Source organism: Lutra lutra, chromosome 5, assembly GCF_902655055.1.
Source record: "Lutra lutra chromosome 5, mLutLut1.2, whole genome shotgun sequence".
Taxonomy (NCBI): domain Eukaryota; kingdom Metazoa; phylum Chordata; class Mammalia; order Carnivora; family Mustelidae; genus Lutra; species Lutra lutra.
In genome coordinates this window covers 63693732-63971607 of record NC_062282.1, presented here as the reverse complement: position 1 = coordinate 63971607, position 277876 = coordinate 63693732, and the positions used below count along the sequence as shown (strand labels likewise).

The 277876-nt window shown below is 42.9% G+C and overlaps 2 protein-coding genes and 2 long non-coding RNA genes across 12 annotated transcripts; 2 read left to right on the top strand and 2 right to left on the bottom strand.

Moving 5' to 3' along the window:
• Positions 1-74038: 74038 nt before the first annotated feature.
• On the top strand, positions 74039-75591 carry LOC125101108 (uncharacterized). The gene is made up of 3 exons (XR_007127770.1): positions 74039-74090; positions 74273-74480; positions 75277-75591. It is a non-coding gene; the product is annotated as an uncharacterized LOC125101108 (long non-coding RNA).
• Positions 75592-81811: 6220 nt separating this feature from the next.
• Positions 81812-173367, bottom strand: LOC125100527 (neuronal vesicle trafficking-associated protein 2). 6 transcript variants are annotated; one of them, XM_047730757.1, is made up of 8 exons: positions 173203-173338; positions 164673-164758; positions 163203-163302; positions 161735-161768; positions 132014-132164; positions 116644-116727; positions 85743-85853; positions 81812-83645 (listed from the first exon to the last, which is right to left on the bottom strand). In XM_047730757.1, the coding sequence occupies exons 5-8, from the start codon at positions 132140-132142 to the stop codon at positions 83454-83456; spliced, it is 516 nt and encodes a 171-aa protein (XP_047586713.1). In that variant the 5' UTR covers positions 132143-132164; positions 161735-161768; positions 163203-163302; positions 164673-164758; positions 173203-173338; the 3' UTR covers positions 81812-83453. The 6 variants fall into 6 exon arrangements, with proteins under 6 accessions (XP_047586713.1, XP_047586712.1, XP_047586711.1 ...); XM_047730756.1 differs by lacking the exons at positions 164673-164758; positions 173203-173338 and adding an exon at positions 173000-173132; XM_047730755.1 differs by lacking the exons at positions 161735-161768; positions 163203-163302; positions 164673-164758; positions 173203-173338 and adding an exon at positions 133074-133318.
• A 16979-nt stretch (positions 173368-190346) lies between these two features.
• On the bottom strand, positions 190347-254075 carry CPEB4 (cytoplasmic polyadenylation element binding protein 4). 3 transcript variants are annotated; one of them, XM_047729541.1, is made up of 10 exons: positions 251578-254075; positions 234284-234365; positions 215577-215627; positions 206191-206214; positions 204282-204455; positions 200886-200975; positions 200402-200520; positions 198674-198788; positions 197240-197421; positions 190347-194789 (listed from the first exon to the last, which is right to left on the bottom strand). In XM_047729541.1, the coding sequence occupies exons 1-10, from the start codon at positions 252700-252702 to the stop codon at positions 194562-194564; spliced, it is 2190 nt and encodes a 729-aa protein (XP_047585497.1). In that variant the 5' UTR covers positions 252703-254075; the 3' UTR covers positions 190347-194561. The 3 variants fall into 3 exon arrangements, with proteins under 3 accessions (XP_047585497.1, XP_047585498.1, XP_047585499.1); XM_047729542.1 differs by lacking the exon at positions 206191-206214 and having other exon boundaries at positions 251578-254074; XM_047729543.1 differs by lacking the exons at positions 206191-206214; positions 215577-215627 and having other exon boundaries at positions 251578-254074.
• Positions 227595-250936, top strand: LOC125099918 (uncharacterized). Of its 2 annotated transcripts, none has more exons than XR_007127398.1 (4): positions 227595-227690; positions 229578-229750; positions 244742-244826; positions 250710-250936. It is a non-coding gene; the product is annotated as an uncharacterized LOC125099918 (long non-coding RNA). The 2 variants fall into 2 exon arrangements; XR_007127397.1 differs by having other exon boundaries at positions 229499-229750.
• Positions 254076-277876: the final 23801 nt, after the last annotated feature.

Here is a 277876-nt window from a genome sequence, read left to right as displayed (position 1 = left end):
AGAGGGAGAAGCAGACTCCCCGCTGACCAAGGAGCCCGATGCGGGGCTCGATCCCAGGACCTTGGGAATCATGACCTGAGCTGAAGGGAGACACTTAATCGACTGAGCCACCCAGTCACCCTCTTTAATCCTTTTTCAATCAGCACATTCCTTGCATTATTTCATGTAACTCTCCCAGTTATCTTCCAAGATGGACACTATCCCCACTTTACAGGTGAAGCAACTGAGGTTTGGAGATGAATAATATGCAATTCGTGATCCCAAGGGATCCAAACAGTCACAGGGGAGGTGACCACACCAATAGCCCTGTACAGACGTAGGGGAAGGAATGACATTTCCCCACTGTGTCCATTCAGGGCTTAGTTGGCATCCCTATTTTATAGATCGGGAAACAGAGCTCCACAAGATTTTAAGAAATTTATCTTTGGTCACAGAGCAGGTTAGAGGTGTGGTTGGAGTAGAACCAGAGTCTGGGGAGGTTTCCTCACATTGAAAGAGGCCAGAATGGTATCTTCTCTGCTAGGAGCATTGACTGGACTTTGGACACTGTTGTCATGACTACTCCAAGCGTCCAAGAGGAGTAATGTGCCCTCTCACTCCTGGTGGCCGAGGACCACGAGAGCACAGAACAGCTGTCTGTGTACTGCTCTGCCTGACTGTACCTGCCCCCCTCTGCTGGGAATGACACCTCCATTTTCACTTGGTAAAATCCCTTCCCCTAGGCTCTGTCCTTCGGCTTTGGGAGAAGGTAAAGCCTCTCCTGGCTCAAGGGATGGGTAGTAGGACCAAGTGTGGCCAAACACAGCACCCTATCTCTTGACCCCCTTCTTGGCCCAGGAATGGGCATGCAGCCTGCCAGAACCAATTTTGTGACCTTTCCGAGGCCATTCTCTGGTGGCTTCTCACCCCCACAAATGGAAAGGAGCTGTGATGGGAGTTACTGGGGAGAGCGGACTGCAGACTGATGTCGCCCTATGAACCTAGGGCCAAGAAATTCCATTACTTCACTGCCTCTGCCTTTGAAACACAAACAGTCCTGACACGTGCACCCAGACTAGGTACACATGGCTGTGATGGGTCTCAGACCCTGAGGGGACAGAGCAGAGGGTGTGGTTGCTTAGAGAAGGAAGGAGTGGAGAGCTCTTCCAGATGGGAAGATCTGAAGTGGACCTTGAAGGCAGAAGGATTGTGTCATGTCTGGGGCCAGAGTTATCATAAAAAGCTAATCCCATTCCCACAGTGTGGCTGCTGTGGGGCTTTTCCGCCTCACCTCACCTGTCTCCCCCACCTCCAGACTCCCTCAATGAAGGCTCATTGTATAAGCCTAGCCTGATTCTCTTACCATCTCAACCCAGACCTTTACCAGGGCCAGACTATCCATTCAGCATAGGAGACACAGTGCCCTAAAAACATCGTGTACACACAGTGTTTTCCTTTTAAGGTAGTGTCTATACACAAGGGAATATTATTCAGCCAAGAGGAAGAAGGAAATTTGCCAGTTGTGACAATGGGAATGGACCCGAAGGGTATTAAGCTAAGTGAAATAAGCCAGACAAAGACAAACACTGTGTGATGCTACTTACATGAGAAATCTTAAAAAAAAAAAAAAAAAAGTGCCAACTTCATGGAAACAGAAAATAGAATGGTAGTTGCCAAGAGCTAGGAGGCAAGGGGGAGATGGAGATCAAAAGGAAGGTACAAGCTTTCAGTAGAAGAAGAGTAAGTTCTAAGGACCTAATGTACAGCATGGTGACTACTGTTGACAGGATGGTATTACAGGCTTGAACGTTGCTGAGAGTAGATCTCAAATGTTCTACACACACACACACACACACGCATAAAGTTGCTTATGTGAGGTGATGGGTGGGTCATCTTTCTTGATCCTGGTAAGTGTTTCACAATGTACATGTATTGCTAATCATGTTGTACACCTGAAATATACACAATTATATCTGTTAGTTATTCCTCAAGAAGTTCAGAGGGAAATGTTTCCTTTTATTTGGAAATATGAAAAAATGATATGATAATAATATATAATTATGAATCCATTGTAAATATATTGATTTTTTTGCTTACCAGTGTACCCACATAATTGTAAAGTTCTCTAATATATATATGAATGTTTTTTTTTAAATGTTTTATTTATTTGACAAAGAGAGAGATCACAAGCAGAGAGAGAGAGAGAGAGAGGAGGAAGCAGGCTCCCTGCCTAGCAGAGAGCCTGATGTGGGACTCGATCCCAGAACCCCGAGATCAGGACCCGAGCTGAAGGCAGAGGCTTAACCCACTGAGCCAACCAGGCAGCCCCTATATGAATGTTTTAATGGGGGAAGTGGCCCTGGGAGGTGAGAGTGCCTAGGACCCGTGAGAGTCACAATGTGATTCTGTCCATTTCCCTCAAGGAAGCGTTTTCTGGTGTCCCAGACTGCACTAGACATTTCCACCCTTCCTTGGGCATTTAGCATTGATTTTTATAAAGTCAAATTATTAAATGTTTCCATTTGTTCTTATAATCTCTTGTCCTTGCTCCCACCAGCGCCCATACTCTGAGAGTAGGGATCGTGAACCTCTCGGATACTGATGCGGTTGAATGAGTGAATGAATTTTGTCCTGAAAAATGCCTAAGCTGCTTCTGCAGCTTTTCATCCTGTGAGCACCGAGACGTCTCTGTGGCCTCGGCCTGGGGGACGGCAGCTTTCAGTCTTGGCACCCTCAGTAGGAAACTAACTGGTTAGGAAATTCAGCCGCTGGTGGTTCTCTGTGGAAAGAGACCCCCTGTTGGTTGCGATTCTATTTCTTTCATTCTATCTTCATATTATTGAGGCATATGGGATTAGGGCGTAACTTCAGGCAGACTTCTCTACATTTGGGAATAGCATTTGTGTGGGTTCCCCCTTCCCTTACTTATTGAAGCTGACACCTTCAAGGTTTATCGCCTAGAATTTTGCTTAACCCCAGAGTTATTTTTTCTTGATGTTCATTTGTGAAGTCCTTGTAACTTTGGTCGATTTGTTCATCCACTCACTTATGTATTTAATAAATATTTATTAGCACCTATCCTGTGGGTGCAGTAGACTTGACTCAAATGGAGGGTACTGACTGGAAAAGAGCAAGGTCTTTACGAATGTCCTTCTCTCCCAGCCCCCTTCCTCTGGCTGCCCGCAGAGAATTTCTGCTGACAGCCTCTTCCCTATAGCATCTGTGTCCTCATGTCATTCTCTCCCTTTCCTCTTGAGCTGCTCTGAAAACTCAAAAATCTTCTCCCTCCGTTAAGCAGAATAATTCACTTCTCTCCAGCTCCTGCTTCGTCTAACAGGATTCATTTCACTTCTCTCCAGCTTCATTTAACAGGATCCACTCCCTTCCCTTTTTGTCTTTTCATTCTCCTTTGGAAGAATGGATGAATATAAATAGAAAACAAAATTCTGTTACATAGGTATTTGTAGTTCCGGGACTCCATTTTAATATCTTCTTTAGGGATTTTTGTTTTCGAAAAGAAATGCTATAGGAAAGAGAAATTTCTGTGACTTTATTTGCATACATCCTGGGATTCTAAAGCCCAAGGATGAGTGACTATCAAAGGAAAAAGGGGTCCCCCTCTTTCAAGAGGTTTTGGACCTTGGATTTGGGAGGGTGTTGGTGCGGAAGAGAATAGCCATGACAATAAAGAAAATGGAGGGCCTTGCCTGACTGGATTGTTCAGTGTCTCCTTCAGGAGAGGCATGATCCAGCCACTCTAATGAAGGAAACTTGCATCTTATATTTCTGCCTCCTCAGAATGGTTTCAGTCTCACAGGCTCAGGGTTGCAAGTTGCCTGATCACAATTTCTCAGGTCCTGTTCTTCCATGAGCACATCTAGTAGTGAAGAAAACTGCCTCATTAATTAACATGAGCCAGTAACCTAAAGGTGCACCATGTTGGCTCTGACTGGCCTAAATTAAGTTATATGTCCCTCCTTGAAGCTATCACTATGGTCAGACTCAAGCCAGTGAAGTCTTAACCTTGGAGCCATGGGTGGAGTCAATCTCACCTAAACTTCAACAGCCAGGAAATTTAGGGATACCTGGGAAAGGGGATTGGAGACTGGAGAAGTATCCAATCTACAGGTATCCATGGAATGTATGTTTTGGGAATGTGTTCCACATGGAGGGAAGGGTATGGCCAAAGTCACAGAGGTGGGAAAACAGAAATCCTGGGGGTGAAGGAGGTTTTGGATACTTACCTTCCTTCCCTATCCCCCGAGTTTTCAGCTCCATCCCTTCGGTACCCCAAGCCCTCATCCCTCTATCCAGCAGTCCTACCAACTTGTCTTTGTCCCTTACTCCTTCACATCCCCTCTTCCCTCTGCCTAAATGCCATGGCCAATCACGATGACCCTTCCTTTACAACATCCTCAACCCCCTCGCCCTGAGATCTGTGGTTCGCCTCCAGGTTGATCCACCTTAGAGATGACCTAGAAGGGGAAAAAAAAAAAAGAATGGAAAAAAAAACCCCGAATCTGCCTAAATATCATCACGTGGCTGACTTCCTAATAAGGGCATTTGATGGCTCCATGAGTGTATCTGTTTCCCCTAGCTGCTGGAATCAATTACCATGAACTTAGTGGCTCAAAACCATCTCAGTTTGTTCTCTTACGGTTACAGAAGTATGAGCCCAGTCTCACTGGCCTAAAAGTCAAAAGGTCAGCAGGACCAGTTCCTTCTAGAGGGCCTGAGGGGAGAATCTGTTTCCTGGCTTTTCTGGTTCTGGGGCTCGTCCGTGTTCCTCAGCTGCCAGTCCCTCACTCCACCTTCAAAGAGCGCATCACTCAGGCTCGGTTTCTCACTGCGGCAGGTTTTCTCTGCTGACTGATTCCTCCTGCTCGGATCATCTCACGTCTCAAGACCCTTCTCTTCAGCAAATCTACAAAGCCCTTTTGTCATACAAGGTAATGCTAACAGGTTTTGGAGATTAGAATGTGAACGTCTCTAGGGGGCAGGGGGGACAGTCCTTGTCAAGCTATCGCAAGGACCCCAAAATTACTGATATTCCCATGGATCGGGAAGTTGCCTTCTAGTTCATGTATTGGCTGGGAAGGGAGAATCCAGCCCCCGGGTGGGGTCTGTATGGCAGGTGCTGGGCCCCAGGCAGGTTGGAGGTAAAGCTCATGCAGCCCAGCACTGAGGGGAACTTGGGGAAATCTTACATTGGCGTGCAGCGTTAGTCCAGATAAGCAAGGTTTCACTGATGGCATTCACAGTCACTCGAATCTCAGAGACTCAATACAACAAAGACCTGTTTTATGCTTTTTCTAAGTCCAGTGGGCTCTGGGCATCTTTCTTGGGAGAATGATCTCCAGCTCAGCAGTTGAACTTGTGGCTGTTCTAACAAGTTCCCCTCCCCATCTGCCATGTTCCAAGAAGATGGAGACGGGGGAAGGACTTTCCAGTCTCTTGGCCCAGAAGGGATACTGTCACCACCCTTCCCATCTCACTGGAAAGGACTGGTGGTAAGACCCTGGCCAACCGCAGGGGATTGAGAAGAGCAGGGAGCTGAGCTTGGTGAGGGAAGCAGAGTCTGATGTCTGTGAACACCCAGGCTGGCTTAGGCCAAGGGTGCAGAGCAGCTGACAGTGACCCATGGAGGGGGAACATGGGAAAGAAGCAGAGACATCACAAGAGCATTCGATGAGCAGGACTCTGCCACTGGTCCCCCTTCACTCCCCAGACGACCCATTGTTTTGACATCTGCCAGGAGCTCCAAACGTAGACCCAGGAGCAGGAAAGAGCATTTTCCTTTATCTTCAGATTTCACAGTTCTAATTACACTCCTGCCTTCCTCTGCCAGGGGCATGAGCACAAATCAGAATTATCTAAAGGACTCAAAAAGGAATTTAGCCTTCAGACTCTAAATGTGTAGTGTTCTTGGATTCCCACTTCAACAAGGCAGAGATGATTAAAAAAATGAATTTTGCTTTATGTCAGAGAGTTCAAAACAAGTGAATTCACAAAGAGAGCTCTTGGTAAAATCTCCAGGTTTGGAATGAGACAGATATAAGGTAGAGAATTCTAGCTCTTGCCCTGTCCCTGTGTAATCTCTGTATGAGAAGCTTTTCCCCATCTAGAATATGAGCTGATAACACGTGCCTTGGAGGGTGGTGGAGGTTGGATGCACCAGACATACATATTGGGCCCCTGTCTGCACTGTGTAGGGTACGTGCTGTCTTTCCTTCTTCTGTTAAGAGTTCTCAACCTACAAGGGTTGTATTGGTGGTAGACCAGATACATGGGAAGGACACAACAGAAATTGATGGAATCATATATTGAAGGATTAACTGAGATTTTTCTTGACCTTGCATTTCTTCAGTAGCCCTGGTCCCCACTCATCCACACAGCTCAGGTGGGCACGCTGAGATCATCGCTTCTGAGAAGGAAGGCCAAGCAGAAGCTTTGCCAACAAAAATTCTAGAAAATACCATCAGTGCAGAAGAATACAATGGAGATACAGAAGAATTAGGTCCCCACCAGCAAAGCCAGACCAAGATTCTCCTGGGTGTGGGAGAAAGAGCTGGGATAGAAGAGAGGAGAGGTGAGAAGTCAGTGGGTCCCATACAAGGCTTGCTGTGGATTCCTTCCAGAGGGAGAAAGAAGATGGAATCCCCAGATCTGGTAGCAGTGGGCGCCATGACCGATTTTCCAGGTAGAGCTCTGGGAGGTGACCACCCCCAGAGCAGGGAAGCTATATGGCATGACTGGAAAGAAGGTCTCTCAAGGGCGCCTGAGAATAGCTCAAAAGTGTGTAAAATGCTTTCCACCAGGAGCGGTGGGAGATGGTTCTTGCAGTCTGCTACCTCACAACCTCATTCAACTCCCTGATAGCTGTCCTAGTTCTACAGTATATCAGACCTGCAAGGAGACACTTCTTTTCCCCAGCGGCTGTGCAAGGCACAAAAGAAGGCCTTTTGGGAAGGAGGTATTCAGTGGTGAGGAGGGCTGAGAATGGGTCTGCTTCTTCCAGGACAGCTGGGAGGAGATTTACAGTTTCTGGTCCCCCCACTTCGGGGCCAAATGGCCAGTGGCATAAACAGGGGTGCGTTTCCCACTGAGTGAGTCCTAAGATGGTTCGTATTTCTCTTGGCTGCATTGTCCCGGGATATGAGACACCTACCTCTGTTCTCGGGCCTTTCTAGAGATTCTGTGCAACTTTACGCCTTCTGATGAATCCTACTCTAGGTGGATTCTATCCTCGGCAGCTGGGACATTGGCTCAGACTATGACTAAGCAGGAGCACACATGATCGAAAACGGAGGCAAGGACGTCCCAGGGAGTGCCGGTTCCGGCCAAGGTCAATGGTGAGGACCAGAGCACTTCATTGCTGCACTGTTCAATCTCTCCACTTGGACTTGGCTCCAGGGCAAGCAGTGGGCACCGCGTGAATTGCAAACCTCGTTCCATCGCTGAGAAGACTGGTAACTCCAAGAAGACAGTAAATAGTTCCATCGTATTACAGGCAGCCATGTCTACCTCATGCTTCCCTCAGTGGTCTAAGATTCATACCCAACAAGGATGGTCGGCTTCACAAAGAACAGCCCAAGTTTTCTAAATCTCCACCTCACATCCTTACAGTGGCTTCTATCAAAAAAGGAAAAGAAAAAAGAAAAGAAGAGAAGAAGAGATGAAGGGAGGGAAAGAGAGGGGGGAAGAGGAGAGGAGAAGAGAGGAGAGGGGAGGGAAGGAGAAAGGAAAGGAGAAAGGAAGGGAAGGGAAAAGAAAGGAAAACAACACTTGTGCATTGCTGGGAGGAATGTACAATGGTACAGCTGCTATGGGCCACAGTATGATCATTCCTCCAACAATTAAAGAGGTGGGACTACCATACTCTCCAGCAACTCCACGTTGGAATATGTGCCCCAAAGAATTAAAAGCAGGATCTTAAGAAGATATTCATACACACATATTCACAGCAGCATTATTCACAGCGGCCAAAAGGTCAAAGCAACCCAAGCATCCAGCGACAGATGAGTAGGTAAAGAAAATGTGGCATACACATAAAAAAACAGAATATTATTTGGCATCCATAAAAAAGTGACATTCTAACACCTGCTACAGCTTGGATGAACCTAGAGGCCATTATGCTGAGTGAAACAACAGGTCAGGAAAAGGCAAATGATGCATGATTGTACTTAGATGAGGTGGAGTGGTCACTCTCGCAGAGACCAAAAGCAGAATGGTGGATGCTGGGGAGGGAGGGGCAATGGGAACTTGGGGTTTAGTGGGCACATAGTTTCCATTTTACAAGATGGAAAGTTCTAGAACAGGTGCACAGCAGTAGGAAGACATTTAACACCACTGAACTCCACACTTAGAAATGGTTAAGATGGTAAATTTTACATTACGTGTGTTTCACCGCAGTTAAAATTTAAAAAAAGAAAAAAAGATGTCTAAACTGTTCATCAAGGGCAGCTGGCTAGAATACCAGAGAGTGAGCACTGACCGGGGCCTCAGAGGTCACTCTTATTCCCAGAGGGAAAATCTGAGGCCCAGAGAAGGGAGGGGACAGACACCATCCTTCAGGTCTGTGCTCCTTGTACTCCCCACCTCCTGCCCCAGCCGTGTGACAGACACACAGGTGACAGACATGTTGTCCCCACCCTGGGATGCTCTGTCCTGCCTTGCCAGGCTCTGCTCAGGCCCCCGGCTGCCGGGTAATTGACGATGACTCACAGACCAGGCTGGAATTGGAAGCAACAGGCCCAGACACTAATGAGATCTTCTCACTCCTGAAAGAATGTGCCAGAGCCTTGTTCTTAAGATGGCCACCAGAGAGCAAGCGACAAGGTGCAAATGAAACAGTCCCCTCTCCCAAGCTCTGCCTGGAGGCCAGATCCTTTATGGCCACTGTCACCTCTGATCCCACCCCCGGCCTGGGAAACAGATGTTACTATTACATCATCCCAGAAATATGGGGCAATTTATCCAAAGCCTTACGGCGGCCACAGGGATGGGGCCGGGACTCTGCTGGCCCAGAGTGGCTCCCTGAGACCCACAAGGTGCCTGATACACGTTGGTTGAACTAACTCAGCAGTTTCAGTCATGCAGGGCTTGAGACAAATATTGCCTTGTCTTCACCCTCCTACCAGATAGTTGAGTTCAAGGACAATTGTAGTAAGTACAGCACCTCTAGGGAAGTCATTGATTTTATTTTCGACAGAATAGTTTGTCCACAAAGATCAGTTCAGGGGCTTCCTCTTTCCAAGTCATTCCTCTGGGCATCATTTCCAGGGAAGCACCAGCTGTAGGAAAATTTGTGGAATTCTTTTGTATGGAATTGTTTGCTGAGAATGCATAGACTGGCTTGATGATCTTCCTCAAAGAGAAGTACAGAGTATTAGAGTCAGCATATTGTTAGAGATTGTTGTATCCGTTCCTCTCCCCAGCGGAGACAAAGAAAGGTTAAGAGGCCTCCAAATTATGGCAGAAGTGAGATAGAACCCAGGCCTCCAACCATCCACTCTGCTGAATGGCCTTGGCCTTGGGTGTAGAAGACACTGGAAAAAATCTCTTTGGTGGGTAAAGTCAACTCCTTCTTGGGCTCCAAACCGAGGTCTTCTGGGTCTGCCAGGGAGCAGACTCAAACCTCTTAGATGCAAAGCCACAGGCTTCTGACTGAGCCATGCAAGAAGGGATCATTACCCCCATTTTGCAGATGAGACAATAGCCTCTTAGAGGTCACTGCCCCCCAACCCTTGCCCAGGACACCAGCAGGTGGGTGACTGTATTATTTTTCCAGGGCTGCTATAGCAAAGTACCATAGACCTGGTGGCTTAAAACAACAGGAATGTATTTTATTTATGGGTTCTGCCATCTACAAATCCAAAATCAAGGTGTAATAAGGTTGTTTCCTACTGAGGCTTGCAACAGAAAATCTATTCCAGACCTCTCTCTCCTTGGCTTATAGATGACTGTCTTCCCTCTGTACATATCTTTGAGTCCAATTTTCCCCTTTTGTAAAGGTAGCAGACTTGTTGAAATGGGGTCCAGCCTAATGACCCCATTTTAACTGAAACAACTCCTAAAAAACACTGTGTCCAAATACAGTCCCATTCTAAAGTACTGGAAGTTAAAACTTCAATATATGAATTTGGGAGGGACACAATTCAACCCATACCAATCAAAGAGCTGAGATTGGAGACCAGGTATGTGAACCATGAAATTCCGGCTTCTCTCTCCACTGCCTATGGCCTCCGTGGCAAAGTCAAAGCCAGTTGCTGATCTCCCGTGACGGTTCCACCCATGAGTCATGAGCAGAGCCTGACCGCTCTTCCAGAAGCACAGAAAATGCAATCATCCCAAGAGATGACATTCCATCTCTTGCTACAGCTTCTCCAAATTCTCTCCATCAAGTCATAGAGAAATCCACAGGAAGAGAAGCTCAGGCAGTTCTGAAAAAAGGTAAAAACATCCTAAATCTTACTGGTGGTCCAAGACAGGAAAAGCTAGAAAATCTATTTGCATGAAACAAATCGACAGAGATCAAGAGGTTCGAGAATCCCAGGCCCTGATGATGCTGTGGGGAAACAGGGACCCTCACAGTGGGGGGCGTAAAATGGTCCACACTGCAGGGAGTGAACTTGGGCTCACCCTATCCAAGACACAAGTGCATGCTCCAAGTGTACCCAGAACTGCCCCTGTAAGTATTTACCATCACTTTCTGCAAAACAAAGTGGGTACCGAGTTCCGCATTTCAGTGCTGGGCTATCACTAAGTGCCCATTACTAGGAGGTGGTTTAAATAAGCTGTGGTAAGAGCCATCCAATGAAATACAATTTTAAAGAAGAAGAAGAAAATTATTGATGAACCAACGTGAACGACAAAGTAGAAAAGGAAAACACAGCATAGACTGGAATGCAAAATATGCCATCGTTTGTGTGAAAACCCAGCATCTCTTAACGCGCTGCATGCCCTCGGAGCACGCAGGGAGGGTTACACACGAATAACTAGTATTAGTGGTTACTTTCTGGGAAGAAAACAGGATTGCCAGGGAGGGGAACGGGGGCAGGGAATGGGGCTAGAAAGGCTTATTTTAAAATCTGCCCTACGTGCAAGAATGACTTATTTTAAAATACATGCAATCACAAAGAAATTTCTTCCCATCAAGCTATAAGCCCCATTTGGTGGCTTATTCCTCCAGGCGAGACTTGAGCCTTTTAATAGTTTCTTGAATAAATTCAATTAATTTTTATTCTCATTTAATGAATCCAAATTAAACCAGCACCAGCATGAGGGTGGGGACGCGGGGAAGCGGAGTACAAAGAAGCAACATGGATCAGATGTAGTTCCCCTGCTTTCCTTCTCCGTGTCCTCTCCCTGCACCAGGCCCAGTTAACCCCTCCCTCCGCAGCATTCCCACCCTGATCTGGACCCGCTCTAACTCAAGCCATGGAGAGTGACAGGCGTTTGTCAGCAAGTCTCAGAGGCAGCGGGGCCCGCAGGCAGGCCCGGGCACTGGATGGAGACGGCTTGGAATCCCAGCCTGGCCAAGCGCAAGCTGTGTGACTCTGGTGGTTTGACCCCCCTCTCTGCTGCTGTTTCCCACGTGGTGGGGAAGGGGACATTGCTTGCTGTCTACAGTTGTCGTCGTCGTCGTTAGCCTGCCACCCCCTGGGTGCTCCGCTCCATGTGGCCACGTTTTCTGAGCGCCCGTGGTGTGCGCTCCTGGGAGACAGCAGAGAGTCGAGCAACTCTCCGTGGCCTCCTAGTCTCAGGGTTGTTTCATCTTATCGCTGTCATTGCTTGGTGTGTCACCATAGACGCGCAGCACACAAGGGGCTGGAGCCAGGCTGGCTTCCCGCTCGGGCCTGGCTCCTGAGGCAGGGGCCACGTCAGCACCCACGCTGGTCCCGGCCCACAGTCCCTGCGCATGGGACACCCGCTTTCCCTCACTCAGGCCTCGTCTCCAGGTTGGAAAATGACACAGCAGAACGGGACCCCAGCGAGCTCCTTTCACACCCACAACGGGCAGCTAAAGCAGGAGGCCCCCAAAGGGTCTGTAGTCGTGATTTCTGGTGAGAGGATCACCAGATGACGAAACCTGGTTTCTCTGCCCATCAGCCTCTCCTAAGAGCAGCCCAAGGAGCTCCTGGCTTCAGAGCAGCCTGGTTGGGAGGTCCTTTGTCGTCTGCTCTCAGTGCTGGGACGGAGGTGGCTCCTGGCAGAAGGGGTCAGGAAGCCGGCTCAGGTGGGGGCTGGCAAAACACCACTTTCCTGGGGCCAACAGGAGAAGAGCTGGCTGGGTTCATGAGAACACATTCTCTGCATGGGTATTTTGGGGCTTGGGACATTTTTAAAAAAAAATCTCAAATGTCTGTAATTCCATAGATAAGTTCCCTCCCACACCGTCTAATGCCTTTAAGACAAAGCAGGCAGAAGTGAGATGTGGAGGCTGTTAAGGGGCTCAGTGGACATTGTAGGGAGTAGATTGAGGACCGAGCAAACCTGTGCCAGGTCCCCTGCATGTATCCCCGTGAGGGTGAGGGGGTCATCACAGAGGAACTGGCTGATGAATCTGCAGAGACTGGGGACAGAAGAATGTGAGCTTTCATATTAAGGCAGCTCTTAACTATGCCGAAAAAAAGAAAGTGACACGCCGCAGATCAAGAGAAACCTGCACTTTCAGTGCCTATAATTTGTCAGGTGCTTTATAAGCTTCCCTCTCATTAACGCAAAGTAATGTCATTCCCGTTTTAGATTTGAGGATACCAGCGCTCGAAAAAATAGAGTAAATGACCCCAATTCCATAGGGAGGAATGGAGGGTTCAGCCAAGGAGCTGTGGAAGCCCAGGCTTGTCTCTGGGGGACACAGGCATCTGGGCTCCCCCTGCCACCGCGCATTCATACCCCAAGGAGGGTTTTTGCCTCCTACTGAGGACACATGGAATTCTGACGTCCTGGTTATGCTCAGAAATAGCTCATCTTTGTCTCTTTGTCATCTTATTTTTTTTTTTTAAGATTTTATTATTAAGTAATCTCTGCACCGAGTGTGGGACTCAAACCTACAACGTTGAGATGAAGAACTGAATGCTCTACAGATGGAGACAGCCAGGCACCCCTATTCTCAGACAGTAGAGGGCATCTGGCTGACAGACTGTGTCTGCCAAGAGGGATAGCACACTGCTTGGTGTCACCAGGCATCGAGGAGGCAGAGAAGAGTGAGACACAGCCTTAACCCTCAGTGCGCTGGTGGGCCGAGTTCCAAGCCCGGCAGACCCAGGTCTGACCCCACCCTGGGCACCACCAGCCATGAAAGCTGGGCAAACCCCCTTATCCCTCCATGCCCATGTTCCCTACAGACATTGGGAACAATAACATCCCCGTAGGGTTGATTCAAGGATTAAATGAGATTGTGTACTTCAGAGTTCTGGCAAAAAGTCGGTGCTTAATCTCAATCCTAATCCTATGGCCGGAGGCCAGTCTTAGTGTTTTATTTATATTTTTTTTAAAGATTTTTATTTATTTATTTGACAGAAAGAGATCACAGGTAGGCAGGGAGGCAGGCGGGGGCGGGGGAAGCAGCCTCCCTGCCAAGCAGGGAGCCCCACGCAGGGCTCAATCCCAGGACCCCGAGATCATGACCAGAGCCGAAGGCAGAGGCCCCAACCCACTGAGCCACCCAGGTGCCCCAGTCTTAGTGTTTTAAAGACATGCTTGCCCAGCAGCCAAATCAGCCCAGCGATGTCACGTTTTAGAGAGTGGACAGAAATGCAGATTTTGGGTTGGGGATACCCAGAGCTAAGACATCCTTCCCAGAGGTGAGGGGAGAAGCAAGAGGAGAAGAAATCAAACTCTTCCTGGGGTGAGCACAGGGCTGTTACAGACTGAAGGTTTGTGCCCCCAGAATTCACATGCTGAAACTTTATCCCCAGGGTGGTGGTGGTAGGGGGTAGGGCTTTGCAAGGTGATGGAAGGAAGGGGCCCCACAGAGCTCCCTTGCCCTCTTTGTGCCTTGGGAGGTCACAGCAAGAAGTCAGCAGTCTGCAACCAGGAAGAGGGCTCTGAGAAGAACCCAGCCCATGCTGGCACCCTGATCTCTGGCTTCCCAGCTTCCAGAATTGTGAGCGATACACAACTGGTGTCCATAAGCCACCCAGTCTATTGAGTCTCTTACAGCAACTGGAACAAAGGCAAGGCTCAACATGCCTTTAATCCTTGATTTGGCCAATCTGTCTGGGAGTTTGGGCTCTGGTGTGTGATGTGCTTAATGCTCACAATAATCAGTGAGGCGGGCATCTCTGTCTTGTCCATTCGACAGATGGAGGGACTGAGGTAAAAGTCACCCAGCCATCAGCAGCACATTTTTTCAGTGATTCATTCAGCCATTCAATCAACAAATACAGAGGGGGCCCCTCCTATGTGTCAGGCTCAGCGCTAATGACCAGCGTGCCAAGTGCTCCTTACAAGACAGACACAGGGCCTGCCCTCAGGATGCTTATAGCCTAGTGATGGGAACAGAGGTGTACAGAACACCCACAGGCTATCACACAGTCCCAGGCTGTGGGACGGGCCCCCGAAAGCAAAGCAGACACTGCCACTCATCAGAACGGAATTGGAGTTACCAGGGAAAGGGGCCGGGCAGGGAGAACCCCAGGAGGAGAGAAACCTGACGAAGGGTCTTATCTGATCAAGAATGAATCTTCTGGCTCCCATGGGCAGCCCGAGCATGGAGACTTCCTAGGGCTTCTAGACAAAAAGTGGAGTCTCTCACTCGGCAGGCAGCCTGAGGTCCCTTGGGGAGACAGGCCTTCCATGACCCCTTGGAGGCGGGGAGGTCCGGCTAAGGGGTGTGTGTCTAATTGCCTCAGGCTGTGCGGGTGTGATACCAGCAGGCCCTATCATAGGAGGCCAGCCAGCGAACATTCTGAGATTTTCAGAGACAGTTAGGTGGTGATTAGAGCTCAAATAACCTTCCCCTCTCATAAAAACACACATTAAAGCGGGTCAAGCCCGGCCCCATTGCTATATTCGGACAGGTGGATCTGTCTCACTACCTGAGTTCAGCTACTGGAGAAGTCAGCTACTGGAGAAAGAAAGTACCATTTGCTCCAGGGCCGGGGGTGCTAGGCCCCAAAGCAAGGTGCTCCTGAATTCTTGTACCAAGAGGCCCAGCGTGGGAGATCCCCCAGCAATCTCAGAGAGAAAGCCAGGGGCCAGTGGAATCAGGAGAAGCCAGCGGAGGCTGGCTCTGCAGGGCCTGGAGCCTTGCAGAAGATCCTGATCTTTATCTTAAGTTATTGGCTTGAATGAAGGGGTTTCGGTGGAAGAGACATTGTCTGGTGCCTGTTTTAAAAAGATGTCTCTGCGGCTCTGGGAGGAAGGACCAGGCAGGGGCCTGCGGGAAGCAGAGTGTGGATGCTGGAGTACGGTGCTGGGGGTGACATGGAGGGAGCACGGGAGCAGGGAGGGGACCGCCTCCAGCAGGCTACAGGATTTGGCTCACTTCCTCTCCCAAGCAGGCAGCGGGGAGCCACGTGTTCTCATGGGATCTGAGTATCCAGGCAGATTCATCTTGATTGCTGAGAACAGGACTGAGAGTTTTGTTTGAACGGGGGCACAGACGAGATCAGCTGAGGACCACGAGTGGATTTTGAAATGCAAGCACCTCCAAGATGCGACGCACAGGAAGCAGACGCAGGGGTCCCCGGGAGGGGTCAAAGGTACGTGCACTCACTCTGGGCATCGTAACCCTCAAAACAGGAGAGTGGAAGTAGGAATAAAATTTCGGTTTCATAATCAGAGTGTCCCCTTCCTTCCTCTCTTATGGGCACGACAGTCCCCCATTCATGCTATTTGCTATGAACGTCCTTAACCGATCCCAGGACATCACAGCAGAACAGAGAACACGTGTATCCAATTCTTGGCTTTTGAACTTTGAAGTAATAAATAAAATAATAAAAATAATAAATAATACATAGAATAAAGAGAAATGGCCAGGGCCCATTTTCCCACTCCTGTAGTTTCTATGCCAGTAGGAGGGGAGGGCAGGTGACAAGCAAGGACAATAAGGGACTCAGGTTTAGAGAGAGCCCAGGGCAGGAAGCCAACCCAGGGGTTGTTGGCAGAAGCTGGGTCAGCCTGGGAGACCACCCACTTATACCCCCCTGGGGCTTGCCCTGCACGACAGACTGTCCAGTTTTCGTAGCAGTGGACGCCGTTGGTTGCCACCAGCAAGAAGCTGGATTAGCTGTCCATGCGACTGAAAAGGGCCCATCGCCTGCAGCCTTCACAGTGCCCATGAGCATCTGAGCCAACAACCCCCATCCAATACATCTGGGAGACCCACCACCCCCACAACCTCCTGGGATCTCCATGAACACCAGCACCCCCCACCCCCAGACACAGGGCAAGCTGTGGAAGATGAGGAAGGGTGTGCTGGAAATCAAAAAGGCCCTCCATCGATGCACGGGAACGATCAGAAGCCTCCTCTTCACACACCAGCACGGAACTGACTTCCGAACTGGTCCGGGTTGGGGGCTTTTGGGTTTTTTTCATCATGAAGTCAAGTTACATATATTGATCTGAGACCAGTTTTTCCCAGTTCATAATACACTTCAGAGCTATTTCCTCATCAGAATACAGAAGACGATTTTATTCTTTTTAACAGCTGCAAAGTAATTCGTAACAGGGAAACAATACCATTTGTAAGCACCCTGTATAGCGAACATTGCATTGTTTCTGTTCCTCACTGTGACACAGCAATGAGCGAGCTTACACCTTCGTGCACGTGCGTACGTGCATATGTGTGTGTGTGTGTGTGTCTTTGTGGTTTCGGAGTGTGGAATTTCTGCATCAGATTTTGATAGCTTTTGGCCTTTTGCCTTATAGAAAGGCATCATTATTAGATCTGCTCGTTGCCAGTGATTTGACCGAGACTTGGAGGGAGAGACACTTGGCCATGATCCCTGATGGCTAGAGTGGAAGAGATAGGATGGGAGTGCAGGTGTGCAGCTCCCAGCCCTGGCAAGCAGGTACACAGCAGCCTAGGCTGGGGGATCTCCACTGCATCACACGGAGAGGGCTGTGATGAATTTGGAGGTACCAGGCATCTATGGGCCCAGCTAGGTGTGTCCCTGTCCCTACAGGCCCACCCAGTGCTATCTCTGCCATGGCCCCAGTGCCCACCACCAGCTTCCTGAGGGCAGTCCCCACCCCAGAGGCAGGAACAGCCAGATCGAGCCATCCGCCTGGAGTCAAGGTTACCAAACAAAACTAACATGCCGCTGGGGCCTCCCTGACAAGCAGATGGCTAAGGCCATCTTTGTCCTCCAAGCCCCATTACAGATCTATCTGGGCTATGGATGTATTGAGGGCAAAGTGACTTCTGCAGCGCTCAGCAAATTCTATGACCCAGTCCCAAAGAAGCCCCACCAGTGAGGTTTGATGAATGCCCTGTTCAGGTTTACCTGGAAGCCTTGGTTAGTAAAGATAAAGCTAAGACAGATCTCGGGGCTCTATTCAATTTCTCCCTCTGAAGTTGGGAAAAGGACTCTTCCTTTCTCAGAATATATTATTTAAGGGCAGTATTTCAAGGGAGAGGGTCAGGGACTAAGAGGAGTTCAGTGCTAATTGGCAAGCAGTCTGAGTAATTTCATTAATCTCCCATCCCCTCGGCAGGCCAGGCCTGCAGCCCATTCCCTGAACCGTTGGTTAATTCACTGTAGTTCACACAGACTTCCTTCCCGCCTCCTTATTTATCAAAGCCGGGAGCAAGTGTCTACTCGCCTTTCTTTCCTAGAACGTGAGCTCCTGACTGTTCCTGGGTGGGAGGCACCCTGCCGCATTCCTCTCTGCCTTACACAAGGTCAAATACAAGTGGGCATTCCCTCCATGTCTGGTGCCTTGAGGCTGGCTTCATTCATCCGTTTGAGAACTATTCCGCAGTTGTGCTGTGCTCAGCTCTGCTCCGCGCTCAGATAAACCTGACTGGGGGGCAAACACATGCACAAACTACGACACTTGGTGGTACAAGCCAGAGTTCTGGACTAAGAGTCAGAGATATGCGGGGCGCCTGGGTGGCTCAGTGGGTTAAAGCCTCTGCCTTCAGCTCAGGTCATGATCTGAGGGTCCTGGGATCGAGCCCCACATTGGGCTCTCTGCTCAGTGGGGAGCCTGCTTCCCCCTCTCTCTCTGCCTGCTTCTCTGCCTACTTGTGATCTCTGTCTGTCAAATAAATAAATAAAAATTAAAAAAAAAAGATTCAGAGATATGGGTTCTGGCTTGACCAATGCCCTTTCTGGGTGTCAGCTTCCTCCGCTCCGATAGGAGGGGCCCTGGAGGGCCACCATGTCTCCACCACCAGCCAGCTTTGAGGAAGAACCAATAACCTTTATTGGAGAGCATAGCTCTTCAAAGAAACAGCTGTGTTGCTCCCTGAGTACCAGATGTTAGACAAAATCCATCAGACCTGGGGAAAGTAATTGTCGATGCTGTTCACAGATGGGAGAGCAGATGTGGACCAGTATTGCTGCGGAAGCCAGTCGCCATTGGTAGGCAAATGACAGAGGCTGAGGTCAAGGCAGGGAGGGCTGGGGAAGGGTTGTGGCCTTGGACCCAGGTGGACCTGAAGCCTTGTCCTGCTCCTTCCTAGCTACTCTCCTACTCAGCAAGAATCTTCTGGCACCATTAGGATAAGAGAAGACAGTTGGGATTCAGGTGGGGTTCAAGAACCCCAGGTTCACTAACTTTTGGTGAAGTGACAAAGACACTGCCCTCTTTAGGGCAGTGCCCCAAGGGTAGCCACTGTGACCCACAAGTTTTGGAATGTGGTTTATGATGCTTTGGGATTTGTTTTGGTTCTGTGCCTGCATGTGTGTGCGTGTGTGTTGTGTGTGTGTAAGGAAAACTAATGACTAGCGTGCCAACTTGGGACCCCGGGGTTCCTCACACCCATTTGCTTCACTGGTGGTGATTATTGTCCCAGGTGGGGGAAGGGAGTCTCTTGTTCTCATTAGATTAATCCCACCGGAGAATGTATTTGTTCTGGCTTCGGTTTTCCCTCAGGAATACATGGAGAACATTGCCCTCTGGGCAGGCAGGAAGCCTGTTGTCCAGGCTCACCCTGGAGCTGTTGCAAACCCAACAAGAAGCAAGGAGGGAGGCGGGAGGAGCTGGGAGCCCGCCAGGCGGCTTCTGTCTCCACCAGCGATGCTGGGATGCATCCTAGCCACAGCAGTGTCTCGGGCCAACCCCCAGGCCGGCTGCCTCCAGCCCTCCCCACAACAGTTTTAAAACTCCAGATTCATTCTGTCTGGACACATGCACACCCCAGCTTGGTCTTACCAAGTGGATCCCTCCAGGTACCCACTGGAGGGAGCAGCTCCCGCTCTCCCACTACCTTCCTCCCCTCCTGGGCTTGCGAATCTCTCAAAAATAATAGGGGCCCTCACAGATCTCTGTCGCTTCACCAAGAAAGATTACGTTACTTTAAATAACAGAGCAGCAGAGATAGATATGAAGGAAGAGACGGCCGTGCCCCAAGCAGACTTTGGCCAACTAGGAGGGTCTCACAGACCTCACCTTCACCTTGCCATCATCACAGTGTCCTCCGGGGCCCTGCCCTCTAGGCTTGGAGGCCAGCTGGGAAGGGTCCCCATCAGTGCTCTGACAATGGCCAAGGACATTCAGAGCTGCTGCTCAGGCCCCTGGGGCTGTCATAGTTCATCTGATTCCATGGTTTGATTTCGGGGAAGTAGAAGACAACCACCCTGCCCAGTCCAAGCAGGTGATGGAATTGTCCCTCCGATCACTAGCCCATCGCTTCAGTGGGGATGCTGGCTAGTCCGGGGTTGGCCACTGCTGCTGCTCTGACATTGGGCTGGGAAGGCAAAGCATCAGGGTTAACAGAAAGATAGATGTTTGAAAAGAACTATACTGCTGTGATCTTGAACTTTTGGTGAAGCGACAAAGACGCTATCCATTTTCCTTGTCATATTCTGGGGCACCTGCATGTCTCAGTCGTTGGGTGTCTGCCTTTGGCTCATGTCCTGATCCCAGGGTCCTGGGATCAAGCCCCGAATTGGGCTCCCTGCTCAGCGGGAGGCCTACTTCTCCCTCTGCCTCTCCCCCTGCTTGTGTTCCCTCTCTCACTGTCTTTTTCTCTGTCAAATAAATCAATAGAAATCTAAAAAAAAAAAAAAAAAAGCCAACTTCTAAGACAAAAGGCATGGTGGGTACACTCGTTTCCTATGGCTGCTGTAACAGATTACTATCAACTTGGCTGCTTACAACTCAAATTTATTCTCTTAGCGTTCTGGAGGTCAGAAGTCCACAGTCGATGTCACCGGGCTAAAATCAAAGCTGGGCTGGCTTATCTAAAGGCTCTAGGGGAGAATCAGTTCTCTTCTCTTCAAACTTCTGAAAACCACCCTCATTCCTCAGCTTGTGACCACACGGGCCCAGTCTGCTCCTGTCACCACATCTCCCTGTGTCCTCCTAGGAATTACACTGGGCCCACTGGGATGACCCCAGGTCACCTGGGGAGATGGAAGTGAGACCACCCCATTGTATATGGTGGGGTTCAGGACATGTTACCCCAAAATATGACACCTTGGAATACTGAATATCTTGAGCTGAAGGAGTTTGAGGAAACAGCAGAAACAGGAAGGTCACTCTGATGCCCCCAACGGGTCATAAAACTCCCACGGGAAAGGTAGCTTCCCAAAACCAGGAGGAAGGAAGACATGCTTACCCCCAGATAGGGAACTTGGGGCTGAGAAATCTTCGCTCTTATCTTACCAGTTCCTTCTTCACCATTCGTGCCTCTAGACCGAATCCCTTCGCCTCGTCAATTGTTCAGTTGTTTTTGTGTCAAAAAGGCATAAAAGCCTCCTGTTTCTCGTCATTTCCTCAAGTCTTCATCCTCTCATGAAGGCTCCTCCATCCATGCGCAAATTCAGCACAACTAGTCTGTGTTTCTCCTGCTGATCCCTCTTTGCCAGCGTACTTTTCAGGCCCAACTGGGGACTCTGTGAGGGTCAAGAAGAAGGTTTCCCTCCCCTACGCGTTCTGAGAAGGCAGCATCACATCAGGTCAAGCTGGTGGATGAAGGCCTGTCTGACAGCAAGAATTTGGGGCTCTGAGAGTGAATCATGGGCACACGGGACAGAGGCTTGGTGGAGCCCACGGCATGGTGTACCTGGGGGCTTCAGGAAGCCAATGGGCTTCCCCACCCAGTCTTCAGGGTGCGTGAAGCTAACACGGGTGACATAAGGAAAACATTTCACGAACTTCAAGGCCCTGTGCGAACGTCAGACCTGAGGCGGTGGGGGCCTCTGCCGCCACCCATGGGTCCGCAGCACCTCTTCTCTGTTCAGAGCCAACAGTCCTGATGTGACCTGAGAGAGTGTAGGAGGGACAGATGAAACAAAGCGACAGGCTGTGAACAAAAAATTCGTTAAATGTCAACACATAATGTCATGGTCACTCTCTCTGTTAAAAACCTCCAGAAGCTGCCCTCCCTCTACCACGGAAGCTAAAATCTCTTCTGCAGGGGCCCCAGAACCCAGTTCTGGCCCACATTACTCGACTGGGTGCATGTGATTCCTCCACTCTCCCCCTCACCCAGGCCCCAACTCCTTCCACCCCCTATCACACACTGACCTTCTCTCTATTCCTTGAACACCCCAAACACATGCTGCCTGAGGATTCTGATCTTTGCTGTGTCCTCGGTGTGCGGGGCCCAGCTGCCCAATCCCCCATGCCTGCTTTCTCCTTGTCGTCCCTCTTCAGAGGCCTCCTCTGTGGTCCCCGTTGCTCCCTACCACTTCGCACCCCCGCCACCCTCAGATTCTCTCTTCTTTTCCTCATGTAACATTTATCATTGTCTGGAATTACTTTCTTCCAGGCCTTACTCACTTGTCTCCTGGTGGGATTATAAGCTTCAGGAGGACAGGCACCATGCCATGTTTGCTCACCCCTGCCTCCCCTGTGCTTGTATGACACCTTCCAGAGCAAGGAAGATAGTCAATGTTTGAAAGAATAAAATCCCAAGGGAAGAGATGAATGAGTGTAACAATGCTTGCAGCCCTTATTGGATAAACCAAAAAGCCAATTTGTTAGCCTTCAAGCCTTTTTGTATCAGACAGTTAGTTTGGTTCTCCCTTCAGCTGGAACTAACGCCCAGGCATCCTGGAGGGAAAAAAATGAGAATATCACTTGGGAATTTATGAAGAATTTCAGCACATGTTATCTCATTCTTCTTTCCATGGGAACCCACGTGTGTTAGCTGGAGTTTCAACAGGTGAGGAAACTGAGGAAACTGAGGCACAGAAAGGCTGTGTAACTTGCCTAAAGTTACACAGCTCAATCATGGTGGACCTAGGGAAAACTGTGTTTAAAAATACCCCACACCAGGCCCCTCTCTAAGAACACTGGTATCTGTCTTTTGTTCTGCAAAATTTTCCTCATTAACGCGCTCCTTTGGTTATTGTGGTTGTTACTGGCATTGTATTCTGCCTAGCATCCACCCCTCCTTCCTTTGGTCACTGCCCTTGAATTTCTCTTGGGAAAACTCCCCAAGGTGGGCATGTGTCCTTTTCCTGGTCAGTTGAAGGCACAGGGACTGAGTCAGCTTAGGTCCCTGACCCAAACCAGACCAGCAAACACCAGTGCTGGGAATTTTCTGGAAGTTTTTCTTTTTCCAAAGGTATTGCTTATTTGGGGAAATATGAGTTTAAAGTTATGATGGCTATTTGAGAATGAACCCAATACAATGAAGCAATTTCTCATTTATTTCACATTAGTACCTGGATCAAGCCATGCGAAGATACAACTCTCTTGTTAAGGCCAGTCAGAGCTGGGCTTCTGATACTTGCAACTGAAAAGAGTCCTGGTGAATATGAGATGTTTGAGTCATCACTATCGCACGCCCTAGGAACACACAGTATGAAGGTTTGCCATTTGGAGACCAAGGAAATTCTCACAGAGGTGGGGACATTTGAGGTGGAATTCAAAGGGAGGGTAGGAATTCTTGGGCAGATCTCTGTATGTTGGGACTAGTATACACAGCCACACTGCCATGGGATTCGGCAGGCCCAGTGTTGCTGGACTGCAGAATGAGAGTAGAGCATGAAGAAGGGCCGAAAGGGGATCTGGAGCCCCTCACCAAGGCCTTTGAAGGCCATCCCGGGGTTTGAACTTTATTCTGTGGGCAGTAAGTTCTCATCTAAGAACATTCAAAAGGGAGGGCTGGGTCTCTGAATCTGCCAACCGTTCAGAAACCCCACTGGAGCAGGTGACCCCAGCCTTCTCCCTCCTGGAATCCTGTCATCCCCTCCATGGGCGGGTCAACTACCCCCAGGCCCACTGCGCTTCAGCAGCTGAATGGTGCTGGTGTAATTAAGCCATGCTGGGCCTATTGCTAGAAGAGACCCAGGCAAGGCCAACGAAAACTGTGATTCTATTAGAGTCTCAGATTTCTTTAGACTCAGAAATTCTACTTTTCCTCATTTTCACCTCAGAAACAAAACACAGTCCACCCAGATTTAGGCTCTGCCTGAGGTGGGGTGTGGGGATTTCAGGGACGATGACGAGATCATCTCTCTGGCAGCACCAGTGGGGCCTCCTCTCAGGATACCCGAATTCTCTAAATAGAGGGTGTGGGTGCCCCTACAGCTGCCCCCCTTTTGACAAAGGAAGCCTCTGGACAGGGAGTGGGCAGATGGGGGAAATGGCCAGGCCACACTGCCCTCCAGGGGAAAGGGTCATCATTAGCCTTTTACTGGTGGGCGCCCTGCTGAGAGGTTGAAGACACAGCACCCTGATCTGCCCTGGGGACAAAGGCCTGCTCTCACTGTGGCTTCTGTGGGTGGGGGAGGCTATCCGTAGTGAGAGCCTGAGGAGGCTGTCAGGATAACCGCAGACTCTCTGAGCCTGGGAATTACCTGGGAAGTGTCCTGATGGAAGCCGGTAGTAGGGTGATAAAGCATCATTACCCTAGTCCCCCAAGCCTCCCCCACAGCCGCTCTCCTCTACCCGTGCTCCCACCCACATGGGTCCACTGCCCTCTCCAGCAGCTCACTGTGCTGCACCTGCCCTGAGCTCGCCATGGCTCACACCACCGGCAGGATCTGGGGGCCCATGCAGCTGCTGAGCCTGAGAAAAAAACGACACACAATGCGGGGGCCAGGGGCAGCCCTGGGGGCATGGAGATGGTGCAGGTGGGCCAAAGATGGAGAAGGTTCCAGTCCAAACTGACAAAGCCGGTTGCCCTTCTGTTTGCTCAGCTTACCGTTTCCTCTACTCCAAACCATTCCTGCCCCAGAAATGCATACGTTCCCTCCTCCTCCTCCTTCTCATTCCTCCTGCATCGCTTCCTCTTCCCTCCTCCTCTCTCAGATCATGACTCAGATGTTCCCTTCTCGGTAAACCACTCCCTGACCACCCTATTCAAAAATGCACACCGCCCCCTCCCCACAAAGTGAACACCCCCTTCATTCCCCCCACCCCCACCCCGCCACACAGCATGCACACGCTCCCAAGAATTCCTTCCCTGCCCTGCCTGCTTTATTTGTCTTCCTAGCACTTATTGGCAATATAGAAACCCACATGTATCATGTACATATGCATGTTTCTCATGAAAACCACTGCCCTTCATGAGTCACTCGTGGTATTCTGGTCCCTTCCCAGAGCCCCGTGCACAGCATGTGCCCTCTGATGGCCTCAGGAGAGAGCAGGCATCGCTGCAAGAACTATCCATGGCAGCATCCCCATGTATCTATAAGTCCACAGGATCTCAGAGGTTGGGCCTAGCCTAGATGGAGCTTCTGCTCAAGGACTCCGGCGGCTGAGCTCAAGAATGTCACCTGGGTCTTATCAGAGGGCTGCGTCTATTCATAGAATCCATTTCCTTGTGACGGTAGGTAGGACCGAGGTCCCCATTTGTTTGCTGGCTGTTGCCTGGGAGCTGCTCTCTGCATCTAGGGGCTGTTCTCCGGTCCTGGTCACAGGACCCCTCGGCAGACGCACCCACCACAGGTACAGAGACACCCTCAATCTCACTTATTAATGCTCTCTTCCTACCCCTGCGCTCCCCTAGAACCGAAATTCTGTGTGGGTGAGGATTTGTGTTGGTTTTGTTCGCTGCCACGTCCCCCAGCGCCTAAAAGATCACCTAATACACAGTAGTTGCTCAACACGTGTTGCTGGGATCAGTGGCCACGTTGCTGAAGGATGGGGACTCTAGAGGCACATGGGGCTCAAATTCTAGCATTGGCATTGACCGGTTGCATGGCGGGGGCTTAGCCTCTCTGGGCTCAGCTCCCTCATCTACAAAACAGGGGTGGTTGGAATAATAATCCCTTCCTTCTAGAGTAGTTGAGAGGCTTCATAAGATCCTGCGTGGAAGGCATGTGACAGGTGTCCGGCCCCGGGTGCATGGGGTACTTTTACCTACTGGTGTCATGACTTCCATCTTTTCGTCATGTTGGGAAACTGGCCATTTTCTTATAAGCTTTCGGCCTGTAGATAAAGAAAGTAGCATTTGAGAAAGGTCCAGTAGTTTCCTCAAGGTCACAGGCTGAGTAAGTGGCCAACAGAACTAGAACCTGGAACCATGTTCCTCAGGGACAGACACCAGGAAGTGGGGACAGGACGTAGGGAGGAGTGTGGGAGAGATGGTGCAGCGGGGAGGCTGTCATAAGAGACCGGAGAAGAGAGGTGACCTTCTGTTCCACGGTCATGCTTCAGCCGATCCTACGGGGCACACACTTGGAAGGTGGGCTCTTCCCTCAGAGACCCAGTAGGAGAAAGGCCATACCACCATGTTCTTGTACAATGGTCTACATGTGTAACTAACTGCATATTGATTCTGCTTCCATCCACTGTGTGTATGTCTTCCTCTGTCTGCCCAGCATCCATGCCCTACTCCTCTGGTCCCAGGGTCCCAATTTTCTTTGTTAACCAGGGCTTGCCCATCCTCAGCCCATGTGGTTCTAGTGAGACTGACCACACTTCTCTGCTTCAACAGTGCACCTTGACAGGGATTGGGTCAAGGATAGGCATGTGACCCAGCCTGTGTACTGAAAGACAGTGTCGGGGTGATTGGCCAGAAGTTTGGAAAAGCAGGCTCTGTTAGGGTTGCTAAGCTAGTAGGATGTAAGCAGGAGCTATGCAGGATCCCCATATGGAAAGAGTATAAATAGGAAACCAAAAAAACTCAAATGGAAGGAAAACAATGGGGAAACATAAAGAGAAAGGACAAGTAAGAGAAAGAAAACAACTTGGTGACATCGTTTGAGTCCCTGGATCCAGCTGTACCTGAAGCTAACACTGTCTCTGTGCTTTCCATTTGCATGAGTCAATACATTTCTTCTTTGCCACGTCAGTTGATACTGAGCTGCTGTCACCTACCACCAAGAAACTTCTGGTTAATGCACCAACTCCCAACATGACTTAGCTATTAAGCAGCTTGTAATGTGGTCAGAGGTTTAACAACAATCGAGAGAGGGAAACTACCATCTACTGAGGGCTTATCTTGTCCCACGGCTTTACCAGAATCATCAAATCCTTCTCAAACCCTAGTAGCGAGAAGTTGTTACCCCAGCATTACTGATGGAAGAACTGTAGCTCAGGAAAATGATTTCCAGAGCCAGGATGCAAAGCAGAGGTTCAGATCCTATTCCTTCCTCTTTCTAATGCAGGCTTCCAGGGAGTAGGGAGGAAGGTCCTTTAAAAGATGGGTCTTTACAGGCTGGTCAAGAAGAAAGAATATTGTCCTTTTAGGCCAAGAGTGGGTAGGAAAGGAGTTCTGAGCAGAGGGAACCACACAAGCCAAGCTCAGAAGCAGGACCACTGAGAGTTGTTTAAGAAAACATGGAATCTGAATGGACTGGAAGCTAGAGCTCACAGAGGGACCAGAAGGTCATCAGGTAGCAGAGGGAGGCCTGGAGTGTTCCCCTAAAGAACTTGGGCTGTAACCTCTGGTTTAGCAATTTCGTAAGAGCCTTCTAAAGCCACCGGGTGGGGTGAGATAGGGTGTGGGTGCTTGTACATGGCCCTGGTGAGAAATCAGGAGGCCTGGACCAGGCAGGGTGAGGAGGATACAGGCGAGGAGGCATATGGAGAAAAGATTGTAAAGAAAAAATATCAATATAACTTAACAACAAATGGATTGGAAAGAGGAATCAGAGACACCTCAAGTTTGGGATTATTTATGGGAAACACAGTGAGGTTTTTCAGACGTCAGGAAGTCAGGCAAGGTACGATCAAGCAGCAAAGATGGTGATTTCCCCCAGCAGTGCTAAGAGACTGGGAGGCAGACTGTCTGGTAAGCCGTGGGATGGGCAGGTAGTAAACAGCTGGACTGGGGAAGGAAGATCAGGGCCGTGGAGTCAGTCCTGGAAGGCCAATGACTTGAAAGCACACTCAAGACCCCTGCACCCTTCCACATTGCTGGCAGACTGAAGAAGACTACATGGAGAAAGGAACCAGGGGGTACCCTGTTCTTAGAGTTGGGTAGCAGGGCAAGGGCTCCTGCCCTCCCACTAATGAGCATGTTTCCATTCCAGCCCTGCTGTGTGGGTCCCCAGTTTTATGATCTTGGACAAGTCACTTCCCCTCCATGAGTCTCAGTTTCCTCCCCTGCAAAATGGGGATCAGAACCCCCGCCTCCAAGGGTAGCTGTAAGAAGAGATAAGCACAGAGTATAATCACAGCCCTTCGAAGACCATTTCTCTTTCAACATTGCTCCTGGCGAAGAAGGGCTGTTTATTCAGGGACTGAAACTTACCTGCCGACTTGGTCTGGGCAGAACACCATTTTTATGGCCTCATTCCTCTTGCCGCCAGGACAGGAAAGGCATTTTATAGTGCAAGAACATTTTTGCTCAGTTCTTTTAAATCTTCCTTGCAAGGCTCTGCACAAAATCACTCAGACTGTAAACAGAATTGAACAAAGAGCTGAGGCAATTTCCCCCGACACTGCGAGCCTCCCACTCACCTTTGCACAGTGTTCACATTTCTCCGGCAGCCCATGGAAGACTGTTTCTGGAAGCCCTGGGCCTGGATGGTACAGCCCATGAGGACTGATGCATATCTGGTTAAAATAATAATAATAATAATAATAATAATAATAAAATTAAAAAATAAATCACCAGTCATCTGCACATGGTTTGGTCCTGATCAAATAGATATCAGTGAATGTGGCTTTGACCTCCCAAGGAGCTGCTGTACTTGGCCAGCTATGCCCCTTTAATATGCCAATTTCAAAATACATTTCTTTTTTTTTTTTTTTTTTTTGTCAGAGAGAGAGGGAGAGAGAGCAAGCACAGGCAGACAGAATGGCAGGCAGAGGCAGAGGGAGAAGCAGGCTCCCCGCCAAGCAAGGAGCCCGATGTGGGACTCGATCCCAGGACGCTGGGATCATGACCTGAGCTGAAGGCAGCTGCTTAACCAACTGAGCCACCCAGGCGTCCCTCAAAATACATTTCCTATTGTTGTTGCAATTTAAGCCCTAAGGCAAGGAGCACCAATTCCTATTTCCAGGGGGACCAAATGGAGAAATGAATAGTGCTTGCTGGGTGTGGGACAATAGGGCACAGCGGGGCCTCCGGTCAATTACCCAACTCAGGCTTCTCGAAGGATGCAGCTGTCCCTTGACCCCCACTCATTCCTCTCCAATCACCCTGTACAAATGTGATTCTAGCACTGCCAGAGCATTCCAGTCTTCTAGAGAAACTGGAAATCGATATTTTCCCTTGACTGTGTGCTGCTGGGTAGGTACTGTGTTAAGTTAAATTAATGTTTATAACAGCCCTTTGAAGTAATTGCTATTATTTTAGGCCCATTTGATAGATAAAGAAATTGAGGCTTATAAGAGCTCAAGTCACTCACTCACCAGGAAGCAGAGGGACCAGGATTCAAACCAAGGAGGTCTGATTCAATGGGGCGCTCTCAGCCACCACATTTGACAGGTTCCTGGGACCCAAGCCCAAGGCAAAGGAGACCCCAGTGGTACTGGGAAGCCTGCAGAACAGCGGCAATGTGGCTCTGCTTTCCCCGGGTCTGTGTTTGAATCCCTGCTGTGTGACCTTCAGCAAGTCACTGTACTTCTCTGATGTTCCAGTTTCTCACTTAGGAAAAGAGAAAATAGTGGCAATGTTCTTTTTTTTGGGTAGGATTTTGTTGAGTCCTTTTTTAAAAATTAACATATAATGTATTATTTGTTTCAGGGGTACAGGCCTGTGAATCATCAGTCTTACACAGCTCACAGCAATCACCACAGCACAAACCCTCCCCAATATCCATCACCCAGCCACCCCATCCCTCCCACACCACTCCACTCCAGCAATGCTCTTTCAGAGACTCAGCTAATCTGTGCACACATCGTCCAGTTTCTGGAACATACGCAGTGCTCAGAGAAACAGCAGCGCTTGTCACACATTGTGAGAAAGTGACCATTTGGCTGGACATTGGAGGGTCCCCAAGGTCATCAGCGTTGCCTGTGTGACTTAAATAAAGGCTTACCAGATAGGAAAGTCAGCCCCCAGATATTTCATTAATAGCTGTTCAGATCTTTTATAATGTTGGAAGACTATCACGCAGGTTCATCCTCTGCCAATGGATGGTTCCTCAACCGTGAAAGGACTTGCTTTCCTCCACACTTTGTGCTTGCACGGTGGATAGCTGGAGAGGAGCTGGGTCTGTTAGATGTAAGAAATTGAAGGGAAAGGCTCATCTACCCTCAACCCAAATCCCTTGTCTTATCTGGGGATGCCTTAGCAAGGGAGATACCGAAAGTAAATTCCCAAAACACATTTTCTTTGCATCCTCTAGCTATTTCCTTTTGGCTCCAGTCAGAGTTGGCAGAATTGCCTTGAGTTTCCAGCCAGAATCATAAAGCAGTTATCACACATGAGCATACACACATACGGTTTTAGTAGTTAGATCGTTTTTACCACTCAGCTTATAAATGCCCCCTCCTCTAACTTTGTACCACCTGCTCCCTTCCTATCCACAAGTAAACTCTGAATCCAGCTGAGTTCAGCAGACACTCATGGCACATCTGTCCAAACCCTGGCCTCTGGTTGGTACAGGGCATCTCAGGGACAGTTCTAAGTTCTTGCCTCAAGCCCCGCCCTTGAGGAGTGCATGGGCTCGGGCAGATCAGATCTGGTCACTCCTCTGCTTAAGACCTACCAAGGTGGGTGCCTGGGTGGCTCAGTGGGTTAAGCTGCTGCCTTCCGCTCGGGTCATGATCTCAGGGTCCTGGGATCGAGTCCCACGTCAGGCTATCTGCTCAGCAGGGAGCCTGTTTCCCTCTCTCTGCCTTCCTCTCTGCCTACTTGTGATCTCTCTCTCTCTGTCAAATAAATAAATAAAATCTTTAAAAAAAAAAAAAAAGACCTACCAAGGTGTCATGGAGGCAACTCACTGTTCACCAAGTCAGTTTCCTCATCTCGCTGGTGCATCATTGAACTACATTTCCCAGCCTCCTTTGCAATTAGCTATTACTATGTGCTAAATGTTGAACTGCATCCCATAAAAATTCACATGTTGAAGACTTGGGACTTAACCCCCAATACCTCAGAGTGTGACCTTATCTGGAAATAGGGTCATTGTGGATGTAAGTGGTTATGATGGAGTCAGACTGAAGAAGGGTGAATCCCTAATTGAATAGGACAGGTATCCTTACGGAAGGGGGAAATTTGGACACAGACACATAGGCAGGGAGAACACCACAAGAAGATGAAGGCAGGTAGTGCTTCCATGAGGGAAAGCAATGCCAAAGATTGCCAGCAAACCACTGGAAGCTGGGAGACAGGAGACATGACCCACAGATCCCAGAACGTGGCCAAGAGCATGGAGCACATTCTCCATCACAGCCCTGAGAAAGAGCCAACACACCAGCACCTTGGTCTTGGACTTCCAGGCTTCCTACAGTCCATTTCTGCTGTGTAAGCCACCCAGTCTGTGGCACTGGGTCCTGGTGGCCCAGCAAACTGACCACATCACTGAGCTGGAGCCCATGAAACATGAGGGCAAGCGCTGTGTGCCCAGACCAGCCCGTGGCAGAGACACGTCTGAAAGTGCTCCTCCCCGCTCTGTCCTTCTCCCAGAAGTGGTCACGCAGAAGACTTGGAAGCCGCATGTTGGAAGGTGTCAGGGCCGCTGTCCGCCTGGGTCTCTGTGTGACGGCCACCATCCCCAGTAGTGACTGGAACTGACGGAATAGAGAAACGGACTCTGATTTATTAAAGCCCCGAGATTTAGGGGTTTGTCTGACAGCCCTATTTAAAGCCGCCACCCTCACTTCCCTTTGGAGCACACAGCACAATTTCAGCGATGCTTCTAGTTTGCCAACTTGCCCATTTTCCACCTCTGCTACCAGATCCTCAGCTTCACGAAGACAGAGGGTCTCCTTGCTAACTACTCTCAGGCCAGGCATGGCCCCCCTTCCGTTTTTCCGGACGGGATTAAGTCTGGGGGAGAAAAGGGCAGGTCAGACACACAAGCGCTGCTCGCAATGACATAAAATGACCGGCGTGTGAGCAGCTGTGGGGAGCGGTGTCTTTAGGGGAAAGGAGAGAAGGACAGAAAAACTTCAGAGTGGGTTCTATAGGAGAGAGTGGTGGGTGGTGGGGGGAGGCATGTGTGGCTGGGGGTGGATGAGAGGCTCTGCAGGCTGAGGCATGGGGTCCCCGAATGTTCTGCAGCCAAGCAGATGGTACACCGGCCACCTGCTGGGAGCAGTTAATTCCGGCGTGGGAGGAGGGTACAGCTGGACAAGCCTACGGGAGCAGGACCAGGAAAGATTGGATGAATTTTCACTTAATCCACCGACCTTCAAACCTCTCAGACCATACCCCAGAGAAGGAAAACACATCTCACACAATGATCCAGGACCCACCCATTCATGTCTGAATACAACAGAAATAACAGTCTCAATAAGTAATACTGGCCTTTATAATTAAAAAAAAAAAAAAGTATTTTATTTCCTTTCCTGTCCCATACTATTTTAAAAGGCTAATCTCTGATGCTAAAAGAATTTCATAGTAACTATTGGGTTGTGACCCAGAATTTGAACATCTCTGCCGCCACTTCCTGGAATTCCTTTAAGTGGGTTCAGAGCCAGGGAGGGGGCAGATGAGAAGCTGGAGGGGTGGGGAAAAGGGGAGGGAAGGGCAGGGTGGCCAGTGCCCCAGCAGAGGGACAGCAGCCCAGGCCAGGGGGACTCTGCACAGGGCAGGGGTTGTAGCAGGCAAGATGAGGGATGGGACCCTGTGAGCAAGTGCATGCCTGGGGGTCGGCAGGAACCCCAAACAGGAAATAGCCCTAGCTCTTTCTGAGGGCTTGGCTGAGCACTGTGGCCTGACTCCCAGGCCAGGGTGGGGGCCTTCTGTTGGTTGATGCTTGGATGGCTTCCTTGGAGACAAGGGTCTGCAGAGGGGTTGGGAGCCGGAGCCAGAGGTACAGGGAGAAGGGAGGGTCTCCAGGGGTTTTGGGCACGTTTGTGCCTCAAGAGTGGCCAGGAGGCCTCAGTGCCTACTGTCAGCATGAGTGGCAAGCCATTCACACAATGCAGGGCTGGGTGTGGGGGCAGGTGTGTGTGTGAGTGTGTGAGAGAGTTGTGCATGAGCACGAGTAAGCATGTGCAAGAGCGCTGTGAGAGTTGGTGCGCATGCGTGAGAGTGTGTATGTCTGAACGTGTGAATGTGTGTGTGTGTGTGTGTGTGTGTGCGTGCATGTATGAGCATGTGCAAGTGCGAGTATATGAGAGCAGCCTGTGTATACTCAGGGGTCCTCCTCTGGCCATGGGGTGTGAGCCTCAGGTCTCCCCTTGTCACACCTCCGGTGGTGGTCTAACCTGGGGGTAGAGTCAGACAGAATCCTTAGTCAGATCCTGACTGTCCCATGCTCACATGGGACTTGAGCACGTTGCTTCTCTCTGGGCCCCAGTTCCCACACCTGTGAAGTGGGTATAGAAATCCCATCCCAGCAAGGTGGCTTGGCAAGGATTTTCGAGGTAAGGTGTGGCACAGGCTGGCATCCTTGAAGCAGATGGAGGAAGGTTCTGGCCTTTACCTCATTTCCACTGGGACCTCAATTTGCCTCTTTTCTAAACCCCTCTCACTGTGGAGGCTGCTGGTTTAACTGTTTGCTGTCTTAGGTGCCTTTCCCCACTCTCACCGGCGGCTCCCTCTCTGTCCTGGAGACCGATGAATCCTTGAGTGGCAGACATCAGGACTCAGGGTTCACCTCTGCTTTCCTGAGCAAAGCTTCTTGAAGCCTTCTCGTCTGCATCTGTGCGATGGGTGCAAGACTCAACCCTCCCTTTGCAGGGCTGTTTTGAAGAGCTGATGAATTACACATTTGGAAAGGTTTGCCAACTGTGAAAGCGGCTTGGGTGGTGACAAGATAATCAGAGATCATGGGGATGTTGGTATCTCAGAGAAGCCCCTGGCAAAGTCCCTGGGGAGAACTGGGAGCCCAGAACAACTTGGGTCTGCTCAGGGTGCTGGGTGTGGGTGCTGGCTGCCGGAGGCTGCAGAGAGATTTCCCTCCTTCCTGCTCCTCCCCCATCTCCTGGTTATATTTGGGGTTGGATGTGATTCAAAGGAAGGGGAACAGAGATGGCTCCAAAGAGGGCCCTGAGTCCTCCCCGACATCAGCTTGGACCCCATAGTACCCTCCTTTCCCTGGGAGGGGGGCTGTGGAAAGACCTAGAACAGCATCTCCATCGCCCCCACCCCCAATCTTTGCAGCCAGCTCTGCTTTCTGAGCAACAAGGGGAATAAATCTGCAGCCTTCGAAGGGCTAGAATTCTCCGGTTCTCGCTGGCACCCCGTTCCCATGGCAACCCAAAGCTCTCCTTTGCCACCTTCGGGAATGTCATTAGGGCTGTGAGGGGGAGCAGGAAACAAAGGGAGACGAGTCGATCTGTGCAGTCTCTGCTGGGAGCAGAAGCCCTGCGTGTAGCAGGGGCTTTTTCCTCGTAAAGAAAATACACAAACCATTTCATTACATCAGACCAACTAAGGCATTTCTTTCCTAAGGGGAAAAAAACAACAGAACTAATAAAATGCGCCTCAGAGCCCAGTCTAAGAACTGGAAAATACATGCTGATGTGTGAACCACGACAACGCTACAAAAACAATAAGGATTTTACATTAAACCCTCCCAACCGTGACCTCGAAGAAGCGGAAACTGAGCTCAGGAATGGCCAACACCCCCTTAGGGGGGGGGGCGGGGGAATGCAAGCCCAGCTCGGCACCAGATGCCTCGCCAACACGCCCTCTTGGGAACCCATGATTATGGCATCAGTGCCTGATTTAGGAGCCAGGTGCCTGTGGAGGAAGGAGAGGGATGCTGGATGTCATCTTGGCCCTCTACCCCCAGGTGGGCTTGATACAAACCAGGATGTAGCCCAGATTCCAGATGTCTCTGGAATCCACGCTGACGCCATCTTCCAACTGGACGCCTTGAGCTTTCTCTGCTTTGGTCTCCCTAACTTCCATTTCTTCATCCCAAGCCCCCTTCACTGAAGCCACAGAATCTGTGCAAACACATTCTGGCCATGTACCCCCCCAACTCTGTCTAGACGGCACAAGATGCAGTCCAACCTCCTTACCATCAGTCTCTGGGGCCCCCGCTACTGGGTTCACCGTAGACCTTCCAGTGTTATCCTCCAGAGACGAGCCCATTGCTCCAGCCAGACTGAGCTCCATGCAGCTAACCAAACAGTTCCTGTTCCTTTTGACCTCTTTTCCTTTTATTTAAGTTGATTCCTCCCCCGAACAGTAACCTTCTTCCCTAGAAGCCACGTAAACTCCTAGTTAAACACCCAGAACACCCAATTTCAGCCCATGCCACCTCCTTTGGGAGATCTTCCCTACTTTCTGATCTCCTCCACCTCCAGGCTGATTTAGTCCAACTCTCCTCTCCGCCCTTAGAATATTTAGACTCCGAGCACTTTCTTCATTTACTGAGATTACCTACTTAGATCTCTACCCCCATCTCCACCCCAACTGTGAACACTTGGAGCATGGGGACCACCGCTGGTGCATGACTGTGATTTCAGCCTGCTGTAGACGCTGAGGAATTTTTAAATGGGCGACTGGCACTTTTCCATATACAAACACACAGATGGACAGTGGAAAGAGGAGAGCATGCAAATGTGAGTAAAACTTGTTTTAAGCTAAACCAACAAGAAGTGATGCTGGAATGAGCTGCTTTCTGATTTGAAAATCTCTTTGGAGTTGTTGGAATGTGATTTGCATGAGATAAGCCAGTCTGATCTGACGCTGGACCCATGACCCGGCTCATGGCATATGGTTATCCAGGCAAGTTGGAGAATTAGCAGGATTAGTCCTATCTTGTTCAGCACCATTAAAATCTCTGGCCAGTCCACTCGCTTAGACAAAAATCTCTGGCCTTAAATGCATTTATTAAGAACCACAAAGGTTGACAAGGAAAGGACTTAGCTTGCATCTAAAAAAGACAGAAAAGAACAAAATAACACTCTCTAACCTGAAGGAAACAATTAAGAAAGATGACAGCTGAAATTAATAAAATAGAATGCAAACCAAACAAAATCCGTAGATTTGATCAGTACAACCTGACATGGTCTTTTGAAAGGACCAATATAATAGACAAATTTCTGACAACTCTTATCAAGAAAATCGGAGAGAAGATATTAAAAAATAACTTTGGAAATGAAAGAAGTCAAAGAACTTTAGATAAGAGTGATAATAAAAATGGATTTAAGAATGCTAGGAACTAGTTCTCATCAATGAATGTAAGCATCTCCATGAAATGAATGACTTTTTAGGAAAATATGAATTATTAAAATTGATTCAAGAAGAGGTAGAGAACTTAAGTAGAGGGGCACCTGGGTGTCTCAGTCAGTTAAATGTCTGCCTTTGGCTCAGGTCATGATCCCAGGATTCTGGGATCGAGCCCAGTGTTGTCAGGCTCCCTGCTCAGTGGAAAATCTTCTTCTCCCTCTGCCCCTCTCCTTGTTCATGCTCTCTCTCACTCCCTCGCTCACAAATAAATAAATAAATAAAATATTTAAAAGAAGAAAAAGAAAACCTGAATAGATCAACAAACAGAAGAAAAGTTTTAAGTAAGTAAAGGCCTGTCCCTTAAAAAGAAAATAAACTCAAGCGGTTTATGATAAGTTCCACCAAATCTTCAAACAAACAAAAAAGGTTATCTATGATATATAAACTGTTTTGGAGCATAGATTAAGTTGGAGATTATTTCTCCTCAGCCTCTGAGCGAATCCTGATATTAATATTAAAACAAGGAAATAGTAGGCCATACTCACTCAGAAACATACATATAGATGTGCTGAATAAAATATTAGCAAATAAAATCTAGTATATTAATATTAAAATTCCAAGGATATTTTACCATTCAATATCTATTCAATGCTACAAAAATCTGTTTATATATTTTACCAGCTTAACAGATAAGAGAAGAAAATCATACAATTGTTTTAATAGATGCTACAAAAGCACAATAAAATTAAACACCTGTTTCTGCTGAAATAAAGTAATGATGTAATAGCTGATGTTTCACAGCATCAAAATTCTAAACAAAGAAAATTGTCATTATTTGTAGGCAATATTATTATCTCCCTAGAAAATTAGCTAATAACAGAACTAACAAGAGACATCAAGGAAGGAGCAGTAGATAGATATTACACAGCATTTAAAAATTAACAATTTCCTTTACTACATAATAATCAACTCTAAAATGTAACTGAAGTTCCCATTCATAATAAGAAAAAACAAAAAAATACATACAACATCTAGGAATAGATTGATAAGAACCACGCAAAACCTACATAAAGAAAATTATTAAACCTAATGAAATGAATGTTAACAACAATGGAAAGTCCTATATAATGAAGATTCACGCCGTAATCCTCAATAAAAGACAAATTACAAAGCTGTCAATTCTCTCCATATAATCTTCACATTTAATGTAATCCCAATCATAATTTATTATGTGATGTTTAATGTGATGTTTAATGAAACTTGGTAAGTAGATTCTGAACTTGACATAGAAAATGCATAAAGATTATAAGGAAATTTTTCAAAAAGAAGAATGATAAAGAACTTGCTCTACCATATATTAAAACACACTATAAAGCTATAGTTATTAAAACAGTGTGTTTAGTGGCTCTGAAATAGACAATAAATAGAACAAAATAGAAAATATAAAAACCAAACTACACTTAAGAATTTTATTTCATGATAATACATGGACTACTCAGTAAACAGGGTGTCTTGCTCAGTAGGAAAAAGTGAAGATGATCTTTAAAAATTTATGGGATGTATGGGGCGCCTGGGTGGCTCAGTGGGTTAAAGCCTCTGTCTTCGGCTCAGGTCATGATCCCGGAGGGCTGGGATCGAGCCCCACATTGGGCTCTCTGCTCAGCAGGGAGCCTGCTTCCTCCTCTCTCTCTGCTGCTTCTCTGTGATCTCTGTCTGTCAAATAAATAAATAAAATCTTAAAAAAAAAATTTATGGGATGTAATCATTAAAAAATAATGAAAAAGATACTTTTGGACATGAACGATTTCCAGTGCCTATTGAAAAGTGAAACGAGGTAAGTCATGGAACAATAGGGCCTACTATAATTCCATTTCTGATTTAAGATGCAGGTCATGTTGGAACTTTGTAAAAGCTCAGAAGAGTCTAGAACATGGATTCTTTCATAGTGGATACTTTGTGGGAGAGAATTGGAATGGGGAGGGGGTGTGAAAAAATTTCCCATTTTGTTCTGTATTCTAGATTATTTTCATCTTTCATGCTGAAAATGTATTCATGCATTTCTTGATTTTATGCATTCAATAATAAGTGTTCAGGAAAAAAAAAATTCCATCATACACCACAGAAAAGACCCTGAATGTCAGCAAAATAGATCTGGAGCTACAGGGAGCTCAGGAAGCTCTCCCCCTGAGCCTGACTGCTGTCCCCAGGCACAGTCCAGACCTTCTGGAGACAGTTCAAGTCTCAGCCTGGCCTTCACGCAGAAGACCACCCTGTTTCTGGGACTGTCTTTACCGCTGGGCTCCATTCTTCTGGCATTCCTTAGCATTATTCCCCACTCCTAAGCTGGTCCCACCTCATCCAGCCCAACGGGGGAAATTCAGAACCTCCCACCCGAAGTGTGTATCAAGTGGATGTCAAGGCCACTGAGTCTCAGACACGTTCCTCTGAGGAGAAGCAAGAAGCCACATGGCAACCTCTGAGCTTCCATTTACCGCATGCTTCCCATTCCTCGACTTTTATGGCATCATGATTTTATAAACCAAACTCTGTTTCCCACTGGAATGAAGAACTGCAGGGACTTCATGTTGTTCATGGTCTGTCCTCTCTCCAGCACCTAGAAGGGTGCCCCACCCCAAAGGCACTCAATGAACACTCACTGGATGACTATTCCTGTTACGATGCCCGCTGGTGGGGGGGCGCCTGGGTGGCTCAGTGGGTTAAAGCCTCTGCCTTCAGCTCGGTCATGATCCCGGGGTCCTGGGATCGAGCCCCACATCAGGCTCTCTGCTCGCCAGGGAGCCTGTTTCCTCCTCTCTCTCTCTGCCTGCCTCTCTGCCTGCTTGTGATCTCTGTCTGTCAAATAAATAAATAAAAATCTTTAAAAAAAAAAAAAAAAGATGCCCGTTGGGGACATTTCCCTCTGACTTGTGACCTCCCAGGGTCAGGGCAGTCTCCCTTCTCCCTCCTGCACGTCAAGGCTCATTTCTTCTTCCAAAAGTTTTCAACAATTCTTGAGCCACCAAGACCGTAGGCCTGGGGCCATTTTTCTCCTCTGGGTCTTAGTTTCTGCTTCCCAAATAATGTAATTCCCAAATCTCCATGTCAAGGACAAGCCAGGACTTCCGCAGCTGGCACCATCCGTGGCTTCTGGGACTGCAGTCATAGAATTTGCATTTTTCAGCAAGTTTGATCTCATAAATTCTCCCCGCACACCCTGGCTGAAGATTCATCGGACTAAAGATTTTCTCTATCTCCTTGCCACCACCAAACTGAGGGAGAATTTCTAATTTTCTGTGGAGATCCTGCACTCAGTGGGTTTCTTCCCCAGGGTTTGGGCTCACCAAAAACATTGATTTTGATAAAGGTGCTAATGAGAAGTGCTTCAACCAACCTGAGCCGCTGTGGTTCTGGGTCATGGTTACCTGTCCCCCTTTGCACCAAGGTGACAGCTCGGGACAAGGCATGGAGCATAGAGGACAGAATAAGGAAACTGAGGCACACGCCCAGCCCCCAGGCAAGGAGGCACTGAGGACTGTAATTCTCAGAGGGATTTGCAAGAACCTGTGTGCGTTTAACTCCACAGTTTAAAGAATAGGACTGTAATTTCATAAACCATAATCATGATCACAGCTAACATTTCTGAGCATTTGCCACATGCCAGGCACAGATGGGTTTTATCATGTTTAACCCTCCCCATTCTGTTGATCCCTTTGCCCACTGTCCGGAATTGGAAACCGAGGTCAGCTCGCTTGTCCAGATCACCTGCTACGTCCCTGGTTCTACCCTTTACACCCAAAGGACTTCGAGTGGAAGAGGGGTGTACGACCACACAAAGCTCTGTCACCTGAAGAAGGAGGAGCACCTGCCAGGGAGACCTGGACTCTGACCCATAGCCCAGTGTCACCCGGAGACACACTGGAATCAAATGCTTGCCTTTAGCGCTGACCGTATTCAGTGAGATCCAATCCAAAATTTTGCCTTACCTAACCCTTTCTGTGTTTTAGTTATAGTCACTAAAAGTAAACAAACAAACAAACAAACACAGAAAACTAAAACCTAGATGCAAAGCCACTGGCCGCACGCTCCACGTACCCAGCCCCTGAAGGCATGTTTTCACATTTTGCATTTCCCCCAGTTTGGTTGAAATAGTTCTTTGTGAAAATTGGTAAAGAACTTTCCCTCAACCTAAGAAATCCACTTTTTTTTTTTCCCTTTGTATCTCCTTGAAAACAGGGTGGGTAATTATAAGAAGCTAATTATCAGCTCTTTCAAAAGAGTTGGGCTGTCCAGGCTGTGTTTGTGGTGTTGGACTTAACTGCTTGAAAATTCTACTTGCACAATATTATACTTACCATAATCAATCATGTTACCCTCGAAGCATTAAGTGGGGACCTTTTTCTGGAAGAAGACAGAGCAAACCCTTTCTCAGTGATAAATAAGTAGCAGAACGAGAGGCAGTTAGCTTAGTAGTCTGAGTCACACAGATGATGATTCCAGTCCCGGTCCTGTCCCGATCAGCTCTGTGACCGTGGGCAAGTCACGTGACTTCTGAGTCTCAGTTTCCTTATCTGTAAAATGGGGATGAAATGGCTTCCTTCACACCCTCCTGGGAGGTTAACAAAATAATGCATGTCAAACATCTCCTAGCATGCCTGGTACAAGATACAACATTCACTCAATGGTAACATTATTTCTGTCTTGCATCTTTGTATTTGTATTAGGTCATTGAATTAAGAAGATAAACTCTGCATGCTCTGGGTACATTGTCAACTCCCCTCCATATGTTCTCTGCCAGTGTCCATCTAAGAAGGTCACCTCTTAGACCTGGAAGTCACTCCCCTTGCCTGGGAGAAGCAAGGATCATAAAGCTGAAAGAGACATGGAAAGACCATCAGCCTGGGCTCCCGGGATGCAGATTTCCATCTATAAAATTGGCTGGTCATCTCTACCTCACCACTTTGTCATGACTATTGATGAAAATATATGATGTGCCCTCCTCAGTGCCCTGCACATGGTGACTGTACCAGAAACGAGTTTTCTTCCTTCTGGTACTCACTAAAGCCAGGCACTCTGTACTCTTAGGTGGGAAGCCGGGCAAGGATTTGTGTTTCCACTGGATCATATAGAGAAATGGCCTGCTTGTGGTCATTCAGCCGGATTAGGCTGGAATGTGAATTCGGTCTCTGGGTTCCACTCCTGTGCTCTTTCCAATGCTCTGTTCACTCACTCAGTAAAAGTCTCTGGAGTGCCTCCCCCATGCCAGGCTGTGGGCTGGGCTACTGCAATGGTCTAGGCTTGATATAAAGACAGCCTCACCAAGGCCAGTGCAAGAGAAAAGGGCAAGGGGACAGCTTCTGTGCCTCCTCCTCTCTCTTCCCTGTTTATTCCTCCTCTCATTTTCTTCTCTCCAGGGCTGCACCACCCACACAGCCAGCCATGTTCTGATGAAGTTAATAATCAGGGTGTCAGCTTTAAATACAAATTAACTCAGGGGAGAGAACCTACTTGCCAAAAAAAAAAAGCTTAACAAAAGGAAAATTCCAGCTGAGCTAACCCATTACCACAGCCCATGTACCCATGTACCATCTAGTACTGATTATATGCCATTCATTCACTCACTCATTCATTCTTGAAACAAGTATTTACAAGAATCTTCTAGGTGGTAACCTTGTTCTAGGACAGAAGTCAGCAAAATTTTTCTGTAACTGGCAAAATAGTGAATATTTAAGGCTTTGTGGATCAGATGGTTTCTGTAACAGCCACTCAGTGTGACTGTTGTAACACAGACAATATGGAAACACATGGGGTGACTGTGTTCCAGTCTGATTCTGTTCACAGAAACAGGAGGCAGGCTGGGGTGTGCTCACTCCCGTTCCGCACTCTGGGACACAACGCAGAAGACCCAGGTGCCCCCACAGAGATCAGAGTAGAGACATGAAGACAGACAGTGGTGCACTGTGGTAAGAGGGAGCATAAAGGAGGCAGTCATGAGGATAAGCTGTAGTTCGCTATATGGAGCACCTACTGTGGGCCGGAAACCTTACCTAAGTTATTTATCTTCCAACAGCCCTGAGAAGGATGTGTTACATAGGTTCACTTACAGAAAACAGGCTTCAATGGGTGAGATGCCTCACCCGGACCATATGGCAGTGACCAGGCAGGGGGCCAAGAATTGAAGGCAGGCACATTTGACTCCAGTGTTCACACTCCTGGGTGCAGCCTTTCTCTGGAGGCTCGAAGGAGGGAAGAGTCTGTTGATTTGGGCAGGTCATGGGAAGCTTAGCCAGAAGGATGATAACTCAACATCTTCAAGGACTTGTTCAATGTCCCCACACAAGAGGGCACAAGGGGTGGAGAGAGTAGACAGGATGTCCAATGGTGAGGTTACCTACCATGGACCAGACACTATTCAAAGAACAATATACCAGAAAGCAAAATAAAGTCCCTGCCCTTGTAGAGCTGATATTCTTGCAGGGAGAGACATGCAATAAGTGAATAAAAATAAAATAGGTCAGAGGGTGACAAGTGCTTGGAAGGCAAAGGAAAACTGGTAAGGAGGCAGAAAGTAATCAGAGCGGGCCTCTAATCAGAGCTGATACTGGAGAGACACAATGAGAATGAGACATCTAATCTAGTTAATGATAATAGCATGTGCAAATGTCTTGAGGTAGAAACATGCCTGAGTGCTTGAGTAGCCAAGAAGGATCAGAGATGAGCCTGCCCTTCCACAGCCCAGAGAAACCACACTGCCTCCACCTCACAGACCGAAGAGCATGCTGGCTGAGATGGGCATAGCCAGGAATGGTGAGTGACCCCAACACTTCCCTGGCCACCCCTCCATTACCCATAGGGTGCTGAGATGGAACAGCCTCCATGGAAGTCCAAATCAGAGGAGAGGCAGGCGAGTATGCCCTGCCTTCAGAACTGAAGACCACATCCTGGGTTCCCATTGAGAGAGAGGGGCCAAGAGCAGGGCGTGTAACCTGCAAAGTTCTCTGCAGCCTTAGCACAGCTGTCGGAAGAAGAGGTTAAGGAGGGAAAGGAGACACCCACAAACACACCACACACACACCACACACACACCACACACATACCACACACACACACGTCAGAACACTCATTTCCTAGGAAATCCTAACTGGTAAAAGCTAAGTCAGCCAACACTTCCATAAATAAAACATCACATTTGTCTTTTGTGAATCCATTCTGACTTCACTCTTCCCCAGTACTGCAGGCAGATGTGTGTAGAGTAGAAACAACCCTCTGGGTTTGTTTATTCCTTTACTTTTGAAAAATGAGCAGAGATAGGGGCGCTGAGTGGCTCAGTCGGTTAAGTGTTCGACAGTTGATTTTGGCTCAGGTCATGATCTCAGGGTCATGGGATCCAACCCCACCCGGAACCCCACCTCCAGCCCCTTGCTGGCCTCTAAGCTCAGAAGGGAGTCTGCTTGTCCCTTTCCCTCTGCTTCTCTCCACGGCCCCTCCCTGCCACCCCCGCCCTACTCTCTCTATCTCTAAAATAAATTTTTAAAAATCTTTTTTAAAAATGAGCAGGAACAGTGATCAATTTTTTTTTTTTAATCCATCAAACTTTTAGCTTTCAAAAAATATTTTCACTAAGGTCAGAAATGCACAAGTCAGGTGAAATTAATTTTTTTTATTTCTGTTTTTCTCTCTGCAATGACACATTTGTGAGTTTCCTGGGAATGAAATGTAGTAGTCTCTGGTTACATTTCCAGCCCACAGCATTGATTATGGTGAAGGCTGCTTTCCTGAGGCGTGTGCTCTATTACGGTGGGTGGAGAGATGAGCAGAAGGAGGGGGGGGGGTCAAAAGAGGGACACATTTTAAATCACTGACTTCAAGCTTGCTGCCAGTCTGTTTCTGGACAAATTCTTGTATATGTCACAGAAATCTGCAAGGAATTTTAAAGAGATAGAAAGTGATATATTCCTTTTGACAATATCTGGATGCCAGAAAGAAGTTTCTGGACCTTGTCTCAAGCAGTGGGCTGGAAATATAGCATTACCCTTCAGGACTCTTAGCGAAAGGACTGTGTGCAGGAGCTTGTGTGTGGTAGGATTTGGTCTGTATTCAGAAAAAAGAATTTAATGCATTCGTTATCACAATTCTTCTCTCTAGGGGAAAAGCAGGCTGTAGGGATGCCAAAAACTAGATCTGTGTCTGCTTACAAACCTTTTCTCTTGTATATTTATCCAAGGAAAGAGATCATAAGGGAGACCTGAGCTTCTCACATTTTCTCTTTCCATTCCTTCCTACATGCAGATCCTTTTTCCTTCGATGCTCTTTCCCTCTATTTGCACGTAAAGAACTTATGCTTTTCCTTTAAAATCCAGCTCAGAATTCTATTTGGAATACAGTGCCTTAACTCCTAGTGGATATCAGTCCTCGCAGAAATAGTAACTGTAGACTGTGGATGTAATACAAAAGGTATTCTATGTCCGAAGATTATCCGAAGAATATCCGAAGATTCTGGAGGATGGTCAAAGCAGCCAATTTGGGAGGGGACTCAACATGGAGCAGACCCACAGATGTCCTCATTGTGGCCTCGCTTCAACTCTAGGAGCCGAGTGCTATTCTGACCAACATCTCTGTGCACAGAGGAGACATCTAGGGCTCTGAGAGATATATCTGGCTTCCCATCAAGTGCCCCTTGTGGGCTTGAGGTGTCTGAGATTGTACCAATGCCCTCAGGATTGGCAATAGTCCAAGTCCATGCCCGGGGGCAAACTCATCTGTTCTCTACAGGTTGACAATGAATCCGAGCTTTCTCTGTGTGGCCTCGATATGGGAAATGGTGGGAAGCAGGAGGGCAGTCCGTTCCCCCACGGTCACTCACTGGGCAGTGGTGGAAGGGATTCAATCACACAGCTGGGCTCCCAGGCACCCCCTCCAGGGCAGGGAAGCCCCGTTGTGCACAAACCCGGCCCCAGGCTCTCTCCATGCCCACCCAGTTCTCCTTGCCTTTGGTAGGACACAGTCAGCCATGACCCCCTCAACCCATCCACAAGCCTGGTGGGGCACATGCAATCCCACCCACTGTGCAGACCAGGAAACTGGGATGAGGGCATTCCCTCTCCCCACACATAGAACCTCATTCTGTGACTTCTCTGTCTACCTGGGGCAGGGGCTGTAGGGTTGGGTCATTGTGCTTGGTTCTAGAATTCCTGGAGCCTTCAGCCAGAAGCTCCTTTGGGTCAATGACCAGCTCCTCACCCACTCTTCCAGGAGAGGCTCAGATGTCTCCCCCTTCATTACAGGATTTGGGTCCCCTTAGTGCCCAGGTTCTGGGTCTCACCACTTCGAAGAATGAAGATGTAGACCAGACGAAGAGTGGTGGGCAGCAGAGCAAAGCTTATTCAGCAAGAGTCCAAAGGTCCCAGAGAGGGAGGGGGACCCGAATGGGCTTCCCTCAGAGTTTCTAAGTTTAGGGGTTTTGAGGAGAACGTTTGTGGAACTATCTTAACCAGTCAGGGTGTGCTGAGTCATGCCTATCAGGGCTCTGGTCACGTATCTGTCTACCTATTAGGTTCATGTCACGTGCTGATGGTCTTTTTCTGCTGACATCTGGGAGCTTAGGTCACTAACTGTACATCAGCAGCGTCCCCTCCTGGAAGGAACTTTGGAGGGGAAGATGGGGGAGTGAGGGATCCATGCACGGGGCTGGGCTTTACCGGGAGACAGAATGTATAGAATGTGGAGATGAAGCAGATGCAGGATGCTAGAGAGAGGAGGCAGGAATACACCCAGCTCTCCAGTAAATTCCAGGGTGCATGACTCTGCCATTGGCTGAGATGAGGTGGAAAAGGGCAGCTGGGACATCATGGAGGGAAGGGACAATTAGAAGTCCCCTGAAAGCAGGAGTCCTACCATCGTGCCTGCCGACAATCTCAGAGAGATCTCGACAAGTACTTGAAACCTTTGGAGACAGAGTCCCCCATCTTGTCCCAGCTAGCACATATCAAGGACCCTTATTTAGGTGGTGGAAGCACCTGGAAAGAAATGGAAACAGGGCTTATGGGAGCCCTCATCAGGGTTCAGATTGCTGGGAAATCACCTACATTTTTGATCCTGGCTATGTCTAATAAGGGCCCAGGAGCACGGAGAGATGAATATTTAAAACACCAGGGGAACTGGGTGAAGCAAACAGCCAGCCTCAAAGCCGGGGTTCTGGGATCTGGTCCAGTGCAACCTCTAATCTTGGCCACAATCCTGGAGTCAACATCTCCAGGCCCGTCCCCTGGAGTGCCCCCAGCCGGCCTGGAAGCTCTGCTCATTCCAAGATGGTTTTCTGTGACCCTCGTCCTGCTCTCAGCAGAGGTAGACATCTTTCTCCTCGTTCTTCAGTGTCCTGCTCATTCCTCAGTTACAGCAACTGCCACATTTAATGATGGTCACTCCCGTTTAGTGTCACAAAGGAGGGAGACACAGGAGATCAGATGGTTTGGGGCTCCCTTTCCTAACACTACTTCTCACACCACATGACCTTGGGCAAGTCCCCTTTCTTCTTTAGGTCTCCATCCCCAACTGCTGGGAGGTTTCAAACATGAGAAGAAAATGCCCATAATCTGCTCGTCATCATGATTGGCACATGTGAACAGCACAATGAAGATTAGTCCCCCACCCCAAGAAGATGCTCTGCTCTGTGAGGTCAAGGCTCTATCTTGGGCATCTCGAAGGATTTGGACTTTGCCACCAGAATGAAGTATGTTCATGTTCTGGCTCTGCCCTTGACAGACACGTGACCTTAAGGCAGACCATTTTACTACTCTGAGCCTCAGTTTCCTAATCTGTAAAAGGGCGGCTTTTGTTAGGAATAATGCAGATTATAAACATGAAGTGCCTGTTAGTGTCTGGCACTTAGTATTATAAAAGGTTCACGTTGTTGAATTCGGCCCCCTAAATTGTTCTGATCAGTGCATCTGTGAGATCAGGAACTGTTTCTTTCTTATTTACTAGCATATCCCCAGGACTACCAAATACAGTTGTATAAGTTGTGCACTGAGCTATTCCAGAGCATTCTTCATATAGATTTTGATGGGAACCATGCTCCTTGGAGTTGTACAATACATCATCCATCCCTGCCAACATAGTTCCTGGCATTGTTCTAGGTGCTGTAACAGGACCAATTCCTGCTCTCCTAGAGTTTATATCATGGTAGGGAGGGGGAATATTAAAGACAATAAATAAGTTTCCAATAAATAAAATAGGATGATGTAATAGTTCCTAGGAGAGGAAAGTCCTCATGGCTACAGTGACAGGAGCTGAGGCATGAATGTCAGCTGTGCAAACACTGGATGGGGTGTTGCAGGAAGAACATAAAAGCAAGGGCCCTCAGGCAGGCATGAGTGTGCCAGGAAGTAGTTGGAAGGCAAGCCGTCATGAGCACATGAGCCCAGATAAGGACAGCATGCCCTTCTAAGTGGTTCTTCTGGTTGCCATGGGAAGATTTCCTTCAGTGACAGGACACAATTGGATTTGTGATCTCTGAAGGGAAGGGAAGCAAGCAGCGACCAAGAGGGAGGGGGATGCAGTCACCCTGGCTGAAGATAGGGGCCACCAGCACCAGGAAGTAGGTTTTGAAATCAGAAACAATGAATCCAGGCCAGAGGTACATGGGATGTGGAGGAAACAGCAGACACAATTGGGCTGCATGTGGAAGAGAAGAACGGAGACGGGCTCTCCTTCCTGGGGTTACCGATGGAGAGCTACGCATGAGACAGGAAGACTGGGAGTCTGCCATGCCCGGAAGGCTCCTGAGTGGAGGTGTCCAGTGTTCAACTCGGGTTCAGTAAACTTGTCGGATGCGTGAACCGATGAACAACTGAGGCTCCAGGTTCTCTGTAAATGGAGTGAATAGGGCTCCTTGGGTAAAATTGAATGAGCTCTTGGAGATCGTGGGTAGAGTAAATAGAGGAAGTTGCCTCTGAGGCTGCCCTGAAGAGGCACGAAGGGTCCCTGTGATCTGACCTCTCCTCCCCTCCTCCTCCTGCCCCCCACCCCCCACATAGCCCTCTGACTGTCCCAGAGCCCACCCTACCCATATGCACACACAGGCTTCGCCAAGCTCCAAACATCTCCTGCCCCACTTTGTGAGGAGAGATGCTGCAGCTCAGGGATGGGTGAGGATCCTTCTCAGTCGGGGAGGCCCTCCTGCATTCCTGGGCTGCAGGGTCAGAGGGCCTGAGAGTGAAGAAGCAAAGACCGTGATACCAGGCCCCTCGATGTGTCATTGTGCCGTGCACTTTGGTTGGGGTCTCACTGAGCATGCTGGGGCGGCGGTAGGGGGAAGTTGGAAGGGTTCTCCTGGTGGCCTGGGGAGGGCCAGCCCCCTGCAGGGCAAACCTGCACTGGCCACATTTTCCTCCCATAATCCCTCACCCTGCCATTCTCCACACTCCTCTGCTCCCACCCTCAATTGGCCTTTTCATTCTCTGGCAGGTGCTGTCTCCGAATGGAAGGTGTCTGCGCATACTATGGATATGTGGAAATGTCAGGGTTCTTATTTCTGCACCGTTTCCTTGCAAATGCTCTCCAGAGACCTGAAAATTCACAGCCTAGGTGTGGGACCAGATCCACTAGAGCTCAGATCCTGGCTCTGTTAATTACAAGCCTCGCTGTCTTGGGCAAGTGGCTTCCTATCTCTGAGTCTCAGCTTCCTTGTCTGCAAAATGGGCTACTCGAGGTGTGAGTGCTGACCTACGGACCTACCCAGCATGAAGTCTGCCCCCAAACAGAGGCAGTTTAACGTGGAGGAAGAACTCCCAAGGTCAAGGTGGGGCATATCACCTGCTTTGAGGCAATAGAGCATGAAACTTAGAGAAAAGGCATGAAGAGAGAGGAAGGAGCGGGAAGCATGAGTTGGGGGGGAGGGGAGGCTCTGCAGCAGGAGGGCTGGGCCACGTCAGGCCACACACAGCCATACTATTTAATTTAAGGAGTGTGCTGAGGGCACTGGGCAGCACAGGCGGGCCGTAGCAGGAGCACGTGATCTGATTTCTGGTTGCTTTGCAGAGAATGAATTGTTGTGGACGATGGATGAAGCAGGGATGGCTCAAATCGAATCAGGAAAGAAATCAAAGCCAAACCCCACTTCCTGTCTTGAGCCCTAGAATCGGAGAGACCCAGGTTCAAATTTCAGCCACACCACTTGGCACCAGGGTGGACTCGGACATGCCACTTTCCCTCTCTAAGTTTTGGGTTTCTGGTCTGTAAAGTGGGAGTCGTTAGAACATGCATGTTGGGGCAATGCTAAAGTTAAATGAGCTAATTCACGGACAGAGGCTCGCATAGAACAAACGCTCAATAAATGGAAAGTACTACCATTGCAATCTTTTTGTCCCCCACCCTGCACATAAACACACGCTGCCCTAATGTACCCTTGGACTTGCAGAGAAGCCCCTCCCCATTTTTATAGGCAGCTCCAAATCAACCTTTGTTGGCAGCTCTGGGTTGAGGGGTGAGTGGCACAGAGGCCTCAGAGGATTTGGGCTGCAGCTCGGTTGCCTAGCAACAGCATCAGCATCTGCATCGTTGCAGAGCCAGGCCACATCGTCAGGCACCAGTCAAAACAAAGGCAGTGGCAATGACTCACAACCAGTCCTGGGAACTGGGGGCAGAAGGGTCTTATTTCTGGCAAGGGCAGGTACACGCAGGATCCAGCTCTAGGCAGGGCCCAGCCCCCAATTCTAACTCCCTCCTTCTCTCCTACGAAGACTATTCCCTCACGGTCCCCTGGGCCTTCCAGGACAGGGAGGTGACTCAGGGTTGAAGATGTGCCAACTGCCTGCCAGAACATTCCACAGCATGCTAAGTGTTCACAGTCTTCAGAGCAACGTTTGTCCCCAAGTTACACCTGAGGGTACGGAGGCCGGAGAAGACTAACATCCAAAGTTCACGTCTGTCTCATCAAGACTATGCCCTTTGACTAAGCCACAGAGGGCCTCCCAGATCCTGCTCCCCTGCCCTCACTTCTTACAGAGCTCTAGAGCCAAAGGGCCAAGCACTCCAGGCCCACAGCTGAGCTATGGGCCCCTCCCCCAGGATGACCACAGCTGGTCTCCTCAATCTCCCTTCCCCAGGTCCTGCTCTGCCTGGGCCTTCTTCTCAGGAACGCACAAACACTACCCCTGCGGTGTCTGGTAAAGCAGCTGCCATCCTGGGCCATTCCCAACCCGCTAGACCTCATGGCCAACAGTCCCCAAATCCCAGCATCTGTCCCCTTCCCCTGCTCTTCTCCCAGGACTTCTGTCTGCTTCAGGCATGGCCGTGGCCTCCTGGGCAGTATGCCCACACCCCAGCCTCACCCGCTCTCCTCCATGGGGTACCTTCCAAATGCCCGATGAGACCTCAGCACGGGACTCCTGCCTTCAACCCCAATGGCTCCACCTGCCACAACCCAAAGCCCAGACTCTTCCCAGAGCCTGCAAGTCTCCCCACAGTCCAGTTCCCAGGCCTACAGTTCATCACACACACACACACACACACACACACACACACACACACTCAAACATATACAGACACACAGCACAGGCTCACCCTCAAAGACACAGGCACACACACACATGCACATTCACACTTTACCTCTTGACCGTGGGTGACCGGGCTTCCCCTGGCTCTCTGGTGACAGACAAGCTGAGCGCAGCTGGGAACCATCGTGACCGGCAGCCCAGCAGTCTTCCAGGAAAAACAGGGCCTATGTTCCACATCAGGGGCAGCTCTTCCTGATGCTGGACCCTCCAGTCACGCTCAGCTTAGTCAATACCTACTTACCCAGTGAGACCAGACCCCCATCTCACATTAGTCCTGAGGGGGTGGCGGGGAAGAAGGACCCCAGGCTTGTGAACCGTGACGACTTCTCCTTGAGGCCCAGTGAAGCCACTCCCACGTTTTCAGGTATGGACACACTTTCTCTAATAGTCCCTCTGAAGGGGGAACCAAAGGCCCCTCCCCTTGCACATGGGCTGGACTCAGGGATCTGCTCTAAGACACAGAAGAATAAAAATAAAGAGGAAATGATGAGGTGTGAATTCGGAGACCAGGGTGTAAGGTTGCTCCAGCTTGGCCATGTCCTCAGTCTTGGGTGACTCGTGCTGGAGGAAGACAGCTGCTGTGTCCTGAGCACATGCAAGTGTCCTGAGGAGAGTTCCCGTGAGGAGGCACCAAGGCCTCCTGCCACGCGAGTGAGCCACCCTGGAAGCGGTCCTGGACGCCCTCTGTCCTTCCAACGCCAGCAGCATCTGCCAGCCCCCTCCAGAGAGACCCAACCTGGAACCACCCAGCTCATCCCGTCCAGGATCCCTACCCCAAAGGAACCGTGAGATAGCAGACCTCAAGTCAGGGCCAACGAGGGCCAATTTATCTCTCAGCAGTGGGTAACTTATAAGGTATCCTAGAGTCGATCTCTCACGCTCACGCTGCTTCCATTTCCTCAGCTTTAAGGTGGTTTAGTAAGAACCTGTGTCCAGTGTTGTTCGAAAGGTGAAATGAGTTAAAGATCAGGGAGTGTTTAACACAGTGCCTGGCATGCATTCAACATTTAGTAAAAATCAGCTATCATTATTATTATTATTACTTAAGATTACTTCTTTTTTAAAAAGATTTTATTTATTTATTTGACAGAGAGAGAGCACAAGCAGAGGAAGTAGCAGGTAGAGGGAGAGGGAGAAACAGACTCCCCGCTGAGCAAGGAGCCCGATGCCGGGCTCCGTCCCAGGACCCTGAGATCATGACCAGAGCTGAAGGCAGAGGCTTAACCCACTGAGCCACCAGGCACCCTCTTATTGTTATTTCTTACAAAGGGTTTCCTTTTCACTTCCAAAAACTTGAAGTCAGACCAAAACATCCCGGGCTGGCCCCGTAGCCAGCTGAGGACACCTGCCACAAGAAGCTAGACGCCGTGATCCCTGAAAGTCAGCACCACTGCTTGGTTAGGGAAGAATTCCAGCCGAGTGATTCCCAGCCTTTTCCTTCAAAGTGATAGAGTCCAGAATGACAAGAATCACAAATAACAACCGACAGTCCCCAGCAGGCGCCAAGCTCCTATTCCGCAGAGTGCCTTAACTGCTAAGATGGGGACTAGCTTTCATCGACGTTCTGGCTCCCAGCAGAAGGTTCCAGTTGCCCCTTCACTAGAGTGTGGCAAGGGGCAGGCTCACTTTTGGGTTGATGTCCAGAAATCAAGGGAGGGGTAGGGGGCACTTTATGCAATATATTCTTTACACTGCCTTAGGATGAAAAAGCCAGCATCAGAGCAGTGACAGAAGAGGCCACCTGTCCCACCTCCTCTGTCTCCTTGCACAAGGGACGCTCAACCTGTCTTTGCATACCTCTACTGATGGAGAGCTTACCACCTCTCAAGACAGCCTTTTCTGAAACCAGATTCTGGAATTAGAGCCTTGGATTGGACATTCAGTGCTGCATATGACCCTGGAAAAGTTGCTTCCCTCCTGGGAGTTTCAGCTTCCTTTTCCATAAATAGGCTCATGATCTCTCAGGTCCACAGGGAGGTTCAAATAGGATATTGGCTACGGATGTAATTCTGAGATGGCAAGCTGCATGCGGATGGTGAGGGTTATTTTTGTCATAATTGTCATTATTATGAGGATGTCACACTAATTGTTCCAGAGCTTTCTCTGAAGCTTAACCCGTATTTGCTCCCCTCTAGTGCCTATGCATGAGGTCTTCCCACCTGTGGGTTAGTCACAGTAGTTGTGGTGAGAAAGAGAAGACTTTGTCAGCTTTATTAAGACTCCAAACCAAACTGAGGATTGTCATTCTGGAAAAATATTGAGCAAGGGTGCACTTAGAACCTATGACTCCCCATTAATGAACTTGTTGCTAGTCACAAGGCTGCATCATCAAAAAGAGGGACATGCCTCCATCCTCCCTCCTCCTCCTTCTGGTTTCTGTCAACAGTCATTCCAGTGCCTTCTATGGAGGATACAGAGAGACTTTACCAGTCACCCAACCCACCCCACTGCTCTACTCTGTTTCCTATCGATATATTCTTTCTCTTTGGCTTATCATGGTCAGACAATTTCTTACTCAGTTATTTGTTTATTCTCTGCACTTTCCTGCTAGAACAGGGACCTTGTCTGTCTTGTTCCCCACCCCGTTGCTGACACCAGCCCAGCACCAGGGACATGAGATGTTGAATCCATGTCTGTTGAATGATTTTATAAATAAATGGTGAACGAAGTACAGCTTCCTCACTCAAAGAACTTCTTCGTGGTGGGGAACACAAACAAGTAGAAGGACAGTATCCATTCCTTGCGATAGGTGCCATGATAACAGATGAACAGATGAACAGATGAACGAAGCAAGAAGAGGTCAGGAAGGCTTCCCTCAGGAGAAACTTGAAATGGGCCTTGAGGGATGCATAGGTGCTAGCCAGGTGGATGAAGAAGCCCTATGTACAAAGAAGCAGAGTGTTGAATGACATGACGCATTTGTGGTAGGATACCTTCTGGAGCACAGAGTTCCCAGGGTTCCACTGGGAGAGGGGAGGTGGGAGGCTTATCTGAAATCAGGTCAGAATCCATGTGTTTGATCGTGAGCATGGAAGGGAGCTCTCAGAGCTAGGCAGGAGTGTGATGGGGTCAGATGGCAGAAGACCACTTCCAGAAAGAATCTATCCAAGTTTTCACATGTACAGCAAAGCCAGGAATCAAACATGGTTCTTTCTGACTTCAAAACTCAATTTCAAAAAAAAAAAAAAACAACAACTCAATTTCCTTACTTTATATCACCTACCTCCCTGAAGACGCAAGGGGGACAGGTGTTTAAAGGAGGGGAAGTGAAGAAAGGAGCAAGGGACAAAAACACCCTGCCTGCTATGGTGGGAATGTGTTTCTCCAAATTCATATGTTGAATTCCTAACCCCTGAAAGTGACAATATCAGGAAGTGAGGCTTTTTGCCCAAGTCAAGTGAGGGGAGCGCTCAAAAATGAGATGAGTGCATTATAAAAGCGTGCTGTTTGTGGTACCATGAAAGATTTTAAATCCTTCCTCATTCCTGGGTTTAGGCACTGTTTTCCCTTTTGTGCACGCAAAATGAGGAGACCCACGCTTTGACCCGTTTTGCTCCCTCTCTTTCGGCACCAATTGTTAGAGAAAGCTCTGGATTTAAAATGAGAATTTCAGAGCAGACAGTCCACACACTTCAAAGAAAGGAAAAGCCCAGTAACTGAACCCCCAGGTGAGAGCTCCTGCTCTAGGTGCCTTCTGTGCGGGATTGCTGAATCGTGGCATGTAATCTCTTCATTTTACAGATGAGAGAGCTGAGAGTCAGAGGTGGACTCTTTCACACCAGCGTCACACTAGGAAGTGAAGATTGAGTATATCAGATCCACCATTTGGGTCCACAGCACCATGTGGCAGAGCCCGTGGCCATTTCTTCATCACTGGGCCCAGCATGGGTATTCAACAATGTTCGCAAAATGCACGCGTTGGTAGATGGACGAGTGTGATCCTCAGTGATGTTCACTGTGACATCAACTTGCCTACCTGTGTTTTCATTCCAAGTATAGTGTCTGGTCACCTAACGTTTACACCATCGACGTTTGTGGAGAAGACTGAGCCATCAGTCATGCCCTCCTGGTAGCCTCAGAGAGGCAGGGCTGTCTTCTGCTTGAGCTCTACAATAGACTCAGAAAGGAGCTGTCCCAGCCCAGCAGGACACAACTGACAGGAGGTCGACGTTGTAAAGTGGGCTAGGTCGGCCCGGTGTGGAAAAGACGAGCTGGGTGCTCAACCAGAACCTTTTGTCTCCAGGAAGACTCTAACTGCGCCCAGGCAGGGTCATGTGACCGGAAGAGGGAGCGATAGGGACAAAGATCTTGAGGCAGGAATTAGCAAGATGCGTGTCTGAGGTACAATAAGAAGGAAACCGTGGCTTGATTCCACCAGGTAGAGATGACTTTTTTTTTTTTTAACCTAGCAAGTCTTTTGTGAGGGTCATCCAGAGGCAGAAAAGAGAGAAACCTCAGCCAGCAGCCTTCCATTTGCTTCCTTCCTGGACCTCTCATAGGAGGACAGACTGGCTAAAAGGATGGGCAAGAACTTGAGCCTGATGGGAAGGGGAGGATGAGGAGACGGAAGACGAATCTCAACCTGGAGGGAACTGAGAGGTTTTCAGCTGAAGTGACAGAAAACCCCGCTGGCTGTGGCTCCTGTACTAAGGACACTTATTTCTCTCTCAGGAGAGGAAATCAGGACTTCAGCAGCTCAGGGGTGGGGTATCGGCTCCACAACATGAGTGGGATCCCTCAATATCCCTTTGCAGCCCCAGGCATCATGGCCTCCCTTGACCATATTCACAGACAGAAGGCAGAGAGCGGTGGTGGCAGGGGACAGAGAGTTCACCCCCACATGCCTCCTTCTTGTTATGGAAAACATACTTTCCAGGAAGCCCCCGGCAGATAGAACCAACCCGGATCACTGGTCAGACGCAGGGCCCAGAGGGCGTGGCTAGCCTGTGGCACACCTGGGTTAGTCTGCGCCGCACCTGCGCTTCCTCCAGTCGGGCCAACCGCTTGGCTGACTAAAGAAGGGCTTGCTTCATGCTGCCCAGGGATCTCCCTCAGAAGGAAAGGGAAGGTGAAGGGATCCTCGGCTGCTGATCCCCTGCTGTGTTCAGAGAGCAGGTACACAGGGAGCGGAGCCATGTGTCTAAATGGTCATTTGGGGACAAGCTTGAGTCTGGACTCTACAGAACTTCCCCCGGACAGGGAGACACCACCACCTTGCCCTGAGGGGAACTGGGACTGTGGGAGCAGGAAGCCCCAAGGCAAGCCACGGCTGATATATGAGTGATTGACTCCCAAAATAGGCTCTGGAGAACCAACAGGGAGGCCCTGCAGGAGGCTGGGTGCAGAGGTTATGGACTGAGATTTGGGACCGAGAAAGGAGGGACAGCTAAGCCTCATCTGCCCCTGCCTGCACCCCAAGCATGGTGGTGGGGGAGCTGCCAGGAGGTGGGAGGGAGGGGGAGGGCGGCCTTTAAAAGGCTCAAATGCGGGAAGATCCTGAGACCCGTCTGTGAATTTTTCTGCCCTCTAAAAGACTATTGTGAAATCATGGCATGCTTTTCTCAGACTGACCATTTTATTTATTTATCATTATTTCATCAACTATGTATCATTACGACTCTATCTTTGCACTTTACAGAGTGTTGGTCTTCCTTCAGGAGTTAGGATACTCCCAAAAGCAAAGATCTGGAGGAGAATAAAGGAGCTTGCCTTCCTCCAGCCTGGATGGGCTCTCAATCCTCCAGCTTGAGAAGAAAGACCCAGAGGCCCACCTCGGGCTACAGCGGCCTCCCAGCTGGATTCCTGTCCTTTGCAACCTCCCCTCCTGAGGGAATGGCATTAGCAATCACTTCCTTGCAAAAAAGAGAAACACAACAACCTCGTGGACAAACTGAAGTGTATTTTATCTGATAAACAAGTGGATGAGCACGGTCCCTTCATAACATGTGCTCAGATCCAAAATCCACTCCTCCTCTTGCTCTTCAGGGCAATAATCTTCGGACACTGGAACTGACACCCACCTGCCCTCCCCTTCCAGGCTCCTTGTCCTCCCATCCCTGGCTTCAGGCCCTGGTCCACTAGCCGTCTTCAGCCTCCGGGACAGAACCAGGTGCCTAAAGTAGAGAAAAGGAGCTTCCTTCTGGTTTGTAGTTTCCAGCTTTCAAAAACCTAAACCCCCAGAGGAAGGAAATCTCCCAGCACAGAAGAAATATTTAGGAGAAAGTGCCAGGCCCTCTGAACAAGGTCTCCCCTTTCTTTGTAGCTGGTTTCTTCAGACTGTGGGCATCTCCCCACTGGAGGGAAGATCCTAGAGGAGAAACAAGAAACTTGGGATCCTAAAGAAAGGAGTTCTGATTTCTGTCTAGGCTGAGTCCCCCCGGAGGGTGACAAAATCCCTAAGGGGTTTGTGGATCCCAGAAAGACGACACTGGCTTCCCACGGGGAGCCCCAGAGAGGTGAGAGAAGCCATACAACGGGATGCAGGCGTGTCCTGGAAACAAGGCTGTGCGCCTCACAGGGATGTGTGTGCAACCCGGAGTTGCAGAAGCAATGAAATGATCTCCAAGCATCGAAAGAAGCAAGACAGGGCCAGGGGCCCAGCAGATTCGGCCCAACGGAAACAAAGCAGACTTAATCCCCCCCAACTCCCTTCTTCCCTCCCTCCCTCCCCATCTGTCTCTCTCTTATACACACACACACACACACACACACACACACACACACATACACACACCCATCAGCAAATCTTGGACTGATCCTTCAAAACTTAAGTACAGAAGGCATTGTCCCAAGAGTATTATTATTTCTGAGCCTCTTCTCACCATTGTCTCTCCCCGGACCCCACCACTGTCTCTCACCTGACTTGCTACGGTAGTCTCCTAACTTACTTCCACCCTTACTTACCCCACTATAGTTCAGGGTGATCTTCTAAAAACACAGTTTAAATGATGACAGTCTTCTGCTCAGAATCCTACAGCCAGTTCTCAGCTCACTCGGTGCAAAATGCCAATTCCCTCTATGACCTGCAAGGTCTTACCTGTCTACCTCTTGAACCTCATCCCCCCCAGTCATCTCCTTCTAGCTGTTCCTCCAGCACACTGAGCTTACAGCCCACCTCAGGGCCTTTGCACAGGAATGAGAATATTTCCAGCTGACACAGGGCTTGCTCCTTTAAATCATTCTGGCTCAAACCTTACCTGAGTACCTGATCTGAGAGTATGACTTCATCTATATCTTTCATGTCTCTGTCCCTGATACTTAGGACAGCACCTGACATTCCATGTATGATTGATGGCTCGTTATCGCATGAATAAATTTCCCATGCTAACCAAGGGCCCGAGTGGAGTCCAGAGTCTTGATGGATGTTATCAAAGACCAGAAGAGTAGCTCCTTCATTTCTGAATAATAGTTGAGTCCTCCCGATTTTAGGTGCCATCCTAGGAAAAAAAATGGAATATTGGTTGTGTCCACCATTCTAAAGAGAGAGCTAAAAATAGAATTAATATAAATCATAATAAAGTGAAATTTTTTTTGTACTAATTTTGTGGCCTGGGATTCACCGCCGGCACTCCTTCCCTCCAACAGAAACCCCCAGCTAGTTGGAGGTGGTCCATCACTGTCTTCAATGACGCTGGACCAGCTCACCTGCTTCCTTCCTCTGTGGGCATCCTTAAATAGCCTTTCTTCCTTTCTCTGTGTTGCACCTGGGCTGGTGGGCACTCGGTTCCTAGCAATAATAACAATTAATTTTTATTGAGCATTTACAGTTCCAGAAACTGTGCTGAGCCTTCATATGGTTGATCTCCTTAATCTTCCCAACCGCACTGGGAGGTTTGTTAAGGCTTTGCTCCATCATTAGCCTCATGTTGCAGATGGTCCCCGACATAGAGGCACTCCAAGGTCCGTAGGGAGGGACAAAGACATGAGTCAATAATTACCATATGGCACAAACTCAAACAGAGGCAAGCTCAGTGCTGTGGGAACACAGATGGAAAGCTGGTTCCTTCTCTTTAGGGTGGGGGTCCGTGAATTCTGTCTCCTGTCGCTACCAGAGCCCTCTCAGACTCTTTTTGGGGTCTCCAGGCCTGTAGTTCTTCTCTCTGAGACACCCTGCCCCTAGCTCTTCACATGGCTGGCCCCTCCTCCTTCAGCTCCAGGCACCCTCCAACATTTCCCCCCAAAGTAGGGCCCCCAACTCCCCCACTAGACTGTAAGCTCCTTGAGGGCAGGAATCCCGTCACTCTTGTTCACCACTGCGTGCCCAAACCTGGAGGAGTGTTTGACCCAGCGGAGGTGCTCAGTAAATACTGATTGAACAAATTCCTCTCTGAGCGTGTGAGTGAATGAATTATGAGAGGCTCAGTATGCTGGAAGGGAGGCGGGGAGAAAAAGAGCATTCCAGACACATTCACCATGACACTTGAGAAGCCGGAGGGGATTTGCCAGAACTCGTGGCAGGGGGAGCACAGAGATCATCAGAGATAGCCTCTGCCTCACTCTACTTAGAGAACCTCCTGGGCCATCTCTCCCAGCCCTTCTCCCCCACGTCACCCCCCAGCAGAGTTCTTAGAACACACTAGATTCTCCTTGATGTCTAATAAATGAGTGAATGACCAGACATTACCCCAGCGGAATAACCATGTCACTGAATGGAGCAGCGCTGTCTCCTGCTTACCTGCCGTCGTCCTCAGCGAGTAGCGGCCAGTTCACTGTTTATCTCAAAGTCTCGTGTACTGGAGGTGTTCGTGTCAAGTAGACCTGTTTTGGAACCTGACCTCCACCACCACGGCCAAGCCCCTGAGCCCCTGACTCTGAGCATGTGCGCCTGTCCTGGAAATGACAATGCCTGCAGGCTGGCTGCCGGGATTGCAAGAGGGGAGTGTACAAAGCCCTCTGCAGAGTGGCCACTAGAGTACGGGCTCCATAAAGAACCGGTGATTGAATGAGTGAATTAATGGATGAATGAATAAATGACAAAATAAATAGGCATATTGGGTGAGATCTTGGAACTGCATAAATTTAGTGAATTTGAGACAGCTGGATGCAAGAGAGGCTACAAAGTCTCTTCTCCAAACATCTGGAGAATTCACAGACGTGAGCCCCGCTGGAGCCTTACTTACCCCTGAACCCATCCCAGCAGTGGTTTTGAGGGTGAGGGCCAGGGATGCTTGCGTGATGGTCCCCACACAGGACCTGTGCTGTCCTGTCCCCACGCCCAAGCAGGAATGACCAATACAGCCGGAGGGCTGCCCCCGGCACACAGAGATGGGGACCCTCTGGGGTCTTGAGGGCTGGGGGCTTGAGGCAGGCCCCGGAGAGCTTGCTGGACCTTTGCAGACACAGCTTAGCAGCTGCGAGGGACGGCTCCAGAGCCCAACCATCTGGGTTCAAAAGTCAACCCTGCTTCTTCTTTTTTTTTTTTTCCCCAGTCTTTATTATTTATTTATTTATTTTTAACAAACCAATCTTTTGAATATGTTTACCCATAAGGTGAGGTAGTAAACTCACTAAAGTCTAAATCTTGACTATATCTATGATGACAAGCCTTTTAGAAAAAGAACCCAAGTCATAGTCATATCAATAAAACGACAAAAGCTAAAAAATAGCATAAAATAACATAACATACAATAAATAAATATGTGTGTGCACTGATTTTTCATGGTATTATTGGAAATTGTGTATTATCCTGGGTTATTTATATCTCTGTATCATAAATCCTAACTTTAAAAAAACAGATAAACAGAACTAGGTGGCAGGGAAATCAATAGTAATTTTTAGTAGACAATTTAAAAATAATATGTATTAAAAGTACAAAGTGGTGTTTCATATACTTTTTTTATTAATCATTTTTTTAATTTATTTTCAGCATAACAGTATTCATTGTTTTTGTACCACACCCAGTGCTCCATGCAATCTGTGCCCTCTCTAATACCCACCACCTGGTTCCCCCAACCTCCCACCCCCCACCTCTTCAAACCCTTCAGATTGTTTTTCAGAGTCCATAGTCTCTCATTTTTCACCTCCCCTTCCAATTTCCCCCAACTCCCTTCTCCTAACTCCCCACGTCCTCCATGCTATTTGTTATGCTCCACAAATAAGTGAAACCATTTGATAATTGACTCTCTCTGCTTGACTTATTTCACTCAGCATAATCTCTTCCAGTCCCGTCCATGTTGCTACAAAAGTTGGGTATTCATCCTTTCTGATGGAGGCATAATACTCCATAGTGTATATTGACCACATCTTCCTTATCCATGGGCCCTCAACAGTATGGTCAGTTAATCTTCGACAAAACAGGAAAAAATATACAGTGGAAAAAAGACAGTCTCTTCAATAAATGGTGCTGGGAAAACTGGGCAGCTATATGTAGAAGAATGAAACTCAACCATTCTCTTACACCGTACACAAAGATAAACTCAAAATGGATAAAAGACCTCAACGTGAGACAGGAATCCATCAGAACCCTAGAGGAGAACATAGGCAGTAATCTCTTTGATATCAGCCATAGCAACTTCTTTCAAGATATGTCTCCAAAGGCAAAGGAAACAAAAGCCAAAATAAACTTTTGGGACTTCATCAAAATCAAAAGCTTCTGCACAGCAAAACAGTCAAGAAAACAAAGAGGCAACCCACGGAATGGGAGAAGATATTTGCAAATGACAGTACAGACAAAAGATTGATGTCCAGGATCTATAAAGAACTCCTCAAACTCAACACACACAAAACAGATAATCATATCAAAAAATGGGCAGAAGATATGAACAGACACTTCTCCAACGAAGACATACAAATGGCTATCAGATACATGAAAAAATGTTCATCATCACTAGCCATCAGGGAGATTCAAATTAAAACCACATTGAGATATCACCTTACACCAGTTAGAATGGCCAAAATTAGCAAGACAGGAAACAACATGTGTTGGAGGGGATGTGGAGAGAGGGGAACCCTCTTACACTGTTGGTGAGAATGCAAGTTGGTGCAGCCTCTTTGGAGAACAGTGTGGAGATTCCTCAAGAAATTAAAAATAGAGCTTCCCTATGACCCTGCAATTGCACTACTGGGTATTTACCCCAAAGATACAGATGTAGCGAAAAGAAGGGCCATCTGTACCCCAATGTTTATAGCAGCAATGGCCACGGTTGCCAAACTGTGGAAAGAACCAAGATGCCCTTCAACAGACGAATGGATAAGGAAGATGTGGTCAACCCTGCTTCTTATTAATTGAGTGACCCTAGACAAGTCCCATGCATTCTGCATGCCTGGGCTTCCGGGTCTGTAAACTAAAAATGGTAACAGCACCTGCCCCACTGAGTTGTGGGGGTTCCAGAATCACCGCTTGGGAAACATAAGAGCAGTCCCTGGGCCACCATGAGTTCCCAAAAGATGTTGGCTGGAAGTGGAAATAAAAAGATTCTATCTTTATATATCTACTGCTTCCTTAGTGTCTGCTCTGTTCTGGGTTCTGGACATGGAGGGACTAGAGATAAACAGGAGGGGACCCCAGCTCCCACAGGCCCCCAGTCTGGTGAGGGAGGCTGCCGTGTCAGCAGACGGGGGCTCCAAGTGACATCGCTGCTGTGATAGGAACATAACTGACAGGCTGAGTCCCCACAACAAGGACACCTGAGCCGACCTGGGACGCCCGAGCGCCCTTCCTGGAGGACATGATGAACTTCAAGCAGCAAGGGCCACTGAGCCAGCAAGAGGGGAGGGCAAAAGGCTGTGTATGGCATGGCCCAGAGGCAGGTGAGCTGGGGACAGCCAGGGCACAGGAGGATGAGAATCCCACAGGCAAGGGGCACTTTGACTCATGTCAGGGATTTGCAGGGCACACTCTCTGTACTGGGCCCCGGGCCCAGCACTGAAGACCCAGAAAGCAGACAGAAGCAGCTCCCGAGGGTGTACATTCTACTAAGAGAGATGGAGACCTAGCATGGCAATAATCCAGTGATGGCAGTAATGCTGAGGGGGTACCAGGCACGCCCAGAGGCTGGAGGAAGCCCTGGGTAAGCACAGGAGATGTGTTCTGAAAGACTCAGTGACTGACACAGTGATGGCAGAGGACACATTGGAGGCAGCAATGTTCCTTCTTCCCGCCTGCCACCAAGAAACCAACTACCATGATGGCTAGGAGGGCCAGCCATCCGCTTGAATCTCTACTCTGCCACCCATTGGCTGTGAGACCTTCGGCCAAGCCTCTTAACCACTCTGTGTCCTCAGTGGGTTGCTATGAGGATTGAACAAGTTAATACATTTAAAGAACTCTGAGCCATGCCCAGCATATAAGTAAATGCTCTATGTGTTAGTCCACTAGACCCGTTTGTTCAGTACATGGGTTAAGGATATGAAGCTCCCCTGGATGCCAGGCATTGTTCTAGTCCCTAGAGACATCACAGTGGCCTAAATAGACAAGATCCTTGCCTTCACCCAGCTTCCCAGGTTGTGGGGCTCTCAGGGTTCAAACTGGGGCTGTCCTGGGTGAACAGAGGCAGTTGGTCACTCTACTTCTGAGCTGTGCAGCTTCAGGAAATGATTTCCCTTTCTAAGCCTTGCCTAAAAAGCCTTTCCTGAGCCCACTGTCTGAGTCACCCCTTCCCAGCCACTCGCCCCCTCACTATCCTTATTTTTATTTCTGTCATACACGGACCGTGAGCTCCAGTGCATTTCCTCCCTCCTGTGTTTGTACACTCCCCTCTCTTGTCTGCCCATAGTGGAATGCAAGCTACACTCCGGACACTTCCTTCACTTAGAAAGTGAGCCATCGCCCTGTACCCACCACATTATAGATACATGATGAGTGTTCCAGGGAGGTCGTGATTGGGAAATTCTTTGTAAAGGACAGCACGCAAGTGAGTCGATTTTGGACACAGTGTCAGCACCCGGAAGGTTGGGGTACAGCAGAAAGGACTGGCGTTGCATTGGGGAAAATCCCAGACACCTTCGTGTTGAATAGGCTTATCCTGTTCATGAGGAAACAGGAGACTCAGGGACTGCAGGGGGGAGGGGACTAGCCACCAGTCCTCCAGGAAGTGTTTTAGCAGGGAGCTCTGTGCCCTTTCCCTGCTTCTCATACAGCTGTCTCTCTGCTACCCTCCCTCTGTCTACTCTGCTAGCAAGACCCTTGTGGAGTCCAGGATATCACGCCAAGAGGAGTCCTCCTTGTCAGGGGCGGGGGAGGAGATTTCTTGCAAATGGTCACGTTCATGTCCCCAGCCTTCAGCCCTAGCAGTTGCCAACTGCTACATGGATTGAGAATTTGGACAATGAATTTATGATCACTGTCATGAGTATGTATATCCTTCAGCCAACTCTGGCATTATATTATGAAGGCTCTAAAATATTGATATTCTTCATGATTTGGAGTCCACAGGAAATAAAAACGCTTTGCATTAATCACAAATTCTGAGATTTGAAAATGAACCCCAGCATTTCAGTTTACACTTCAAATGAAAATCTCTTCTTCAGTCCAGGCCTGCCCAATTTTTAACCAAATGTTATTTGCTTTCTCCTTGAGTCCAGAAATGTGTTTTACCAACGTCACCCTAACCATTTTTTTAAGAAGGCTAATTTAGCATGGCAGCATGTGTGTTATTAGGCAGGGAATCTGCTCCAACGGGCTGCCCCAAAGTTTGTCCGCAGTAAAACACTTAGCCACTCGCCGTGGACCGTCGTGTATTGACAACCAAAAGGGAATTCATCTTTTCCATTCCAAACCTGGTCCTCCTCCTGGTTTCCTGTCCTAGTCATGCCTGCACAGTTTACTTACATTTCCAGGAACAAAGAATTGTTCTAGACTCTTCCCTCGTCCTCACTGCCCACATCCAGTTTGTCCCGTCCCATCATTTCCACCTCCTCCCACATCTCCCCTAAATCAGTTGCCATTCCTGCTGCCTTACTACTTAATTTAGTCCGAGTCTTCTCTTTCCTTCACCCAGACCATTATCATGCATGGTGTCACGACAGGGTCCTCTGTCCCAGCCCGGACCTGTACATGGCCTAATGTATACACCTCCCAGGCAGGTGGTCAGACATTGCTGATTGTCTACTGTTTCCTTATTTTCCAGTTCTCGCTTTCTCCGATTCTTTATTCATATCACTCTTCTTGGCACCCAGCCTGATGTAGCTCATATCTGGCCTTAACTATGCATTGATTCTTATCAGCTAAGTAATGTTGCTTTGTAGGGAATGTGTTTGAACCTAAATAAATGGTATTATGCTGTTAAGGCCGTTGTGTTTCCCTTGCCTCCCTCAGTTTTGTTGCGTGGAGATCTTTCCATGCCACTATATATGCACCTGTACTATGGTGTCTGGCTCCCAGAGCATATTCTACAGGGTGCCTCCCCCCACTTTCTGCTTGTGCTTGCCCTTGCCCCTAATGGGCACCCAAGATCCTCACCTCCCCTTCCTCCCAGAGCTTAGCAAGGATGATCCTAGGACACATTCACTTGAAGACCTTGGAAGAACTGATCTGAGCCGCACACCCAAGAATGTACTAACTGGGACATGGGACGCGTGCAATCCTTAATTTTGCTATGTGCTGCAGATCCCTTTTCAGAACTCTGCCAACGTGCACTCTTGCTTCCAAGCGCAAGCGTTCTGGTCTCCCTACATCCTCCCCAGCACGTGGAATTATTCACTGACTAATGCTCACTGCACTCCTACACATACCTTGATTATCACAGTGTTGTTCTCGCTTCGATCGCTAGTGCAATCGAGCCTTTCCTCACATATTGCTCAGCCAGTCGGGTTCCCCTTCTAGGAAGGAGATGTTCATCTTTGTCCTACGTCTCCTGAGTTCTGTATTTTCTTTTTAATTGGGTTGTGGGAGTTCTTTACAGAGCACAGGTACAAAAATTTGTTGACATATGGGATGTCGCAACCATCTTGACTCAGCCTGTCATTTGTAAGTAACATTTCTGGGAACCCTTCGTTGAGAGAGAATGGCCTCCATTTTGAGAGAGAATGGCCTCCATTTTAATGCCAAACTCATCCATTTTGCTCTCTGGCTTGTCAGGACCCCGTTGAGCCCCCCTGCCCCCACCGCCCCAGCTGACTCTCCGTCCCAACTGTGTAACTTCAGCCGAGACGGCCATTGCCTTCAATGTCATCCTACCTTAGGGAATACAATGGACTAGTGCCCAGATGGGCAAGCACCTGACCCCACGGCTCCACAGATCCCATTCCTAAGGAAGGTGACAGTGGGACTGAGATCAAATGAATCATTCTCTGCCTTTAGTGGTGGTCAAACTTAGGAGCTGTTGATGACCATTTTCTGGGGGTGATAAAGCTGGTCCGCAGGCAGAGGCCAACATGGAACAGAGGGGAGAAGCAGAGAGATGACAGAGCTGGAGGGAGTCAGGATTTCCCTTCCCATCCTCTGGCTCCTGAGACTCAGCCTTTCCCTAGGGACAGCTCAGCAGCTTCCTGGCCTGTGTTCCCTAGCTGCCTTACAAAAAACAGAATTTAGGGGCTCAAACACTATCTTTATCTCAGCCTCACCCACCAATCCCTTCTATTACTGCTTGCTTCATTCTTTCCATTCAGTTGGCCAGATATGTTCGCTTACAACTTTGCATATTCACGAGAAAACTGTATATCGAGACTACGAACGGAAAATAAAAACCACTCACTATACCTCAAGGTAATGATGGAAAAAAATATAATTAGAACAATAATACCAATGCTAGCTGAAGGCAGAGCCCTATAGGGTGTGTTCTACAGAGTAGACCCAAACGGGGACTTTCCTCTTCATGTAATCAGGATTTATAGAGACGTACAAAAAGAATAACCTTTTCTCGGTGTGATTCAAGGTTATGGAATGTTTCTTCTCCAATCTCTTAAAACACCTCCCAGTCCCAGTTATCTCTTTAAAAGCCAATGTTCTATCAAATCCTCTCTCTGTCCCCTGAAAAGATTTTTATTTTCTTTCTCCTTAATCTACGTCTGATTATTGGCTTCTGATCATTGCAACTGCAAATGTCATAACAAAATAAGTGTCCTCGATTAAGGGGTGACTGTTCCGTTTTATCATTAAGAACCCAGCTTAAAGGAAACCAGCATCCATACCTTCCTCCCATATTCTGTTGTCCAGAGCTCAATCCTGTGAACCTCTCCTAGAAGTAAGGGGGTATGGGAAATGTGGTCCAGAGCTCAGCACCTGCTTCCTTGCATCATGGAAGGAATGCGTGAATCTTGTGTGGACAGTGTCTGCTGTACGTTGTCACCAGAAGCTGGCACACGGCCAGACATGCTGCAGGAGCTCGGCTGAGGAAGGGAAAGAAGGAAGGAAAAGGGATAGAGGCATAGAACGTGCCCTATCCTTTGCCTTTAGGTGGGAGGAAAATTACTTTTCACCCTTAAGCCTCATTATTTTAAGTGAGCATGAACTAATTTTTTCCCTCCCGACATACTCAGCATAATACAGAGAAAATCTTATGGTTTTATTAAGCAGTCTTTGTTTTCATTCCCAGAATCTTTCTGGGAGGACATCATCTACAGATTAATTCCTGAAAGGTCACCTGGAAAATACATTTCTATAAATTAAATCTTGTCTTCCCCGGGCCCTCATTACACAGTCAGTCAAGCTTCTCTGGGAGTGTATTTCTAAGCCATATTATCTTTAAGATCTCAGCTAAACATACAATATCACACACTGGGGTATGCGTGCGAGATGGTTCTCAAAACAAGCCACAGGATAAAATGCCCGGCACTGAGAATTACCTGGACGTGGAACGCGTTTCCTCAGGCTGCCGTAACAAAGCAGCACACAGTGGGTGGCTTACACAGCAGAGATGTATTGTTTTGTAGTTCAGGAGGGCAGAAGGCTGAGACCAAGATGTTTGTGGGGCTAGTTCCATTTGTCAGCTCTGAGGAAGAACATATTCTAAGGTTCTCTCCTGGCTTCTGGATGGTTTGCTGGTCACCTTTGACATTCCTTGACTCGTAGGTACACCCTTCTGATCTCTACTTCATGTTCCCATGACACTCTTCCTGTGGACACGCCTGTCTCTGTGTTCAAATGTCCCCGTTCTATTGGGACACCAGTCCTATTGGATTCGACCCCCTCCGTAATGACCTCATTTTAACTTGATCATCTAGAAAGATCCTATTTCCAAATAAAGTCACATTCTGAGATTCTAGGTGTTAGGACGTCAACACGTGAACTTGTGGGGGATATAGTTCAACCCATAAGAGTCATTGTCTCAAAATCAGAATGTTCAAAACAGAAACAGCATTGGGGGCGCCTGGGGGGCTCAGTGGGTTAAAGCCTCTACCTTCAGCTCAGGTCATGATCCCAGGGTCCTGGGATCGAGCCCCACATCGGGCTCTCTGCTCAGCAGGGAGCCTTTTTACCCCTCTCTCTCTGCCTGCCTTTCTGCCTACTTGTGATCTCTGTCTGTCAAATAAATAAATAAATCCTTTTTTTTTAATAAATAAAATCTTAAAAAAAAAAAAGAGAGAGAGAGAGAAACAGCAGGGGCCACATAAGGCAGAGAGAAGTCAGTCAGCCTCTGAGAGGTCCTCATGGCCCATAGCTGGAGCATAGAAAAGACTCTGATGTATCCAGCTTTCTTTCCCAGAGCTTAAAATAGCTAGTGACCTTGGAGGAGTGGGCTTGGTGAGATGATGGGAATGTGGCTTCCAGAGACGGAGCCTTGGGCTGTAATCCAGACTCACATCGAACCAACTGGATGACTTCATACACGAGCCTCTATGTTCTCGTCTATAACCTCAGGGGGTGCAGGCTTCATAAGATTGTTACGATGACTCAATGAGCGAAATGTCTGATAAGTAGCTCATAGCACGCATTGCACTAAGCCCTGGGTATAGAATAATGTTGAAGACAAGCCTACCTTAAAGGAGTTGTAGGGAACAGCCCTGCACCCAGCCCCTCGAGGTACCTAACTTTGTTCCATTTCCTTTCTCATGTGTCTCTCCATCCAGCCATCCCCACCAGCCTGTCATTATCCCATCTTATTTTGTATGCATTTCAAAACACACTTCCTCCTAAACATTTCAGTGTACCTGTCATTAACCAGTGTTCAGTATCTATGTATAGTTTTTCTTTTTATTGTGAGGTAAACTTTCATATGGCAAAATGCACAAATCTTAAACATTACCTGCTAGTGGGTTTTGACAAATGATACCACTGTGAAGTGTAAGAACTGTCAAGACGCACAATACGAACCTTCCATTACGTTCCTTCCCGGTCAATCTCCAGACCCACCCACCCTCAAAGGCAGCCATCGTCCTCGTTTCTAGCATTAGGGACAAGTCTGGGCTGTGGGAAAACTTTATATAAATATATCAGACGGTCTGTCCTCTTTGAGGCAAACTACTTTCGTGAGGCATAATGCTTCTGGGATTCCTCCTTGTTGCTGGGTAGACCAGCGTTCCTTCCTTGGCTTTCTAGTACCATTCCATTGTGTTCCTTTACCCATGGAAGCATGCCTGGGCTCTCCCCTGTGTTTTGGCTATTGTGAAAAATGCTGCTAAGAAGAATCTTACCCGAATCTTTGTGTGGATGTGTGCCTTCTTATTTCTTAAGAGTGTCATTGCTGGCCACAGGGTAGGCTTATGTTTTGTTTCACCTGGAAAGTTCCAGAACTTTTCCCAAAGTAATTCTATCATTCTATCTTTCCACCAACTATTTCCTAAGCTGCTAAAAAAGGAAGGTCACTCTGGTAGCCTCTGAGGAAGGGGACTAGAAGAAGAAAGAGCCCAGACCAGGCAGGTGACCAAATGAGAGGAATTCGGAATGTTCTGGAACAAAATGACAGAGGCTGAACAAGTATCTCCCGGGTCACAAAACCTCTGTCTAAAAAAAAAAAATATATAATGCAGCATGATCTTCACCCTCCATGTCTGTTCCGAATAAACCCAAATCATGACCAGGACACCCAACAGAGCTCAGAGAGAGAAAGCTCCATTCTTGCTTAAGTAATTTCTTGGGGGAAAAAGAAAAGGCTAACAAATGTGGAATGTTTCAACATCCATGCCAGTGTATTCTTTTATTAGCTCTGAAGATGTTTGACCTATTTAATATTGGGGCAGAACAGTCTGCCTGAGAGATGGAGGTCCTCCCATGCGGTTTCTCCATCCCTCCCCTGGCCTACAGCTCTCGCAGGGAATGAAGTGAATTGGCCTCCTTATTAGCCACCCCTGGGAGTGCTGTCCAGAAAACTAGACCTGGAGTTGGGGTCTCCAGACCTCTCGATGAATCTGGAAACTTCTTAGTAAATTGTAATCAATCCTTTTCCGAACTCCTTATACTATCTGGGAGTCTTCAAACTGCGGAAGCAGAGCCCTGGGGATACACAGAGATGTGGGTGTGTTTTCTTTAATCAGTTGCCAGATCTTCAGTTTGCAAAAGCCCGTGTTTCTAAAATGGGCCGTCTGCCAGCGTCTAGGGTCTCTGCTCTCCTTTCCCCCCTATCTTCCCTTTTCTAAACACCATCCTGCACCTCGCAGAAGAAAGGCTTGCTTCCCCTCCAGCCTCCAGGCTAATTATGACTGTAGCGCTTTGCCAGTGTGGCCAGGCCCAAATAAAGGGAAAGATTTGAGAAGGAACAGCAGCAGAGGGAGGGAGAGTCCCTTAGCAAAGCAAAGAGCTTCAGTGACAAACACTGGAGCAAATTCCTTATAGGGTTTCCCCTTCTGACTTTATTCAACTGCCTATTAATCTGTCCATTTCCATTCATCTATGTCTATCTATTCATCTTAGAACTGGAGTTCAGAAGGGGGATGGTTGTGTCAAGTTCAATTTTTTGAACTAAGTAGTGAAGTCAGGTGCTTTCTGATAGTTTGATTTGGCCGCTAGTTTAAATAAATGGCCTTGCCATTTGCGCAAGGTGGCAGACATTTTCAAAACTGAAAGAGCTTAAATGTGCAGCTTCAAGGTTCCAAAGAAAATAGATTTAAAGCATATACTTAGCATACAATAAAGAGCAAACTGCCTCTCTTGCAACCATTTAAATTTGTGATTTACATATCAACTTAAAAATGTGCAAGGGAAAACAACACTTTTTTTTTTTTTTAAATGAACTCGGTATGTTTAATAAAGCTTGGTATTACCAAAACAACACTTTTTAAATAATTATTGTCTTAGGGGGACCTGGAGTAAAATATTTTGAAGCCTTCTGCCTTGCGATGTCACTCTTCATCTGTCCGAGCTGCTTACTCAAGGCGCTTCTTCTAAATAAATACAGTGCCCTTCTTAGAAGGGAATCTGGCAAATTGACTTCTCCCTATGTCATTACAGTAGGCGGAAAAAAAAAATAACAAAACTGTCCCTTTGCTTTTGGAAAAAGAAATTCATTTGCAAAAGTTTCCATCAGCCACAGCAAAGCTGTTAGCCGGGCAGGTCGGGATGAAAGACAGACCTATCACAGAGGGGCAGACTCACAAGGCACACCTCTGGGCCACACGTCTTTTCCAAGCCTCATTTAAAAGCGGTTTGCTTCCCAGAGCTGCAGAAAGAAGGGGCTGAAGGCTGAAGCCCAGGCCAAAAGCAAATGCTGAGTCCCAAGCCCCTGGCCATCTTCCCTGGGAGGACCCGCTGCCCGCAGCCCCACCCCCACCCTTGGCCCCACCCTTGGCCCCGCCCCCAGGCACCAGCTCCTGCCCTGGACAGGAGGAGAAGATGCGGCTGCCCTGGGGCTGGCTTGAACCGGCCCCACCAGGCTCCCCACCCCACCTCACTGCCGCCCCCCGGGGTTGCTGAGGAGGAGGCCTAAGAACAACTCATTAAAAGCGCCACTTATGGGGCGCCTGGGTGGCTCAGTGGGTTAAGCCGCTGCCTTCGGCTCAGGTCATGATCTCAGGGTCCTGGGATTGAGTCCCACATCGGGCTCTCTGCTCGGCAGGGAGCCTGCTTCCCTCTCCCTCTCTCTCTCTCTCTCTGCCTGCCTCTCTGCCTACTTGTGATCTCTCTCTGTCAAATAAATAAATAAAATCTTAAAAAAAAAAAAAAAGCGTCACTTATCACGCTAGAGAAAATGCAATCATGACTTTAAAAGATTTTCCTCTGTTTTCTTTCCAAACCCAATTAGATGCCAACTACCTTTGCTGATTTCAAGCCCAAATTGCCCATGCTATTTTATCTAACTGATGATTGCAAAGGCGTTGGAGAGCTCACAGCAAATATGTGAGGGAAAGGGTTTGTTTCCAGCTCATCTAGTCCAAATGAAGTTTTGCTCCTATTTTTTCCCCTCTGGGTTGGCTGTTGTGGGCATATTTGGTGGCCTGATAATGGTTGTTATTATCTGGGGGCTGTGCTCCCTGTCACCACACTGGGAGTCCCCGGGCACCAGAGGCCATGGTGCAGGCCGGGTCCTCCCCTCTGCGAGGTCCCAGCAGCTCTCCTGGGGGCGAGGGCACTGCCCGAGCGGTTGCAGGGTTCAGCAAGAATGCGGGGCATCCTCTTGGAGCGGTACGTGTTGGGCGTCTTCACTCTCACCTAGAAGCTGGGGGGTCTGCATTTTCAGTGGTCCTTGGCTTCCCGGTTCCCGGCAGAGACCTGGCACGAGCTTCAGTGGACTGAACACTGAACTGGATAGACTCACTCGAACCTGCGTTCATTTATTGGAACAACCGCAGGTTAACAGTTGTTGCAGGCTGCTTCTAGAAAGAACTCAGCCTCCGGGGTCTCTGTTAGTTTGCTGGGCTGCTGTTAACAAGTTCCACAGACCAGGGGATTGGAAATAACAGAAATGGGCGGCCGGTCTGAGGCCAAGGTGCTGTCAAAGCAGTCGTTGCCAGATGGCCCCAGGGGGAGAATGTGCCCCGGCCCCTCCCTGGCTTCTGCTGGTTTGCTGGTAGTCTGGGGCATACTTTGGTTTGTACAGGCTTCTCTCCAAACCTAAACCTTCAGAAGGTGTTTGCCTGTTGTCTGTGCCTCTGTATCTAAATTCCCCCTTTCTAGAAGGATGAGTCATACTCTGTTGGGCCCCACTTTGATGGCCTCATTTAAACTTGATTACCCCTAATACTCCCATTTCTCAACCAGATCACATTCTGAGGCTCTAGGGGCTAAGATTTCAGCCTTTCTTTTTGGTGGAGACACGCTTCAAGCCACAACATAATCTAAGAGACCACGAGGTCATGACTCCATGAGTTTCTAAGTGTGGTCATATGTTCTACAGTCTTTAAGCAGAGGCGCAGACCACTTGCAAATTTTTCTGCAATTTAATGTAAAGGACTCTTCCTCCTGTACTTCTACCTCCATAGCATTACGGAGTTCCCTAAATGTTTGGATACTTTCTCAAATGACCTTCCCAGCAACCCCGTGAAGTAGGGATTGGCACCGTCGCTCCATGGATGAAGAAAGTGAGGCAAGGGCTGAGGGGCATGGCCTGGCTGAGCTCGCAAGGGCAGGGATCACTGCAGTGGGAATTCGCACCCAAGCCCAGGACTATCTGGTTGGATGCCATTGGTGTGCTGACAGCTCCCTCGTTTTCTCTTTTAAGAGCTCACTGGTCTGAATTGTGTCGGTTTTTTTTTTCTTTATTAATTAGTTGGACAATTTGCATAGAAGGGAATAAATTGCCAACATAGAGAGACACATCGTCCTCATCAAATGTGTTTGTTTAAAGCTGCGGGGGGGGAAAGCTCAACCCCCACACAGTCAGCGGATGTTCTCTGTCTGCAGGAGAGCAGGACTGGGGGGCCTCCAAGCCAGAGGGCAGGGGGCCATGAGGAGGCTGGAGGAGGCATGGGTGGGTGCCAATGACTCCACACAAGGGAGCCAAGGCCAGCGCCCAGGAGCTGAAGCAGCCGGGCCGGTTCAAACACCACCCTTGACCTGTAGGAGCCTCCATTCTTCATCTATAAACTGAAATCACAATGATAGTACCTGCCCCATACTCTGGTGAGTGAATAAACACTTATGGAGTAAGGAATACACTGGAAAGTTAGACGAGATGCAGTGGGGACACAGAGGAGGGGCTCCCGAGGAGAACGTCTGTCTCAAGGGGCTGCCGCAGAGTGAGAGCGGCTGGAGGTGATAGGAAGGGCAGAAAGAGTGTAAACCTCACTCTGTCAATTCAGCGGGGCAAGATCTTTCTCTTTTTCCTCCAAACTCAAAGCAATTCCTAATGTAAGGGCCTACTTAGCCAGAGTGAGCCATTTTGTTGTTTATGCAGTAGACTTGGATTGACCCTGCCCCCCCACCCAGGAACTTACTTAGAAACAAGTCTGGGAAACCAGTAAAATATGACTGACCAGCCCCTGATAACAGAGCCCATATACCAGGACGTGTCAGGTCAGGGGGAGGTAACAGAGCCCAGAATACAAGGATGAGTCAAGCCAGGTAGAGACATCCAATCAGGAAAGCACCTCCCTAACCACCCAAGAATGTGGGCCCTGCCTTTTGGGCGCCAATTCTGACCAGGGTGATAGGTTAGTTCAAATAGCTACTATAGGGTGAATTGTAATTCACTTGGCCACCTGTGTGTGGCCAGGCTCAACCACATGGCCTTTACTCTATAAAAGTTCATCTGTGAGGCTGGGAGGGGTCGCCTCTTTGCAAGAGATGGCCCTGGCCAGTCAGTTTGATTCTCGATGCTTGGCGCGAAATAAAGCTTTGCTTGACCTTCGCTTTGTATCAGTCTCGCTCCTTTGACCATGGATCCAACACTATCGGAGTCCCCATTCTGCTGGACCAGCAGAATAGGTAACCTCAGTCCTTTGAGGAATTTGGTTCTGGAACTTTAGGCATCTCTTAGAAACAAGTGTGCCTGTCTCTGGGGCCTCTTTCAGTCTGCTTCTGGGCTACCGATGGGCACGTGCAGGCATTGGGAGCCCATCCACCCTCTTGGACACACGGACACGCCATCACCAGTACTCTCTGGGGACTCAGTGCCCCCTGGGTGGGAGACCCCTTGGTGCTTAGTGGGGGTGAGGAACAGGCACGGCTCTCCTCTCCATGACCCACAAAACTGTCTATTTTATCTCCTACTCTCTTCAGCCCACATGATCTTTTCTGGAAGAAGACAAATCTTTCTCTGTGTTTCTTCAAGACCCTTCATCTGTATGCTGGAACTACCTCCTTCTGAGGTATAGATTTTTAGAAATGAAAGCAAGAAGGTCAGGAAGGCACTTTCTGCTTCAGGCCCCACTACATCCCTTTCCCACACAATGAGCATGAAGACAATTACCTATTTCAACCAGCCATGGTGAGGAGGATGAGAAAAGGTGGGGGGGTGAAACCTTCATCTCCAAAACATTTTCCCAGCTCAAAGGGCATTTGAGGCTGTGGGTGCTGTGAAGGGCCAGGTTGGCAGGACTGAGTGGGAGGGGGGAGGGGTGGGTTGTCCATGGAAGACATGAGGGGGTACAAGAAATCAGGGTTTAGGCTGCAAGGGTTTTCTGATGACAAGGTAAAGAGGCTGGGTTTAATCCTGAGGGCCAGGAGAAGCCAGTGAAAGACTGCAGGCAGGAACATGACAGGATCCATGCAAGCTCTTGAGAGGGACAGAGGGAGACTGGGAGGCCATGCGCGGGAGAAATGAGTGAGACATGAACACAGGTTCTGGCAGAGGAAGGGCAGAATCGAGTCACACTTTGAAAGTGGAATGGGCAGAACTTAGGAACTGACCAGATGCTGGTAGATTTGGTGGGGGCTTGGGGGTAGGTATCTAAAATGATCCCTAGGTTCCCAGTTTAGAAAGCTGAATAATTGATAAAGTCATCGCCTAATTTAAGGGACATGAAAAATGAGGCATATTTATGTAAAATATGATGAAGGTTTTGGGGGACATGTTGAGTCTGAGGGGCAGGCAAGGGTCTTCAGTCGGAGAGGGTCAACAGGAAAAGACACATGCAGGTGTGACTCTCAGAGGGAAGACCAGGATGGGGGATGGACATGTAGGAGTCATTGACATAGAGACGTGTTTCATCCATCAGTTTAACCAGGAGTCCACAGAAAAGGAACCTGATGATAAAAATAGACCATGTACCTTTGTGATACAGGATTTGGGGGCACAGCAGTGGAGGATCCAACCCAGTTTGGAGAGAGAGGAAGACTTCACAGAACAAGTCATGTCTGCTTCCTGAAGCATGAACTAGAATGTGCCTGATGGGTGAGAGAGCTTGGAGGCTGGGGAGCTTTCTGTAGAGAGCTCACCTGAGGGATTATGGAGCTGGTGTCCTGAGCCCAGCCCAGTGTAAGGCCTAGCCACTGTTACAGTCAACCTCCAAAGAAGGTAATGGTGTCCAGATGGAAAATGGATTTCATTTGTGTATTGGTCTGGCATTTCTTTCTGCCATAACAAATAAAACCTAAACTTTCGTTAACAGCAGCATAAAAGTTGGTTTTCATAGGGAACAACCCAACGTAAGCAGGTGTTTGTCTTCCACATGGAGATTTAAGAATCCAGGCTCTTTCCATTACCCCAAGTCCTGGGAGTCCTCGGCTTCAAGACGTTGCAGAGTGGGGAGGAGTGGGTGGGAAGAGTAGAGAAGCCCCATCACCTGTTTGAAAGTGACAACCCAGAAGTGACACACATCCCTCCCATTTACATTTGAAGGGTGAAAACTAGTGTGTAGTCAACTTGGATATGACAGGGGCTGGGAAAGAGGACCCCTCACCAGCCAAGGCCCTCCTGGTGATAACTCTATGCTCTGGGAGGGGGTCATGAGACGTTTTAGAGAGCCAGCAATGTTTGTCACCAACAACATCAAATCAAGATGTAGAGAGAGTATGGAGAACGGGTGTCGGGAGAGATGCCTTGGCTGCAGTGGATCCCAGGAGAGAGAGTGACACAAACGATTCACAGTTGGCCATGAATGTGGACAGGAGCATCTAGGGTGCTGGTCATTTCCCTAGCACCCAAGCACACTACTCCCATTTGTCTTTTAGTGCAGACCTCGTGGATTCACACCAGGGGACAGAGGAGGCAGGAGTGCTGAGGGTACAATTAAAGAATAAAGAGAGCTATTTGGGTTAAAACTCTGTCGGGAGGCACAAGCCGCCCTGCAGTGGGCCCCTGATAATAAGGTGAAGTTCAAAGGGCAGAGAACACCGTCTTCCCTTACTCCACCAGAGCCTGCAGAAACACACCCACACTGGCTCTAGGGGATCTGCGGCCCTGCCCATCGGTGTTTGAGAACATCTGGGGCACCTATGGAGCTCTGAAGAGCCCAGCAGGTTCACGTCTGTCCTCGAGCACATATGAGGCTCTATCTGGGCCGGGGAGAAAGGTCTTTACGAGAAGCTGAATCCTCCATGAGAGGATGGAGGCATGTGTTTATGACATTGAAGGTATTGTTGTTTATAAGACCCATTTTGACTCTCAGGTGTGAGGCCTTGGGAAAGTCAGCTTAAATATAACACAAGACATTGACCTCCTAAAGTGCTAACCTTCAGAAAACAAAGGGCTCTGCCTGTGAGTCTTTGCAAATTAAGCACAAAGGAAAGTGATATACTCTAACACACAAAGTTAATGATTTGAAAATTGTCTCCGGTTATGTTAGAAATTCTAAATGTCAAAAAAATGCATGTACCTGAAATGACTTCACCTGTGTACTAGAGACAAATAAGTTCAGTAAACATATGGTAGATAACGAAGTCATATTTTCCACTGTCAGAGACAGATGTTACAAGCAAGCAAAGAAGTGATGCTAGCATGAAACTTTTGGTTTTGCCCTGGAAACAGAGGTATCAAAATAAATTCATGTCTGTTGGATTTTTATAGATGGACAGAATAAGACGGACAGAATAAGATGGACAGATAAGTAGACAGTAGATAGATGACAGATAGACAAAAAGAGACAGAGATAGAGATATACATATGAGTATATATAAATTTATAGCTTCCTAACTCTGCCCACTGAGAGGGTCTGGCAGCAATGACATCTTTCTAGAAATACACAAACCTAACACCCAGATCTTGGTTTCTAAATACCATTCCTCAAAAGGGAACCAGGACTCCTTGGAAACATGGTTGATTCCAGGTCTGGTAAAGGGAATACAAGATGGGCCTGGGACATGCTATGGTGCCAGAAAATAAGGAAGTGCCCCCAATCCCACCCAAAAAGTGAAATGTGTAAAAGAACACAGGAGCTAACCCGAAAGCACTTCCAATGACAAAAGCTGAAACAATTTGAGCAACCAAATAAATAATGATAGTATTTGATTATAAGTATAAATAAATATACTATTATATACTATGTTAAGATATAGTCCATACTAATATAAATGATTGAATCAGCAAATAAATGAGAAGGGACAACCCTTCTTTACTGAAGAACCCAATTATTAAATGTAGAAGAAATGGGGAAAATAGAAAATGACTATTAGAACACTACCATAATAATTGCTACAGGCAAGATCTACTGATGAACGCTAAAATTAGTCTGTGCAAGTTTAAGGAGAAACGGGGTATTTATACATTCTCAAAGTATCTATTCCAAACTTTTACTAATTACAAAGGGGAAAATAGTAACATTGCAATGGAGAAAGCTCGCAAACCAATACCACTTAACATGAAGATAGGGTTAACATCAGTGTTATGCCCCTTCTGACCTGAGGCTCTGAGAACAGCAGTCACATCTGGGGAATTCTTCCCGAAAAGTCATGTTCTCAGTGTAACTGTGGAAAACATTAGACAAACCCACACCAAGGGACAATCTTCCAAACACCTGACCTGCTCTCTTCCTAAGTGTCAAGGTTGTGGAAGACAAGGAAAGACCAAGGAACTGCCACAAATCGAAGGGGACTAAGGAGACAACCAAATGCAATGTGCAGTCCTGGAACAGATCCTGGAACAGAAAAAGAATTTCAGTAGAAAATTGGTGAAATCAGAATAAAGCCTGTAGTTCAGTCCTATTTAAAAAATACATGCAAAGAGTTTGATCAAAATGGCCTAAATGAACGTTATCATTTAAAAATGATATATTTGTAAAAAAGAAAAATGATGTATTTGTGTGACTAAATTTACAAATGAAAACCTGTTGGAAGACATGAGGAGAATGGGGACATGTGGTCTGTGTTAGGGCAGCTGTGGTGACGAGGTAAGGGATGCCTGGAACAAAAGGGGCGGGGCCCACGGGCTTCCTAAGGGCAGGTGGTTGGTGACCACTTTCTGGGTCAAGGGCATGTCACAGCACTGCCTTATTTTAAACCACAGCAATCCTGTGAGGGGAGGGTTTTTGTTTTTGTTTTGTTTTTAAATAAATAATTCCAATTGACAAATGAGGAAACTGAGTCTGAGGAAGGGAGTTGTTCAAGATATGGTGGCTATAATTTGTTGAATACCACCCATAGTAAATCTTTAAGGATTATTTCTTCGAATTCTGGCAAAAAAACAAACGTTAGGTACAATTATTGTCCCCATTTTAAATACAGAGAGGCTGAAGCTGGGAGGGGGAAATGGAGTTCGTTGAGGCCCCAGGTCCAGGAAGGACAGCACAGGGACGCTGTGCCCCTCCCAGGGACTCTGTTTCCCCCTCTGTCCCCCACACCCAGCCCAGCACTCACCTGGGGCCTCAAACTGAAATATAAACTACATCAATTCAGTCCACAGCCTCTGGACATCCTTCCCTTGGAAGGAGACAGAGAGGCAGAGACAGAGAAAGACAAAGACAGAGAGAAGAGAGAGAGACAGAGAGTGTCCAGAGACTGCAAGACTGCCTTTGAGGACAACTTTGACTAATGAACTCTGGGTCTGGGTTCTCAGAAGCAGATCATCTCTGACGAAAGGACAGAATCCGATAAACCCTCCGCTGTGCCAGATTTGAGGCTGATCTATGGGGAATGACATTGATGTTGCCATGGAAACCAGTCTTTTCCCTCAACCGTTCAGGAGCACTATTTTTCTAAAGAGGCGGTGATGTGTGCTTCTTGGAAAAATGATCAGGGATTTATTTTCTTCTTCTTTCTCTTCCTCCACATGACTCCCCAGTCAGATTCGAACCCGATGTCGGGGTGAGGGGAGCAGAAGAAATTGATCAACAGCAGTTCCGACAGGTAGTTTTTCGATTTTCCAAGAAGAATGTACATCTCTCTAAATACCCCCGGGCCTGATTGCCTGCTGGGATTACTCTGGTGCCATCACGGCCTCTCCGCCCCCACCCCCGCCGCCCCTGCCCCAGATGCAGCAATGGTCTCTTCAGGCCTCTGCCTCCCCTCCCCCAAGCCTGGCCGGGAAGCCACAGGGCAGGCAGCAGCTCATCTCTGCATCCAGCTCTGGTTTAGAGGGGACCTCCCAGAGCCTGTGTGAAGAGCAGCTCTGGGCCTGTCTCCTCCCCACTTCTGTCACGCTGGTCCCCTTACCTGGGAGTGCTGCTTTGTGGCGTCTTCTCTCCACCCTCCTGAATTCCCTCCATCAAAAACGCAAGCCGTCCTTCAAGGTCCAGTTCTAAGGCTCGTTCCTCCATGGACCCGTGGCTCACAGCTACCCTGTCACGCCCTCCCCTCCACCTCTCCTGCACACTTTCTGTCTGTCTTCTCTCCCTGTCAACTGAAAGCCTCTCAAGAGAGCAGTCCCCCGTGTCGATGAGTAGGTTAAAAAGCATGCAAAAGCCTCAGACTGAGCTTTTCCCATGAACCAAGTTGCTGTTTATGTCATGATTTCCTGTCTTCCCCTGACTCTCCTTCAGCCAGCGGTACCCCTGCAAAACCCCATCCTCCAAAAACCAGAGCAGTTTTCCCCGATCAAACCCCCTCTGGTTAAACTCTTCTAGAACTAATCACCCACTCCCTGGGTCTTGTGAGAAGAGTTAGTATCCTCTTTTTTTTTCTGCTGAGAAAGGTATGACTCCACCAAGCATAGCATATGGCCCAGGGTTGCCCCTAAAAACAGAAGTATCTGTCGCCCAACACCTAGCCCCCACCGTCTCCCTCCTTTCCAGTCACATACCCATAGCCTGTTCCTTCCACAGAAAAGATGGCTTTGGTTTATTTTTTGAGGCAATGGAGTGGCAAATCCACTTATGACAGAATGTTTGAACATGTGTTCATTAAGTCTTTAGTTGACTTTGTGTAATTGAAAAAAATAGTGGGTGTTTACACGTTGGCCATATGGATCAGCCTGCCTCCACGAGCGGGCTGCCCGCCCAGATCCCTGCCCTGGCTTCACCCTGCCCTGAAGAGAGGCTGAATTCCAGGGTTCCGTGGGTGCGGGTAGGATCGTCTCATGCCAGCCCTCAGCAGCGTGGGCCGCCCCAAAGGGCAGGAGCCCCGCTAGCTTCCTTCTTCCCGTCAGGCGTGCATGAATGGCCACAGTCCTCAGTGTAGCAATGAACTTGGAGCCTCAGCCTCCAGCTCTGCCAGAGTCAATCCCAGCCTTTCCCTCAAACATCCTGTCATCTGGGTTTGAGAAGCGCTGTGAAAGCAAACCATAAGCTACCAAGCAAAATGCAGGGGTGAGCGGTTACTGCTAAATGGCTCCGTGGTTAGAACACTAGTCCTAAAACCTGTGGGTTGGGAGCGTGGCTCAGCCACTTCCCAACCACGTGACCTTGGCCAGGATGCCACACTGCTCTGTGCCTCCATTCCTCCATCCCAAAGTGGGGGTGAGGATGACATTGCGCTGACAGTGACGTTGGTGATGAGGCTGCTTACTTCATGGAGCTGATGGAGGGTTATATGACCCATGTAGTACCCGGCACAGAGCAAGGGGCATTCACGTGTTTGCTATTCTTTTTTGGGCCGGGTTGGGGGCAGGGGTCGGGGGGATCCAAATCACAATCCCAAGATCAAGAGTCGCATGCTCTACCGACTGAGCTGGCCGGGCGTCCCACATGTTTGCTATTCTTAACATTAACCATTGATACTGAGTTTTGGCTGAAAGGGAGCTAGTTTGCTTTTATGGTAACAGTGACTTGACTTTTGGGGGAAATGAACTATAACCTTGACAAGGTGGCTCAGGGTCTTAGAGAAGAAGGCTGGGGGGGCAGGGCAAAGAAACTTCCTAAAGGACCTTCCCAAAAGACCGGGGTCCAAATCCCAGCTCATCTGCTATGGCCCTAGGGCACCTCTCCATCCCTCTGAGCCTCAGTCTCCTTATCTGTGAAATGGGGGTCAATAACGACCCCCTGCCATGGTTATAATAAACCTCAAAGCTACTTATGAAGAGGACCCCACTGATTACTCATCACCGTCCTCCTCAAGCTATTGGCTAACAGTCAATTGTGTCACACCAGTGGCGTCCTCAGACTCTTCTTTTGCCGGCATCTGTGTCCATGTCCAACTCCATCTCCAGATGTCAGGGTGGTGACTATGCCTTGTTCATCACTGAGTGCTCCGTGCCCAGCACAGCCTGGCCCTCCATGGGCACTCACCAGATACTCAGGGGGATACGGCCTCGTGGCCAGATGTATCATTTCTGGGCCCACCTGCCTGAAGATGGAGGTCCCCCCACAGCCCAGTTCCAGCCGCAGCCTCACAAGACACTCTGCCCCCAGAGCCCACCCTAACCTTAGAGACAGAGATCTCTGACCCCGGCAGCATCCCACCAAGCTCACTGAGCAAAAGGTGAGGAAGGTTGCAAAGGAAGATCAAGAATTTCAGACACATCTATCTTTATTTGTTTCCTGTCAGAAAAGTTCAAGAATTACACCAAAAAATACTTCAGCCTCTGCTACCTACTGACAAAAATACACCACAAAATTATAAAGCGCTCAGCGGTTTCGCTAGGGACAATTTGTTATTCCGCTTCGGATGACAAATGAATTTACAGGTGACTCGAGGTGATGGGGTGGGAGGAGGAAAGTCAGATGATAGCGTTTGGCAGGATAGTTTGAGCTATGCTAGTCTTATTACCCAGCTGTTGTGTACAATGAGTTCAGCAACATAGCAAGCCAGGAGAGAATGTCTGTTATCCGGGCTGTCGGGCTTCATGGGGAAACAGTACTACATCTCAAATAACCAACTCTCCCAGCCAGTTCTGTCCATGCAAGCCTGGAGCCACATCCCGCAGAGGGGGCCTCCCAGAAACCTTTGCCGGAGAACCATGTGGGAGTGCCTGATCAGGGGGAGGTGGCATCCCACCACAGCGAGAGGCCTGGGTAATGCCAGACGCTGCCCCCTAGTCGGCTTCTAGAACTAGATTGGGGACTTTGGGTGCTTGTCAGACGGCTGTCAGTCCAACAGGTGGGCAAAAGATGGTCACATTTTTCAGCTTCCTTTATGGGTGATTTGGCATTGTTGCAGACCCTGGCTTAAAGTCTCCCTAGCTGTCACCTGAGGTTCCCGGCTATGACCCTTATCACTACTCCTCCAATGGCTATTAGCACTTTGGGAAACACCAAGCAAACAAGACTTTTAAAATGTGGTGCCTGTGCTTCTAGCTTGGCCACATGCAATACGTCTGTCCCATGCCTTGCTTTGTCCTGCGGCCTCTTCTTCCTTCTCCCCCATCCCACCCTGCTGTCTCTTAAACATAGGCAGTACCCGGTGTTGATCTAGACACGAAAGAGAAAGACCGAGAGAGTCTGCCTGCTGCTCAGCATTTGACTGCACCTGTTCCTCCCCAGGCCGCAGGGGCTGGCCCAAGCCCCAGCTCAGATTCCCAAATGGTGATCTGGGCTAGCTTAGCAAAACGCACCCATGGTGGGTGCTCTTGACTTTAGGTTTTGTGAATCCCAGGCTTAACAATGCCGAAATCAGCCCTCCTCTCCAACAAGGCCTGTCCGGACTGCCTGTCTTCCCCTCCTGCAGAGCCGAGGCCAACCACGTAGCCCCAGCCTGCATCGCTCACATTTCCTGTTCCTTCCAAACCCCCCCAACGGAGGCTACAGCTTCTCATCGAAGAAGCCCAGAGTCTGTGCTCTTCACGGCCCGCCATCTTCCAAATGCAGCCAGTTTAGTCCTTCTTTGTTCATTTTGTTTCCTTTTCTGTTTTTAAATTTTCCTAACAAGTAATAAGCAGTGGCATTGAAAATATCTTACATGGGAACAGTCAACACGAAACATGCCTTTGTACATAATCCTGACTTGGGGACGAATCAACAATACCAAAGGACGAAAAGAAATATCAATTCAGACAACTCCAGTGCACGATAATTTCGGTGAGACCCCACCCACCCACCCCGGCCCCGCCCCCGCCCCCATATCCCGGGAGTACAGTGGTGTCTTGTAACTGGAGCTTGGCTTAGCCATCAGGGGACCCCCCGCTGGACCCCCCATTCTGGCTGGGGGTGGGCCTCTAATGGCCCTGGGTCTTGGGCGGCTTGGGCTCATGGATGACAGCAGCCGCCGACAGCCACGGCCCGATGGCCCGAGCGGTGCTCTGCTTGGCCACACTGTAGTGGCTGATGACCGTGTAGAAGCGGCTTCTGGAATTGGGGTCCTGGGATGAGTAGTAAGCATCCAGGGAGGCCGGGATGCAGCGCTTGTGCTGAGGACGAGAGAGACAGAGTCAGGGGGAGCTCAGCGGACTGCTTCCAACCCACCCTGCCCCATGGCCACTCAATCTGGGGGCCTCAGCCACAAGAGGCTCTGAACCAGAGGGTAGGGGATGTCACCTGGCCTGGGCCTGGCCCTCGGCGCTCTTTCCCCAACATCATCACCATCACCGCCTCAGAGCTGCTGCCTACTCGAAACCAGAAAAAATAAACCCGAGGCTAGACTGGTGGTTGCTAGAGGCGGGGGGTGGGAGATGAAGATGGTGGAAATGGTTAAAAGGCACAGACTTCCAGAGATAAAATAAATAAGCTTTGGGGATGTCACGGACAATGGTGACTGTAGTTAAGAACACTGTATTGTATATTTAAACGTTGCTAAGAGAGTTGATCTTGAGGATTCTTATCATAAGAAAAAAAATTTTTTTGTAACCAGGTGATGATGGATGTTACCTAGACTTACATTTAAACATATATGCAAATAATCAAATCATCACATTGATTCTTGAAACTAACATGTTATATGTCAATTATCCCTCCATTTACAAAAAAGAGAGAAAGAAACCTGAGGTTGATACTAATCCACAGTCCTCTGCTCAGTGACTATGAGGCTGTAGAGGGCACTCCTGACCCCCCATCCCTCCCACCCCCCCAGACCTCTTGATCCGGCTCATTCACCCCTCCCCCAGCTGCTTCTCTGGGCCATTGCCGCAGCCTATGGCTGTCTGTTTTTATTTTTTGGTTTTTTTGCTTTTTTTTATTTGTAACTCTTCTGATCAAAATCTTTGGTTCCCAACAAACATTGTTAGAATTGTCTATATGCGTTATCCTACAACATACATCAAATGGTCACAAAATAACATGAATATTATGACCAACAGTTAGATTGTTGAATCAACTTTAAGATTCCTCTTTCTAAATCCTTAGAATATATTCTACTGTGGGTGAACAGTCAATGCACTCTGCTCATTTGGAATATTTATTTTCTTTGTACGCCGACATCCCCAAATTATACAGAGCAAGGCTCTTTGTCAAGCTTGTTTTTAATTTTCAGGAATGACTTGTGGTTATTTATTTTTTAGATATGCCAGACATTTATAGATACCAAGGACAAATGGATAGCGAGAGGTCTCCAGAGAAGCCTTGCTCTTCTTCCCCGTCTCCCCTACTCCCTTCCTTCCTCCCCCACCCCCACTGAGTATCAATTTCCCTAGTTTTTTCATTGATTCTTCTAGAATTTTTCCTGAAAACAGAAACAAATATCCCTCCCCCTCTGAGCCCTTTCCTCACACAAGGGAAGCGTTTTTTCCTCTTCATTATTAACCTGGAGGATAATCCAGGCCCGGTTCTAGAGACCTTCCCCACCCATTTTCACAGCTGCCCAGAAATCCCTTGTGTGAACACATCATCATCCATTCAACTGTCCCCTCTTGAGAGTTGTTGCTTCTTTGAGAACCTCAGCTTTTAACTACCAGGAATGGAGTCTGAGGAAGCCACAGAGCAGAACTGAAGGGCGCGTGTTTCCAAGACAGAACACCCCCCATTTGACTCCCTCACTTGACAATGTAATGTGCTGATTTGGAAAACTCTCTTATCCAAACGTTCTTCCCCTGTTTCCTCACACGTAAAATGGGGGCAATAAAACCTTTTTTTCAGAATGCGTGTACAGCTTGGTTGAGATAATGTTTATGAAAATATCTAGAAAAGGCTGTGACTTTTAATAGGTGCTCAGTAAATGAACCGCTCCTGCCACAGGAACTGGGAATCGGACATCAAACCAGGAAGACAGGTGCCAAGGCAGAGCTTTCTGGATGGACCAGCCCCTCTCGGGTGGAAGCGAGCTCTCCCTGACCACTGACCTCCAGCCTGAAGCGGGACCCCCTCCTACTCCAGACTCCGGAGAGCACCATCTGGGAGGAAGAACTTTACTGCCTACTGGAAGGAAATGAAATCCTTCGTGAAACCCCTTGCCAGACACATACCACATTCTCAATAGTCTGCAGGGAGGTTGCCCGAGTTTGGAGGCCAGTGAAAAGAAGACATTGATAAACCCTCTAATTGAGGTTGGCACTCACCTGCCAGAAGCCCCTTACCTTATAGACAAATCCCTCTGGGCAGCTGTGGTCATAGGTGAAGGCTTTGTAAACCACCAGGAACACGATGCAGGCGAGGAAAGCAAGGGCCAGGCTGACGAGAATGGTGACCTAGAGGGAAACAACGCTGACAGTCATCCAGCCTCGGCCCTACCTGCCTTCAGCCCGGCACACAGGCAGCCTTTGAATCCTGGAGCTGGTGGGCAACACGGTGTGTCAGAAAGAGCACCAGCAGCCTGCGGCCCGAAGACTGGCTCTGCCTCGCTCTGTCACTTACTTGTGGTATGACCTGGAACAAACTGCCAGTACTCTTTGGGCCTCAGTTTCCCTCTTCTACTAGATACTTTCTGAAGCTCCTTCTTGGCCCCAAGGTGTGATTTCCCCCCTCATTTACTTTTCCTGGTTTTGTTTTTCATGTTTCCTGTTAAGTGTTTGTGCTCAGGTGCACAGCCTGAAGCAGGGGGGTGAAGGAATGTGTGTGGGGGGCATCACTAATCCACCTGTCACTTCCAGTGCTTCTGCCCTCCATCACCACCGCCCTCCTCAGCACTACTGGATTCCAACCTCAGATACACCTGCCCCTTTCACCTTCACTGGGAAATGCAGTAGGCACCTTAGAAACATCAACTGAACTAATCCCCTGCTCCTCGCCATCCCACATCTGTTGTGCCTACATTTCCCCCAAGTCCACCTTTACAGTCACTCAGGTCAAACATCTTGGAGTCGTCCTTTTTTAAAAAAAAAAATTTATTTTTGTTTATTTGAGAGAGTGAGAGAGAGCAAGCTGGAGTAGGGGAAGAGGAAGACAGAGAGGGAGAAGCAGGCTCTCTGCTGAGCACCGATGCAGAACTCGATCCCAGGACTCTGGGATCATGACCTGAGCGGAAGGTAGAGGCTTAACCTTCTGAGCGACCCAGGCACCCCTTGGAGTCATCCTCAACTCTTTTTCCCATATTCTACATCCAGGCCTCCATAGAAACTATGGTTTCTGTCCTTGAAAATATCCCATAGTCTGATGGCTTCTGACCTCCCGGTTGTCTCTGGCCCAGCCGAGTTATCGGCACCTCTCACCTGCAGTCCCCAAGCAGCCTCTGACTAGCAACCTTCTTGCCCCCATGATGCGGTGCCTACAGCAACCAGGGAGGTCCTTTCAAAATCTAAGTCAGGGCACGTCTCTTGCCTGCTCAGAAGCATCTAATGGTCTCCAGATTGTTCACAGTGAAAGCCAGCTCCTAACCGTTACCCACGAGCAAACTTTAAAAAAATAATACAAGACTCAACAGACAGGATTCACCAGAAAGGAGTAGATGGTTAATTTCAAAGGCGTGTCCAGGCTTGCACCGGCCCCATCCCACTCCCCGTGTACAAAGAGGTAGGGTAATCCCCATAACATGGGGCACCTAGTGTTACACGCAGATTTTTTTTCATGCTCTTTTTGAAAAGCAGGTAGCTGTTTGAGACAGTTGGCCCAGAAACATGGCAGAATTCTCCTCATGGAGAGGAGGTTTCTTTTGTTTCAGAAAAAAAATAGAATCAACCTTGGGTGTCCACATCCCATCTCCTTCCCACCCCAGGTTGTGGTTTATAAGGACCAGAAAACACAGAAGTTTATGTTGCTCCAAATGAACAGAGTTGTTTGCTGGCAGCTTTAAATACCGGGTGGGAGGCATTTAAAAGGACAAGAAGAAGATGGAAATGGGAGGTGTCCGTCCAAACCTGATGGGCAGACCCCCTCCATTAGAAATACCGTGTGCCATGTGTATGAAGTTTTAGGACAGTCTGCTATTATGATAGAAGAAAATATATATTTGGGTCTTGTTCCCAATTCCTGGCACAGAACTCCTAAAACCCTTATAATTTCCTAAATAATAGGAGTACTAGAAGCATCTTTTGCTCTAATATTTGGGTTTTGTGCCCGGTTCCTGAAATAGCCCAGATCCATAAAGACGAAAGAAGTGTTTTTTATTATTCATAACGAGCCCCTTCCAACCATACTTGAGTTTACGTTAATAATGTGACTTTCGGAAAGCCTCTAAGGAGGGGGGCCAGTTGTGGGGGCTGGGAGGCCAGCCATGGGATGAAAGGGTTGGAACTTTCCATCCCACCCCCTCACCCACAGGGAGGGGAGAGATTGAGTTCAATCACTAATGGCCAGTGATTTCATCAATCATGCCTATGTAATGAAGCCTCCATAAAAATCTTAACTGAAGGGATTTAGAGAGTTTCCAGATTGGTGAACAAGAACATGTCCATATGCCAGGAGTGTGGCTTACCCCATTATGCTACACGGGGCCAGAAGCCCCAGTGCCCAGGACCTGTCCACACTTCTCCCTGCGTGTCCCCTCAGGGGGCTGTTCATTTGTATCCTTTGTAATAAATCAGTAAGACTAGGTAAAGCGCTTTCCTGAGTTCTATGAGCTGTTCTAGCAAACTATTAAAACTGGGGGGGGGGGGCAGGAATTGCCAGTGACTGGCCAGTTGGTCACGAGCACAGATGCAGCCCAGGACTTGCGACTGGCATCTGAATTGGGGCAGCCTGTGGGATAGACCCCTTCCCTGGGAGGTGTGAGCTAGCTCCAGCAGCTAGTGTCAGGGGTGAGTTAAATTATAGAACATCTAGTCACCGTCCATTGAGAAAATTGGAGAATTACCTGATGCAGGGAAAACCTTGCACGTTTGACATCGTAAGTGTTGTGGAAGGATGGAGAAAAAGCAGTTTTTCCTTTCAGATGGTGACACGCAAAATTCACATCTAAACTCTTGTCAGCACAGTGGGCTGTCTGCCCCCTTCATTTGTACACCAATCCCTCGGCTGCAGTCTGTTGCACACGCACCAGCCTCCTGCCCAAGATTGGGGTGCGGGTAGGGTGGGGTAAGACAGTGCAGAGATGGGACTGGAATCACCCAGGTAGGATGTAGAGAGAGTTGGAGATGTCAGTGGAGGCTCGAAGCTGGAGCAAGAGATGACCATCATATGCCTACACCCCCTTAGGGACCCTGAAGATAGTAGTTGATTAGTACAGGGAAGGGGACCACCACAGCCCACAGGCTAATGCTAAGGACCTAGGAATACCAGTCAGTAGATGTTTGGAATATAGATGTAAAGAATTGTAAATGCCCAGATTTCCCCATAACGAAGGGCAGAAACAATACAAATGTCCATGGACTAATAAATGAGTCAACACACTGTCCAGCCATATAATAGAATATTATTTATCTGTGAAAAGGAACGAAGTACTAGTAGATACTACAAAGGCTGATGGACCCTGCAAACACACTAAGTGGAAGACGCCAGACATAGAAGGCCACATATTATATGACTCCATTTATAGAAACATCCAGAATAGGTCAGTTCTTAGAGAGAATGCAGAGTGGTGGTTGCCAGGGGCTGGGGGTAAGGGGAAGGAGAACAGGGTTTCCTTTTGGGGCAAGGGCAATGTTCTGGAACTAGGTAGAAGTGGTACTTGCACAATGTTGTGAATGCAATAAATGGCACTCAAGTTTTCACTTTAGTTAATTTGATATGTGAATATTATCTGCATTTTTAAAAAAATGCCCAGAACCCAGGTTGATTCTTTCCATCAAAAGGACCTTGAAGTCCTGCTGGCATGTCGTTCCCAGAGCCGTGCGTGGGACTGAGACACAGACACGCTTACAGGTGCAGCCGCAGACAAAGGATGGCTGTGGAACTCGCGTGTGCCAAGTAGAGAGCAGAGACCCGCAGCCCCAGTCTGCCACTATCGCCAGCCTCGTGCAGGGTCCAGGGCAGCCCCCCAGAGAGCCCCCAATCTAATGTGATCTGACAAAGCAGAGACCCAGTCTCTGGGCTGACCCAGCATGGGCGTCCCCGGGAAAGCAGCAGGTTGGTGAAGAGGAGGCGGCCCTGGGAGCCAGGGCAGGGCCAGTACACCTGTCCATGGGACACATGCCCTTTAGGGAGCAGTGGGGGGAGGGGCTCTTCCCTTCCTAACAGCTCTGAGTTAAGGCCTGTTAAGCCCCCACCGAGGAGGGGCAGGGTCTGATCCACCTCACTGCTCCCAGACCTTGATAAGTAAGCCCAGTAAATGTTTCTGGAACAAAGAAAGGGAGAGAGGGAGGGAAGAAGACAGGGAGGGAGGGAAGATTCTGTAGGATTCAATGCTGATGCCAAGATTGCTACTGCCCAGTGGATTCTCATTTACTGGGTCAGGGATGGTAGGTCCGGAGCATGGGCAGTCTTATGAACTCTCTGGGTGATTGTAACATCCAACAAAGGACAAGGACCTCTACTCTAGGATGACTAGGCGTGAGTGGTTCTCAAGCTGGCTACACATTCTTAGAGTCACCTGGACAGCATTTTAAATAATCCTAATGTTCTGCACCTGCTCCAGACCCACTACAGCAGAACCTCCGATGGTAGGGTTCAAGCCCCAAGGTGGCTGTCATGTGTCCACAGGGTTGAGAAGACTGTGACACATAGATGGTGGGCAGGGTGCCCTGTACCACCCCAGAGACCAGAGTCCGGTGCTGAGAAGGGTGGCAGGAGTGCAGCCACTGAAGGATTTTGCTGAGCCAAGCTAAAGAGACCCGGAACGAGGCTGAGCAGAGGCCATTTCAAGGGAAGGAGGCTTTTTCTCCCTGTCCTGAATCTTGATGACTTCTGCAGCTAGAGGCCAGTCATTACCTAAGACCCTGTGGAGGTCAGAGAATATAGGGCTGTGAGTCAAGCCCAGGCCCTCCCTGAAGCCTCACGGCCTATAGGGTGAGGGGGGGCTGGACAGATGGATATGCGTACATGCTCACCAGGGATAACACCGTGACTGAGGGCATCGGCTCAGGGGACTGCTGGGCCTAAGGTTGGTAGGGGACCACAGAAGGTCTCCTGGGGGAGGTAATGTTGGAAGTGACTTCGGGGAAGAAAACAGAATAGGGGAGGAAGAAGGTTCTGGGCAGAGAAGTCGTGTCTGCTGTGGACAGGAAGCTGGGGCTGTTCTGGAAACATCATATGGTTTGACATGGCTGGCCCAGAGGGTATGAGTGAGGGAGAGAGAGGTCTGGGGAAATAGGTAGGTGGCAAGGAAAGACCAGGCTACAACTTGGACTTTATCTCCAGGGTAACAGGGAGCCTCTGAAGGTTTTAAGGAGGGAAGTGACGGGATACAAACTATGTTTTGGAGAGATGTCTTGGAGGCAAGGTGGAGGCAGGTTTGCCGGGGCATGGCTGGAGGGAGAGAGGCCAGTGGGGAGGCTGAGGCACCAGGGCATGCCCCAAATGCAGAGGCTGGACATGGGGCCATGAGGGTGGAAGGGGTGCACTGTATGAGAAGTGCCTAGGAGATGAGCAGGGTGATGTGAGAGGGGAGGAGCCAGGGGCTAACCCTGGGGACGACGGGGGACTTTTGGGCTGGTCTGGATTCTTGTGCATGTCTTTGGTTGTTGGAAGGGTCCCCAGAGAGGACCCCAGCAAGAAGCTCCCACTTCCCCCAAAGAGTGCCTCACATGGGGAAGCTTGGCTGCACATCCATAATGACAGACTCAGTTTGCATAACCTCAGAGAGGTCCTATGGCCTTCAGCTTCTCTTCCTGATGTAACAACATGGAACTAGAAATAAATCCCGTGCTAGGTTCGGGTTTCCTGAGAGGTGCAGTCCTCCCTGCTGGGCATGGTCTCCGCTCCCCGTCTCCAGGCACCTCCTACCCCCCAACACGTTCATCAGCGCAACCACTCAGCATGGACTGATGAAAGGCCTATCACGAGCCAGATGCTGCCTGACAGTCGTCACCGCAGGACCTTATGGCAGAGACAGGGTCAGACGCGGAACAAGCACGTCACCAAGAAATAGTTCTAAAACAAGCCCCATGCGGGATCAGGAATGGCCCATAGAAGGGATAGTGTGGTCCAGGGAGCCCCGCATAAGAAGACTCTGGCCAGAGCCGTCCAGGATGATGCACCAGCCCGGAGACCCATTAAGGGAGTCGCTGGGTCCTAGGGGGTCTGGAAGGAGCAGGGGAGCTGAGACTGGGGACAAGGGGAGAGAACACTGAGACGAGATGCCACAGGGCTTTGAGACCAAGGTCACCTTTGATCTGCTCAGGAAAGCAACTTCCCACAGTATTGATCCCATATTTCAGGTAATGTCCTGCTCAGCCTGGCCTATCTCTGCCACCTCCAGCCATGCAGGCCGCCATTCCCTGGCTCGCATGGTCCCCTCCAGACACGCGCAGCCCACTGAGCCCTCCTGCACTCATGCATCTCAACCTGGAATTCCCATGTGTCCTCCCTCATCACAGAGAATGGTCCTCAGCCTTCTGATCCAGCCTGCTATGCCTTCCCTGCCCGGCTCTGTACCAGGACCTGTGCTGGCCACCTGAAGGCATTCCTTCTGTTGTGGTGACCTCTTCATACCCTTGAACCCTCCCTTCCCCCAGGGAGTGCCTTGGGTAGCGAGCATTTCTCACCATCTACTCTGTGCCCAGCACCATGACTCCCACAGAGAAGCATGTACTCCCAAAGCTCCAACCCCTCTGGAAGACTGCCATTTTTCTCAACATATGTTCCTCTTATGCACCCTTTCCTCTCTTAGTGAACTCTTAGGCATGCTTCAAAACCCAGCTCACAGCATGTTGCCTTCCCTGGCGAGCCTTCCCTTGCCTACTTGTGCTCTCATCACACTTTCTTTCCTCTACCACTTAGCACTTGGACCCATACCAGGACTCTTCATCCTATCATGTGTGTCATGGGACAGGGGCCATATCTCGTTTGCCTCTGTGGTCCCAGCTTCTGGCTCACGGGCTGGCACTGGATAGAGGGGATGCTAATGCAAATTCCACATTCCCTACTCCTCACCCCCTTTCTCCTCTTTGGCACAAAGCACTACCAGTAGCGAATTTTCAGGGCCCTTCGTAACTGTTTCACTGCCTTGCAGGTTGACTGGATAAAATCACTGCATAAAGTCATCTGAGAAGTTCGTCTGAGGCTGGAAGAATTATTAGTTGCCTCTGGAGCAAACTCCTGGTCTGTCTCCTGTGGCTGTCAAAGATGAGAGCTTCTCTCTAATGGCTGGGAGGACTGGGCCCCGCCATTCCGGGCACTGCCCCTGAAGTTCTGTGCAGCAGTGGTGACCTCATTCCAAAAGGGCCTGCATCTGCCTCCGATGAGCTGTGTGAACTTGGGCAGGATGCTTCACCTCTCTGAGCCCATTTCCTTATCTGTTAAATGGGGGCAAAACTTCCACCCTACAAGACTGCTGTGAGGATTTGTTGAGATATTGTCTGCGAAAGTGCCCGGTGTTGTCCTGATGCTCAGCCAATAGTAGCCATCATTTACTGACTGTTCTGGAACGTACAGGGTACTGTGTCTAGCACATTATACGTATCATCTTTTTTAAATCTTTCATGGGAAACCTATAAACCCAGTTATGACCCCCATTTTACAGCTGTGCAAACAGAAGTGTAGAGGCACCGAGTAGCCTGCCCAAGGCTTCCTGGTAATCGAAGCAGCAGAGCTTGAGGGAAACTTTGGAATATCTGATTCAAAGTTCTCAACCCTGACCACTACCTTAAGCAGAATTTTGGTAAACATTTCTCTGTGCTGCTGCTGCCTTTGCTTGCAATAATGCAATGAAAGAAGACAATCTGTACTATTAACTTATTCAAGGGGGTATGTCACCTGGATGTGGAAATCCCAGGAGTTAGGAAGACAGAGGAGAAGAACAAAAGCCTCCTGCTGTCTGCTGAGCCAAGACACTGATCTAGGACCCTCATTATGGCAAGAAATGTGAATTTCATTCACATTCGTGTACTGCAGCCTCGCGGCATCACAGTGCCCAGGAAACCAGCCTTTTTATGAAGAATGCAAACCCTGGAAACCTCAAAGCAATCGAACCACTCGCATCGGGGAAATTAAACTTTGTGGGAAGATAAAAACAGAGCTACCCGACAGACATTCATCTTTTGTATGTGACAGCTGGAACCTCCAGAGACAGAATTAGGCCACCCGGTGCCTTGCTCCTGGCTCGGTCCCAAAGATCCTGACAATAGGGCTTGAGTGGCAAGTGCAAGGGGATGGCAAATTCTCCATAAACCCTGCCTCAGTGACATCCTGCTTTTGCTGGCCCTGGCCCTAGCACCAAGCACTTAATGGAGTAGAGCTTTCGAGCCAGAATGTCTAGAAGGAAAGCCCAGTTCCATCACTAACTTGCTATGTGACCTGGGTGAGCTGCTTGGCCTTTGGAATCCCTGACTTCTCTCTAAAATGAGGGAGACACTGATAGCTACTAAGAACGTGACAATGCATGAAGCCTTCAGGCTAGGCCCGGCCCGTGGTAATGACCTTAGTTGGCACCTATGGAGCACATTCATGGGTCACATCACTTCAAGTCCTTGTGAAAGGTACTAACCATGTGCCCATTTTATAGATGGCCATGACTGGACATGTATGAAGGCAGAGTGATGATTTAAACTCAGGTCTAACTCAGAAATACAGCTGCCTCACCATATGTTACCCTGCTGATAGATCTATAGCTGTGTTAGAGTTTATTTTTATCCAGAGTGCGCTGCACCATTATAATAAGAACAACATTGGAAATCCAAGAGGAAAACACCCATTACAATCCTGCCATCGTCTCGAGTCTGTTTTTACACACTTTCTATTTATTCTTATCCACGTGCATCCCCGCATAAATTCTGATTCCTTCCGCTTCTTTCCATTTTACCCATTCGTGGCCCATCCTGCTCTCTACGATCACAGAGAAAGTATCCCCACATACCAAGTCTGGCCCCTCTCAGCCCCGGACAGACCTCCACTTTACCATCTGCCAATGGCTCGGAGTCATTACACTGATGTACGCAAAAATGTCACGAGGTGCGACTAAGATGAATAATGCAAAAGGCCAAAGTGCCACATAAATGTGAAAGTGCTGAACTATTATTGCTCGTGGCCATCGTTGTTATTGTTAGAATTGTGCATCCTCAGAGCTGAGTTTGGTCCAGCTGTTTCCCAGCACGAGGACCATCAGGTATTAGACTGTGTTGCCATCTCCAGTGACCTGTGCTCCTGGACGGACAGCCCCTCAAGAGCAGCACTGTCTACCTTTGGGCTTCCAAGGGCCTGAGGGTCCCACCAGTGATTCTTACTAATGAGATAGAAAGGGGGATCATGGGGATAATCTTTTCTCTGGCTTCTCCTGCCTTCCCTCCCCACCCATCATCTCTGCTGGCCTCCAAAGGGATATTCTTAAATTATTCCCTAGCACACTTCGTGGGAGCACCTGCAGGTCCCCCATCTCGGCCCATGGCAGGGCTGACCTCATGCCCAGACACGGTGTGTCTACGATTTTGAGCACCAGGGCCATCTGAAGACATTGAGCCGATGCAGGGGCCCAGAACTTAGGGCCCTTCATACTTCTCTGACACCCAGAAACCAGCATTTCCACATAAGTCCAATAAACTATAGTTAGATCAAGGCAAATACCAAAACTCTTTGCCTGGCCTCCAAGAGAAGAAAGCAAGGAGCTCACACCCTTGATTGACAGATACTCAGCACTTTACAAATATTAGCTGACTCAGTCCTATCCAGTATCTCAGAAAGTGGGTATGGTTGCTATTCCTGCTTTCTAGACAATGAACCTGAAGATTGCAGGTAGGTACTGGGTAAGTTGCCAGTTTTCCAGCCCATCCGTAGTGCAGCAAGACCTAGAAGCCAGATCTGTTTGGATCCAAAACACATTGTCTTTCCTCAACACTGTACTGTCTTCATCATCTGGCCTTTGCTGACCTGTCCCCAGAACCCTCACTCACACACACACACACACACACACACTCACACAGACCAACATACTGACCCATGTAGACACACAGAGACACACATGGAAACCTATGCACCAACACACAGACATACAAAGACAGACAGACAGACACACACACACACACACACACACACACACAGTCCCTTTCTCTCTCTAGTTCCTGAAAGTTTTAGGCTTCCTGCTACTGACATGCCTTTCCACTGCCTTCCCCCTGGACACACAGGAAGCTTTCCTAGACCTTTCCCTCAGGAGTGAGGCCGCTCTGAAGCCTCCAGGTGCTGGGTTCTAGCCATGGTCACTTAGCACTCTGTGTTGTCACGACTTCTTGCCCCTTCAGCCCACCCCACTAGACCAAGAGCTTTCCAAGGGCAGGGGTCATGCCTCTGAGACCTGCCTTAGTTCTTGTCCTGGTCCTGCCACAGAGAACACAGGAGGCACCTGTGGAGGACTCACACCCATTTGCTTCAGCTACACCTGGAGCCGGCCCGAGCAGAGTAGAGCAGGTTTCGTCCAGCCAGGGGGCCCTCCACGCACCTCACAGCCACAGTCAGAGGCACACAGCCGTCTCCCGGCGTCCCTGCCAACCCTTGTCTAGACTCAGCCTGCAGCCCCATCTCCATGGAGACGCTGGCCCTGCAGCCCAAATAGCAGTTCCATTAAGCTACTTTCATTCCTCAATCCCCTTTCTTGGCAGAAGAGTTGATTTAAAAAAGAGAGAGAGAGAATCGGGTCAGCAAAATTGGTTTGGAATATTAGAACTCATCCTCCATGTTCCAATGCATGGTACCCCTAGGAATGCTGGTGGGGATTCAGAGCCAGATAAGCCACCCCACGTCTTCCTATAAACCTTGCAGGGGTGAGAAACCAGGCCTACCAATGCCACAGTGGCCCCACAGCAGAGGGTCCTGGGACAGGAAGCAGCTGTGTTTGGGGGAGGTGTCATTTCAGCTCCTCTCCTCAATTTGCTGCCTTTGTCCATGAGGGGGAAGGAATCTGTATCCGCATCTTCCTCCTCTCCCCTCCCGCCCCACACAGACTCACAGACACACAGACATGTGCGCCCTCCCCACCTGGAGGAGTCTTGGGAAAGAGATGCCCAAGAAAGAGTCAAAGCCCCAAGTCTGAGACCGCTACCTCTGGAAGGTCTGCTTGCAAGACAAGCACTTGGCTGGTGCCTGGGAACCGGCTCGTTCCAGAACCAGTAAGAGTGGCTCACTGTGCCTAACCTACACAGAGAACACGGGTGATGCTGACCACCTGACTTCCTTCTGGGAGTCTGGAATGTGGGTACATGTCGGGGAGGGAGTGCCTACGTGACCAGCTTCCAGTAAGAACCCTGGGAGTTGCCTGGTAGACGCCATTCCCTGCATGTCACAACTCGTTGCTGGGGGAGCTGCGTCCAGCGTGACTCCATGAGCAAGAGGAGACTGGAAGCCTGTGCCTGACAGGGTTCTTTCTCCTTTGCTGACTGTGCCTTGTCCCCTTTTCACTGTAATAAAGCGTAGTGCTGAGCACAGCTCTATACTGGGTCCTGGGAGTCCTGCTTGTGAATCACCAGCCTGGGGGTGGTCTCAGGGACCTCCAGTATGGCTCCCCTCACTGTCCCCCTTTCTGGTTCCCCTAAAGGAGAAGCACCGTGGACCTCATTCTCAGAGCTTGGCAGGAATGCCCCTGTTTTACTATGGACCCCATGCCTTAAAGACAGTCACCGGGTTCCAGGCTCCTGCCTCTTCAGCTCAGACCCCTTGAATATCGCTTCTTTACTTCTTGCCTCGTGGATCAGGACGGGGTAAAGGTCTTCTTCTTCCTGACCAGGAGGAACCTGTGCCATCTCTTTTCGAGTCTATACCTCCTCTCCTTGTGGCCTCTTGACCCAGGTCATCACTCATCACTGGGTGAGCCTGACCTTAGGATTTGACCTTGGGATTTGGGAACAAACACACTCTCTCCTATCTTCCAGCTTTCATGTTCCTCCCTCTGGTGGTGGCGATTGTGCTTTGGATGGCCCTTTTCTCAAAAGGCAGTACAAGCTCCCTCCTTGGGGTGAGGGTGCACAGGCCAAGATGAGAAGCCAGAGACTGTCCGAGACCTCCCACCCACAGCCTCATGCCCACTTTGCTCACAGAAGAAGCTGTCTCTCGGGATGTCGGGTCTCTCCAAGGGTACTTTGCCTCCTTCCATACAGACGTCCTTAGCAGGGAGCCTCAGAAGGAAAGAATGGAAGGATTCTGGCACCGAAATATTTGTCTTCCCAGCTCTTGGCGAAGTACACATGTGGGTACGTAAGCTTACTCCACAGTCACATGGCCCAATCAGGATGCTCCCCAGTTTCACATTTAGGTCACACCTAGGAGCTGAGTCCATCCTCGAGACCCAAATATTCCCAAATCAGCCAAGGAGGTTTTAGTGTGGCCTCAGGAGGAACACTTTACCATCAGTCTGTTCCGTCCTGATAAAGAGGTAGAAATGCAGTGGTAGTCCCATTTAGATTTCCTGAGAAAGGCCTCAGTTTTCTCATCTGGAAATTGGGATCATAATAACTACTTCAAAGCACCAGGGTGAGGATAAAATGAGATCACTGTGCGTAAATACTGAGCCCAATGCCTGGGCTCAGAATAAAGATGTCTCCAGATTTAAAATCTGATTTCCTCTGACTGTCCCACAGTTCCATGCTTAGAATGATTTTTTTCCCATGCCAAACAAACTGCATTCATTGAATATTAATGGATTCATTCTCCTATTTTAGATTCCTTGAATTCAAGGTCATACCTGTGAATGAGAGATTACCAGAATGACCAAAACAAAGACCCCTGATGTCTTCATGGGTCTGTTTGGCCCAATCAGAAGGAAAAAAATTGTTTGGGTTTTATGAACTATCCAGAAAAGACTGAAGACAGCCATCACTAGTGCCCCCATCACTAGTGGTAGGGGCCACCCGGATGCCCATGCAGACTCAAAACAGACATGCCTCTCCACTTCCAGCTCCTCCCCCTGCTTTCTGCATGGCTTTGGGCAAGTTCTATGACATCTCTAAGCCTCAGGTTCTCTGCCTAAAGATGGGAGTGATTCCCTAGCTCCCAGGAGCACTGAAAGGTACCATGCGATCATATAGACCACCAGCCCAGCTTTGCTTTTTGAAAGAAAAAGGAAACATCCGTGGCCTCAAACTTTATATGAACAATGATTCGAGACTCTCTTTCAGAACCCAGGAAGGGAAATTCCCCCACAGAAGGAGGAGTGTGCCCAAGTGTCGACCCAGCTCAAGCCAGGAATTCATTAATAACTGTGGAAGGCTTGAAAAAGAAAAAGCACAATTTAAACTGGAACATTCCAAAGCAATAACTTATTTCTCAATGTAATTTGCTGTTGGCATAATCATCAGAAAGAAGAAATGAGGGTCTGGCGGCCCAGCTTATGTGGGAGACAAATCTCTGGCCTCCCAAAGTATTTTGCATTTCAGAAGTTCAAACCATTGTTTGTTTTGGACCAGAGGATGTTAAGATGGTGATGTTTTTATAGGATGGAGAGGCTGAGGCCTTGCTTCACAAGGTTGTGTCTTTCTAAGCTGACAAAGACAAATGTAGAAGAGAGACATAAACAAATGCAACTTGATCTAAATGATGTATCAAGGGGGAGGGAGTCAACCTTTCCTAGTCTCCCACTAGGTGTGAGCACAGAACAGACAAGCAACATAAATGAGGGAAGAGGGCGAGGGCACTGGAGGGAACACGCCCCACCAGGGACAGCAGCTGCTCGGCCCCAGGAAGGTGGCATCAAGGACAGGAAGGAGGGCCTATCACAGCTGATCTTCTGCTTTCTCAAGAAAAGACAGAGGTCCTGAACTTTAAGTGAAATTTCCCAGTGTTCAAATTGGGGGCAGCAGACACAAAACTATGTTTTCTTTTATTATTCATTTTATTTTTTTTTAAGATTTTTTTTTTTTATTTGACAGACAGAGATCACAAGTAGGCAGAGAGGCAGGCAGAGGGAGAGAGAGGAGAAAGCAGGTTCCCTGCTGAGCAGAGAGCCTGATACAGGGCTCGATCCCAGGACTCTGGGATCATGACCTGAGCCGAACGAAGGCAGAGGCTTTAACCCACTGAGCCACCCAGGTGCCCCTTATTATGCATTTTAAATGTGCCCTTATAAAATTGGTCTTTTAAATCTTATTTTGCAGGAAATAAGGTTCCAAAAAGTCACTGGTTCAGGGTCAGATAGCAGCCAAGGTTGAAATCAGGACTTGCTCCCAATCAGTCCTATGAGGGAGGTAATGACTGATTACTGCACAGGACAGGTGGGGGGATTCAAAGGGTCCAGAGCATGTGTCCACAAAACCTCTCCAGAGAGGCCCAGCACCTTCTACCCCAGGGAAGGGAGGGAATTTGCAGGTGTGGAGAAGAAGGACCTAACATTTATCAAGCATCTGCTGTGAGCCAGGCACAGGGTTTTGGACCCGTTGTTTGATCGAGTCCACACAACAACTGTTTGATGAAGTTGTTATTGTCCCTGTCTTATTGAAGTCAAGCTAGGGGACTTCCCAGCATCCCACAGCAAGGCTAGGTCAAGGCCTTCTAACATTTGCTCAGCACACCTGGGCCTTCTTCCTGCTTGGGCTGCTGAACAAGGGGAGCCCTGGAGCTTTTCCTGCAACCTTGTCACTCACCTGCATTTTGTAAGTATGGTCCAGACAAGGAGACCCTCGCAAATCTTGCCAGGGCTCTTGGGCACCCGGGGAAGCTCAGTAAATTAAGATGTCACACAAGCCTTGCTGTTTCCACAAGGAGTGATTGCAGCTACAAATCTGTCCCAACATGCAGGCAAATGGGCTTTGGGCAGATAGGACACGATGTTGATCTACTGCTGCCGTGATCACGATTTTAATTTATTATGAAGAAAACAAAAGGCTTCCAAAGGATCAGGGTGCAAGAGGCATAGCAATTCAGTTTTGGCTTTGCAGGGACTGGGATGCAGGGGTTTAAAAAGGAAGCAGTGGGAGGCGGGAGAAGGAGCCAGGCTCTGACTCCAGACTGGCCTGGGATCTAGTCTCTACTCCACCATTTTCTGGCTGTGTGACCTTAAGCAAGTAGCGCCACCTCTCTGAGCCTCCATCTCCTATCTGCAAAAATGGAAATTCATAACACTACCTACCAGACACATTGGAAGGACTCCCAAAGACACTGGATGTAAAGCGCCCAGCAATGTTGGATATCATTATTGTCATTATTACTGAAATACATTCCTTAAGCAGTCGCCTACAGAGCCAATTGCTTGACTTCCTGTCACTGAAATAGCCGACACTTAGCTGAACCTCTTAATTTCATCAAAATGGTCTGGTGAGTCAGAGCCTTAATTAACTTTTGCATGGTGTTCTCGGGGCAGGAATCAGACCCTTGCATTTCGCCCACTCTCCCTGACTCCAAATAATGGAAACGCATGTCCCTTAACACTGAGTGTTCCCGATGTGCCAAGTTCTGCCTTGAGGACATTATCTGGTTTCTCCAGTGCGTCTTCACAACAGTCCTCTGTGCTAGGGATTATGATGATTATCTGCATTTCACAGATGAGGAAAATAGTAATGAAGTAAGTGGAAGGAACAAAGATGGGCATAAATTGGAAGCAGGTATTGTAACAGTGCCTGTACTCAGAGCAGGGGGCAAAAATGGGCTCAGTGTTTACTAGAGCCTGACTAAAGAAAGGAACTGGATCTCTTAGAACATTCAGAGTCCAGATGATAGATAGGAAGGAAGGGAGGAAGGAGGGAGGGACGGAGGGAAGGAAGGAAGTGAGGGAGGGAGGAAGGGTCGGGGAGAAGGAAGGAAAGAGGGAAAGACGGAAGGGAGAAAGAAAAGAAAACTGACTGCTCAGAAGATACACAAATGGCTCCTATCTGACTTGTGTGGCCCTGGACAAGTCACCTCTCTCACCCTCTGTTTTGTCCTCTGTACAAAGGGAGTGATTACAGTAATGTCCCCATCACAGGGCAGTTAGGAAGGTCCAGGATATGATAAAGACAGCAAGCCCAGTGCCTGGAACCCAGAAGACACTCCGTCAATATTCACCCCCTGTCTCTTCACTGACCTTTTCCCCCCATCCACTTATTGAAGGAGTTATCTTGGAGCGTAGGCGTTTAACTGTAAAATCATTGGCAAGGCTGCCCAGCCAGCTCATTATTACTTAAAAAGAAGAAAGGAGCTGTGCAAGGCATCTTGGGGCTTTTCAAGCAAGCCTGCATCTGAATTTCATGAGCAGTGGGTGGCTGAATGGTTTGGTGAGTTCCAGCCTGGGCCCTGCTTGAAATCCACGTTAAATGAAAGGTGCCTCCAACTCCCCATTATAGTGCTGTGCCCTGGGAGGCTCACGAAAGTCAGGCATTTCCATCATCTCCTGCATCCGAGAAATGCAATTGATCTTCCTGGCTTCATTTTCATGTTTTAAAGAACAATTTCCCCAGGGCTCCTCTGAGACCTAAAATGGAGAAAACCTCATTCATATTTTACCATGTAACCCAAAGAGTAATCACGCACCTGACCACAGATACTGGCAGAACACCTAGTCCACAGCAGACCCAGGCACGTGGGACGTAGCGATGACAGATACGTGGTCTCCACCCTCAGGAGAGCCCCTTAGAAGACAAGCTGTGATGAAGACCGCATCAGGCAAGAGGGTTCCTGAGACGTCTGGAAGGATGCGGGGAAGGGTGATGTGGGCAGAGAGAACAGCCAGTGCAAAGATATGGGGGTGTGGATGGTACGTGATGGTGAACGAGGAAGCTTGAAAGGTAAACAGAGGCAAGCTCGAGAAGGAGCACAGTGTCAGACTAGAGTTTACTGGGAGAACCAGAGAGCTAACCTATGTACTATCCAGTGTTTACTGATGTGGTTCCATTCAAGCACTAAATATTACTCTGGCAGTTTGGATGGAAATTGAATTGGAGGTAGTAAAATTGGGAGGTAGGAAGACCAGTCAAGGACTCTAAAAATAATCTAGACCTGAACACATATTCCATGAGTGCCTTCTTCATAGCCTGGTACTGAGCTGGGTATTTGGGGAAATACCAAAATAAGGAGATAAACTCAGGTTTACTGGGTGCCCATTGCATTTTGATGTTTTCCCATCTACGTATCACCAAACAAGTTTGGTATCTCCATTTACAGGTTTGAAAAAAAAAAAAAAACCTTAGCTCAGAGAAGTAAAGAGAGGTAACACCAGGAGCTCTACCTGCAGACAATCAGCATGGCCCTGCTCAGAAGACCCGAGTCAGAGACGGAAGACAGCACGCTCCAGCCCAAGAAGAGGAAAGACAATTTGCCGCGTGATGGAGTGAGCTGTTGCACTCTACAGCCAAAAATAATTCTTGTGTGCCTGAAGGGGAAACTGTAAATACAGAGCCCTGAGCTCTATTAATATTCAATGATAAATGATGTTGCTTTAAAATCAAATAAATGCACAGGAATGGAGGTTTCAGTTGGATGCTGGGAACATAAGATCGTGCGCCAAGTCTGGTACCTCCATGAATCACCCACACCACCTACCCCAAGGCCTGGGTCATGGTGTCTATTCTGTAAATATTTATTGACTGAATGGAGCCACTTAGAGAAATATTGCTGAAGGGAATTACAATCAAGAGAATGACAATGAGCGCATTTCAAAAGATAAGCTAAGCTTTCAAGGCTTTAGAGAGGAAGCTGGGTACAAATGAAATTTGCTTATTCGTTCTTCACATATATACTGATAACTACCCACACCCTCCCAATAACACTAAGCCAGATGACTTTATGTGTTCATTCTTAGGGAAAAAAAAAAAAAACTAAAAGAAACGGTATTTCTCTATTCTTTGAAATTTTCTAGAGCATCGAGAAAGAAATTCTTTCTTTACATTTTCTTTACAAAGGCACATAATAGTACCACACTGACAAAGACAGCACACACACAAAATTACTCAACACAAACTCACAACATGACTAAAGCAAAATTTCCAAAGAATATATTATCAAATAGAATCCAGTAGTACACCATGACCAAACATGGACATATACAAATGGCTTTGTAGTTAAAAATCTACTCATATAATTTTTCATAATGCCAGGTCAAAGAAGACAAACCATATGACCCTCTCCATACATGCAGAAAAGACATTTGGGGAGGAAAAAAAAAATCCATCAAAATGTAAGTGACAAAGGCACACGTGGGTGGCACAGTTGGTTAAGTATCTGACTCTTGGTTTCAGCTCAGGTCATGATCTCAGAGTTGTGAGACTGAGCCCCTTGTCAGGCTCTGCACTCAGTGGGGAGTCTGCTTAAGACTCTTTCTCCCTCTCTCTCTGTGCCTCCTCCATCTCTCTAAAATAAATTTTTTAAAAGTGTAAATGGCCAAATGTTAGAAATAGCAGACTTGAAAGTATTGAGCCATGCAATTAGACAAGAAAATGACATTAGGAGTCTAAAAACAATCTTCAAAGAAGTAACACAAGAGAACTAAATATCAGAAAGGGGAACAATATCAGCATTATTGGCAGATGATATGCCAATATCATCTGTACAGAACCCAAAGGATTATATATGTACAGAACCCAAAGGATTATTTTTTCAAAAAATTATTAAAAACAATACGATACGTTAGTAACTACCTAGTGACAAGTAAAGGTATAAAATTCAAAACCATTTTTGTTAAGTGTAAATAATGACCAGTTAGAAAATATAATGGAAGAAAAGGTCCCTCTTATAAATATCAACAAAAAATAGGTAAATATTTTGGAATAAATTTAATAAGAACTCTAAAGATGATTTTAAAGTTCAACTAGAACCTCTAAAAAAGACTTCAGCAGATGCAAAGTTAAATTTGTGTCTATAGAGACTCAGTATTTTAAAGATGTAGCTTCTCCTCAAATTAATCTATAAATTCTTATAACCCAAATGAAAAAATAGCATGAGTTTTTAGAACCTAAAAAATATATTTTTCTGGAAAAGCATACATCCTAGAATGGGTAAGGGGTTTCTGAAAAGTCGAAGGATTAAGGAAAGAACAATTTACACAGATTATAAGATGTATTATAAAAGTCTGTAATTAAGAGGGGCCTGGGTGGCTCAGTTGGTTAAGCATCTGACTCTTGATTTCAGCTCAGGTCTTGATCTCAGGGTTGTGAGTTCAAGCCCTATATGGAGTTCCATGCTGGGTGTGGAGCCTACTTAAAAATAATAAATAAATAATAATAAATAACAAAACCATGTAATTGTGAATTCGGTATTGTCTCAATTTTTTACATCAAATAATTGTCAGATCAAAGGAAGAAGAGAGAACCCAGAAGTAAACTCAAATACAAATGGGAATGCACTATCTAAAAATGGGGGTATGTCAAGTCAGAGAGTGGAAGGATTAACTAATGAATGTGGAAAAAATGGCAAACTGCCATTTACAAAGAAAGTTGGATTCCTACCTTACTCACAGTAATTTGCACTTACTTACAGTGCAAATTTCAAATGGACCAAAATTTTAATATAGAAAATAAAATCATAAAAGTACTAGAAGAAAACACGAGTTTAGGGTGGGAGAAGGCCTTGCTTTTTATAGAGTTAAATGTATCAATATTTTCATTTATGCCTTCTGGAGTTGGTGATTAATCTAAGTTAAAGCAAATGTAGGAAATCCCGCTGGCTTAAAAAAGAAGTTACACCATAAACAAAACTAAAAGGCAAAAGACAACTAAGAAAGTACCAAATAAATGAGAATGACTAAGTTCTTAGTTTGGGGAAGAGGCACACAAATCTGTAGGAAGGAAAAGCAAGTGGTCCAACCAAATAGGGTGTTTTCCAGGAAGGAAGCAAACATCAGACAGTCAACTGCTACACAGAAAGGGGTTCCATCTCACTGATAATGAAAGACATACAAGCTTAAACAAAGAATAGGTGACATTTTCTCTATATCTGATTGGTAAAGCTTTTAAAGACTGTTAAAACTAGCAATGTGGGGAAGAACACACTTGTAGCCATGATGGAGCAAGTCTAGATTGGTCGGAAAAATTTTGGTAGATAATTTGGCCCAATCTATTAAAAACTGAAGATTCACAGGCTCTCTGGCAAAGCTTATAAGATGAAAATTCTCATAGCCTAGAAATATACTTGTAAAATATATGAAAGATGGGTGAGTGTGTGTGTGTGTGCATGTGTGTGTGTGGAGATACACACACAAGGAAGTTCACTGCAGGAGGGTTTTTAATGACAAAAGACTGAAAGCTAGAACAATAAGAGACTGATTGAGGAAGATTATGAAAGCCCTCATTCTACAGTCATTAACGAGAACACAAAAGATCTCAATGTACTGATGTAGAAGGATCTCTAAGCTATATTATTAAGAGAAAAAAGCAAGGTACAGAAGAATATATATAAAATGGTCCCATTTGAGAAAACAAAAAGGATATCAAATGTATACATGCGTATATAATTCTATATATGCTGACATGTAGAAAATGTCTCTAGAAGGGAACATAAACTCTCCTGGGCCATCCAATGGAGCTTTCTGCAATGATGGAAACATGCGGTAAATCTGAGCTATCCATTATGGTAGCCACTGGACTCCCGTGGCTGTTGAGCACTCAAAATGCAGCTTGTGTGACTGAGGAATTAAATTTTGAATTTTATTTCATTTTGATAAATTTAAATGAGTATAACCACATCTGGCTAGAGGCTTCTAATGTGGACAGCATAGACTTTGATGATGGGTTTTTGAGGTGAGAAGGATTACAAAGGGAGAGAAATGGAGACATTCTTCAGTTTATGCCTTTCTATATTGTGGGAATTTTGCACATGTAAATGTGTTACTCTTGTTTAAAAAGAAAACTTACTGACCACCCATGGTTTTCAATGCCCCATGATTAATAGCTCTAGGTGATGCAGAACTCAGCCAGGGGTGTCGTCTGTCTCCAAGAGCCCAGGCTTTCACAGAGCCATGGAAAATCCCAAGTAAGGGAGTACCTGCATGAAGGAGGTCAAGTTGACAAACTCTGTCCAGTGAGGAAGATCCCAGAGGAATTGGTCAGTTCCACAACTGACAACGGGGAAGAGAGGACAGGCTACCAGGACTGGCTTCATCCAGGAGGTGATGTTTGAGCCAGATCAATGAGATGAACAGGTGTGCACTAGACCACGGGGGAGAGAAAAGTATCCAGGGTGCAAGATACAGCTAAACTAAAGAGTGGAGGAGATAGGGCAGAGTGTGCCCAGGATTCCATGAGTAATGTGGGTTGGCAGGAGGAGTTTGGTTGCAGGAAGGAAGAGATGAGCAAAAGACAGTTTCTGAGGACCAGGTACAATGAACAAAGGGGTTCAGATTTTACCCTGAAGGCCAGGGGAACCCTCAAAATGATTTTAAGCACAAGTAAGAAGGGATCACAATGACTCTGAGAAGAGACACACACTAGCTGTGACTTGAAATGTCAAAATCAAAGGCTGAAGCTAGAAATGAGGGTGCAGTTGAAATATATACAAAGACTTATTTTTATTCTCTATAGAGAAATAACAATAAAGCTAATTATGGGTCCAAAATTGCACCTTGTTTGCCCATGAAACAATCTTATTTGTTCTGTTTAGAGTTATGCAGTATCCAGGAAAAAGAAAATTCACAGGACCACATTTTCCCCACCTCCCAAGGCCATCCCATTTTTTCTTAAGCCCCTGGGATCTTGTGAAGTCTTTGGTCTTTACCTTAACTAATTTTTCTAGGGCCTCAAATCTCCAGGAGATGGCTAGGATAAGAAACTGAATATTCAACAAATCTGACACATCTCAGTGAGGTGACAGGGGCATGATTCTTGTTTCTAGACCACTACACATGGTGTAAGTCCAAGACCAGTGTTTCTCAGCCTTGGCACCCACGACGTTTGGGGCAGGATAATTTTTCATTGTAGAGGTCATCCAGGACATTACAGGATGTTTGGCAGCATCTCTGCCCTCTAACTACTAAATGCCAGTAGTATGCACACACACACCACAGCTGTGATGACTACGAATGTCTCTATACATTGCCAAATGTCCCCTCATTGCAAAATCATCCCTGGTTGAGAACCACAGTAAGAACATCAAAGACAGGAGAGCCCTTGTGGACAATCCCACCCGACTGCTTCATTTTACAGATGGGAAAACTGAGGTCCAGAGACTGAGATAGAAGCTAGATTTCCTAACATAAGTTAGAGATTTTTTGGAGACTAGAGATCTTTTTCTTAGCTTCAAGGAAATGTAGTTTAAAAAAGAAAATTGGCAGAATCTTCATTCAAGTCAATTTCTCCTAGGTGTATATTCATTATCTTTCCTCTCTCTATTCTCTCTTTCCATCCCTCTTTGTTTCTATCCCTCATATACATGATTCATCCTAGAATGTTTTATTTATGAATTTGGTTTTCTAACCATAAATGTTACCAAAATTATTATTATTACTATAATTCCCCTATTATTAAAACAAACATCCTTTCTAAATCAGCATTTTTAATTTTTCATTTGTTCACAGTGAAGCAGTTAAGGGGAACATATCTAATTTATATCAGGGGACCCTGACGGGTACACCACAAACATAACCATTACAACAATCCTCCAAAGTGGACATTAGCATCCCCATTTTGCAAAAGAGGAAACTGAGGCTCATGGAGGTGAGGTGACTTGCCCAAGGTCCAACAGCTACTGAGTTCTAGAACCAGATTCAAACCCACATCTGTCAGATTGCATAACATGACTGAGTTCAAGTTGTGGAGAATCAGAGTGAGCTCATGATTAACATCCAAGTGAGAGTTGAATGTTCTCAGAGAACCAAATTCCCTCCCAATTTCTCGGATCACGGAGCTGAGGAGCTTGTCAGCATCTCCAGGAGGAAGCTAGGCCTCTATGGCAGTTGCTATGGTAACTAATTTTCTTATAATTATAGAACATGGTGGTGACACACAAGCTGCACATACAGTCACTTTGTTAGGACCTGTCTGCCTCTGACAGTTCCAGGAACTTAAACATCATAAATTTTTTTTAAATCACATTTAATATAATCACGCATTGCAGCAGCGGAGGCCCAGAGAGTGAGAAAGTCAGGAGATCAACCCTCCCACTGTGTGATGGGACCACGAGGCCAGCCACGTGGCAATCAGTGAGGAAAATGGCATTTCTCCCTTGGGAAATTTTGCTTCTCCTTTTTTTTCTTTTTTGGATCAATGCATTTCAGGGCTTGGTCAAATAGTGTATTCAAAGAAAAAAAAGAAGGAAAGAGCCAAAGCAAAATTAGCCTAATTCTTGGCAAATAGCAAGGAGAGGCAGCAAAATTTAGAATTCTAACAACCACTTTTCAGTTTAGTGTAATTTAGCCAATTCCCAAAATGTGCAGGGTTTCCCAATTTGGAAGATGGGTATAGACAAAAGAGCACATATACACACTCACACATACACTCAAAAACATCCATAGTTACCCACACCACTCTGGGTCAGAAAAGCCTGATTCTGCCCCTTGTTGGCTATGTGATCTGAGGTACCTTAACTAACCTCTCTGATCCCCAATTTTCTCCTCTGTATATCAAAAATGATGCTTCCGGGCACCTGGGTGGCTCAGTGGGTTAAGCCGCTGCCTTCAACTCAGGTCATGATCTCAGGGTCCTGGGATCGAGTTCCGCATCGGCAGGGAGCCTGCTTCCCTCTCTCTCTCTCTCTCTGCCTGCCTCTCTGTCTACTTGTGATCTCTCTCTGTCAAATAAATAAATAAAATCTTTTTAAAAAAATGATGCTTCCTTCATGAGTTAAAGTAAAGATAAGATGGAAAATGACTAGCAAACTACCTGATACATACAGTTGTTCAATAAGATGAAAGTTATTAATTAATTACAAATAATTGTAAATACTGCTTTACTTTCTCCAAACATCTTCCTCTTATTACCCCTACATGGGACTCAAGAAAACATTATGAAGCCCTGCTTTCAGTGTTACCATCAACAACCCAACCAGGTAGCTGGAGAACTCTGCCAAGCAGAGACAGGTACAGGGACCATGGGTAATGCTGGGATCTTGAGACTCTCAGATGAGAAATGACTTGGGGAATTGAGGACTGGTTTCTGCAAGTGATATTTGAGCTGGGTCATCAGAGAACATGGAATAGAGAAGAGGGAAGACTGTGCGGGCAAAGACCAGAAGGTGGGAAAAGGTGTAGTGGCTTTATAGAAGTAAGAGAAGGCTGAAGCTCTGAGGGTGCAGGAGGTCAGTGGTACAGGGACTGGAACTAGCAACCAGGACACCTTTCGACAAGCCTGTGATGCCATAGTAAGGACCTCATGCTGTTACCTGTAGGAAGCAGGGAGGCAAGACCAATGATCCAATCTGATGTTGCTCACAGTGGGTGGAAGGGGTGGGATGGAGATGGAAGGTCAAAAGCTAGCACAGTGGAAAGGGTGAATGAGGAGGGATGTCAGTTGAGACGGAGGGCTCACGGAGATGGAATGAGGCAAGCTTCCCACTGATGCCTGACCTAGGTAGATGCATTCCATCCAGTCAGATGACCAACTCCCCGGAAATGCAACTACTGTGTAAGTACAAGAAGCAGCTCACATTTACTGAGCTCTCCTGGGACAGTGTTAGTTTCTGTTATTTCAGTCCTCATACCAGGCTTATAATGTAGACATCACTATCCCATTTTACACCTGCTTTAGTTCACACAAATCCCCAACCAATGTATTCCCCCTTCTTCCATATTGCCTTTCCTATTGCTTTGGGGGCAGGGAGTGAAAATTTGTCTACATTTGCCCATTTCCATGGTGTAAATACTCCCACTATGTTTGGTTACAAGCTTGCAATGGCTTAACTACTGGCTTGTAGACTTTTCATAACTGGCCCCCAGGAGAGGGTGTAAGCCAGTTCCAGCTTCCGCTGAGAAGTCCCATAGGAAAGAAGAATATTCACTAAACTCTAGCAACCTTCTTATACATCCAACATATTAACAAGTCACTTGCTTTATTGCAGTATTTACTCACCAGTGTCTGAATCAACAAGCATGAAAAGTCAGCAATTGAAATCAGCTTCAGTTACTGGGCTGTGGAGTGGTCCTTGAGCCACCCAGCCACCCAGACCTTTGCTGAAACCCTGAGCACATTCCTTCTGAGACAGCACCATGGGAGTTTTTGTTAAAAAAAAAAAAAAAAAAGCCACATTTGCTTTTCAATGATCAATTGATAACAATATATATATTTCTGGAAGTTACTCTAATAGTACCTCTATCAGGCCTGGAGAAAACACCCAGACAAAAACATAGGCCAGCATCTTTATTCTGATTTTCAATAAAACCCTAGCCAGAAATGCAATAATAAACATCAAATATGAGCAGGGCCTTTCTCCACCAAGTTCTCAGATGCAAATTCTTTCCTTCCATGCCAGATAATGACTCTGCTCTTAACCCAGCAGGCAACGTTTTTAATAACTCACCTAGAATGTTCCTCAGAATAAAAAATTAAAATAGGAGAGCAATAAAAACCAAGACAATAGATAATAAAGTAAAATGTCTTATCTCCATTTGCTGCTGTCAACAAAGATTAGAATCCCACCCAAGGAAAGCAGCCCCTGGGGTTTTGATGAAACGTTGGCAGAAGCAAATGGCAAATGTATAAACGCGGTCTCACCTCCCTCAGAATGTGGCATCAAGAAGAAGACATTTATGAGAATGTGTCATCGTCAAGAAGCTTAGGAACAGAGATAAGGCCCTGATTTTAAATAAAGATATTGAAAACGAGGCAGCCAGAGCTCCAGTGTTATTTAAATGCAGAGTTTCTCGGTCAGCCAGGGGGATTTTTTTGTTTACTCATTCACCTGTTCATTCAGTTATTAAAGTCATCTTTTGGTTCCTAAGGTGGTCGGGCACTGGCTAGGCTCTTGGGGTACAAAGACAACGAAGACACCATGCCAGTCCCAAGTCAGTCAGTAGGTTGATGACACCAATACCATGTAGCCGGTGCTAGAATGGAGGCTCATACAACAGGTGCAGGAAACCAAGGAGAAGGGACAGACCATGGGGCCAGCCAGCAAGACTGCACAGGACAGGGGCCATTTGGGTTGGGTGTTGAGGGGTGAGTAGGGAATATGCGCAGTGGTGAAGACAGGAAAGGCATTCCAGCAGGAAGGGACAGCATGAACAAAGACAGGGAGTTAGACCGTGGACAGTGTCTAAGGAAGTGCTTTGGGCAGTCAGAGTACTTGTGGGAAAGGCAGGCGAGAGGGGGGGAGCGGGGGGCTGTGGATGGGTTTTAAAGGTAGCAAAGCCCTTACAGGATATGTGCTTTAGGAAGAGTCCTCCTCTGTGGTGGTGAGAATGGACTGGAGTCTGACAAAGGAGGCAGAGGGATCCAGGATGAGGCTGGGTGATGAGAGGATGGGAGAACAGAGAAGAAGGTACAGTAATTGGAGTCTTTCAGGAGGGAGAGGGGCCTGGAGTCTGCCAGCTGTCAGATGAGGCAACAGAGCCTGGCAAGGCAGGTTCTGGCACTGCCCCAAGTCTTTTCCCATGTTGGCATGGGAGGGGAAGCTAGTGGAGCAGAGGCCCGAGACGGAGAGCCAAGGCCCCATCCCCTGGCCAGACGGAAGAGAAGGAGGAAAGGAGCAACTGGCAGGGAAGCTGGCTGGGCAGCATCCCCAGAGAGCTGCTCACTGGTAGCCCCGTTCCCATTCCACTGCAGCCTTTCCAGACTCCTGACTTCCTGCGTAGGGCCTGGGAGCCCAGACCAGCCACACAGCCTCCTGGTGTGGAACTTGGGGGAAGGACCAGCCTCTCTGAGCCTATTTCCCTCACCTGCAAGTGGGGCAATGAGCCCACCAGCCCCATGTGCTGGGATCATTCAGTGAGATAACATACATAAGGCAGCAATCACAGGTCAGGAGCAGAACAGGAAGACAAAGAAATGAGTAGATCACAGCAGATAGATAGATAGTGAAAAAAATGCCTTATAACGCACCAGCACCCTGTGCAGACCAGCGTCCTGCACAGACCAGCGCCCTGCACAATGCCTTCCTTGGCAAAACCAGCTTTAGAGGAACATCCAGCTCCCCAGACTAAGAAAGAAGGAGGAGCTCCTCTCTTCATGCTCCTGTCTTCTTAAGTCCTGGTGGACACTTTCTCAAGTCTGTGACTTCTCACAAGAGCCTTCTTGGTTTTAGAAAAGACGAAAAGTCCAGTCAATCCTTTTAGCCAGTCTTTCTCAATTCATCTCCCCCCACCCCACCGTTCTCTCCTCTCATTCTCTCTCGCAGGCTTGGAGCTGTTCTCTCCAGGTCAGCTCTGAAATGTGAGGTAATAAGCTTTTCCACCCCTGCGAGGTTGGAATGGGGGACAGATACTTCTTCGCCCTCTCCAAGGTTCCCTCCGCCATGAGCAATGTCCTGGGGAGGCAGCCCGGCCACTATTTCGCAGCACCACACTTTCTAATGCTAACTGGGAATTCTCTGACTTCTAGCCCCGGGGTCTCCAGCACAGAGCTTCATCCTGAGCCCCAGCCATTTACATACAAGGGTGACCCAGCCACCATCCATGGCCCATATGCCCAGGCATCTCGCACTCAATGCATGTCCCCAACCTAGGCCCCCAGTTCCTACTTCGGTGGACAGCATCCCCCTACCCAGCCAGCCAAGCCAAACACCGAGGAGTATTCTAATTGCCCCCCCTTTTCCCACCAGGAGCAAGTCCTATAAATTCCGTCTTCAAAACAGCCCACCAGGGCCCCCCAAGCCTTTTTGCAGCCAATACCGCACACCCTCAGATTCTCCCCCAAAGCCTCGAGCCACGCTCACCCCAACAGATAGATCCTCCACACAACCCAGAGGCAGCTCTCTTTAAGAAAGCAAAAAAAGGCTAATGAATGCTTATAGCTTTATGTAAACAAACGGATTTGCTCTGTTCCTCGCATTTTGTTCTGAGTGGCAGGGCCCCCTGCCCAGCCCTGACAGCCAGTTCTGACAAGGGACTGCTGCCCCCAAACCCAACACCCTTCCTTCTTGACCCCCAGGACTAATCGAGTCGAGCTGCATGGGGAGCTTCTGCAGCCCCAGGCCCTGAAGGCACCCCTCCTTTTCTCTTGATTGACTCACTTCTGTTCTGTTTGAATGGGGATTGACCGACTACCGCAGGTGCGCGGCTGAACAGAAAGGCTGATCTGGCTCCTCTCTGAGTGCTGGCCTGGCTACTTGCTGGCTAGGGGAGCAGATCGCATCACTGCTCTGAGCCATGGCTCCCCTTTGAGAAATGGAGGATTACCATCAGTCTCTTTAAATGCCCACGAGGGCTTGTGGGCATTAAATATGATTAAATATGATTAAATATTTATATGATTTATATCATAGAAATATAAATATATTTATTAAATATATTTTTAATCATATAAATATAAATATTTATATAATTAAACAGCAACATCACCAGAAGTGGTCAAAGAAGAGAAAAAAATCATCCAACACCACTGCTGTAATGCAGTCACATATGTTTTTGTTTTTTTAAAGATTTTATTTATTTATTTGACAGACAGAGATCACAAGTAGGCAGAGAGGCAGGCAGAGAGAGAGGAAGGGAAGCAGGCTCCCCACTGAGCAGAGAGCCCGATGCAGGGCTCGATCCCAGGACCCTGGGATCATGACCTGAGCCGAAGGCAGAGGCTTTAACCCACTGAGCCACCCAGGCACCCCAGTTTTTGTTTTGTTTTTAAGATTTTATTTATTTATTTGTCAGAGAGACAGAGAGAGAGAGAACGCACAAGCAGGGGGAGCAACAGGCAGAAGGAGAAGCAGATTCCCAGTTGAGCAAGGAGCCTGATGGGGGACTCATCCCAGGACCCTGGGATCATGCCCTGAGCCAAAGGCAGACGCTAAACCAACTGAGCCACCCAGGCACCCCCAGATGGCATATGTTGATGCATTTTTGCCATGTCCTTTTTCCTCTGTTTACTTGTGGTTTTTTGCATAGTTCCAATCCTGGAAACACACAATTTGAATCCCTGCTTTCTTCACTCAACTTTCCCTGTGAAGTATTTGCCCAAATTATTGTGCGTCTTCATAACCATCATTGCAAAGCAACTGATAAATAAGGAATAATTCCATCAGAAGCTTGAAACATGCTATTTGATAAAAAACACACAAATTTTTTAAAATAATTCTACCTTTTTTCTGATTATCAAAATCATACATGCTCGCATCAAATTTGAAAAGCACAGGAAAGTAAAAAGAAGTTGAAAATATCGCAGAAGCCCATAATTCAGAATAAATTAAATACTTCCTGAGAGAAAGGAAACCTTGAGAAATTGCGAAAATAGTCCATCATATGGCTGTGGTCTTATTTACAAAATCATGAGGGAGTTGTTGAAAATGTAGCATTATTTCCAATACTTTGATTTTATAAATAACACTGCAGGGGCACCTGGATGGCTCAATGGGTTAAGCCTCTGCCTTAGGCTCAGGTCATGATCCTGGGGTCCTGGGATTGAGCCCCACATCTCTAATGGTCTTCGTTGCCAGGAGCACAGGTCAGCTTACTCTCTGGCCCAGTGCATATACTTTGTGCACCAAGGTGCCCCGGGCCTCCCACTGAAGCTCTGAGCTCATTCTTGCAGGTGTGCAGTTCAGGCCGGGTCCATATTCACGGGACCTATGCTGTGAGCCAGACACCGAAGTACAAAAATAAGGGCAGTCCCTGCCCTCAAAGCAGGCATCAGCATCCAGGGAACTACTACACTCTGGGGGATGCATAGAGAGGGACCACACTCCCTCTCAGGCTCACAGAGCCAAATGCGTAACCCAGATTTAGCAGGGAGAGGCGGGAAGGGAAGGGGCGGGAAGAGACCAACATGTTTATCCATGTACATACTCCGACCAAGGGCTGTTTTCGCTTTCAAAGCCTCCAGTCACAGCTGACACTGAAGAGTTACTGTTCGTTTGTACTTACCACGTACAGATCACAGTACCCTGCATGTCTTCTGCACTTGACCCTCACAGTGACCCTACCATTACCTCCATCTAATACATGAGGTTTGTGGCCTTGCAGTGGCCGCTTGGCTGGTCTAAGGTGGAAATAGGGCTCATACCCAGTCAGACTGCTCCAATGTCAATCTAAGGATCCACTTGATCTAGTAAAATCATGGCTGATTTTGCCTCTTAAATATCTTTTAGGTCTTCCTGTGTCTCTCTGTCTGCTCAACATTCTTGTTTCAGCCACCATCTCTTTTTCTTGGGATAACTGCAATAGCCTAATAGCTCCCCAAATTCCCACTTGCCATCTACAGTCCATGGACCACATAAAAGCCAGCGTGCTTTATTTAAAACCCGATTAAATCATGTCTCTTCTCTTCTTCAAGTCCTTCGGTGGCTTCCTTTATGCTTCTAGAATGAAGCTCAAATTCCCCCATATAGTCTACACAGCCTAGAATTGTCTGCTTTCTGCCCACTTCTCCTGTCACATACCTGGTACTCCCTACCCCCTTCTAAGAGCCTAACCTCACTGCACTTATACCTATTCAGAGTTGGGACCAGCTTCAGGGCCTTTGTACAAGCTGTGCTCTTCTCAGCACCTAAGTGACTTCTCCACGGTACTCCCCTGAAGTTTCTATCCTTGTCCTTGCAGAGAATATTTCATGACTCCTTCATGAGACTTATCACAATGATATATATTTGTCAATCTTCCTAGTAACCCCTCCACCAAGAAACAAAAGGTCAACCATTTGGGTTTTTCCACCAAGAAGTCACCTTTTTTTTGCCCTTTGTCTTTTTTGAATTTTGTTATAAACATCCACTGACTAAAATTTGAGGGTTTTAAAAAATAGATTTCCATCATATTTCCAGGAGATTGTGATGGAAATATAGAGAGATGGGGACAGGGGGAAAAGAAGGAAGGAGGCACATTTATCAATTTTCAAATTATCCGAGCATTCCAGAGCAGAAGAGAACATAAGTAGTCCTCACGAGGTGAGGTTTTGTTGTTTGATTAGACTCAGTGAGCCAGATAGTGTGACCTCAAGAAATCCTCCAGAAATAAGTCTCATGTAATTTCCCACTCTCCAGTAGCACCTGCTCTACTAGCACGAGGAGTCTTGAGCTGGCTGAAGCCAGCCTTACCTTTACAATTTGTGTAAGGAAACTGACCGTAAATTCGGCGATTTTCGGCACCCGGAACTTCCCTTTGTTCTTCTGTTCAGGCTGATACTCTGTTCTTGTCTTCACAATCACCTGAAATGTTCAACCAGTGTTAGCACAAATGGAGACTTGAAACACTTCTTTTTTCTTTTCTTTTTCTCAGTAGCTAGAATTGTTATACATTCCATAAAGATCAGAAAGTAAAGAATCTCCTTCTCAAACACACAAGAAAGCAGAAAATTGAATTACCCATACTTCCTATTCCAACAGAAACAACCATAGGAGACAATTCGGTTCACCTTTCCAGACGTTTTTATATGCATATATATGCATCTATTAGATATATATGTGCTATTTATATAAACATATATTTCCTCTTCATGCAACAGATTCATACTTCATGAATTATAACCTACTTTAAACATACAACAATATACTAACATATTTTATAGAGACAAATACACAATTATATTTTGCTTTTTGATGTGCCATAATATCTCGCTATACGCATATGCTACAATGAATCCGATGAGCCTCTGTTGTTGAACATTTAGGTTTTTTACACAGTTTGGGTTATGTAAACAAGTTATGATGGACATCTTGTAATCCATCTTTATACATACACTTAATTCCAATTTGACTTAGGGACTTGTACAGAGGAAAACATAAAGGTCTTGGAATCTCCTGTATCGTCTTGTTTTTCTAAAGTCTGCATATTTTGCAGAGGTGGTTAATATCTTATCAAGATACGCTGTCAACCTGCCAAGACATTTATGGAATTCCATCCCACTGTGTAGGCAAAGTGAAGAGAAAAGAATCTGACAGATAATCAATAACCGTGGCCAGTGCCACAGTGTCAGGGGGAACACAGAAGCTATCTGAGACTCAAGGTCTCACCTGTAAAATATGAGCAATAATCATAATCATCATCCCTATTTAACAAGGTTGTTTTGAGTGTTAAGTGAGATCATAATGGGTAATATTTTGGAATTATTTATTATGTGCTAGAACTAGATCAAGCATTTCATATGCCTTTATCTATATACCACTACCATTTCCATTCTTCTGACAAGGAAACTGAAGCTCAGAGATACTAAGTCATTTGTCCAAGGTCACCCAGATAAAAGGAAGCTGTCTTCTAACTATGATCATCCTTACTTCTCATTGGAGCTTAAAATTAACTGAATCTTCACTGAAAATTCCCACCACGTTTTCCTGAAGACAGCAGTCAAGTGGACTGATCAAGTAAAAAAATTCTGCTATAAGAATGTTCTTTAAGTCTATGAGGCATGCCATTGATAAATGTAACCGAAAAGGAAAGGATGTGGGAAAGTACTGCTATTATTGAGCATTCCAGTGTGGCACTTACATATGTTGGTTAAGGGGGCTCAGGGACCAGCCCATCTAACACTTCTCTTTCTCCCCATCATCTAGAACCCAAATTTGCAGATATCATTTCTGCCTCTTGTGGTCCTGCCCCTCTCTGTAATCTTCTCCAAACAATGGAACTGAGCCCTGGCTCTTCAAACAGGAACGTAGGGCAGCCAAATAAGGGTGAGGGTCTTTTGGGAGGTGGAGTGGATTGTTAGTTATTTTTATTTTCTTTCTACCTCCTGTTCTGAAGAATAGGAAAACAGAAGCTTCCTTGGCACAGGTAATAAGAATAATTCTCATGCCTTGCAAATTTGCCATATGGCAGGTACTGAACATTTGATATGCACATCTCACTTAATTCTATGCTGTGGGTCAGGCACTGATACTGTCAGTACTGTAGGAAGGTGTAAGCTCTGTGCTGGGTTTCAACACTAGCTCCACTACTAAGCCTTCTGTGTCTTTGTTTTCTCATCTATAAAGTGGGGCAATAACCATCAATACCTCATTGGGTTGTCATGAGGTTTAAATGAGTTAATAGAAGATAAGCACTCAAACCATTCATTCAATAACAAATGTTTATTTTCACACTGCTTCTGAGTGCTGCCCGATATTCTTCCAGGGATGTTCAAAGCAGGTGTGGAATGGAGCCTGGCCTGTATTAGTCAGCCTGCAGATCCTCCCTATACAGCCCATCAAGAGCAACAAAAGAGCTTCTCAAGAACAATGCTGTTCAGTCATGCTCCTGACCTCCTTGAGGGGGGGGTGGGGGGAAGTAGGGAGTGATAGATGAATAGAAGTTCACTGGGTGAGGGGCACCTGGGTGGCTCAGTTGGTTAAGCATCTGCCTTCAGCTCAGGTCATGATCCCAGGGTCCTGGGATCAAGTTCCATCTCCTACTGGCCTTGAAGAAATAAGCTGACTTGTTACAAGAAGACCATGCAGCTGGAAGGCAGACTCGAGATGCTGACAGTGACCACAGCTGACAGCCAGCTCACTCAAGAAGATGGGGACTTCAGTCCTCCAACCATAAGTAACTGAACACTGCCAACAACCTCAGCAGGCTTGGAAGAGGACCCTGAGGGCCAGAGCAGAAGGCAGCCGGGTCAATACCTTTACTTCAGACCAATGAGACCTCAAGCAGAGAACACAGCTATCCTGTGCCTGGACTTCTGACCTGCAAAAACTGCAAGACAATATATTCGTGTTGTTTTAAGCCATCACATTTTTAGAAATTTGTTGTACAATGATAGAAAACTGATATGCTTTCCCACACTGCCAAGTCCATCTCAACTATTGACCATCTCTTGGGTTGATCCCTTTGGGGCTAGATCCTTAGCCATCAGATCTCGGGCGTGATATCACACAGCAAATGTTAAGAAGCATTTGCTTCTTAGTCCTTCCCTCTGCCCCTCAGTTTCTATAAACATTTTTTCCAAAGTTTCTCAAAAGGTTCAAAACCAGTTTCATCATTTCACATAAATGTAAAAGACCCTATGCACAGCAGATATTTTGAGACAGGTGACAGAACTTTAAAAATATAACTGTCAGAATGAGACACTGAATAATCATTATAGGCAATACCATTCTAAATATCATATTAAACATTTTGTGGTTGGTTCCCTAGCATCCATTTAGATCAAAGTCCCCAGATATTCCTTTTGGGAACTCACCGCTGCCACTTTGTGTAGCAACCATGTGGTTTGGGGGGTATAATGCCTCCCTTCATGATAGGAATGGTCCCTAATTAGGTTAAGCCAATCAGGACCTACTATCTTTTTGATCATAAGATTTGATTGGCTCAAAATTTGGACCAATGAGATACCAGGTAATATTGACCAGGGTAAAGAAGCCTCCTTGCTCCTTATGGGTGTTCTTCAAAGAACATGCTCTTACTCTGGCTGGTATGGTGAGGACTTGAGTTCCAAAACTTCTGTAGAGATTGTTGTCACAATAAGGAGTCAAGATGAAGACAAAGGTAGCATATGAAAAAGGGCAGAGCCAAGAGAAACCTAGAGAAATTGAGATGGGCCTTGATGATGCACTGCCCTCTGGATCACACCTCTCCTGAAGTTCACATTGAACTCTGCAGTTACAGGGGACTATATATACCCTTTGGGCCTTAATCCAATTTGGATTAGGTTTTCTGTTACTTGAGGTAAAAAGTTCTATCTAATAAAAATGTGTTCCAAGAAAAATGAACTGAAAAGCTATTAGAATTTAGTAAGATGGCCAAATATTAAATAAGCATAACAAAACCAGTAGATGTTTTTTGGCATGAGAAAAAAAAATCACCTCAAAATGTCCACCAAATAAAATGTTCATGGCCACTCTTTTCATAACATCCCTGAGTTGAGAACAATCCAAGTATCCATTAATGGGAGAATGCATAAATTATGGTTTATTCATAAAACTATGTATTCATAAAAATATGGCATGCCACACATATGGGTGAATTTTACAGACATTACTTTGAACAAAATCTGACATGAAATTTTTTTGTATATTATATGATTTCATTTATATCAAATTCAAAATATATATAGAATAATTTATATATTACTTTATATAACTTACATATAATATTTAAAATGAATATATAAATAGCATGTAATATTTATAATTACATATATATGTATGTATACATATATATATATATATATATATATATATATATACTATTTCTTTTTAAAGTATCTCATTTACCATCTGCAGTAATGGGCAATGGGCAGCTGCTGAGTTTAGGCAGAGTTGGGAGTCATAGCTCTCCTTCGAATCCACCTTCTGCTTTGCCCTGAACCCCTATGACAGGCTGCTTATGCCCTGAGTGACTTTCTAATGAAAATAGTTCTTTTGCTTTGGGAGCCCCATTCCTCAAACCACCAAGTTCAAACACAGGCCACAGGTCAGGTGGGTACCTGACCCATGCTGGTCCTGAGTCTTCTCTTCTCTTTAGCTAAGCCATATTTTCCCCAAAAGCAACCCAGGTTGATACTTAATATTTTAACTTCACCCCTAAGGAAGTGTTAGCTCATTAGAACCCCATTGCCACATCAAAAGCAGGTCTTTGCCCATTTGCCCAGAACAAGAAGACAATCCTCTGGTCTCTTCTTTGACCTCTCAGCAGCGGGCCTGTTTGCTCCCTACCCCTTGAAATGCTCTTCTCCCTTGCATCCATGGCTGTATCTTTCTTGGTTTTCTTCCTGTTCACTGACCAGCTCTCCTCAGTTTCCCTTTCAAGATCCTCCCCTTCTTCTTGACCTCTCAATGTCAGAATTTCTCAGGGTGAGGTCATGGGCACGCTTCCCTCCTACACACCCTCTGAATGTTCACACTTGTATTATTTCCAAGTCCATCTTTTTTTTTTTTTAAAGATTTTATTTATTTGACAGACAGAGATCACAAGTAGGCAGAGAGGCAGGCAGAGAGAGAGGAGGAAGCAGGCTCCCCGCTGAGCAGAGAGCCTGATGCGGGGCTCAATCCCAGGACTCTGAGATCATGACCTGAGCTGAAGGCAGAGGCTTTAACCCACTGAGCCACCCAGGCGCCCCTCCAAGTCCATCTTTATCCTTAGAACTTAATTCAGACCTCATTCAGCACTCATATTACCCTAATGGACATTTGCCCTTGGACCAACCCGCCTAAATATACCATGTCCACAGCAAAGTCCTTGGGCTCCTAGATCCACCTGCCCCTCAACATTTCTTCCCCAAGTCATCCCCCCAAAATAGCAGCATTACCCATGCCAGTGCTTATGTCAAATAAAATACAGGAATTCTCCCATGACTCCTCCCTTCCCGTCACCCTCCAAATCCATTTCAGTACCAGCTATGCTTCTCAAAAATTTCTCTCAAATCAACCCATCTGTCCAGTCACACAGCCACCACCCGAGTCCAGAGCGTTGTCCTCTCTCCACGAGTGTTTTCTCTGGCCAGCTTCTTGTTTCCATTCTTGCCTCCCCAAATTTAGGGGAAAGGCTTTTCTAGACCAAGGGAACAGCATATACCAGCATAGGTTCAGAAGACACTCAGGAGGCTGACACGTGGAAGAGCCACAGGGAGTGGTTTTGAGTGGCCAGAGCACAGGGCAGGTGGAGTGAGGGGTAAACAGAGGCTCCGAATGCCACACCAAGCATCTTGAGGATTAACTTGAAAGCAGTGAAAAGCCAAAGAAGGATTATAAACCAGAGAGTGGCTTTCCAGATGCCTATTATAGATAATGGAGAAGCCTCTGGCCACAGTAGGATACACTGGAAAGATGCAGAGAACAGGAGAAACACAACCCTCCAGAGTTACTGGAATCGACCAGCTACTGGGCGTGTCACAAAATTTGGTGTTCTGTTCCGATGGAGGGGAGCCAGAAACATTTCCCTTCTATAAAAGAAGATATGGCAATAATTGCTTTTTTTTTTAGCACTGTGAAAGGGAAAGCATAAAAAATGTTAGCCAATCATTAATTGTACCTTGGAGGAATCAGCTTACATAAGCAAAGAAAGAGAGCAGAGAAAATACATTTGCAAAGAAAGGCTCTATTCTCTGCAGTTGAAAAAAAAAGTGGGGAAAAATGAAGCCGAGCTCTTGATTAATGACAGAAGGGTTGGGGGGAGTGGAGAGAGAAGAGGAAAAATCCCTTCTACTCTTTTTATCATTTAAAGTGGGGTTTTACAAATATTTGGAAAAATGAACCTCCAGATTCTCAAATACCATTGCGGATTTGGGAAAGAGATAAATTTGTTTTCATATTTATACATCAGTCCCCATTCTCCTGTCAGTGGCTGATATGAAGAACATAATTTAACATAATTGGCATTGTGAAAATGGGATGAATTATTCATCCCAAAAGGACCCCTCATCTGGATATAGTCCCCTTTCACTGGCAAGGCCAGATAATACATGGTGGTTCAGATGGCACAAAGTACAGATCATAAAAATTTAAAATACTACTTCCCAGGATTATCAATAATAAAGAGGTTCCCACATGGAGAGGCCCTGGGATTGGCAAGAACAATAAATAAAAGTGCAGAAGTGCTGACAAGGAGCAAGATTGTATTTTTATGAGCTGGACTTGCGCAGGCCAAAAATAGATCTAAGCTGTACCCTGCGGCTCATCCCTGCTGCGAAGAGAGAAGTTCAGAGCAGGACAGTGAACCTGATGAGCACCTACTATGTGCCAGGCACTGTTCTAAGGGGCCTACTGAGTGTATTCTGTTACTTCTCATAACTCTCCTCACAACCTTCTCTCTGATCTTCATGTATCTCCTTTAAAATCATTATGATTCCCATTTTTCAAATGAGACAATTTAGCCTCAGAGAATTCAGTCCCTTGCCTATGGTCAAATGACTGCTAAGTGGTTGAACTGATGGTTCAAACTCAAGATTACCCTGCTCTTTCTTATCATTGTTTTAAAATGGGTACCCAGGAAAGCTTGGGTGGCTCAGTCAGGTAAGCGTCTGACTCTTGATTTCCATTCAGGTCATGATCTGAGGATCCAGCCCTGAGTTGGGCTCTGTCTCAGCAGGGAGTCTGCTTGAGATTCTCTCCTTCTGCCCCTCCTCTCTCTCTCTCTGTCCCCCCAAATAAAAAATTTAAAATAAAATAGGTACCCACTATCATTGTGCCAAAAGCTTTACATCCTATATCATAGGAAATCCTCTCAATCACTCTGAATTAGGAATGATTATCCCCATTCTACAGATGAGGAACCTGAGCTTGGAGAGCAGAAATGACCTCATAACCTCACAAGGCCACTAAGAAACAAAGCCAAATCTTGAGTCAAAGCTTCTGGTTCAGATCCAAGTGCCACCCATTAGGACCATCACCATTCAAGAATCACCACACTCAAACTCTGATCTTGTGGTACCTGGTGAATAAGAGGGAATCCATACATGTTGAATGAATAAATCCTATCTGTAAAGAGACAAGGTGAAATTGACCAGATGGGGCTTGAATACTTGGTTGGGAAATTCTCCCGTTTCCCCTGCTCACCACTCAACCCGTGCTCCATCTTTTTGGGTTTGAGTCTCTTTCTTTGGGCCCTCAAAACTTGGCAAGGGCCCAGAACACAGGGCTCAGAAGACGTTAGTGGTAGAGTTGTCCAACCCCATCCACTCTCAGATGGGGAAAACGGAGCCTAGAGCGGGGAAGGAATTTGCTACAGGTCACAGAGCAAGCCTGGGTCAGAAGCAAGACTCTAGTAAGGGCCTGCTCACTCCCAGTCTGGGGCTTTTTCCACAGGATCAGGTCTCTTCTCCTTGCTGGACTTTTATTTTTTCAGAGGCAGAAGAGAAGGTGGGCCGATATGGCCTCAAATGCACCAGTCAGTCCACTATGACCATGACTGTCTGACCCCATGGCAGGGTATAGCACCCAGGGAGATGAGGGACTCTCCATATGGTCCTTTCTAGGGTTGGGGGTATGGGGAGGGCTCCAACTCCTGCTGTGAAAGAAAACTAGCCACTGGGGCTGGCATCTTTTTAGTAGAGATCTGCAGATCTGCCTCTGGGCCTGTCCTCTGTGGTCCAAAGGCTCAGCCCACTACACTGCTCAGTACTCCTCCAGGCCTAGGGCCAGCCCTGTGCTCTGGAAAGTGATCCTGATTCGGGGACCAAACTGCTGAACAATGGTAATAAGCAACAACAGTAATAACAACAGCCTGGCTCTGGCATATACTCTGTGCTGGACACTGGGGTGAACAACTCGACATGCATTTTCTCATTTCACCCCTAAAACAGTTCTTACAGGAAGAGATTATTGTTTTCATTTTAGCAGCGAGGAAACAGAGGAACGGGGGGGGGTTAATAAACCTGCCCAGGGTCACACAACAAGTAGGTGGTAGAGTTAGTGTTCAAATTCAAAGTGCACTGCTATAATGCCTTCCTCTATGTGCAGGGATACCAGCTTGCTCCGTGTGTGAGGGTGAGCAAGTCCCTTCCGTGCTCCTAGACTGTCTCACCATCTGTGAGAATGGGGGGGGATTTTTTTTTAAGTAGAAAATTTGATACATTCTCATGATAAAAATAAAGTATGAAAAATATGGAATGGAAGTCTTCAAGCAGTCCACCATCCAACCTCTATCCCTACTCCCTCAATGTTTAATGGTTTCTTATGCATCTGTCCAAATTGTTTTATGAATGATAAGAACAAAACATACACACAGATGTGTTTCCACAAATGGGATGACTCCGTGCCATGTTCTTTAGAGCTGTTTTAACGGAGCTGTTGTGTCTGTGGCTCCTCCCACATTAGCACAGGCAGGAACGCTTCGTTCTCCTAGCAACCACTTGGTATTCCACACCCATGTGCTAGGGTTCATCTAACCAGCCCAGTCGCATGGAACATTCCAGTTGTTCACAGGTTTTCTTTTTTATTCATAAGCCTTTGCATACTTGAAAGAATATACCCATAACTTCCCAATCGAATGGTACATATAGCTTAAATTTTATAAACAATGTCAAAACACCCTCTGCAAAACATTGCACCAAATTATATAACCAACAACAGTGTATTAGATCTGCTCTGCCTCAGTGCTAGCAACACTGGGCATTATCAAATGTTGTGGAGTCGGGGTTTTTTGTTTCGTTTTTTTGGTTTTCAGGGTGGGCGCTTTTTTTTTGCCAATCTAATAGGTAAAAAGTTATGTTTTGTTTAAAATTATATTTCTAAAATTATAAAGAATTTTAAATATGCTTCGTGGTCATTTTTATATCTATTCGCTGGAATTGTCTGGTTGGAACATTTGCTCCAGTTCATGGTGATTTATAATCTGTCTCTTGAGAGTGTCTGAAGAGTGGAACAAGGGGGCTCTGTGAACCTCAAATGTGCAGAGACGAGCATTTTCGTTGCTCCCTAGGGAATAGCTGATGGTTCTCTGATCCTGTGCTTCAGGGAGAAAAAGAACCCTCTGATAAAGCCACCAGAGAAGCCAAGAAGACAAGCAGGACAGACTCAGTGACAGGAGAGGCATCTCCTTTGGCCACATCTGTCCAGGTCCACATTGTTGGATCCCGTGTGCCTTCACCTTGGAAACTCCATTTATAGCATGTTTCATTTTTACAGTCATCTTTTGAAAACATGAACTTTAGGACATATATTCTGGATATCCAGTGAAAGATAAAACATTATATCAGTAAAGCACCATTTGTGGGGCGCCTGGGTGGCTCAGTGGGTTAAAGCCTCTGCCTTCAGTTCAGGTCATGATCCCAGGGTCCTGGGATCAAGCCCCGCATCAGGCTCTCTGCTCAGCATGGAGTCTGCTTCCTCCTCTCTCTCTGCCTGCTGCTCTGCCTACTTGTGATCTCTGTCTGTCAAATAAATAAATAAAATCTTTTTTTTTTAAAGCACCATGTGTGTGCCATTAAACAATTTTCATGCTTTTTCCTCACAATAACCCTAATATGTAGATATTACGCTCATTTTACAGTTGTGTAAAAAAAAAAAAAAAAAAGCCCAGAGATGCTAAGTGACTTGCCTAAAGCCACACAGTAAGAAAATAGCTTAGCTGACATCTGAACCCGGGCCTCGAGGATGGCAAAGCTCATGTGGCTTACCATGCAAAATACAAAGTGTATCAAACCTCATTACTGGATCTCCAAATGACTGCATTTTTCCTCCCACAAGCTGGTGGGCCAACCTCGTCCAGGACACGCAAAGACTTAGGAATCAGTAGAAAGAAAAGGAACATTTGCCCAGGGCTTGGTTGCTGGCTTGTCAAATACATGATTCATCTGGGGCTTTGCCAAGGTGGGGCTGTGTCCGTTTGTGGCTTGCTTTCTGCAAACCTGCCGCCCATAAGCTGGCATCTCCCAGCACACCTGTGTGTAGATCTGGGATGCACTGTTTTCTTGTTGGTGTCCTAGGACAGCATTTCACCTCTCTGCGTTAGTCTCTGCATCTGTAAAATGGCAATAATGGTTGCAACCTCACAGATGGGTTGTGGGGACATCCGGGTTAAATGTGCTCACTTAGACACACCAAAGGCAACGGGGCCCCACGGGCATGTCCCAGAATTTGGTATCTGCTGACTGATGTTTCAGCTTCTCAAGAGCTTGCATTCATGGTTTGAAAAAGTCGCCCAACTGCTTAGGTTCAAGTCTCTTCCTGCATCTGTCAAGTGGAGAAACCAAGCCTGCTTTAGGCTAAGTAAGGGATGGGGGGTCTCACTCAGTCAGCACTTCCCACTGCTCACTGCATTCCAGGATGCACGATGAGGCCGAGCAGGGCCCTAGGGCCTAGTGGGCAATTCTCCTCAGTGCCAACCAGACACCAAATCAGCCTAAATGCACCACCTCCTCATTCCCACTGCCACTACCCTAGCTTCCCCCACCCTCCTTCATGAACATGGCAGTGGCCTTCTAGCTGACCTCCTGCCTTCCACTCTTTTCTCTCATGGTCACATGCTGCAGGGAACCAGTCACCTCTGTCTTAGGGAAACTACACTGGTGCTGCGAGGGGGGTACCTTAGGAAGAATGAGGAAGAGGAGACCCAGCGTGAATCCCTCATCCCTAGGGTGGCCCACAGAAGCCAGAAGAATCTTCCTTAAATACAAATCTGATCCCATTACTCTCCTGCTTTAAACACCTCAAAAAAAAGAAAAATACACTGAGCCCCCCATGAACTGGTGCCCACCTCCCCTCACCTCCCAAATCTCTCCCCCTCGTTAAGTGTGCCCAGCCCACCTACTTTCCTGCCTATTCCTCCAACTCCCTCAATGCCTGGCCACATATTATACACTCGGCCCCTACTCCTTTGACCACCCAACCTCCAGGTCTCAGGCGAGGCTCCATCCTCAGGAGGACATCGCTGATCAGCCTCCATCACAGTTAGGTTTCTCGAGTCCTATCCTCTCTCACATCACAGCTCTGTAATCTTTCCCTAATAGCCCTTCTTTTAGCTTGTGTCTCTGTGCGTCTGTTTGTATGATGGCTTGTTTGAAGTCCCTCGTCCCCACTGGACTGGCCCATGAAAGCAGTGGCTAGGCCTGACTTTTTATGCCTGGGTATCCATAGCCTGGCACAGTGCCTGGCATATAGAAGATGCCTCACAAGTTGTGCTGGATGAGTGAGTGAGTGAGTAAGTGGGTGAATATGTACCTTCCATGGGGATAAGTAAAACCATAGCTATAATTATGGGCAGCTACTGACGGCGCCCAGAAGAGCTGCCTTCTCAGCTGGGTTTAGGAAGATGAGTACTGGCTTAACAGACAGGCAAGAGGTGACAAGGCCATTCTAGGTACAGGGAATGGCATGTGCAAGGAGGAAGAAGCATGAACCACCCTGGAAGGTGTAAGAAACCCTAAGGCAGGGTTTCTCAACCTTGGCATTGTGCATGTGGAGGATTTGATTAGAGTGCTAGGTGGGAAGCTAGCCCATCTCTCTCCTGACGCTGGCAGCAATCCTTCCAGTAGGCAGGGTGGGAGCATTGGAGGCTAGGATGTTCTCTCTGGGGGATCACACTCAGCCCCCACCAGCTGGTCCAGGAAGACTAAGGAGGAACGTGGCCATGGATGAGAGGTGTAGAGCTGGAGGAAGCACTCTTGGAGATGGAAGGCTTCTTGTTATTGAGGGCAGCACAGTGCAGAGGGAAAACTGGGGTTTCAGGTAACTTGGGCAAGCCACTCCATTGATGTGAGCCTCAATTTCCCAACCAGTGAAATGGGTGCACAAAAATCCCCCTCATAGGACCATTGAGAAGATTAACTGAAGCAACAGATATGAATGCCTTGTGTGGTCCATTCCCATCCCAGCGCAAGGGCTTCAGACATGCTCATTTCTCCATTTGGCCTCTAAAAGCTTCCCCCTAATCCTGAAACTCACAGACTCCATACTAAAGTGCATTTAGTGTGCAAATCCAAAGATTATTACCAGTATCACACACCAAGCACACTCTGTATTTTACATTTTCAAAAAAACCCCCGCATGATTTAATAGTGGGGTCAAATATACTTCTTGCTAATGAACATTTTGGCTTCAAACACTCACCATCTGACTGGAACCTAACAAAAGAGTGTGTCAGGACTCACATACTCTTCCCTACAGTCCTGTGACCTGCGTCCCAATATTATCATCCCCACTTCACAACGAGGAGGCTGAGGCCGTATAGGAAACTTGCTTCAAGTCATCAGCCAAGGTAAAATAGTAAGAGGGGGGCAGAGATGGGCACCCTCCTAGAGAGGTAGCTTCAGAGTCTGTGTTGTTAGCTAAACATTTGGAGGACCCATTTGGCTTCTTGAGTACAATTCACTTCTAACACATCTGTTCTAATGTCAGGGGAAAACTTGTCTACTCTTGTAAATATTAGAAAATCAAAATACTAGCACAGAAAACTGCTACTACCGTTTCCCACTCAGAGAAGAGTAGAGGGAGGCCTGACGGAGGAAAAACAAGTTACACAAGTCACACTGTGGGCTGGCAACTGAATTTGAGCTAAAGCCCAAGTCTGTGGACTCCCAGGCCAGCTGGCTTCCTTGTTCCTGCTGAAGTGGAAGTCTCTGGAACAACACTGCCTGGGTTCTGGGTCCTCTAGACATTGCCAGGATGCTTACTATATGCTTTGGGAAGTTACTTTACCATTCCATTTCTGAGTTTTGTCATCTTTAAAAATTGGATTAAAATAGCAACTTCTTTATTGAGTCCTATTACCTACTGACAGGGTGAAAGAAAAGTGTGCGTGTGTGTGTGTGTGTGTACACATGCGCACGCTTTGGGGGTACACACATGCATGTACATTTGTCTTAGAACAGAATCTAGTATTTAGGAAGCACTTGAAAATGGTCATTATTATTCTTTTATGGTTATTTTTGTGCCGGGCACTTGACATATGAGCCTGTATCTAACTTTGTTCTGACCGTTGTGAGGTAAGGGTAATCCCCCCTTCACAAAGGAGGAAATGGAGGAATGGAGGAATGGTAGGAAGACTTGGTCATGAACATCAGAAAGAGTCTGTAATGTGCTCCTGTGAGGATGTGCCCCTGTAGGGAATTGCATCTTTTGGGATGCATTGCTTTCCCTTTCCATGCGTGCAGGTCCCCTGTTTGTTTGTCCTTCAGGCTTTGGGACACACTTTTTGTTCATCTGAACTAAGAACTCCATGGTTATTGTGTCTTTTCCTCTCTGAAGAAGAGAAGGGAGCCCTTGAAGGCAAAAAGGTGGGATGGGAGAGTGAGGAGAGACAGAGGCTGTGGTATGAGGATGACTCGCCGTGTGTCTAAGGATGGTGAGAAGGGTGATCTCACCACAATCCGTTTTCCTTGCATCCTTTTTAGGGACATGCAGATCTTCCAGGTGGCAGCAGTTGGCAGAAGGGTGAAGAATCTTCCTGAAGCCTCACAAGACTTCAAGAAAATATCCCCTTGCTCCTTTCCAATTTCCATTATATCTGGGTTCAAATTCTAGCATTGCCACTTACTCCTTTTGTCAGCTGGAGTAACTAACCACATTTCTCTGATCCTTCACCTTTTCACCTATAAATTTGAGTGCATGATCCCTGACTCCATAGGGAAATGTGCACCTAGGGCAGCAGTTCTCAACTTTGGCTGCACACATGAGTCACCTGGGGGAATTTAATTAATACTGATGCCTGGGCCTCACCCCCAGAGCTTCTGATATAATTGTCCTGGGGTGCAGCCTAGATATCAAGATTTTCAAAGCCTCCCCCAGGTGATTTCTAATATGCAGCCCCAAACTGAGAGCCTCTGCTATCCATGTAGCAGATACCTAATTAATACTATTCTTCCACATTTCTTTAGTGTTAAGTGCCTGTTCACATTTTATTTTTAAAAGCCTTATCAGTCTCACAGGATGGCTCAAGGATTCTTTATTTCTGCCACCCCCATGCATATTCTCATATTGACAGCCTCTGCACTTTCAAAACAGATGACTCAACCCCCAGCCAATCAGCCAGGCCCTTTATCTAGCTTTGGCTCCTCTTCTGTTCATTGGATAGATCCAATTGGTTAAGACACACAATGCCCTCCTGGAGATGCCAATGAGAAAATCAAACAGATGGAATGATCCATTGTTTGCTCTTCAGCCAGGGAACTCCATCATTTACCTCCAAATCTATCTCTTACAGTGTGCAAAAGCTCACATATAAAACCCCAAGTTCTCTCAACTGGATCTTAAACAATAATGTTTCTCCCAGCTCTGCCCATGGGATAACTTTTGTATCAGTGCCCACCTTTGTATAAGTGCCCACCTCCATTCTTCATGGACTACTCCCATGTCAGGAGATGTGCCATCAGCCACTCATTCATTGCCAGCCACGCCTCCCCAAAGACGCTCTACACTAGTCATGCTATTTCTCAAAAGCTCTCCATGCTTTAATATGTCTTAAATGTCTTTTCCTCCTATGGTCTATCTGGAAGGTTTTTACTCACCTTTACAAGCCAAATTCAAATGTTCTCTTCTGCAGTTTACCTAACCTGTCCTTCTAGTCCCCGCCCACCCCTAGAGAATTTAATTGTTTCCACCCCTGTGCTCTCATAACCTGTGAAATTCTCAGGTATAGCATTTACCCTGATGCGTTATATTAAGCATTGCACTAGATAGGGATTTTGTAATTTGCCTTTTCATAACCAACTTGTAGCACAGGGATAGGGCCTTAGCAGGTGCAGACTAAATGCTTGTTGGACTGTATCCAATTCTCTGTCCTCAAATCTATACCAGTGAATTTTTGAAACACTTCTCCCCGATAATCAAGACAATTTTCTCTGTCACCATCCACAAGCTTGTTAATATTCATATGCTATGATAAAACTTCAAAAAAGAAAGATTAATTTTCTTGCCCACGTATGTATATGTGAACCAAAAAATGAGTAAACACTTACCACAAAACCTGAAATAACACAAGAGATGCCATGTCTCTGAAAGGAATGACTACATTTTACAAGAACGGGGACATATTTGGCTGAGGGAATGAAAGGGTTTGAAGAGGTGGAATTTTTTTGCTGCTTTATTTCCTGAGATGGGGGGGAGCATGAGGGACTGATGGGGAGAAGAGCAACTGCTTTACCTTTTCCGGAGCAGGCAGCTGTAAGTGGTTAACCTCCAAGGGAGTGATGAGAGGGACGGTCTGGAAGCCATCCTCAACCGAAGGCGGCTTGGTTCCCTTCTCACTGGGGTTACTGTTCAGCTTCACCATCCTTACGCCTTTCCTCCCAGACCTAAGGCAAATAGTGGGGTTCTAGTTATAGTGGGAGGTGAAGCAGGGAAAGAGAGGGCTGGCTGACGACAGAGAAAACAGCAGTGTCCTAAACAGTTCCGCTCGGCTTTCAGTGTAGAGATCAGTCTTCTATCTATCTTCTGCTAGATTTCATGACATGATTCTCATTATCCAGCAAAACTTCTCTAATCATCAAAATATCCCACCTGCCCATGGGGTTCAACAGCCCCCAAATTCAGGAAAAGTCAAGGAAATCCCAGACTTACACAAACAATATACAAGCTTTAAAAAAAAAAATCCAAAACACTAGAACTAATACACTCATATAATCTCAGTGAAAAGCTTATTCTTACTGCAAAATTAAATCCTATTATTCTGGGTCACCCTGCAGTATGATAAATTTCACCTTACCACCACACCTTACCACTTTGATTTTATATTATGTTGGCTTTTCTTCAGCAATCTCCCTACACCACAATAAATACATTCAATGTCTCCATGTGTACTGTACCATTTCACATGATACATAGGTTGTACAGGAGATACAATTTCCTAAAACAAAAAAAGGCTGGCTTGAACATGCTCCTGTTATTCAGCCATGGAATGCCTCCATTTCCTCAATAGCAAAAGGCCATTTTTTTTTTTTTTTTGCTTCCATGGAAAGTTAGCAACCCCCGTATTGCAAGATTGCCAACTAAATAAACAAATCACATTTATTTCTCTCAAGCTTCCTTGGAAGTCAAACGGTGCTCCCACCCCGCCCCTAGAAAACCAGACCACTGAATTTCTCTTGCCAATCTTGCTGGTGGAACATTATTAGACAAAATAGGATTGTTGTGGAGATGAAAGGGATGGTAAAGGGTCGGAGGATATTGAGGAGTGGTTATAACAAAAACAAATGCCTACTTACTGTGATGCACTCTTGGGGGGTCAGAGCAGATTCAAGCCAATTTGAAGAGGAGGAGGACGGCCAGGAGTCCTCCCTCCTCAGCCCGAGCTTGTGGTGCTGAAAGGACAGCGCCTTGCCTGTGTCTGGATTGGGAGTTTCTGAGAGCGAGGCGCGAGCGAGAGGGGAAGAGCTCCTGGCAGCTGCCTGCCTGCTCCTTCGCTCGCGCCCCCTCCCACCGGGGAACGGGCTCCCACACCATCTGTCATCTGGCACCACCTGCTGTTTCTCATGCATGGCCACAACCAGGGCATGGGACAAAATTGGTTTCAAGAAAGTGGGAGGGATTCTGGACATCATAATAATAATAACCATATAATAAGCAACCCTTGAGCCTTTAGAAAAACAGAACAAGGAGACTTATTCATTAGAAGGGATCACTTTAAAAAATCTTCCAGAGCAATATTATGAAACCCAAAATAGTTCAGGACCTGCACTGTGCTCTGACCTGTAGTAAGGAGTGAAGGGAAACTTACATCTATTATTTCCCATGCAGTGGGCACTTTTCCAGGATCTTTCAGACTATTTCCCTCATTTGGAAATGTGTGAGGTGGGAAGGTGATAACAACAGGAAAGCAGCTCAGAGCCAGGCACATGGCAAGCACTGCTTGTGAGAAGCTACTATTCTCACAGTGCTACTGTAAGTAATCACACAGGTCAGCTAAGGTCGCACAGCTGGTAGAGCACCAGGAGCTGGAACTTGAGCCCTGATCCAAGGCCACTGATATTTGCATGCGATCCACAACTTCGTATAGCTCCCAGGTTGTGTCTGGAATCAGGGAAGGCGAAGTCCTAGTATTAGCTCTATGAAGTTCTTGCTGCGGAGATCTTGGACATTTTGTATTCCCTCTGCAAGCCTCCATTCCTTTATCTATGTTGTGGGAATAATAATACCTCCTTTGCAGGGTGATTGTGAGTAAGATGAGACGTGCTCAAGGAAACCTCTTCTAGCTCAGGGACAAGGTTCTGAATGGCTGAATTACTTCATCTCTGGAGATTGCTCTTACACTCTTAGAATCCTCTGAGATTAAGACTATTATCACGGATTACTCCTCGCTGTGGTTCAGATCACGGTTGGTCACTTACCCCAGCTGCAGTGGTGTTTATGATGCACGTCATGAGGTCCAGTGGTCTTGGCATTAGTAATAGCATCCCCTTTCACTTTCAAAAATATCCTGCTTCCCATGATAAATGGTTTGGTCACTTTAATTAGTGCTCACACGATAAGCATACACTCTACTACCTACAAGGCCAAGAGAAAACATGCATGTCATCTGTATTGTTCAGTAATGAAATGGATATGTGTGTGCATCTATGCATGTGTGTGTGCAAAGAGAGACGTTTCTAAGACAGGAAGGTCTGTAGCATCTCAGAGCTGCACAGGGTACTATTAAAAGAAGTATGCATATATATGAGAGGAAGTCACTCTAATATTGGTTTCTCACTTTCTCCTTTCCAAAGACCAGGATGATTTTCAGGTGCAAGCATCCTGTGGGGACAACACAATGTAGATATCCACATGGAGTCACTTGTGAACATTTGTGTCTGATCTGATTATTGCTGTCTCCAAAGGGGAAAAAATAAAAGCCCCTTTAACACAGCTTATGATTGTTTCACAAGCAGGAATCACACCTTTAATAACTCCAAGCCAGGGGTCCTAACAGTTTAGTAAAAGGTCCAAGAGAAGCGCCTGTGTCATGGCAATGTGAAATCCAGGCTTCCTGGTATGTGATGCCAGGAGAGAGGCTGCAGGAAGAAACAGGGGGCCAGAGTGATGTGGGAAAGCCCCTTATGGGAGAATGATACTGAGAGGTGCTTAATACAATAGACTCTCATTCTCCTGTTGAGCTCTGGGAGATATGCTTGACAGTTGAAAACAAAATAGGACATTTTTAGGAGGTTTTCCATGTGTGTAGATGTGATATATAGGATAACAACAACACGAAGAGGAGAGGATAAAGGGACCACTACAGTGGTAACATTTCTATATTCTAAGTGGTAAAGCATTGATTCCCACTAAACAGTGAAAAGTTAGCTATGTCTATTTTAATCCCCAGAATAACCAAAAATATACAAAGAAAAGGTCAAAACTGCAACAAAGAAATATAAATGGAATACTAAGAAAAAATCAAATAACTCAAAAAAGGTAGGGGAAAAAAAACGAGAACAACAAAAACAAAGGAAACAAGCAGAAAACATAATGAAATCATAGGCTCAAAGCCAACCATAGCATTATCATCCCAAGTTCATAGTTTACATTAGAGCTCACTCTTGTTGTACATTCTATGAATTTGGACAAATGTATAATGACATGTATCCACCATTAGGCTATCATACAGAATAGTCTCACTGCCCTAAAAATCTTGTGTGCGCCACCTCTTTATCCCTCCCTCTCTTCCCTAATCCTTAACAACTACTGGTCTTTTTATGGTCTCCATAGTTCTGCCTTTCCAGAATGTCACATAGTTGGAATTATATAGTAAATTGCCTTTCAGATTGCCTTTTACATAGTAAAATGCATTTACAGGTCCTCCATCTCTTTTCATGGTCTGCTAGATCATCCTTTTATTTTTTTAGCACTGAGGAAGTTTCCATTGTCTGGGTGTACCACCGTTTATCCACTCACCTACTAAAGGACATTGTGGTTGCCTCCACATTTTGGCAATTATGAATGTAGATGCTGTAAACATTTGTGTGCAGGTTTTTGTGGGCATAAGTTTTTTTCTCCTTTAGGTAAAAACCAAGGAGTGTAATTCCTGGATCATATGATAAGAGTATGTTTAGTTTTGTAGGACACTGCCAAACCATCTTCCAAAGTGTCTGTACCATTGTGCATTCCCAAGAGCAATAAGAATTATGGTTATTCCATATCCTTGCCAACATTTGGTGATTTCAAGACTCTTGAATTTGGCCATTTTAATAGGTATGGAGTAGCTTCCCATTGTTGTTTAATTTACATCTCCATGCTGATATATGATGTGGAATATCTCATGTGTTTATTTGCCATCTATCTATCCTCTTTAGTTAAGTGTCTATTAAGATCTTGGCTCACCTTTAAATTAGATTATTTTCTTATTGTTGAGTTTTAAGAATTCTTGTGTATTTTGGATAACAGTCCCTCATCAAACATGCTTTTTGCAAATATTTTCTCCCAGTCTATGACTAATCTTTTCATCCTCTTGACAATATCTTCTGCAGAGCGGAATTTTTTAATGTTGATTAAATTCAACTTATCAATTATTTCTTCCCTAGTTCATGCCTTTGATGTTGTACCTAAAACACCACCACCAAATCCAAAGTTATCAGGATTTTCTCCTATGCTATCTTCCAGGGATTTTATAGTTTTACATTTTACATTTAAGACTGTGATCCATGTTGAGTTAATCTATATGAAATGTGTAAGTTCTGCTCCTAATTTTTTAACAACTGGACATCCAATTGTTCCAGCACCATTTGAGAAAGGACTGTATTTTGTCCATTGTATTGCCTTTGCTCTTTATCAGAGATTGGTTGACTATACATTTTTAGATTTATTTCTAGGCTCTCTATTTTGTTCTATTGGTCTATTTGTCCATTCTTTCTCCAATAACACACTATCTTGATTATTAAAGAGTTATAGTAGGTCTTGAAGCTAGATAGTGTCAATCTTCCAACTTTGTCCTTCTTTTCCAATATCATTGGCTCTTCTGGATCTTTTCCCTTTCTGTATAAACTTAAGTGTTAGTTTTTTGATATCCATAAAATAACTTGCTAGTTTTTACTGAGATTGCATTAATCCTATAGATCAACAGAAAATCTGGCATCTTGGGAAAAACTGGCACATTTATAATATTGAGTCTTCCTATCCACAGACATGAAATATCTCTCCATTTATCCAGATCTTCTTCAATTTCGTTTATAACATTTTTGTTTTCCTCATATATTTGATGTATTTTTTTTAGCTTATACCTTTGCATTTCGTTTTTTGGTTATACTGTAAATGGTATTGTGTTTTTAATTTCAAATTCTACTTGTTAATTGCTAGTGTGTAGGAAAGAAATTGACTTTGCATATTCACCTTGTATCCTGTAACTTTGCTACAACTGCTTAGTAGTTCCAGGACTTTGGTTGTTGATTCTTTCAGATTTTCTTTTTTTTTTTTCTTTTTTTTTTTTTTAAAGATTTTATTTATTTATTTGACAGAGAGAGATCACAAGTAGACGGAGAGGCAGGCAGAGAGAGAGAGAGAGAGAGGGAAGCAGGCACCCTGCTGAGCAGAGAGCCCGATGCGGGACTCGATCACAGGACCCTGAGATCATGACCTGAGCTGAAGGCAGCGGCTTAATCCACTGAGCCACCCAGGCGCCCCATCTTTCAGATTTTCTATAGAGACTATCATGTCATCTATGAACAAAGACAGTTTTATTTCTTCCTTCCCAATCTGTATACTTTTTATTTCCTTTTCATGCCTTTACTGCATCTTATAGGACTTCCAGTATGATGCTGAAACATAGTAATAAGATATCTTTGCCTTGTTCTTGATCTTAGTGCACAAATTCAGTTTGTTGCCATTAATTATGATGTTAGCTTTAGGGGTTTTTTGGACAGTGTTCTTTATCAAGTTAAGAAGTTGCTCTTTTACTGGAAGTTGTTATAAATGGGTGTCAGATGCTTTTTCTGCACCTATTGAAATGAACAATGCAATTTTTCTTCTTTAGCCTATTGATGTGATGGGTTACATTAAGTGATTTCCAAATGTTGAACCAGTCTTGCATACCTGAGCTAAATGGTTGTGTATATAATTATTTTTATACAAAATTGGATTCAATTTGCTAATATTTTGTTGAGGATTTTTACATCTATATTCATGAAAGATATTAGTCTATAGTTTTCTTCGTTTATAATCTCTTTGCCTGATTTTTGTATTAGGGTAATTCTGGACTTACAGAATCAGTTAGGACATATACCCTCTGCTCCAATATTCTGAAAAATATAGATAATTGGTATGATTTCTTCCTTTAATATTTGGCAGAAATAACCAGTGAATCCATCTGGGCCTTGTGCTTCCTGTTTTGAGAGGTTATTAGTTATCAATTCCATTTCTTTAAGAGATATAGATTTATTCAGATTGTCTATTTCCTCTTCTGTGAATTTTGGCCACAGTGTGTCTTTTATGGAATAGGTCCATTCTATCTACATTGTTAAATGTGTAGGCATAAAACTGTCCATAGTACTCCTTTATTAATCTTTTAATGTATATGGAATTGTAGTGATGTCTCCTCTTTAATTCTGATATTAATAATTTGTGTCCTTTCTCTTCTTTTCAGTTAGCCTGGTCAGAAGCTTCTTTATTTTATTACTCTCTTTAAGAACCAGCTTCTGGTTTTATTGATTTTCCTTATGGATTTCCTTTCATTTTATCTCTTCAGGTATGTACTGGCCCTGTTTGTTTGTTTTCTCTTCTTATTTTCTGGGATGCTAATTACATGTGTGTGAGACCTTTTCCCAACATCCCTTACGGCCTTTTCTGTATTGTCCCTCTGTCTTTCCTTTTCCTCTTCATGCTTTAATCCAGATATTTTCTATTTGAACTATCTTTTAATTCCCTAATCTGCTAATCAAATTTCTGTGTTTTTTTTAAACTTGTACAATTTACTGGTAAATTATCTATTGACTTATTTAATTTTAGTTATTTAGAGATCATCTTTATAGTTCTTCTTATAGATTTTAGGTCTTGGTGATATTTGCTTTTTTCACCTGCTTTCTTAATGATACTATTTGCAAATATTTTAAAGTCCATATTTAATAATTCTAGTATCCAGAGCACATATGGATCTGGATCTATTACCTTTTTCTTCTCACTTGGTTGACTCTGACATACCTGTTAATTTTTTATTGATTATTTTGTACTGTGTATGAAAAAAATTATAGAGGCTCTAGATTCTATTATCTTCCTAAAAATAAATTTAATTTTATTCAGACAGGTAGTTAAATAGGGAGAAATTCACTTTTGTCCAATTAGGGATTGAGGTAATTAGAGGCCAGATTTCAGTTCTTATAAGATCTGGTGTATTTTTGGTTTGAACTGTCCCTTGGTGGGGCGGGGGGCTCTCAAATAAAAACCTAGGGTATCAGTCAGGACCCTTCCACCATGGCAGACACTGAAACACCAAATTGTTGTTTCTCTGGGATACCATGAAGCTTCAAAGGTTCAATTTAAGTTCTTTAGGCTCTTCATATCCATTTTCTATTGGGGCCATCACCTTCAAGTACAGATTAAAAATCAGAAAACATCTGGAGGGGAAATGTGGTAGAAAAGGTTGGGCTCAGGTGCCTGGGTGGCTCAGTGGGTTAAAGCCTCTGCCTTTGGCTCAGGTCATGATCCTGGGGTCCTGGGATTGAGCCCCGCACCGGGCTCTCTGCTCAGCAGGGAGTCTGCTTCCCTCTCTCTCTGCCTGCCTCTCTGCCTACTTGTGATCTCTCTCTGTGAAATAAATAAATAAAATCTTAAAAAAAAATAAAAAATAAATAAAAGGTTGGGCTCTCTTCCTAGCAGTTCCCTTTTACCTAGGATTTTGTCCCTTCCAGTTCTGAGTATTTTGGTAGCAAAGAACTCCAAAGTTTGTCTCCCCAACTCCAACAGACCAATGAAAGCTCTAGGCCATTGCTTTCTGCTAAGCTTCTAAACATGTCATTAAGAATTGGCAGTGTGGGGCGCCTGGGTGGCTCAGTGGGTTAAGCCACTGCCTTCGGCTCAGGTCATGATCTCAGGGTCCTGGGATCGAGGCCCGCATCGGGCTCTCTGCTCAGCAGGGAGCCTGCTTCCCTCTCTCTCTCTCTCTCTCTCTGCCTGCCTCTCTGTCTACTTGTGATCTCTCTCTGTCAAATAAATAAATAAAATCTTAAAAAAAAAAAAAAGAATTGGCAGTGTGAAGGGAAAAAACAGTGAGAATTTGGCATTTGCCCTAATCCATTACTAATTTCTCTCTAGAACCTTAGCTCTCCAAGTCCTTGCTTCACTGGTCCCTCCCCTCAAACAGCAGTTTTGTTAGTTTTATTTTTAATTAACAAAATTTATTTTTTAAAGCAGTTTCAGGTTTACAGAAAAATTGAGTGGAAAGTGCAGAGTTCCCATATACCCTCGCCACCACCCATCCTGTGCAAATACACAGTTTCTCCTACTATTAATACTTGACATTAGGGTTAAACATTTGTTACAATTTATAAGCCACTAATGATACATTATTATTAACTAAAATCCATAGTTTACATTAGAGTATACATTGTATTGTACATCTGTGAGTTTTGGCAAATGTATAATGTATCCACCATTATGTGTATAGAATACATTCATCATTACAGTATCATACACAAGAGTTTCACAGTCCTAAAAATCCCTTGGGCTCTACCTATTTGTGCCTCCCTTCTTCCCCCCAAACCCTGGCAACCACTGATTATAAATTTGCCTTTTTCAGAATGTCATATAGTTGGAATCATACATTATGTTGCCTTTTCAGATAGGCTCCTTTCACTTAGCAGTATGCATTTGAGTGTCCTCCACATCTTCTCATGACTTAATAGCACATTAGTTTTTACCACTAAATAGTATTCCATTGTTTGGATAAACCACAATTTATTTATCCATTCATCCAGTGAAAGACATCTTGATTGCTCTCAAGTTTTAGCAATTATGAATAAGGCCACTTTAAACATGTGTGTGCAGGTTTTTATGTAAACATGTTTTCAACTCATTTGGGTAAATACCAAGGAAAGGAAATGCTAGATCATATGAGAAGAGTATGGTCAGGGCACCTCGTGGCTCAGTGGGTTGAGCCTCTGCCTTCGGCTCGGGTCATGATCTCAGGGTCCTGGGATCAAGCCCCGCATCGGGCTCTCTGCTCGGCGGGGAGCCTGCTTCCCCCGATCTCTCTGCCTGCCTCTCTGTCTGCTTGTGATTTCTCTGTCAAATAAATAAATAAAATCTTTAAAAAAAAAAAGAGTATGGTCAGATTTTTAAAAAACTGCCAAGTTCTTCCAAAGTATTTGTATTATTTTGCAACTCCAGTAGCAATGAATGAGAATTCCTGTTGCTCCAGAACTTCACTAGCATTTACTGTTGTCAGTGTTTTGGATTTTAACCAGCTCAAAACTGTATAGTAGTATCTTATTGTTTCAAACAGCTGTGTTCTATTTTAGCCAAAATTTTAATTGTTCTCAGTTTAGAAGTATTGCTAAAGCAAGCTTCTCCAACATATGAAACAAGAATTTGAGACTTGCCCTCTCAGATCCTAGGGTCAAAATTCTCAGAGAAGAGCACTGATGGGCCCTAGTAGACTCCAGTGCCCACTTCTTTCCAGCAGTGAAAAAGATGACAACTTCAATTCAAACCATGTGGTCAAAGTGGACTAAAGCACTTCCTGGAAGAAAGGAAGGGAGCATTTCCAAAAAGTGAGAAAGAATGTTGATCACTCAAAACAACAGCTATCTAAATACTATAATAACTTGCTGAAGAGGTCTTTTGTTTTTTTTTTTTAAGGTTATTTATTTATTTGATAGAGATCACAAGGCTGGCAGGGAGCGGGGGAAGCAGGCTCCCCGCTGAGCAGAGAGCCAGATGCAGGGCTCGATCCCAGGACCCTGGGATCATGACCTGAGCCAAAGGCAGAGGCTTTAACCCACTGACCCTCACATGCTGAAGAGTTTAAACTTTATCAGCCTCACCCTTAACCTACTAATATACCCTTAAGACAGTGTATTGGAATTGTCCTGAATGAAACAAAGAAATAATTATTCTTTTGAACATTATCTGACAATTCTAGATGGCTTGCACCATAAGTTACTTATAAAAATATTTTTAAAACATTCATGTTTTTAGCAAATGTCATATGCATTTTTTCACTTGTAAATGTTTTAATTGGTATTTATTGGTCTATGAGTTTGTAACCATTTTCCTTAATTGTCTGTATACTATGGAAATTAAGGACAGTCTTTAGAGCCAAACTGTCTGGGGTCAACATTTTTGGTCTCGGTTAAGTTACTTACTTTTCTATGTCTCAGTTTCCCCATTATAAGTCAGGATACTACTAATACTTGCTGCATAAGGTCATTATAAGAAGTTAATATATTAAAGGTGCTTAGAACAACACCTGTAAGTCCAAAATAATATTTACTCATGTTTTCCAATTATTAGACACACATTTTTTGGACCCTATGTTAATCAGTTCTGTTTTTATTTTCCTAATTTACACTTTTTTTTTAAGATTTTATTTATTTTATTTGACAGACAGAGATTACAAGTAGGCAGAGAGGCAGGCAGAGAGAGAGAGGAGGAAGCAGGCTCCCCGCTGAACAGAGAGTCCGATGCGGGGCTCGATCCCAGGACCCTGGGATCATGACCTGAGCCGAAGGCAGAGGCTTTAACCCACTGAGTCACCCAGGTGCCCCCTAATTTACACTTTTAAAATGTTTTCCTTTTCCTGATTTCCTTAAATATATCTCATTTTTGTCTTTTGAACTTCCTGGAACAAATATCTAGTTTATTGATTTGCTTTCCTCCTGTTTGAAAATAAGAAATCAACATTATTATTTTAATTTACCTCTGATTACTGCAGCTCTTTCATTATTAATCTTCAAATATCTTATAACTGAAGATTTGTTTCACTGACTGGAGTCATTCAGTAAAATAGTTTTATTTTAATTTCTACATGCTTTTCATCATTACTAATTTGTATCTTTTGAGACCAGTTTCTAGTTTTATTTCATGTAGTCTAGGAGTACTTTCTGTACATTTTCTATTTTGCAGAATGTATTAAATTTGCTTTGTGGCCTAGCATATGATTTATTTCTGTTAAATTTTCATAAGGAAGTGATTTTCTATTCAAATACATATGATTTTTATACATAACTGTTAAGTCAAATCTGTTATATAAGGTACTCAAATCTTCTGTACCCTAACTGATTTTTCGCTTGCTTGATCTGATAAGAAATGAAAGGCAGGGTACTTGGGTGGCTTAGTCAGTAGGCATCTGACTCTTGGTTTCAGCTCACGTCATGATCTCAGGGTCATGGGATCAAGCCCTGTGTGGGTCTCTACACTCAGCAGGAAGTCTGCTTTAGATTTCTCTCCCTTTCCCCTTTCCCCTCATTCACTCTCTCTCTAAAATAAATAAATTAAAAAAAAAAAAAAGAAAGGTGTTACTATTTTCTATTGCCGTTGTGATGTTTCTCCTTGCATTAAAGCTATGTTATTTGACATATAGCTTCACAATGTCACATCTTCTTGTGAATTTTGCTTTTATGGATATGAAATGAGCTTTGAGTCCTTTTTAGTGCTTTGTGATTTGAATTCCTCCACCTAAAATACAAATGCAAACTCTTCTTTCTATGATTGTATTTGCTCTTTCCAGCCTTTTATAATTAGACTTTATTTTTTACATAGGTCATTATAAGTAACCTTTTTAATGTGGGAATTTAAGTCCTTAAAATTAACTCTTATGATGATATGTATGGTCTTATACTTGTTATAATGTTTATTGTTCTTTGTGATTTCCTTCATTGTTTTTTACATAAATTTTCCTCCAATAATTTGAAAGGCACGTACAGTGTTTTAAAATTATGTCTTCAGTTTTTTTTAAATATGTCCAAAACATATTTGAATCAACTTTCATCTCCCAGCTTCAAGAATAAAACAAAATCTTTCAAATATCCTTCCATGTAAAATGAGATAATTAGCACACATTTTTTTCACATCGCATCACATTACATTTTTTTCTCCTCCTCCTGCCTCTTACTTCTCTCATATTTATCAGATATTAAACCCAAGTCTTTACTTTCACTGATGCACATTTTCCCATTTTACTTCCATTTCCTGAAACACTCTTGTCAGGATTCATAGTGGGAGAAAAGTTAGAATACAGTGTGAATCTTTTCCCAAAGGGCTCAATAATACTTTATCTGAAAATAATTACTTTACATACAAATAAGTTTCAAAGGATATGTGATGTTTCTGTGATAGGTTTTCATTACATCCTAGCATTTAATGTTTTGTTTTGTTTCCATGTATAAGATATACCTCCAATGAAAGAGATGATGAAAGTACTTTAAATGTCTCATTATAAATCTTCTTGTCAGTTTAAGAACGTTATTCAAAATTTAATGGTGTGATAGGAATATAAGCTTTTTAGAAATCTGTTCTAAGAATCTCCCAGAGGCCAGCATAAAAGGAAGCTATGCTCATATTATTGCTAGGAGCTCTATATTTAAATTTCAAACAACAGCAGTCTGAAAGCTATGAAAAGCATGAGATTCTCTTTCTTCTTTAAAAGGGAAGAGGGCATTGCCTACTTTTGATTTGAAGGAAAAACGGACAATAGAGAGGCCAAAAGGCAAACGATAGAAAGGCCAGTCCACATCTCTCCTCAGATTGGCTAGAAACAGATGAAGAAGACTTTCTTTAAAATGAAGGCAAGCCCTGGGGGTGAAAATTGACATCAGCTTAATTCAAGCAGGATGACTTATGAAGAATCCTTCCAATTAAGGCTGGGGATCCACTTAGAAATAAGTCAATAAGAACAAAGCTTTTTTTTTTTTTAAGTTTTAAATTGTGCCTAGAAGCATATGTCTTTAAAATGCATTCCAGGGGACTTTTTCCTGTTAAATGATCCATTCATCTGTCTTTTCCAACAAAAGTTTTCCCAGTCTTTTTTTTTTTTGTAAAATGAGACAATTGAGTGGATTCTGAGAGCTTTGAATGCAGGAAACTTATTAAGGAATGCTCAGGATGAAGAAAGGGAGGGAAGCAGGATTGACCAGAGGGAGAACTTGAACTGTGATACAATCTCAACAAAGCCCTCAGACAATCTCACAAATACCTGTGAAGCCGGGATGAACTTTCTTAGTTGTCTTGAATTCAACTGCAAGTGGACACCCTTCTCCAAGAGAGAAAGACCTTGGGCAAGGCGGCTCTCTTCAGCCAAGGGCAATTCCTGGAGAGGACTAATAGCTAAGGCTGTCACCCAACACCCAAGGGACAAAAGACTTTCAGTCCTGCAGGGGGACATAACTGGACAGCGCAGCACCCACCACAGGCTCTATCCTAGGTTGTCCTCATGCTCCCTCTCTTGACAGTCACACCTGTGACTTTAAATACTGTTCCTATACTGGTAACTCGTAAATTTATGTCCCAAGCACAGAGATTTGTTCTGGACTCCAGACCCATGTATATAACTGTTTCCTGGACATATCCATTCCAGTGGTTCAAGGGCACTTGAATCTGAGCATGTCCAAAACTGAACTCCTGATCTCTCACCTCAAATAGTCACCTTCTCTGGCTTTGCCTCTTGGTGAATTGTGCCATTATCCACCCATTATCCAACGAGAAAACTGACAGGAATTCTTGACATCTTACTCCTCGCTCCTATATCTAATCATGTCCTGATTATTCTCCCTCCCACATATCTCTCACATCAGCCCACCCCTCTCTCTCCATGACTCCTGAGTCCACTGTGTAACCCCATCTAACAATTCTCCTCACAACTGTGTTTTCTTCCCCACCAAGGTATTCTTTATACAGTAGTCCAAGCAATTTCTGTAAGACAGAAAGTCTAGTAATGTTATTTCCTTGCTTACAATTCCTTAGGTTTTCCTCTTCTTCTTCTCCTTCTTCTTCACCCCCCCTTCTTTTTAAAGATAAAGACCAAAATCTCAAACTTAGTCTGAAAGGCTCTTTATAGTTTGTCCCCTGCCTATTCCACAAACTTCACCTCCTGCCACCCTTCCCCTTAGAGCTATGCTCCAGCTTCCCCGACCTCTCAAACACACTCCTTCCCAAGCCAGTGACTGTTCACATGTTTCCCTTGTGACTCCCTGTACAGGGAGTGTTCTTTCCTAGTCCTATAATAATTTCTTATTATTCTTCAGAGTCACTTCAATATTACCTTCTCAGAGAAGTCTCCCCGAGACCCCAGACTATATTTTACTCCCCCTTGTACTCCCTGAAAAATAGGACTCTGTTTTCCTATGTTGAAATACCTATCAGTCTTAAAAATTATATGATTATTTGTGTAATCATGGTTTAATGAGAGTAGGGATTTAGTTCTCCCAACCTAAACATCAGCAACAAGGAGGTAGATGGGTAAATTTTAGTTCACATCATATGATGAAATCTTATGCAGTCATTAAAATAATGTCATAGAATTTTAGGTAACATGGGAAGTGTTTATTATGTTGAATAAAAAGAAGAATCAAAATTGAAGAGACATTATGATTTTGACTATGTGAAAACATAAAGACTGAATACCATCTAGAAAGAGAAACAACTAGGGCATCAGTTAAGTATCTGACTCTCTTGATTTCACCTCAGGTCCTGATCTCAGGGTTGTGAGATCAAAGCCCCATGTGGAATTCTGTGCTGGGCACAGAGCCTACTTAAGATTCTCTTTCAGGACACCTGGGTAGCTCAGTTGGTTAAGCACCTGACTTCAGCTTGGGTTGTGATCTCACGGTCCTGAGATCAAGCCCTGCATCAGAGTCCCCAGTGGGCAGTGTGTCTGCTTGTCCCTCTCCTGTTGCCCCTCCCCCTGCTTGCGCTCGCTCTCTCTAAAATAAATAAAATCTTAAAAAAAAAAATTGTCTCTCTCCCTCTCCTTTTGCCCCTCTCTCCTCTTTCTCTAAAACTAAAAATAAAAAAAGAAAGAATAATTACAAAATGTGACAGAGGTGCTAATATTTCTACAATGGCAATCATATTACAATATATGAATGTATCCAATTAACATGTTGTATACCTTAATTTTACACAATGTTGTATGTCAATTATATTTCAATAAAAAAGATTGAAAGACATAAAAATGTTTATAGGGTTTTTCTGCAGGATTTTTGGCTGATTTTCATTCTCTTCCTAACTCTCCCTTCTTTGTTCATTTCCCCCAAAACATTACTTATTTTTAAATTGATAAGGAAAAATGAATACTCTTCTGCTAGAGAAAAAAATCTACTGAGTTCTAAAAAAACAAGCTTTAAAAAAAACCAGTAATTTATAAGAGATAAGTAAACTAACATGGTGAAATCAAATAGTTGAGTATAAGTTCACTGGATGTTATGAACACCTTTGGAAAATTCTTTTTATTCCTGACACACCAGGAAGGATTAACAGGCTGTAAACATCTGTTGTTATTTGTCTCCCAACCTTATTGAAATATAATTAATAAGCATTGTAAATATTTAAGGTGTACACTGTGTTAATATGGGTATGCATTGTGAAATAATCACCACAATCAAACTAAAAGATCCATCACCTCATATAGTTACCACTTTTTTCTATGTGTGGTGAAGACATTTAAGATCTATTTTCAGGGCACCTGGGCAGATCAGTCAGTCAAGCATCTGCCTTCAGCTCAGGTCATGATCCCAGAGTCTTGGGGTTGAGCTCCTCTGCAGGGAGCCTGCTTCTCCCTCTTACTCTGCCTCTCCCCTCCACTTGTGCTCTCTCTCTCTCAAATGAATAAATAAAATCTTCAAAAAAAATCTACCCTCACCAAATTTCAAATATATGGTATGGTATTATTTTTTTTTAAAGATTTTATTTATTTGACAGAGAGAGATCACAAGTAGACAGAGAGGCAGGCAGAGAGAGAGAAAGAGAGAGAGAGAGAGAGAGGGTAGCAGGCTCCCTACTGAGCAGAGAGCCCGATGCAGGACTCGATCCCAGGACCCTGAGATCATGACCTGAGCTGAAGGCAGCGGCTTAACCCACTGAGCCACCCAGGCGCCCCTATGGTATGGTATTATTAACTATAGTCACCACGCTGTACATTAGATTTCCAGAACACATTTATTTTGCATAACTGCAAACTGCATCATTTTGCAAACTTTGTATCCTTTGAACAGCATCTCTCCATTTCCCCCACTCCCCTGCCCCTGGACAGCATCATTCTACTCTCTGCTTCTATGAGTTCAACTCCTATAGATTTCACATATAAATGAGATCACATAGTATTTGTTTTTCGGGGCCCGGCTTAATAACTTAGCATAATGTCCTCTAGGTTCAATCATGTTGCTATAAGAGACAGGATTTCTTTTTTTTTTTTTTAAGATTTTTTATTTATTTATTTGACAGAGAGAGATCACAAGTAGGCAGAGAGGCAGGCAGAGAGAGGGGGGGGAAGCAGGCTCCCTGCTGAGCAGAGAGTCGGATGCAGGGCTTGATCCCAGGACCCTGGGATCATGACCTGAGCCGAAGGCAGAGGCTTTAACCCACTGGGCCACCCAGGCGCCCCAGGATTTCCTTCTTAAGACTGAATAATATTCCATGTACGTGTATACATACATACAGCTGACCGTTGGACAATTCAGGGATTAGGGGCGCTGATCTCCGAGGCAGCCAAAAATCTATGTATATCTTTGACTCCCCCAAAACTTAACTACTGTACTAATAGTCTACTATTGACCAGAAGGCTTACTGGTAACATAATTAATTAACATATATTTTTATGCTATATGTATTATATACTATATTCTCACAATAAAGAAATGTTAGAGAATGTTAGAGAAAATTTCAGGAAAATCATAAGAAAAAGAAAATAAACTTATAGTACTATCCTGTACCTCCCCCCTTCTTTGGCCTTAGGACATTGACCTCTGCAGAATGTTCTTAAAGTTTTTTTTAATGTATCTGCATGTCTGACTTCCTTACTTCAGGTTTGTAATTATATATTACCTTCTATGTAAGACCTTCACTTCACCTCCCTACTTGACACTGCATCCCTTGATACACCTTCATCTCCTTTCTTTTTCTCCATTGTATTTTTTAGCATTTATTTATTTTATTATCTGTTTTACCCCAAGGACAGAGATTTTCGCATGTTTTGTTCAGTTCTGTTCCTCCAGAGCCTGGAACAGAATCTGGAACATAGGTACTCAATAACTATTACATAAATAAATAGAGTGAATGAATGAATGTCCCACTAAAACCTGACTCAGAGAGGCAGAAGACTTCTGACTAGATGTCACTGCTCCTCCACAACCTCTGCCCTGGGCTGTTACATAATTGAAGACTCCCACCTTCAGGCAGGAGTGGGTAGTACACATTTGTTAACTACACGGCACTACCTTTGTTCAGACAATTTCAGTTTTCAGCTGGTCTCTCTGTCTCTTGAAGTCCAGAAGATCCCATTTCGGGGTGCTTATTTAAAACAAAAACAAAAAATTGCATAAAATATTGGGACTAATAGTCACCCAAAGTCAATTAGGTTATTTCAGGTTGTTTGAAAAATATATCTAAACTTCACCAGATTCCTACAATAATAGGGTCCAATGAAGACACATGAGGGTCACAGAAAGGCCAACATGACAACTGACATTTAAATGGAGTCATTTGAGATTCTACTGGAGTACTTCCAGAAATATAAAAAATCTCCCTCATACTCAGATTCTTAGAAAGTATAGAATAAGGTAAATGATATTTCTGAGGCAGCATCAGGTCCTTCAATTTGATAATTGGTTGATTAATTGGATTTTATTCTGTAACTTTTCTAGGAATATAAAGTATTTCTATATACACAATCAGGTCTCTGAAAGCATAGAAACCAGAGAACTCACTTAGGATTATCATCATTTATCGTCAATAAAATTAAGCAGATTAAGCAAGTGGTCAATGTGTTTGTGAAAAGGCAAAATAGGAAAATCTAGGCTCAAAATGTGTTATTCCCAGAAATGTGGATATTTTCCCCACTTTACTTAACTTTTAAAAAGTACAGAATAAAACAAATCACAATGAAAGTCAACAATATACATGAACGTTAGCAATGTGTTAAAAAGTAATATCAATGTAATATTAAAAGTTCAAAAAGATTATATACAGCATGTCCTCATTAGAAAATTAAATACTTAGATTTATAATACAAGTTTTAGGGGATATGATTATAGTAAAACTATATAAAACTATAAAAAGGAAAGTAGTCATAGGATCATAGGCATAGGATCAGTAAGATGGTTATCTTGAATAGGAAAGACAGGGAGGATGGGTTGAAGGTATTGAACACTGTGATTAGATATAACTAAATTTCAAGATATTGTTGTGGGGGTATGTTCACAGTTGCTTATTGTATTATTTAAAATAACTAAAAGCAGACCATGCACTGATCAATGAGAATGTCATGAACCAAAGATTAGTCATTAATGAAATCTATATCCTTGAAATCCATAAATTTGACAGGGGAGAGACATGGTGATCAAAATTTCATGATGACATGAAATTAAATATAGTCAAGAAATAGTCAATGGCCCAAATTTCTGGATTCAGCTTAGTATGTACTGGAAAGAGCATCACTCCCATCCCAACCACAACAACAACAAAACAAAAGCTGAATATCTATAAAAATCACAATTTTTCTTTAACCCATCAGAGTGCTGAGGTTACAGTGCAACCAACTTACCTGAAAGCTAAGGAAAGATAGGCATGTGAGCACTTGCTTACCTGGGGCAGATGCCAGACACTGTACAAGTTGCTAAGAATAATTAAAATTTAAATGGATTGCTAAAAGCTGAATTTGAGGCAGTATGAAAGTATGGAATCCCCAGGAACAACAGACATGAGAATGTTCACCCACTCACAGGTACTCTCCACATGTTTTACCATGTGCTCACAAGAAAGAGTGTGGAAAGAGCAAAAAGCTAGAGAAAGCCTCCTTCATGGTGTAGAACTTGGATAGGAAAATAACAGCACTACAGAAAAGGCACAAACTTCTGTTCATGCCTCTCTTCCCTATCTCTAGTGGGAAAGGTTGACGACATGCATGACCAGATGAGAAATTTCATCAGAAAAATTAAAGTTTAGAAAGAATCAAGTGAAAATATTAGGAACAAAGAAAAAAAAAAGCTAGAATACAAAAATGTTAATGCTAGTAAACAGAGATGAAGAATATCCTCTGAAGGCTCATCAGCAAACTTAAAACAATGGTGGAAAGAATTAATGAACTTGAAGATATATCAATAAAAATTGCCCAAACTGAAACACAAAGATAAAGAAGAATGGAAAAAATAGAACAACATTCATAAGCTGTAGGACAATATGAAACGTCTAATAAATGTGTAACTGGAATACGAAAAGGAAAAGAAAGAAAACATGAAATGGAAGAAATATTTGAACAGATAATGGCAATTTTTCCAAAAGTAATAAAAGACACCAAACCAAATATCCAAAAAGTTCAAAAGACACCAGGGATAAAAACAAAAACAAACAAACTGAAACAACTTAGGTCAGATTCAAACTGCTGAAGACCAAAAAGAGGGAAACTCTTAAAGGCATCCAAAGACAAAAGAAACTTCACATACAAAGAAGAAAGACAGAAATAACAACAGACTTCTCATCAGAAACTATGCAAGCTAGAAGACAATGGAGCGTCATTCTTAACATTCTTAAAAAGAAAAAGTTCTATGCAGGGAAAAGACTCTCCAAAAATAAAGACAAAATTAAGATTTTTTTTTTTTCAGAGATACAAAATAAGAGTAATCATTACCAGCAGACATGCACTGTAAGAGATGCTAAAGGAAATTCTCCAATCAGGATGATAGCAGATAAAAACTTGAATCTACACAAATAAATGATCAATGGATATGGCATAAATTAAGGTAAATATAGAATTCATTTTAAAATTATTTTTAATTGTTCTAAAAGATTATTTGAAGGCAGACCAAATAATTTAAGATGTATACTGAAAACATGAAAGAGACCACTATTTTTTTTTTTAATTTTTATTTAAATTCTAGTAGTTAGTTAACATACAGTGCAATATTCATTTCGGGACTACGATTCAAAACAACACCCAGCACTCATCACAAGTTCCCTCCTTACAACTACCACCCAATCTAGGCCATCTTCCACCTTTCTTCCTCCACCTCCCTCAGTTTATTCTCTATTGTTGAGTCTCTTATGGTTCGTTTCCCTCTCTCTCTTTCTAACCCCATTTGTTCATCTGTTTGATTTCTTAAATTCCAAATATAACGGAAATCATATAATATTTGTCTCTGACTTACTCATTTCACTTAGTATGATATACTCTAGCTCTATCCATGTCATTGCAAATGGCAAGATTTCATCCTTTTTGATAGCTGAGTTATATTCCTGTGTGTGTGTGTGTGTGTGTGTGTGTGTGTGTGTGTGTGTTATCTATTCATCAGTTGATGGACATTTCATCTCTTTCCGTAGTTTGATTATTATTAATGGTTATATACATTGGGGTGTGTGTACCCCTTCAAGTCTGTATTTTGGTATTCTTTGGGTAAATAGCTCGTAATGTAATTACTGGATCATAGAGTAGTTCTATTTTTAACTTTTTGAGGGACCTCCATATTGTTTTTCAGAGTGGCTACATCAGTTTGCATTCCCACCAGTAGTGCAAGAGGGTTTCTCTTTTTCCATATCCTTGCCAACACGTGTTGTTTCTCATATTGCTAATTTTAATCATTCTGACAGGTGTGAGGTGGTATCTCACTGTGGTTTCAGTATGTTTTTCCCTGATGATGAATGATGTTGAGCATCTCTTCATGTGTCTATTAGCCATCTGGCTATCTTCTTTGGGAAAATGTCTATTTATGTCTTCTGCTCATTTCTTAACTGGATTATGTTTGTGTTGAGTTTGATAAGTCTTTAGATTTTAGATACCAACCCTTTATCAAATATATCATTTGCAAATATCTTCTTCCATTCAGTAGGCTGCCTTTTAGTTTTGTCAACTGTTTCTTTTGCTGTGCAAAAGCTTTTTATCTTGAAGTCCCAATAGCTCATTTTGCCTTTGTTTCCCTTGCCTTTGGAGATGTGTCTAGCCAGAAGTTGTTGTGGTCAAGATTGAAGAGGTTGCTGCCTGTGTTTCCCTCTAGGATTTTGATGGATTCCTTTCTCATATTAGGTCTTTCATCTACTTTGAATTTATTTTTGTGTATGGTATAAGAAAGTGGTCCAGGTTCATTCTTCTGCATGTGGCTGTCTAGTTTTCCAAAACCATTTGTTGAACAGACTGTCTTTTCTCTGTGGGATAGTCTTTTTTGCCTTGTTGAAGATTAGTTAACCATATAGTTATGGGTCCATTTCTGGGTTTTCTCTTCTGTTCCACTTATCTATGTGTCCACTGCTCTATGTGTTTGTGCCCATACCATACTGTCTTGATGACTATAGCTTTGCAATATAGCTTGAAGTCCAGAATTGTGATGCCTCCAGTTTTGCTTTGCTTTTTCAGGATTGCTTTGGCTATTTGGGGTCTTTGTGATTCCATACAAAATTTAGGATTGTTTGTCCTAGCTCTGTGAAAAATTGTTAGTATTTTGATAGAGACTGTATTAAATGTGTAGATTGCTTTGGGTAGTATAGACATTTTAACCACTAAATTCTTTTAAAGAGGTAACACAAAATAAGCTGTGGTAGGCAGACTTCTAAGACAAGCCCCTAATGATCTCCTCTTCTGTAATCACTTCTTCATGTAATTGCTTCCCCTTGAATATGGGAGGAAACTAATGACATGCTTCAAAGAAATTTGTCAAAATATAATTTTACAAAAGTAATGTAATATCACTTGTGTGATTTGTTTATAAAATATCATAACTTCCACATTGCTACAGACTCACTATTTTGGAGAAGCCCAAATGGCAAGAAACAGAGGGTGGACATAAGCCAACAGCTAGCAAGAAACTTAATGTTGTCCATAACCAATAAGTAAACTTAAAAGTAGATCTTTCTCCAGTTGAGACTTCATATTAGACCATAGATACTAAGCTGATACTTGGAACCCTTGGAAAAGACAATGAAGCAGAGGATTCAGTTCAGTTGTGTCTATATTCGACTTGTAGAAATTGTGAGATAATAAATGTATGTGGTTTTAAATTACTAAGATTTGGGTATGCAGCAGTAGAGATAACTAATACTTAAGCTAACAGTTTAGATAAAAAGGAGTAATAAAAAATACCCAATCCAAAAGAAAATGGAAAAAAAGAACCAAAAGAGACAGAATCAACATAAAATAAATATCTAGGTGTCAGAATTTAATCCAACCATATCAATAACTGCATATACTGTAAATAATCTAAACATACCAATTAAAAACAAAACCTGCCAAATCGGATTTTAAAAATGATAGGCTTTCTACAATAAATGGACCTTGAATATAAACACAGACATATTAAAAGTAATAGGATGGAAAAGGATACACCATGCAAGTGCTAATCAAAAGAAGACTGACAATACTTATGTTAACATCAAAGTAGACCTCAGAACAAGGAATATTACCAAGAATACAGAAAGATATTACATAATGATAAAGTTGCCAATTTGACCTTTATCATAGGTCACAACAATGATTTATGTCTATATGTGTATGCATCTAATAACACTGCATGAAAATATCATTATCTTGATACTAAAACCAAACAAAAACTACAAAAGAAAACTATAAACCAATATCCTTCATGAATATAAAGGCAAAAATCCTCAACAGAATAACAAATCAATTCTGATCATACATATATATGATCAGAATATATTTTACACACACACACACACACACACACACACACACACACACACACACAGTTACAACCAAGCAGGGTTTACTTCAGGAATGCAAGGTTTGCTTAAAGTTTTATAATCAGTCAATATCATTCACCTTATTATAGCTTCATGCACTTCTTTCAAGCCTCATCCACTCCTTAAATCCTGGAACCCACTAATCTGTTCCTTATTTCTATAATTTTTCCATTTCAAGAATGCTACATAAATGGAATACAGTATTTTGTGATTGGCTTTTTTCACTCAGCACAATTCTCTGGAGATTCACTTAGGTTTTTGTGTGTATCAGTAGTCTGGTTCTTTTTATTGCTGAGTAGTATGCCATGGTTTGGTGACCATGGTTTAATTATTCATCCACTGAAAGACACCTGAGTTGTTTTCAATTTTTGTCAATTACAAATAAATATGCGGGACGCCTCTGTAGCTCAGTCATTAAGCGTCTGCCTTCTGCTCAGGTCATGATCCCAGAGTCCTGGCATCGAGTCCTGCTTTGGGCTCCCTGCTCTGGGGGAGCCTGCTTCTCCCTCTCCCACTCCCCCTGCTTGTGTTCCCTCTCTGTGTCTCTCTCTGTCAAATAAATAAAACAAAATCTTTTTTTTTTTAAAGATATTATAATTATTTATGTACTTTATCTGATGAAATCAAACTTACCCACTTTGAACCCTTTCCTTAATTCTAGATCATTAAGAATTTCTCCTATATTTTCTTCTAAACATTTTTTGGTTTTATACTTTACATTTACATGCATGATCCATTTTGAGTTATTCTTTTATATAAGGTATGAGGTTTAGATAGAGGTTCATGTTTTTGCACATGGATATCCAATTGTTTCAGCACTGTTTAATGAAATGACTACTTGTCTTCATAGAACTGTCTGTAAATTTCCTTTGTAAAATATCAATTGAGACTTATGTTTCTAAGAAAATAAAATAGATATACTTTTCCCTATTCCTCCCACTAAGTATTAAAAACTAAAAACCTTGGATATTATATATAAAACAAACCGAAGACAAATATGTAAAGAAGAAGAAAAATCAGCTAAGGACCTCAAGGCCCAAATAACAACACAGTGGTAAGTTTCTGGAGTTTTGCTTTGTTTTTTGGTCTCAAATATATATCCCGGACTTGCAGCAGACTGGAAATGCCAATGGGCACAAACAAAAAAGTCCCAATAAATGCCTGCTCCATCTGGAAAAGGATAGCCTAGAAAGACAGAAAATTTTACTAACTTCTCTTCACCAGCCAAACACCACAGAAAAAAACTGGATCCCAAACAACACCCATGGCAGCAAAGGCTGAGTGGGGACCCCAGACTTCCAACATTCCCCCAAATCGAAGTGCCCCCATAACCCAATGAGATTATGTGAGAAAAGGCCAAATAGGGAGCCAGAATTTTCTACCCTACTGGCAAGTAATGAGTGTTATCTTTCTTCCCACACTCCCTGACCACCCCTTCCATTACTGACTCAAGTGTCAATGGAGATCACATGAGAAGCAGAACGGCAGGAAAAAGAAAACAGAGAAATGAAGAAAAATCAGAAAACATAAAATGAAATGGAAGAGTTAAACCCTCATATATCAAGAACTACATTAAATACAAATGGTAAAATTGTATCAATTAGAAGACAGAGATTGGCTAACTAAAGACAAGGACCAATTATATGCTGTGTGCAAGCAACATATCAAATGTAATGAATGATACAGCCAAATTGAAAGTGAGAGGGTGGAAAAAGATATATTAAAACAAAGCAGAAATAGTTATATAAAGATCCTATCAAGTAGACTTAAGAGCAAAGAAAATTACCAGAGACAAAGAGGAACATTATATAATTATAAGGGGTCAATCTACCAAGAACACATAGCAAAACTAAATATGTGTGCACCAAATAATATACAAAATATGTGAAGATAAAGCTGATAGAACTTAAAGAACAGACAAATTTACAATTAAATTTAAAAAAAAAACAAAAATGCAACATACCAAAATCCGCAGGATGTAGTTAAAACGGTGCTGAGAGGAAAAATTATGGCACTAAATGCATACATAAGAAGAGAGGGAAAGTCTCCAAATCAATAATCTAAGTCTCTAGTTTAAGAATCAAGAAATCAATAAATAAATAAACAAGCAAACCCAAAGCAGGCATAAGGAAAAAAATAATAACTGAAATTAAAAAACTGAAAACAGAAAGACAATCAAGTTCCTGGGTAGCCAATGAAGATAGGAAGTTAACATCAAGTGGTCATTATTCTGTCTTAGTTGTTCAGTGCCTCTTCTCATGAGTGTTAACATGTGAAACAAAAATCTTCACACTTTGTCCCTTCCCATATGTCCATCCATATACCTCTAATCTATACCTTACCTTTTTGTCTCCAATATTCATCTTTCTTACCAGGCTCCAGATAAAATGGCCAGGCCACTGGAATCCACAAAGATTTTCACCTTGAGACACTCCCCCTATATTACAAAGTGGATGACCAGGTGTGCAGCTTGCAACACCACACGTGTCCCTTTCCAATGTCTTTCAGGGCCACTCTGGAACATGGTCATAGTATTGCCACCATCTCTATTGCTTTGTATGCAAACTGAACCAATCCATTCATAAACCAAAGCTCAGACTTTTCCTCCTCTTTCATCTGATTATATGGGACTTCTCAAATTGGCCATAGGTGCAAGCAAGGGGAGGCGAGCTAGTATAGCGGATGTGGGTAACCTGAGGACTGGACTACCGCCTCACATAGCCTACTTGTGTTCTCTGGTCCTACTTAGGAACCTCCTGCTGGGAAGGTTTCCTTCCCAGATGTACTATTTTCACTTTATGGCAGTCTGCTGCTGGTTATTTTGTTGTTTGTTTGCCTCATGGCCAAGTAAATTTCTCTCCACCAGAGCCTCAAAACATGTCAAAACTTTCTCTCTAAAGGCATTTAATTTTATGTTGTGAACAGCATAGCCTTGATTTATAATTCCATTATGGAGTCTGTGGTTGGCTTTCCTTATATAAGCTTCATACTACATCTGTTCCCATTAATGGTATCTCCAACACCATAGTCTTCCCAATTCACATGACTCAAGCAGCAGGACTTATACCCCAGGCTGGACCTACTGCAGAGCCCTTTCCTGCACTGGATCCCATTCAAAGTTGGCAACATTCTGTGTCACCTAACATAAGGACCTGGCCAATATTTCTAGGTAAGGAATCTATTGCCTCTAGAACCAAAGAGATCTACTATACATGTGCTTCAATTTTTGTGATAAAAGAATTCAGTATGCATGTGAGGTTTGTTTTATTTGCCTTTTTCATGGGCAAACCTCTTTTTGACTTTTCCTAAGTTTTCAGTTCAACCTAGGCCTTTAATACAATTTACGGAGAGAGACTGCTGCATCAACAAAAAGCAGAAAAAAACGGTCTAGGCAATAGTTGAATACTACTTAATACCGAGTAGAAAATAATGGGACTCCACTAAGAAACATTTCCAAATTATTTTCAAAATACTAAATCTCTCATTTATTGACTGAAAAAAATAATGTGTCTAATAATTAGGGGCTTGGAAAGGAAAAGAACATTTCCTCTGATCTTTGCCTCCAAATTTTCCTAAAATACTCCATATTACAATTTAGAATTTACACAAATTTTCTAATTTTCCTTAGGATGAAAAGATGGTTTAAATAACCATTAGTTTTAACACCCAAAATAATCATCACTATGTAAATTGTAGATTTTTATGATAAAACAATTGAGAAATTTAGAAAAGGGAAGCCAAAAAACAATTTAAATGGAATCCAAGTTTAATTTAAATCATTTACATCTAAATGAAGAATGAATAAAGTGGTGGTTGCAGATTCATTAATAAAAGGGAAAAGTTGGCAACTGTAAATGCCTGCAATTATATTACTATTTAAATTTAAATTTATAGTAAAATTTAAAGTATAAGATTACTTTAAAAAGATATGGAATAAGTATTAATTCACACTTGAATAAGATCTGTGTAACACTTGTGTGCATATGATAATAATATTTGACAAAAATTTGTATTAACTTGCAAGGAAATACATAATTTACTTATAATGAAGGTAATTTTTCTATTCAATTATGAATTTATAACGAAGGTAGTTTTTCTATTCAACTATGAAAGTCCCAATTCCAACAAAACATGCCAAAATTAACATATAGTTATGATTCAATTTAAAGTTCCATCTTTAAACTCTTCACAGTCTTCTTAGGTAAACAGATCCAAAGATAGGTTAATCCTAAATAAAAGATGACAAAAATGAATCTTGTTAAGATAAAATGTCATGGTCAATAGTCACTGAAATATTTTATCTAAGACTACTAAGCAACAATTAGCCACTTCCTATATTTACTGTTTTGATAAATTTTACTCTCTAGTTGACCATAAAAAGCTTCTGATGCACTCAGTGTATAACTCATAATTTTCTTCTCCATTCCAGCTCCTGCCAAAAACCTTGATGACTTCAACAGCTCCATTTACAGAAACTGTGTCACAAAAACACTGCATCATAGTCCTCTATCTCCAGGTCACTTCAAGCCACTCACAAGTGGGTTATTGTTTTGGACAATGTCATCCGTTGGCACTTTTGCTTAACTTCTAGGTGCAGACTCTTAAATTGTTCCTAGCTGAAGTATTCTATACTCCCACTTTTTGTATCCCTACACTCTCACTGAACAAGGACTTTGCAACCCTTTGAACTGCCAAGCCCCTTATCTTCTGCAAGCTTTGTTTGTATCCCTATCATGACTTCTGATTAAGCTCCTACAATCACTCTTTGAAACTAAGAATTCCTCTTCATCTTAGACATCACCAACATTGTGATCTCAATCCTCTCCTCCTCCAGCATCCTCACATTGAGGTTTCCATGCACATCTATTGCCACAACTACCTGTGACCTTCATGCAGCATAGATTGTACACTAGCTCCATAAGGACACTTCCAGCAGCGCATCTGGAATTTTCACCTGAATATATCACTACAGCTAAAATTCAACACACCAAAATAAAATTCAGCAGCTTCACAAAACCAGTTCTCCTGACTTCCTTCTTTCTTATCTACTCATTTACAGAACTTCAGATCCTCTCTCTTATCCCCCACAGCAAATCCTTTGTCTCCTCTCCACCCACTCTGCTACTCCCATTTAAGAGCATTTCACTTTTACTTGGACCTTGTCAGAATTCCCAGTTTTTTCACTTCCTGTCTTGCCTCCATTCCAAACCTTTCTACAAAATAACATCAGATTCTTTCTAAAATGCAGATATGATCAATCCACTGCTTTAAAATGTTCTATACAGATGATATACAAGGTATTTGCATAGTCTTTTATTATGTTTCTATAAAATACTTATTAATTACAAAGGAAAAATAAATTTTCTGAATTTGATTGTTGTGTGGTTATATAAAAGATACCTTTGTCCTTAGGATATAGACACTAAAGTATTAAGGGATTTACATATATATATATATACACATATATATATATATATTTATATATTTTTTTTTTTCTTTAAGAGAAAGAGCTTGCAGGGAGGGGCAAAGGGAGAGGGAGGGAGGGAGGAAATTTCAAGCAGACTCTATGCTCAGCATGAATACAGACACAGGGCTTGATCTCACCACCCTGAGACCATGACCTAAGCCAAAATTAAACCTCAGATGCTTAACTAAGCTGCCTAGGCACCCCTTAAGGAGTAATATTTTATACACACACATATATACACAGAGAAAGAGAGAAAGTGTCTAAGAATGAAAAAGCAAATGTGACAAGATGTTAAAAATCAGTGAAACTAGGTAAAGGGTGTGCTGGAGTTCTTTGTATTATTCTTGCAACTTTTCTGTTCATTTGTAAACATTTAGAGTAAAGGGTTAAGAAGATGTTTCATTTTTTTAATTGCCTATTTAATGGAATACAAATATTACTCACATGAGACCCTCTGAAATACAGTCTCAGTATACTTTTATACCTTTCTTCACAATGAATACCATAAACAAGGCTTGATCAAACTACCTTCCTGAACATTTTCTTGGACTCCATGAATTTGCTCATGGCCATATCTAAAATATACACCCCTCCCCCATATTCCCATGTAGAAAATTCTGATTTCTTTTTCTCAACACCCAGCTTATTTTTCTAGTACTTCCCAAACCCAACCAAACTGGATGTAATCTCTCCCTAGAAATTCAATGAACCCAGAAAATTAGCAAACCAAAGCACAATTGAAATGAAAGGAGGAGAGATGATTCACTGATTCAAAACATGTAATTTTTAAAAATAACTGTAGAATCGCCTAAAGAAATTCAGAGGTCAAAGGTAGAAGGAAGATTTAAGGGTCATACACACAGAGTAACTGAAGCTATAAAAATGGTATATTGGGGCACCGGGGTGGCTCAGTTGGTTAAGCCTCTGCCTTTGGCTTAGGTCAGGATCCCAGGATCCTGAGCTAGAGCCCCAGGTCCAGCTCCCTGCTCTGTGGGGAGCCTGCTTCTCTCTCTGCCTCTGCCTGCCACTCCCCCTGCCTGTGCTTTCTCTCTTTCTGCCAAATAAGTAAATAATTAAATAAATATATATTTTTTTAGATGGGTATGTTATCTCAGAATAAATATGTAAAGAGAGAGCAGAACCAACAATTACTCTCAGGGCAGGATTTGTTATTCAGTGGTAGCAAAAGGGACAATTAAAAAAGACACAAAAAATATGGTCAGAAAAGCAGAAAGAAAACTATATCACGTCCTTCAGGACACTAAGAAAGAAGAAAAATTGAAAGTAGTAGTAAGATAATATTAAATGTGACAAGTTCAGAAAGAAAAGCGAACCAGGAAATATAAACAAACAAACAAACCCACAAAAACAAAAACCATGGATCATGGAAAGAGTAGTTTCAATAGCACTATAAATATGGGGCTCAAATGAAGTTTATTAAGTTTCAACAAATATTTAATGAGTGCTTACTATGTGCCAAACACTGGGTTAAAGGAAGGAAACAGGCTGGAATCAGCAATGGGCATACACTAAAGGTTGCAAAATGTAAGTGTAAAGGGGAAGGAATAAAACCTATATTTTATAACTGTAATATAAATGGATTCTTACCAGAAGATAAGATTTCATCTTGTGTAATTTGAGTCTAGGAACAACATAAAATATACAGAAAATTCAAGTTGGCCTCTAGCACTGGTATTCCCATTAATAAATACATATTAAGAAATAAGAATTACAATACATTTCTAAAACAATATTATCAGTTTTTGTAATCTGGTTGAAAATTGTAATGCAAAATAATAAATTACAAGGGTACTTGTTTATAACAAGCTATTTCTGGAAAACACAGAATATTATTTTAATTTGCCAAATAGGCTTTATAAGAGTACTTGATGGTTAGTAGTAAACATCACAAGAGAATTGACAAGTTCAAGGTATGGCCAGAGCAATATTAGATGTAATCTGTCTATTAAAGTAACTGGATCTGGATTAACACCTAGAACAATGTTCAGGGTTTGTGTGCATTGCTCTATCTATTCAAACATCCTTTTCACCTAAAAAACCACAGACTACTGTTTTCCTCCTAATCCTCACTTCTGCCTCATTCTCCTTCTTAACTGAATAAATAAAATAGAGTATCACTAATCTGAACATTGGTTTATATGTCCTCATTGCAAACAATTTATGCCATTATTAATGCAATATTACACAAAGAGTAATGAGTTTCCAGTGTAACACTGCTTACAAAATGGCATTTTATTCTAATTACCATCTTATGAAAATGATCTTCACAAAACTCAATTCTGCAGATTTACTGTCAAAATAGTAGCTGTCATTGAGTGACGGTACTAAAATCCTATAAAAGTGTTCAGCATGGTAACATGAATATTAGAACAAGTATGTGAAGGAAAGGAAGTAACTATTATGATCTATCAATTCATGTGGCATTATTAGTTACATAAATTTAATCCAACTTGAGAATCCAGGACTTCCAATTACTTCAATAAGTATACAAGATTACATCTAATTTTGCTCTGCCCACAATATCAATTCAATATTGATGCAGCTTTAGAACCTGGTTTAATTTATGAGTTGTTTTCCAGGAATGAATTCATGACATCAAGGCCATAATTCAAGGGCAGTTTTGTCAAATGCATTAGACTGCAGCATCCATGGAAGGAAGTAACAAAGTGACACAGAATATATCATTTTATATTGCAGTTAAAATGTTTTTCTTCATCAATATGGATGAGTTTTGTAATCGTATTAAAAAGCTGACATTAAAATTCAGATTTAACAAACAAGTGTGTTCCTTTCACTCAGTAAATTTAGTCAACATTTATTTACCTTCTACGCCCCTCCATTCACACCTACGCCTGTGGTCTAGTCTATAGCTCAGCTTAAAACGTTTTGTACTTTTAATTATGATGAACAGTGATAATATGGTAGCCACATTTCTATAGTCCTGTACACTGAATGTGACCATTAGGAGAAGTACTAGACTAATGTGACCCAAGGGTGACTAAATGGTTAGGGAAGCCAGTTTTCTTTAATACAATCAAAAATTGTGTTAACTTACTTTCACAGGATAGTTGTTGGTATTTCAGCCTGAGTCTATATTTTTCATTTTCTTCAAGCATTCTAGAAATGACTTTGTACACTCTATTCCATACTGAAACCTTAAAAAAGTAAGCAGAGTTAAGGAACACTTAGCAGAGAAGCAGGAATACATTCTGACAGAGGCAACTGGCAGTGACTCAACCATGTTGCCTGTCAATGGGTATCACTATAAAACAATAACAGTACTTAGAAACCTAAAACTTAAATGTAATTGTTTTCCTACAATCAGTCATCTCTTCTGCTAACTTCCTAGCATTTCCTCTCTGTAGTATTTACATTAACTCTCCTGGATGAAGGCAAGATCTATAAAGTCCTACCTAAGTTGTTCCAACACATCCAATTTTGTTTTTAATGGTATTTTTTTGTATTTTCTTGTAGTTTTTAATGTATTTTATTCTAGTTAAGAATTAAACATTTCTCCTAGGACACACCAAAGCAAAAATACCAGACAGTTATCCAATGAGAACTATGGAAGCAAACAAATCTAGACTCAAATTCTGGCTTTGCCACTTAACAGTTGCTTGACGTTGGGAAGTGTTTACATCTCATCTAATAATAACTTCATATATTGGATTATTAGAATTAATGAAAAATATATATAAATATATGAAATATATATAAAGCACATACCTCAGTATGTGACATATATTAGTTATAAGTAAAAATTGGCTACCGCTCTGTTCTCCTCACCCAAGGGGAATTGGTTCTTGGAAAAAATAGTTCTTAGTATAGAGGGAAGATGAGATGTACACTCAAAATACATTTAAGGTGAATCTCCTTGAACGTTATTTTATACGGTGCCTGGGTTGTAACTCATACAGAGTCAAAGTGCAGAAATAATACGATTTTATATGTCATTATCACTAATAGTTTCTTTAAACCAAAGTGTAAAATATATGGTAGAAAACAAAGATTTGTAGAGCTAGTGATCTTGAATATGTTTAAAACACTCAAATTACCATGATATGTGGACAACTAAAGGTAAAAATGGTTCAGCAGTAAAGGCTCATCACTGTTAGCTTTCCTTCTACAAACTAAATGTATATCCCTTGTCTTTAAAAGAGCAATATGACACCAATACAGATATGTTATTCTTTTCTGTTAAATCCATGATTTTCTCTTTATATTATACTATCTATTGAAGTTTGCTATATTCTATGAGACATACATTTTCATGCTTTGAAAAATCTCCCATCACATTTTGATTAAAATGTGTTTATATCTTCAAACACTGGAAGGACTGTTCTCTACAGTTAATAAATATTTCCAAACCCAATTACATTTCTGCTAAATTAATTCTATTTTCTCACTTCAGTAAATTAAACTTTCAAAAGATGGAACTATTTCTACTGTTGAATATCTTCACACATTTGTATTTAGAAAGGTTAATCTAAAATTCAAATACTGCTCATTCTCCTTTATAATATACCTTTTTCTTTTTCTTCGCTACTTTGGAAGCTTCTTTCAAAGGGATGGGGAAATCAAACTTTTTAGCTAAATTCTTCTGGGTTAAAGCTAATTTAAAAAAAAAAAAAGAGAGATAGTGAAAAGGTAAAAGATCAAGGCCGGCACATATTTTACAGGATTCACTATCCTGATAACAGGCACAATTATAAATGTCTCTTGAGCTGTCTTTGGGGATTTTTACACTTGTTGGTATATTTCTAGTCACTAGATAATACCAGTTTACAAATTAGCTAGTAATATGCTGGAGAAGAAAACCAAGAAACTACCTTGGAAATGCCTAGGAAATCTCCTTTCTTTACTGATTTGACAGATGAGTCCCAAAAAGTCAGCAACACCAAACAAATACCAGAAGCCACATCTTGACCTAATGCATCTCTATATTCTCCTTTCTTCTCCATTCAACTCCAGACACACATTATGATTTCAACTGTCCCAAATACCTTTGGTTCCTCAAGTGCCTTGTTCTTATACTTCCCAGCCTTCACACATGCTGTTCTAGATGGCTAAAACACTCTGTGTACATGCATGCGTGTACGTATACACACACACACACACACACACACACACACACACACACACACACACCTGCCAGGCAAATTTCTACCTGCTCTTCAAGACTCAGCTCACACCATCACCTCTCTACAGTGCACAGCACTAGCTCCAGGAACACCGAAGTCACATCACTTAGCACACTTTTATATCACATATTTATAATGTGTTTCCTCCACTAGGCTGTGACCTCCCTAAGGGCAAAGCTATGTGTGTCTTTGCCATTTTTCTACCCACACTACCAGACACATAGTAGGTACTAATAAAGGTTTGTCAGAGTGAGTAAGTTTCCTTCCTCTACTCACTAAACCATGCTGCCTTCCCAAATATTAACTGTTAGAAGAAAACCCAAGGGCATGTGTGTCTAAAAACAAAGTCATAAAACAGTGAGCATGTGCTCCCTGAAAGCCTTTATATTTGTCTGTAATCTGCCCACCCAAACCCTTACCCACCTTATCCCTGCCCTACCACTACCACTCTATACCTGGCTTTCTTCCCCCCATTCAATATTTAGCTTTCCAGGAAACTTCTCTGATTTAAGAAAGCACCCTATGCTCAATTACCATGAGATTTTTCATGTTGTTAACTTGGGGAGTGTGTTTTATTCTTTATTAGAGATCCAGTATCTAATACCATACATATTAGATAGGCAATAAGTATTACTTTTGCTAGTGAATTAGAGTATGTTCTAAAATGGCATTTCCCAATTTGTGAGAAGCGTGCCACTGATTCTGGGTGGGGCACAGACTGGCACTAAAGAACCTTAAATCATACAGTGAGAAACTCAATATCTTTCCCATTATTTTTTAATCTGATTACATCAGGGAGAAAGTCTAAGTTTGGAACTAGTATGTCATTATGACTTCAGAGATTAGCTTCTCTCTCTTTATGACTACAGATAACATTTGTTAGACAAGCTATTTGGCTAGAATTTAATAATATTGCTTTGTCTTTATTAGATTGTTTTTAATTAATTTCTATTTGTGGCAAACTGTATAAGTTTGTCACTGAGATAATGATGTAAAGTGTTCTCAAAAGAAATTTAGTTGAGAGGAAAAAAATGCAAATATTTAAATAAATATATTAAGTAAATGATAGTGCAGATGATATGGTAGGAAAACAACTCAAGTCTAAGAATCTCTGTTCTTCATATACCCAGATGTACCTTTTTCTCTAAATGCCAACACCTTTGGAATACTGTACTTGCATCATTCTCAAATGTTTTCCATTTGTAAGTCTTGCCTAAACTAGACATGACTCCTTGAGGTCAGGATAGGAACCATCAAGTCTACCTGTAATTACTGGGGATCTAAAATATGTCAAGGAGTATAGAGGATGTAAGAAAGAAAAAAGACAAAATCATTTCTCCTACTTGTTTTGCAAACTTCACTAAGGGGAGCTCCAGCCTACACCAAAGACTTTGTCCCAACTTAATGTTTCCAGTCTTCCTCTAGCCTTCTTTCTACACGGTTTCTACACACTCAAAATATACTCCTACTTCTTCCCTAATCACTCTCTGTTACAGATCTATACACAGGGCTATGCTCACACAATTTTTCCCACCAGTAATTCCCTCCTGGCTCAGCAACATGTGTGACTCTCATGGAGCTTCAATCACCATAAAACCTTCCCTGATTCCCTCACCCTCAAATTATTCACCACTTCCAAAGCAATTATTTGTACTTCCACAAGAGCACTTGTCATCCTCTATTGTATATAAATTATGAATATATCTCCCAAGTTCTGTGAGAATTGATTTATTAGTCTTGCTTGAAATGTTAGAAGAGTTTCCTGATTTTCCTGCTCCTGGATTTCTAAAATCCACTACACTTTACAAAAACAACTTCAAGTATATCTTACAGAAGTGTACCTGTCTCTGATCACTTTACTCCACCATTCAAAAATCTTCAGTGACTATGAAATGACAGTCTCCAAGGCATTCTACAATCTGGTCCAAAACTTCGTTTTCATTCATTCAATATTATTCAGGCCTACTATATACTACTCACTGGGATAACCCCCCCCCGCCCCGCTTTCCTCCAAACCATCTCTGTACATTTATTCTATATCAAACACTGTGCTGGGTACTCTGCATGCATTCTGTACTTCTCCTAGTCTTTGCAGTAACCTGTTGTGGTAAGAATTATTATTTCCATTTTACATATAAGGAAACAGAGAATCAGAGTAGTTAAGTTGGCTAATATTACACTACTAGTAAATGACAGAGCCAAGATTATATCTTTCTGATTTCAAAGCCAATGCTCTTGATAATCTCAACCTTCCACTAGCAATTTCTCCATTTGTGTCCCTTTATTTCCTACCTTTATGTCTTTCCTTTCCCTAAACTATTAAAGCCTTTGTCAGATATCTCTCTTACAGCATTTCTGTCTACTAGCTTATATTCATATTATTCATTTAGAAGTTCCTTGACAGCAGAATATTCTGATTCATCTATGTCACTAGCACCTAATCTAGTTCCCACAGTGTTGAAAGTGTTCAATGTTGTTGAATGGATACATAATTTACCTAATCCCCATAGAGTACCAAGCATAAGTATTTAATAAACATCCCCTTAATATTAATATTAAATATACCAAAAACAGAGTAAAACTTAAGCACTTCTGGCTTGGTTTAAATATAAATCTATGACCCTATTCCTGGTCTCACAAGCACAGCAAGGGGACTCTGAAGTTAATGGCTCCATTGTCTGCCCAGCGGCCTAGCGCATCAACTTCAGAGTTGGCATCAAAACTTCCTTCTCCATATTTTAGTCAGTCATTGATCCTGTGTATTCTATATTGTTGCTGACTTGGGTGAGACCTTTTATCTTTGCACTGGACTACTGTGACTGTCCTCTAACGGGACTCTGGCCTCCAATCTCTCCCAGCCCAACTCCGTCCTCCATATCAGATCATGTTACCCCTACTACAAAGGAGCAGCAAAAATCCCAAAATTTCAAAACCAAAATTCAGGGCAAACTGCCTTATTGTCTTTTCCCACCTCAGCAGAGAAACCAAGCATAAGAAAGTGATCCTAGGTCTGCACCGCATAAAGTTACAACAACACAACACTGGTTTTATAATCTCAGCTACCCAGTTACTCCTAACTGGCATAGGTGGTGATTTCAAGCACGAATTCATGCGTCCCTTCCATTCCACCCCCCTTTCTTCCAGAAGCTTCTTCATCCACTTTCAGTGTTCTTCACTTTTAATCCACTATCTTGCTGATGGACTATTATTCGTCCTTTGATTTGTGGCACTAAAGCAATATAGGCTCTCAATCAAATCCACTGTATTTTTTCCTGGCTTCTTGCCTAAGCTGTAGAGCTCCTCACCACCACTACCACCACCACCATCACCATACTCTCTACTTTTCCTAGAGTAAACCTTTTATCCTGTTTCGACTATTCAAAAAAGCTGGAAACCCAGGGCTAAAGTGTCTTATACTACCCCTGGATTTTTTGATCCTTGGCAGAGGGGCCAGAACAAAACAAAACAAAACAAAAACCTGAGTGCCTTTTAACACTGAGGCCATTAGAGGGGTTTGGAGTCCAAAATCATGGCCCTGCTTAGTATATCTGAAGGCTTCCTGCCACAGCTCATTCTCAGGAGTCAATCAAGTCCCACAGAGTACCATCTTATACATCTAAATTATCAAAGTGAATTTAGTCTGGAAGGCTAACAAACAAAATATTTATACATTCCTCAACTTGGGCTTCAGTCTTGCCTGCCTCCAATTTGCTCTCTCTTATATAGCATGGCCCGAGTAAATCTAACCCTATCACTTCTCTCTTTTTAAAATTTATTTACTTGAGAGAGAGAGAGAGAGAGGAAGAGGAGAAGCAGAGGGAGAGGGGCATGCAGACTCTGTGCAGAGCACAGACCCGATGTGGGGCTCAATCCCACAACCTTGAAGTCATGACTTGAGCTGAAACCAAGAGTCAGTCCATTAACCAATGGAGGCACCAAAGTGCCCCTTACTTCTCTTATTCAGAAACCTTCAGTTTTGGACTTTCTGAGTCACTGAAGACCATGAGAAATGTAGAGTAGCTGCATTCCCAAAATTTCACACCAAACAACTTCACATTTTGAAAATTCTACACAAAACCACACCCTCAGCATTACTTGAGGACAGAAAACACTGAACCTGCAAAATGACATTTAAGTAAAATAAGAAAAATCATTCAATTACAGAGCTATGATCCTATATGCTCCAGCTCCACCCAAGCAGGGCTTTGTGGCCACCAGGGAAGAGAAGAGGGACACCAGAAAAAGTACCTGCAGGAGAGCTGCAGCAACCAACAGAAAGATTAAATCCACCCTAAATCTGAAAATACTAAAACAACACCAGACAGATTAGAGCACAAATGACAGAGAAGGGATTTCAATGTGCAATTTAAAAGGCCAGACATCACATAAAGTACGAAGCATGCCATTTAATGGAACTGACTGAGTTTAAAGGGCAAGCTGATTTAAAGGGACAGTCTTCCAATTGCATGGGTTCCAGGGGAGAAAAAGAACAAAACGGAAGGATCATAAATTAGGTCACAAAGAAAACATCAGTAGCATCCATAAAAATGGAGACCTTACAAACACTCGGATCAAAATGCAACAAAATAGGGACAGCTGGGTGGCTCAGTAGGTTAAGTGTCTGCCTTCGGCTCAGGTCATGATCTCAGGGTCCTGGGATCGAGTACCACATCGGGCTCCTTGCTCAGCAGGAGCCTGCTTCTCCCTTTGTCTGCCACTCCCCCCTGCTTGTGCTCTCTGACAAATAAATAAATAAAATCTTTTTAAAAAAATAATGCAGTATGGGGCGCCTGGGTAACTCAGTGGGTTAAAGTCTCTGCCTTCGGCTCAGGTCATGATCCCAGGATCCTGGGATCGAGTCCCGCATTGGGCTCTTTGCTCAGCAGGGAGCCTGCTTCCTCCTCCTCTCTCTCTCTCTCTCTGCCTGCCTCTCTGCCTGCTTGTGATCTCTGTCTGTCAAATAAATAAATAAAATCTTAAAAAATAATAATAATGCAGTAAAACAGTGTACTAACAAAAACAAAACAAAAAATTCCCAGACATTAAAAAAAAAAAACCTTGAATCTACTAAGTAACACTAGAATGAGAAGGTTAATACAAACTGAAATTATAATTTTAAAGAATAGTGACAATGGAAACACTGTGTATATAGAATCTATGGGACTTAAAGTAGTAGTTAGAAGAAAATGTATTGCAATAAACACTTATCAAGAAAAAGGAAGAATAAAAATAAATGAATGAAATGTCCTGCTGAAAGAAAAAGTATGAAAAGAACAAAGTAAACCAAAAGAAAGTACATGCAAGGAGATAATAAAGTTTCTCCTTTTTTATTTTTTTAATGAGAAAGAGACTAGAAAAACAAGATGTCTCATTAATAAATTGAAATCCTGTTTTTTAAAAATTAAAACACTGGCTAACTTGATCAAGAAAGGGGGGAGTACACATACATACAGGAAAAAAAAATGACAGGTGGGAAATAACCATTGAAACACAACAAATTTTTTTAAATTATAAGACACTACTTCACATACTTCTATGCAAACAGATTTAGAAACACAGATGAAACAGATAATTTCCTAGGGAAATATAGATTACCAAAATTCACCCATTAGAATTAGAAAGCTTAAAAAGAGCAATTTCATAGAAGACAGAGAAAAAGTTGTTAAGGAATTATTCCACAAAAAGCACTAGACCCAGATGATTTCACAGAATTCTACGAAACCTTCAAACACCAGATAGTCCCACTGTTCTACAAATTTTTCCAGAGCATTGAAAAGGAAGGAAAACTTTGTAATTCCTTATATTAAGTAAATATAACTTTAACACCTAAACCAGATGAAGAAGCACAAAGAAAGAAAAACTACAGATCACGATGTAAAGTTCTAAACAAATTATTAGCAGAGTTCAAGCTACTTTAAGAAAATAACACATCATAACCAAGTAGGATTTATTGCAAGAATGCAAGGTTGGCTCAATATTGAAAATCCATTTATATTATATACCATACTAATAAATATAACAGTAAAATGTGTTTATCTCCATAGGTCTGAGAAAGCCTTTGACAAAATTCAATACCCATTTATGATTTAAAAAAAAAAAAACTGAAGAAAATAAAAATTGAGGAATACTTTTTAAGATTTTAAATATGTATGCCTTGGTCCTAAACCAGTACCTTATTTAGTGAGGAATACTAGAGGCATTTCCCCTAAGGTCAGGAATAAGGCAAGGATGCCCACAATCTCCACTACTATTCAATACTGTACATGAGGTAGTAGCTAATGGATGCAGTAAGACAAAACAAATCTACTTCAGGCATAGGAATGGGTAAAAAAAAGAAATGAAATTTTCTCTATTTGCAAATAACATCATCATATACCTGGACAATCAGTATCAATGATAAAACTTACTCTAATAATAAAAGAATGCACTGAAGTGCTAGGATCTAAAGTTAACACACAAAAACCAATACGCTAATCCAAAGAAGATAATCAGGAAAGCTCACATATTGTATGATGCGATTTATATGCGATGTCCAAATCTATCAAGACAGAAAGTTTAGAATTTGCTTAGCAGTAGGGTTAGGGTTAGGGGCGGGCAGTGAGAGGGAATCCTGAGAGTTAATGGGTACAGGGTATGGTACAAATTACAGGTTTCTCTTTTGGGGTATTATAAATGTTCCAAAATTGAGTATGGTGATGGTCGCACATTTCTGTGAAAAGCACAATTGTGCGCTTTTAATAGGTGAGCTGAATGAACTCTAAAAAAGCACAGGTGGCGGGATAAGCTCTCAAAAAAGAGGAAGGACTTTTCCAGGAAATAGAAATGCTCTGCATCTTCATTGTGGTGGTGTGTAACTAGAGATATAACTTCATCGAACCCCCTCAAAATGTATATAAAACCAATCCTAAATACAGTTGAAAAAAAAATTTTTTTTAAGAGATCAAGAAGTGGGGCTCCTGGGTGGCTCCGCTGACTGAGCTTCTCAGTCTTGATTTCAGCTCAGGTCATGATGTCGGGCTCCTGAGATCTAGCCTCACCGCAGCAGAGTCTGCTTTTACCCTCTGTCTCTCAAATAAAGAAAAGAAAGATCAAGAACCTTCCTATATAAAAACAATAAACAGAGGGGATTACGTTGGAGGAAACCCCATTTACAACAGAAAATCAAACACCTAGGAATAAATTTAACAAAGAAATACACAAAACCTATAGAAAATTTCAAATCTAGAACATTCCGAAAAGACACAAAAGCAGTCTGAACAAATGGAAAGACGTTCCCATTTTTAGAGAGGAAGTGCCTCAGCCTGGTAAAGACGTCAGTCCTCCTTAAGCTAATATATAAATTCAGTGGCCACTAAGAATACCAACAACCACGCCACGGGCCCCCTCATTGTGCGGGACGCAAGTGGCTCCATCCAGTGACCCTTCCTGTCAGTCTGGCGGATCTTACGTGAGCGGCACGTGCTCTTCGGCGCCCTTTCCAGGACCCGCGTAAAGCCAGGGACAGGTGGGGGGCTCCTGTTTCGCCCCGCACACGCCGCCGGGCTGACGGGAAGGCGAGAGTGGCCGCCCGCGGCCCCCAAGCCGCGGGTGGCGCGGGATTACCGAGGCTGAGCCGGAAGGCTGACAGAACGCTGACGGGAGGCTGAGGCGCCCACCGCTGTGAGACAGAGGCTCGCTCCCGCCCGCCCGTCCGCCGCCCCCTAGGGGCCACCTGCTCGCGCCGCCGGCTGGGGACAGGTCCGCGCGCTCGACGCCGGAGGGGAAGCAGCCGGGGTCCGGGACCTAGGGCCGGGGGCCAGCTCCGCCCCGGCTGGGGCCGCCGCCCACGGCTCCTCAGGGCTGCAGCCGACCCCGCGCCCGGTACTCCCGCGGCCCTGAGCCCGGCGGCTGCCCAGCTGCAACACACCGCCGCACCGGTACGAGCCGAAGCGTGTCACGTAAACGAAGCGCGCCACGTCCCGCTCGGGCTCCCGGCCGCCCGCCGCCATCGCCGCCCTGGAAGCGGAACAGCCGCGGAGTTTCCTCAGGACCCGCGAAGCGTACCGCCGGGACGCAGAGACGCCTGCGGACTGCCCGGAACCCCCGGCGGGGGCGGGGCCATGGTGCACGTGCGGAGGGGAGGGGCGCGCGCTGCCGCGGGACCGCGGGGTGGGGCGTGAGCAGTAGGTGGGCGGGGCGTGGGCAATGGGGTGCGCGAGGCAGGAGGGACGCCCTGTCAGGGGTCAAACAGCGTCTGGGGTTGACCACGCAGCAGACAGCAGGGGAGCGGGAAGCGTTCAGTTGGGGCGATGGTGGACCAGTCAGCTGGAAAGTGGCCGTGCGGTTTGGGAACGGGATCACTGTGGGTAGAGAGCAGACAATGGGGCACAGCCCTTTGAAGAAATGAGCTGAACCAAGAAGAGGGTGGGAGGAAAGGGAGCAGGCCATTGGGACACCCCTCCCCGTGGCTGGGTATGAGGAAGGTTTCAGAGTGAGCGGCTGAGCCTGGATTTGACCAACGTGGAGTGTCAGTCAATGAAGTTGGGGGTCTGGGGAGGGGAGAGGAGATAGCACCTTTTTGCTGCCAGAGCGTTCCAGCGGGACCCTGGTATATGTTGTGCTGGGCCATCGGCCTGAGGCCAGCTTCTTACTCACACCCACTTGAGGCCTATCATGGTTTCCAGCTGGATTATTTGGGCAGGCTACTTTTCTTCTCTAAGCTTCCAGTTTCCTCAGAAGTAAATTCAGGGTAATTGGGTTGTTAAATCAAAATAAGGCGTGTTGGGCATCTGGCACACAGAGAGAGTTCCCTTAGACTTAACTTTCATGTCACCTTTATGAGTACATACCCTATGAAGTGTATGTGGCAATATCTTTACATTTATACTTTACGGATGGTTTTCCCATAGACCATCCTTTTAAATCCATGCAGCATTTTACAGCAGAGGAACTGAGGCTCCAAAATGAATAACTTGCCTCAAACAGGCAGTGACAGAGACATATTTTCTTAAAATGAATCTTTTTGATTGAATTATCAATATGTGCAGAAAAGTGCACTGATCACTATACAGATGGATGAATTTTCACACCCTAAATATATCCATGTAAGATCCACCCAGGTGAAGAAATGGTGCACTGCCAAAGCTCATCATGTCGTTGCCCAGGTCCAATCCCTTTGCTTTCTTCCGATTCAAACAGCATCAGTGAGGTTTGCCCACGGTTCGACTTCCTTCACTCAAGCTATGTTTGTGAGGTACAAGTTATTACATGAGTTTCTACATCATTTGATTATAATGCCATTCATTCATCTATTCCGCTGTTGATGGACATTTGGTTGTCTCCAGTCTGAGGCCATCATGAATAGTGCTGCTGGGAACATTAATGTATATCTTTTGATGAGCATATATTAGCAGGTATGTGCTTTAGTGTGGAATTGCTTAGGGTATTCACAGGTTCAGCTTTGGTAGCCACTGACAAACAGGTACCTGAAGGGGTCGTACAAATTTCCACTTCTGCTAGCAAAGCACGTGAATTCCAGTTACTGCACGTGTTCAACACCACTTGGCCTTGTCAGTGGTTTTCATTTTAGCCCTTGTGATGGATATGTGTATTAGGGCTTTCCAGAGAAAGAGAGCCAATAAAGATGTGGGTGAGTGGGGGTGTGTGTATGTGTGGAGAGGGAGGGAGAGGTTTTAAGGAATTGGCTTATATGGAGGCTGCCAAGTCCAAAATCTTCAGGATAGGCAGCAGGTTGAAGAACCAGGGAAGAGTTGATGTTGCAGTTCAAGTCTGCAGACCATCTGCTGGCAGAATTCCCCCTTCTTCAAGAGAGGTCATTCTTTTTCTATTAAGTCCTTCAAGTGATTGGATGAGGTCCAACCATACTATGGAGGGTAATCTGCTGTATTCAAAGTCTACCCATCTAAATGTTAATGTCATCAAGAAATACCTTTGCAGAAACATCTACAGTAATGTTGGACCAAATATCTGGGTACTGTGGCCAAGGCAATTTGACATATAAAATTGACCGACACACTGTGGTATTGCTTTCTTATAATTTGCATTTCCTTAATGACTTAGGAAGTTGGGCTTATTGTCTATTTGGATATCATCCTTTGTGTTTAAATCTCTTGTCTAGGTGCACCTGGGTGGCTCAGTTGGTTAAGCAACTGACCTTGGCTCAGGTCATGGTCCCGGGGTCCTGGGATGTAGCCCCACATTGGACTCCCTGCTCAGTGGGAAGTCTGCTTCTCCCTCTCCCACTCCCCCTGCTTGTGTTCCCTCTCACTGTGTGTCACTCTGTCAAATAAATAAATAAAATCTTATAAATAAATAAAGTAGTCCAATATATCAATATTTTTCTTTAGAATTATACTTTATGAATTTGGTTTAACAAATCTTTGTGTATTCCTGGATATTCTCCTGTTATCTTCTAGAAGCTTTATTGTTTTATCTTCACATTTAAATATTTAATTCACCTGGAATTGATTTTTATGAGTAGTATGATGTAGAGAGTCAAGATTAATTATTTTTTATATGGATATCCAGTCCACTTTGGCTAAAATCTCCAATATAATTTGTGAATACAAATGATGATAGTAAATATCCTTGTCTTATTTCCGATCTCAAAGGGAAGTTTTAGTGTTTTATTATTAAGTATAATATTTGCTGTAAATTTGTTTTTTATAATATTTATCAGATTAAGGTAGTTTCCTTCTATTTTGAGTTCAGTTTGGTGTTAAATTTTATCCAGTACTTTAGCTATAATCTATTGAGATGACTATATAATTTTACTCCCTTATTCTGTAAATGTGATGAATTGCACTGATCAAATCCTAATGTTAAACCAACCCTCTGCCTGGGATAAATCCTACTTACTTGTGACATAATATCATACTATATGATTGCTATACCTCTAAATATGATTTTTCAAGATTGTTTTCTTTAGACTTTTCACTTCTATGTTCATGAGAGAGAATGGCTTACAACTTCTTATGTATTTGATAGTACTTACTGATGAAGACATCTGGGCATGGGGTTTTCTTTGTAAGAATGTCTTTAGTTGTTATAGGATTATTCAGATTTTCTATTTCTTTTTGGGTCAGTTTAGTAAACTGTGTTCTTCTAGGATTTGTTCGTTCCTTCTATCATTTAAAACTCAGTAACAAAAATTGTTCAAATATTCCTTCGTTTATCTCCTTAATGTCTCTAGGAGCATTGGGATATCTCCCTTTTCATTCCTGATATTGATAACTTATGTACGCTTTTTATCTGATTTGTTCTCAACAGTAGGTTACCAATTTTATTAATCAGTTCAAAGAATCAACTTTTGACTTTGTCAATTCCCTCTATTATTCACTAATTCTCTTTATAACATCCTAAGATAAATATTTAAATCATTGATGTTGAGACCTTTTTTTTCTAATGCAGGTATGTAAAGCTATACATTTTCCTCTGAGCATAGCTTTAGCTGCATGCCACAAGTTTTATACGTGAAATTTTCATTATTCAATTCAAAATATTTTAATTGTAATTTTTTAGGCCTGTGGATTGTGTATAAGCATACTGTTTCATTTCCAAACTTTTGGGAGCTTTTCAACTTTGTTATTTATTTTTAGCTTAATTACATAGTGGTCAGTGACCACACTCTGAATGAATTTCAGTCCTTTGAAATTTTCTGAGACTTGCATTAGAATGCAGCATATGTTCTACTTTTGGGAACTAACTGTGTGCAATTGAAAAATATGTATATGCTGTAATTGTTGGGGCCAGTGTTCTATATATGCCAATTTGATCAAATCTGTGAAGTGTCTTATCTACGTTTCTTAATTAATGTATCTTGTTGATTTCTTTTTATCTAGGTTATACTTTCAACTAAATTAGGTCAGACTGTTCTATCAGTTACTGACAGAGGTGTGCTGACGATCATCCTCTATAGCTCTGAATTTTTTTTTAAGATTTTTTATTTATTTATTTGACAGAGAGAGATCACAAGCAGGCAGAGAGGCAGGCAGAGAGAGAGGAGGAAGCAGGCTCCCTGCTGAGCAGAAAGCCCAATGTGGGGCTTGATCCCAGGACTCTGAGATCATGACCTGAGCCGAAGGCAGCGGCTTAACCCACTGAGCCACCCAGGCGCCTCAATAGCTCTGAATTTTTATTTGTTCTTTTAGTTCTGTCAATATTTGCTTAGTATATCTTTAACTGCTAATAGGTGTCTACACATTTAGAATTGTTATATCTCCTGGTAACTTGACCCTTTGATTTTTATGAAAAGTTTCTCTTTATTGCTAATGATACTTCTTGGCATATATTCTGGTGGTTTTTGTTTCATGGTATGTCTTTTTCATTATTTTACTTTCAACCATTCTTCCTTCTTGTGTTTATAATATCTGTTGTAAGCAGCACATAGATTATTTTGGTAATTCTACAATGTATTTTAAGCATCGTGAGACATTAATTTTATTACTGTTTTAAACAGTCAGTATTCATTTTGATTTACTGATTTTGGATGTATTTACCATCTCCATTGTGTTTTTATTCATTCCTACATATCCATTTTTCCAAATGGGATTATCATCCCCCTACCTAGAGGACAACCTTTACATTTTACATCAGTGTGTTGTAGTGGTGATGAATTCACTTAGTACTTGTTTCTCTGATGTGTCTTTTTGTAACAATATTTAAAGAACATTTTGCTGGGAATCAAATTCAAGGCTGCCAGCCATTTTCTTTCAGCAGTTTGAAGAAATTCCATTGTTTCACAATTTCTATATCCTTTGAGAAGTCAACTGTAAGTCATATTACTGCCCCTTTAAAAGTAACACATCTTTTCCCTCTGCTTGCTTTTCAGGTTTTCTTTTTGTCTTTGTTTTTTAGCAGTTTCATCATGAAATGACTCAGTATGATGGTCTTTGCATCTATCCTGCTTCTTGAATGTGTGCTTTGATATATATCAGATTTGATCAATTCTAGGCTATTCTTTCTTCTGGTATTGCTTCTGTTTCATTCTTTCCCTTTTCCTGTGACCCCACTACATGTTAAATCTTTTTACTCTGCTCCGTTTATCTCTTTTGCTCTTTTCTGTGGTTTCTGTCCTTGTTTCCCTAGATGCTTCTGTCCAGTTCTTTTCTACTCAATTGTAAGCCAATCCACTACTCCTCTTTTCAATACTATCTAATCCGCTTTCCTCAGGTATCCCAGCTTAAAGCCTAGGGCATTTAGTAAGGCCTCCTTGGGTAACCCTGAACCCTAGGCTACCACTCGTACACTGGGCAGCATCTGTGGGTGGAGGAAAGCTATGGTGTAGAGCCATCTTAGAGCTTTTCTTGTCCCTGGAATCTTGACCCCTTGAGGTCCTCTCACTTCAGCCCAAGCTCTCCAGTCCTTTTGAACAGGTTTATTTCTCCTCTTTAATCCAGTGTTTGATGATTTTATTGGCAGGAGAAACAATGGATCTGATACAAAGTAGTGCCCTCTGGCCACAGCAGGAATGGGGCAGATGCAGGGAACAGAGGAGACCAAGGCTGCTGTACTTCATGGGCATATTTTGGCCCACCCACATGCAACAAACACGGATTTCACTCTTGCTTCCCCTGTCCCCTGCAGCCCACCCAGTGCTCCACTAGCAGTCAGTGGGGATGGCCACTGACAGGACAAGGGGGGATGTCAGGAGAGCCTAGCAGGTGCAAGGAGTTCACAAAGCCAGAAACTTCTCAGAGTTCAGATCTCATCCCAAAGGACCTTCCTGAGAGCAGCCTCCCTGGGTCCCTGTCTCCCTGTCCCTAGTCCCTTCCTTACACATTATCTTCACTGCAATCTGAAAGTATCTAATTTAGTGGCTTACTTCTTGATTGTCACGCCACAAACCCTACAGCTGCTACATGAAAGCAAGGACCTTGACCTTTTTGTTCCCGCAACATGTCCCCAGGCACTTAACACGGTGTCTGACACACACAGGGCATTCCATACTCATGTGTTGTAACTGTAAAGAAATAAGTAAATGAATGATTAGACACATTAGAAAAGGCCACGAACAGAAGGAAGTTGCTCAGCTAACATCATCCACCAGGTGGCAGTCACAGCTCCCTTATAAAAAAGAATCTCTCTTCCTCACCCTTCAAAAAACAACTCAATTTTTATTTTTACCAAGAGTTAGTAGCCTGAATTCAAACCACGACTCTTTCATTTGGGCTTTTTGAAAATAACACTTGGAGAAAATGCATTTCCAGTCCCTTTGCCCTTGTGGAGTGAGTGGCCCTGGCAGCCGGTGTGGGGAGGGCGCTGCGTAGAAAGACCGAGAACAGTTGTATAAGATGTCATCTCAGCCCACAAAAGAGATGATTTGCTCCTCCCTCCCTCACCCCTTCGTCAAACAGCTGCAGGAACTGAGAGAAAAACCAACGGATGCATATTCCTAGTCATGAATTTCATTTGGCCAGCCGTAGGCATGGGGACATATGGTCCCCCAAGGAGACAGCCGCAGATGACTGTCAGAAAAAGGCCTTCCCACCTCATCTGTGCCTGAAGTGCTGTTCCTCCACTCTCCCCTGGTTCTGACAAGTCCTTACTGCCGCTTCCACCATGTTCCTGGGAGTATAAAGTGTGGGGATCTGGAACTGACCCTGCTGCTAAGCCAGCCCCAACTTTCAAAAAGCTAACCACAGGGCTTCTTGAGAAAGAAAGGGCCCCAGTCCAATTCCATTTCAGGGGGAAGGAAGCATGAGGGAAGGTACATTTTTTCACATGAAGAAATTATGATATATTTAAAAATGCTTGCTGTAAACAAATAGAGCTTTAACTCCCAAAATACAACATAACAGAATTATGTGTTTCTCAAGAAATTATAGGTGTTCCTTTTTAAGACTGGATTCTTTATGCGTTACAGACGAGGTTGTGATAATGGTGCCCAAGCTTAAATGGATATGATGGTTCTATTCTCACACCCATCAGAGGATCTCTATGGCCATTGTTTAATCTCAAGATAATGTCAACTGACTCCATTTTACAGGCCCTTTGTGAATGAGAGAACTTAGGGCCCCGGGGGAATGAATGGATGGGAGGACCCTGCCCTGTGGGGAACGCAGAGGAACTTCTCTAGACTTGGTCACAGGAAAATTGAGCATTCCCTCCCTCTGCTGCTGCCTCCCCACCACCAAACCAACACACATTCTCACATGTACACACACATGCACACATGCCTCGTCCCCTGGTTATTAAGCCCATCTCTAAGATTAATTACATTGTCTGTGTCAGCCATCTATCTCATCTTCCTTCCATACAACCCCTCCAAATTAAAATAATGCTTAATCAGAATTAGAGCCTGCTCAAACCGTCTAAGTGCCACTTGCTCTTGTCAAAGATGGATCTCTTGTGCCCTTTCAAACAAGCGACGAATTTCAATGAGACATCCAAGGACAGGGAGCGGAATGGGGTAAAAATTTCCCTTTCTAATCAATCGATATCCTCCTTTCGAAGCTTCTGTGTGTCTAGGTAGGATTGGAACTGCCTTGTTTCCTCCTGTGCTTCCACGAAGGTTTTGCTTTTGCCCCAGTGTTCCAAGGGAGTAGGATTAGTATTGCCTGGTAAATTGTGTTTCCTCCAATAACAGCACAGCATGTGGGATTTTGCCAAAACCCAGGTCATTCTCCTGTATCTGTGCCTCCAACCTGCAGCCCTAATGTGCCCACCTCTCTCTGTTCTGCCGTCATCCTAGCCCACGCCATCGGCATCTACCGACATTCACCGTCCTCACTCCCAAACACATGGCCATCACTCCTGAAGTCTTCTTCTGCTCCCACTCTTGCTCCCCATAAGCTCTTTTCCACGCCATCATGGCGATCCTAAATCAGTTCCCGTCCTCCCCCCGTGGCTGCTGAATCTTCAGCAGCTCTCCATCTACTTTAAAATAAAACCCAGAGCCTCCACTGTGGCTAACAGGCCTCTGCCTTCTCTGGCCCTTTGGCCTCTCTGAGCTCATGTCATGAACTCTTCCTCCTGTCACTGTGTTTAGCCGCCCTGCTCTTCCTTTCCTAAATATGCCAAGGTTGGTCCTGCCTCAGGACTCCTGCATGGGCTATTCCTTCTGCTCAAAGTACTTTTCCCTCAGATTTCACCATGGCTTTTTTTTCCTCATTCCTTGGGTCTCGACTTAAATCTCAGCTGTCAGAAATATCTTTTCTAACCTTCCAATTAAAGTAGCCCCACTTCTAGTCTCACCAAATTATCCAGTTTTATTTTCCTCATAACTCTCAGAACACTTTGTTGTTTATGTATGTGTTTTCTTGTTGATTATGTGATTTCTCCCTCCAAATGTGAATGCCAACAGGACAGAGACTTCGCTGGCTTTGCCCCCACAATATGCCCAGAGCCCAGAACAATACGAACACTTGGATGAATGATTGAATGAACAAGAAAACCCTTCAATGTAATTCTCTTTTGCTGATTTCCACCTTTGGCTAACAGAAAGCAAGTTCACAATTCACATGAGTGGTTCTGTACCTAAGAAGAATGCATGATCTTTGTCAGGGCCTATCCCCCAGCAACTCCCTGGCATCACATTTTACCAGGGCTTTAAAGTTCAAAGGACTTACCCAAATCTATCTATCTATCTATCTATCTATCTATCTATCTCTCTCTCTCTCTCTCTCTCACACACACACACACACACACACACACACACACACACACACACAATTGGAGGTCTAAAATCCAGGTCGTTTCCAGGATGTTCATGCCAAGAGGACAGAGACTTTACCTGTCCTGTCCCCACAGTATCCTCAGGATAAATAATGTGCAGATATTTGCTGAAGAAATGAGTGGATAAATGAGAAAATTCTGGGATAGAAATATCTCTCTGGGACTAAAGGCACATCCTAAATAACAAGATTCCAGCCTCTCAACCCCATCTTGTTGGTCTGCTCTGGCATTGGGAGGATATTCTTCCCCTCCTGGCCCCTGGTTCCTGGGTCCCAGCAGCTTCCAGTTCCGGAGATGCACCCACAACCCAGTCCGGTTCTGCTCTCCCAGCCACTACGCTCCCCCTGTCCTCGGTACTCCAAGGTTTAAAAATTACAGGTTTTCATGGGGACTGAGTTCTTGCTTCTCCTCATGGTCTGAGAAGCAACAGTGTGGGGTTCCCTTGAAAGCTTGTTAGAAAGGTAGAGTCTCAGGACCCCAGCTGCGCAGAATCAGACCCTGCACTGGAACAGTATCCCCAGATGAACTTGGTGCCCACGAGCACAGCAGGGCTCCCAGCTACTTTTATCTGGCATTCCGATCTCTATTCTACTTGTAAAATACCTGAGCCTTGGGGCCCCATTAGCTGTCAGCCTTCCCCCTTCCCTTTCTGAGGCATAGATCCTTTAGTGGCTGTTTTGAGAACAGGTCTAGGAAAGAGAACTAATGTCTGGATCCTGTGAGTCACTTGTTCAGTAAACATTTATTAAACACTTATGATGTGCACCACGCATGACTGGTCCCGAGGACCCAAATATGCCTAAGACAATATTTATCTCCTATACCCAGGAAAACCAGGTAAACAAATTATATATAATGCTAATTACACATCGTAAGAAGTACTAGTCAGAAGGACTGCTTCTAATAACAAAGTGTGATGGGGGGTGGTGAGAGGGGGTGTTTTAGAAAGAATGACCCAGGAAGTTCTTCTCAGAGGTGATATCTAAGCTAAGTCCTGCAGGGCGAAAGGGAAGTTGAGCTGAGTCGGGGAGACAGGGCTGAGAATTTCTCACTGAGGAAACAATCTGGGGAGGGGGATAAACACCCTACCCTAGGAGAGGGGCCTTGTGTCAGAGGACAGAGAGAGGGCCACAGTGTGGCTGGAGGGCACAGTGGAGAGGAGGGTTGGGGGGTGGGGGGAGAATGGAGGCCAGGGCAGATACTGCAGGGCCTACGGACTTGAGAAAATAGATGGAGATTTCTCTCCAGGGCCATGGGAGTCTGTTGGAGGGTTTGGCAAGGCAAGGGTTTGGCAAACCCAGATTTGTGTTCCACTCCAGCTAATGACTGGCAAGCAGAGAGCGCATGGCACGGTGTGGGGGAGGCTGCGGGGAGGAGAGGTGGGGTGACAGCAGGGAGGCTCTGCTGAGGTGGGGCAGGCCAGGGGCATTCCCCTGACTCGGTTCTCATCCCAGTTCTGGGAGATGGGTATCACTGACTCCTCTGTACAGAGACAGCGAGTGTGGCATCTCAGGAAGAGAGGGGAAGGGACATTCCCAGGGTTGCTGTGGCCTGCAGTGGCTGGATCTGGGACAACAATGGTGATGATGACAGTCTCCACAATGGCCTCATTGAAGCCTTATGGCAACCTGATGATGGAGATATTATTTTCTGCCCCTTCTGACTGGTGAGACAACCCATATTCAGAGGTTACCTAATGTAGCCAAATTCACTCGCCCAGGGGTGGCAATGGGACATAAATCCTGGGGTCTCACCCTAGAACTATGTCCCTAGCCCCAGGGACCCCTGATTTCAAAATCCAAGTCACCTCTTCTTCTCTCTCTTGCCATGCCTGGGTCCACCTTTGCCTGTGTTTTGCCATTTATAAAGGCAGAGGGAAATAACCGAGAAACTAAAAAATCAGATTTCCTCGAAGGCAGTATAATTGAACTGTCAGCTGACAGCCTCCAGGCTGAATCTCTAGCTTCTACCTCTCTCTTCCTGCTTCTTGGCCTAAAGAGATTCTCTGCTCATCTGAAACTCTGCAGAGCTGAAACTGACCAGAGTTCCAGGGCACAGTCCCTGGGAGTTTGTGTTCAGATCAGTAGCCCAGACACCTGCCCCTCTGCTGCGGTGTATGGTCTCCCACTGTGGGAGGAATCCCATCCCCAGTGAGCAAGGGAGACAGCAAGAACAGGGCGCAGCCCAGGCAGGCACTGGGCCTGAAGCCTCCACACTTCCACCGTCACCATGGCAACTCTTACAGGCTGGATGGGGCAGAACCCAGAGAAGACACGGAAGGGAAATGATGTAGGATGCCAGCAGCAGAGGACTTCTGCCAGCCACACGCATGGTCACCCTGAAACCTGCTCCTGCCTCCAACCCAGCACAGGGACCGGCACTTTGTAAGTGTACAGGTAATAGCAACAAGAATCGTTAGGATGCTCATAGTAATAGTTAACATATGCCAAGGGCACTAACTGCTATCAGAAATAGATTAAGACATGCACAGACCCCACTTCTGAAGGTCATGGAGCTGCGCCCTCCCTATTTACTCAGAGGGGAAAGTACTATAAAATAAGCATAATGAAAGCCAAAAAAAGATTCCAATTTTCTGCCATCATTAGTGACTACTGCCATCATGGCAAAATTTCCTCATTCTGGGAAAGAAAGGAGACAGTGTGGAAGGTTGTGGCCCCAGCTGCTGGCTCTGTGTATGGAGGGAGATGCTACTGATTTCTGGCACAGAACTGTATTTGATAACTAAGTCCCACTCCCCTTCTCCTCCTGTCCTTCCCATTCCCCCTACTGTCCACCTTCACCCGCCCTCGTTCCTCGGACCCTGGGACACCCCTCAGGGAGGGCTGCTGATTCTGACTTAAATAGGACACCTTAGGGGACCAAATCTGAGTCCCCCATTTTATGTCTTCCAATTTTAGAATGTTGTGTTCGGACTTTGTTAGACTTGAATTCTTTGGGTGGCAAAGAAAAAGGAAGTTGCTGACGACTGTATTTGACTGTGGCCTTACTGTTTTCCTCAGAAGGGCATTTTGCTGCAAATCTATGTTCAAACATTCTAAGTTGGTTCTTCTAGGCTCTACAGCATCACATCTGATCAGAAGCAGCTGTTTGGGCTGCAGCAACGATCAAAGCTCTGCACTCTGGAGCTCCAGAACTCTAAAAATGGCAAACACTTCTCTTTCTCTTTTTAAATATATATATATATATATATATATATATATATATATATACACACACACATATATATATATTTATATAAAACCAGGAAATATATACAAATATATATTCTCTGCAGAAATCTATTTTAATGATTCTGACATCTCAGTCCCAAAGCAAAATATTCAAGTGCTGTTTTAAAATTCACCAGGAAAGTTCAGCAGTAAGAAAGCCTCTCCCTGCTCTTTTGGATTTCGGGAACTGTCTTTGCAAGATGACAGCGACTTTGCAGCATCTCAAAGAATGAGATGCGTGAGGGAAGGCTTCATTTCTATATAAAGAATGTGTTCACTTATAGTTCTATAGGAAGAAATAAAACCCTTTCTCCTGGCTGGGATTTTCCTTGAATTCCACCCCCTGCCGCAAAAAATGGGATGTATAGATATATTAATATGTATGTCAATCTGTCAGTCTATCTGCCTAACTATCTACTGATCCACCCATCCATTCGTCCATCCGTCTAGCTAGTTAGATATCCTTTCTCGGCACCCATGTGATTTGGTTGGTTGTGCCACTCCTTGGTTCTCTCAATTTAGGAGATGACATAACTACCACACACACAAAAAAAAAAAAAAAAAAAAAAGCTATCATGTTATTGTTGAAGCCATCCTCGTCAGACAAAATAAAGACAAATGATTTTTCGATTTGTAAAATGGTATCTTTCAGTATAACATCTTGGTGAAATTTTAATGAAATTCCTCTTTGGTTGGGTGGAAACTCAAATGGGCCGAGGTAAAACAGGACCTAATATCTGTGTGCCTGGGCTTCAATCCTGGTTTTGCGGGCTAAACTTTCTGAAGTTTAGCCACCTGAAAGCAACCACGTAAAGGCACCTATCATATGAAGTAGTGGGACGTTGGAGAGAGAAACAAAACACCTCTAGCGAGCAAGATGGCTGGCACTTGGTAAATGTGTCCCTGCCAGTTGTTGTTGTAATTGTCATTGTTCTTCTCCCTCCCAGAACTGCTTGTGGTTCTGGGATTTGGGGGTTCATAGTACTAGAGAAAATGGTCCTTTTTATTTGTTTCCTGCCCCAGACTGACCTGTCTTTCACTGGTGGTCAAAGAGAAAAGATATGCATTAAGAAGTTCCTCAAAGTGCAAAGAAATGACACTTCCACTCCCTTGCCCCTACTCCTGGAATGATCGGTACACCGAGTCTGGCTGCTGAATCACAGACACACACATGAGAGAAGCCAGTAGGCAGACAGAACCACAGAGGTAGGCAGAGCCATCCAGTCTTGATGATGGAAGAAGAGCTTCCATCTGGCCTTCCTACCTGGTCTCCACTACCCAACTCCATGACCTTGAGTGAATCCCTCAAGCAAGAGTCAATTCTTTGGAAGCAAGGAGCCTTATGTTAGGACTCAAAATCCAAACTCCCATTCTCTCCCGCAACTTTTGTTTCATCTTCCTGTCTCTATACTTTTAAACGTGATACCTAGCACCCAGATTCGTTTTAAGAATGAAGCTTCTGTTTTAAAAGTAAACAGAAGGGGCACCTAGGTGGCTCAAGTCAGTTAAGCGTCTGCCTTTGGCTCAGGTCATTATCCCAGGGTCCTGAGACTGAGTGGGCCTCAGGCTCCCTGCTCAGCAGGGAGTCTGCCTCTCCCTCTGCCTCTCCCCTTCCCCCTGCTCCAGAGCACTCTCCCTCTTTCTCAAATAAATAAGCTCTTAAAAAAAAAAAATGCAAATACCAACTGAAAAAAAATCCTGTCCATTGCTATTCCCCTAGCAGTGAGGTTTATAGGGAAAAAAATGTGGGGTTTGATGGGTGGGGGCTGAATCCAGCCTTTACCACATACATACTAGCTGTGTAACCTTGCAGGTCACCCAACTTTTCCCGGAGATCTGTATTCTGTTCAGTACCTCACATGGGTGCTAACTATGCTAATGTATGTAACTGCCTGCCCAACCAAGGTGGTCACCAATGACAGGTTTCCTCTTCCAGAACCAAACCAAACTCTCAGGAGAGCTGAGAGTCATCTGATAGATGAGGCCATTCCATAACGTCACCGCCACCCCGGGCAGGTCTTCAGAATCCCATCTTCAACCAGTGGTTAAACAACACAGCAGCTGCTTCCCTTTTCCCTCAACTGTGAGAGGTGAATGACGCCTCCATGCATTCAACTAAGGAAGTCTGGTCGGTACTGGACCCTGCCTAAAACCTTCATGCGGCTTCACAGATTTTTAATACCCCCAGTTCTCATCTTGGGTAACTCATTTCAGAACAAATTTTAAATGCCCTGTGTTGCCCTTAGTAAGGGTTTGCAGCAGGGCGGGGGGGTGGAAGGGTCGTCCCCTTCCACCGGGTATATTTGGTTCTTTTCTCTCTCTTTTGGTGTTGGAAGCAGGATGAGAGAGGAGCTGAAAATAATCTCTTTAGAATGGTGACATTTGCTTAATCACATTGACATTTTTTATGGTATCAAAGCCCCGCTTACTGAAATAGAACTCCAGTGAAGAGGATAAAGAAAGCTCAAGCTTGGCTTCACTGATTCACCACTTTCTAGGCCCCCATCTACCCACCAGCAGTGTTTCTCTGACACTTAATCACACTATACCCAATAGAACGCACTGGCGGCGGGTGCATGCACTGGATTTGGATGCCACTGTTCATTTTTAACTTCCTCCAGACAAACTGTACTTTTCCACCTCTGGTCACCACACTGAATCACATTATGATACTTTTTCCCAGCCAGTCAACAATGACACCCAAACTGACTAGAAACAGATTCGAACTTAAAATATCCCGACAAGATTCAGGGATGCCAAAGCAAAATGTTCTTTAATAAGAGAGGTTGCATTGGTGCTTCTGAAGAATTCATAGTAGGGCACAAATGTTCATTTTCTGAATTCTTAGAGTTTATTCAAAGCTGGTGGTCCCTATTCTCAGAGCATCAGCAGGGGTACAGGGGGACAATTTGCAAGGGAAAATTTTCCAAGGAGGGAAAGGATATGTGTGATCAGAAAGCATGTCATGAAGGGCAGATTCAAACAAGCAGTTTGTCTGAAGGTATACCTGGGTTAGCCCTCATGAGAAATAAAGGCTGATCTGAGCCAGGGAATGGCACGATCCAAACAGCTTTGCAAGGTGATGGTTCATTCCGCAAAGCAATGTCTCTCTTCTGGAGCTGGGAGCAGAGGGAGGGGAATTAAGGAGCTGAGCTGGAAATGGTGCAGGGGTTAGAAGCAAGGCAACTATGTCGAAACCCTGTAAAGTTAAATGTGGACAATGACAACAGCCTTGGGTATGACTAGGGAGGGACAGGATCAAGAGCCCTTGCAGAACAAAAAAACAGAGAGCGATTCTTTGACTTCCTGATACCAGTAAACATACCAAAATGTAGAGCAATGTATCCCAAGTACGTCTCATGGGATCCCACATTATCTGCAATCAGAGACTATGGACAAAGTAATTTGGTGGTGGTGGGGGAAACACTTTAAACAAAGAAAAACAGATTTCTTCACTGTACAACCTTTCAAAGCCTTAACAAGCTAGTTGCATATTTTGATTTTCTATAAAACAGGGTACCTTATTTTCTAAGCTTACTTAATGACAGAACTTTATTTTTTTGTCTCTTTCTTATAGAGGACCACCTTAGTCCTCTGAAGATCACAATTTGTGAAATATTAAGAGTTTCTTGTTTCTCATTCCATCATTACATACTTTAAAAAAAAAAAAGAATTATCCTTTAAATGCTTTTAATTCATTAACATCTTCACAGTTCTTAAATTTTAAAATCAAGAGTTTACTTTCCCCCACGACTTCTGACCACACATTAAGGGAGTATTTATCAAACTTAAAAAAAAAAAATTCCTAAAAAAATTATTTTCCTTTTGAACTGAATGTGAATACAAAGCCATTACCAAAAGAGGTTATGAAATAACTCGATTATTACGAATGGCTAAGAATGGGGTGGAGAACTTTCCTTTTTAGGCAAGTTTGGGTGAACTACCAGGGAATAAGGAAACACAGCCTAGATGGCCTCTCACACCCTTTTCAGATTCACTGTTCTGTGATTTAAAACACCAAAGTAGTGCACCTACGTATTATTTCAAGATTCAGTTGTTACATCATTTATAGCTGATAAGCACTTGCTTAAAATAAATACTTCTAAAATAAAGAAACACAATCTACTCGTGTGTGTGTGTGTGTGTGTTTTCTCCTCAAATGCCTAAACGAACCCAGAATGCCAAGAGATGTTATAGAAGGTAGCAACCAAATGGCACCCACATGTCCAATGTCCCCAGGTCTTCCTTAGGGGTCCTCCACTGAATTCATGGGCTGCTGTTTCAGCCCTCAGGCACTCCCTACAGTTTGCAGAGGTATATTGGGGAAAAAACAATTTAGAAGCAAAAGACCTCTACAGTCCATTTGTCTAAGGAGGAGAATGCTTCTTCCAGGCTTAAGAATACTATACTCGAGGTGTGAAAGAACAGAATCAAATTTGACAAAACAGAATATCCTCCATGTCATACTTTATGTCATAATAAATCATTAAGTTAAAGTTTGAAAATGCAGTTTAAAATGTAAACACTAATACATCACAGACCCGGTAGTCCACATGATGAATGGACCAAATCAAAGATAACACTTTCAGTTCTCGTGCTATAGAGATTATTATCCCAGAGGCCATACCCTATGTTAGCAACTGGCTCAAGTCAGTTAAGCACTGAAAGTCAATGTGTTGAAAGTCAAGGCTTGCTAACCATGATCCTCTTCTACAATGGCCAAAAATCAAGGCTCTTCATTAGCAAAGACCACAAACTAAACCTCCAGATAGTGACCTTCTCTATGAAGACGCATGTTCCCTTACTTTTGCTGGACATCTGGCGTTAAGCAGGTGTCTTGCCTTTAGCTTAGATCCTGACTGAGGCCTCACACACATGTACTGAAGGCTACAAAAAAAAAAAAAAAAAAAAAAATTTCTGCAGGGCAGTATGTGACCAAATAGTGCAGATCAAAGACAACAACCCACCAATACTTACAAACTTATGTAAGCAATGCACACTTGCCACTAGTACTTATATGACTGGACACATTTTCATATCAGTTTGTTCTGCCTTGGCCCAAGAGTATACACCTAGTACTTTTAAAATGATACATTCCTAATCATGGAAGCACAATCTACTTATGTTCACAATAAAGAAGTATATTAAAAGAAAGCTGAGTTAAAAGTTTTATTCATTCAACATCTCACATTACAAATATTTAAAAATTATATGCATACTGGTATAAATAGTCATTTGCAAACTATTTAATAACATTAATTTTCCACTAGCACTTCAACAAATGAACTCTTTTAAAAAAGGAACTGTGTTATATAACTTAAGAGTAGAACATACAAAAATAGGAACTTAACGTGAAAATGACTTTAATAAAAAATGAATTACCCTTATTTAAAATGCTATAATAAATACTACAACCTCCCCATACACAGTAAAAACTATATGGAAATTCAGCCAAGTAGTACAATTAACTGACATACTTAAATAACTTTTCCTTCTGATAATATGAGCAATACACTGGGGAAAAAAACATTAGGGATTAGTAAAAACTAGACACCCACTTGCTAAAAGTTTCACTTCCAAAAAATATAACAAAAATCTGATGAAAATTATAAAAACTAATTATACTTTAAATTTTAAAAATATAAAAAATAAAACAGTTGAATACAATATTGTCCCAATTCTTACAATGCTATCAATCACAGTAGCTTTAAAATAAGATAATAAAATAAAGCAAATGACCAAAACCTCTTTTATTCCATTTTTAAAAATAATCTCAAATTTACATTAGTAGAAAGATTGATTTCTGATTCTTTTCTTTAGAAACACCAGCAAGAAAGAGGATTACTCTTAACAGTAGAAAATGACATTTTTAAATGTCTGCAATTAAAAACAAAGAATTACACTGCAAAGATCTTTCAAAAGTTTGAAATAAGTATTGCACATAACTTGAAGTTAACTTGCCACAATTCATCACATTCAAGTTTTAAATCACCTTTTAACAGAAGATTCAACTCTTCAAAACAAAAGGGGTGAATTATCAAGTCTTTCCAACAGCACTCTCATAAAATGCTAAATTCATTCACTGCAAGTTTTATTTTGCATTCTGCAGAGGTCTGTGTATGGAGAAGTATATATATTATACCAAAGCGTGGGGACCAGAAGGGGAAGGGAGAGGGTTCCTTTACATAGAAAATAATCAGAAACACTTTATTTTACATTGCAAAAATAACCATGTAATTACTCTGTAACTACATTGTAAGTACATGGCTGGTGCCATGCTAGTGCGCTAGAACTACATGCTTGGTAAATTGCAGTGATACTCTAAAGTCTGTAAACTAATTACATGTTAATTATGTTTTGAGTTACATGGTAACTCCCAACTACAATCCCATGTAATCTGAAGGACATGTAATCAATAAAGTTCAGAGTAATAGATAATAATTGTTTATGCCCTGTAAATTGAAGTGTAACCAAATAATCTGTAAACACGCTTGTCACACAATCACAAGTAAATATTAGTAGAATAACAATTTCTTACATTAGTCATGCATACTAACATTACACACCTGTCCCACGGCAGGCTATTTTTTTTCTTTATATATAATTAAAAGAGCAGACATCTCTGAATCAAACACTTAACATCAATTTATTAATATTAAAAATGGCTAAACATTCACCAAGAATGTCTGCGTTATGAATAATTTGAAAAACTTAGTAAGAAGCTGTAGACAATTTTGTTATTTTAAATTTCTACCCTATGCTTATGCATTTAATTTTTTTTTTTTCTTTTTAGGAACTACAGTGTTATCTGTCATTTTCATGCGAATTTTTTTCATTAATTTGTGACTTTACATAAACTATTTCTTAAATTATAGGTACACCAATAGCTGGTGCTGGGGAAGGATGTTTAAGCAACATGCTTTCTCTTCTCTGCAGACTCTAAAATAGCATTGCCAGTGCACAACATTCATAATTTAAAATGTATGCAGAGCACTGAAATGTATAAAAAGCAGAATATAAGAAAATAAAATTTATTAAAATTATTTATATTAAAAAATGAAGTATATGAAGATCTCTCAGTAATAAAAGTACAAAAAGCTACTCTTTGCAATATGAAAAATTGAGGTATTGCATAAAGAGATATCCCGTCAGTGAAAAGTGTGCCTAAAAATGTTCACTGTTGGAAAAACAAGATATACAAAAGTAGTGCATAACAAATATACATTATGTGCATGACAAAATAAGTTAGCTACAAAAACACTGTACCGAAATTCAGCAGGTCATGTACAAAGGGAAAAATTATTATTCAAAGCTAGTTCTCAAACAGTGTTATTTCTTGTTAACTCATCACACCTGTTTACTGAGTAGGAACAGCACAATAGCACACCCCAAGCCACCTACAAGCATTTAAAAGAATAAAAAGAGGCAAATGAACATTTCGATTAGAATTATGTAGTTCAGGAGAAAAGAAAAAAAAGTCCCTGACCAGCTACACAAGAGCACCCTCCATTCGCATGACTGCTTTCAATATTTGCAGGGAATTCTTTAAAAGCAGCTCCCTTTCTATGTTTGACCATTAGACAGCATATGCCTCCATTTTGACCTTTGGAACTTAACAGGTATATACTTCATTAAAGCCTGTATTAAAAATAAAGGACTGCTTTTCCTAACGATAATCGGTAGGGGTCATCAGCCAGGTGGTTCCACCGTAGTGCTGGGGCAAGTCTTTGGTTTTGAAGGATCCAAGATGGTACTGTTAGGTAGCACAACTAGCAAGATTGACATTAGATTTTGATTTTTGTGTTTTAACGTTTTGCACACTGGTAATAATCCTTTTAATGGTGGGTAGGGCATTTGATAAGAGAATGTCGATTAAAATAAAAGTTACTTCCATGACCAGGGCTTCAAGAGACTATTTTAAATTTACCCCTGAAGCATACTGTTCAACACATAATAACGCCTTTCAAAGCTAGAATTTTATTTATAATAAAGCATGCATTACTTGATGAAGTTGGCACTTCAAACACTGACTATGTCCCATGCTAAGTTCTGAAACGGTAATGTTATTTTATTTTATAGGAAGAGTAAGATAAACATACGTACCTTTGCACAGATTTACACAGTTACTTAGTTCAACAGTGCAAAACACTTTGCAACTACTTAACTTTTTTTTTAACTTTTTTTTTCATTTTCTATGTTACAACTAAATTACAGGATACCCAAAGTAACTTTAAAATCTAAAAGTAAGCCAATCAGCAGCCAATTTGTATATTGGTTTTCATTTTCCAGTTTTGGCTACAATTGTACTCTAACACAAAATCAAAAATGATATCCTTGAGGTATCTCTAGATCTGTTCTGTCTTGTTTTTCTAACGTCAAAATGGAGAGCAAAGGCTGACACCTGATGAGTGTTAGTAAATTAGGATATAGAGTTATTATATAACATCAAAAATAAAATTTATACATTTGTTCTTCAGGAGAGGAAATGCTAGTTTTCCCACCAGTTGTCGTTAATTCTAGCTTTGGTAGGTTTCCTGGGGCTGTGACCAGATAAAGAAGTTTAAAAATAAGTAAGTGCACTCCCCTCAGTAGTAAATTTACCCAATTTTTACATTCTAAAGTTTTAAAAATGGTTGAAAAGAAAATAAACCTAGCTCTGCCTACTTTACTATTTTTTTTCTGATGCGGTAGTAACTCTGAGGCGTCATGAAATTCTATTCGGCCTCTAAACCCTTTACAATTTGTTCTAATGCTGCTTCAATCTTGCTCATGCATTTGTGTTTGCTTTAACATGCTCTTTCCTGTTAATAATTGTTAACTTCCTCCACTGCTGTTAAATGAATAAAAAAGGGGGATGGAAAAAAGAGAGGGAAGGAAGGAAAGAAGGAAGGAAGGGAGGAAGGGAAGGGCAAAAGCACTTCTCTGGGGGAAAAACTGTCAGGACAGACTGATAGTGTTATTGGTGCATGGTTCATTTTAATAAAAAGTATTCTTATATGTTCTATTATTAACAATAATTTAATTAAAAACCCAAAATACTCTATTGTTTCATTTCTCTTTTAATATTTCTCTTTCTCCTCTAAGAAAATGTTACAGGAAGTTTGGATCCTCTTGGTCTCCAGCAAAACAAGAGAACAAAACTTCCATGCAACACGATGGCAATATGAAAAGGAGTTCTTACATATTGTTTTCAGTGGCACAAGAATCTACACAACACCTATATCATAGGTCATTCTTTTCATTATACTACTGTTAAGTTACGGGCTGCTACAAAAGGACATGCCAGCGTGAAGAGGTTGAGGAAGGGGTCGGAATTAACAGAAGAGTGCACTTATTCTGGGGCCTGAAAATGAGCACTGTAGTTACCCTTTAGTTCCAGCGGAATGAAATATGTCGCGGACGGTCACCGCCTTCCTTCACCAGGGGCTTGTGGAATTCCCTGCCAGCACGAGAATGAATAGCAGCCCAGCAATATTCACAGTAATACTGCAGACAGGTAACATTAGCACAGAAAAATGGAGCAAATTTTCCCCCACAACGGGCCCCCTGACATTCATCACACAGCTGATCATCCAAGACATATGGCTTAACTTCCACCTGCAATCAGAAAGAAAAGAAACAAGTTTACATTTTTAGCGAATGGCCCAGGCAACTCTGACTACGGTGTGCACATTTCCATCTACTATCTGAGTGAACGTATGCCAGGGTGCTGCAAAACAAGAGTCAGTAATTCTTCTATTGAAATTGCGATAATCCATCTTCTAAGAACCTGGCAAGGCTTTCGTGCCCATCATTTTACATTTCTGTCTAATTAAACAGCCACTTTTCAAAGGACAGTGGGATTCTACCAGAAATAAAAAAGAGAAGCCAACTGTTTAGAACATTATGAGATTAAACCCACATGTGATTATTTATAGACACAAACTGTCACTTTAACTAGTGGATCTGGATTTTTGTCATACGTGGAAATATAATTTAAACAAACCAACTAAGAGCTTCCCAGTTCCACAAAACAGCACTTCAATAGTCACATCAGAGGGAAGATCTCTGGCTTCTGCGTCAGAAACTTCTAAGTTGTAATAAAGCCTGGGTCAGGGTTTCTATTTACAGTGTACACATCTTGGGTTATAATCACAAACTCAAAACTCTGAGAAAACAAGATGCAGCCATAGGATTCACCATCTAAAACCCTGCTCGGTTGTTTGTCAGTGAGAATGGTTGACTTTCATCTAAAAGTCAGAGGTGGATTTATAAAACTGGGTCTGTTCCAGTGTTCAGTAGGCCAACCTGTCACTGGAGTCTCTCAAGCATTAAAAATAACCTGGCTATTAATTCACCAGTGAGAAAAGAGCTGGCTATTTTTAGTTTTGGAGAGACTCATGGTTAAATTCCCTTATACCAGGTCATCACTACCTCTGGTGCCATCCAGCTCTTGTCAAGGAATCCTGACAAAGGTTAGCCATGAACTAAAGAAGACGAGTGACAAGAAGACAGGAAGAGCAGACGAAACTAGAACATCAGCCTTCTGGCCCTGAGGCCATTCCCTAACATCGAAGGAGTGGCAAGAACACTGGTCAAAGATCTGATCGCAGAGGAATACAAATGAAGTCTGCATTTCCGATGACTAACCTTACATTACACTTCTGACACCTTTGTTGGGATGAAGCAGCGAGGCAGAAGACACTGCATACGTGGATGTAGATATTTTTTAGTGTGAACAAAAAACAAGTGGGCTTGTTAATGTATATGCAACTTGTCTCGCCCTCTTCCTGTGTTTATAATAGAATCTAGACCTTTCTTTTTAAAGATTCACAATATACTATGATATCCACTATCATCTTATATTTTACACTGACACTGAAGTAGAATACTCATGAAATGAAACATAAGCAATAAATGTAAACCACTATTGACTTGATAGTTTCTACATAATGAATTGAGAACAGCACAATACAATCAATCAAAAAAGACTTTTTTGAGCACAATGCCTCAGAGTGTTGATCAAGTCAGTCCTAATGAAAGTGCCAGTCTCCCATGAAATAAGAAGCTGATACCAGAATATAAATCAACGTATTGCTTCTTTCATCAAGAGGGTCTTTCTATGGGGAGGAAAAAAAAAAAAAAAGAGTCAGCTGAACTAAACATTATGCTTACTAATGTAGCTGATTCACATTCTGGTGTAAATTCCTATCTCACCACAAGCTAGTAACCATTTGCTGCTGGCAGTCAATACTCTGGCCACACTTTGAGTAGTTTTGGTATAGGATACAGTTACATCTATCAGAACATAAACTGAGGACAGGGACTTCTTGTCCTAGGGGCTAAAACATTTGCTGAAAGCATGAAACATGAAGATAAGAAATAAATCTATGAATGCAAAGAAATAAGATGGATAATGGAATACAGAGTTTCAAATACAGTACCTCAGAAAACAGAGGAGGATACTATCTCTGAGGTTTTCTCCAGCTTTTTAATTCAGAAGCTTAACCAACAAAGAGGAATTTAAAGTGCTAAAAATAATGCTGATTACTACCTAATTTCAGGTGGTAGAATACACTACAAATAAAAAGATGATTTCTTCTACTTAAACTGTTATAATGAAATATTTCAAAGATATGCGGCCCTACATGTGAATTCATTCAGTGATTTGTTACCTAGTGCACTGGAAAAATAGGGCTTATTGAGGTATTCATGATTTTTAAAAAAAGGTCAGGAGATCTCAAGGGCATTGATGTTTGTACTTGATATAATGATATTTACTGAACGATTGACTAACCGAATAAATTAATGAATAGAGGTGCTAGTTTAGGAGATTAAATTGCACCGAGTAAATTGATACAGTGTTGTGTTAGGCTACACAAAACACTAAGGGCTAGAAAAAATTTGTAGGAATCCTTAGATGTATTACAAAGCACACACCTAATTGGTTATAGAGACATACTGTCAGCTGCTAATTTTACTGTCACATAAAATCCCCCCATTCCAATCTTGGTAATGACACACTGACGGCCATTCCTAGAAATCTTTAAAATATATCTAGGACTTACCCGTTTATCTATCTCTCCATGCTGCAGCTGAACAAAGCGGGCACTGATAGCAGCTATGTAACTCTGTTGATTAGAGAATGCGACTCGCCCAGCTCCTTTTGGGTATTTCAACTCAGGGTCGGTATCAATCCCAGCATAGCACACACCTCCATACAGACGATCCATTATCATGGCAAGCTCCACTAAATGAGACAGGAGCAAAGATGTTATTGAAATCAGGAAAATCCATCTAGTTCACCAAAGGTTTCATCTAAAGCAGTTCATCTATATTCTGAGCTCACGTTCTTACAATAATTAATAAATCAATCATTAATCTTTTAAGTAAGGGCAGGGGCTCTACTGGGTGCTTCACATATGTTCTTTTTTTATTAACATATGATGTATTATTGGTTTCCAGGGTATAGGTCTCTGATTCACCAGTCTTACACAATTCCCAGCGCTCACCATAGCACACACCCTCCCCAGTGTCCATCACCCACCCACCCCATCCTTCCCACCCTTCCCCCCCTCCGGCAACCCTCACATATGTTCTCTTTTAATTTTCACAACAACCCTAGGAAGTAGGTAGTAATTTCCTGGGGATATCGAGCCACAGATGGTTAAGTGATAGTGCTGGGCTTGGCACCCTGGTCTGTCTGCTTTATACCATGTTGCCACCATATATTTACAGTTAATAATGTATTACTTAATATAAACAATCATGTGAACGCTAGAAAATGGATTGACAGACCTTGTCTGGAGGTCCTTCTAGTTGATTTCCATCAAATCCTTGTTACCTTTCCCTAGAGTCTAGCTATTCACCAATTTTTTATGTTAAAACCTGAAATGATGAATGTATCATGTTCTCCAGAAATGTTACAATTTTAAACTGCATTCTTGTTCATTTTATGTTCTTTTTCTAACTTATACCAATAAGTCTCATTTTACTTTACATTAGGGATGAAATTTCACCTGTAAATACTACTCTTAAAAACACAATACACTGCTGCTAGAGAACCCTACTATATTCCGGAGCTCAGTAAAGAACTGGTAAGCAAATGAGGCCATGGGAAACAAACCCTAAAATTCTTGACATAAAATCTACTCCTGAAAGGTTTTACCAGATAATGATGAGAGTGATACTCTCTAACACCACACAAAGCACTTGGCACCACTTTTTCCCACTTAGTCCTCAGAACAACTCTATATGAAGCAGATACACTTACTACTCCATTTGACTGATGAGGAAATTGAAAATTAGGGGAAATAATTTGTCCAACATCACTCAACTTTTAACTGGGAGCAGAGCACATGAATTCAAACCCAGATACTTTGATTCTAGAACTCTCGCTCTTGGACATTAACTCAAATGCTTATGGAGAATTTTTCTTAAAAACCTTTATAAGGTATTTCTTAGGCTAAAAGGTAAAGAGGGTAATTCTGTTTGTTTCTTACCAGCTCGTAATGGTCGAGGAACACCACCGACAAATATAGTTTTTCGTGGGTCAAGAGGCTGTGAACCATCCATCACAAAGTCACTGTCACTGAGATTCCAAGGCCGAATCTGTACCTAGGGAGCAGATAAACCAGAATGTCTCATTCTTAATGCAGACAGTTTATGAGGAAATAAGTTAAAAATTATTGCAGAGTATTTTATTTTAAGAGCAACAATAATCCACATCATTATAAATCAATAAAGCTGTAAAATTAGAAGACTTACATATAGCATAGCCTAACCCTTATCTCATTTTTAAGAGTAAACCAAGTGATTTTTTAAGTGAACCATTTTTAAGTGAATGAAAGTGGAAAATTCAATTTTTATTATCTATTATAAGCTAAATCACTAACATGTCCTTAATTTCTAGTAAGTTAATTAGCTGTTTCTCAAATTATTTGGGCTTCTATCCTACTCAATCCTCCAATATCCACATAATGTAAGTTATTACCATATTTAATGCTGATCAGAATACAGTGCTAGGATTATGTGCCCAATCCTACAAGTGCAAACTACTCCTGATACTAATAAATCTGCTGCATTATTTCAAAAAGCATTTCAAAGTAAAAATGTTGATATCTACACTAAACTTATGATAAAACACTTCAATGTGTCCACTGCTTTAGTCAACCAAGAATCGTGTACCTTATTTTAATTGTCTGCATTTACTGTTACAAATGCCCAAACCGAAGGCTACAGATGGGCTCGTAGTAGGATATTCTCAATATGCACAACAACAAAATCCTGAGCCAGAGGTCCCACACTCAAATATCTATGGCGACTGCAAGGGAACATAAATAGGTCAAATACAATTACCAACTAGGCCATGGGAACTCTGGGAAAAGCATTCCAGACTTAGACAATCCCAAGACACCAAGAGGAACTCCATTAATTATTGCGTGAGCTGAACCCACAGGCACCTCCATTCTGAATTGTAACCAATTACTAAATCTGGCTGAGTGATAATAAATTGTTGATTTGCCAGATTTGAAAAAACAGGCCGGTTGCTACTATTCCTAAGGACTAAATTTTATGATAAAGAAAAACATTTTTGGGGCGCCTGGGTGGCTCAGTGGGTTAAAGCCTCTGCCTTTGGCTCAGGGTCCTGGGATCAAGCCCCGCACTGGGATCTCTGCTCAGCAGGGAGCCTGCTTCCTCCTCTCTCTCTCTGCCTGCCTCTCTGCCTACTTGTGATCTCTGTCTGTCAAAAAAATAAAATCTTTAAAAAAAAAAACAACTTTTTCAAGAATAAAAAAGAGTATGCCATGTACATTTCTGTATATGCATAATTCATTTTATTTTGGGAGAATACCATGTGCAAAAAGTTAAGGATAGTTATTGGGTAAGATCTTGATGAAAGAGAGGAAGGAGACAGACAAATATCTATTTGTGATTTTGGGGTTCTATTATTCAAGGAAATTCAGCTACTTTATCTTTATCAAATGCATTATCAAGTTAAATTTTTTAATGGTAAAGACTTACCAATATCTTAATTAACCAAAAAATTCAGTGTAAGATAATGTGTGCAAATAACATAGAATGTCAACATTAGGTTGACAACAATAGCAGTTTGTAAGTAGGTTACGAACGTGTCAATTAACAGATACATCAAGATGTCTGTGGGTTTTCAAACAAAGCAGGGATGACGGCAAAAACAAAAAGCTATTTTCATGTTAGACAGAACTCACTGGCTTATCTTTGATAGTGGGACTTGACACACACAGGTAGAGTTTTCCATCTTCTTCAATACATGCATCAATCAGAGCCTGAACAGAGCTTTCATCTTGAAAGAGCAGGAATGCATAGCCTGATAAAAAGGGAAAAAAAGGCTTATTTGTTCCCTAAATTTTTTTGTTTTTAATTCTTCAACAGAAAGGAAGTATATAACCTGAAACTAAGGAAGGGGAAAGAGTAAAAACAAGTTAAGAAATCTTCCTACCCGAAGTCTGATAGGATCAACATTAAGTTCAGTTTGGTATCTTGGAACATCTTTTGAAGTAAAATTAAATTTGAACTGAAAGTATGTATTAGGTATAAATTTTAAGGGCACATTTGGGAAAATATAAGTTTAACTATGGAAAATCTTACAGCAAAAGTAAACATTTATGAAAAGGCTAAACACTAAACAGTATCAGGATACACTATACATGTATATTGAATCATGAGGATTACCTTTAGGAGGAAAATAGGATTTGCTCTCTGCTTTATGAGGCCAATCCACAATCAAAGGGCCAAAGCGACGAAAACTAGCTGTGATCTCATCTAATAAACAACAAAGCAAAGCAAAAAAATAAATAAATAAATTTAAATATTTTTATAATCATTTTGGAAAGTAGTTTAGAAAAAAAAACAGTTTCAAAACCACTATTTACAAGAGTAATATAAAGAACTCCTGCATCCCTTTCACCGAGATCCCCCAACTGTTACTATTTTACACACTGGCCTTCCCCTTCTTCCTTCTTTCTTGCCCTTCTTTCTATCTCTATGCATGCATGAATCAACCTACCTACCTACCTATCATTTTTTTTCTAACATGATGCTTTACAACCACTGGCACCTGCTCAAAGCAAGGTCACTTCCTCATATACTATCATGTAACCCTCCCAATCAGGAAACCAGTATTCATACACTATTACCCCTCAATTCACAGACTCCATCCAAATTTCAAACTATCCCAATAGTATCTCTTTCCCCTTTCTGAATCAGAATCCTATCCAGAACACATGATACACTTAGATGTTCTGTCCCTAAGGTATCCGTCCGTATTCTTCGGTTTTGGAACAGCTTCTCATTCTTTCCTATCTTTTTTATCTTTGACAGTCCTAAAAGTATAGAGACCATTCATTCTGTAGGATGACTCCCAGCCTGTACCATTTCCTCACGACCAGACTCATGAGTAGGCTATAGGAAAAATAAATTTCCGAAGAACTTCTGGAAAGAGTAGGTAAGCATGTATAGATAGGACCTGGGAGGAGGGGAGGATAGAGGAAAAGAAGAGATGATAATGTGTTCAAGTCCCAAGCTGGTAGAACTGTTTGTCTCTCCTCCAGGTTGTGAAACAGTACAGTCTGCTCTGCTCTGCTGCCCATTTCTACAATATCATTTGGCTCATGTAAGAGAGACTGGTAAATAGTGGAATGAAATCACCATAATCTGGAAGTTGTACTGGTCTGCAAATCACTGTTCCTGGGGAAGGTGAACTAGCATAGTGGGAGTAGAATTTTAACATTCATCAGGAAAAGAAAAAGCCCCTAGGCTTGTCTGATATGCAGGCAAGAGCTCTCCTACTCTCTTAAAAGGAAATGAAAAATGAGCACAACAACCAGGTCTCCCACACTAGAGAGGCACAATCCCAGCTGTGCAGGGCTCTCATCTCCTGGGAGCGTACACTTCCTCAGGTGCTCCGAGGTCCGGTTATATCTGCCCTGCCTCCAAGCCTGGAAGCCAGCATTTCTGCTCTGCTGGTTTTGTGCATTTTCAGTATTCCTTACGGCATCTCTAACCACACTGAGCCACTTGCCTAAATTGTCCAAGTCATTTCCAAGGTATTAATTCTCTTTTTGTTAATGCTTCCAGTACAAAGGTCATTGGGTTCTGAATTATTTGCTTCCTACCCTATTTCTCCAGAAACCTTATAATCTTTAGTGTATAATTCTTCAGAACACAATATTCTCCAGGAATACATCTTGCACATTATAGTAGAAAGATCTGTCTACTTAAATTGCTACTGACTTATCAATATGCTTGATGATTATCATAATTCCCATTAATTTTGCTCAGTTTAAACCATCTTCTTTGCCAGACTAGTCATATTTACCTGTGTCTCTAAAAATTTTAGAAATTGCACATTTAAGATTGCTCAGTAATTTTCCAAAAAGATACAGACTATCTGGGCCAGAGAAGGACTTTACTCCAGGCAAGGTCAGATAAAATTCAGTCTTTGCTCTCTTTTTATATGTAAACATATAATTCATTCACTAAACACCATCTGTGCTAAAGATTTGACTTTCAAGGGTCAAAGACCCAAGAATCCATAGCACTAAGGAAAATGAGGATTCTAGGCCAAGAAAAGAATAGGCCACACACAGGAGCTTATTAGAGAGGCCAATACTGTGATCACATCATCAGCCCAGCATGAACACTTTGGGAAGCTAGATCTTCTGGAACAGGATGAAGATTGATTCAGTCTAGCCTGAAATCCCAACACAACTTCCACCCAAGACAATTTTTCATAGATTAAACAAAAGAGAACTGTGTTTAGTTCAATCTTTGGCTTTCTGAAAACTTTTTTTGGATCAACCTTCCAAAAGATTGACCCTCTTAAGGAAAATGAAGTGACTCAATACATTTAATCTCAATCTAAATTGGAGCTTATTAAACATTATTATTAGACCTTATAGATTTTTAGAGAAAACTATTCGATTCTCCATAACATTAACTGGTTTATTGTCATTTCCATTTAGGAAACCAAGGCAGAAGAGATTAGGAAAACAACCACCACCACCAACAGTAAGGATATGTGGTTCCTATACGGTCTGCTACTTGAATTTTAGTCTGAATTTGAACTGGGGTCACTTAGACCCACAGACGAAGAAAATATTGCTGAACAACTAATCCTCTAAACCTTTGGCTGGCTCCTAATGCAGGCCTCAGCTCGAATACTACTTCCTTAAAGAGGATATCCTTGGGACACCTGGGTGGCTCAGTTAGGTGTCCAACTCTTGGTATCAGCTCAGGTCCTGATTTCAGGGTAATGACCTCAAGCCCCACAATGGGCTCCATACTTGGCATGAAGCCTACTTTAAAAAAAAAAAAAGAGGCTTTCCTTAACCACCTTATCTGAGAAGATACCCTGAATCGTTATATTTGTTAATATCACAAAATAGTGCAATATCATGCTATTTTCTTTGCAATACTTACTCTCTGATATTTTCTTGCATGATTACATACTTTTTATCTGCCTTCCCCTACTAGAATTGAAACTCTATGTACACAAATACTTTCTATCTTGGTTATACTGTAAACAAGCCTAAGAACAGTGTGTGCCTTTTTAAAAGCCTGTAAATATTTGACAAGTGAAAACATACTCAGAAAATGATAAAATTCTTAAGATTCCCTTTCTTGTGGTACAACTTAAGGGTTTATTTTTCCAAAGTTCATCCTTAATCTAAGATTTCAAAATTCAATTAACTACATTTCTGGAGCAGGTAGGAAACAAACAAGAAAACATACTGAATCTGGCCAAGGCAGCACACACAGACAAAACAACAGTAAGCACTATGTGTTTGCCCACAACAGGTCCCTTGAGATGGTTTCCCAAGGACAGTTACTCTTTTCATTTAGTCCAATCACTGGCTACAGCAGGTTCCCCAAATCCCAAAATCCTGCGCCCCATCCTCTGTAAACTAATCTTACCTGCCAGGATAGAAAGATAAGCTAACAATGCCATCAAAACTGGATACTTGGAGTCAGATAAGATTGTTATTTTAACAGCAACCACCATCTATGAGTTAGGACTGTGCACCACAGTCCAGACGTTATGCAATTATTGGGTCTTTGTAAATATACCTTCATCGATGTCAGGAGGTAATCCGCCCACAAACACCTTTCGAGAATATCGTTCCACTCTTTCTCCATTCTGGTGAGTGAAGCAGTGAGGCGAACCCAGGCCACTATGAAGAGGTTGATCCCCACGGCCATCATCCAAGAATCCATCTTCCATTGGAAACAGTGAAGACTGACCTGGAATAGAAAGCAGAAAAAAAAAAGCTAACAGCAAATGTTCCTTGCCACTGCTGAGCAGACACAAGAAACAAGGAAAACGGCAGATTCAATAAGACTGCTTTTATTTTTCTCACTGAGTAACAAATCACTTAGATATGCTCTTGAATTCCCATCACTTTAAAGTCTCCGTGGAGTCAGAGAGAAAGTGCATGGTTAAATAGAAGGCTGCTCAACTATCCCCCTGGGATCCAGACACTTCAGTGAGGTGAAATGGAAGTACAGGAGGAGGGAGCACTCTCTGGAAAGCAGCTGGCAGGAGACTCCATTGCCTTGGCAGGGCCCCCTGGCCAAGGGGCAACCTAGACATGTAAACTAAGCATTAAATTCGACGATCAGATGTTAGATCACTTAAATTTTTTTAAAACACCAAATAATATAGCCTATCCAATTTACTCTAAGACTGTCCTTAAAATAAACAAGTCGATTTTTAAAGTGAGAACTCATCTTGGTCTACCTTAATGGGATATAATCAAAACCCATTTAACGCTGTTATCCAGCTTCACAATCTAGTCTTATAGAATTTAAGATTTTTAGGCATGGCAAAGATGTATTTTTTTTTAGTTGAGTAATTAACAGCTGCCACTGCTGCTATCTAATTCTAAAAATGAGACCTTAAGTTTGCTGTTTAAAAATCCTATCATACAAAATATATAAGCAAAAAAGACCAGAGATGCCAATGTGGTTCATATTATTCCTGTATTTACCTGACAACAAAACATGAGCTTTGGAAATCATAAGCAAAACACTGAGCTACAAATAACTAGAATTTCTCAAGCACTATTTTGTCACTTTTCAGACGGCCAATTTACTTCTAGGTACTACATAAGGAGTTTGTTAATGGCTCCTATAGAAATAGAGCTTCAGTGCTCTTCCTTTACTGAAATACTCCAATATGCTTTGTTGCCACACTTGTTTTCCTTTCAACTTTCCTAACTAAACATAAATAATAACAATATATTTGTTATGAATTTACCCTACAAAACTACACTCAGAGTTATAAAATGAAGATAAAAAATACCTGTAAAATTAGAAGTTATTCCCTAAATAATGTTTAAAAGTCACTTGCACTTGAAAGTTAAGCTATTTGACTATCTAACCGACTTGACTGCAAAAATGCAAAGCTATCACAGGTGGTAAAAAATCAGGTTTATTCAGGCACCTCTAGGAAATGATTCTTTAAAATTCTCTAAAATTTCTAGAGCTTTTACCCCCAGTGTTTGAAATTTACAGGAGTAGTCATTTGTTTAGCTAATCTCATTTTAAACCAAATATATTATGCTGACTTAGTAGAAAAAAATAGACATAAGGTATTCAAGTATAATTGAGCTTCCAATATAATCAAGTATTTGAGACTAGTCACACCATATTTTCCTTTTTAAAGATCCTTAATTTTTTTTTCTTCCAAGAAATTCCTTTCAGAAAGAAAAAAGGTGAAATAAATCTTCAGATATAATTAAGCTGAGTTTGAGTTTATAATACAGGGACATTATCAAATCAAATCCAAATCCTACCATTCTGACTCCTTCAACTTAGAAAGTCTATAATCTTAACTATGACATATAAAGTATGTATGGATCAAAGCTACATTGCATTTCCCCCTCCCCTTCTTCCCCACAAGGGTAAGAAATTGAGCAATCTTGGGTCCTCTCCAAATACAACTGGTACATTCAAAAGTTAGAAACAGTAATGTTACCTCTCCTTCGCCCATATGTCCTTGCTGCATGTCAAATGAGAAAAAAAAAAAAAAAAAACAACCTTTCAAACATTGTCAGAAGAATCAACTGTGATCTTTCATCTACCAGTTTTGAAACTGAAAAAAAATAATTGACTATATTCCTCATTTCCTAGTAAATGTCTCAAAAACAAGGAATTTGGATGGTGAGAGGTCAATTTAATGTACTTTTTATTTTTTAAGTTCTTCAAGGACACTGTAAAGCTGTATTGAATTTTACTCGTGGTAAGAGAAGTATAGTTGCCTGTAACTGTCACCCAGGATCCAGACTAGTATGACAGTAAGGTAATATGTAACATGATCTAAACCAATTCCTATCATACTGATCTCAAATGCTCCCAGAATTCCCTGCCAACTAGCATTTCAGTAAATATTTCAATATTTAATTCATGACTCTTTCAACACTACAAGATAAACAGCAATTTTATACCATGGCTTTATGATTAATACCTAATAGAAGAAATCTTAACAAATGAAATCTTTAGGCAATTTATCAATTTCCTTTTAGCCAAAGAAAGTTTCTTATTCCTTGCCAAATTTTCCACCACATCCCAAATGCTGAAAAGTAAAAGTTTGGCATTTTATTGCCAAGTAGGTTACAGCTAAGAAGAGAAGTATATAATGTACTTATCTGTATTTCCCTCAATACTTGACAAGTGGCAGCACAAACTTTAAATCAAGAAACTTTTGAGAAAATGTCTTCCCTGAAACCAACTGGCACTTAAAAGCCCAGCTTGTCCAATTACCTCGACCCTATTCAGTAAACATTGCCTAAATGCCTGATCTTGCTAGGGACTATGGATGAACAGCACATGGCCCTGACTACACGGAACTAGCAACCTGAAATGCCAGACAGCCACATAAGCAAACAATGACAATGCCGCATACCTACTGCTATTGTAGTTACGTGTTAGGTGCAACAAGAACAGAGGAGAAGAAACTGGCTCAGATAAAAGAATCAGAGAGGGGGGTGTGGCATTTGAGGAGATCAGATGGCATTTAAGACTTTAAGGAAAAACCAGAGGAAAGGGCATTGCAGGCCTGGCAATGTAGCAAATTGGGGTGCTGTAATGTTCAGGGAAAGATGCCTAGAACAGAAGCACATGGGACAAGTGAGGGCTTGGCCAGCAAGGAGTGTTCTAACAGGAAGCTGGGATAGACTCCTGAGTTAGAAGGTGTAGCACCTTTAAGAAGTCATTATACAGACTGCTCAGGGTTTTAATTCTTAGCCCACTAAATAAATGTAACTCCGTTACAACTGAATTATAACTTAGAAGTACCATATGGGTATTTTCCAAAATGAAATAGTCTCATACCAAAATACATTTCTCCCATTACTAGATACATTGGATTTCACCAAAGTACTTGAACAAATGGATTAAAACCACCCAAAATTTCCTTCAGCTAGGATTTCACTTTGCTAGAGGTCTTAAATTTGGGGTTGGGGGGAGGTATTTTCTCAGTCAACCTGACATAGGCTAAAAAGACAAAGATATCATAAAAGCAGATGCTTAAGAACATTCTATTCCTATGACTGCTTCAATGATAAGGGAGTTTGGGAAAATTAATGATTTGAAAATCTTGGTTCTGTCAATCTTAAAAAGTTGATTGATGCTGCTTAGATTTCTAAGAAAACAGATATTTGAAGAGAGCAGACTTCTAAAAGCTACAAAATTAACATAAAATTCTCATAGCTTCCATTTATCAAAAATAAATATAGTTTCAGGAAGAGTAAGTGCTACAAATTAAAGGCAAAAATCAAATAAATCTCAAAATCCTTAAATGTATACTTTCAATCTTTGGTCTTGTACTACAAAATTAAGCTGGTTAATATAAAAGAATTCATGGTTAAATTCTGAAAACTACGTAGAAATGTTTTCCCACATTAAGAGAAAATAAGTTACAGGTGTACAATGCTTACAACCACAAAAACTGCCAAATCAGAAAGGGAAATTAGGGGCACTGGGGTGGCCCAGTGGGTTAAAGCCTCTGCCTTCGGCTCAGGTCATGATCCCAGGGTCCTGGGATTGAGCCCCACATCGGGCTCTCTGCTCAGCAGGGAGCCTGCTTCCATTGCTCTCTCTCTGCCTGCCTCTCTGCCTACTTGTGATCTCTGTCAAATAAATAAAATCTTTAAAAAAAAAAAAAAGGAAAAGAAAGGGAAATTAATATAAATTAGTACCAAAAAATAAAAACAGTAATATTCTGTAACACAGAAAGGAGTGTTTAATTTTTTTTACTTCTACTTATTATAATGCTGTTAATAATTATACATTATTTATAACGTAGATTTTGACATGACATGCATACAGAAAAGTACACAAACCATAAGTACAGAATTCAATGAATTTCCGATAACATGAACCTGCCTATGTAACCAGAACCCAGACAGTAACAAAATGGTAAATGGTGCCCCTTCATCCTACACGTGAAAAATGTACTAACCACCTTTTTCCCAACTGTTTCAAATTATATTTGGCTTAAGATTATTATGATGCCATACCTATAACACAGATCTTTACCACTTTACTGAGGAAAATGTCAGACAGATTTCAAATCTCATGATTATCAACTGTCACATTATTATTTGATAGTTCTCAAATATCCACAGAAGTAGAAAGTTAAAAAAAAATAATTCCCTTTAAATATGTTTTAAGAAATCTACATTTTGGAAAACTTCTAGCTAAATTGCTGAAATAAACGCTGCCCATATTTTTCCTTTAATTACCAAAGAGTATACTGTTAAAAATATTTTTTAAAAATGCATGCTGTTATTGAATACAAATCTTCTAGTACCCATAGGGTTTTAAACGACTACTATTTATACATTTATCTATTTTTATTTTTATTTCTTGGTTTTTACTTATAAAGTCCTCAATAACTTCATGACAGTCCTAATATGATTCAAGAATGTTCTAAATGGGCTAGAAACATTCTAGCTATAAATTTTATAATTTCTGGATGCATGTTGTTATTAGATCTATTGAAAACCCCTTTGTTCCAAAGTATCTTTATAGGATTGCTTACAAATGCCCTATATTCATCATTAAATTCCCTCAGGCAAAATATTTTACTACTCTGGGATACTAGATTTGCAAAGAAGGTACAGAAAGGCTTTAGCATGCAGCCATTTTCAGAGTGGCACATATTCATGTGCTGATATCTAAAGCTCTCTAAGACATAGTTTCCATGAGTTTCCTACATGTGTACTGCACGATTCTTATTGTGAACATGTAAAAATAAAGAAAACATAAGCAGATATGTGGAAATATGATGAAATCTTTTTTCTAAAAACAACCACAAGAACCTTAGAGAGAAAAACTGGCACGGGGAAGGAAAGAAGGATTTCACTTCTTAATTTATCCCTTTCTGACTATTTACATTTATTAACTATGTTACTACGCCTGTTGACAGACCGCTGTTTTGTTTTCCTCTTGGTACTTATGTTAAAAACAAATAAATTCTATATTAAAGAAAAACATCCTTTCCTCCATGAGAAGACCTAAACATTTTTGTAAAGAAGATGAAGGATAAAATATTACGATTTTAGTAGGCAATGAAAGACTGCTCAGACTCTGGCTAATTTGGCCCACCTTAGGTCCTCCATCTACCTCTCATTGCCCCCAAGTTGAGAAACAGATAGCAATTCTATTTGGAAAAAAGAGGGGGAGAGGACTCAGATTCAAAGATGTTATATAACTGATTTTTTTAGTAGGACTGAAAAAAAGAAAGTATGTAGGGAAATTAGTTAAGTTAGTAAATCATTTAAAAAAGATAAAAGTCAAAGGCTGGAAGCTAAAAGGAATTAATTTGTTAACAAAAGAATAAAAGTTGATAGAACCAAAAAGCAGACAATCATCATAAAGACCAGGGCATACAATCCAACAAAGATGCAAATAATTATTTTAAATGATCTTAAAAATCAACCCCTAATGTAATGGACTGACTCCCTGTCACAAAATTATTTTAAATATATGCCTAGTAGTTGGAATTTCACATGTCACATTGGCTTGTGTTTATACTAACTTGTTCGTACAATAGTCAAAGAATGCTAATACGATACAATAAAGAAGAGACAAAGCTATTATTTGTAAAGAGCTATCTTAGAAAAGGGTAGAGAATGGCACTCTAGTTTCTCTACATCCCTAACCCTCAGTTTTCTACAAAAATGGAGAGCCTAAGAGAGAAGAACAAAAGATACCCTATATATACATGATGACCACACAGTCATGATCTTCAGTAAGTAGTAATTTTTTCCTTTCCGCAAAAATAAACTGTGTCTATATTCTGAGGTTGTCTTCAATAATTACTCTGAGCTTTTCATTACTATTCTAAGGCTAACAATTGCAGAGCACTTTAGAATTTACAATATATTTTTTCACGAAGGCATCTTTCAGCATTCTTCTTATTGTAGCAACTAGAACCACATTATATACATTTTCAGTAAGTAGCTATAATCTACATTTCTCGTGGGTAAATTATACCCTCCCCACTTTCATGGATTTCTGTGTACTACACCCCCCTTAAGCAAAAATCTTCCTCCTTTTATTCCAAAGAACTATAATTAAGAGTTGTTCTATGCTAACCTTTTTAAAAAAGATCTCTTAACTAATCTCCTCCTCTGGGACAAGCAAATATTTTAGTGGATGCTGCCAAGTGAAAGAAATCCACAAAGAAAAGGAAATACATACATGAATTTATTAAAATCTAAAATATTTTGCTGCTGTTCTTTATTTTTTTTTTTTTTTTAAGATTTTATTTATTTATTTGTCATAGAGAGAGAAGCGAGAGTGAGCACAGGCAGACAGAGTGGCAGGCAGAGGCAGAGGGAGAAGCAGGCTCGCTGCCAAGCAAGGAGCCCGATGTGGGACTCGATCCCAGGACGCTGGGATCATGACCTGAGCCGAAGGCAGCTGCTTAACCAACTGAGCCACCCAGGCGTCCCTGCTGCTGTTCTTTAACTTTCCATGCCAGAGTTTCATTTCTGAAGCAGTTAATCCTACGGACTAATGCAATGGAATGGAAGGTTGGAGAAAAAAAGCACCAAGCACGAGCACTTTCATAAAGAGGTGGTTGCGAATGTATGTTTGTTGTCTCAGGCAAAAAAGTTTTCAAGATGGGTAAAAGGAAAATTAACCTTCCAATCTGGTGTCCGTATCAAAGCTACACCAAGACAGACCACAGGAATGTGAGGTAAGTCTGGCCCAAGCTTAGAACTCCTTTCTGACTTGGCTGAGAAACTGAGTCAGTTTCAGGCTTGCTTTTCATAACCATAAAATGGATGTTCTAACTATATTCCTATTACATAAAATTTACTACGAAAAGGTATCTGTTCTGGGATAAATTGTGTTCCCTCCTCAAAATTCATATGCTAAAGTCCTAACCTCCAGAAACTCAGAGTAGGTCTGTATTTGGCAACAGGGCCTTTAAAGAGGTAATTAAGGTTAAATGAGGTCATTGAGGTAGGCCCTAATCCAGTATGACTGATGTCCTTAAAAGAAGAGATTAGGACACCATTCATGCACAGAGGGAAAATCATGTGAACACAGAGAGAAGACAGCCATCTACAAACCAAGGAGGCCTCAGAAGAAATCAACCTTGCTGGCACTTCGATTTTAAACTTGTAACCTCTAGGACCAGAAGCTCTGAGGAAATAAATTTCTGATTAAGCCACCAGTCTGTGGTACTTATTAAGGCAGCTCTAGCAAACTAATACAGTATCCAGAAAGTAGCTATGAAGTTTGGTTTTTTAATATACTTAACATCCAAGGATTTTGCCCAAGAACGTCCTCTAAAAAAAAAAAAACTCTACAACTAATAACAGAGATTGATTGAATAATTTTCCCAGAATGTGCACCACAACATTCTTAGCACAGTTATCAATTATTATTTGTTGCATTATGGTGGCAGTGTCTTTTAAAAGTCATGAGTGGTATATGAAGGTCATTGCATAGTATAAAAACTGACGATTGAGCATGGCCAAGGGGGAAAAAAAGTAATTTGATCCACTAGATGAGTAAGCTCTTTTTATCTTTGTACATGCAAATCCCAACATTACTCCAATATAAACTGCTGAAGCTGGTAGACTACTCTGAATCTTTTCGTCTTTTTATTTATTCAGGATTTAAACCCCACTTCTTTTCCAAAAAGCATTGAGATTACTTGAAAAATTCAAAACAAGTTATACAATGAAAATCATAGTCAAAATTCAGATGTTCAAGTGAAGAGAGTAAACAGTTCTCACACGCTTTTTATCTAAACAAAAAAGAAATGGCTTTCAACTCAACAGCGCCTTGGAAGAAAAAGCTCTGAAAGTTACAGCTGAGACAAAGTAGAGTAGCTATATAAATAATCACATTTCTAAAGGTTCTTAAGCCTGAATAGATAATTTATGGTGGACAGGGAAGAAGAGCTCCTTACAGTTCCTTAAAGTCTTATAGTTGAATAATGAATGTAAATCAACCCAATGTACTAGGCTTTTATTTCCAGCTTTAAGGAGAGACTGCATGGATATGAGATACAAAAGGACTGCATTTAAAAATGAATACAGTAATTTTATGTTATCTATTTTAATAATCAGCCAAAAAAAGCATGTTCAACAATAGATGATTTTTACACTTATCTTAATCCCATTTTGTTTTTTCCTTATAAATTTTTAGCGCTAATATTCCTAACCAAAATATGTATGTGTATATTAGCACTAATATTCCTAGCCACAAATATTCCTAACCATTTTTATTATTTTAACTACATAGCAGCTCTATGCTAAATGATTTACATGCATTTCATCTTCATCACAATTCTGTGAAATGGATAGTATTTATGAGTCCAAAGTTTATCTTCGTTAAATACAAATAGCGCTTTACACTAGATTTATAAGATGGATACCCCCAAAACATGAACTAAATTGTCAGCAAAGTTACTAAAACATCAACACACAAATGAGATTAATTTATCTATAGAAGCAATCCACCATAGAAGAGGTTTCATAAATCTGACTGAAGAGAATGGGCAATGCCTATGCCCACACCAAAATGATTAAAAATTGTCTCAACATCCCTCCACCCCCACCTTGCTTTAATTTTATGATTTTAAAGTAATCTGCTATAATCTGCACTTTGTTATTGGAGAAAGAACAACTCTGTCAGTCACCTACAGCATCTGTTCTACCTAGTTTTATTCCTTATTAAAAATGTATAAACTGGCATCTGGTCCTAGTTGGTTGGTTATTAAGAACTAACACTTGAACAAATTTGATAAAATCAAGTTCTAGGACCTTCTGAGATGAACACTAGATCTGAGACCATGGCAGTCATAATCCCGCTACGATTATACTTAAGGAACCAGCAAGTTCTCCCTCTTTGACGACTCCTTTATCTTCCTATCTTTCAGTTTGAGACAATTTTTAAACTCAGCCAGTATACCTTTCTAATAAACACAGTTTCCATGTGCACAACAGCAAAAACCACCCAGTCCCTTTCTAGAGTCTATGGACTAATAAAATTTCAAAAAGTAATTATTTTTTACCTTTATTTTTCTTTGCCAAGAAAGGGTCACAAAAAATAATCTATTCATAAAAGAAAGGATATTAATGGCAGGGGCAGAAGAGGCAATCTCACAATAAGAGACTCTCAAAAAATGAAATGAATTTAGCTTTAAGGAAAACCCATTAGAGAGTTCAGAGAGTCTCACCTCAACAAAGATGGACTCCAGAGGGAACGGATCTAATTTAGCAACTGTATGAGGAAATTGAGACAAAGAAGAGTTGACCACTTTGCCCATGATCGCACATTAGCATCTCAAATCCCGGGTTCACTGCCATTTCCAGCATGCAGACTCAGAAACTCGTTCCACAGGAAAAGCTAAAGTCTTGCTAGATAGTGGCAACCCTTATATTATTCCCGCTTATCTTGATGCCATTATCACTACTGGGTTTGGTTTTCGGTCTACCCACACTTATACTGAAATATTATATTTTGGTATTATTTCTGGTAGCTATAGCATGAAAAGGCCAAAGTCTGATGAATAAGTGAGACTTTCATAAATCGTACAGTCTTCAGAGGATCTAACGCACCCATGGCAACTCTCATAAATCAAATTTCCTTTAAACTTTTACTGGCTCGACAACCTTACGTTCTACAGAATACTGATGTTAAATATTAACCAAAAGTAGATCCAGTCATAAAATAATTTTTTCCTAAAAATAATTTTTTAATCCTCCATTCACAATATACCATAGACAAGGAGTACAAAATTTGTTGTTCTTTTTTTTGTTTTATTTTGGGGTTTGTTTTTTGTTTTTTTGGTTTTGTTTTATCTTTTGAATAATGAGACTACAGCTATTTAGCCAAGAACATGTCTTCGAGATGGTGGGACTTACAATGAGCTTTGACAGATGGAACGCACTGTGAGCACAATTAAAAATCCATATTCAGGGGCGCTTGGGTGGCTCAGTGGTTTAAGACTCTGCCTTCGGCTCAGGTCATGATCTCAGGATCCTGGGATCGAGCCCCGCATCGGGCTCTCTGCTCAGCGGGGAGCCTGCTTTCCCCTCTCTCTCTGCCTGCCTTTCTGCCTACTTGTGATCTCTGTCAAATAAATAAATAAAATCTTAAAAAAAAAATCCATATTCAATAGTGAATGAGTAGAAAAGAATAAGACTTTGGTATTTCACCTAATTAAACCAGAGTAGTACAAAACAGACACTTTTTGACACAATTCCTTCTAGGAGGAGATGTCCCTTCCTTGTTAAATTTAATCTGCTGCAGCATATGCACATAAAAGAGAACTCAACAGCCCACTGGCAATATTTAGAACCAGAAAGGAGAATTTACCAAGGGCACTGTGAAGGTCAATAAAACTTCATTTTTCTTGTTCTCATTAGACAGCAAATAGTGAATGACCTTGTCCTCTACAATGTCAAGACCTGTGGTCTCAGGCTGCATTTTCTGGTTTCAGATCTCTGATTACCCTCCCTTTCTCCTGGAACATTTTTCTAACTACATGGAAATGGTTTTCATGTTGACATTTCAAAGGTCACTCTACAGAATCTAATGGTAGATTAAACCATTCTTTATGTATCATTAGGGATTCTCATTTATTCTGTCATCAATTTCAAGACAGAGAATAAGTTAGTTCTCAACGTTTAAAAAAGTTACTGCCACAATTTGGAGGAAAATAATTATTCATTATACAGCTAATAAATTAATAGCAACTTACAATTATCATTACAGAACAAACTAATGTCATTTTTCCACTTGTCAAAGCATACCTATTATATTTTCTCATCTAGAACTAACTTGTTTCATTTCTGTGCACTTCACTAGGGTAAATCAATTATCACTTACCATTAATAAGCAGAGAGCTATCGGATCCTGGATATGAATAGTTTAGACGACCTGAAGGTAAAAGAAGGCCGTTACTAAATTTATTTTTTTCATAGATGGTTTAAATGTATTCAGTAACAAAGCTGAATTAATAGCTTTAATTATGGTAAGGTATTTATAAAAAGCTTTATTATGGGATAAAACTTTGTTGTGCTGATAAACACAATGAGTCAGAGGACATATCAATCAGCATGTTCACAAACATCCAAAAAGGGTAAGTTTGAAAGTGGGAAAATAAAATATCCCTCATATTTAACTATTTGGTCTCTAATTTCCAAATTCCCATACAAAGTAATTTTCTTTATAACATTATATTCTAATAGAAACTCATAATAATAGTTTTTTCTGCCCCATAAATGTGAAAATGTTTTCATGTGTGGTTTCTTTGTTTTTTAAAAGTACATAATTAGCAGGAAGATTTCTCTATATAATTCATAACAAAAGTGCCAGACTTATGCCTACATGTACAGACACACTAATGGGTTTAAATTCTCACTTTGGAGGAAGAGTACAGAGAGTAAAGAAAAACATATTATTGTACTTACATGTGACAGAAAATATCAAAGCACATAGCACAACACCCAGAGCACAGTAGGTACTCACAAAATGCTGGGTTAGTTTCCTTCTAATTTTGAAGTGGTTCAAAATTTAGTTTTGAACCTAAAATGGACACCCAAGATGTCCATCAAAAAAGAATCTGTGACAGTACTAAAATTTTTGGAAGATGCAACATCTTTCCAAATTGGTAGCCTCAAATAAAGGGGGGAAATTGCATTGGGACCTCTCCCTTTAACAGGAATTACATTGCTGTTCTGGAAGATTTTCTACATACTGAGTTGAGGTATCCAGACCATACACCATATACCTACTTCTGAGTACCATGCCATATGCCTAGTTCTATGCTGTAAGTTATAAAAAAAATCATTAGGGCAACATTTTTGAGTCTCCATATTCTACATCTATATCCACCTTCATAAAAATGATGGAAAACCCTCTACAAGTCTTGCTCATTTAGAGAATGAATAGGAGAATGTAATTGTTAATTATCTACCAAAGTCAGCACTCTATAAATCAAGTATTATGAGAATTTAGAATTGATTCATAATTACAAACATTCCACTAGGAAAACAGGAGCTTAAACTCTAAGCCCACAGAATCACAGCAGACTCTCCAAAGCTATGGAAAAAGTGGGGAAGCAGCCTTAAGGCTGAGGCAAGCCTTCCAAGAGGCCAGGAAGGTTCTATCTAGTTTCACTGAACAACACTATGGGAAGCAGAGCTAATACGTGGTCCTATCAATCCACCAGCCATATATTTACAACCTTTTAGAAAGGAGCTTTAGGCCTTAACTATCCTTCAACTTCTCAAAATTCTGTTTCTTTGAAATGGTCTCTAAAGGAATGAACTCATACCATCAAGGAAAAAACTTGTCCTCTGTTGCTAATAGCTTTAATTAACCCATATCCAAAGCTTGGAAGTCTAATATGAAATAAAATCTGAACTTAATAATTTTCCTACAATTTAAAATCAAATACAAGGGTTATTAAGTTGTTAAACAGTTTACTTCAATTTCAGCTTGTTCCTATTTAGAGTGAAGATCGGGTGGAGATGGGGAAGGAGGCAGCAAAAATTAATTTTGATATTTCAATTCCTTCCTAAAAATTGGCTTAGTTACTGAAGGCTAATATACAAAGCCAAGTATCCAAATCCAGTGAAGTCCATCTGAAACTGCTTTTAACTATAAATTTGGAGCATATGACCTGTCACAAGCACATTTTTTTTTAAAAAGAACACACTGGAGATACTGGAAAAAGAACATGACCTTAACTGTTAACAAAAGTTTGGAGGGGGTGAGTAGTGTTTCGGAATCAGTTAACTCAAAGCAGCAGCTGATTTTCTGGAACAGAACATGTGTACATTTTATAGCTGTAAAAACCCTCTAGTAAATAAACTAACAAAAGCATCACACATATCATTTTTATTTACCATAAAACATTTTTTTAAGTTGATGTAGGTCAACACACAAACAAAAATATTTAACTATATTAAAGTTCAAGAGGAAATATTTTATTTTGAAGAAGATATTCAAATTTCTTTAATACTAACATTTCAACTGAAACCAGAACTGTTCCCTATGAACTAAATGCTACTCATTTGATGCCAAGAAGGGATAATCAACAATGAGAATACAAAAGACAAATTACCAAACCAGCTGGCCCAGTTTAAACAAACCAAGTTCCACCTTATCAGAAACTCACCTTTTGGGTTATCTGTTTTAAGGAGAGAGAGATAAGAAGAATATTTCAACTTGACAGGCACAAAAATGTCCCTTAACTCAGTTATCAGAATTTGCCTCAATGCACAGTTCCTTAAGAGCCCACCCTCTATTGCCAAGGTAGGTGACCTTTGATACTTTTTCTGCTCTTCAGGCTTCTGAATGCAGTAATTCTACCCTTCAGGTAAGACAACCGGGCACTGAAGAATCACTGGCAAAGTTCATAGTTTAACTCTGAAAGTGATACTTATTTTTAATTTTCTACTCTGGTCTTGTTATTTGAGTCTTGTCAGGGTGGAATCAATTTTGGCTTCTGAGTAACAAATACACCTGTGACATTTTGTTGACCGATCAGTAATACTTTCTATTTCAATTTTTAAAATATAAGCAATGACATTTTTAAAAAACCTTTTAACTTCATAATGCTTTCTTAACCTGCCAGTTCTTTCTGTAAATTTTTATCTATAATTAAAATATCTTGAGTCATCCATTCATAACATCTATTATGGATAACCCATATCACTTCCTTTCTGGAAATCTTCCATAAACTCTCATAAGCGTAGTGGGACTTTCAAGCTTTCCTTTCATTCTCCTGTACACCTTTTCATTCTGCTTGTACACCCTTCATTTCTGCTCTAAGATCCTCTCTGTTCTACAGATGCCAGTTTAAATAGGCATTTCTGCATCTTCTATCCCACAGCTAGATCACTGACGGTCCCCTCTCTTGTCTGAGACAGTGAGCTCTTCCTTTGTTCCCATTGGAGGGTATTTTTCAAATCTTTTTTTTTCCTCCCTTCAGATTCACCTCTTTCCAGAGCAACTTTCCCAAGAAGGCAACTCCCTTTTTAGATTAATTCACCAACTTTTCTTTCTAGCTATGTTGCAAGAGTCAACCTTCTTAGGTAAATCATTATAGCTATTAATTTTTTCTCTCTTTTACCATAATAGCCCCCTTTAAGAATTAGAGCTTTCTTTACCTAGGTACCTTGAGTTTCCTGCTTAAGTACCAGGTAAGCACCCAATGAGTTCATCCCACTGAACTTAAAATACCAGCATTTCACAAATGAATAAAATGAAGTAAAATAAAAATAAACAACTATCTGAAGCTGAATATAATCCAGTGTTTGTGGGTTTTGTTTCTTTTTTTTTTGATAACTCAACTATCTATAAATATAACCCGGGTTTTGGTACATCTAGAACTGCATTTCTCAAGGGAGAAGGAGGGCTTTGGGATTTCAGGCAAGTGAACCCTATTTGTTGGATAAAATTCAACCTTTGAAGGCTCTTGGTATTGATTGTGTTATAAATATGAAGAAATACTGCCTGGTCAGCAGTCCTAATCTTATGACAGGAAAGTAGGAGTCTCTGGATGCCAGCAGTGGCATTTGGAGCCAGAAGCCTGGCATACATCATGCAGAAGGCATAGGCTATATTTGGTGATATGACTCAACCTAACCAAATATAGGCAACTGATACAGTGGGACTCTGGGGAACTACATTCTGGGGTAGTTCTACAGCCCAGAAAAGATTCGCACTTCAACTAGGCAATTCTATGCCAGGCATCTGCAAGTTGGAGAACCAATATTTACCAACCAGGCTAAGAACTGCTCAGGTGAGTAAGTGCCCAAAAGAACACTATGTACTATCCTAATTCTCTAAAGACTGAAACTAACGTAACTTAGTCAAGGAGATAAAAGGAGAAAGGACCAGAAGGAAATATTCTGATACATTAGAGTATATAAATGTATGTATTCTTGTCAAAATTAGAGAAAAAGTTATTTTCTAAAATGTAACCCAGATATTATGGCTACTGATGATTCAGCAGGAATTGATATAATAAATGCTATTTCAAATATATAAAAACCAAAAAATATCAAATGTTCTACATAGCTATTAGATTTCATGGTATGACCTTCTCTTTTCTGTCATACTAGCATTGTTGGTGATATGTGTAGGCTAAGGAATAATAATACAGAATAACTGCAAAGTTACCCAAAATACAGCATGCAGTCCTATAAAGTGACAAGTAATGTGAAATTCTAAGTTAGTTTTTTTGATTGACTTACACTATAAAAACCTGGATACTCCAAAGAAAAGGGAAGGGTTTTCAGTAGACACCATTAAAAATTTCTAAAGGAGAAGTATAAATATGGGCTTAGGCCCATTTTTAAGGTAGAGCCAAGATTTACACACACCACACAAATACATACATAAGCATACACACACATTTGTTGTTGTTTAGCTAGAATGTTCCTCCTGCTTCTGTTCCTGCTTATTTTCCTTAGTTCGCATTTAAGTATGTGGAACCTATACCGCCACAAATAATTGTTCAAAGGAGGTGCTGTTCCACCTGCCTTTCTCCATCTGCTGTTTTTACCAACACTGCCTGAGACTTGCAGCAAGATGGCGCTGTGGGGACCCGCACGATGCAGAGCAAGGCTCAAGAAATGTGTAATAAATTCAGTTTCTGAACACCAGGTTTATACTTCTACAGATGCAGAACACATATCAATATGAACTAATAAAATATGTTCAATATATTCTATCACTTAATAATATAAAGATAATTATTTTTAACAATTTATTCTATTGACCTAAAAATAACTCCCCAAATCAAAATCAGTACCTTACTTTACCTATCTGTGATACAACCAACTTCCAGTAAAGATGTTTCCATGCAAAATCACAAACAAAGGAGGAGCTGGCTGAGACTGACATCAGATGGAGAATCTTGCCTCTCATCCACTCAAAGGGCCATTTAAATCACAAAGACATATACATTTTAAGCTAAATAAAACTGCTCACTCAGAAAGCTTGGCTTTCAATTTTTTAAAAGCCAGGGCTTATTAAAAATTCTTGGCTCCGCTTGCCTATCTCTCCAGGTTCATCTCTCCACACCGCCATTTCCCTTCCCACGTTAGGTACTCCAGACATTCAGAACTACTTGTCCATTAATTTTTACTTCTGGGTTCCTCCCTCTGTCTGGAATGCCCTCCTCTCTCTCTTCCCAATGTTTCACCACTCAGGGCACCATCCTTTTGCCCAGGTACCATCTATCTCTCGCTTCACATCCTATGGGAAGTCCTCCCAGCCCCAAACCACCTATTCTCTGGTTCAGATGACCTCATGTACTCCACAGAACACCTTTTATACCTACTACACTATATTTAAGTTATCTATTTCTAAACTCTCTCTTTTTCTAAGGCAATAAAATCTTTAACGATAAATTTTGGGCTTTGCATCCCAGAGCTTGGAGCAAAGATGCTCAACAAATAGCTGTTGAATGAATAAATTAAGCAAAGCCAGCAACTGGTGGTCTCTCTGCCATGGAAAGGGTAGAGAGTCAGACCAATCCCATCTTGTGAGCCAGGTCAAATTACTTAGTATCTATGAACCTCAGTAAAACAAGTATTTCTATTTACTTCCCAAGGCTGTTGAGAAATTCATGAGACCATTTTTGCAGAATGCTCAGAAAATTCCCCTGGCATAGAAGAGGTGTGTTATTAATATTAAAGCTTTTCCCCTCTCGGAATATAAGCCAGAGATAACCAATGATTTTCCACTTGTGAAAGAAAGAGGAAGGATTCATTTTAGCCAAATAAGATCCAAAATGAAAACTTGGGAGAAGGGAGTGGCCATCTGGGGGATTTTTCAGCTTCAGAAAAATCAGAGTTTGCTACTGTTCTTTACAAATGCATGTAATTCTTCTTTGGGGGAAGCAAGAGGAAAAAAAAAAAAACGAACTCCTTAGTTTTATAATAGCCAAACTGGCAAAGTAGCAAAAGTATTTAGGAAATGAAAACTGAAAATTCAACTGAAAAATGTTCCTTTAAAAAAAAAAAGAAAAAAACAACTAAGGAGGTCTTCCTTTTGTACCAATGGCTCAAATTTACTTTTTCAATTGTGATAAGAAACTATAATAGTGGCAAAATAAATAAATAAATAAATAACATTAATCCATAAGATAAGGAAAGTCAATGGGTAAGTTTCTATAGATTATAGAAGGATAGCTTTGACTGTAACTCAGGGCAGGTACAAAGTTGCAAGATTCAAAGCATCCAAGAATATTAGGCAGAAGGGAATGTCTACAGAGAAACCAGTGAAGAGCTGACCCAATTAAGGAATTCAAAAGATTTCCTACTGCCAGTAAACCAACAAGAAGCCAGCAAGCAGGAAGGCTATTTTTATCCCTGCCAGAGGCCTTCTGACTCTGGGTGCTACATTTAGAGGACAGAGCAACAAGATAACTTGCCTTAAGAGGATGTGATGATACCAGTGATTAACGGCAATTTTTTAAGCTTAAAAAATGAGGCATACTTTCTGTCCAAATTTAAATTAACAAAAGCCAGTTAAAAAAAAAACAAAAAGGGGGTAATATAATGGAAAGAAAAGTGGGAAAACAGACCAACAGGTAGTAGAAAACTTTTAAGTAATCTAGAAAAAAGTCAAGGCAGTAAGTTAAAATTCTCCTACCTTGCAAAAAAGGTTGATTAAAAAAAAGGCATGTGTTACAAGAGACACATCTGAAAAGAACCAGTGAATAAACATAAAGAAAGAGTTGTAGATCAGGCCCCAAGGTAAAAATGGTTTTGAGAAATGCTCTCTGTACTGACATGAACATAAAAGATCAAGACAAACTTACAAAATCTCTAGGGACCTAAGCCAAGACGCTTGCAAAAGATTGAGAACTTGAGAGAGAGTGATAAACTGCTCTTAAAACTGGTTACTGTAGTCCAACCCCCAAAAAGCAATCAGTAAAGTCACTAGTTGGCTTTCTGCATACATACCTATCATCAACTCTAATCACTTATTTAAGATAAATTCTGGTGACTTTACTGAACCTTAATGAAGAATGTGCTTGAATTTCATACCTGTTGTAATTTCACCTTTTGTTATTTCTCAGAAGGCCTAGTTTCTATTTTCTCCTGTCTATATCCGAGGCACAGAGTCTTCCTCTTATTTATTAGCCTTCAAAACTAAATAATAAACAAGCCATTCAAAGATACCTGCTAATTATTTGAAGGATAAGGTGCATGATCTCTGTTTTTATTCCCTGATATATCCCAACAGCCTAAACTAGTGCCTGGCTCGTGGTTGATTCTTGATATGTATTTGCTGTATGAATGGCCTCCCATGGCTTTATATCAAAGTGGTTCACAAAGGGAGTGAAGATGGGGGTGGGGCAGAAGAACAGTGTATTTGAGTCACTTGGAGAATTACCAGGCTTAAGTCTCATGACAGACCTGGTGAATCAGAATCAGGGAAAAGAATAAGCCGTTCCTTCAGTGATTCTCTTTTGACCTCCAGCCCCAATAATGTACCCTTCAATAAGAAACCAGCAGATGTGAGAGAGAGAGCTGAATCTTTTACAGACTATGATAATACACAGATCTTAAATTCTACACCCAGTTTCCTAAGTAGAAATTAGGAAACTTGAATGCCTACTCTCTGTCTAAAGCATACTAAAAAAATTTAAAAATTAAAAAATAAATAAATCTTTTAGTTCTTTAACCCTACCCAATAAACATCCAAGTGAATGAACCAGGAGTCAGAAAGCTGTGTGTTCCTCTCTTGATCCTCTAGCTACCTGTTAGTTGAGTGCATACAGAAGCTGTTGTGTCTCTCTGAACTTCAATTTCTCCAGCTGTAGGATGGAGATAAAAAAAACTCACATAAAAGATTATTGTGGATTTAAGTTATATAAATCTTAGAAGGGGCGCAAAGTAAAAGTCAGAGAAATAGTATCAGAAGTAAGTGCTCTTTCACTTGGAAGTGGTTGTTAACACTGCTTCCTATTCAGAATGTCCAGGTCTATCTCAAGAAAGAAAAATGTAGACTGGCACCAAACGTGTACTTTGATCTACTACACAGAGTGTGCTCAAATATTTGTAGAACTGGAATATAAGCAGAAGCTAAAACGTAACGTACTTCCAAATCATGTGACTTCAAGAACACTGTCTGTCCCTAACAGCCAACTCCAAGGTGCATTCCTCTGGTCATATGGCTCTCCCTGCACCCCAGCATCGTGCCAGATATAGCCTAAACAGCCCACACTCCTAGCCCTGCCTCATAGGGCAAACAGATTGTTCCAGATGTCAGAGACAAAGTTCCAAAACACTATTTGGTGGAGATAGGGTAAGTGACCTCCTCTCCCCTGTCTTCATCCTCACCATTTCCTCTACAAAATTCCTTCTTACACTATGTTCTTGTTGGTAATGGGGGGTTACAATGTAATGGCAGTTTAAAGCAGAACAATTAGATAAGTTCTCTAGGGCAGTTTCATAAACTTCTGTAATTACTAAGATTGACTTGAATCAACATATTTCAGACAGCCTCCCCACCATGCTAAAACTGAGGTCCCCAACCCCCACTCCAGTGATTACTACAAGTAAAACGACAAACAACCTTAATACAAGCCTTCTGTGAATTTAGCAACACTGTTAAATGTATTTTAGTTGCATTATGTCAGCATCCACATGGTTTTGAAAGATAATCCTGCATATGTAAATGACATACCTATCACCTAACTGGAATGCTTCCTCAGAATGGATTCACAGGCCCCATCAAATCATTCCCATGGATGAAGAGGCCTGTGGTCCACAGACTGAGAGCAAAAACATTCCGTGAGGCCAAGTTTAAACAACTGCTTCTTAAACATATTTTTAGGCCTATCTCAAAAAGAAAAGATGCTGTCTAAAAACAAAGTCTCATTCAACTGACTACATTTGACTGATTTCTGGTATATCCTTTCTATAACTACTCAATATTAAATACTGCTACACCCAAACTCAAATGAAGTTCATACACTACTTTTTGTCATTAAACTACAAAAACCTTCAATTTTGTCACTCAGGAATACCAGGTCAAAAGACTGTATAGAATTGCTAATAGTAATTTACAAGTTCAATCCTTCCATTCCCAGGTGAGGAAACCAAGATCTAGAGAGAAGTGATGGACCCAAGACCATTTAACCGCTAATGGCAGAGCCAGGTTCAAACATAATCCTAAATGCTTCTTTTCACCTCTTACAATTTGGGAAAGTCTGTTATAAGCTAACAACTACTGATCACTTACAACAAAGAGGCTGCGTGGCTAATTTAAATATCTGTATTTAATTAACCATACCAGGCATTTATTATTTGGAATATTAGAGCCAATAGAAGTTAGATTTTTTTTTAAGTTCTTTATACTTCAATTAATCATGGCTGCTCTTCAGAATTCAGATTTGCACTTATTGTTGGTTCCTTGAGAATTAAAAAAGGGTCCTCTAATTGGTTGATTCCTCCCCTTTCCCAATGTATAGCAACTGGCACCAGCCCAACTAGATTCCAAAGAGATTGTAGAACTGCTTTCCCTTCAGAGTTCTACTAATGTTCTTAATTGACTGGTTACCAGGTAATACCCGGAATAAAACAAAGCCTTGCTTTTAGAACAGAGTGCACTGGCATGGGACTGAATAAAGAATCAGCCAATTAGACAAAATAATGAAGCCCAGAGGCAGCCTGGCTATCTCAATACTTGACTGCAAAAAGTAGTAACTAGTTCAAATTAGTTAAAAAGTATTCCTTTTGCATATTTTTACTGCTGAACAACAACAAATTCACTGAGTTTTAGCTCTTTTCCATCTTTTAACTTTAGTAGCAAGGACAGTGGTAACATGAGGGGGAAGAAAATAAGGAACACTGGGGTAGAGAAATTCACTGTAGGAGGCATACACAGGTGATAAATGAATCAACTGCATAGAATATTCAGGTAGAAATTCCAGGCATATAAAGGAAGAAATAATTTTGTGCCACAATTGTGCAATGGTTCTGTCCTTCCTGTTATTAAACTGAATGCAAAGAGAATCTTGGATATTTTTATGACAGTTATGAATCAGGTGGCACTGCTTCCCTCCCTCAAAGTCAGTAAATAACAAAGATTATATAACAGGATCAAGGAAAGTCTTAAGACCTTCACACACAGCTCACTATTGTATTACTCCATTATCAAAAGAGTTTTCATTATGTAGATAATAGTATACAGGTCTGGTTTAGTACCTGTCACAAAATGAGAGAGCAAGTCACCTCTCCATAGCATTTTATAATACAGAAGGGGAAAACAGAAAAGTGACAGTACCAAAAGGTGCACATATACTATTATTAAATTGGATGCAGAGCAGAAGCAAAAGGGACCTCTGTAAATACTCTGGGTCTCTTTCTACAAATTTTATGGTGTAGGGAGGGCACAAATATTTAACACTGACAAACTCCTAACAAAGTCTGAAAACCTTACTACTGAAATGTCATCCTGATTTCAATTCTGAATGGAAAATAGTATTAATTTCCATCCATATCGTAATACGTTTACTTATTAAGTTGTACAAAACACTGTGAAAGGGTAAAACATTACAGAAAAGCACTTGTCAATTTGTTACCTGACTACTGCTTGCTTTCTAAGTTATTTTCTTCTTATTTCTAAGTGTTATCACATGTAGTTGTTTCCTTTACCAGTCCCTGTCCTGAATGTGTATCCAACAAAATTAAGTCACAACAGCCATAAAACATGTGAGCCTTAACACAATTTGTAAAGGAAAAAACAAGTTACTAAGTTAAAAGCCTCTTTTAAGAAGAAATGTTTAGGATCTTGAACCTTCTAGTATCACAAAAAGTTCACTCTCACTTACCACCCCCCCCCCCGCACCCCCTTTACCCTCACCTCTCACCCAGGTAAAATCAGAGATTAACAATGTTTTAAGAGGACCGCTCAATTTTCATGGACTCAAAACGAGATTCTTTGTGCTCCATGTTCAGGATTAAGAGGACTGCTTTAGTAATTATGGACCCACATCACAGATGACATAAGACAAACTCTCCCTTTGTGACAACTGCTTATATGACTTTCAGAACAAATAAAAACAAGGGTCAGAAATGTGGGGAGGAGAGAGGGCAAAGGATCACTACTTTCTACTCACCAGTACATATTAAGTCAATAACTTGGACAGAGAAGGACCTGGACACCGCACAGGAGTGTTTAGTATAAAATGAGCTGTTTTCAGTTCGGAGGCCAGAGTGAGGACTTCAGTCCAATGCTACGAGCACATCAGTGTTCACACACATATCACATTTTGTTCTCCCAGGCACTCCCCTCCCCCACTTAAAACAAAACAAAACAACAAAACCAAAAACAACCTCAATCCCCAATCCGAAAAAGTGTAATCACACTGTTCAAAATCGCACCTTTGTATACTATGCCTACGCAGAGCTGTGAGGAATCCAACAAATCCTGACCAGCAGGAAACCAGAAAGGAGACGGTGATTCAAAATTAAGAATACACCCTGCATCCGTAATACAAAGAAAACCATGCCCCACTACTTTGTCCTCTCCTTGCTCACAAAAGAATTACCTCAACACAGAAGCCCAGGTCCCATCCTGCCGCACAACTAAGCCAAGCAAAAGAGAAAGACTGTTTAGGATGTTCCATTTCAGCAGTCATAAAAGGGAGCGTGCTAAAGGAGTAGAAACCGCTTCATTTCTAAACAGCCACACAAGAAGTTCACTGTAGCCGAGTTTAAACTGTCTTCTTTGTTATGTACCTTACTCTATTACTCATGAAGCTTCTAGAAGTAAGGCAATTGTCTACTCTCCGGAGGCCTCTCCCACTCCCCTGCTATGCTGCTTTGAGTTACTTGGTATCATCCAAACAGAGCTAGAAGAAACCAGGAAGGCTCCAGCAAGGCTTTCAGAGCCTGGCGGATTCTTAGGAAGGGTAATATTTAAAGATCCCCCAATTCACCAGAAGACATCTGACCTCAAGTAATGGTAATTTACTTGGAAGGTGGAATTTGATTAAGAATCACAAGTAAGGGGTGCCTGGGTGGCTCAGTGGGTTAAGCCTCTGCCTTCCCCCTCCGGTCATGATCTCGAGGTCCTAGGATCAAGCCCTGCATCAGGCTCTCTGCTCAGCAGAAAGCTTGCTTCCCCCTCTCTGCCTGCCTCTCTGCCTACTTGTGATCTCTCTCTGTCAAATAAATAAATAAAATCTTAAAAAAAAAAAAAAAAGAATCACAGGTAAAATTAGCTGTTTTGCATTACCCATTTCTTCTTTATGATACTTTGTATCCTGCTCCATTACATGTCTCTTAAAGGAAAATGTCCATCTGGTCCTATACAAAGGTGATGGAGGACTGGGGTGCAGAATAGTGCATAGCAGTCTTTTCTCAAATTGCCAGAGGCAAACTGATTCAACTAGGAAAAGGTTAAATACTGTAAGAAATGATAACCCTCACCACCAATTGAAATAGATCATTTTAATATTACAGCAATGAAACTTCTTTTAGTAAGAGCTCCTTTTGTTTTTATATTTTTATTTACTCCAAAATTCAAATCTATGACAATGATATTAACGTTAGTCCTATTTTCAGCAACTGTCATCGAAAGTTTTTGGAGCTATCTTGGTCTACATAAAGTCGGTATGCGATAAATGTTCTAAAACATCTGTATCAGTCTACAACATCTGCTCTTTAAAACAGAGAATTGCGTGCCTGCAATCTGGAATATAGAAATATTTTAAAAATTCTTCCTCAAAGGAAAATTTAAGGTTTCCTGGTTATTTTTTACCTTATTTTTTTTTTAAGTAGAACTTTCTCCTCACCCTACTGTAAAGATAAAGAATTTAAATTATCCCAACGGTCATTCTCTTATAGTAACATAAAAAAAAAAAAATCTTATACAGAATAAATGAAACAGGCTTTGTGTACTAAACTTTCAACAGAGTTTCATGATTTTCTTCTAGAGAGATCATTATAAATTCTTTTGCTTAGCAACAAAGAAAAGAGGCACAGATGGAATCATCGCTTGCCTACTCATTTAAGCATTTGTTTCAAACAAATCCACAGCAATGAAAACTAGTGGGGGAAGGGCCCCCAAATTTAATGTGTAGTAAAGAAGGAAAAATGTATATCAAAAATATTTTAAAACGCAAGGTCACAATACCTTCAGCAGTCAGAAATTAAATACCTAGTATCTTTGGAGTAGATCCAGCTCTTAAAATAAATTTGTATTAAATGAATGCATGAAACAAGTGTGGCAGTAATGTCTAACTGTACAACATACTCCCACTACTTACTCTCCATATGCAATAGGTTTCTTGGGCACCATGGGATATGCAAAAGACTGGCACTTGAAACTACTTCCATTTCTGAATGCAATCATTATTGCTTACATTCAAATCAAGAATTTAAATGCCTGAAACTCAGGGGGATAGGGTAGATATGTTGAGTTCCCTCTTCCAAAAAATGAAAACAAGATACATCCTATTACAATATGAAGAGAAAAAGATTCCAATTTCACAATATTCTGAGGAAAAATAAGATGACATTCTGACTCATAATTTAATTAATATCTGAAGAACAATTATAATGTTTTGACAATTTACAAATGGCCTTTTTTTCTCTCAATTCTGCTGTCTCATTTGGCGTTCTAGTGAAATGAAGCAAACTGGATACAAAATTGTTTTCATATATAGGATTTAAAATACCCAACCCAACCATGATGAAATCCCGATTGTTCTACTCCATCGGACATCTGATAATTTTCAAGAACTGTTTTTTTTTCCCTCTTTATTCCAGTGTGGTCTCCCGCTGCTTCAACTCCATAAGTGCTACTTCTTGGTTTATGTCTATGGTCTTTTATTTCCTTCCCACACAGAAAAGAAAAAAAAAGGCTCCTTAATTTTCCGAGGTCTTTCCTCCTATACACTGAATATAATACCATTTCATGAATCTTTATTTCACTGTGTCCAACCTATACTTCAGAAGGCTGAAAACAGATGTACTCGCATGTGGTTTTCATGTTATTTCATGCTGCTCCATTTCTAAACAGTAAGTACCAATTTCACAGGTAAGCAAAGGCACGAATAACTGTAAGATACCATATTCCCCAAATGATCAGCTGACTACCTGTAATAGTAGGTATACCTATAATAGTAGAAGATTCTTCTGTCCAGGTGAAGAAAATACTTGATAAGCCTAATAATTTTGCGCAATGAGCAAGCTGCCACCTGGGATATCAAAATTCCAACTCTGTCTGTAGCTTAGGCTCTTAGCTTATGAGACTGGGTGTGCAGTAAAGAAATGAAATCAGTCTCGGGGGAAGAGCTTCTGTGGACTGTTACCGGCATTGGTTATGGAGAAGGCAATATACAATTTCGGGGATAAAAATAACATACAGACATGCCAGCTGATCAGAGAAAGGACATGGAGATAAGGTAGGGGGAGGATACTTTTCCTCCCAAAGAGCTAATCCCCTGTATATGGAGAAAATTATAGTACCCTTAAAATTCTTAGAGAAACTATTTAAACAGTAAGCAATAGTAATATAAATCATGAAATGAAACGCAGGTACTCCTTTTGCACATTGATTAAAATGATAAAAAAAAAATGAAAGGTTTTCAAAGCCAGTTGGAATCAATAACACATTCATAAAGAAACTCAAAAGCTGTATTTGAGGGTCCCTAGGCATATTAAGCATTTTGTCTGTTGACTGCAAAAATAAAATTTTAAACTGCACTATAGGAAGGCAATTTTTTAATTTTTGTTTTTGTTCTTGTTTTTTTGCCCATAAGGACGAACAAAATTCAGTTTTCGGTTTGTATTTTAAACTTAAATAAATAATACAGCCGTATCAGGATTGATACAACATGTAGTTCCTGTATCAACTCTTGGCTTTATTATTTGAACACATATAACGAATCACATTTCTATGAGGAACTGCAAATGAAGGATAAAAGTAAATAAGGCCATTTGTAATATACTTTATGAAATTATTTTTAATATAAAATAAACCCAAATGTAAAATTTGCCTCCATATGATGGGCTTTTTTTAAAAACAGTTCTAAAATTAATTCTTTTAATTGAATTCTTATAGTTTTTTTGTGAGAGGCATATTATATTCTCCTAGTCTCACAGAAAAAATGTCCATTTTCTATTTCCTCCATTTCTAAGGTAGCAGAGCATATGGAGGGGTTTTTATTTTCAAAATAGATTGGCAGGTTTTATATACTTATTTTAAAAGGATAACAAGTTATTGTTTTTAAGATATTCAGCTTTTGTTATCACCTTTAAACAAAATCTCACAATAGAATCACTGTTAAAATCAAGCACAGCCTATCTATAACTATCTCAATCAAAAGAAGAATTTGACCAGAAATGAAGTATTCCCTTATGCCAAACTACATTTTGGTAGTGACAGCCTATAGTGATATAAAGTTCATCACTGTGGTTTACAAAAAAAATACGCATAACTATAATTTGGCATTTTAGGATCATGAACTCACCTATGATTTCTTTACTGCTCTTTGAAGAAAAAAGGGACAGAGTTCATTTAATACACTTAAGTTACTTTTGGGCGCCTGAGAGGCTCAGTCGCTTAATATACTTGAGTCACTCTGGCACTTAAGCTTACATCAAAACTGACTTTCTCATTTGATAAGCATAAAAATAGACTTAATAGATACTTAGTAATAATCCATACCATTTACTGAGTGTTTTCTATGAACTGTGCGGTATGCTCCATTTCACAAATACATCGTACCATTTAATCCTCACAACCACCACAAACTGTAGTGGCAGAATGGCAATTTAAAACCAGATCTATCTGACTCCAAAACCCATGGCCTTTCCACTCTGCCACACTTCCTTTTATAAATAAGTATTTCACAAAAGTTTTATGTTCCCAGACTAGGCCAATCAGATTTAATGTTTTCTGTCATCAGACTTAACTTTTCATTATCCTTACTGAATCAGCTTAAAGAAACTTAATTTAAGTAAAAGTTGGTAGAAGAAATTAAAAAGGGAATACAGAATAAAAGCAGAACTTTACATAATGATTTAGCAAACTACGAGAAGAAACAGAAATAAACCTGAGATATGTCCTGGCTATATCTGATAAATCAAGGAAATGCTACTGTTAATTTTATTAGAATAATGTGTGCAACTCTAACATCTAACCTAAGTACTAGGTAGAGGTTTGCTTCTTAGAAGCAATACATAATAGATAGTTTATATCTGCTACTGCTTGTAAACTGTTTTCTCTGAAAGGCGCTTATCATGAAATAAAATAAACAAAATATCACGAAATAAAAAGAAATAGGCACTTATCATGAAAATGAGTTCTAATTATTTATTATCCCTAGTATCAAGTACATAAGAGGCTCTCCAAGAAAGAAAGAAAGAAAGAAAGAAAGAAAGAAAGAAAAAGAAAGAAAAGAAAAACAAAAGAAAAGAAAAAAAGTTAGTTGCTGAAGACATCTAATACATTAATAAACAAATGTCCTTTAACTATTTTTTTCTGTACTTAGCTTTTAATTTCGAAATAATTGCAGGTTCAAAGCAAGTTGCAAAAAAACAGTACAGAGAGATCCTATATACCCCTTACCCCAGTGTCTTCAAGTGGTGACATCTTACATAACTATAGTACAAACCAGGAAACTGACACTGGTACAATCAATGCACAGACCATATTCAAATTTCTCCTTTAGCTACCTTTTAAGAGTGTACAGTTTTTTTGGTGCTAGAAAGGGCCTTACACTCTCCTCACTTTTCTGATGAAAAAACAAAAAGAAGGGTGAAAGAGGCTGAGATACTACTCAAAGTCAGAGTACTACGAAATGGCAAAAATAAAGCCTACTCTGAATGAGAGATCATCTTTCCTCAGAAACAGATTGTGTATTTGGATTAAAGTTACCCATCAGAATTCCATGAGGAATTCAGTAAGGATCTTCAAAATATTTTTATTTCAACAGCTGGATGCATACTTTTATCACATATTATTTTTCATCTCTCCAAACTGCAAACAGCTCCCCTCATTAAAAAATTTACCATTGTTAGTCCGTTGAAAAACACTTAAAAGTTTCACTCCATTAGTAATGTAATAAACCAAACTCAAAGGAAAACCAAGCCAGGCTGGTCACCATTTAAAGTACAGGTTGTTTTGCTACCTTTGACCCCAGTGCAAAGCTATGTCTGGCACAAAGCAGGATCATAAACACCAAATGAATGAATGAACAAATGAATGAACAAATAAACAAGTGGGATGACCAAATACACCAAACATTCCAAATTTCTTTACAAAAACAAGCAAAGAAAAAAGAAATCTCCTTTCTAATTAAAAGATTTTTGTGCAGAAAAATATTTTATTCTGTGGGGTAGTTTTCACAAAATCAGAGCTGGAAAGGCCCGTAGAGAATACCTCCTCTGGTAAATCTCAATCCTGGTTACCCAAGCACATGAGACATTAAAAACGAACATGCCAAGCCCTACCCTAGAATATGGCCCACACATCTATATTTTTTTTTTTAAGATTTTATTTACTTATTTGACAGACAGAGATCACAAGTAGGCAGAGAGGCAGGCAGAGAGAGAGAGGGAAGCAGGCTCCCTACTGAGCAGAGAGCCTGATGCGGGGCTTGATCCTAGGACCCCGAGATCATGACCCGAGCCCAAGGCAGAGGCTTAACCCACTGAGCCACCAAGATGCCCCTCTATATTTTATTTTTAAAGCTCCCCATTGCAAGTCCCTTACTGCAACAGTGATTCTAAGTCCCTTATTATAAAGATCAGAAACTGAGGCCTTGGGGCCTGGGTGGCTCAGTAGGTTAAGCGGCTGCCTTCCACCCAGGTCGTGACCTCAGGGTCCTGGGATCTCAGCATGGAGTCTGCTTTTCCCTCTCTGTCTGCCCCTCCCTGCACTTGTGTTCACCTGTACTCTCTCTCTCACTCAAAATAAATAAGTAAAATCTTTAAAAAAAAAAAAAAAAAGAGAGAGAGAGAGAGACAGAGGAAAGAAATTGAGGCCTAATCAAAATGAAATGTCTTATTCAAGATAACACAGCTAATTAGTATTAGAATTGAAACCAGAATCCAAGTAGAAATAGCACTATTCTTTCTTAACATGATCCACAGAAAATATTTCAAGAACACAACTTCATCTCAACTTTGAAACTACTGGCCATTTTTTTAAAAATGTGAAACTGGACCAAAACTCTATCAACATTTGAACTCATGAGTGTATAGTCACTGTCATGGGTGGAGAGACATAGAGGTTTGAGGCACTGAGCATTCTTTTTTACCTCAGATATTGAAAAAATGAGGTATATGGTTCATGTCTTTCCCGTTAACTGCCCACCCTTAGCAATCAGTACTCTTGTAGTTCTCTTAATTGGTATTGTGATGGGCATACAGTGATGCCCACCAAAACTGTCTGAGTTTTTAATGAGAGGTACATGTATAAAATTGATGGAACTGACTACATACAAAATTTGAATCCATAATATTTGCCATACTGTTCGTGAGAGTATATAAATAATACAAAATCTTATCTACTTCACTAAAAATCAAATAGATTTTTAAAATTACCTTTAATGGAATCATTTTCAGCCCTCATAATGTCAATGAGTGAACTCTCCAGTGAGTGCATATCAAACGTTCTGGGGCGATCCTGTAAACACAAACAGCCACAAGTCACTTTTAAAATAGCTTTTAATTAAAAAAGGAGATAATAAGCTGCATTTGATGGGACACAGATCAAAAGGGAGTAATTTTACTCCCTCTGTGTATGAGGTACATTACTACTGCATTTTAATTTTATTTTTTTTAAATTTTTTATTTTATTACATTATATGTAATGTATTATTAGCCCCAGGGGTACAGGTCTGTGAATCGCCAGGTTTACACACTTCACAGCACTCACCATAGCACATACCTTCCCCAATGTCCATAACCCCACCGCCCTCTCCCTACCCACCTCTCCCCGGGAACCCTCAGTTTGTTTTATGAGATTAAGAGTCTCTAATGGTTTGTCTCCCTTCTGATCCAGTCTTGTTTCATTTATTCTTGCATTTTATTTTTTAACACTTACAAAACATCAAAACCACAAAAGTAACCAGGTTTCAGCAAAGAGTGATCTGATTTCTAATAATTATTTCAATAAAAGCATTATTTTTACTAACAAAGCAGAAGCAACTAAAACCAATTTCCGTATAGTCAACAACATGAATGTAAAATAAAATTCATAACCTTTGTCTGCCACTTAAGATTGCAGTAACATGGCAAAACTTTCAAAACTTGTTACAGCAGTTATGAACTTTGCTGGCGTTCAGCAGATACTGCTACCAAACAGCAATATTCAAAATAGCTGTATTTTCTCATAAACCAAAGTGTGAAAATAGTTATCCAAGGTCTGTAAGACCACTAAGTGGCAAAGTAGTCTTGATTTTATGGCCATTAAAATTAAAGGGAAGACAGAGTGTCAACATGTTGATTTAAACCCTGGCTTAACAAAATGCATTTCAAGAGTGGGTGAGGAATCTTAAAATATACAACGACCCAACCGCTCTGGCATTCTTCCAGAGGAAAAGTACCAGAAATAACTAAAATTAAAGTGTGGCTTGATAAGTGAGAAGTAGATGAAAACATTTTAAAATTCAACTCTGAAAGGAAGCGGTAATACAGATTTCTGACCCACCTGAAGAATAAAACTGGTACACACATAGATACAACCGCAAGAATATGAAAGAAAAAGGGGCTTCCACAGGAACTGGACAAGCAGAATTCTATAACCTTCTTTTCAGCTTTCTTTTATTTTTTAACTCAAAGCCCCGGCTTTTTTAAAAAGTTCACCTGATTTTACCCCCCACCCCTTTTTTTAAACTTGGAATGATTCTCTCTTTCCTAGCTAATTTCTAGAGCCTTAAGGCTGATAGAGCATGCTCTCCACCAGAGAGCCTTTTGTGATCAACCTGCCATTTCTCTTCTGTCCTTCCATAACACTATTTGTCTTATCCCGTGAAACAGGGATCACGTATCCCGACCCCACCCCACCGTGTAGATAATCAGTGTTCACTGAATGAATTGTTAAAGGATACCCGTTTGTTTGTTTTTTTACCTCTGCAACTTTAGGAGTCCAAAGATAGTCATATTTGGATATAATCCAATAATTAAAAGAGAGTATTACAGGATTTTTCCTGGGGCGGAGGTGGCATGGAGAAGATGAAGATGGGGATGGGGAGCAGGTGCCTTAACATGCTATTCTGCTCTGGACTGGTATGACTCCCTCCAGAACATCTTTCCCATTTTTTTTTTCTTGATTCTTTCCTCATCATCTTCATCTACTCAACATGGTCAAGAGAGAAGCAGGAGGACACATGGTCAGAAGCAGAATTTTTAAAGGTCAGTGTTCACAAAGAGGAAAACACTGTTCTGTTTTTCTTATCCTTCTTCATCTTATGCACTGAATTAACTCAAAACTTGTATCGCATATTCTTTTGGGAGCAAAGTGGATTTGAGGCAAAATCTGAGAAAGAAGTTAATTTAAAATTCCATTATCTCATTCTACAGTTACTAGATTTGTCCTCTGTTCTGAAATCTATGAACCACACCCATAACCCGGCCAGCCACTGTCTCTACTATCTCCAGTACAAAACCTATCTTGGAGGCAATAATTCTCAGTATCTAGGAACTTGCTTATATCTTTAGCCAGTTTCCCAAGAGTAGGAAGTTATGTCTTACATCAAATGTTCTCAATGTATACAAATCCAAAGGGTGACAATATGCCAAGATATCAATTTCCTAAGCCCACAGGATTGACAGCTAGGGCAGGAACTCTCTAGCAGATGATTTCTGCTTCAGTATTATGTTTTCTAGGTGTGCCATGAGGTGACACAGGTTGAGAAGCCTTGTCCTACATTTCTGTAACACTGTGCCTCACACAGGACCTGACAGGTAGAAGGCACACGTGTTTGCTAAAGCAATGAATAAGTGAATTCCTTCAAGTAATTTTTAAATGTTTAAAACATTTCTTTCCTTCTGCTTCTTTAAGGTTTGTTTTTACATTTTCCCTTTCCTGCCGTAGAGTTGTAGGTTTTCTTCTGCCAAAATAACTATAATGGGTAGTGGGGTAGGGGGTACTCAGATTTTTTTTTTTTAATGCAACTAAAGCATTAAGCAACCTTGTGAATTTCCATAACTTGCATTTTGCCAATCACTAAATAACAAGAACAATGAAGAGAAGCAGCTGATAAAGAATATTACACAGTATGTTTTGGTTTATGACAGCTGTTTCCATTAAATAAAGAAGTTACTTTTTTACCTGTACGTTTCTAAATGTGGTACTGGAATTTTAGCAAAGCAACTTTGTTACCTCCTCCCCAGCTACCACATACTGCCTGAAACAGAAGATTTTTGCTAAGATAACCCCTGACTTCTAATTGGTAGAATACATTAAAATTAAAATCCTTAATGAAATTTTTAAATATTCAAGTAATGCTTTATGGTATTAAAAACAAACGCTCTATCCTTTTTACACTTTGTCATGATTTAATACAAGAGTGACAAATAAACACCAATATACAAACTCTCATCAACTGGTATTGCCCCTCAGATGCAATGTGCTGGGAAGGATTTTCAGGCTCGGTATGGATTCAGAAGGGAACAGTGTCTGGACGGATTGCTAATGATTTAAGTGCAAGGTACAGGACCCAATGGCACAGTTACCACATTCTTGCCAACCCTTGCCTAATCTGTATTCTTTCCCACAGTCCAATCTTATTATAATTATTATAAATGACTACATTTGTTTAACATTTTACTTCTTATGATGCTTTCGCAATTCAAAGAGTTCAAAAGCTGCATATTTTGTCAAGTAAACATTCTATTCTCAGAGAGGGTCTAAAGTTATCCTTCTCACTATCCTCTCACTGATCTTCTCCATCTACTTTTAACCCCTAATTAAAAACAAAAACAAAAATCTAAAATATAAGTGTGCCACCAGGAAGTAGGTGGAGTAGATCCAAATAAATAAACCCAAGGAATAAGAACAGCAGCACACCCGATAAAGAATCAAATCAAGAGGACTTTGGTTTCCATATTTCATTCTTTGATTTTACCCTTTTGATTGTTAATTGGGCCAAATATCATAACCACTTATCTATTTTCTTGGATCCATTTCCCAGAAAGTAAACTAACTATAAAATAGAAACCTTGCTAAGTGACAACTCTTCTTGATTGACTGTGAGCTGATTACCAAAATATGAATATCAGCGTAAATCAGAAGAATGAGCATTAGACACTAGGAAGCCCCAACTCCACCACTGATATGTCATGTGAGCTTGGGCCCTTTCATCTTCTAGACCTCTTTACTGATCTGAAAAAGGGAAGAGTTTTATTAGACCTCTAATTCCTTTTCCTAAGTCCAAAATATTTTTGTATTCTAGCTTTCCGTCATCCTTAGCTTGTGTTCTTCCAAGATTTGGTTTAAATTATGGTGATGAGTATGGCAGGAAGCAAAGCATAAAGGAGAATGGCGTAAAGGAGAACTCATCACTTTGTGCCCTTTGTGCCCTTTGTGCCCACAAACAGGTGAGGGCCAATAATGTTAATAAGAAAATGAACTCTTAGCGACTTAGGATAGTTGCTGTGTCTTCTTACGCTATACACAATGCAAAATAACAAGATTTTTAATTTTAAAAATTTACTTAAAACAACTGGTTGATGTGGGATGTCCTGATTTAAGATAATAGGGCAAAGAATCTATCATGAAACAAAAAACACAAGCAACCAAATTTGCTTCAACCCACCACCAGCCAGTTTCTCTTGGCAGCCTAAAGGGAGAAAAGGTAAAAAAAAAAAAAAAAAAGAACTACCTTTTATTGAGCATCTACTAAGAAATCTGACATTATTTTAGGTACTTTATTAATACTGTCTTAATACCTCTTTATAAGTTAGATGGCATTATTCCTGCTTTAATGATTAAAACTAAGACCAAGAAAAATTCTGTAATTACTGCACAGACAGGTTACTGCATAGTTCAGCAGCTTAGTCAGGATTCAAGCCTAAGTCTCCCTCCAAAGCAGGAGATAATTCCTTGGGTAAGGTAATGGTCATGGGGGTCAAAGGACCACACTAATTAAGGCATACATTTGAATGAATAAGACATTCTGCTGTAAAGGTTCCGGGAGCAGGAACACGCTGGCAAGTGCCCAGCAAACAGGAGGCACTCAAGTATTTCTCAATAAATCAAAAGAAGAAGAAAATGTACGTATAAGAATAATACAGGGGGGCGCCCGGGTGGCTCAGTCGTTAAAGCGTCTGCCTTCAGCTCGGGCCATGATCCCAGGGTTCTGGGATCGAGCCTCACATCAGGCATCCTACTCAGCAGGAAGCCTACTTCTCCATCTCCCACTCCCCCTGCCTGTGTTCCCTCTCTCACTGTCTCTATCTCTCTGTCAAACAAATAAATAAAATCTTAAAAAAAAAAAAAAAAGAAGAATACAGGAATAATATCAGAGGTACTAAAAAGATAAGAAGGCTTATCTTCCTTCTTCCCATTGAGGTGACAAAGAGACGTGGTGCGCAAATTAGAAAGCTACCACAGGGCGCCTGGGTGGCTCAGTGGGTTAAGCTGCTGCCTTCGGCTCAGGTCATGATCTCAGGGTCCTGGGATCGAGTCCCGCATCGGGCTCTCTGCTCAGCGGGGAGCCTGCTTCCCTCTCTCTCTCTCTCTCTCTGCCTGCCTCTCCATCTACTTGTGATCTTTCTCTGTCAAATAAATAAATAAAATCTTTTAAAAAAAAAAAAAAGAAAGAAAGCTACCACAGATGCCTCTCTCAGTTATCTACTGCCAACCACAGAAGTAGAAGTGGTAGAAACAGTAATAATCCTCATAATAACAGCAGCTGACCCTTATCAAGATCTAATGCTTTCCATGTGGGATCTTATTAATTCTTCACAAAAATCCTACACAATTAGGTATGTTCAGCAGTTATTCCATTTCACAGATGAAGAAATGGAGGTTGAGAGTGATTAGACAACTCTATCATTGCAAAGTAAGTGGAGAGGCAGAATTTGAACCTAGGCCTTCTGACTCTACAACATGTGAGCTTATTAATCATGAATGAAAATAGAAGAGCACCAATTATCTTCAAGGCTCAGCAAGGCAAACTTGATTACCATACTTAGGCATCATTTTATTTTGTAATCTTAATTGTTGTATTTAATATATTGACTTGTGTGTTAGTAACTGGTTGGCTTTGGTTTCTGGCATCTCTATAGGACAATTTCCAAAGGAAAAACCATACAAATCAATGTAAAAATCAAAGTTGGGGAAAAAATAATGTTCTTATAAAACAAATTAGTATTTCAAAAATCAGGACCCATCCTTTTAATTTACACCTGAGCGATCCTGACTGCCATGGCAAAATAGGAAGACTTACATCAGCAAATAACTGATGACATGACTTTGCATAACATTCCAGAAGTAGCCAAAATAAACACGTGAACCTGTTGGTCTATTACCAACAGGAAGAACAACTACACTGCAATTATACCACAAAACAAAATCATCATTCGTGGCTTTTTTTTTTTTTAAACACTCAGATGGCTACTCTAAGCCAATGTTTCTCATATTTGGGAGCATATCAGAATCATCTGGAGATCTTATCAAATCACAGATTACCCATAAAGTGTCTCAATCATAGTTCTGGGTAGGGTCCAAGAATTCACACTTGTAATAAGTTTCTAAGTGATGCCAGGGACCACACTTTGAGAAGCACTGAGTTAAGCAATTATATTCAACAGGTTAATTTCCTTAGATACGTTGCATTGTGACTTGTAGCAGACTGGCCATGATACAGTCCAGTTTAAATATTCTACATCAACCATTTTAAGGTTTCTGCATGAAGAGGCAGCCTTTGCTCTCAGACCCCCAAAAAAAGACCCCCAAAAAAACCTTCTCCAAGCTCTGAGATGCCTAACTTGGAAAAAGATTACAATCAAGATCAATTTCAACAGATGAACCACCATGACCACTCTATTACTGGTCTTGTCTTTATATATTTGAGTTAGTATGTTTTCACATCACTAGACTGGGTCTAAAACACAAAAAGTACTTAACTGAATGTAACCACGTTATTAAGAACCAAAGCCAAAGGTCAGCTACTCCCTTTACTCACTCTCTCCCTATATAGACAGACACTACTATGATTGTCACTTCCCAGACAACTACGTAACTGTATCAGCCAACGAGGTTTCTCTTCTTGGCTTAAAGTTTCCCTAGTGAAGAAGGGAAAAGAAAATATTTTGGTTTGAAAGGAAAGTATATGCCAGTATGTCAGCTGCCAAAATAAACAGGAAGTTTGAAGCGCCAGTGAGCCCATAATTAATCAAAGGTACTATGGGAGTTTTAATCTGAGATTTGCCAAAATATAATTATTCTTCTTGGATTAAACATTAAGCCCACAGGCATCAAAAATTGACTACATAGGGATGCCTGGGTGGCTCAGTTGGTTGGACGACTGCCTTCAGCTCAGGTCATGATCCCCGGGTCCCGGGATGGAGTCCCACATCGGGCTCCCAGCTCCATGGGGAGTCTGCTTCTCCCTCTGACCTTCTCCTCGCTCATGCTCTCTCTCACTGTCTCTCTCTCAAATAAATAAATAAAATCTTTAAAAAAAAAAATTGACTACATAGTCAACCTTCATGATTCCACTTCCAGATGACCCTTACATCCTGGTGCAGGCCCAAGTCCCTTTTCCTCCACCCCACTAGCATAATGCCATTCCATATGATGTTGACAGGTTCCCTTATAACTATCCCCCCGGCAGGCTGTAAGCACCACTCACATCATCTCTCCATAGCCACAGACTGTAGCATAGGTGTAGCATGCTGTAGTCTATCATCATCAACACCACCATTATTAAAGAGTGGCTAACATGTTCTTCCTGGTTCCATGTTGGGCATCTTATATGAATTATGCACGATTTCCATTCATTCATTCCTCACAACCATCACGTAAAGTGTATATAAGTATCATCCCCGTTTTAGGCAAATAATGCTATGAGAAGTTAACTAATAACTCTCAAAGTCATATAGTAAGTGGAGGAGTCTGACCTCAGAGCAGAAGCTCAGAAAAGTGGCTCATTTCATAAGCCTCATGAGGACCTAGAAATTTCAATGTATAAACAAACACCTGGCAGGTATGACATCCTTCACTCTGTAGAGAACCTGAATGTTGAGAATGAGAATCAGAGGTTAAAGTCAAAGAGGTAATCATCTACACTAATCATCTTCAGTCAGTACTTTCTCATTATGATGGCTTAATAGTGAAGGCAGAATCTTACAGGCTACCAAATGCTCCCTATAAAAAACTATAACTAAAAAATTAATGTCTTTGGTTTTACTCCCCTGATTGAAGCAACAGGTCCATTTGCTCCCATGTGAACTGATGAATCAGATCTCTTCAGAAAGCCTCTGAGGAAACTTTCTTTAATTCCACCTTTATTAAATAAACCATACTCATTTTGAGCATGAGAAATCCTTAAAATGGTAAACATTTCTTATCACCACTTAACTGAATTTAAAAAACAAACTGCCATTCCAGACTTGATCAGTCAGTTCCTGGATCAACAGACTGCTTCTTCTCTTGACTGTGTGTGGATTCTCACCTTGCCTGGCAGAAAGAAATAATTAAAATCTATTCTATTCCAAAGGATATTCTATTCCACCCATTCCTGGGTGGCTCAGTTGGTTAAGCATCCAACTCTTGATAACAGCTCAGGTTATGATCTCACAGTCATGAGATCAAGCCCCACATCAAGCTCTTACACCCAGTAGAATAAATGAATACAACCCTCTCCCTCTGTCCTCCCCAACATGGACTCTCATGTTCTCGCTCTAAAAAACAAAACAAAACAAACAAACAAAAATAAACAAAACAAAACAACAATAAAAAACTACTCTATTCCAAGACCTGAGTTTAAATTACCACTTACTAGACAAGTGATCTTGACACCACAGCATCTCTGACACCACAGCATCTCTGAACCTTGGTTTCATCAACAAAATGAGGAGACCTTATAAAGCTGGTGAGGAGAAAGGAGATAAGGTATCTGACAGATTGCACAAATGTGCAGCAGTTAGCAGACCCATTCAATAAACATTCCTTCTGCCCCTTCTCTCTGGTGAAATGGCAAAAGAGCCTGAAATTAACATATTAAATTAGATATTGTTATATCTGAATAATTCAGCTGTTCTGTGCTATTTCCTATAGCCCATTTTCATAGGAAAATGAAATAGAAAAAATATTAATAAGCTACTCAGGGCCAAGAAGTCACTAGTTTCAGGAAAATACTTAAATATTACTAACACTCAACCCTAAGGAATGAAGTCATTTAGACCCTTCTGACCCTTCCTCCATCTTTGGCTGCTTACTGGCTTTTAGAGTTCCTCTGCTCCATGCCTGCTGGGCCTGGTCAGGGTCCAGAATCAGCAAAGAAAATGGTCACCCAAAAGCACAATCTTTATTTCTAAACTAAGGCTTGTGTCCTGTAATCAATGAAATCTCTCTTGAGAGCCCGAGAGCAAAGTCAAAAAGTAGCCTATAGGCAGTATCAGCCTTTCTGGGCTCTCACAATTCCCACCCCCATATCCTTAGCTCTCCAGAGTTTCCCGGAGTAGAAGGCACTTCTAAACACTCAGGTACAAAGAGGTCACCAGACTATACACGTCACAAGGAGAAGGAGCATGCTCGCCTTGGTCCTGTGTTGCCAGCATATGGTCCACTGAAAGTATCAGACATTTGTAGATTGAAAGAGAGCAAGAGGTGAAAAAGTTTGATGCAGTGCAAAGGCCAGCAAAAGGCCCCAAACCTCGAAATTCCTCTTTAAAAATAAAAGCAGACAAACAAACAAAAACACAACCAAAGAGCTCCCAGTCCTGTCTTAATCACTCTCCTTTCAGAGAACCTTCCCATAAGTCCATGGGAGTCCAAACCTGGGCTAAAAAGGTAAGAATAAGCTGGAGAAAGGAAAACTGGAGAATCTCCTCCCAAATTTTCAGCCACCAATTGATGTTTTGTCGCTTTTGATGGACCTCTCACCCCTCCCTTATTTTTTTTTATGGCCATGTGACCACCAGCATACTTCTCTGCCCCGAAGGGAGGAGATGAGGCCAGCAGCGATTTCCTTAGAGATTAGTACCAGCTTGAGCGCGGAAACAAGCTGAGCAAGTGCAACACAAGTGTGGGCCTTGCTTCAGTTTCTCACTATATTTTCTTAAAAACCGCTAGGAAATTTCTCTGTAGTTGTTTTTACGGGGCGTGGGGGGGTGGGGAGGACTCCTAATCTTTTAGAGACACATACTTAAGCACTTACATTGGAATGATACAATATCTGGGAACTGCTTGAAAATAACATGCAAGGGGAGAAGGTTAGGAAGAAGATAGAGGAGTTTGTCCAGGAGTCGGTCATTACGGAAGCCAGAGGACATGCACATGGGGGGGCTGTTATACTATTTTGTCTATTACTGAATATGCTTAAATTTTTCCCTAATAAAAAAGTAAAAGACATGAGGTTAAACACTTTACCAAAATAGAGACAGGGAATATAAAGAAAAAAGAAAACAAACAAACAAACAAAAAACGGTTGGTCACTAAATTTTTTAGCAGTGTTCAAGAAAATAAGGACATCATCTAGCTTGATTCCCACTATGATTTACGTACAGTGAATTTATTTTAAGGAATCATAGTTTGGCTTATGAAATTCTTCTTTAAAATTAAGCTCAAATTAACACACACAAATTATACCATATTTCACATTTCGTATTTTAAGAATATGTGCTATTTTCAAGATTTTTAATTAATATTTCTATTTGATAACCAGTCAAAACAAAGGAGAAAATGAAGGATCAGGAAGGCTGCTTGCCCCAGGTTTTATGGTTAGTAAGTGGAGGACCCATATTTGGAACCCAGATCTGACTTCCATACTACAATTAGGAGATTTTTCTGAATAGCAACATTCTTATGCTGACTTATTTTTTTTTAAGGTTCTTACAGATTAAGATGACAACTACTTCACTGACTAGCACTAGATGCATTCCTCAAAAACACCTGGAAGGACTACTATTAAAAGTATGTTATATAATATTTAAATATAAATATGGCTTTAGAATGTATAATCCTGGAGGATTAACTATCATTTAGTTTAGATGTATAAAAAAATAATGATTAGGATATTTCTGGTAAATACTCAGCAAACAAAAATTGCCCAACCTAAATACTCTACAATATGAAAAGTACTTGTACAGCTTAAGACTTTGAACTTTAATAATTCAGTTTGCAAACATGAGAGAGGACCTGTGAGTGGCTGATGGAATTTCTTCCTTGACATGTAATGAGACCCGAACTCCACTCCCATAGGTTAAAGTTTGCCTTTTGTTACCATTTTGCCACAAAACTTAAATAAGCGCATGCTGCATATAAGTGTACAAGTAATACATTTATAAATGTGACCATTAATAAAATATTTGAAAATACCACATTGTTTTTGTTGTACCTAAAGTGGGACCTGTTAATTTGCCTTAAAGTTTATAACAGCTCCTGGATTAAAATGACACAAAACTCTCAGTTGCTAATTTGTTTATAATGAGAAAAAAGTATGTTTAGTATCATTCAGGGATTAGCACAGGTCAGAAATACATTATAAATCAAACCAAAACAACTTTTATGAGATATCTAGCCTTGTCCCTAGTCCATAACATAGGAGGTGTTTAATAAATAATGTACTAAATAAGTTAATTAAAATATAAAAAACAAAACTGAAATCCAGGATAAAAGATAAAATATACTCAATTCAAATATATGGTACCCTTTCCTATCTCTTATCCAAAAAAAGAAAAAAAAAAAAGATCACAAATTCTCCTTTGAAATAGTCTCCTTTAACGTAAGGAGAATGCAAAAACAATCAAATGTTCTAAATCAAATGTTCTAAATTTCTTAAAATAACCATAGGCAAAATCTTTCAAAATACTGAATGATGTGGTCTGCCAATACTAATGAAAGTTTAAATATATACAATTATAAAACTTCTCAAGAAAACTGATAATTTGGCTAAATGTTTTATCTGTCCTAAGCTGCATTAGTTTATTCAAAAGGAGTATCTAAGAAGTAAAGCATGTATAATAAGATAAGCAATACAAAGGACTGTTCAAAAATAGATACTCTGTTTGTAATTAATTTCATTATTTTACAAATTTTAGAGAGCCATATTTTAAATTAAAAAAAAAATTAAGCTACCTACTATGGTCACTTAAGGTACTCACAAAAACCCTTCACTACTGGGTATTAAAATCCTGATGAGGTTTTCTTCCTGAATTTAAGCAATTTGTTCAAGGTCACACAGCTAATTAGAGTGCAGAGTCAAACTCAGTCTACTTGGATCCAGAGGTTATGCTTCACTCTACTACATGTTTGGCCTCATAAAATAGCCTATCTCAGTAATTATTCAAGTCTCACCTTCAGAAACTGATTAAAAATAACACTTTTATTATTCTACCTACTAAGAATTTTCTGAAAACCTGAAAGTAGAACTCCTTCTGTTTCAATAATATAAAATATGATGAGAAACTCTACTAAATTTGAAGTAAAAAAATTACATATTGCTGTAGATTTATCATGGTAAAAATACACTTTAATTTCTGCAAGAGGAATTTTCTTTGTACAATTAAATATAAAATGAGTTTGTCAGTAAATATTAAAACAGGGGTGCCTGGGTGGCTCAGTGGGTTAAAGCCTCTGCCTTCAGCTCAGGTCATTATCTCAGGGTCCTGGAATGGAGCCCCACATCAAGATCTCTGCTCAGTGGGGAGTCTGCTTCCTCCTCTCTCTCTGCCTGCCTGTCTTCCTACTTGTGATCTCTGTCTGTCAAATAAATAAATAAAATATTTTTTTTAAAGAAAATATTAAAACAAATACTCATGTTATGGGCGCCCTGCCTTAAAGAGAAATGCATTATATACATTATCTTATTTGTGATGGGACCAAAAACTGAGATACAATGTAGTGCTGAAAAAATGTGATAATGGATCTTCAAGCTAATTTTCCTTATAGCAAGATAAAGTCATAAAAAAATAAATATAACTGTAAAATTTAAACTAGGCATACATTAACTTTAAGATTACTTTTCCACTTCTTTCTCATGAATACAAGGATTATTCTCAAAAGCGTAAACCCATGAACTAAGAGCATCTTTCTAGTTGCAACTAGCAACAACCACGCTCACTAAGCTTGCTATAAATAGGTTTTTCCTGAAAGATGTGGAACAATGTGTTGATCATATTCCATGGCTTCTGTGAAGACAAAAAAAAGTAATCAAAAAACTCCACCCTGCCCAAGTTTTGATTCCATCAGAAAAGCAATTAAACCTAGTTCAAAGGCTTTCTACAAAAAGGCATAAAATTGTATCTGGTATGCTTTCCCAAAGTTTTTCCAATATCTCCGTTCTGCTGGAGCCAAAACCATCCAACCCATACTTTATCGTAAAGAAATTAATCTCCGTTCTTCTAATATAAATAAATACAAAGTCAAAGAAAACGTTTCCCTACAAAGATCCCTCCTGGGACTATTATTAAAAAACAAAAAGTGTAACAAGGTTACAGTTAAGACAATTGTAATAATTCACCATGACTTTCAGAACTGAAGCAATGCAGTAACTATTTTCAAATACAAGATGCCATATATAATTTGAAGGATCAATAAATTGACAACATAAGCAGAGTTATTAAAGTGACATGAATTATTTGCCTGGTTAAGGCAACTCAACAAATCCACGGTAACTGTGTCTAAAGTAAGAGCAAATGGGCTCTAAATCCTAAAATGTCTCCCTATTAAGTTTTAGGATGGTCTTTGTGAAAGATTCTGTCCACTCTCTTCCTTTTTATTTTTCATTTCTTATTTTTTTGCCTACTTCCTGGTTTTTACCTAATGGAGGTGTAAGCATAACTGAGCTGAAGATAAGAGACTATCAGAATATATGCTACACATTTCTCCTTTACTTTCCTGTAAGGATAGAAGATCTAGGCACCCCTCCAAAGAGGTGCTGTAGTCAAATAAAATTACTGGCAAGTGCTCCAATGTATTATTTGGTTTGGACATTGGAATTCCAGGATGTGTTTGGCAGGACATGGAGGATTTTTGTCTCCTTAATATAAGGGTCAAATCATGCCTTTAGTCACATGAATATCGACCTTGTTTCTTCATTTTGAAATTGGGACAATAAAATCGAAGCTCATAGGATATAAGATAACATGTGAAAGTACCTAGTTCAGTGCCTGGTATATACTAAAAATACACAAAAATTTTTTTTTGACTTGAATATTATCTAAGTTTAGCATTTTAAAGTTGATAGGTATATTCTATTACTTTCTATTCTTTTCCATTTTCAAGTCTATAATCATCTTTTGATTATCATGCATCAATCATTCAAACCATAAAAATTTTCCTCTCATCTTGTCTGGGAGGTGTTCCCTCCTCCCCCCTACACACCTGTACTATATTTATGTGAAGAGGCACTGTAGTATATTGGTTGAAAGCCAAGACTTGTATATGAATAGTAATAATAACTTTTACCTCATAGGATTGTTGGATAAATTATAAAACATTTAGAAACTGTAAACATGTTAGTTATTAGTCAATGTATATTCATTTAGTTGTATCTGAAGACAGGATTTGAGGCATGTCATTTGAGTTCATATGATGAAAGCTTTAAGCAAGCAAAAAAAAAAAAACTAGAAAAATACCTTTTTTTAAATATAAAAAATATTTCCAAAATACATTGCCTTGCCATATCAATTACTTAGAGGACTAGTCATATATTTGAAATCTGTTTTTGCTCCACAAGCATAGATAAAAGAGAATGTTAAGACTGGACAACAAAACAAACTAAAAATGTTATCATTAATTTTAATTCACTATATGTACCCAAATCTACATTAAACAAATGTAAAAACCATTCTGATTAATTTTAAAATAAAACAAACTGTCCAATATTAGTTACATATCAGGTAAATTCTTTCCTTTCAATAATACTAAGATTATAATGTAATCATGTAAGCTGGATTCTGTCATTTCTGTGATATATTTCCAGAGCTCTCTATAACACCTAAGGAATTCTTAACAATAGCCATTAAAACTGAATTACTAATATCTGTAAAATTTCTTTCCTAAAATTAATAGTGCTTAGGGTAATACATTTAAATAAGATGGCAGCGGTTCGGAAAGAGTATGGTTGTGATTGCAGCAATTTCAATTCTACAACAGGTCACATCAGGACCATAAGGAACTTAGACATCACCTCTGTCACACCCCACCCCCGACAGTTTATGGAGAAACTGAGGTCCCCAAATGCTATACTGATAGGGCCAAGAGCACACCTAGGTCTCCAGGCTCCCAGTCAAATAAATATCCCTTCAAGTTTTTCGTATCAAATCTAACCAAGTAATTCATACCAATCCAAAATTGTATTTTTTCTTTTTGCCAAAAACCAATTCAAAAGAGAACTGTTAAAACGCACAAACACACGCACACACAGAAAACTACATTCATTTAAGTAAGCATACAGTACTCAGTTTACTAACTTCTTGTGTTTTTTTTTTCAAACCCAAAACACTACTGTGACTTTCAAATCACCCCCACATTTGTTCCTGGCCCCCTGAACCCTCCTCCCGTTCCTAAAAATGGTAGGGAGTGATGAGCAGAAATCAACCATTTACTTTCTCATCCCACCATATTTCAGCCAGGTATATGGACTCATCCTTTTCCATCCTCAGCATGATAGACAATAATTCTAAGGGAAGAGTTTAGTTTCTAACACTATTTTTTAGTGTCAAGCTTAGTTAATTTTATTAGTCCATAAACCAGCTTAATCTCCAACTGATCCAAAAGATTAGTCCCCCAAAATATTGATAATATGCATGTATATAGTTTATTCATTTCCTGAAATTTTTATTTTTCCCAAAGCAAACTTTCATCAAAAGTTGTTAAACTGACAACAGAAAATAAACCATGAGGTCATATATGCTCAGTCCTGTAAGTTCGTTCTGTCAGTGTACTCTAACAAAATAAAAAAAGTGTATTCAATTCTAAACCAATCTTAATCCAGTTAAAATGTACAGAATGCCACCTTAGATTTAAATATTGGCAACATATGACTAATTCAAAAAAGTCACCTTTGCACTAAATTTTCTTTAAATTTGTGTTCAAAGAATATTAAAAGCAACTTTTTAAAAAATAGACTTCATGAAATCACCAATGTCTAAAAGCCTTTTACCTAGCCACTAACACAAGATAATTGCTCTTCAGTTTGAGTAAAGACCCTTTTTAAAACAAAAAGCCAACAGCTTTTTAATACTCAGGCAAAAAATTATTTTTAAATATCTAAAACTAAACTTAATCAAATATTTTATGATACATCCTAACTATTCCACCTGAAGCCTTGAGGGAAGGGACATTTAATTCCTTGGAATGACATAGGATTCTCTTAGCAAACTTGCCCTCCCACTAAGCAAATTATTAATCAAAACAGATAGTTCTGCTTTGTGCTGACATCATATCTGGGGACATTGCAACTGTTTTGTAATGTGTCTTAGCCCTTGCAGAATCATCTCTAAAATAACCCTCTATCTGTGGTACATGTGTATTTGTATACACATGTATACGTGCATACAGATAGATATTTTAATCCTTGTTTTTTCAACCTAGGGTTTGTACTCTTACTAGCTGTGCACTTTTCGGGAAGTTATAGCTTTCTGATGCTCAATTTTCTCATCCACAGAATGGGGATAATAACAGAACTTACCTTGAAGGGTCACTGTGAGGACTGATTAAATGTTAGCTTATTATCCCATATAAATTTCCCAAACACATATAAACAATCATACCCTCAAATATACAAACTCAGTGGGGCATCTGATGTTCAATTAACTATGAAATTCTCTTTATCTCATTTCTATCAACTAGAATGGCTGCTCATTAATTCAAAAACATCAAACCATGTGACTCTTGCAGAATAAGGAAACACTGGTGGCAAGAAAGACAAGTGATCTTTGCCTGGATCTATTTTTAGGAATGGCTTATCTACACCCCTAGTGTTAACACTGGAAAATAAACAAATGGATGAAAAGCATCATAAAAGAGTCACTCTGAGATCAACAGTTCCATAGTATTTGAAAATAAAAGGGGATGAAGAAAACATTTAGATCATTTCTGTACCAGTCCTTTCTGACACAGGGCAGGCCGGAATTTGCAAAGAGGTTTAAGTGGAATTGCTGAATTGATGAATTCAGACTGCAAGGTTCAGAGAGGTTCCAGGTTTAAAGTGCAACCAGTGAGAAAACTATAATTCAATAGTTGGTTTTCAGTGAATCACTAGCCTACAGTGGAGGGAAAAAAATGAATTTTTTTGTTATACAGTTACTTCATCTGGGCATAAAATGATCATCAGTTTCCACAATGAAGTATACTTTATCTATATATTATTTATTCTCACCTAAAAAAGTAGGGAAAAACCAACCCTGATGATCCTGTCTGGCTAGAAAGCTATTATAGTTAATAATTACAACATCTCTAGCTACCTGGTATTCATAATTATGCCAATTCACACTATTATCTGTGGGGAAGATTACAATTAGAAATTTATCAAAGAAACAGCTGAATATTTTATTCCAAATCATACTCCTGTCCTGCCAAAATAACGTCTGGTAATTAATTCATTTTTTAAGAAGAGTTCTGCTATGTACATGGACCATTCAAACTCTCTTAGTTAAATAGATATTACACCATGCGACTTCCTTGTTCATCTTAATCTATTAATGGAACATAATCTTACCGGAAAAGGAAAAATGTTGTCAGCCCTGTTCAAGCTATCTTCCATCCAGGATTTAGGAGCAAAGGCAGAGCTGGGGCGAGCGTACTTCTGCAGCTGAATATGATTGCTTGCAAAATTTTTCTTCAGAGGCGAGATGGAATTCAGGGGCGTTATTCCTCCATTCAGCCCTCTGCGGTGATCTCGGCCTTGGGAACCTCCCCAGCCCCCATATCCACCACCTCCCGGGCTCCACGAAGAAGATGGTGTAGGAGAGGGACTCTGGTAGCTGCTCCATGGAGAGGGGGGTTTGTTAAGATTATTTGCCAAATGAGGCAGCTGGTTAAAAGCAGCATTTCTATGTGTGAAAGGTGGGGGATGGGGACTGGCAGGAGACCTCCTCTGCTGCTGATGCTGGCTGTGATGATGCTGGAAATGAGGGTGATGAGGGTGGTGCTGTGAGAGAGGCCCGATCTGTGGGGAGAAGCTGCCTCCAAAGCCAGGGCTGACATGATGGGGAAAATTTTGAAACAACAGAGCACCGTTATTAGCCGAAGCAGCCGGGACCCCTCCCTGGTGAAAGAAACTTGCATCTTCATTGATGATTGTAGAGGAAGAAGGTGCTATCGCTGCTGACCAGTTACTGAAACCAGTAAGAGACGAAGCACTAGACGTCAAGGGTTGGGTCGAAGTACCTAGCCCCGTGGCTTCTTGATAATCAAACCCTGTCAACACTGGTGACTCGATTCTTATTTTCTCCTTGCCATTGCCATTTTCTGAAGAATTGTCCCCTTGATTTTCTTCTGATTTTGCCTTCTCAGGTTCAGGCAGTATTCCAGCTTCCTGACCTGGACTGGGTGAGAGCTGCTGCTTTTCTAAAGGGTCTTGCTGTTCCTGTTGCTGACTTTTTGCTTTCTCTGACCCCAAGATTTCATCCTGAATGTTATGGGTAGCGGGAGCAGGAAAGAGCCAAGCTGACCCGGCACTGCTGCCATTGGCAGCTGTGTTATTATTTATAAAAGCTGCAGGGCTGGGGGTGGCATTTTGGTGATGGTGTGGAGGCTGCAGATGTGGATGGAATCTGACTGGAAAAGCAGATTTATTCCCAGTATTGCTTTGCACTAGCACTCCAAACCCGTAATCCCCCATTTATTATTTTTAGGATCAGATTCTTACGATAAAAAATGACAACCTAATGTCTCACGTCTTTGTAGTCTCTACCCAAAATTTAAGTTGTTTGTTTGAAATGTCTTATTTATAGCTAGCTCAAAGATCGCAGCTTATCACTTGAAATAGTTCTGATTTGGAATTCTGGTCTCTGAAAGAAAAAAAAAAACTAAAAAAAAAATCTCTTAAAACATTGACATGAATCCAACTGGGCTTATTTCTAGGAGGGAATAAAAACGAAGAGGGTAAAAATCAAGTCTTTGGTTAGTAAAATAGGCGCTTTCTTTTTCCAAAGGAAAATGTACATGAATGACAAAAACACAGCTTCTCAAGCATCTATGGATGTAGAAGAATAAGCATTGCGCGGAGTAAAAATATATATATATATAATTTAACAATCACATATGGTCTTCCTCAGCAGTTTAGATTCACTCACATAAAAATTAGAATAGGGCTAAGAGGAGAATACGTTCTTTTCTTGGCAGCTTGGTTAAAAAAAATCAGGAATAATTTAAGAACATTATATATTATATATTTATATATATAGATTATATTAGGTTATCTGGGGTGGGAGGTGAATTCCTGGTTGCGGGAGAGGAAATCAGCATTGACTAATGGAAAGATGATTGCAGGGAGGTTTCTGCTGTTCCTGGTCCTGTTTCTGCTCTTTCACGGGGTGCAGTTTTGGCCTCTGGGGCTGTTCCTGAGGCTTTGGGTGCAGATCTTGCTGAGGTCGCTGTTCCTGGGCTCCCCCCGGCCTCCTCTCCCCCATGAAATGGGTTGAAAACACCCGTTTCTCCCTCTGGAGGGGATCGCGATCAGGAAGGATTAGCGAGACTCGAGGAGGGTGAGCTGGCGGCCCGGGGGTGCGGGGGCCAACGGGGCGACCTGGAAGGTCCTGCGGTTTCGGCCTCTTCCCCTCTCTGCGGCTCCGGGGTTTTTTTCCCTCATGGGACCCAGGGGCGGTTTGTTCAGTTCTCTCAGTTCGATTCTCCGCAGGGGGGAAAAAAAGAGGAAAAAAAGGGAAAACCCACTAGTGTAGTTATTCTAAAAGAGAAGGGCCTCCCCCCTTTGTGCTCTCTCTCTTTTTTCCCCCAGATTTTAGAAAAATCTATAATTTAGAAGGCTTTTGTTTCTCCTCACGGTTGCTGGGCCGTCGTCGTCGCCGCCGCCGCCGCCGTCGCTTTACCCCGCTCCCGCAGTCCCCGCTGTCGTTGTTGCGGACTCCGCCTGGCTCTGCTGTTTCTCTCCTTCTTCCTCCTCTTCCTCCTCTGTTGTCGCCGATGCCGCCGCCGCCGCCGCCACCGCCTCCCGGTGCCCGGGTCCCGCAGCCGCGGCTGAGTCCTTCTCCTCAGGACCGAGCCGAGTGAAATGACAACCAGCTGGAAAGACCGAGAGACACTTCCGGTTCGAAGAGGGAGGGGTGGGGTACCGAGGGCACTCCGCCCACCTGTCGAAGTACCAATCAGCTGTTAGAATTTAGACGAGGCCACGCCCCCGGCTCAGGTCCCCTCCTAGGAAGGTCGAAAACATACCTCGAGAGACGCCTCTTCCGTCTGCGCCTCGCCCAGTGAGTCCTGGCGCCTGGAACCCGCTCCCCCACCCAGAGAGAGCGCAGCAGGTTGCCATCTTTAGTGTGGGCAAAGGTCTCCTTCGCTGGTTCTCTCCCCTCACCACGCTTTGCAGGAGTTGCAAATAGGGATGCACGGAAGAGAAGGGATCCCTCGAGCACTAAAAAAAAGAGTCAGAGTCTTGGGGATCCAAGGGACGACACGGATGACCGGGAGGTCTGCCCACAGTAAAGGTGGGTCCCCAGGCGTCACGTGCTTTGGCCCGAGCTCCGCCCCAGAGGGATCTGGAAGGGGAGGCGGGTCTCCCCCGGCCGCTGGGCCGTGCCGAGAACTGCGTACGTCCTTATCCTGCCTGTAGCCTTCACGCGGGACTCTCCCTTCACCTTCCACTCCCCCACCCCCACTCCCCAGCTTGGCTTAGTTACCCGTCTGGTGCAGTCTCTCAGGCACAAAGATACAGCTGCTGTAAGCGTACGTAGTTGAGCCCTCTTCTCCATCCTATTCTAGTCTGCCGAACAGGCTGTACCAGAGGGACATTTCCAACACGAAAATCGTGGTCCTCACCTGTTCAGATCTCTTTCCATGAAAAAGGCCAAACTCGTTAGTCTGGTATTCAAGGCCTTTCTGCTCTGTGGACAGTGCACCTTAACGCCTCATCTCCGAGCAAGTGCCCCACACCAACCTGCTCCAAACATACCAAGCTGCTATCGGTGCCTTTTAACATGTCCTTTCCTTCTTCTCCACTTGGTAGACTCCTGTTTCATATTAGCAATCCGTTCGAAAGCTACCAGCTCTGCCTTCTGAATTCTCTCCTGCGAGCATACATGGCTCGTAAGTCCTGTGTATGTCTCTCATGCTCGTTTATCGCACTGTCGTAATGGCCGCTTATGTCTGCCAGACCTGGGCTCCACTGTGGGCTCGTTGAAGAGAGGATCTTGTGGATTGAAAGCATTGCTGAATGAATGCTGGAAAAAAACGAGTCAACAAACCATCTACGGTGAATGACAGTCCCTTTTCCAAGTCTGAATTATTTCATTACTTCTGCTGTTTGATTTGGAGTTCACATCTCTCAAATTTTCATCGTTTAGGGTTTTCATTAGCTGCTCTTGTTAATCTCTGTGCATTCCCACTTACCATGACCATCAAGGACTAGGGTAATGCCTTGCTCTCAGCACATGCTCTAAAGACTTTGAATAAGTGTTTTCCTTTAGTAGGAAATGAGAAATGAAAAATGAAGAGAAGGAATCACAGTAGAGCCAGAAAAGTAGGAAAACAAAGAAAGATCAAAGACTTTTAAAAAGAATCTTAGGAACAAAGGTGGCTTCCATTTCATTTCTATGGCCCTCCATGAATGGCCCTAGTTTCTGCTGCCTCAGTTTCTCAATCTGCCAACACTTCCATGTAGAGTACGTGTTTAGAGCCTTAAGAAGTGATTTTTTTTTAAGATTTTATTTATTTATTTGACAGAGAGATCACAAGCAGGCAGAGAGGCAGGCAGAGAGAGAGGAGGAAGCAGGCTCCCCGCTGAGCAGAGAGCCCCATGCTGGGCTCCATCCCAGGACTCTGAGATCACGACCTGAGCCGAAGGCAGCGGCTTAACCCACTGAGCCACCCAGGCGCCCCAAGAAGTGATTTTTACTGTCCTTCCTTATATCATCACCATGAGTCTTCCTTCTACAACTCTACTCCGAGTTCTTCGAGCATAGGGACTGGGTCTTACTCTGCTGTTTATTCCCCACAACTGGACCTACCTCAAGACTTGCTGGTTCAGTTAGGTATCATTTCCTCCAGAATGATTTCCCTCACCACCCCTCTCTCTAAAATCTTGCAGATTCCTCTCTTTAAATTACTGCTAATTGTCAGTGGGCTGGTTTCCAAAGGACAGAGGTTTTTATCTGACTTAACTTTGTATCCTAGTGGCCGGCATAGTGTCTGACACAAAGCAGACTCAGAAAATCATTGAGTGAATGAATGAATGAAAGCTCAATACCCAGTAGATGGGTGAGTCTTTTGCTGCTACCAGTTCTCAGTGGCTAAAATGGCAGCCAGGACTTGAAAGAAAAAGGACTATCTTTGGAACCCAACATTGTAATTTGAATCCTACCTCTGCTACTTCCTAGTTGTACCGCCCTGGGCTTTACCTCAACCAGGCCCTAGTTCCTCATGGGAAAAATGTGAATGATATTTCCTCTCTCACCAAGTTGCTGAATGACATGAGCTATATGTGAAGTGCTGGGCCGAGGTTTTTACAAAAAATTAGTTCCTTATTAACACATAAAGTATAGAGAACTTTTACTTCACAAGTGTCTTTTGTCTAGAAGCAGCTGTGTGCATGACTGAATCCATGAAACTAGTGTTGGTTTGTAGACAAGGAGGCACACCCGAGCCACAGTCAGCATGCTACTAGGTCAGCCTGATCTTTTAAGAAATCAAATGGGGGTGGTAGGTTTGGGCTGGACTGAAACTAAGATGATCACCATAGACGTCAGGCTCCTGGTTAGGAGCATGGGAGAGGGAAGGGGGAAACAATTCTCTTGGGTCAATTGTCTGCTCAGAAACCCAGGATACCCAGCTCAGGCCTGCCCTCCTTAAAAATATTCTGGCCTCAGAAACCGGTGGAGGTAACCATGACAACAATTCAGCAGCTCCATTTAGGATCTCCAAAGGGATCTACAGTCGCAGATAAGTGCTGGCTGGAACACTCTGCTGGCAAAAGAGAGCTCCTCCATGAAGCATGTTCACTAAGACCTTTAAGAGAAAACAAGCTCTGTCCAAACATTAAGTTGCTACCAGATAAAAACAACAGCTAAAAACAAAACAAAACAAAACTTCCCTCCCTGTCCAGCAAAGGGTTGACACACCTTCAGAGAACTTGTAGACTAGTGAATGCATGTACCCTGTTGGATACTGCCCAGCCCCCAGGAAGCATGGTCCTAATATCTCCTTCACCAGCCTCTTTTAAAGTCTGGGAGATGATATAAATCTACCCTTATAATCACACAGGATGAACTCTGCCCCTTTCCAATTCTGAGGTCCTTTACCTCTGTCCTTGAAGCATTTGTCAGCCTTCTCCCAAGAGCACACACTCAGCTCCCCAGGGGCCTGCCTGGTGACTTTAGTAACCAGGGTTGCCACCCAAGGCCGCTCATGTTGTGCACTGTACAACTCCATAGGGCACCTCAGACTATTATGTGAATGCCACCCCCTAGAGTTGTACAATGTGGCAGCCCTGCTTCAGTTCATCTGAGTGAAACAGAGGCACCTTATGGAAATATGACACCTGTACAAGAAAGCAACTAGATACTAGCATAAATTACATGAGCACATGCTCATTGCATGCAGAAATACTTAGAACAGTTCATCCATTTTTATTTTAGTCGGTGGCCCAGGAGCTTTCTGTGACAGAACTGAAGGACACACTGTCCTTGGTGTTGTTGAGTAGTAAGCTGTAGCAAGAAGACAAGTCTGGGCAGGTCCATGGTCCTGTCCCCTAAGAGATTAATACCCAGCAGTTACTTTGCTTAGCTTTGTTAATAAGCCTTCTCATGTAGTAGTGGACTGTATATTTTACTGAAATTAAAAAAATATAACAATAATATTTAAAGGCCAGTCCTGTGAAGGTAGAGGAAGAGAGTAGAGTGGAATTACCTTCAGAATATCTTCTTTCCAAAAGTATCTGGGCGCTCACTCCCAAAAGGCAGGCTGGACAAAAACAAAGCCAAGTCCTGAAAGCAGGTTTTATTAAACCCTACCTCTGGTCTTCACCCTGTTTTATTATTGAAAAGAGTGCACATTTACTTAGAAAACACCACTATGTTTTGTGTTTTCTTTTACAGTTAATTGCTGGGTTATATTTTCCCTTCTTGTTTGTTGTTTTATAATCTGCACAAAACCTCTGCATTTTAAACACTGTTTTCCTCCTGCTTTCCCATTTAAGGTATTATCATTCACGTAGAGTCCATAGTTAACAAGCCATTTTGGTGGGGGTGGTGAAACCAGTTCCTCCAATGCATTGTTACTGAATAAATGGCTTGGAAAGGTCCAAGACACAGACATGCTTCACTTGAAATTGCCTTATCCTGGCAAAGATTTAGGTGAGCAGGAACAGGGGGTTGACCTTCCAGACTGTGACATGCATCACATGGGATGACTTGGATTCTTTCGTGGCCTCAGCCACCTATGTGGATGGGCTGCTGACCTAGATTACCCCTTGCTGTTTTGATTGGACACACTTCGCTTCCCTGAACCCACCCCCAGCCAGCCGTGCTGTTGAACAGCTGCCATCTCACACCCTGTGGATAGGCTGGAGGATTTTCACCTGTGATACTGGAAAAAGAATAGCTTTTCAGAGTTTGCAAGGAAGCTTCAGGGGCCAGAGGTCAGAGAGCTAGGAGTCAGAGACCAAAATTCTAGCCCCAACATAGCCATAAACTCATAGACACTAGTTCAATTTGTCTGATGATTTCCTTTCGGCCAGAGTTTTTACTACCTAAACAGTTTCACTTTAGAACCCATAAGCAATAAAGGTTCAAAGGAAAGCACCTATTTAAAAAAATTACTAAAGATGCTCCTTTTCTTTTATGTCCAAATTTCCTGGTCCCCTATTCTTGGGGTATGTATATTCCTAAAGAACAGTTGTAAGAGTTGATTCATAAGTATCCAACCCCACACTTCAGTGTGCATCCGTCCCCATAGGAGCCCATCAGATGCACATATCCAGACCCTTCCCCCGCAAGATATTCTGATTAAGTTTTCTTATACTATTTTCTCATAAATTGTTTTGAAGATTATTTATTTGACACAGAGAGAGAGAGAGCAGGAGAGCACAAGCAGGGGGAGAGGGAGAGGAAAAAACAGGCTCCTGGCTGAGAAGGGAGCCCAACATGGGGCTTGATCCCAGGACCCCAGGATCATGATCTGACCTGAAGGCAGATGCTTAGCCAACTGAGCCACCTAGGCTCCCCTCTCATAAAATTCTAAACTTCAAGAGAGTCTCTCAAAACAATATAATAGCATAGAAAAACCAAAATGAGAATGGCTAAAACAAAAAGTTCCTTTCTCACATAAGAAGGGTTTGGGAGAGTCAATATAGGGCTTGTGGGGTGGTTTCAAGAAGTCGCCAGAAGCCAGGTTCCTTCTATCCCATTGCTTCCCTCCTCAAAATGGAACTTCTGCCTATTATCCAAGATAGTTGGTCAAGCTCCAGCCATCATACCTGTGTTTTAGATTGAAAGAAGAAGGAGAAAGATGAAGAAGGACACGACTCTTCTCTTAGAGGAAACTTTTCAGAAGACATACACATCCTTCCATTCTCCTCCCACTGGCAGGAATTTGGCCATATGGGTACAACATACTTCCCAAAAGAGGTTGGGAAGTATGGCCTTTATTTCACACTCATGTACCTAGTTAAAAAGTGACATTCTATTACCAATGAAGAAAAGGGGAGATGGATACTGATGGGTGAGGCACTTTGGCCTAGAGAAGTTTAGCTACTGATCTGAGTCTTATAGACAAGTCAATGCCCTCATTTTGCAGTTAAAGAAACAGGTCCAGGGAGGGACCTTGTCTAAAATAATTCAGTTATTTTGCCCAGGTATCTTAACTCAGAACTCTTCCTCTACCCAGTGGTCCTCAAATTTTAACATGCTTTAGAATTACCTGGAGGACGAGTTAAAACAAACTAGAATTTCTGATTGAATATGTATGGGTAGAGCCAGAATCTGTTTTTCCAACAAATTTTCAGATGCTAATGCCGCTGGTTTGATGAATATGCTTTGAGAACCTGTGATCCACAGAACATCCCCACCTGGGATTAAGAAGGGCCTTCAGTTGACTGTGGCCAACCTTAGTCCTTCTTCCCTTTTCTCTGGTTTACTCAACGGTGCCATGATTCATCGTAGTTGGCTAAGCAAACGTAGGAGTCATCCTAAATTCCTCCTTCTCCTCCTCCATTCTCTTATAGTTTGGTCCCCAGGTTTTCTTCATTTCTCTCTTCCTCCTTCTCTCCATCTCCTGCTTTGGTTCAAGTCTGGTCATTTCTCACCTGGATTTTTTTGCAGGTGCTATCTTCAGGTTTAATACCTGGCCTTGTTCACTGAGCTTTCTAAATGGGGAGTCTACTTAACAATTACTCCATTGTTCAAACATCTTCAGTGGCTTCCTGGTATATTCAATTGGACTTTTTTTTTTTTTAAGATTTATTGATTTATTTGAGTGGGGAGGGGCAGAGAGAGAGGGAGAGAGAAACTCACGCAGACACTATGGTGGGCCCAACATGGGGCTTGATCTCAGGACCCTGAGGTCACTACCTGAGCCAAAACCAAGAGTTAGACTCTTAACCTACTGTGCCACCCAGGAGCCCTTCTACTGTATTTTTCAAACTTCAGTGATTTTCGTTCCAGCACCACAATTTTTGCCATACTGGGTGTAGTTCCTGCACTGTCACACATTTAATGTTTCTGTAAATTGGCTTAACTTCTAACAGAACTTAAAAGCTTGTTTAAGGTAACGTGATTTACCGCTCAAAATGAAAAACAGTTATCACTTACTATAACCAAGAAGTAATTGTCATGTTTAAATATTGAAAACAAAACAATGGTATGAATTTCCCCTAGCTCCCGTATGCCTTTCAAAGGCTCTGATGTTAAGGGCTTCTTCCTTTTTGTTAAAAAGGAAGATTAATAAGGTTAGGAAGGTCCTAAAGACTTACTAGCCCAATCTTGAAAGGTCTTCTTTACATAATTAGAGGGACTGACAAAGAATGGAAAGGGAACTAAATTTTTCTTTGAGTGATTAAAGAGTATGCACTGCCTTCTCTGGGTGCCACCTTCACTCATCTCCTGTACCCCACTGGAAAAGGACCTACTGTCTGAAAAACACTGCCAGACTCCTTAACCTGTCATCCCATGCACCTGACAAACTGGATGACACTTCAGCATCATTTTGTGCAACTATCCCAGAACATTGTTTCAAGCATCCTGAAAAACTTGAGGTTCCTTGAACTTGCCATCAGTCATGAATACTATTTGCTACAAGTAATAGAAGGCAAGTGTAAGAATGACCTAGCCAATAAGAGGTTATTTTTCTTATACATCAAGGAGTCTTAAAGTGGGTGGCTGCTCATGCTGGCTGGTCAATGATGTCAGGACTCTGGGTTGGAATCTCTAGATGTTCTTGGCCTTTCCTTCAGCATCTTAAGATGTCTGCCATAGATCTGGTCATCACACTGTGGCTTTCAGAGGCAAGAAACCAAGGGCTTCAAAGAGTTGAGTTTCTTTCTAGTCACAAGCTTTCTTCTGATCAAGAGTAGCTCTTTCCCAAGGGCCCTTCAGCACACTTCCTGTTACATCTTTTGGGTCAGAACTGGGTCATGCCACATTCTAGACCAGACCTGGGCTCACCTTCCTTGAGACCAAAGAACCCCCAACATGAAACATAACCCGGAATCAGGATTCTGCTAGCAAAGGTAAAGGGAGAGTCTTTAGAGAAGGCAAAGAGTGTGTCCTTTGCTCACCACACAACTTCTTTAGGCCTTTTCATACAGGTCTGTTTGCCAAGAACACCCACTTTGTTTACCAGGGGGACTTCTACTCAAGCACCTTCATTGGTCTTCTTTGACCTTCCAGCAAAGGCAGGTGTCTTCTCCTAAGTTGGCAGAGACACTTAGCCATATAACTGACTTTTACATAAATGACCATTTAGATCCCGCTCACTAGACCTGTTCTTCTGGGTCCAATACTCTTTTTTCTTCGTATCCTCTGGGCCCCGCATTATGCCAGCACACAGTACGCTTTTACTGAGTGCGTGTTGAATTAAGGTTGAATTAACCCATTTTCTTTCCCTTCACATATACAAGTCACAGGCAAACCCAAAGTGAGAAATGTTAGGTTGAATTTAACAATAAGCGTACTTTGGAAAATCTTACAAAGAATAGTCTAGATCTTGCTGTTGGTCTTTGGTGTCGTTCTATGAAAAATACAGCAATCTCCTATTAGTAACATCAAATTACTATTGGCATAACACTTCTACCACACTGCTGATCTTCTGGCAAATCAGTCACTGCAAATCCTGGAGAGTGGTTTATAAACTTAGTAAACCACTTCAGTCTTGTGTAAAACACATTATACACGGTAATAGCTTCATTTTGGCCAAGTCCGTTTAGGTACAGTTCCATGACTGCATTAAGCTGGTCTGTATTGATATACCCTCAATGTTAAACAGCTTCCTAATGAAGTAGATTGCCTCGAAACCACTGGAGAGTGCAAGCATACACACACACACATGCATACACGTAAAGTTATCACCACCCAAAACAACTGCAGGGGCCGTAATTATACAATATTGATGAACAGTATCATATACACTTGCAAGTTCCGGTTTCTAACGTAGCTGAGTTGATTCTCAATAATGGGTTTCTTGAAATGACCTGGCCCCCACAGAAGTACCTTCAGGATCAACAGCCCATGTAAAATAAAATAAATGCATAAATAATGTAGCAAGGGAAATAGGTAGCATTATGGCCACACTTCTGGGCGGGTGTTATTTAAAAGCCTGGCAGCTTGGCAGTTAGAAACCACTATGTCCAGGGGTGCTGTAATTCACCATTTGCTCGGAGTTGAAATGAGGCAGAGGAGAGCTCCAAGCCCCTAGCTCATTTTTTATTTAGAGGCAATTTTTTTAATCCATTCGGCCATTTAAGTTCCAAAAATAGAAAAAGGAAAAAGAAATAAACATGCTTCAAATTTAGAAGTTTAGAGGCTGGTTTGGAGCCCTCGTTACGCAAGGCCTGGGATGTATTTTCTAAGCAACGTTTTACAAAGTTGTAAGTGCATGGTGAGAGTTTAAACATTTGTTTCGGGGTGTGTGTGTGTGTGTGTGTGTGTGTGTGCACGTGTGTGAGTATCTGTGTTTCTTTTGAATCCGTATGTGGTGGTTTATGGAGCCGAGTTTTTCTAGTTTTCTAGTTCAGAGTTTTTTTAGTCTTTTTTATATGCCCACGCACATGTTTTTTGCTGTGTTATTAAATTACCTATCTTACTATTCACCCAATGTTATTTGTAAATGGACTGAATTTTTTAGAACTTAACTAAATAAGTTTACAAGGAAAATTTTATATCACTAATATGAGCAGAAAAATCAATGTCATGTCATAAACAGATGCTGCCATTTATTTTTTTCCTAACACACACTGAAATAAATACATACGCAAAACAAATGCCTAGTGATTCAGAGCTCCTCTGTGTGCCACCTGGAAGAGTCTCAAGGACTGTCAGTGGCCCTTTTAGGGAAATACTCGCTTACTGGTTAAGAACACACATGTTCTAAATCAGGCAGGATTGGTTCAAATCCCATCTTTGCCATTTACCAGAGTGCCATTTGCCATTTGCCAAGTGACTCATGAGCAGGTCTGTGTGTCTCTCCGAGCTTCAGTTTCTGCATCTGGAAAATGGGAATAAAAATTATTAAGCAGTTAGTTGAGAGGATACTATGAGGTAGTACAGGTAAATGTCTTGGCACAGCACCTAAACAATAGCAGATGTCCAAGAAATGTCAGCTATGATTATTATTAATTTGTGACTGAGGAGACGTGGGTGATTACAGAGCACCAACCACCAACAAATTCAGTTCAGAACAAACAAAATAGATTAAGTGTCTACCATGTGACAGGCTCCATGGTAGGCCCTGCAGGCATGGAGGTAATTCTCGAAGGGACAGCCATAACGAGCTAATGACAGCAGTGTATGGGAAATGCAGTGAGAGGAAGGTGCTCACGTTATTATGGCAGGCCAGAGGAGAACATGAGGAAAGCCAGTATCACGAAAGCAAAAGGTGCAAATCCATGCATCAGGCCTTTCCTGCGGGGTTACGGGAACATTCGTCTGTACTGAAAGGTACCAAATAAATTGGATTTCTGCTGGAGAACAGAAGATGTCTAACATCCAAACACATATACAGCAATGGAGACATATCATCATTTACTTATGGGCTTAAGTGACACTAATGAATTGGTGAATATCATTGTCAAAGCCAAATAAGTGGTCAAGCAACATGTAAATGGAATTCTAATTTTCTTTCCTTCCGTCAAGGTCACAGGCAGGGGTTTCACGGATATTTTAGATTGGGCCTACAGAAAAATTGACTTTTTTTTCGAGTTATTGCTTGCTAACATGTAAAAATTATGCAATTTTATAAGAAAACCCAGATTTGTATCTTTTTTTAAAAAATGGAAGATGTGGCCATCTGGATTCCCCCATATGGTGATTAGGGGATGGAGTTAAATAGTTGCTGATCTCATAAGATGGGGTGTTCATCATTGAGTTCACCATAGTCCCTATCCAGCTGATGGTGCTGCGTTAGGAACCAGGCAAGTGGGGCCCTTCCTTTGGCCCCATGCCTTAGAGGCATTTCTCTGCCCCCTCTCCAAAGATGCCCTTCCCCAGGAGTTCAAGGAGCCAAGGGATGCCTGCGCTGCCTCTTTTAGACAATACCGCTCGTGCCAAGGGACCCTGGAGATCCCTGCCCATGTGACCTGTGCCTGCTTCCAGAGCCTGTAGAGACCTCTTTCTCAGCTCTTCCCAACGTGACTAGCACTGCTAGGATACATACCCTGGGCCTTAGGGGTGACCAAGAGAAAGCTGGGGTATTCTTGTGGGAAAGGAAGAGAATGAAGCTTGAATGTGCAAGCCAAGGTACCCATCCACTTACACACAGTCCTTTGCTGTGTGAGCTGGAGTCCAGCAAGGGAGGAACAGAAGACTGGATGGTATGATGCAGGGGAGCAACATGGGCCAGGGAATCTATTATCATCTTCAGGTAAGGAAGTCTGAGAGTCTGAGAATTCTAACTTTGAAATTGGCCTTCCAGGTCATTGTAAAGTTGTATCTGTCCAGGTAGACTAGACCATACTTCAGTTTGTTAATTCTATTTATAACATAAGTATTTAGACATATGGGAGATGGACGTCCATTTACACTCTTTCCCTATGCCTGCAAATGTTAGCAAATATTAGGAGTGGGTCAGTGGGTGGATTTCACCTCTTTCTCTTTGCTGCCTGATCCCCATTAGTACTTGAGTTTGTGGCTCCCACTAGATGTGAGTGTTGCGAGGGTGGCATCCCTCACTCTTGCCCTAGCACAGTCCTCCCCGTACCCAGTGAATTTTGAATGAGTGACTAGGTAAGCTGAGAGCTTATATCTCAGGTTAGTCCTGCTGGAATTATTTTCTTCTGTCATGGATGTATACACATCCCAATTATATAAAATTTTCTCTTTAAATGCCATTAATTGGGGCACCTTGGTGGCTCAGTTGATTAAGTGTCTGCCTTAGTCTCAGGTCATGATCTCAGAGTCCTGAGATCGAGCCCCACATTGCACTCCCTGCTCAATGAGGAGCCTGCTTCTCCCTCTGCTGCTCCCCCTGCTTGTGCACTCCCTCTCTCTGTCAAATAAATAAATAAAATCTTCAAAAAAAAAAATAAAATGCCATTAATTGTTAGACTTTTTTTTTTTTGCTGATTTCTATTTTTCTGATTCAAAATGAATTTTTGTATGTGGCAAAATAATCCAAAAGGTTTAAAAAGGCAAAAAGAACCTCACACATTGCCCTAACTCCTCTAATGCCACCATTATTCACATTTCGATATCTTTATTTCCAGTCTTTTTTCATCCATTTCTTTTCATAGTTGAGACCCTACCCAGAGATTGATGACAGGAAGCTGCCACACTCCAACTGTCTGAGCAGGTTTTCTGCTGCCATTTGTCATCCCTGCGATGCATTTTAAAAGATAAATTGCCTAAGAAACTTCTCGATTTCATGGAGAAATATTGAAGTGAGGAGTGTTATGAACACTTTCCAGAGAGGTGAATGACATGGTTCGAAATTTGTGTGTGTGAGAGATTTCATGATATACTGTACTTACCAATCGTTCATCATTTTTATCAACATCATGATCACCATCAAGGGTCAACTATTAACCATCTAATTGTTTACAACCTTTTCCTGTGAAGGTCTATATGAAAAATGCTGCATACACTTGGCCTCTTCCCTTTGGAAGCTGACACACTGCCATGAATACATGCTTGTGGTTCAGCCTTTAGTCCACACACATGTATCAGGTGATGACCCAAAGCCAGGCACCATCGAGATCCTGAGACTCTCCAGTGCAACAGAGGAGAGAGATGACTAAATTCCAAATTGCAGTAAGCATGACAAGTCAGTAAATAAGGGTGCTGTGGAGACATGGGAGAGAGGTTGCCTTACTCAGCCTGGGCTCTAGGGAGGGCTTCCAAGAAGAGGGGAAATTTGAGCACTGTCTGGAAAGATGAGCTAGGAGTTGGCAGGTGTGGAAAGGAATCGGGTGTTGGGTTGGGGCCCCTCAAGGGTGTGGCTGGTGAAGAGGAGAGCACCTAACCCACATTCATTGATGACTGTGTACTCTGTATTAAAGGGCCATGCTGGGTACTCAGAAGCTAGAGATGGGTGGGCTAATGAATGAATACACGAACAAGACCTTGGGTGACACCCCACCTAATGGAACATTTCAGATCTACATCCCGATAATAAAGCCTAAGTCCAAGGTGTTCTAGAAATCCATAATAAAAGTAATTTAAAATGTCCTCTATCATTTGGCAGCGTCTATCCAAAATTGCTTAGACCATCACCCAGAAATTCTAGTTCTTGGTTTCTGCTGTAGAGAAAAAAGACTTGTTCAAATATAACTTGCTTGTGTAAAAGGGCAGCACTAGTTGTAAAAATGGAAAAAAATGGAATCCCCTGAAATTTTGTGCGTAGATGAATGGTTGCCAAAACTATATGGAAAATTAGAATGAGGTAGATTTATATGTATCCAGTAAAGATTCCAAGATAGCCAAGGAGGGGTGGGGGGAGGAAATCAAGTAACCCACATAAAATATGATATCATTTGTGCAAAAAGTGATTTTTACATGTTGTGGACACAAAAAATATCATGTCTTCTATAGTTACAGAGATATACAAGGTTTTATTAGTTCATAGGTACACATTTCATATAAGTACTCAGATAATCAAATGCATTACCAGAGGACATTTGCCAACTGCAAATCCTGGCTAACTCTGAGGGCTTCAGAGATCAGAGGAGGTAGCTGGAAGAGAATATGGCCTTAACATTTAAATTCCTTTACAGGGAGCCTGCATTATGTGAATTACTTCTGCAAACGATTAATTAAAACAATGAAAATGTTCTAACTTTCACAGTTAATCGGTACCGCCGATTTGGGAAAAAACTGAGCAACACGAAACAAGACACTACAATGTTCCTACCCTGTGACACAGTCATTTTCCTTTCAGAAATCCATCCAGAGGAAGTCACCCCAGAGAGTCACAGAGGCTTTCCTATAAAGATGTTCAATGCATTATTACTTATCATGGGGGGTGGTGAGGAATCCTCTGAACTGTTCAATAATGGGTAAAAGCTTAGGTGGTAAGTTTGTATATGGACTGTTGGGAAGCCATCAAAACTTGGTTGCAGAAGAATTTTTCTTTGACTTGTAAAAGTGTTCACAAAATATGATTAAGTCAGAATAGAAAAATGTGAAAATAGTATGATTGCTAATATACTTCAAGCACAAACACACATATACAAGACCCAGTGGGGTGGGATGGGGGACCCAGGAGAGCAATTGGATAGGGTCTCATGTTTCTTTAAGGTCTCAAATTTACCCTTTTGGCATCTCTAAATGCAGTTTTATAAATAATCACAGGGGTACTCTGAGTAGTTACACATAGTCACAGACATGCTCTTGCCATTTAACAATCATGTGACTCTGATTGTTGCATGTAAACATTTAAAATACAGCACATTTTTCCCCCATCCTGCTTTACAGTATTGCCTCACAAATAGAGGAAGCCCAGACTGCTCTCAGTCACCGAGAGGGCCCGGTCTGCCACAGGCACAAAGGGGCACAAGGAAATACCTTAAATGGGAGTGTACGTGCTGGTTGTCTGTTAGTAGTGGGATTATAGACTTTTTTAATGGAACATTTTCTGCTTTACCTAAATTTTCTACAACGAACACGTGTATTTCTTTCATAATTTAAAAATAGCTCCTAGAGTAAAAATTTAAAAAACAAAAAACAAAAAAAAAACCAACAACCAAAACCAAAACAAAAACAGAAGAGGAAATGTCCTTTAAAACACAAAAGCAACGCCCGGCTCTAGAATGTGCCACATCAGGATGTCCCCGGGCGGAGACCGAGGCAGACTGGCACCAGGGCTGGCCAGAAAGAATGCAGCTGGACCTTGCTCCAGTATGTCCCATAAAGGCCAGCGATGACTTCTGCCCGAACCCGTCCCCACACTGTGCTTCTGTGTGAGGCCAGGGTGACTCTGCAGGCCAGAGGGACTAGATGATTCTGGTTCAAAGCAGGACCTGACAGTTGGAGGGGGCAGGGAATTAATCCAGGCTCCTGATAAACTGGGTGATCCTGCAGCCCTGGTTCCGTGGCTCTAAATCAGGGTGCGTGGGAGCAAGGAGGAGCCGCTCATTTGCAGGAACAAATGGGATACTCAGGTCGGGCTGATAAATAAATCCCTTTATCAGGGGACTTCAGAACAGGATTTATTTGCATGACAGACAAACTGCACACGAGAGGGCAGGCACAATAGGGTGAGAGGAGACGAGAATCACTAGATTACAGAGGAATCTCTTATTAGTGGGTTTGGGCCCTATTCTTAACAGGTTCAGGGGGTGCGTGCATGTGTGTGTGTGTGTGTGTATGTTTTATAGCCAACAAAAGTGAACACTCTTTCCCACCACCCTCCACCCTCGGGCTCCAGGCTTTTTCCTTCCCATTAACAAAGCGGGTGTAACTGGTTCTATCAGCAGAGCAAACACACCAGCGTTCAGTTTTTCCCCTTGCGAGGAAATCGCTCCTGCCTCTTGGCAGGAGAGACAGAAGCACGATAGGTCAGGGAGCAAACAGAGTGTCTAGTGGCGAGCAGCGGGGGCCGGGAGCCAGCACCCTCATTAGAGGAAGCCACTACTGTTTCCAGGCTGCTTCTATTCAGTGAAAGCAGGTCATTACAAACACAGCGCGTTTTTGCATATTAACTAAATTAAAATAATAATATGTTCTCTCCTTTCATGTGCTATACTGATAAATCCCAATTTATGAATGAAACATGCTGATTAGTTAGTTAAAAAATAATTAGTCCCAGAATGTGTTTCTGAGTTGGGAGACTTAATGAATGCACACAAATACGTTTTCCCGAGTCCTCAGCACATTGGTCTTTTAAAGCAAAATATTCATAAGATGCCTTCATGAGAGAAAAATGATGAAGTAGCCTGATTTTATTTTCCTTTCTTTCTCACTGCCTAGGGTAAAATTTGGATGTTATTTGCTGCCTGGCAGGCTGGGTCACTTGAGAATTATGGATCCAAGCGATGGCTGGTATATTCGACAGAGACTTGACATTCGGATAGTAAAGAGAAAAGGTCTCAGCTCTAAAGTTCCTTCTTGTGCTGGAGAAGACCTTTTCAATTCTGTTATGGAGCCTTCATTTCTGGGGTCAAGAGGTTCATTACACAAAGACTGGGACAGTTGAGAATCAGAAGCTAGCATCCCAAGACCACAGTGGGGTCTATTAGATTTTCATTGTGTTCCTTCATCTGGGAAAACGAGTACTGGGTTTTGGACAAAATCTAGGTATTTGGTCCACTGAGAATCAGAAGGTTCCAAACACTCCAAGGACAAAGGGGCATAAGGATGACCACCAGGCTACAGGCCTTTAACCTGAAGACCACCTGAACCATTTCTAGCCTGGAAGACTGTACCCAGCAAAACTGCACAATTCCACAACTTCTAGTGCATTGCATATTGTATAAACCCCCGCCCCTTGAAAATTCCTTGACTTGCCCAACCGATGTGCGTCATACAGTAAAATTGTTCAGTTTCCATTGTTGGACCAGATCACTATTTCTTTGAATGAGCCTCCAACGAAATAGAGGCTTGGGTTTAGAAACTTTGTTGTGTTGAAATCACACACCAGACTCTCTCTCTCTTCTGCCTCTCTGCCTTGAATGTTTCTTGGGCCTAGAGTTCCCCCTCTCGCAGTCTGCCTAAACAACGTGCTCTCACAACTCAGCTCAAGCATCTCCTCCTCCAAGAAGCTCTCTCTCAGTCCACCACAGGCTGACATTTGCTCAATCCTGTATAAAGGCTAGGATATGTTCTGACACATTAGGCAACCACTCAGCCTTGTCTGTCTGTACCAGCCATAAAATATCTCGAAAATCCCCTGGATCCCTCCTCCCTCCTCCGTACTCTATGGTCCCACAGCGCTCTGCATGTATCTCTGTCTTTATTATCCTGGATTTTCATTGTTGGTTTTTCCTTTCCTGCCTCCCTATCGGAGTGCAAGGCCCTAGAGGGCAGGTGGGAATATCACTCATCTTTGTAGCTAGCCCAGGTCTCCCCCAAGGAAGGTATCAATAATGGAGGGAGAGAGAGAGAGAGGACCTAGGAGAAAGGAAGATGGGTAGAAGACAAGCAACAGGGAATGGGGGGGAGCTGGTATATTTTGGGCCCATGTGCTGATCACCATGAGGAAGTGGCCACAGGCTATAAAGCTGTCTTTATAGACACCTCCCCCCAGCCATCTGCCCCCAAAACTCTGGCACAAGAAATCTCTGCCTTTCCTATAAAAATTTCAGCTCATATGCAAATTGTATATAAGTGTTGAGTATTATCTGGGTTTTGCATTTGGAAAGAAAAAAAAAAAAAAATCTCTTGCTCTCGCCTGAGTCTGTTTTATTGTCCAGCCCTTTGAGGCTCTGGTCTGTGAGTGCCTGTGCCAGTGTGTGTGGCTGAGAATGGGCGCTTTATGTGCAAAGGAAGCAAGGCTTTTCTTTGGCTGGTTCTCTGAACCCAGCTGCCAGTCACAGGGCTGGCCGTGTCCATCCGCATCAAGGAAGTCTCGGTCTATGTTTGAGTTCTGTACTGAGGAGGCTGCTGCCTAGCCGAGCTGGCCTCTAGGGCATCCCTTGTGTGAGTCAGGAGTGCCTTGGGCCATGGAAGGCTCACAGCTCAAGCGCCAGGCAGTCTAGAGCAAGGGCACAGAGCCTTTCCATGCCTTCCTCATTCGGGAAGCTACATGCTGCTATGGAAAGGAGTCAGGCAGACGGCGCACATCTGCTTCCAGATCTTCTGCTGTGTGATCTCGGTTAGGCTTTTCCACCTCTCCGTGCCTCCCAGGTCCTTATCCATAAAATGGGGAGAGCAGAATTGTCACCCTGACAGAGTTGCTGTAAGAAATTTGTTGAGACAATGCCCCGATCACATTTTGTGAGTGGAAAGGTGAAATGCACACGTGGGTTTATTATTCACAGGAGAGCAAAATGCGACTTTTAACAGAAGCACCGAGGTACAACGCTGCTGCATTCTGTAGGCAGGGCAGGGACTGCCAAGTAAAGACTTTACAAAAGAAAAATCCCCAAACCAGTGCTGCACTTCTCAAAGCTCTTCACCACTTTGGAGGATAGAATGGGGTTGGGTGGTTGAGATTTAGGGAAGTTTCTGTGAAAATTTCTTTGGAAAAAGAGTTTGTGCATCAGTCTTCCTCCTTCGTCATTCAGGAACTCTCAGAGAGCTTGTTTTGCAGTGGGGGATGCGGTGGGCCTGGGTGGGATGCATGCTCGGGGAAGCCACAGTGGCTGATGGTGGCAGAGGAGGGAAGGTAGTGACATGACCTATGATGGGCAGGTGACAGTCTGTCATCATAGGTGGTCAGGCAGGGACATCTCCAGAAAATCTGTGTGAAACTGTCAACCTAAAACATTTGTCACACTTAGAAAGGTCAAAGGCTGCCTTTGACAGTATACAAACAATTGAGAACTTTCCTAACCCCATTACTTTCCTTCTCTAGCCCCACAGGATCCTTGGAGGATCCAGAAAATAGGTTAGCAAGCTAGTGGGGGAGCAGAAATGCTGGCAGCAGTCCCTATGGGGAAGTGGGGAGAAGATGTAAGTACTGAACTCGGGCAGTGTCCATGAGTTAAAGTGATTACAGGACCTTTTATTACCTAACAGTGGTTAGGAAACTCATGGGATTGACCATTTTCCTTCTTTCTCTCATTCCAGAGCAAGGAACAGACTGCACACAATGAATAGGTATAAAGGGAAATGATAGGCCAAAATAAAATTGCTTTTATAGGAATCCTGCTTGTTCAATGTATTGGATGTATTATTATTATTATCTAGCACTAACCATGTGCTAAACATCATACAAAGCACTTTAGATTTTTTTTTAAAATAACCCATGGAGGTAAATGCTATTAACATGTCCATTTTGCAAAGGAGGAAACCGAGGCTCAGAAAAGTTAGATAACGTGCCATAGGTTGCAGGACACTGGGAGGGAGCCAGTACTGGGAGCCAGGTAGTTGTGCTCCAGAATTACCCTACCACCTTCCCACCTCTCTGTCTCAGTAGGCAGATCAGACAAGGTATTTGGTGAAGGGTTAGACTTGTCCTTCATGCCTCCAAGTGCACTCGGCTAAAAATGCTTCAAGAGTGCATAGGAATTCTCAGCAATTCCTTTAGGGAGGGACTCCAAGGAGACATGCTGTTTTGGTTAGAATGATTTGGTTTTAAATATCAAGACCCACTCAAGCTAGCTTAGGGTGAAAAGGAAACATCAAGAAGATACAGGCAGGAGTGCCTGGGTGGCTCAGTGGGTTAAAGCCTCTGCCTTCGGCTCAGGTCATGGTCTCAGTGTCGTGGGATTGAGCCCCACATCGGGCTCTCTGCTCAGCAGGGAACCTGCCTCCTCCTCTCTCTCTCTGCCTGCCTCTCTGCCTACTTGTGATCTCTATCTGTCAAATAAATAAATAAAATCTTTAAAAAAAAAAAAAAAAGAAGATACAGGCACATGTTCCTGTCGCCTGCCCGGACTCTCCCTGCCTCCATCCCCCTGGTTTCTGTTTCTTACTCCTCCTTTCCCCTCTGCACATTCTTCAATCTATTTTGCAGCATGTGGCTGCCTCAGATCCCAAGTTAGGACAGGCACCTCAGTGCCAGCTCTGCAGAGACCAGTCAGCCTAATCCTGATTCGAAGTGAGGAGGCAGTTTCGGTTAAATATACACGCAGTACCTACTACATTGCCAGGCATTATCGTAGGCATTTGGGATATAGCAGTGCACAAAATAAGGGGAAAAAAGAAACAAAACACATCAAAACAAACCCTGGGGGGGGGGGGTGAGGGAGAAAGGAGAGAGGGAAAGGGGGGGGGCCCTTCTTGTGAGATTCTGATTGGTCTATCTGGGGGGTCAGCTGACCTCTTCCCTTGGCCCAATCAAACGTGTCCGGAGGCGGGGCCACAGAGTACCGGCTGGCGGCTGGTAGCCCAGAGAGGAGACTGAGCTAGGTGTGGAATCCAGGGCTCCCTGTCTGTGAAGCCATCTGAGCTGAGCCAGATTTCAACCTGCGCTTGAGCTTGTTCTAGCCAAGTTTTAGCCCTACATAGTGACAACTGCCGACTGTTAGGTCCCACTGACCGTCTCTCTCAGGAGAGTCCCCACCTCATCAGCCTTATCCCCAATCTCTGTCATGGTAGGTTTGACACACATTGTCCCTTATCCCACCCCTTTTTGTGGTGGATGAAGCCGGATCTTATCTCCCCGCTCCTTTTTGTTCTTTCTCCTGCCTGAGTGAATGCCTGTCGTGGGGAAACTGGGCAGTCTCCCCCTGCGCTCGTGCAGGCGGCAGGCAGAGGCAGAGCTGGAGAGGACAGCACACCCAGAGGAGGAACTCTATCCTGGGGCTCTCATGCCCCCACACTGTCTCCTCTGAAGCAGTGACACTGCTTTGTACAACCGAGCCTAGCTGTGTGGGAGCCTGTCTGAACGGGACCTTGTCAAAGTGGCCTCATCTCTTTCATTGTCCTGCAGGTGGTGGATTATGATGACCTGGACAGTTAGGGTCCTCCCCTGCTTCCTGTTTGATGGCCGCTGGGATGGGCTTCGGTACTGCCAGCTGCTGCTTTTCAATTGGCCGGCTTCTGGGCCTCCCCCGCTTCCGACCATTTCTACAGCCATTTTCCTTCTTTCTTTCCTTTTCCTCTTTTTTTTTTTTTTTTTTTTTCAAACATGAGCTACTGCGCACTCAGTAATGGAATAGATTACATCAGATTCTGCGTTTGCCAGCCTCAGCGCTAAGCTGGCTTCTCACTGCTGCAGCCCAGGACACCGACCTGGTTTATACTGGGATGGAGCTCACAGCGCAGATCCCCTCCCCCAGACGGGTTTCTGTGGGATCTCCAAGTTTCGTGGATTGAAAAGTGTGGCACTTTGTCTTCTCCTCATGGTTATGGACATGAATGTCTAGGTGGGGGGCACCAGAATTCCATCCAGCCAGAGTCACGAGTGTGACTTAACCCTTGATGCCCCGGTTTCCTTGTGTAAAAAAGAAGGTTGATAATAGCTTCCTCCTTGCATAATTTTAATTTTGAATTGGGATAATGTCTGTCATGAGCTTAGCAGGGTTCCTGGCACATAGTAACCACCCAACACACTGGAGGCCATTGTTAATGTATTCCTTACATCTCTTCCCCATCTCTGTTCCCCCACCTCATCTCCACAGACACAGTGTGCTAGAAGAAGGTCAGAGAGACCTGCAACATTGAGACAATCACATACACTCTAGGGTTGTCGTGAAGATTAGAGGAGCTCATGGCCATAATCATAATAAACATGTGTGAGTGCTTTATACATCTTACTATTTTAATCCTCACAGCAACTCCAGGAGATAGGGACGATTATTACATGGGTTTTACACATGGGGAGGCTGAAGCATTAATGGGGGCCTTAAGTAGCTGGCTCAGGGTTAGAAGCTGGTCAGTGGTTAAGGCAGCAAGTGGGTAGGGAAACATGTCCGTTTGCTGTGTCAGTCCCACTCCCTACCACAGGCCCCAAAGTGCCTGGCAGCCAGTAGGAGTTCAAAGAAACATGAACTACCTTTCTCCACGCTGCAGATCTATAAATGACAAGACTACAGAGCAGAGGATGTTAGGGACACTGTCTATGTGAATCATTAGGGAATAAAGTCAAGCCAATGACATAACCAAGTAAGGTTAAGGGTATGCACCCTGTGTGTCGGGGTCCTCCTGAGGGCTTGGTGTGTGTAATTATTAATCCTGAGAAGTTCCCTGTATATGGTAGGGGAGTGTGCCTCAGTGGTTCATGTGAATTCTGTCCCTGTATACCTCTGAGATTCCTGATCTCATATTAGGCCTGAAGAACCACTTTTTCTTACAACTGGGAGGGAAAATGACTCTTGCGACTGGCCCAAACTGAGCAGCAAACAGGATGGGCAAAGATTTGGAAGGACAACCTTGTCGTGGCCAAATTTCCAGCCTTATTTTCCACTGGTCCGGAAAAATATATGCACAGAGCAAAGCACTATCCAGGCTGAGAAGCTGGAGCGGTCCGTCAGTGGCTGGCAGGAAACAGATGCCACACTTAAATTAGTGATTCGAGAAGAGTTTCATAAAGGAGCTATTTACAAAGATGTGGGGAAAACACAGGGATAGTGCAGTTCTCTGGGACCAGTAATAACTGAGTGCTGTCACCTCCCCGAGGCCTGAAGAGAGAGGGGACAGAGCAGTGACCTGAACCCTGAGGCAGTACTGTAATGGAGAGGCCCACCTGGCAGGAGCTGTGGCTTTTGGTAGAGGGACCCAGCCAACCTACAGTGGCCCAGCAAGGTGGAGGCAGGGGACTAAATAAATAAATTCCTTGCTCTCCTCCCTCCTTCCCATTGCCAGCTCCCTCTGTTTGAGGCTTCCCATTGTTTGAGCCCAAACAGGAACAAGAGGGCAAGGGGCTCCATTGATTCAATCCACCCAGATCAGCCTCCCCAGGGCACAGAGTGTGGTGGAAGAGGATGGAGTGTGGGACTGCATGGACAAAGGGAAGATTTCTGGAACACTGCTTCTCAAATGGAGCCATAGAGAGGCCACTGCCTCCCTGGGACTGGAGATTCGCGGGCAAAGAGGAAGTTTGGGATCGCAATGGTGGTGGCCTGTTTCTGGGATTATAGTATAGGCTGGTGCACTCATCTGCTTGGCAGACTTGTGCAGGCTGAGCCATTAGCCTGACATCCCCCTCAGTCCCTTACGCCTTGGATGTGGTCACTACCAATTCAAAATGAACAGAGTATTGAATTTCATTTTTCTTTATGGTTATGCTCTTCCAAGTCAGAAATGGCCAAAGAGGACTTTGCAAGTTCAGGACCATCTCTGACTGCAAACCCATTCATGTCCTTTAAAACTGGCATAAATCTGACTACTTCTATGACTTCTTTCCTGATGTTTGTGTATGTCCCTCCCATTGGCTAAAATAAAAACCCCATGATGGCATGTTTTAGTCATCTCCGTATGCCCAGAACCTGACATGAGGCAACCTTAGAATCCTAAAAAATATTCATTCACTCTGATTGTGCCTGTAGTCCTTGACAGATTCCAATTTAACCAGCATTTATTAAGCCCCTACTTTCCAAGCACTGTGTCAGGTCATTTTTATCTCAATTCTCTAATGTAATAGACCTGAACAGCCCTTGCTATTATCCCCATCTTTACAAATGAGGAAACTGAGGCTCAGAGAGATGAAAGAGGTAGAGCCTGGATTTGAACAGAGTTTGGCTTCCCTGATTGAACACCCTTTCTTTTCCTGCTCAGAAGATGTTCCCCGATTGGTCATTGGACAGTTACTTCATGCATATGCATGAGCTGACTGCATGAATAGCCCAGTGGAGCCTCTGTGTGTGTGTGTGTGTGTGTGTGTGTGTGTGCTTTGTGAAGCTCTGAACATCATTGATGGTGCTGGCCCTCACGCAGGGTTCACCCCATTTTGATGGTTACAGCCCAAAAAAAATGCCCCTGGATATCATCCCCTTCACGTCTACCTTAAACCCACCCTGCAAGGTGAGCTCGAGAGCAAGTCAGATGGGTGCTACCCTTAAACTGGGCTTTTGGAGTCAGGATCCTGACCCTCTCCTAAGTAGCTTTCTCCCGTTGATTCAAAAGTCACCTATTTCTGAGAGTTCCTCTGTTGAACATGGAAAACATAACATTACCAAGTCCTTACCCTTTAGGTGTTGTAGAGCTGTCACAATTCTTTTTTTTTTTAAGATTTTATTTATTTATTTGACAGACAGAGATGACAAGCAGGCAGAGAGAGAGGGGGGAAACAGGCTCCCTGCTGAGCAGAGAGCCCGATGTGGGGCTCGATCCCAGGACCCTGGGATCATGACCTGAGCTGAAGGCCGAGGCTTTAACCCACTGAGCCACCCAGGTGCCCCGAGCTGCCACAATTCTAATCAACCAGTAAAATCCACCTGTCTCAGAAGAGCCCCCAACATGTCCCCACTTACCAGGAAGAGAAAGAAATTTAAAAGCTGGTTCTTATACAAATTCCATATGCCCTGAATTGGCATATAGTTCTCTCTGTCTTCATAACATCCCTAAATATAGGAATTGTTGTTTGTCATATTTTGTAGGTGATGGGCCTGAAGCTATGGGATGATGGGGCATTTGTCCAAAGTCACACAGTTAGGA

Bases quoted from the DNA above. Each gene is read 5' to 3' on its own strand.
- LOC125100527 (XM_047730757.1), bottom strand. From the start codon at position 132,142: ATGGTGAAGCTGAACAGTAACCCCAGTGAGAAGGGAACCAAGCCGCCT. The intron at 116,728-132,013 runs GTAAAGCAGTTG...TGAACATTTCAG, and splicing joins AGCTGCCTGCTCCGGAAAAG to GTGATTGTGAAGACAAGAAC. The intron at 83,646-85,742 runs GTAAGGGGCTTC...TCTCGTCCTCAG, and splicing joins CAGAGGGATTTGTCTATAAG to CACAAGCGCTGCATCCCGGC.
- CPEB4 (XM_047729541.1), bottom strand. From the start codon at position 252,702: ATGGGGGATTACGGGTTTGGAGTGCTAGTGCAAAGCAATACTGGGAAT. The intron at 200,976-204,281 runs GTATATTTACAA...GTTGTTTATTAG, and splicing joins ACCTCCTGACATCGATGAAG to ATGAGATCACAGCTAGTTTT. The intron at 197,422-198,673 runs GTAAGAAACAAA...TGTCTCATTTAG, and splicing joins TCCTCGACCATTACGAGCTG to TGGAGCTTGCCATGATAATG.